The sequence below is a fragment of the Lissotriton vulgaris genome, chromosome 7 (genome assembly GCF_964263255.1).
Source record: "Lissotriton vulgaris chromosome 7, aLisVul1.2, whole genome shotgun sequence".
Classification (NCBI taxonomy): Eukaryota; Metazoa; Chordata; class Amphibia; order Caudata; family Salamandridae; genus Lissotriton; species Lissotriton vulgaris.
In genome coordinates, this window is record NC_141695.1 from 441,337,067 (window position 1) to 441,625,424 (window position 288,358).

Here is a 288,358-nt window from a genome sequence, read left to right on the forward strand (position 1 = left end):
TCACCTGGCCACTGCTCAGGAAATGGAGGCCCGCTTTAAAATAGTGAAAAGATAAAATAATACAAGTATGGGTTCCCTCATAAGGTGTAGCCCAAAATTAGTTTCCACTAATAGCGCAATCTGAAAATGCGCAATAAACCTTGGTATTTTGTCAAAAAGACTTGGAGACAACATAATCACATGAGGCCAAACTGCAACGGCGACAAATTACTCTATTGTGAGGTCGCATTGCAAACATGATCAGAGCCCTAGACAGAGCGGTATGTGGCTCTTAGTTAGACTTAGCAAAGGGTAGATATTGCTGCACAGACAGCTTTAATTAAGGTCTAAGCTCAGCTGCAAGGATGAAAAAGGGTGTTTATAAGAAACGTAAAACATCCCTTTAACAAAGAGCTTGGCATAGTGTAGCAAAACGCCAAGGCAGCATCAAGCGTAACAAAGTTGGAGTACCATACAACCCTTCCACTCCTTACCTGTCCGTCGGTACCTCTGGCCTCGTCCTAAGCCAAGGGGGGAGGTACCGACGTGACGAGGCTACGTGCTTATGACCTATATGTTATCCAACCGGCACCCCGCATCTTGTCACATGGGTAGCGGACCAAATAGGACAACTTTCAAGCAAAATACCCCGTTTCCAAACCTCGTGTTTGTACTGTGGCGGACCAAAAAGATGCCCGCATTATCGCTGACTCTGCATAGCTGATTGGTCTGTAGCGCGACCAATGATGTGGTTTCAAAGCCCGTGATTGTTATATGCAGAAGAATGCCACCCGCGGCCTGAAACGATATAGATACAAAGGAAATACATAGATTCCTGAGTAGTGGACCAGTTAGGACAACTCTTATGCGAATAGCCCGTTTATACACGTGTTTGTACTGCAGCGGACCAAGCAGGAAGGCCCGCATTCTCTCTATTACGGCCTGCCTCTTCAAAGCTAATTGGTTCATGGCAAGACCAATGATGTTGTTACAGAGCCCGCGGTTGTTTGATACAGGACAAAGCCGACCACGGCCTGAACCGGTGTAAACACTGAGTGAATACACAGATTCTTCATACATAGCGATCCTTGTAAGAATGGTGCAGATGCTTTATCCTATATAATGATTACATACACTCATACTCGAGCAGACCAGCAAAGCAGCAAATGAGAGACTTGCGTATCTGCTCATGTCGTACAACCCCCTGTTTGATTGGATTACATATATCAAAAAAACGGGGATGGACCACGGACAGTATGTATTCACTGTTCCCGAATCGTCCTAGCTCATACACATGCACAACGATAACTGTGCATGTGTCAGAACAATGATATCGGGACAATCCTATTTGCTGTTATGTATTCCAGATCACGGCTGAGATAGTAAACCAAATAGGAGGGATTTATACGACTCTCGGTGGCTTGTATGCCGTGTGAACTACACATCCCGAGCACCAGTGGCGCCCCGTGATGAAATAAGTTGAGTTGCTCAGAGGGTCGCGTGTCAGTTTTAATGAATTTAAGTCACCTACATTTGCAACCGTAACAAGCAACTGCTTAGTAGATGAAAAATGTAGAACACAAGAACTTGATGCTCAGTGAGGCTCATAAATGAGACCCAAATATAATTAATACATTTAATGATGTTTCAGCAAGGAATACAAGGGTGTCCAGTAAAATACATCAACAGGTAGAGTAGCTGGAACCAAAGGCATGTCAATCTTAAATAGATTCCCATGGAATGTCGTCATTCAGGCCCTCTATGTCACTCCTCAATCTATATATCCACTTTTGTTCTCTCAGAAAGAGGAACCTAGAGATATCTTGTACGTGGGGGGTCACAAACGGTTTCTCCAAGACTGTCCAACTCATCTCTTCTGGAGTGTGTTTCATTTGAAGGAAATTATTGGTCAGTCTGGTTGCCTGTTTGTTACACCGAATGGTGCTCTTGTGCTCGTTTATTCGCAATTTAATTTTTCTGGTAGTCATCCCCACGTATTGCAAGGAACATGGACAGGTAATTAGGTATATCAATTTCTCACTATTGCAGTTGGTGTGGCCCATAATAATCCCAGATGATGATGCTCCGCCATATGGGTGGGCTGATGGGAATCATTTCCAGCTTCTGACACACGGTGTACCTGATGTACCTGTCCTGCGAGTGGGTGCCTTGACTGAGTGGGCCTGTGAGGGTGTGGAACCCCCCCTCCCCTTCCCCAAGCCTGGAGAGATTACCGTATGATGCAAGCTGTCATCCTTTGGCTGAACAAACCAGACAAACTTACCAAGCCTTATTCTTTAAAAGAACAACAACAACAAAAAAGTGAAATTGAAATTGAAGATGTTTTTCAGTTTAAAGATGAAAAGAAGATGATGATGTTGCCTTTATTTTTAAGCACAAAATATATAAGTTTGGCTGCTTCAACAGCAGAAGTTCCAGAGTTATCCATTTGTGACATTAGGAGCATTAATGAGTTCATATGCTTGATTCTATTTTGTGTATCCATCATACATTTATTTTAGATATGAGTGAGTTTTTAAAAAATGATTGTTACATGCTTTTATTTCACTGTTTTAGTGTGTACTTCAATTATATTTGTGGTTTCAGTTAAGCACATGTGTTTATAATGTCACTGTTTCAACATGTGCTTCAATTATATTTGTGCATTCAGTTCATCACACGTCTATAATGTCACTCTTTTAATGTGTGCTTCAATTATATTTGTGCTCTCAGTTAAGCCCCTGCTTTTATGATGTCACTGTTTTAACATGTGCTTCAATCATAGTTGTGCTTTTAGTTAAGAAATTCAGTTTTGTGATATATGTATGTTATGATAGTCAAAGGTCATGGGGTGGAATGTAGTGCTAGAGGCACTCTTTGTGCTGTGATACCCTGTGATGACCTTTGACTACCATTATTTTAATTCACTCTGGTGTGTTATTATATTCTAGCCTGAATTTACAATGTCCTGCATATGCCTTGTTTCTCTTAAAGGTTTCTTTCCTGTAATCGTGCAGTCTTTCAGTGGGAGCTGTCATGGAGTAGGACAGCCTTGCCCAGAACAGAACGTGTGGGATGTGCATTTGAAAGCATGAGAGAGAGACGATTGGAATGTACTGTTTGGTCTCGAAGTGCAGTGTTATGAGCAGTGGTGCACAAATGTGCACTGTGTTGTACAATTATAAATTTCTTACTATTGGCTTTGACATGGCCTCATGTCATCCTGAATTCTGCGCGCACAGACATGCTTGCAAGTTGTTTGGGTTAATCGCGTTCAAGGATTGTTTTTGTGAGAGATTATTTAATTTACTCTAGAAGGCTGTCATGAGCTTTGTCAAGATAAAGGTTGGAACATGCGAAAATGTAGAGGGGATGTGGGAACTCCTTTCTGCCATGTTATACTTGCTTGGAAGCTGGCCAGTCCCAGTAGGTTTCCTTGTGCGGGGAGGAAACTCTCAAATCTTCTAGTCTGTGTTTTGAGACTATAAATATGAGGTTTGTTGACAGCTGAGTTGGGAGCTCACTTGCAGAGTAGACGTCCTGCTGTAAGACTAATGGAACCTGAGTCCCGGTCGAGAGTCCAAGCAAGCTGTGAACGGGCCCCCCCTGCGTGAATTGGCAAGGATGTTGAGTGAACGATCAGGTAAGGAGATTTGTTTCTGACTAGTGCCCTTGTGATGTGAGGTTCCAGTGGCTGTGGTCATTTGAGGTGTTTTCTTTGTGATTCAGTGTGTATATCTTTCTGATCTCTTGCTGGACGTCCAGTTGAGTTTCATCTCATATTATTGGCTGCTTGTTTATTCGTTAGTATCATTCATGCATTTAACTGTTGCATTTATCAAGTGTGTTATTATTTCATGCATGTAAATATATATTTCTATGTGTATTTGAATGTGATTCATTTTGGCATCTGGGAAAGCCTTCTTGTTAGAGAGCATTGCATAAATAAACCCCGAGCCTTATTCTAAAAAGAAAGTCCTTGCATTTTGTAAAATAAAAACCTTTTCTAGGTGTTGTTGTGTTTTATATCTCCTGCTTTGCCGTATTTGAGCCACCGTGTGGGAGATTCTGTATTATCTGAAAGGCGAAGCAAGACAGGTGCTACGGTGGAACCCTTCATCTGCAGATAGATGTCGGACTTAAGGACATAACCCTTGGTCTGTTTGGTAAGACCTGGCCACCAGTAACGCTGCTTCAGTAATTAAATAGTTGCAGCAATACCTGCGTGTGCTGAACCCAGACCCTCGGGTGCAGCTAGAATTAAACCTAATCTGCGATCTTTGTTTGGCATTACACTATCCCCCTGTCCTGGAATTTGAGCATACGCTATATTTTGCACATCTAGCTTGTAGAAGTACCTGAGTGGAAAACCTTTTGGCAAGACTGAGCTGTTGTTGCACATAGCGTTCACAGCTATCATCATTTGTCCGTATATTCTCGTACTAGAACAGGGATTTCAGCAACAGCAGCAGTTCTCACTGTCGCCTTGGTGGCTTCATCATCCAGTGAATTCCCTTCAAAGTGCAGGCCAACACGCTGATGACTCAATATGTAAATTACATGAGCCTGTGGCAAGCCTTTTTTCTGCTCTGACACTTGTTCCCAAAGCAATTATGCTTTATATTGCAACCTTTGGAATCTCTAAACCCATTTTGAACCCAATAGTGAAGCTATTAATTGTATGACTGGACACAGTAAAACTAATCGCACACAATGAGTGTGGGGAATTCCCGAACTGTATTTTCTAGTGCCAGCATCAGGGCTTTTAGTTCTGCCAGCTGTGCTGTGCAATCTCCTACAGACTGTGTCTGTGTATTGCTAGGATGGAACTTGCCATCCTGCATAAGTTCTCACAATCGCATATGCTGTGCTGTATTGCTGTTTACTTCCCACAGCAGGCTGGGCAGATCCGTCAGGTGTAAATAATGTATTCATACTGATCTAGAGGCATTATTTCGTTCGGGAGAGGATATTCTTGTTCATACTGCAGAAATGTTTGTGTTTTTATTGTAGAATCAGATTTGTAGTCTACTTCTGTTACAGTAAGAGAATTAGCCCATTGTATCCATGCTTTTGTAACAGCATCTAAGGTTGGTACTAGAGTCATGACAATTATCCATTTCCTCTGAGCCAGTGCTCTTCCTCTCACTACAGTTGTCTGTGCGGCTGCCAATATTTTTCTGTGGATGCAAAACACATTTCAGCGTTTGTGTATAAATGAGATTTGTATGCAATGGATACCATTTCGCCTTCATTGAAGGTTAGGTACGTGTATCCTGATTGACCTGCTATTTGTAGTGTTCACACATGTGTGTAAGTGTTTAGAAGCTATCATATCGGCTTGTATGGAACAGAGATTTTCTGTGTGTTCCTGTGCCCAATGACAAACAAATCAGCACTAATTATTCCGTAGAAAGGTTTTACTTTTTCTGCGTAAACTGAAATGGATATTCTGCCAAAATTTAGGAATCCTAACATGGAGTATTTGGTGGATGGAGCAGCGCACACTTTAAAAAAAAAATAGGTGCCAGGCTTTTTCCATCATTTGAAAGCTCATATCCCAAAAATAGCTCACTGAGGTGGGCAATTTTTGATTTTTTAAAGGTAAATCTGTAGCCCTCAATGGCGAACCCCAAAATTATGTTGTTCACTCTGTGGAAGTGATCCAATAACTCATTGTCCGTCGTATAAATATCATCTACATAGGACAATGCCTCAGCATCACAATTTTGAAGTAACTCCGTTACTCTTGCTGAAACAACCCGAGGCTATTCTCATACCCTTGGGGCAGTCAACAGAATTGGCACTGAGATCCGAGTGCTGAAAATGCTGTCTATTATCTGCTTACAGGCGCTATATTTCGGCAGAAGAATCCATGGGAGATATCTAATGTTGTTTTGTATTTCTTCCGCACAATGTTATTCAATAACGTGGCACTGTGTGCATTCTGTACTGCAATTGATTTTGTGCATGTTTTCAAATGCCTATAGTCTAAAACTATATGGAATGAATTGCTGGGTTTCATTACGGGAAACAAAGGATTATTCATAGGGAAGGTGTAATTCTCAATCACACCTTAGTATTCAAGTTGATCTAAGATCTCCCTGACTTGTTTCTTTGCGTCATGTTTTATGAGGTACTGCCTCTGTGGTGTAGGAGTAGTTTTAACTGGGATTTCTGGGTGAGGTGACTCAGCATAACACATACATAACTGCGGTATAATGCAGGGTTAGCGCTACCGCCCACTCCTGCGTGTCTGTGTGTTTCAGAGATTATTGAACAAGGTCTGAGAAAGCCGGAAAGATTACCTCTTCCCCCTTTGGGCAAACCATGAAGAACTCAGCGGGCCAATCTATTTCAGCCAAAAGGATATTGTGTCCAAAAGTCAGGTTCTCCCAAAAGATTTGATATTAATTTTGTATAGAGCTTGAATGCACGGGGCGTCTTGGCGCTGCTGCTGCCTTGTCGTTCAAAAACAGAAAGGGGAGAATGATTGGTTAAAGTTCCTATTGTGTCAATAGCCAGGTCTTTCCGAGAATCCAGGAGATCGGAACACTTTCTTATAGCAATCGTCAGGCCGTTTCATAGCTTGGTGGCTCTATACAAGAAACTCCTGCCACCCAAAGTAGCACGCTTTGCTCTTGGAGTTGTTAATAGCATTGCATCTGAAGATCTGAGCTTTCTCAAAGGAGAGTAACAGACATATTTTGAGTGAAAATAGCTTGGTCCGGTGTTGTGCAGTGCTTTGAAAGTAATGCAGAGAGTCTTAAAATCCATACATCTAGTTATTGGGAGCCAGTGCAAATTAAGTAAATCTTGGGTCGCTGACTTATGTTTGGGGATTACGGTTAGGAGTCGAGCTGCAATGTTTTGCAGCATTCCATGCATGTCAAAATACATATTGTTGTAAAGAGACCTTTCACTTTTCTGGGTATGTCCCCCTCCATTTGGAGCGTAATTTTATATAAAGGATGTGGGACACTTACCCTTGTATCAGGTGATTCCACCCATTCCACTTTCAGTAGTTGAGTCATCAGTAGCCTGGGCATGTCTTATTTTAAAGCCAGCTACTTCTTTTTAAATTGAGGTTTGCTTTTGGGTTTATCTTCTTTTTTGATAATGTAGTTTGGAGTGCGATGTGTGTCTCTTGGCTTTGCTCGCTCTTCTGATCTGTGCTCTGACTGTCCTTCCCTCACTGAGTTTTTGGATGAGCCCTGAAGGGAACAAGAGGAACGTGTATCAGTATCCTGATAGCTGTCAGTTTTCTTTAATGTTGTCATGGTTTCTAAGATTATATAGGTTTTCAAAGGTTTCCTGTTGAGGAGACCCACCCATTGATCCTGATGCATTCTGCTTATTTTTGATTGTTTATTATCCAATTTTCTTTTTTGGAAGAATCGGATGTTTGCTTTTGGTTGTCCTTTTCAGGATTACTTGTTAATTGTGGTTTCAGAGGTCTAGCTCCCAAGTTATCTCTACCCAGCAAAGCATAGGTATCTTCGATAATTTTAGGTAGTTCTCTCTCCTGTTGTGCAGGAGTGCATTACCTCGGGCGTTAGTGTATAGCCACCGCTGCTGTCTCCCCTTTTATGTTAGCTAACATAATTATGGATACCTGGGAAAAAAATTGCCTATCAATTTCAGGTTCTGTCCCGTACTCGTTTTGTATTTGTTTCAATACTTCTGGTATTACTGAAATTGAGAGGGTACCATGACTCCTGGCATAAATGGCAGTGAAAACGGTACCCCATATGGTACAATCCTTTATTGAGGGAGCTATCCACATTTGCAAGCAAATTGTCAGTATTCTGTGTTTCTTTTGCGGGCCTGTGTGTGGAAAGACTGCGTCAAGCTGTGCTATTGTATGTGCTATCCAGAATGGCATTTGCTCACGTTTAGTGGGCACTCTTCCCATTATCGCGTTCATGCACAGTGAAACTGGAGTAGCTTTAAAGCAGCTGCTCTGTGCTTCGCTTGAATGTGCTGCCATCAGGGCAGCACGAGTTCGCAGCTGCCCGGGGGCAGCGTATTCACTGTAATACAGCACATTTTCCCTGTTTATGCACGGCATACCTACTACAAGGGGCATTGTGGCGAAAACAGTGAAAGTGCGCTTTATATGTAATACAGCCCCAAATCCTGCTAATTGGGGTTATTGTTACAGTCCATCCTGCCTTTCTTTGGGCCAATGTCCCTGGGCACTCCCCACCTTAACTAATGGGAAAGGCCCTCAACTTGGCAGAATATTCAATAGCTATCTCTACAACACCTCAAATTAACACTGCTGCCAAATCTGCCTTCAACCATCTGCATTTACACATTATTCACCACTCTCATAAAATTGTTATCATCCGTGCAGTGGTGATCTCCTACATTGACTATTCCACCATTGTTCACATTGGCCTCCCTAACACATTAATCACAAGACCACAAAGTAGCCATTGATAAGCTGCCCAGCTTCTGTTTGGCCTGAATCAATACCAATGTATCTCATCTGTGGTATGGTGCCTCCACTGGGTTCCAGTGAATTAAAAACTCACTTATTTAGGCAATCATTCAGTTAACTTTAAACTCACTAAGGCAATCCTATGCGTATGCCTTCCCTGGACCGGGATCTGCTGGCTGGCAGAACCAATCAGGGGCAAGACCTTTTTATCATCTCTCCACAAGTTATACCATCTGCAGTCAGATTACACAATATCTGGTACTCATTGTTTATTAGTCTTCTATTTAACCATTGTGACTCTGATCCCATGTTTTATGAATCCCACTAGTTGAAATAGAATCGACAGACGTGAACATCGCCGGCGCCATCTTGCCTAACAAGAGCCATCGTATGCACGTAAACGGAACCCATTTTAGATACCGCGGCCATTTCGTGCTTTGCCGGTCACCAGCGTGCACCCTGGCCTCACAGTCATCCCCCGCACTCTGCAAACTCCCAAGCACACATGCTAGAGTCATAAAGCATACTCAGCGCGACCCAGCCCCGGAGCCACTTCCCGTGCCGAACGCCCTTGTCCTTTCATCCCCCTCGCACAAACAGGCCCATCGATAACCTCCTCCCCTGCACCTGGCTGTTCGATCCAGTCCCAGGCAATAACCAGCCCCTGCGGATACAGTTTATTACCCCCGTACAGTAGAAACTCGCTCCCCATCAAAGGGGTCGGAATTAATCAATGACACAACCCTCTTAGATCTGACCCATCCCGCATACTTCAGACCCTGCCGGAATGCCCAGCTGCACGATAACAATCACCTGCTGAGACCAGGGTGGGGGACATTTGCTGTTGGATATGTGTGGGAACAAGTTGGAAGCAGGGATTCCGGGGATGTAATAAACCACTGTCAGGAATGTGTTACCCTGCAATAAACAGTCAAGATTGTATATAAAAGGCTATGCCACAGAGGTACAGTTAGAGCACCTCGATAAGACATTTCGTTTGTCAGAATTGACGTGTTCTCCTCCGGAGAAATAAACCTGTTCATCGCTTTCCAGATTTCCAGTGCCTGCCTCTTTATTTGATTAAGCTAATAATCGAGTAGATCAGAGGCGATTAACGCCAAAGCAGTGATTGATGATAACTAGAGAAAATCTGCTTTTCTACACTAGCAGTTTAGTAACTATACAAGTAAATAACATTTCCTAGCTACTGTAACAGAAAGTTTCAATTCTATTAAGGACACGGAGAAGAGGATTATGCTGTTCTTTCGTCAGTTTATTTCAATAGCAGCCTTATTTTTTTAACACATCTTGAAAATAAGTTTCCCATGAACCCTAGGGAAACCGAAATGATCAAAGTCAAACCAATCCTCTTGTTGGGTATTCCTCTTAGTCCCTTGTCTCCTTTACTCTCCCTCTTTCTTCAGCGACTTCTGCACGCCAGCCATAGTATCTAATCCTGTTTCGATCATTTGTTTCCTATGAAAAAACCAACAACAATTACTGAAGTGAAATCATCTGTATTCCCAGCATTACACACTGTCCTTCCAACATACATCATGTTCACCCCAAATGTGCAGCACAATGTCATGAACTTCACAATGTCATGAACTTAATACCATGGAAAATGGAGGACTTGCAACAGTCCGACATGTATTCTCCATAAATCTGACATCTCTGATCAGGGGGTGGGATAATCCTCACCTCCGTGTCCTTAATAGAATTTAATTTTTCTGTTACGATAGCTAGGAAATGTTATATTCTATGTCAGGACCAAGTTGAGGATTATGCTGGTTTAAAGCTTACTGACCACCAAGAAAGCCATATTCATCACCGATTAGCAATATAAATGTTTGAACAGAGTCCTATGACCAGTCTGCTGCGAACATGATCTAGCTTGACCCCCCTGGACTTCTGCCTTAGACACCATTGCACCTCAGGGCGAGTGAGCCCCAAAGACACTAGTGTCAATGCCTACCTCCTGCATGACCCAGCATACATATCTAGCAATGGTCAGAGAGGAAACAATCTTGAAAGGCTTTTTCACGGATATAAGCAGCTGGCGCTTTCCCGGGGGATGGGTCTCTGCCGTCATCTCCTCAAAAGCTTTGATGCATCGCACAACACATAACTTGTGATTATTCCCAAAAGAAGGGTAGGACACCACCCTGGAATTTGTCTCTGTTCTCATATGTTTATGGAAAATGACTCTCCCCAGAGTAAAAATACTACCTGTTTTGTGTAGATCCCGGACGCAAAACACCATCTTACAGCAAACAAGACAGAGCAATATAGCTAGCTTACCGGATAACTCCTTCTTCAAGAGATATCTATTGTCTTGCAAAGATAGGAACCAGTTAACGACTGCATTAATGTCTCACAATACAGAGTATCTGGGTTCAGGAGGCCTGCCCAGGTGGACCCCTTTCAATACCTTCCGCACCCTTGGGTATTTGCCCACTGAGGCACCCTCTATGGGACTATGCCCCACCAAAAATAATGGACCTGAAAGCATTTACTGACCTGTAAGCAATGCCTTGCTATGCCAATTTGGAAAGGAAGTGCTGGTTTTGCAGTGTCGGAAACCACAGGATCCACACTCCTTTGCATACACAAACCCAGCCAACTCGACCATATCTCTTTGAGGTGGTGTCTGCCCACACTTTTGAAAGACTGAGCTTGTTCCAAAAGCCGCTGTCCATCATTATTTATAATCCCCATGCCATCAGATTCATGAATCCCTCTAGAAACGATATGTGGGGATTTCACCATGGATCCTGAAGGAGAGCCAGAAACAGAGGTAGATGCTTTGGAGAATCCCAAGAAAGTTCCATCAGAACTGGATACCAGACTTGAGATCTCCAAAAGGGGGTTGTCACAGGAATTCTGCTGGTAAAGCAGAAGTGTGCCTTGGGATGACAGGATGTTGCAATGTAGGGAATGAGTCTCTCAACAACATCAGTATCTGTCGGCCCGCATCCAAGCTAGCTCACAGTGCCTCATCTGAACTCCTACCCATTCCAGAGTAGCAGGTGAATTTGTCAACCTAGAACATGACCCTCAAGTTCCTAAGGGAACAGTGGAAACAGATCATCACCTTTCGTCTTTCACTCATGCATTCCCTTACTAAACAAAAGAAAGACACAAAGAAAGTTTGCAATACATTTATTGACACTATCAGTCTATTATGAAGGAAATGTGCTGCGATCACTAGGGCACATGAAACTAAACAAAGTAATTAGCATTACTATCTGGCTGTTTAAAATAAACATTCCAACCATGGCAAATTATCTATCTGTCTAGGCCTACCCCTACTGTGGGAGTAAAGGGATATATTGGTGATATCTGGTATTGGCAACCAACCCCATACCTGTTTTACAAAGTTAAGAGGTGCACATCATTAGTGTAAACATAAGGCTGCATGTCAGGCTGTGAGGGCGTTCATTCCGGGACCGGTCTTCTTTGCAGGAATGCTCCTCCCTGCCCTCAAAGAGACAAGACACAGTTTATTTGATGAGAACTACTATGTTGGAAAGCTGCAGCCATGCTTTCATCATATACCTAAAACATTAGGAGCTGTTGCTGAAAGGGCAAAAATAACAGTACACCAAGTTGTTATGTATTCTAGGAATCCTGGGCCAAAATGTGCAGACAAACAACATGTACAGTGTATTCCTAAAATAATTTCATGAAAACAAATGTGTTGTATTTGGCTGTGCAAAGCCAAGGCAGCCTAAAACATCTACTTTGTGAAACTAAGGGAGAACGAAAGTGGGCCTAAAAGAGAAATCACTACAGGGTTACTATTACCATGTCTGCCTGCTATCTCCTCAGCTGTGTGGATATCTGTTTAATCATTGAAAAAAGGCACATCCCCTCTGCCCACTCCAGTGCTGAAGGAACGCATCTGTGCCCACTGCCAGAGTGTCCAGACTTCAAACCAAGAATGTGTCCATCTGGTGGTCCAGTCTGGAGTTGAACAGGTCCACTGAGAAAGGAGCCTACAGGCAGGACAGGGCTTGGATTATTTGTGGGTTCAGATTCGACATGCTGGCATCAGTGAAGTGCCTGGAGTGCCAGTCCGCAACCTTGTTCTGGGATTCCGGAAGATATTCTGCCATCAAATAGATCTTGTTGTCAAGGCAGAATTCCCAAAGGTTCCTGGTGAGGTCCAAGAGGAGTTTGAATCAGGTTCCTCTGGGTTGACTGACATGGCGAACCGCTGAGACAATGTGCATCTTCAGAAGCATGCACCATTGGACTTAGTGCAAGAGAAGATGGTGAAGGACTAAGCTAACAGCTCTAGACAGTTTATGTGCACTCTCTGTTCTTGAGATGACCAAAAGCTGCATGTGGATAACTCCTCACAACGGGTCCCCCAGCCCACGCTGTTGGCGTCAGCTTCTATGACTATGTCTGGGTTGGAGTTGAATATAGCTCTCCCATTCCAGGATTCCATACCAACGAATGACCTTCGCATCTCCTCTTTGGTCTCCATCGAGAGCGGGACCACTTCCGAGTATGTTAGACCCTTCCAAGGTGGGATGCCTTCAGGTGTTTTGGCGCTCACTAGTGCAATGATCCTGGGAATATAGCCTATATGGACGAATAGAGGAGACCCATAATTATCGCCAATTGTCAAAGGCAAGTGCTCTCCTTCTTGAGGGTGTTCCGTAATGTCTGCTTGATCTTGGCTATCTTCCTGGAGGTCCATTATGAAGCCTGAGTAGGTCAGCTTTTGGGTTGGCGTCAGATGGGATTTGTCCTTGATTATCACTAAGCCCAACAACTCAGAGAGAGAGATGGTCGTCTGGAGGTGTTCCGCTAGTTTCTGTGGGCATTGATCTGTCAGGAGAATGTTGTTGAGAATGACAATAAGTGGAATCCCCCTGGCTTGCGAGTACTCTATTGCTGGCTCCAGCACCTTGGAGATACACCAGGGCACTGAGAAAAGGCTGAACTCATAGGGCTGTGAATTCGAAGACTTGGTCTTTTCATTTGAATTGGAGGAACCATTGGTGTGGACGATAGATAGGTATGCTTCTTTGAGGTCCAGTTTGGCCAACCAGTCCTGTTGATGAGGCAAGCTGAAGAGGAGAACACCAGCCACTTGTTGAAGGTCTTCAAGTTGATGACAGGACTTTGGCCACCATCCCTTTGCTCCAACAAAAACAGGTTGCTGAGGAACCCGCTGGCTATAGCGATGTTGGAGAGATTGCCCCTTTTTCAATAGGGCTATGACTTCATTGTCTAACAGCTCTGAGTAGCACTCGGAGAACCTGATAGGAATGGGGATGCTGGACTGGCAGACACAGTTTGCTATTCCCATGCGTCAGTAGTGAGTGTGAACCAGTTGTGTGTGAAGAGTTGCAGTCTACCTCCTACTTTTAAAAGGGAAGAAGAGGTTACTCTTATCCTGGGCAGATCCTTGAGCATTGTTCCCCTTAAAATGTCCTATGGATCTTTGTTGGCGTGCCCCCCCCTCTACCCCTTTGGAGGGGAAGAGTCCTGCCATTGCCCTGTCCTGAATCCTTACCCTCTAGTAGGGGTTTGTGAGGCAAATTGGGCAGTCGAGCACCCCCCTGCCACTACCGGCTCTAGCAAAAACCTTTAGAGGTGACAATCGCTTAATGGATGTCTGGATCTTATCTAGAGAGGAAAAGGTAGCGGCAAACTTGCCCAACTCCTTGATGAACAGGTCACCAAAGAGGCAGCCCTGTGTCACTGCCCAGCCTCTGAGGTGACCTTGTCCCCCAGCTTTGGGTCTACCTTGTCAAGGAGAAACCTGCTGTGCTCTGCTGATAACGCGCAGTTGACGTTCCCCAATAGGATTTTGGCTTGCTGAGGCCAACCTGAGATGATGTCTAGGAAACCTGGAATCCGAAGGCCTTAGCTTCCAAAGTGATATCCAGGATTTTGGTTAAGTGCCCTGTTAAGTCCAGGAGCTTATCCTGACAGGAACGCCAGGATCTGTCTTTGCCCTTCTTGGGGTCTCGAATATATTTGGCCAAGAAGGTGTTAGGGTGTATCTTGGGGGTTAGAGACACCTTTCCATTGAGTGAAGGATGGGGGCATTCTACTATTAGGTGGTTGCGTACCTCCTTGTCCAGGGGGTTTCCTGAGGCAGCCCACAACATAAGTCAGCAATTTCTCCCCCAGGACCCACTCCATAGATTGAGGATGGATGGTTTCTATTGAAATAAAGTGAAGAAAGAACACCCTTATCCTTTCCTCCGGTCCTGACATAGAATTTAAAATAAATACATTAAAAAAACAAGAGGCTGGTTTCCCTTAGGTATACAGCCTTGAGTCTTGGGCCTCGCTCTTACTCTTGTTGGAGGATCAGGACTATTGGGTGAGATTGGGGTTTCAGACGGATGTTATCTCAAATACCGCAGCAAGTTGCAATGTATTGCCTACCGGATATGTTAACCGCTTCGTCGGGGCGGACATTCCGCTGCGGTGTGTAAAAAAATGACCTATGCGCAGTTTGAATGGCCCTCTGCCGTCCGATGCACACGCCCCCTGTGACATCGGACGGCCAGGGGCCGTCCGACGCATGGAAAAGGTTAAGTGAATGTATATAGAACTGTTGTTGTAACGGCTGAAGGTCGGCATATAGACATGAAGCAATGTAGATCACAAATTGATAACATTCCAATAACCAAATAAAAAAACACATGGATGACATTGATAAAATAAAACTATATAGTGCATGTGAGTTTGTTTGTGAGGTTCCCACACACTGTGTACATTACTGCCATTAATGTAAAACGAAATAAAAACATCATTTTTTTATTTAAAAGTAATACATATAACTATATATATATGTGTGAACAAGGGCGAGTTAGCCTGAAACACGTAGCTGTTCTCTGTGTGGCTGCAATAAAAACATCTTTGCTGATTCCTGGTGGTCCGTCTCCCTCGTTTGCTGTCGAGGAGGAGCTGACGTTTTCATATATATATATATCCACACATAGCAGGCACTCCAATTGAGGAAACCACAAGGAAACTTTTCAACAGGGTTTACTGGCAGTTTTGCAGGCATGTGACAGTTCAAAGCACCTCTTCAAAAACATATACGCCGGACGCGTTTCGGGACCTTTTCCCTTCCTCTGCGGCGTGTAGGAACCACAGCTGTAAGCACTCAGGGTTGTTGCGCACCTTTATTAGAGCCTGCCTCCCTGGCCTGGGGAAGCGCAATGCCTCATGGAAACCTTGTTGTTTGCGTGCTGTCCGTGTGAGGAGCCAACTCACCGCCTGTTCCCGAGTAGAGGGGAAAGAAACGCTGTAACTTGCCGGACCCGCTCCGCGGGTCCCGCTGCGCCAGGAGCACCCGGGGAGAAGAGGAGAAGACCAACTGACCCCTCCCGCACCGGCAGGGCTGCGAGCAGGCTAGCAGGGACTCCGTTGACCAGAAGTCCCTGCGCGGAACACCTGTGGCCGCTCTCCCTGCCGGACACGCCCCCTGACAGCTCAAAAGCTGTCCAGTGCTTCCAGCCTGTGGGAAACCTTGTTGTTTGCGTGCTGTCCGTGTGAGGAGCCAACTCACCACCTGTTCCCGAGTAGAGGGGAAAGAAACGCTGTAACTTGCCGGACCCGCTCCGCGGGTCCCGCTGCGCCAGGAGCACCCGGGGAGAAGAGGAGAAGACCAACTGACCCCTCCCGCACCGGCAGGGCTGCGAGCAGGCTAGCAGGGACTCCGTTGACCAGGAGTCCCTGCGCGGAACACCTGTGGCCGCTCTCCCTGCCGGACACGACCCCTGCCCTGTCAACACCCTACATAACTGGGCGGGGCTGCCGCTGCGCGGGAGCGACCGGGGCGAAGACCGGGCAAAGAGCGGGCCGTTTGAGGCCGTTCGAGTACGGCAGAGTCCGGCCTAGGCCCACCCCCCCTGGTCGAGTGGAAGGCCATAAGGTAGGGGGCGGTTTCCTCACTAACATCTCCTGTTCCTTGGTGTTGCTAATACAGCCTGACATTATTGTACAACCCTGCCATCTGTATCCCCTGCAATGTCGTTACGGTCAGGCAAAGAATGATCTGTGCAAATCCACACTTCCAAGGGAGTTGTATCCGGTCCCCTTGACGCTTTTATAACACGGGCTACTGGAATCCTGGAGAAGGAAATTGCAATGGTAGAGAAAAGACTCTCAATAGATCTCATCAGTGGCAAGCGATCATCATTGGGGGCTTTAGCTAACTCGACCTCCCCTGTGCCCTCTACCCCACATGCTGCCTTTAACTGCGTCCACATTACTTCTATGGACGCAATCGTCCATTCAGAAAGCATAGGGGCGAGCCCATCAGCTGATATTCTGAAGGAAGAAAGGCACAGTATAGAAGCATCCCAATGCAGCCAGGGGGATGATGATGAGAATGATTCATTGACTAGTGGGGGGCCTGATCCAAGTCAGCTTTCGGGATATCTCCCCATTAACCACTCTAATAATTCTAATCCTGCTGAAACCCCCAACCACCCTGTACCCAACCCTGGTCCCAACACTAAAAAGAGAAAGTTGGACTCTAGATTGTCGGGGGAGAGAGATTTAAAAATTCCTAAAGTAAATGAAGCCCAAGATGATACAAGACAGGAGTCTGAGCTTCTCCCAGACCCTCTAATCCCCTCTGTATTCACCAACATGCTATGGCCTTCCCTCTCGGCCTTGGGCTCCTCAAGTACCTGCCCCATGTGCCTTAATAGTGACGAAGTTTTGTTAGCAAAAATGGAGGCCATGTTTAAAACTTTACTTCTGCCTGTCCTGGAGCGGACAAGGCTCATGACCTCAAAAATAGATAGTATGGAGGCCCTGATTAATTCAAACCATGCGATGCTACAACCATTACTTGGCACAAACCACACAGGTGCCAGTAAAACACCAACAACGACTAAGGCCCCTGGTAACAACAATATGGCAAGGGGTAAACCACTTCCTAATAAAGCACCAGGGCCGAACACTACCACGCTTAAAGGGGGAGAAAAATCTAACACAACATCTTCTAAACCAGGCACTAGCACCCATGTCCAGGCACCTAAGCCGTATTCAAAAACTCTGGACGAACAAAATACTGGTGGGCGTCAATCCATGGGACCTCCCCCACAACCTTCCTCAAACCCTGCCCCCCTTAGCACGCAAAGAGACCAACGTACTGCCCCCACTAACTACAGGGAGGGAGGACGCAAAAGACCAACTACCCCTCGTGTTGATTTACCACCTGGAGCAGCTCAACACACGATTGTCCTGACAGGTGTAGCACCGCTAAAACCAGGTACCAGGGAGTCTTATGGGGACCTTCGTAATAAAGTCATTTTATGGCTAAATAAAAATCGCCCGTTACCCCCCTCCACTCCCACGGAGATACTATTCGTGAGGAGAGTAGAATGGGTGGGACACGGGGCCAAAGACTTGGAGGGAGATTGCATCTTAATCTCGTTCAAAGATATGTGGGTGGTAGATGCCATCCGACGAGAACCGAGGTTTGCAAGACAGGGGGATGTACAAACATTAGCCTTATCCTATTTTTACCCACATAGGCAAATACCCCCCCAATCCTACCCCTTATTTCGTCAGGTCCCAGCAGTAAGACACCCCCTGGCATTAACCCCTCTCGACTGCCAGCGTCCCTTTCTCTTTAATCACTTTGGTCCCCTCTCTGGCCTTGAGGCTATCGATTGACTCAACGATCCATCCAGTGAGCCTTTCCCTGTTAAAGCAGTAGCCCAAGAGCCCATTGGGCATAGCATGGTGAGTCCATACCAACCCAGTAATCTAGTAGATGAGGTTGGAGGTCCAGTTCCTTTGCTACTTAATCCACCTCCCAACATAGTTGTTCAAGAGATCCCGATCAAGGATAATTCCATAGTTCCAATAGACCATGTTAGGCACATAGAGGTTAAAGATGATAAAGGGCGTTCAAAGGGAGTTACACAGCCCTTACCTTTGCAACCTCCCTCCATGGTCCACTCGAATGACAATTTGAAAATTTTGAAAATTTTGTCCTGGAACATAGCGGGTATTAAGGCCCGCCTTGCCTCTACTGATTGGTCGAACTTTGTGGACAACTATGACATCATTCTGCTGCAGGAAACCTGGGCAACTGAGCCTGTCTACAAGTTGGGTTACATTAACTTTTTTAAACCTGCAATTAAAGGGGGTAAAGGGCGGGCTTCAGGTGGCCTGACGATCTGGGTGAAACAGTCTCTGGGGTTCCATCCAATCGAACTCCCTGCTGAGCATCCTGATCTCCTCCAAATCAAACTAAGCAAAGGGAATGTGAACATTCTTAATATCTATGCTAGAGGTCTGCCCGGTGGTCGAAGTCCGCCCTTGTTGAACTTAATCGACCATATAACTTCGGAAATGGACAGCGGAAATGTTACTATTCTTGCTGGTGACCTAAATTGCACCATAGAACCACTGTTTGACATGGGAGACACCTGGAGCATGGCTGAGGACTCTGCTTGGGGCATCCCCGACTTAAAAGTGGCAAAGAGGGCAAAAGCAACAGAGGCAGCAGTGTCTTGGATGGCATTCTGCCTAAAAAAGGGCTTTCGTGCATGTAATGGCCGCTCTACTTCGGACATCAAAGCAAATTGTACTTTTGATAATGGGCAGAGGCAGAGCCGCATTGATTATATCTTGTTGAACATGGAACATTGGCAGTTACTAATTGACATGGCAGTACTACAGATGGCAATCTGAGGGCTCTGAAAAGTGTCTGCAGACGTGCAGAGAGAGACTGGAGGAAGAGGTATGACAGCAGCAAAAAAACCCTGTATATGGCTGCGGTCAAGTCCTATCACCGCGCGGTTTGTAGAACCCGGGCTGAATACTACGCTCTGGAGTTTCGCAACAGTGGGAATCCTGTTAAAACCATCTTCAAGGCCCTTAAAGACCTTGTGGCAAGGAAGCCGGCCGGTAACTCCATCAGCTCCAATACTCACTGTGAAGCGCTGGCGGCTTTCTTCCTGGAGAAGGTCCAGACCATATATAGGGCCTTCCCCTCCTCCACTGTACAAACCAGTATGGGGCCACCTATCCTGCCGGATCAGGTGGTGCTAGACTCTCTCCCCTCTCTTACTTTGGAGTCTTACACGGCCTTGGCTCTCCGAGTTAAGTCTGGGTCGCCGGACGACCCGCTCAAGCCACCAATGTTCAGAGACCAGTTCTTTGCTCGCCCGGTTTGCGACTTAATCAACACGTCGCTATCATCAGGCCAGGTGCCTTTGAAATGGAAGCATGCGGTAGTAATGCCCATTTTGAAAAAACCATCTCTCGACCCCACAAAATCGGAGAACTACCGCCCGATTTCGCTTCTCCCGTGGCCAGCCAAACTCGCGGAGGCGCATGTTAACACCGCCCTCACTGGTCATCTGTCGCGTGCCAACATTCTGGACGACACCCAGAATGGTTTTCGGGCTGGCCACAGTATGGAGACAGCACTGCTATCTATGGTCGAGCACCTGCGGGTAGTTCTGGATGCAGGTCAAACGGCGGCGCTTGTTTTGTTAGACCTAAGCGCCGCCTTTGACACGGTCTCCCATGATATTCTCCTGCATCGTCTTGAGGAGATCGGGGTGATCGGCACTGCACACCAGTGGTTCCGTTCGTTTCTCAGGGATCGTTCCTTCTGTGTGGCGTCCCCGCCCTACCAGTCCAAATGTCATCCTCTGCCTCTCGGGGTCCCACAGGGTTCCTCCCTGAGTCCCACGTTGTTTAACATCTACGTGAGGCCGCTGGCTGAGGTTGTGAAGCTCTGTGGTATGACCATGGTGTCGTACGCAGATGACACCCAGCTAGCGGTCACGATCAGTGGGGACTCTGGGGTGGATGCCCCAAGATTCAGAGAAGGACTCAGGGCGGTGGCTGGTTGGATGACGTCCAGCTGTCTCCAACTAAATGCCAAAAAAACGGAGGTGATGATCTTTGGTAAGCGGACGGACCTATGGGGAGATACTTGGTGGCCCTCTGAGCTGGGGCCGACCCCCGCCCCGGTTGCGGAGATTAAAAATCTTGGTGTCTGGCTGGACCCTTCCCTCAACTTCGTTGGCCACACCAAAAGGACGGCGGCGAGCTGCTTCGGCATCCTGCGCAATTTGCGCCCGGCTCTTAAATACTTCGATGCCGCAACTCGTCAATTGGTGGTGCAAGCAACGGTTTTGGCTCGATTGGACTATGCCAGCTCCCTTTTTATAGGATTAAACCAGGCCGAGTTAACCCGTCTCCAAAGAGTGCAAAACGCTGCGGCCAGAGCGATCGTAGGTCTTCCTAGGTTTTGCTCGGCCGGTCCATCTCTGCGAGCCTTGCACTGGTTACCCGTTAGGCAGCGGATTCACTTTAAAGTTTTGTGCCTTTCTTTCAAGATTCTGAAGGGCCTATCGCCTCCCTTACTGCACCAACTTTTGCGCCCGTATATCCCGGGCCGCATTCTGCGCTCGCTGGACCAAGAACTAGCGGTAGCCCCTCGGTTTAAACTCAGCCGGGTGGGGGGTCGCTCTTTTAAGGTGCGGGCAGCCGCACTCGGGAACGCTCTCCCTTTGAAACTTCGGACCCTTGGGGACCTGCTTTCCTTCCGCAAGGCCGCAAAAACCCATTTATTTTCTGAACCTTATTAATTCCTTCACTCCCCAATTTCTTTTTTTTTTTATTTAAATTTTTGAAAACCTTTATTGTGCACAAAAACAGTACAAATACGGGCCCACAACCATCCGGCCGGCCACGAACTCTCATGTAGCACTAGTGCATGCAATACGGCGACAAGGTAATGCGGCATGGCAATGGTTACGGTGCAAGAACAGATTGGAAAGCGCCGCGATACCCAGGCACAGGAGCAATGTAGGTTAATTTTAAATTTTGTGCGATTATTAAGATCAGGTCATGTTACTCCGTACTTAAACAACGAAAAGAAGAAGAGCAAGGTCCATGTAGGCGGGACTTGACAAGAAACATCAGTACCAGGCAGTTCAATTCACAACATGCAAGTCCCGACCAGAGGATGGCCACAAAATAGTCAGTCCACAAGAAGCTGCCTCAACAACCCATCTGCATATGCACCGCCACCCATCCCCCAGTATGCCTAGCACGGGCCAAAGAAAGAAGGGAAAAATTATAAAAGAACAAAGAAAGGCACCATAGAAAAAAACTCGAACTAAAAGTTAACCCCCCACCCTACACACATGCAGAGGCTATGGCCTGCCCCCCCCCCCCCCCCCTAGCAGAGTGTCTGTCGCCCCATAAACCCGAAATATAGCGAGAGAAGAGAAAAGAGGAAGAAGAGAAAGCAAAAGAGAAAGTAAAAGTAAAAGAGTATAATCCAATGACATAGGGAGTAGGAACAGAAATCCGTCCCTGAACTCCCACAAGAGAAGATCCGGGAGGAGGGTCAATTAAACATACATGCGAACTCCGCCGGCCCAATAAGCATTCCCCGCCCCAATAGCAACATCAGGTAGAGCAACAGTAAGCAATCAATTGGGGAGAGTCAATGCACAGTCCGTGACAAAACAGGCCAAATTCGCGGTCCACCCTACCTCCACCCACCCGCCCGGGTGCTAAACAAAGAAAGTCTCCTAGCCCTGGCCAGATCTGGGACTCAGTCTCTCACCCCCTCCGCTCGGTAGTCCAGTGTAGTGCAGGAGAACGAGAGAAAATGGCCGCTCGGGGGAGGGAGGAGGTGTATAGACGAAGAAAGAATGGCGTCCGGTCCCAGGAAAGGAATCCCCCTCGGTCTCAGTCCTCTCTGGCATAGTCCAGCCGTTAAAGTCACAAAGCAAAGCAATCAGAATCCAAAACAAGTATGCTGGTAATGAAACAGGAGGGCGAAACGCTGGTAGCCAAATCCTCGTCATCTCGAATAGTTGCACACAGTCAAGCATGGAGCAAGGGGGAAACACTGTATCGGTGACTGTACTATTAGGTGGCAACAATCCGCTACCAGCCACAGCGATGGTTACTGTATCATCCACTGCGTCTCTTCGAGACAATGTTGCGGTGGTAGGCTGCAACAACTCCTGTCCGGAATTTTGTAGGAGACAGTTCCCCTGCTCCTGGCTGGAAGCTTGGGCGCAAACATCGAGTCGTGCCCCCAGCGCGCTATAGCTACTCTTCATCGCCGATCTCAACTCACCCAGGGTTGCCAACACGTCTGCAAGGGTGAATTCAGGCTGTAGAGTCCCCATTTTTGCAATCCCGTGGGAAGATTATGCTCCGACCCCTTTCGCGCCGGGGAGCTCGCTGCTTCGTAAGGAGGATGCGTAGATTTCCTTTCAGTGGCAAGCCGCCGGCATCGCCATCTTGTCTTCTACCCAACGCTATAGTGCGGGGGGAGACGGGGGGAAGTAGCGGGACGCGATCAGGCAGCTATCAGCAATCCCCAGGCTAGCGATATTCCGCCCGATTCAAAATACTGCTTGAAGGCCGACAGTTGCGTGGTGAGGCACACAGAGCCGGGTAGGGCTCGCCGTCATCGGCCAGAGGGACGTGTGGAACGGAGCAAGAGCATGGCGGCCAAGAACAAAGGACCCGCTGGTCAGGCGCCTCTGCCCTCCGTCACCGTTTAGTCCAGGGAGTGCACAATGGTCTCTGTCGGCAGGCAGCGCTCAGGTCGTGTCCCCACAAGGAAGCGCCGTCCAGTCGCACCACCCCCGCAGCAGATCAACTGTGGAAGGGGACGTGAGGTCCGCAGAGCGTTGCGGAGCAAGCTGGGTCCCGGGCCAGGGCGCGTCTGTCCGCAGCTTCGGAATCCGGGCGGGTGGAGAGGCCGGCGGAACACCGGTAGCATCAGCTCCGTTACCCGCACCTTTCGGGATAAAAACTGGTGAGCAAAGCAATCAGGATCGTGGTGCGGGATTCCGGGGCCGGCGGAGCCGAAGGCTGCACGTCCGCTCAGGTCGCCATCTTGGCTCCTCCCCCCCTCCCCAATTTCTTAATAACTGTTTCTGTTCCCCTGTTGTGTTGTGTTCGCCACCTTGTCGGTGCGCCGGGACGCTCCTTCGCTGGAGCAGCCGTGCGCAATACAAATTGCATTAACATAACATAACATAACATACTAAAGCGTCCGGAAAGCGACCACAACCCGCTGTCATTGTCATTAGAGATACCAGGTCTAAAGAGACAGGAGGAGCCCACCGCCACCTACACTGGGGACGCCCTACTTACTAACGATAGGAGGAGATTGAAATGGTCCCGGGTCATGGAGGATAAGTGTCTATGGGACAATATTAATACTGTGGCAAAAAATGCGCTTAATGAAATGTCGCATATTGACTTGTTGGGGGCGGATTCCAGTTTGGCTAAAAATGTGATGGGACTACATATTAAATGTTTTGATCAGTTGAAATCCCTGCTCTCCCTCCCGTGCCGAAATGCTCCTACTAAAACAAATCCTTTGCCCCAGAAATGGTACAATAGGAAATGTAGGGAGGCACATACAGCTCTCATCTCGGCCATTAAAACACGGGACATGGCCGCAGTGAAGGCTGCAAGGCTCAATTACAGGAAAACTCTTAGAGAAGCTAAACGGGATTGGGAAGATAAGTTCTGGTCAGATCTTCTGGAGGCATCTTCCTCTAACAATCAAAAAAGGTTTTGGGACTTAGTTAAATGGGGGAAAAACTCGGACTCTTCTACTCCGGGAAACAACGTGCCCCTTGAGGATTGGGTATCATTTTACTCTGCCCAATTCAGAGCCGATGACCCCGAAGCTATGAATCCCCCTCGCAATACACTCTCGAAGACCCCCAAGGGGAAAAATTAACCTTCACAGTTGCTGAGGCCGAGCTGGCCCTGGCCTTGACTCTCCGAGGGAAAGCTCCTGGCATGGATCTGATCCCGGCGGACTTATTTAAATCGAATCCCGCCTTGTGGCTCCCGTACATAACTATGATAGCCAACACCCTAGCCTATGGAGCCACAGTCCCGAAATCATGGAAGGGAGCTGAAATAGTCCCGATCTATAAAAAGGGTGATAAGTCCATCCCAGGAAATTACCGCCCTATCAGTTTGATCGATTCGATCCAAAAGATAATAGCACGTATGGTCTTGGGACGGGTCCAGGGATGGATTGAAACAGAGGGCATCCTATCTCCCATGCAGGCGGGCTTCAGATCGGGAATGAGCACCATAGATCAGGTGTTTAGACTTTGCCTGATCTATTGGAAGGTGGTCTGGCTCGGCGGTGGTATCATCTTTGCTGCATTCATTGATCTGAAGTCCGCCTTCCATCTGGTGCCAAGGGATAAATTGTGGGGTGTGCTGAAAAACTTGGGGTTCCCATTAGAACTGCTAGACCTCATTGTTAGACTCCACGAGGACAACTATGCGAGGGTAAGGTGGGGTGGCCAGGGACAAGTGACGGAGACATTCCCCGTAACTCGAGGTGTCCGTCAGGGCTGTGTCCTGGCCCCAACACTCTTCCTCCTCTTTATTGATCAAGTTGTCAAATTCTTCATGGACACCCCCACTGATGCCCCAATGTTGGCTGGGATGAGATTTCCACTTCTCATCTTCGCGGATGACACTTTAATCCTCTCAAAAACACGAAGCGGACTCCAATGGGCCCTGGAACGCTTTGAGGAGTACTGTGCCATCAACAACTTGGTGGTAAATGTGGGGAAAACGAAGTTCATGGTTTTTACTAAAAATTATCCAGTTCGGAGCTCCGTGAGGTTGAATGGGGTAAACCTCGAGCAGGTCGATACCATGACCTACTTAGGGGTTACCCTTGATAGCCGTTTGAGATGGAAGGATCAAGTTAACATTCAACATCTTAAACTTGCAAGGCTGACTGGTTGCCTTATTAAAGAGCAAAAGGAATCAACTACAAAGCGGGTCCTACCGGCCCTTAAAATCTATGATGTCAAAATCTCTACCGACATTTTATATGGCGCGGATCTTTGGGGCCATATGGACTTGCTTAACTTGTTTAAAATCCAATGTAGATTCCTCCGCAACTTGGTAGGGCTACCTCAGTCGACCCCTTCGATCCCCCTCTGCCTAGACCTTGGTTCCCCTCCGATCAACGAGATGGCTAGATTTAGGCTGGTGGCCCTATGGAGACGTATATGGACGTCCCCAGATCTATCGCTATTCGCAAGAGAACTGGCCGAAGTTAGGTCCATCACTGGTTCGGGGAAAATCCCATGGCTTTCTGCTGTCAAAACTATCCTTACTGATATGGGCTTAGAACATCTTTGGTCATCCCCCCAATCCAATGTCTTTCCCTCTAAAGATGAGTTCAAATCCCTGTATTGGGCCACGACTCGCCTAAAAAGAGTCCTACTTTCTAATAAAAATAGCCTCACAGGCAGGTTCCTAACATTTAAACTTGACCTATCACGAGAGCCCTACTGGGATATAATAACCAGACCGCTAGACAAAAAACTGTACCATCAGTTTAGAGTGGGTTCTTTGCCTTTGAACCCATTCTCAAACAAATGGTCTACAGGGTCATCGCCCAACTGTACATGTTGTCCAGGTCATATTGAATCTGAAGGACATTTTCTTTTTGCTTGCCCTAGATATGCTGCACCTCGGAAAAAATGGTTAAAACCCCTTTTTCAAAAATTACCATTCAAAACATCTATGGAAGCAATTTGGGTGCTTAGGACCAATACCTCCGAACTCTTTGTCGTAAGCCTGGCAAAATATCTGGTTTGGGCTTGGCTCCTAAGGCTGAAAAATAAGAAATAAAACATGCCATAGTTCACAGGCCAACTAAAAATGGCTCGCAATCTGTCATAACCTGTTTGATTATGTATCAGTTAAAAGATTTGTGATTATAATTAGCTTTTCCATCTGCATTCCTTGTAAACCGGCCAAGAAAGGGCCCACTGATAATGAATACGAACATATTTCATTGTTTCATAAATTATTCAGGTTCTTCATTACTTGACATTTAATTCTCTTTTACCTATTTGTTTTAAATGCCCTTTTGTGTTTGCTTTTTGATTGTTGCTTATTTTTCTATTTCTGTACAGTTTTCTTTCTTCTTGTTGTTTTTGTTTAAATTCATTGAATTAGTCAAATTTCCTCTGTATTTTAATGTGTCTTTTATGATTTGTTAAAAATCGAAATAAAGACTTGAAACCTGAACCTGCCTCATGGATATCGTAGTCCGCCCCTCGAGTGCCAGCTCATGAAATAGTCCAAAATTATTTCCCCAGTGGGTAGAGACGATGTTCAATGACTTCACATGCCGCGCTTACACTGCCATCCTGGTAAGCGGGCATCGTCCTGCAACGAGTGTCAGCTCACTTTCCTTTCCTGTAAACTTCCAAGCCCCAAACGGCATCAGGACAGGAGCCGCTGAGTAAGCGACGGGCTTTACCTCGCGACCGTAGCTGGCCGCTAAAATCCACATGTAGCAGGCACTCCAATTGAGGAAACCACAAGGAAACTTTTCAACAGGGTTTACTGGCAGTTTTGCAGGCATGTGACAGTTCAAAGCACCTCTTCAAACACATATACGCCGGACGCGTTTCGGGACCTTTTCCCTTCCTCTGCGGCGTGTAGGAACCACAGCTGTAAGCACTCAGGGTTGTTGTGCACCTTTATTAGAGCCTGCCTCCCTGGCCTGGCGAAGCGCAATGCCTCATGGATATCGTAGTCCGCCCCTCGAGTGCCAGCTCATGAAATAGTCCAAAATTATTTCCCCAGTGGGTAGAGACGATGTTCAATGACTTCACATGCCGCGCTTACACTGCCATCCTGGTAAGCGGGCATCGTCCTGCAACGAGTGTCAGCTCACTTTCCTTTCCTGTAAACTTCCAAGCCCCAAACGGCATCAGGACAGGAGCCGCTGAGTAAGCGACGGGCTTTACCTCGCGACCGTAGCTGGCCGCTAAAATCCACACGTAGCAGGCAATCCAATTGAGGAAACCACAAGGAAACTTTTCAACAGGGTTTACTGGCAGTTTTGCAGGCATGTGACAGTTCAAAGCACCTCTTCAAACACATATACGTATATAACGTTTGTTGCGCACTCGTTGCAGGACGATGCCCGCTTACCAGGATGGCAGTGTAAGCGCGGCATGTGAAGTCATTGAACATCGTCTCTACCCACTGGGGAAATAATTTTGGACTATTTCATGAGCTGGACAACTACATCAAGATTCTAAATCAATCTTACTCCAGTTTGCCACATACTATCAAAAGCTATACACGCCTGAAACGACCCCAACAGGAGATAATATAAAAGCTTATCTGACAGAAAATGTTGTACAGAATATAGAGGATGAGCAAGCTGATCACTTAGAAGCAGATATAACAGCAAGAGAAATTCAGGCAGCTATTCATTCTCTAGCACTGGGAAAAGCTGTAGGCGAAGACGCAATCCCCTTAGAACTTTACAAAAAATGCATGGAAGAACTAACTCCTCTCCTATTAATGGTCATCAAGGCTATTGGCAAAGGAGAACAAGCTCCAAAATCTTGGAACTATACTCAAATTATATTTTTTCTTAAAAAGGGCAAACCCCCACAAGAGAGAGGGTCTTATAGACCAATATCATTAATTAATGCCGATGCAAAGATATTTGCAAAAATACTAGCAACAAGGCTTGCGTCACTAATGTCACAGATGGTTTCACCATTTCAACACGGGTTTATCCCTAAACGGGATACTACTGCTCACATTAATACTGCTATAGTAGCATTTGACGTTGCTAGGACGTGTCCCACCCCACTCGGTATGATCCTTTTAGATGCAGAAAAGGCATTTGATTGCGTGGAGTGGGACTTCCTTTGGGCAGCTTTGGCTGCATTCGGCATAAAAGGTCAGTACTTGAAATGGGTTAAATCCCTGTATGATCAACCAAGGGGTAAGGTATGTTATTCAGGACTTTGTTCACCTACTTTTCCAATCGAACGTGGTACACGACAGGGGTGTCCTCTATCTCCTTTGTTATTTGCTTTAGCAATAGAACCTTTCTTGATTGCACTGCATAAGCAAGAGAGGATTATACCGTTTAAAAATGGCCTTAATGTACTAAAAATAACTGCTTATGCAGATGATGTAGCGGTTTTCTCTACAAATGTCCCTGATGCGATACTAGGTATAGGTACCGAAGCAGATAAATATGGTTTGGTATCAGGGTATCGGTTAAATATCAGCAAAACGCAAGTAATTATAAACTCTCCTCCACTCACACCAATAGTTGGAGTATGTAATGTGGCAACATACCTCGGGGTAAAAATCTCTTCTAATCCTGAATCAATAATAGCACTTAACTACGAACCCCTATTAAAAGAAACTTCTCTTCTCCTTAAGAAATGGCATAAACTTCCGCTGGGGATTTTGGGGCGAATTAACTTAATTAAAATGAAGATCTTGCCTAGATTTTTATATCTTTTTCGGTCTATACCTTTAAGAGTGTGTAATACATATTTTAGCAGACTTGAGGGTATCATTAGCAGCTTCATATGGGGATATAAGAAAGCACGACGGGCTTTATCTTTGCTTAAACTCCTCTATGATCAAGGTGGACTTGGGTTACCAGACTTTAAATTGTATTATTGGTCTGCTTTTCTAACTCGTTTTCGCAGCTTGCTTATCCCTTACAAATGTCTTTATTTTCATAGATTTATATTAGGGGGGGAGGCTATTATGTTTTTATATAGACTTAATGACCCTAACTACTTTAAACGAGTACGGTTTAAGACGATTCGAGACACGGTTAATATTTGGCGATCTATTCTTAATAGGAATAATATCTCCTTATTTCATGCCAAAACGCCCCTCTGGTATTATCCAGGTTTGCCAGGAGCGTTTCATGATTCAGCTAGCACTATGTTTTCGGATGATGGCATAAGTAATCTTGGAGACCTGTATGACCATATTGGATTTTCTACTTTTGAAAAGCTAAAGATGACGCATAATCTACCAAAAGGGGCTTGGTTTAAATACAATCAGATCAAGGATTATATTATTCGTAGAATAGGCCTTGATAGCATAGCTGAATCCGAAATCTGGAGTTGTATGTATAGAGATTCTGACAAAGCACTAATCAGCTATGGTTACAAGACTTTTGCTGTCTTACACAAGGATGATATCAGTAAGGTGGCAGAAAAGTGGAGTACAAAGTTAGAAGTGAATGTAACCCCCGATATGATAACCTCCTCACTGAACAGTCTAAATAATGCAGTTCAATCGTCAAGTTTGAAACTACAGCTGTTTAGAACTTTGTTTCAATTGTACTATTCTCCAGACAGGATTCTAAAATGGGCTTGCAATAATGATTTGAGTGATCGTACAAAATGTCCTAAATGTGCACTCAAAGGGGCAGATATTGTTCATATGTTTTTTTCATGCCCTGAGTTATCCATTTTTTGGAAGGATGTAGTTGGTGTTATTTCAGCCAAAATGGCTAGGCCAATTGTACTCACGCAACTTGATATTATGATCGGGGTTGCTGGGGAAAATAACAGATCTCGGGACTTGATGAATATACTTATGACATGTGCCAGATTAGCTATTGCCAGGGTTTGGATTCAAAGTCATCCCCCCACAGTTATGGAATGGTGGCTTTTGGTTAAAGACATTTATAATATGGAAAGCTCTTTGGCGGTAACTAAGAGACAGGAGAAAAAACGAAAAGTAGAAAAAATTTGGGGATTAATTATGTCTTAATGTTTTAACTGAAACATTGATTTTTAGTACTGTTTTGATTGATGCCTTATCTCACATGATTTGTCTGATATCCTTACTATTCCGAACTTTTTTTGAGTTATTTGTATCTGATGTTACTCATGATGCTAATAAAAAATATTTAAAAAAAAAAAGAGATATGTGTGAAAAATGAGAGGGAAACAGGGCCATTTTGTGGTTGCAGTGTCTGAGGTACATTTCAGAGATTCTGCTTAGGAATATCTGGTGTGTGATTGACAATGTTCGAAATCTTCAAAAGCATATTTAAAGGTGAGTTATTAATTTGTAAGGGGATTTATGTTGTGCAGTGTAAGTTAATAATAAAATTGTGTTCTAATGTGGATGTTACTCACTTTCTCTTTCTTTCACTCTGTCTCACTGCCTTCCTTTCTCGCCACCACTGTTGTTTTTTCTTCCTCTTTCTTTCTATAAATTCTTCCATGTTTCTCTCCCTGTCTCCCTTTCTCTCACTCATTCTAAATGCTTCACTCCTTCTCAGTTGCTTTCTCTCCCTTTCTCTCATTGTGTCTAACTGTCACTGCCCTTCATTCACCGTCACTCCCCTTCGCCCACTCCACTTCCTTCTGTCTGTATTTCTCACCCTTTCACTCCCCCTCGCTCTCCTTCGCCTTCTCTCACTCCCATTTTCTAATTCCCTCCATCCCCTCACTCCACTTCTCTCTCCCTCACTCTACATCTCTCACTTTCTCTTACCCCCCTTTTCTCAACCTCATACCCCTTCTCTCACCATCACTCCAGTCCTCTTACTTTCACTCCCTTTACCCTGCTCTACTACTCCCTCTCCATCTTTTACTTTCCTTCCCTGTCTCCGTCACCTGCTCACCTTTTCTTACTTCCCCTCCCTTACTCTTTTTCTCCCCTTACCTCACTCCCCTACCCTTAGTCCCCTTGTTTCAGTCACTCTTTGACTCCCCTTTCCTCACTCACCATACTACCCTTTCCTCACTCATTTCATCAGTCCCTTCCTCCCCTACACTCAGTCATTTCAGTCATTCATTTATACTCTACACATCGATTCCAAAAAAGTACGACACAGTATATAAGAGATATAGCTCTTCTTGGAGAAGTGAAGTGAGTTCTGAAAAGAACAGTTTTTTTTGTCTTTTTTCATTTGTATTTTTTTGTAGTTTTTTAACAGTTTTATATTTTTTTGTATTTTTTTAAAAAAGTAAACAGGCAACAAAAAATTGTTCAACTGGAACAAAAATAATAAATGAAAAAAATTAACTGCGGCGGCATATGTGCTGAGAGATCCTAAGATCAATTAAGTTCACACTCTGTTCACCGTAACATAACATCTCTTTGCATTGATTGCATAAAATATGCACCTTTGAAAAATTTGGCTGAATGTCCAGCATTGTTGATGATGGGGATGGTGTTGCCGAAGGTGTGCTGGCCGCAGCAGGTGGAAGATCGCTGGCCAGGGCTTTAGTAGAGGCTCGTGCAAAATTATGTGGGTGCACGTTCCTCACGTGTCGTATCATAGTATAGATACTGAATGAGTACTTCTTCTTAAGATCTCCCCTTGATAAGACACTCCCACAGATCGTACATTTCACCTTAGGAGCATTAACTTTTTTTTGCCCCTCAGGAAATGTAAAAAATTGCCAGATGAAGGAATCTTTGACTTTCCTGGCACGTGGCTCCTCTTGTACCACGACAATATCTGAATCAGATGAGCTCTGTTGTTGTTGTTCTGCCATTTTAGTGATAATTCAAAGCTGGAACAAAGCAGAGGTCCTTCTTTCAGTAAACCAAAAGAGATAGTGAGGGAAGTGGGTGGGGTTTTTGAAGATTCTGGAACGATGCGCGACCGTCGCATAAAAATGGCGTTTTACCCGATTTTCATAAAAGTTTCAAAACATGAAAAGGAGGCAAGGAAGAGACTCCCTGACCCCCTAGTCCTTCTCAGGGGGTCCCTTAAGAACCAAGACGGGCAAAAAAAACAATTTTATTTTTCAAAAAACTCGCGAGGTGCGCGCACGGTGGACGCACCCTCGAGGCACAAGTCACTCAAAAACAGTAGTGCAGAACGTGAAAATGAGGCAGGTTACAGACTCCCTGACACCCTAGGCCTTCTCAGAGGGTCCCTGCAGAACCCAGACGGGCAAAAAAACCCTTTTTTTTTAAAAAAAACTCGCAAGGTGCGCGCACCCTCGAGGCACAAGTCACTCAAAAACAATAGTGGAGAACGTGAAAATGAGGCAGGTTAGAGACTCCCTGACCTCCTAGGCCTTGCCAGGATGTCCCTGAAGGACCCCAAAGGGCAATAAAACCCATTTTCTTTCTTCATTTGCGAGGTGCGAGCAAGGTGCGCGCACGTTTGAAGAAAAAAAAACTATGTTTTTTTCAGTGAATATATATATATATTTATATTAAATCCAATGACCTCCTCAACCTCCTTTCGGCGATGAAGAGACACACGAACACCGCTTCCTGTGATTCCAAGTTAGTTTTTATTAATCATTTTTGTATGCAGTGCTCCCGCAACCTGTCATAACGTGTTTCGGCCAGCCAAGCTGGCCTTTATCACATGTTATATACATATATATACATATATTTATATATATATATATATATATAACTCACGTCCTACTCCTGAAGCGTCATGTGACCAAGCTCCGTCCGCAGAGCGAAACGCGTCAGGGAGGGCACTTGCTCTTGCACTTCTGCATAATAAAATGCACTGCTGACACTGGATCGTTGTGCTGGCTGGATGATTTAACATCGTAACGATTGCTTTCCGAGGGTTATGAGGTCTACGCCCTTTTGAACCGCTACCAGGAGCGGTTGGGATCTTGCTTGTCTATCCATACACCGGGATTGGTTTGCTTCTGGTTTCGTGCACCCGCCCATTGTTTTGAGGCACGGCGTTTGGCAATCCGACTACGCTCTTCGGCGTTGTGCAATTGAACTGTTCAAGTACTTTTTGCCGTGCCCCCTGCAACTCAAGGACTGGGGCATTTGTTGACGTGCTAACGGTGACCGAACCCGGTGAGGAGCTTCGCAGCTGGAGAGGTCGGCTGACTTCTTTCGGCATCAGGAGGCCGAAACCGGTAAGGCACCGAAGGTGCGTCTATGCCCTTTCATTTCTGAGTTTAGCGGGTTTTGGGCTTTATTCCTCATAACATCCGTACTAATTACAGCCAAATCAGCAGCTTTGCGGTATACATTAAGACCGCCTATTACATCTGCAAAACATGTTTTCCAACGATGCGTTAAGGAGTAGGGAGACGGCGGCGGAGGCTCTTTATGGAAACCTGCCTATTGTAACGCCAGAGACTACTCAGGAAAATCGTACCGCTAATACCAACAGCAGTACAAGGGAACTTTTAAAGACTCTTGAGAAACTACTCCGCAGTGAGTTATCCAAGTGGTGGGAGAAAAAAATCTTTAGAAAAATACATTGAGGCTAATTGTGTACCTCAGGGCTTACGAGTTATGATTGTTCCCACATATGAAAATCCGGACCCCAAAATGCTTCAGGAATGGGCAGAAAACAACTTACAATCATCAAGAAATATGTTGCTGATTTTGATTAAATATGCCCACACAGACAGGGAAGCATTATTAATTGAAATAGATAAGGTAAATGCTCTGCTAGAAGCATCAGGTGAAACTGAGTTGATAGTGAACACCCGGAAGGAAATTGATCAACGCTTGGCGAAACTGGAACAAACTATCCAAGAGCGCAAAATTCATAAATTTGCGAGAGATAAGCAAGACTATGCTACAGGGCGTATTTTCCCGTTTTCCCGTAAGTACGACTCATACAAAAGGAAAGCAATGTCTCTCCAGCATAAACCAAGTGGTTCTTCTGAATCAACTGTTCAAACTGCTGCTGCTGGTACAACCAATGATGACAACTTATCAGTAGCTTCTTTCACCAGCTCTGAGGAGAGTACACCCTCTGGAGATGGAGGGGCTCCTGATCTTGCAACTTTTTCAGTAGTTGACGAATTGAATTTTGTCAGCGAGGACCGGAGATATTCTCTGCGCTCACAGAACAATCCTCCACAAGCAGGCAAAGTGGCAGCCAAAAACGTTGGCGCAGGAAACGAATTGCCAAAAAGAGGTGGAGGGCGGGGCAGAACACGCAGGAATTGGAACAAGTAACGAGTGTACAAGACAATACAGTAATTAACTTGACTGATTTGGTACTTTCTAAAGCAGAAGAACAGCTTCTCTCTTTGGGCTTGTCCTATTGTCCACCGAACAACTTTTCTTATGTCCAGGCACGGATTGATGTGTTCAAATTCATTAGGAAGATTAAATTACAAAAATATTTCCTATTACATCCGGAGAACCCGAACATACGTGACATTGGACCAGTGACTTCACCAGTAGAGGAATCGCTATCAGTTAGGAATTTACAGGGCCTACAAACCCTGATTTCCTTAGCTAATGAAGAAAGTTCACAAACTGAACCTACAGTCAGTCAAATTGTTACTGTTAATCAATCACCATCTACGGCCTTCCGGTGAAAATCAACATTTTTACCATTGATGCCTAAGGACGCTGTTGATGTCTTTAGTGACAGGGTCATTACAGAACTCAAGACTCTTAACAGGACGGTACTGGGAAAGAAAAAACAATGTGATTTCAATAATTTGCAGTATGCTAAACTTGTCAAAAAAATCTGGGGTAACAATCAGGTAGTAGTGAAGAGTGCTGACAAGGGGGGAAACACTGTATTGTGGGCGAAAATTGATTATGTTTCAGAGGCAGCCCGCCAACTTGGTGATCCCCTTTGTTATTCTAAAACCACTAAATTTACAATGCTTAACAGCCATGAAAAAACCAGGAAGGATATCAGCGCCTGGTATAGACGTGGTTTATTGACAAAAGAAGAGTCAAAATTCTTGAATGTATTGCATCCCATTACACCTTTGTTTTATTTGTTACCCAAAGTTCACAAGTGCACTGCCCCAGTCCCAGGTTGTCCTATTATTTCAGCCCAAGGCAGCATAAATGAGAATATCTCAAAATATGTTGATTTTTTTCTACAGCCCCATATGATTTCTCTCCCTTCTTTTCTTAAAGATACCACTGATTTTTTGGGTAAGATTAATCACATCACATGGGGTCCTGATTTGTGTTTCCTGGTGATGGATATTGAAGCACTTTACACCAGCATCAACCATCTACAGGGTTTGGAAGCTGTCCAGTTTTTCTTGGATTCCCGGGAGGCTACCATGAGGGATCATAATCTCATGTTATTGCATATGATTCGCATTTGCCTTTTTAATTTAATAATTATTTCCAGTTCGACCGGGACTTTTATCATCAGGAACGCGGGGTGGCAATGGGTTCATGCTTCTCCCCCAGCTATTCATGCTTGCATGTTGGCTGGTGGGAGAGGCATGTTCTTGGTGTCACTCACGCCTGTTGGCTCCCTCATCTTGTGTCTTACTGGAGATTTATAGACGATATTTTTATCGTCTGGAGGGGTTCCCAGGTTCTGGCAGCAGAGTTTGTCAAGGAGATCAATGTTAACAATAGGAACCTTAAATTCACTGCGAATATTTCAGCTACTTCTGCTGAATTTTTGGATGTCCTAGTTTACATTGATATCAACACCATACAGACAAAACTTTTCAGGAAAAGTACTGCGGGCAATTCCATCTTGCATGCCTGCAGTGCCCACCCCCCTCACACCATCAACAGCATACCCTTGGGGGAGTTCATCAGGATCAAACGTATATGTAGCAGCCCAGATGTCACCCAACAGTGTCTATTAGAATCCAGAGATAGATTCCTTCGAAGGAGTTATAATAAAGCTGTATTAGATCGGGCATTGAACAAAGTAACAGCACGCCCCCGCGAAACACTGTTAATTCCTAAAATCAAGTTGAATACAAATGCAACAGCCAGATTTATCACTACATATTGTTCCCAAAGTTCAAGGCTTAGTCAAATCATTAGATCAGAATGGCCAATTGTGCTGACAGATGTTATTCTAGGCCCGTTTTTGCCCAAAACACCGGCTATTACTTTTAGGAGAGCTCCCTCCATGAAAGATTCCCTAGATCGCATACAGCCAGAGCTTCAACTCAAAACCACTTGGCTCAATAAACCTGGCTTTTACAGATGTACCTCGTGCCGTGCCTGCACTTTTGCAGTCAATGGTAAGCATTATACATCTGCTTTTAATGACCATGTTATTCCGATCAGGGAACATTTGACATGTCGCAGTGACTTTGTGGTCTATCAATTAACCTGCACATGTTCTTTGTCCTATATTGGGAGCACCAAGTTGCAAGCACACCAACGTATTCTGCAACATATCCGGGCCATAGTGAATTCTGATATGAATTATCCTGTAGCCCGCCATTTTAAATCAGTGCATGACAAAAAATTGAAAGACCTTAAATACACTTTGTTGTGCTCTGTGGCTAACCCTGGTAGGGGTGGTGATCGAGAGAAGCTTTTTTTATTCTTTTGCTCAATACCAGATCCCCCAATGGATTAAATGCTTTTGATGAATTACATCATTATCTGTAAAATCTGTAGTTTTCTTTTCTGAGTCTTTAATGAATGAATTATGTTCCTTGTATTTTGATGTTTATCTTTGAACTCTACTGGCTTTTGCCATCTATACATCTTGAGTTGCATGTAGATGATGAAATAGCTGTTGATCAGTTATAGATGACTAGTAGCTCTTCTAATATGTATATTTTTATATGTTTATACGATGTATTTTTGTATGCATATATTTTCTACAAAGCTAATCATGGTAGGTTTTCGTTAGAGTATTCTGTCGCTTAGTTTATTCCATGTATTTAACATTCTATTTTTTGGTCTATATATCTGCACTTTTACATACAAGCATTTTTGTGATGAACAATTATTTATCAGGCCAATGTGTTATGTAAAGGAACCTCATTTTGCACTTGCAAGGGATTTCCTTTGGGGTTTTTCCTTTAACATTTGTCCTTCTGTTTTATGACGGATTGGACGGGTTGATTGTGTTGTTATCCCCTTTTTTTAGACACATAGAGAGGGTTTCATTTATCAATTATGGACTCGTTTTTGTTAATTTGAAATTCTTGCACTTGGCCTGTTTGAGCACTATGCTTTAATTCATCTTTTAGCATATGAATTATGTATGCGGTATTGTTTGTATGTCACATTCAATTTATTGCTTGTTTGTACAACCCATGCGGCCTGTTTCTTTAGGCGCTTGGGCTTTTAATTTCAATTTAACTCACGTCCTACTCCTGACGCGTCATGTGACCAAGCTCCGTCCCCGGAGCGAAACGCGTCAGGGAGGGCACTTGCTCTTGCACTTCTGCATAATAAAATGCACTGCTGACACTGGATCGTTGTGCTGGCTGGATGATTTAACATCGTAACGATTGCTTTCCGAGGGTTATGAGGTCTGCGCCCTTTTGAACCGCTACCAGGAGCGGTTGGGATCTTGCTTGTCTATATATATATATATATATACATATATATATATATATATATATATATATATATATATATATATCCACACTCCAGTTCAAACGTTCCCCGGCCATTAAGCACTCGTTGTGGGTGCGTGACCTTACGGCAGACCCACGCCATTATCTATTCCACACTTCTTCACTTGGCAGTAAAGAATTTAGGCGCACACCTTCTGAATTCCACAGTTAGATTTATTTCAATCCATTTAGCTTGAAAGCAGATGATCTACGCATTTCGATGCTACAAGCATCTTGCTCATGATCGTATAATCACGATCACCAGTTTCAAACCTTCTACAATAAAAAGACAGCTGCAAATGCCACATGCCCGGCTACTGCATCATTTCTTCAGTTGTGGGCTTACATGCCAAGGTACATCAATCATAGGACAGAGTGGATTTCTATCCCTGCATAGACTGGTGGAACCAACTATGCTCTAGGATAGGAAACAGGAAGAGTCGTCTCTAAATGAGACTGTCACGTTTATAGTGGGAGGCCTTGCCCAGGCAGGGGCAAGCACAAACGGGTGGAATGCCTGTCCCTTCCACATAAGGCTACGGCTATTGTGGTGCTCCTACCTGAACATGGGGCAGAAAGCTGGAAAGGGGGTGAGGTGACAGCAGCCACATTGATACACTCATCTGCCTCCTTTACTCTCTCCTTTTGAAATGTGGCTATCACTAGTAACTTACTTGTGCTGCTGCCTGCCACAGCACACATTGGTTTTGTACATTAGAAGTAATTATTGTGCCTCTAAATCGACCCCCGCAGAAGGTAACATGAGTCAACAGATTAGCATGGAGAGGGTCAAGAGATGGGAATGCCGGTTCCTTTGAGGAAGAAGAGGAAGAGAAAAACTTCTGGTTTTCTGCATTTTATATTTGTGAAATGTCCACGTCTGGAGTGTGCCTGTGTATGATCCTTCGTGCCTTATAACTGAGTCTTCGCTGGGGCTCTTACATTGAATGTTCACAACAGACACATTTTTGCATTGATCTACTGACAAAAATGCGTTTTTTTTAAAGTTTTTTTTAAAGATAAGAATACCACGGGCTTACAGAGAACAATTTACATTTTTTAAGGAATAAGTTAGGACACAAGTATGAGTTATGAATATACATTAAATACATGAAATATATCATATGAGTTAACTATACTATAACATAAAACTTATAAGAAAAAGAGCAAAATTAGTGAGTATAAGAATACAACATACACCTAAAAACACCATAGTACTAATAGATAATAAACCTGTGTAAATCTAGAATGCATACAATATAAAAGGAGAGAATAGTTGTTTTCTTTATTAAAAAAAAAATGGAAAGGGGAGAAAGCGAAGAGTGAAAATAAAAAAGGAAAGAAATAAAATGATAATACTAAAAGTTTAGGAAGATGATGATAAAAAGGTAGTGAAAGGTAACCATCATAGATCAGATTTAATCTGTGAAGAAAGAGAAGAATGAGGGACCGAAGAGATTCTATGTTCATCATATATTAAATTACACCAAAAAAGAAAGGATAATTTAGAATTGTCTTTCCAGTAAGTTAAGATAACTTTAAAAGCAACAGCAAGAAATAGGTCAAATAAGAGAGATTTGGAGGAAATGTGATCAAAATCAGGTGACTTTGTACCAAGAAAGACATTTATAACGTTAAATTGAATCTTATGACGAAAATTGTTGTTTTTTTTTTTGTTCCTCATCTTTACCATGGTACTAATCTGTCGAACCAATGGACAGGGAAGAGTGGCTTATGGTGAGTTTGACATGCTGTCTCAGTCAAAGACTGGCAGGGGTATATTAGATATACGGATCCGCCAAAACCCTTCAGCTATGTCGTTCACCCATTCAATCTTTGCACCCTGTATCATTTTAGACAGATATTTACCATTAGCCAGTTACCACCATTGCTTTTATCACCAATTCGCCTAGGAAGAGGACGAAGATGTTATAGCAGAAAAAGTGTATCATGGCTGCGTAATCATTGGAACTGGGGGAAAAAAAACAAAAAAACCCCAGCTCAAACTATTGAGACCAGTCGAGTTTCTGCCAAAAAGCCCTTTTATCTGGTTTTCCGGCCCTGGAAAGATCCATCTTTGATATTTGTAATATGGAGGAACCAGTCATGTAACGTCGGAGGAGAAGCCTCTTTCCATCGCTTGCAGATTTCACGTCGGGCCACCAGCATAGAGTAGAACAAAAGGTTATTAGTTGGGCTTCGCTTCTGGTCTACTACTCCAAATATTACTAACCGGAGATCTATAACCACAGTGGAGCCTGTTGAAAATGTTAGTTTGTTGCCTATTGATTGCCATTGAGATGTTAAATGTGGACCGTCGTAAAACATGTGTGCATCCGAGGCCTCCACTAATCCGCACCGGGCACACGCCACCGGATCCCCTGTTGAAAATTTAGACAATCTCTGGGGGCAGTAGTAAGCCCTGTGAAGAGTATATAGATGGTTTCTGCGAAGCCAAGCTGGTTTGACTATATCCCAGAGAACGTTACAGGAGGCTAACCATAGTTCATGCAGATTGAAAGAAGGCAACAGGGAGCCCCAAAGTTGGTCTGGAAGATGGAATTCCCCGTCTATCTCCTCCAAGATTAACTTGTAGAAAAAAGAAACCTCCTTGGGTGCCGGTGTTTTATCAAGTAGAGAAGATTCCAATTGACTACTTCCTCCTATGGGCATTTAGGGACGACGAGGAGCCCCAGATGATTGTGCTTGCGCCCAACTTGAAATTTGTAAACACTTCAATCTAGAGAGATTGGGGCCCACCTTGCTTGCTAGATGTTCCCAGGAAAGCATGTCCCCTTCCACAAACAGATCACCCCATGTTGAAATTCTGGCGTCTATTAGTGAATTTATCAATACATCATTAACCCAACCAGGAGGAACAGGGAGATCCCATATAGCTTCACTATAGCTTTCTTTCCCCCGAGGCGGAAGCCGGGGGCGATCTTCTCTTTCCCCTCAATTGCTAAATCAGAATACTTGATTGTAACAGGACATTATTTTAAAAACTGTAAATATATTACTTGGCGCTATTTTATTCTTCCTGGCAACGCGACCCGTGAAAGTGAGAGTCACATCGCCTCCAGGGTCTTCCTCATTTCTTTGCTTACCGGCGCAGCAAGGTGCTGACGCCGGTACGCACAGAATAGCCGCCGCCATATTGAGGAAGGCAGGGTAGCGCTCCAGCTCTTGGACGACTCCCGCCCTCCCGCTTTACTTAAGGGCTGATCTTCGGTCTGCTTGCAGACTATAGCTTTCTTTCCCCTGAGGCGGAAGCCGGGGGCGATCTTCTCTTTCCCCTCAATTGTTAAATCAGAATACTTGATTGTAACAGGATTGTAACAGGACATTATTTTAACAACTGTAAATATTTTACTTGGCGCTATTTTATTCTTCCTGGCAACGCGACCAGTGAAGGTGAGAGTCACATCGCCTCCAGGGTCTCCCTCATTTCATTGCTTACCGGCGCAGCCGAATTGAGGTGCTGACGCCGGTACGCACACAATAGCCGCCGCCATATTGGGGAAGGCAGGGTAGCGGTAAGCATGGGCGGAAAATCCGTTACGCTCGCGGATTTTGCGGATTTTTGGGAAATCCGCAATCCGCGAGATTTGCGAATTTCCCGCAAAATCCGCAAATTCGCACGCAGCGGATTTTTTTGGCGGCGCGCGGCGTTGGTGATACAATTTTTGCGGCGCGCGGCGTTTATCATCGTTTGCCGAGTTGTTTTTTTCGATAGTTTGCGAGTGCTGCGCCATTTTGGATCTTGCTGTGTGATCCCGCGGGAATTGGCGAGCGCGATTACGTCATCGCGGCTTGCCAGCGATAGTTTGTCAACGCGAGTACGGCGAGATCACGTCTCGCGGTACTTCGCAATTGCGAGATTTGAGATGCGGCGAGCGAAAATATAAATTTGCAATTCTGCACAAGAAATCCACCAGCAAGCAGCATAAACCTTCTAGAAATGATGATTTTTATCTGAATAACTCCTTAGTTTGACATTTGCCTGCACTTTTTTAGCGAGGAGTCCATTTTGGGGAGGGGGGCAGGGGGGTGGGAGGAAGGAAGTGCCCCACAGTCTTCAACTTCCTGTTCCTGTTCAGCAGGCTCCTCCCAGTGCTTTGTCCATCTCCTGGTCACTTTTCATTTGGGTCTGGAGCTGGAAGGATTACTTTTTGTGGATGCTGCTGGATATTTGGATTTGAGGCCTTTTTGACTTTCTTTGGATCACTGTTGGATTAGAAATTTTACAAGTAAGTTTGTTTGGGGCATTACAGTTGCTGCAATTAAAATTTTGGAATTTTCGATTTTTGGGCTGTTTTGGGGCCTTTTGCCCAGGGGTACTCAGTGGTGGGTGGACTGAGTCTTTCTGTGGGTTGTCTTGAACTTAAACATCATGGAGGCCATGGATGAATTGGGATTGTGCTGATTTTTCTGTGTTTTTCGATTTTTGACCTGTTGTTGGGGCCTTGACCAGGGGTAGTGAGTGGTGCATGGGCCTAGTCTTTCTGTGGGCTGTCTTGAACTTAAACATCATGGAGGGCATGGATGGAATGGGATTGTGCTGATTTTTCTGTGTTTTTCGATTTTTGACCTGTTGTTGGGGCCTTGACCAGGGGTAGTGAGTGGTGCATGGGCCTAGTCTTTCTGTGGGGTGTCTTGAATTTAAACATCATGGAGGCCATGGATGGAATGGGATTGTGCAGATTTTTCAGTGATTTTCGTTTTTTGGGCCTGTACTTGTGGCCTTTTCACCAGGGGTATTTGAGTCTAGCATGGGCCTAGTCTTTCTGTGGGCTGTCTTGAACTTAAACATCGTGGAGGGCATGGATGGAATGGGATTGTGCTGATTTTTCTGTGTTTTTCGATTTTTGACCTGTTGTTGGGGCCTTGACCAGGGGTAGTGAGTGGTGCATGGGCCTAGTCTTTCTGTGGGGTGTCTTGAATTTAAACATCATGGAGGGCATGGATGGAATGGGATTGTGCTGATTTTGCAGTGTTTTTCGATTTTTGGGGGTGTTCATGGGGACAGGCCATGTGGATGGGGGCCATTTTGAGTGCTGGTACAGGCAGGCCCTGGCCATGTGCTAGGAGGCAAGTGGCCATTTTGAATGCAGGCTTTGTTGTTAGGCCTCCAACCATTTTGCCTACTTTTCAACCTTTATTTATGCCCAGGGGTAGTGAGTCTTGCATGGGCCTAGTCTTTCTGTGGGTTGTCTTGAATTTAAACATCATGGAGGCCATGGATGGAATGGGATTGTGCTGATTTTGCAGTGTTTTTCGATTTTTGGGGGTGTTCATGGGGAGGGACATGCCATGTGGCTGGTGGCCATTTTGAGTGCAGCTACAGGCACTGGCCATGTGCTGGCAGGCAAGTGGCCATTTTGAATGCAGGCTTTGTTGTTAGGCCTCCAACCATTTTGCCTACTTTTCAACCTTTATTTATGCCCAGGGGTAGTGAGTCTTGCATGGGCCTAGTCTTTCTGTGGGTTGTCTTGAATTTAAACATCATGGAGGCCATGGATGGAATGGGATTGTGCAGATTTTTCAGTGATTTTCGTTTTTTGGGCCTGTACTTGTGGCCTTTTCACCAGGGGTATTTGAGTCTAGCATGGGCCTAGTCTTTCTGTGGGCTGTCTTGAACTTAAACATCATGGAGGGCATGGATGGAATGGGATTGTGCTGATTTTTCTGTGTTTTTCGATTTTTGACCTGTTGTTGGGGCCTTGACCAGGGGTAGTGAGTGGTGCATGGGCCTAGTCTTTCTGTGGGGTGTCTTGAATTTAAACATCATGGAGGGCATGGATGGAATGGGATTGTGCTGATTTTGCAGTGTTTTTCGATTTTTGGGGGTGTTCATGGGGAGGGACATGCCATGTGGCTGGTGGCCATTTTGAGTGCAGCTACAGGCACTGGCCATGTGCTGGCAGGCAAGTGGCCATTTTGAATGCAGGCTTTGTTGTTAGGCCTCCAACCATTTTGCCTACTTTTCAACCTTTATTTATGCCCAGGGGTAGTGAGTCTTGCATGGGCCTAGTCTTTCTGTGGGTTGTCTTGAATTTAAACATCATGGAGGCCATGGATGGAATGGGATTGTGCTGATTTTGCAGTGTTTTTCGATTTTTGGGGGTGTTCATGGGGAGGGACATGCCATGTGGCTGGTGGCCATTTTGAGTGCAGCTACAGGCACTGGCCATGTGCTGGCAGGCAAGTGGCCATTTTGAATGCAGGCTTTGTTGTTAGGCCTCCAACCATTTTGCCTACTTTTCAACCTTTATTTATGCCCAGGGGTAGTGAGTCTTGCATGGGCCTAGTCTTTCTGTGGGTTGTCTTGAATTTAAACATCATGGAGGCCATGGATGGAATGGGATTGTGCAGATTTTTCAGTGATTTTCGTTTTTTGGGCCTGTACTTGTGGCCTTTTCACCAGGGGTATTTGAGTCTAGCATGGGCCTAGTCTTTCTGTGGGCTGTCTTGAACTTAAACATCATGGAGGGCATGGATGGAATGGGATTGTGCTGATTTTTCTGTGTTTTTTGATTTTTGACCTGTTGTTGGGGCCTTGACCAGGGGTAGTGAGTGGTGCATGGGCCTAGTCTTTCTGTGGGGTGTCTTGAACTTAAACATCATGGAGGGCATGGATGGAATGGGATTGTGCTGATTTTTCTGTGTTTTTCGATTTTTGACCTGTTGTTGGGGCCTTGACCAGGGGTAGTGAGTGGTGCATGGGCCTAGTCTTTCTGTGGGGTGTCTTGAACTTAAACATCATGGAGGGCATGGATGGAATGGGATTGTGCTGATTTTGCAGTGTTTTTCGATTTTTGGGGGTGTTCATGGGGACAGGCCATGTGGGTGGGGGCCATTTTGAGTGCTGGTACAGGCAGGCCCTGGCCATGTGCTAGGAGGCAAGTGGCCATTTTGAATGCAGGCTTTGTTGTTAGGCCTCCAACCATTTTGCCTACTTTTCAACCTTTATTTATGCCCAGGGGTAGTGAGTCTTGCATGGGCCTAGTCTTTCTGTGGGTTGTCTTGAATTTAAACATTATGGAGGGCATGGATGGATTGGGATTGTGCTGATTTTGCAGTGTTTTTCGATTTTTTTGTGCTCTATAACTAAACTGATGTTCCTCTGTCTTCCATTTTTTTTAGGTGCACAAGACTCAAGAGAACCACCAGTGCCAGGAAGAAGTCCTGCAGCGGTGTGTGTGTGCAGCATAACGTCACGCGACGTCACGTCTGGCCTCAGACAACTCTACAATTCGTGCAACTGCGGCCTGCTGTCTGACCTGCTCTGAAGAAGATGGCCCCAAAGAAATTTCTCCGTAGCTCCTCTAGCAAGAAAGTTGCTAGTAAGGAGCAGAAGAAGCAAGTTAACAAGGAGGCTGGTGTGCCACCCGCCACGTTTTTTGGGAGCAAAAAAAAAAGTACGCCTGCAGCAGCAGGATCTGCTGGGGACCAAGCTGGGAGCAGCACCCCTGCTCCATTGGGTTCAGTGCCTCCACCACCACGCCAACTTAAGTCAAAGCCCTTGAGTGCTTCAGAGGCAGTCAGTGTACTTCTCCAATCACCATCGACCAGTGATGTTGGCTCATCGCAAGAAAGTAGCAGCAATGTCCCTGAATCAACACAGGTTGTTGTAACTCATCTGACAAGTGTTGAACAACCACAGCCGCAACAACAACACCATGTGCAAGTACACGCCCAAGTACATGTGGAAGGAGAGGCAGCAAAAGGAGATGCGCAAGCAAAGGTGCATGGAGGTTCACAAGTGCCCACAATAGTTGTTCCTCCCGAAGTAGGGGCACATCAGGAAATCGACAATGAAGCCGAGGAGGTATCATTGGAAGCCACTCCTCCTGATGATCATTCATTGTCTTCCACATCCCTAGCAAGGAAAAGATCAAGGGGGGTGTCTACATCTTCTTCAAGCCCACCTCGTTCTGATGCAAGTGATCTGTCTTGGGAACCACAACTGCGGTCTGACAGCGAGGCACACCATGATCTGACACCGGTACCTAAGCGTAAAAGGAAGGTCGTCCAAAAACTCAAACCTATGGAGTGTGATGAGGCTCAACAAGAAGTGACAGATACTGCTGGTGATGAAGCCTCTCACGATGACGACGAGCCAGTCATCACAAAGGTCACTGCAGCCCCACCGGGCATGCAGCAAAGAGACATTTTGACCCTATCCCGAGAAGCTGCTGAGCGTGATGATGATGTCGGCGAGGAGGCAATGGAAATGGAATCATTAGATTTGGAGTTAAGTAGTACACCAAAACCTACCGCTTCCATATTTCTTCCTCGCAAGAAGGTACCCACCTCGTCCTCGACCTCAATTCGTGGTGGTGAAAGTGCAAAACGTACTGAAGTTCGGCAATCCACATCCTCCACTTCATCTGGCATTAGCAGCAGGACCACCACCACCAGTATCGCCGCCTCCTCCGGCCCCCGAAGACATTTCAAGTCTCCAGTTTGGGACTTCTTTAGTGTTTGCCCAAAAAAGGAAAACGTAGCCATTTGTAGCCTTTGTAAGCTTCGAGTTAGTCGTGGTAAGCTTGGTTCTAACTATGGTACCGGAGGCCAGAGAGGTCATCTTGAGAGAGCGCACCCTGTCCAATGGTTTCCGCACCTAGAGGCGGTCAAGAAAGCCGGAATTGCACGTAATGAAAACGTTGATTTTTCATCTGATGATGACGAGGAGGTAGAAGACGATTCAAACACTTCACTTACACCCAGTTCCCCTGTCAGCAGCACACCCCATGGGAGCCACACTAAGAGTGTGGGAGAGAGTGAGACATCAATGCGGAAAAGTTCATCAGCGAGCGTAACTGGGTCGAAGAGATCATCATCATCCCGTAAATCCTTGGTCCAGGGCAACATTAAAAAGATGTTGTTTACAGAAGCGCAATATGAACGCAACCACCCAATGACCCGTCTGTATAACACTAAGCTGGCTAAAATGCTAGCTCTGGACCTTCTCCCTTTTTCTTTTGTAGAAGGGGTTGGTTTTCTAGAATTAGTGACAGCGCTCTGCCCTAAATGGAAGGTTCCTAGCCGGTTCTATTTTGCCCGAGTTGCGGTTCTAGCACTACATGAAGATGTTCTGAAGGTGATTGGGGCAGCTTTGCAGAAGAGTGCTGTTCACACTATACATCTGACAACAGACATGTGGACCAGTGGCGCAGGCGCTGATTACATGTGCATCACTGCACACTGGGTCTCTTTTTCAGGGGCTAAAGCAAAGCTAAACGCAGGTGTTGACACGAACATTGTTTTTAAAGGTGCTCGGAAACATGCAACACTAGCCATGTTTGGTTTGGAGAAACGTCACACAGCAGAAAACATTTTGGATGTCTTTAACACAAAGGTCCTTAACTGGCTGTCCCCACTAAAACGCAAGGTTGGTTATGTTTCCACGGACAATGGCGCCAATATAGTTAAGGCCATGAGGGACGGTTACTATTTCAGAGTGCCGTGTTTGGCGCACTGTATAAACCTGGTTGTCCAAAAATTCTTGGGTAATAAAGGCAGTGCAGCGTACAGTGTATTGGAGACCTGCCGAAAAATGTGCAAGCATTTCAGGCATTCTTTTAAGGCCCGGAAGCAGCTGAGGAGCCTGCTATATCAACGTCAAATGCCAGTGAAAGCACTCATCCAGGAGGTGGTAACACGTTGGAACTCAACCTTCTACATGCTTGAGCGTCTGTATGAGCAGTATACGGAACTCGATCAATATTTCCTTAAAGAGGGTACAGAGGAGCTGAGGATGGGTGGGCCGCAATGGAACATAGTTGAAAGCCTGACACGCATGCTTCGTCCTTTTGAGTTCTTCACGCGTGCAGTCAGCAAGGAGGACTCTAATTTGGGAAAAGCTATCCCATTGTTGTACATGCTGGAGGACCAACTGAAGGAGGTGTGTTCTGTGTTTGGAAAAGATGACAAAAACCAAGACTCTTTGCTTCTGGCTGAGCAATTATTAGAGCTCCTACAAGGTGATGAACGTCTTAAAAAGATCCACTCAGAACAGCATTACATTTGTGCTACTATTCTGGATCCACGCTACAAAAAGGCGCTGGCAGGCCAAGCATTCTTTCCTTTTGATGATGAACATGTTCCAAAGTACAAACGTTGGCTAGCCTTGTCAGCCAAGAAGTTTGAAACAGAACGGCTGGAAATTGAAGGAAATGGCAGTACATCAGCAGGCCATCCCCAGTCAAAACAATCCACTTCTGCACCTGTGGCTGTGGCACAAGTGACCTCTCAGCCGTTAAAGACACCGGCAACCGGATCATCTGCACGAAAGACAACAGAAACATTGGAGGCTGAAGAGGATTGGCTAGCTCTGCGTGGGTTTGGTTCTCAAAAGGCCAGAGGCACAGCAAGAGCTAAGCAAAGTGGAGGAACCTTGGATGAGGACCTTGAGTCGATGGTGAAGGACTATCTGAATGACTCAACAGAGGTCTATGTTAATTCTGACCCATTGGCGTATTGGCATGGGAAAAAAGAATTGTGGCCACAGCTCACCAACCTGGCTTTAAACTACTTGTCTTGCCCACTCGCAAGCGTGTCTTCTGAACGGGTTTTCAGTGCGGCTGGTGGGATTGTAACTCCCAAACGGAGCCGCCTCTCGCCCAAAAATGTGGAGAGGTTAACAATGATCAAGATGAATCAGCACCTCATACCACCAGATTTCAGAGTACGAGAGAGCGTGCCGGATAAAGAGGAGGTGGCCAGCAACATAGATGAGGGAATTTCTACTCTGTCAGGTGACACTGAGCTCACCCTGCCTGAATTCGCTGAGTATGATGACGAAGCCTTATTCTTATTCCTGGACCGTGATACCGAGCCCTGAAAATGAGACAACGAATCAATAACTTTCTTTTTCATCCTTATTCACTTTTATTCCTGTGTGTCTGTCTTTCTTTGTTGTGCACAGTTAATATAATTCAAACTTTAATCAGATAATCACAAAAACAAGCCCATCAGCAGAACTGTCTTCACTTGTTTGCTAATTGATTTGAAGGTGCCGCAGTCTGCATTCCTCAGGTTCACAAGTTCAGAAGAACATGCTCCTCTATCCTCCTCCTCCAGACTCCTATTTCCATCAAAGCAGAGGGCTGGTTTACGCCCAATGAAGAAAGACTCAGCACTTGTGGGGGTGTTGTTCTACCTCTCTGCAGGTGAGTTGACGGGTCTGGGGCCATTGCTGGGAAGCACTAAAAGTGGTTTGGACCAAATCCGAGGCGGAAATTTTTTTGTGTTTTTGATGACTTGCTTGCCTTTGAGGTGCTCTTAGGGGGGGTTCCGTCTGTTTGTGGGTGAGTTTCGTGGTCTGGCAGCACTGCTGGGACACTCTAATCTTGATTGCATTTGCTTTTCAGGAAATCCGTCGTGGCAACCCCGACTTATGGCCTAGCTACGCAGTGCGTTTGGACCGAAGGCCCAGAAATATTGCAAGTATGAGATTTTGCTTTTGGCCTGTTTGGGGGTGTTATGCTTCTTGGCGGGTGGGTTGGCGGGTCTTGGGGCATTCCTGGGAAAGGTCTAATACCGGGTAGAAGTGGTTGGGACAAAATCCAGGCCGATTTTTTTTTTGCTATTTCTGACATTTTGCTCTATGTAGCGTTTTCGGGGGCCTGTTTGGGGGGCTTCCTGGTGTTTGTGGGTGAGTTTCGTGGTCTGGGAGCACTGCTGGGACACTCTAATCTTGATTGCATTTGCTTTTCAGGAAATCCGTCGTGGCAACCCCGACTTATGGCCTAGCTACGCAGTGCGTTTGGACCGAAGGCCCAGAAATATTGCAAGTATGAGATTTTGCTTTTGGCCTGTTTGGGGGTGTTATGCTTCTTGGCGGGTGGGTTGCCGGGTCTTGGGGCATTCCTGGGAAGGTCTAATACCGGGTAGAAGTGGTTGGGACAAAATCCAGGCCGATTTTTTTTTTGGCTATTTCTGACATTTTGCTCTATGTAGCGTTTTCGGGGGCCTGTTTGGGGGGCTTCCTGGTGTTTGTGGGTGAGTTTCGTGGTCTGGGAGCACTGCTGGGACACTCTAATCTTGATTGCATTTGCTTTTCAGGAAATCCGTCGTGGCAACCCCGACTTATGGCCTAGCTACGCAGTGCGTTTGGACCGAAGGCCCAGAAATATTGCAAGTATGAGATTTTGCTTTTGGCCTGTTTGGGGGTGTTATGCTTCTTGGCGGGTGGGTTGGCGGGTCTTGGGGCATTCCTGGGAAAGGTCTAATACCGGGTAGAAGTGGTTGGGACAAAATCCAGGCCGATTTTTTTTTGGCTATTTCTGACATTTTGCTCTATGTAGCGTTTTCGGGGGCCTGTTTGGGGGGCTTCCTGGTGTTTGTGGGTGAGTTTCGTGGTCTGGGAGCACTGCTGGCTATATATACTTTACTTTGCAAGAGGTTTGAAGCCAATCCATGGTGGCAGAGGGGAGTTAGGGCCTAGCTGCAGAGCGCGCGCGGAGTGATTTGGGAAATTTGTGAAAAATTGACTAAGTCCCCATTTTTGTACTTTTGCTCTTTGGCTGTTTGGGGGTCTTCTACTCGTTTTCTCCTGGGTTGACGGCTCTGGGGCCATTGCTGGGAAGCTCTAATACCGGATAAAAGTGTTTTGGACCAAATCCCAGGCGGAAAATTATTTGTGTTTTTGATGACTTGCTTGCCTTTGAGGTGCTCTTAGGGGGGGTTCCGTCTGTTTGTGGGTGAGTTTCGTGGTCTGGGAGCATTGCTGGGACACTCTAATCTTTTTTTTTTTTTTTAACTTTATTTTTGTCGCAGACAATGATAGTATATAACAGTTGCGCCGACAGTTACAAAAAATCAACGACATTATGGCCAATAACATACTGCTGTGTACACGGCCCTTCAGCCCACAACCCGAAGGCCGGGCGGCGATAGGTGGTAACAAGGAAGCCAGGTCTTGGACCTAGCCATGTAACTGCGCGGCAGGATATTCTAATCCGCTTTTATTTTTTTCTTTTATACAGATTACCCCCCTACTCCCCAATGGAGCCCCCCCCCCAAAACTTCGGCATTCATGACTAAAACATGCGTACACAGGTCGTTCACCTCATTATGGCACTCCTATCGGCAGAAAAAGCAGCGATCATTACGTATATTAGGCATGAAACTTGCAGATACCAAGACACAATTCCTCTCAGGTGTATCCTACATGTGCGTGTGCGGTCAGACACTCCCCTGACTCACTGCCCATCCTCACCCTCCCCACCACCCTCATCCTCAGACCCTGTGTCCCCGGGGGTGAACAACTCCGCACTTGTTCCATCCGAGTCCTCTGCTGCCTCTCCCACCTCTCGCATCATTCTCCACACAAGCAGGTCGTCCTGCAGCTTCTCATCTCTACGCACTGTTTGCATAAAGGTTTCCTCCGCCAGGGTCCATTCCCCCACATCTCTAAGCCACCGTGACATCTCCGGGGCCCTCTGTCCCATCCATGTGATGGCCACCCTCCTCCTTGCCAGTACTAAAAGCAGTTGCAACATCTTGTAGGACAAATTACACTTCCTGGGCTTGGGGACTAAGGCTAACAAGCAGTGAAGGGGGGTCAGCTCCATCCGGAGGTCAGTAACCTTATGAATGTGTGCCACTACTGATTGCCAGAAGGTGCGAACCCGCGGGCACTCCCACGCCAGATGAAGGAATGACGCACCCGACGCGCCACACCTAGGGCAGTCATCGCGCTTGTTCGGGGCAATACGCTTCAAGGTAACCGGAGTCACATAAGTGCGGTGTAAAAAGTTAAAGTGTGTCAGTTTGAACCGTGCATTGCACGACACCTTTCGGGTGAGGGTACCGATGCGCTTGCGCTGTGCCGGGTCCAGCACAGTTCCCAGGTCAGCCTCCCAAGCCGCCCACGCCGGGGGCACCGGCGGGGTGGAGTCCAGCCGCATGGCCGAGTACAATAGGGTTATCAGCTTCCTGCCCCTACCACAGGAAAGGATGACATTGAGGGTATGGGACACAGCGGGCGCATCCGGGAACTGCGGCCAAGTGTCTCGAGCCAGCGCATGGAGGCCCCTGTACTGTAGAAATTGGCCCTCACCAAGACCGAACGTCTCAGTCGCCCGTTCGATAGATAGAAACGTGTCGTCCGGGTAGAGATCCGCCAGCAGCTCACACCCACCCGCTCTCCATTCATGGAATGGCATGTGTACCTCCATGTCCACCACTGGGGCCATAATCCATATCGGCAATTCCCTGTGGAAGGGGGCCCTCTGTAGGACTTTTTCCACCACACGTTGCCAAATGGCTGCGGTGTGGCGCACTATATACGGCAGTGTCGCGTCCGCTCCCCTGCCTCGCATCAGGGCCATCTGTACTGTTCTTTCATCCGCGCTCCCCGCGAGGAGCCGTAGTTCCCAGGTGTCCGCATCCGCGAACCACCTGGCCGCTGGCAACAGCTGAGCCGCATAGTAATAGAGGTCGAATCTCGGCGCCTCCAACCCCCCCTCCTCCCAGCTCCGGACAACCGTGTGTAAAGCAACCCTACTACGCCTGCCCGCCCAGAGTAAGGACGTAAGGAGCGTATTGAGAGAGCGGAACAACCGCGGGGGAAGTAGGCACAGTGAATTCTGCAACACATATAGCACTCGCGGCAGCATCACCATTTTCGCCACTGCCAGTCGTCCCATCAGGGAGAGAGGCAACGTGTTCCAGAATGCCACCGACTATTGTAGGGACCGCACCACCCTGTCCGCATTGCGGGCCAGCAATTGTTCGTCCGACGACGCCACCTGTATCCCCAGATAGCGGAAGGCCTCCAGTTCCCATCGCAGCCCCAGGCGTGGCAAGTCCCCGCGTGCGTCCACATCACATCCCGCTAGGGGGAAGACCAGGGACTTCCCTGCATTGATACGCAGGCCCGATGCCGCGCCAAAACGGTCCAGTATCTGAAGCAAAACCGGTAGCGCTTCCTGCGGAGATGTTAAATAAAATAGAGCATCGTCCGCATACAAGGACACGGTATGGACATTACTCCCCACCTTGATTCCCCATTGGGCCATCGTGGTGCGGACTTCCACCGCCAATGGCTCAATTGCCAGGGCGAACAGGAGTGGCGAGAGGGGGCATCCCTGGCGGGTGCCTCTCCCCAACGCCCAGTCCTCCGAGCGTGCGGCCCCAAGTTTGACTCTGGCTCGAGGCGCCCGATACAGTATCTGGATCCACTTGCGAAACACGGGCCCCAGTCCCACACGTTGAAGCACCTCCGATAGGTACCCCCAGCTAACCGTGTCAAATGCCTTGGCCAAGTCTATTGAAACCAGGACCTGGGGGTCCTCCCTACCGCGCACCTCATGCATAATATGGGTTAATCGCCGTAGATTCATCGCGGTGTTGCGTCCGGGGATGAACCCACACTGGTCCTGGTGAACCAATTGGACCATGTACGGCGCCAACCGAGTGGCTAAGAGTTTGGTCAGGATCTTGACATCCGTGTTAATCATTGTGATAGGGCGGTACGCCGCAGGGTCATATCCATCACCTCCCGGCTTTAGAAGCATGCAGATCTCACCCTGGTACATTGTGGGTGGAAGAGCGCCCTCCTCCAGCGCCGCATGAAAGACCTGGAGGAGGAGGGGGCCAAGGACATCCCCGAATGCGTGGTAAAACTCGGAGGGAAACCCGTCTCCCCCCGGGGATTTCGCCGTCGGTAAGCCTGCCATCGCCACCCGCACCTCGTGGAGTGTCAAGGCCCCATCTAATTCCTCCGCGGCCTCTCTCGGAAGGGCCGGGAGAGTCACTCCTCGGATGTAAGACTGATAGGATGCCTCCGTGACCAGCGGATCAGCCGTATACACCTGCTGCAGGTGTGTTTTGAGGACCCGCAATATACCTGACTCCGAATGGACCATGACTCCATCAGGGCCCCTCAGGGCCGCTATCTGAACCGGGGTCGCTTCCTTCTTCAGAATCCAGGCCAATAACCGGCAGGATTTGTCCCCCTCCCTGTGGAGGCGCTGTCTAAATTGACCCAGCGTGTATCTGTCGAGGCGCGTAAGTATATCATGCACTTGCGCCTGGGCTTCCCGCTCCAGGGCTAGTTCTGGGTCCCCAGGGTTCGGTGAGGCCTGCCGAGTCCGCAGGGAGTCTTCGGCCTCTCGCAATTCGCGGGTCAGCTGTCGGCGGACTCCGTAGGTGAGAGCCATGCACTCACCCCGTACCACTGCCTTCAGAGCCTCCCATTTCATCGACAGGGACACGCCTTCTCCCTCCCAATTCAGGTCTACGTAAGTAGTGAGTGCAGTCTGCACATGATCTCTGCCCAACGGGTCCTGTAGGAGGTCCGCGGGCATCCGCCATGTACGAGGGTGGCAAGGCTGGTCTACGTCCTGCATAGCGCACAACACCGGGGAGTGGTCAGACAGGAAGCGGGCCAGGTGGGTGACCTGTAGGGCGTACGACGCATCCATATTTGCGGCGAGGACCCTATCTAGCCTGCTATGGGTGTCGTGTGTAGGGGTGTAACAAGTGTACAATTTCTGTGACGGGTGACTCTGGCGCCACACATCTACCGCTCCCAAGTTTGCCATGACCTCGCGCAGTCTCGCCGTCATGCGAGGCTTCGTCCCCGCTCGGGGAGGATGCCTATCCAGGACCGGGTGCAAGACGCAGTTGAAGTCCCCGAACCACAGGAGAGGGCTGTCCACGTCCGACACTAAGACGTCTTGCATTCGTGGGTAGAAGGTCGCGTCATCTACGTTAGGCCCATATGTATTAAGTAGCGTAAGGTCCCTGCCATTCAACAGCACCCTCAGCAGCAGGTACCGACCCTCAGTGTCCGCCTCCGCATACTGTACCGCGAGAGGGACTCCGGGCGCTACCCAGATCAAGACCCCACGCGCATACGTCGAAAAGGAAGAATGGAAGACCTGACCCCTCCATTTTTTAGCAAGCTTTTGCGCCCCCTCCTCATCCAGATGCGTCTCTTGCAAACATGCAATCGATATGCCATGCCGCCGAAGGAAGGATAGGACCCTATATCGTTTGGTACAAGTGCCCAACCCACGCACATTCCACGTTAAAAATTTGTACCCCATGTGTCCTGTAAGTGCCCAGCCGGGCCATGCAGTCTGCTGCCAAAATACCGCCTCCTAGGGGCCTGAACAGTGATACACATGATGCCTATACCAACATTTTTAAACAGTTCCCCCCCCTCCTCCCACCCCCCCAACATTGCAACATCAGCAGAACATCTCCCCCCTCCCCCGCCCACGAGCAGGATAACGACAACAACCCAACCTGTCAACCCGCCCTTCCCCTGCTGGTGCCAGGACGTGCACAGCCTCCCCACACACCCCTCACAACCCATCACACACTCACACAACTATGAACTGCATACACCCCCCCCCCCCCAGCTCCCCGCATGACCCGATGCATGTATTGAATTCTCCCGGCTCCGGACCAACTGTAGTCGACCATACAGGACCAATTCCAACAGTTGTACCCCCGACTCTCGAACATTAATCAATTCCCACACCGTAAGTCCACCGGCCCCCCTCTCCCCCCCCTAAATGCAATGTCTGGTGGCTCCTGGAACAATGTCAAACCAGTGTCCACCCATACTCCTCTCCACCCCGGGAGCCACAGCAGCCATCCAGAGATAAAGTATATACGGCTCCTACATCACCTCAGGGCGGGCCATTCACCTCCAGGGCCCCAGCTCCCCCAGTTTCCTGAATCACCAGGTCCGATGGTGTCATGTCCGGCACCGCAGCTGGTATCGTGTCTGGGACCAGGATTTCCGTAGGTTCCGGCGGGTTTTGAGACTCCGCCCCGGCCCCCTGTAGCAAGGGTTCCAGGAGCATTCCTCCATCAGCCCCCACCGTGATTCGAGGTTCCTCAGCGTGTTCCGATGTAGAGCGTTGTCTCCGTCCGCCTCGGGGCCTCCGCTGTCGCTGGGGTCGGCTCCCCCATGTCTCCTTGGATCCACCACGGGCTCCCGGTGGAACCCCGTCTCCCCTGACCTCCAACCATTCCCACACCTCCTCCGGGGATTCAAAAAAGTGTGCCTTGCCCTGTGCCAGCACCTTGAGTTTGGCGGGGTACAGCAGCATATATTGCAACTGCATCGCCCGGAGCTTCTGTTTAACCCCCAAAAAGGATTTCCTCATCTCCTGAACCTGGTGGGTATAGTCTGGGTATATTGAAATCCGGCTATTTTCAATGGTTAGGTCTGGTTTTTCCCTCGCCGCTCGCAGGATGCAGTCCCGATCCCGATAATTCAATATCTTGGCGATCAGAGCTCGCGGCGGGGCCCCCGGCTGCGGCGGGGGAACCAGAGCCCGGTGAGCCCTTTCGATGACAAACACTGCCGAGAGACCCTGCGGGCACAGTTTCGCTCTAATCCATGTTTCCAGGAAACGTTCAGGATCTCCCGCCTCCATCCTCTCCGGCACCCCTAAGACTCTAATGTTGCTGCGACGCGCCCTCCCTTCCGCGTCCTCAGCTCTCCGTTCTAAGGCACCAGTCGTCGCCGTAAGGTGTGTGACCGTCTTCCGGAGAGAGGCTACCTCCCCCTGCAGCTGCCCGATATTGGCCTCCGCCTCCGTGACTTTGTCCGCCACCTTGCGGAGGTCCGTCCGCAGGAGATTGACGTCGATGGAGACTGTTTCTATTTGCCTCTCCAGCGCCGTGTGGGAGCCCTGGATAGCCTTTAGGAGTTCCGCACGGGTGGGCTCACCGGAGCCCCCAGGATCCTCATCCTGGCCAGATTGGCGTGTAATCCGTTGGGGCTGCAGTCTCTGCGTGGTATACTGCGGACACTCTAATCTTGATTGCATTTGCTTTTCAGGAAATCCGTCGTGCCAACCCCGACTTATGGCCTAGCTATGCAGCGCGTTTGGACCGAAGGCCCAGAAATATTGCAAGTATGAGATTTTGCTTTTGGCCTGTTTGGGGGTGTTATGCTTCTTGGCGGGTGGGTTGCCGGGTCTTGGGGCATTCCTGGGAAGGTCTAATACCGGGTAGAAGTGGTTGGGACAAAATCCTCGCGGAAAAGCCTTTAGTTTTGGCACTTTTTGTAACTTAGGGTTCGTTAGGGTTAGCCCTAGCAGCAGGATTGCATGTGTTTCGGGGTGTTCTAGATTTTTCCAACTGAGTTCTGGGGTCTTAGAGCACTCGTGAGAATGTGTAATTTTGGTTGCAAGTCATTTGAAGAAAATCCTGTGTGGGAAAGGGGGGATTTGGCATAGTTAAAGAAAGCCTTTGCCACTATTCTTAACTTAGGGTTCGTTAGGGTTAGCAGTATTTCTATTGCATGTGTTTGAGTGGGGGGGATTTCGAGTCTTGGAGCGATGCTGGCTATGGCTACTTTTGCTTGGTTGCTTGCAAGTGGTTTGAATGCAATCCACGGTGGGTAATGGGTAATTAGGAAGGGGGTACTTCGGCCTACTTTTACTTTCAAAGTAAGTTTTGTCACCAGTTTTCTGCTAGGCCTCGTTTTTTGAGATTGGATTGGGGGTCTTCTACATTTTTGCGACTGGCTTTAGTAAGGGTCTGGGTGGGAGCACTGCTAGGAAGATCTAATTTTGTTCTAAAACACAGTTTACAGTACACCTAGCTTGAGGGGCAAGATCCGCTACATTAATTTGCCCATACTTATTTATCCTTCAAAAGGTGACTCAGAGTACGCACTTTCAAAAATATTGTACTGTCTACTAGGAAAATCAAATTGTGACTTTTTGCACTCCACAGCCTACATACCTTATATTTATTTATCAGTGGTGTTGTAATATTATATCACTTCCTGTTTTTTGTTGAATAACTACAGGCCGGGTTTCAGTCTCTGCAATGGGGAAAAAAGGATGGAGTCAGGCTTCACAGTAGCGAGCCACAATTCAGCATCAGGCAGGCAGTGGACAGGGTGTCTTCTGGTGACCAACATCGATGGACGAAGCGTCGGCTGCAATGGAGGAGTGCCGCTAATAGGAGGATTTTTTTTCTGCAGGCAACTTACTTACCACTTCCAACAGGACCACTACAACCACATAGATACAGTATCCCTAGCCTTTTTCTCTGACTGTGACTGCATTTCTTGGATCTCTCTCTGCTTCTAAATTGACCCCTTAACACATCACTTAGTCCACTCCACTATCACATCTGCACCACACATAGTCATTTGTAAGTGCTCCTACGTAATTCGCAAGTCGCAGCACGCCCCAGGCCGTAGAGGACTGGGATGGCCCCAATGATGAAGCATGTCACCAAGGGGCAACCCTGGTGAGTGAGGGGACACCTAGAAAACAAGCAATTTCTCCTTTTCTATCTACTATACCTTCCAGACCAACCCCACTGAGTGTTGTTGTGAATGGATTTATAGTGACCAGCAAGGCTCTCGGGTATCTGGCTAAGTACAGAGACCTTATGTTGAATATCGTTATCAATAATTCCACACAGGCCCTGTACTGTCGCATTCTTTCTTCCACAGTTGTCGAATGTACTACTTACTTTTCACTGACATGCATGCAGTAGTGCATGCACTTTCAAAGATTGATGGATAGGTTTGTACCCAAAGAATTGTTTATGTTCCATTCTTTGTCTATGCTGTGCTTTTTTTTACAGGGTGTCTTCTGGTGACCAACATCGATGGACGAAGCGTCGGCTGCAAAGGAGGAGTGCCGCTAAAAGGAGGATTTTTTTTCTGCAGGCAACTTACTTACCACTTCCAACAGGACCACTACAACCACATAGATACAGTATCCCTTGCCTTTTTCTCTGACTGTGACTGCATTTCTTGGATCTCTCTCTGCTTCTAAATTGATCCCTTAACACATCACTTAGTCCACTCCACTATCACATCTGCACCACACATAGTCATTTGTAAGTGCTCCTACGTAATTCGCAAGTCGCAGCACGCCCCAGGCCGTAGAGGACTGGGATGGCCCCAATGATGAAGCATGTCACCAAGGGGCAACCCTGGTGAGTGAGGGGACACCTAGAAAACAAGCAATTTCTCCTTTTCTATCTACTATACCTTCCAGACCAACCCCACTGAGTGTTGTTGTGAATGGATTTATAGTGACCAGCAAGGCTCTCGCTCGGGTATCTGGCTAAGTACAGAGACCTTATGTTGAATATCGTTATCAATAATTCCACACAGGCCCTGTACTGTCGCATTCTTTCTATTCTTCCACAGTTGTCGAATGTACTACTTACTTTTCACTGACATGTATGCAGTAGTGCATGCACTTTCAAAGATTGATGGATAGGTTTGTACCCAAAGATTTGTTTATGTTCACAATTGTTTGTCTATGCTGTGCTATTTTTTCTTGTCTCCCAAAACCTTTCTCAAAAACCCCCGTACCCATCCATTTTTCAAACCCTAACCCTCTTCCCCCGGGCTGTGTGGTTTTGATTGATGTGTGACTAAATGACAGCAATAAATCCACACACTTGCTGGGGAGGATAAGGTGATAGCAACAGGCTGGTGAAGAAATCCGAGGATATATTCTTACTCTGCTTGACAAAGAACCATTGCTAATGTGAAAGAACTTCAACCGAATTAGTAGTTATACTTTACCATTTGTTAGGCTACAATGTGGCACTGTTCTACTGTACTTCTGTCACCTGCTATATTCTCAGTTGTACCGTTGAATTGCTCAGGAGGACAAACCAGATTTCATTTTCTTTTTTTTCATAGGCATGCAACTGCCACTGTGTCACACCACTAGTACCACCGCTATGAGGAAATTTTATCCGACCAAGATTGCCAACCATATTCGCTGTCTCCCGTGGAGCCAGCCCTGGGTCTAGCCCTACTTTCAAACACAAATTACAGGTAAGATAAGCGTTTGGTGGTTTGGGGGTATAATGGAGTATTAGTACGAGAGACGAGAGACTGAAGGTAGTACTACTAAAGTCCTAGGACTCTTGGATTCACTTCGTCTGTGAGAGGCACTTAGTGTTGAAAACATTTGGGCATTTACACTTAAAGGAAGAAAATGGAACTAAACTTTCAGGAAAACAAAGTCAACGTTAAACCCCCACCCACCAGGCAAGCAGTAAGAAACGGGTATGTTCAGATAAAGTTTGAAAAAGTATATTTATATCCCTAACAAAATAATCTCCCGCAAGACCCTCCCTAACCCCAACGATTGTCCTTCAAAAGTCCCCAAAAACCCAACTCCCAATTCCCACCCCCCAAAAGTCTCTAAAAAAGGGGCAAGGGACACTATGGGCGGATGCTGTCAACTTTTTGGGCCAGGGCATCATGCTCCTGGCGGAGCAAGGCGTGCTCTACGCGGAGCCCCTCCAACTGGTTGGAAAAGTGGTGGAGCTCCTGCTGGAGGCGGGACACCATCAGGGTACTGCGGCGCAGGCGTGCCTTCAATGCCTTGTAGGTGCAACGGCTGTGAGAGGAAGCTGTAGCTGTTGTCCTTGCTACTCGGCGGTGGCGTTTGGCTTTGGCAGCCCGGCTCAGTCTGGGTGGACCACTGTGCTGGGTGGCACTGGCAGCCCGTGGGGGAACGGAGGCCGATGCAGACGACGTAGTTGTTGTGGTCGACTGCACACTTTCTTCGTCCTCCAGGGCCACCAGCCGCCGATATTCGGCCACAGTGGCATCGATCCTCCGTTGCCGGGCCGCTCTAGCCAGCTCCTTCCTCCTTGTTCGTTTGGAAGGAGAACCTATATGAAGAAAGAAAGACATAGTCTGTAACCAATGCTCCTTAAGATTAACTCAATCATTCAGCAGAAATTTGTGTTGCACTACAACTAGCAACTTGCAAACGCATTACATAACTATTGAGGCCAGTATCTATCTAACCTCACACTTCTTCATCCTTGCTCTAACATTAGTGGGAGTTTAAGGAACAAATTCTACGAGCACTATGGACTTCCATTAGAGTCGACTATGAAAGTACACCAGTCTTATTCTTCTTCTTGTCTCTTGTTTTGGAAAATTGGTACGTTATCTTCTGCAAGCCGGCATAATGCCAGCGCAGTAAACTTGCACCCGAGAAAAAGAGACGCACGCCATGAGGAGTGACCTAGACTTGCGTTGCGTTACTGTACCCGTCCAGTACATGCAGGTGGTGAAGCTCTTACTTTTCTATTACGGGTGGCACTGAGAATACTCTGTTACAACTCAAGGGCTACTCCTTAATTAATTTAACTTTCACCCTACAGTGGAAATGAGTACTAGAAATGGAAAATTGAAGAAGATAAATAATCTGATTATCTATCACTTCAAATGGGATGTTTTTGCTTATATATGGGATGACTTTTGGTGCTTTGCTTTTTATTGAGTGACCAGTGATACATCCACACATGAATGACTGAGTACTACTAAACTTATTAAGAGAGGTAGGGAGTGGCCACCGTAATAACCGGATCTATGCAGTGCTTGCAATACAAACTACTGCTACTATTGATGGTAGTATTTGGACAAAATTAAAAGTTCTTTTCCTTGCCTTTCCTACACTGGAACGGACGTGCGGGTGCAGTGTTACATGCTCTTCAAAGTTACACTTAGTTCATCCACTGACCGTCTACTCTCTCTAGATCATGGGTACTCACAAACTTTCTCTCAGGGGCTACATTTACAGTGTAGTTTGGGGCCGAGGGCCGCACTGGTGGGGGCGGAGTCAGAGGGGGCGGGGCTAAAGCAAAACGATAACTTGTGACCATGAGGTTGCACACAGGTCCCTGCAGCAGATGCCCTCACCCACTGAGCCACCAGACCCAGCATTTACATACATCTCTCTCCCTCCTGCTCTCCCTCCTGCCCTCCCTCTCCATCTCTCTCTCCCTCCTGCCCTCCCTCTACCTCCCCCTCTGTCATCTCACTGTGTGTGTGTCTATCTGTGTCAGCCTTCAGCCCGGGTTGAGACCGCTTCCTCAACGCGCACACACAGACAACAACACCAAAGTACTTAACAGGTCTTTAAAAGACCATTAACATATTATTGAGGCTTTGTTTGTTGTAGCTCCCCTGCTTCTCCACCCTGACAATCACTGCTTGCCCGGCCCCACAGAGGCTTTGTTCTATTTCACCTCTTTGTGGCCTTGCATCTCCACTCTGCTCTGTGGGGGCCGGGGGAGCAGTGATTGTCTGCAAGGTCTGCGCACCGCCAAGGAAGGCTTGCCGGGCCACCACCGGCCCGCGGGCGGTACTATGAGTACCCCTGCTCTAGATACACATATGCTATCTAAGAGTCAGATAGTAGCATGATCCAGGTATATGGACACATACAGTTTCTGTGTCACCCACCCAGGCTGTTGTCCTTCCACCCATCATTGCTTCATCATTCACCCAGCCATGCATCTCATATTCTTGCCTTCCCAGCTAGTCTTCAATCTCAATAAGTAAGGAATATATAAGAGCTTACCTCTGGCCGCCACCACCACCGTCTCAACTCTCACAGCCGCCGCCTCCTCCCCTGAAGAATCGCCCTCCGCCTCCGTGTCGAGCACCACCACCTCCACACTGGCCCCGCCACCAGATGTTCCACCTACAAAGTACATTTAAGAATGTTAGAATAAAGCACTCACTAGTCTTTGGTCTAGGAATGAAGACATGTGAAAACAATGTAATTTGTGACTGTCTACGTTAAAGTTAAAAAAAATGTCCCTTTTTCCAGGGAAGGTTGTCTTGCTGCACTTTTTGGCACAACTGATGAAGGCTGTTTTTTTAACACGCACCATTTTTCTCCACACAGACAGAAGATGGACTTCTAACAACAAGATCAAGTTGAAACCAGGTGAGAGCTCGGCTCGACCACAAGAAATGTCTTCAATTAATCGTCAGCACTAACCACTTTTCCATTATCAGTTAAACGTTTAGTTTTATTATGACTTCATTTTAATAAATGTGTTTACTTTTAATAAAGCTTTTAAACTTAAATACAATCTGTGTATTTTGGTCCAGACTAGAGTGACTGAGCGAAAGGTTTTGCAATTTTTGCAAGCATGAGTCCTGATAGAACACTTCAAAAGACATTATGGACAATCCCAGAGGACTGCACTAAGTTGATAGAGCTATTGCTGACTAGAATCATGGGAGTTTCGCCAACCGTGCAATCTTAGTTAGCTACACAGACAGACTAATAAGAATAATCTAGTAATACCACAGGGAGTCATAGTAGAGGCAGGATAAGAATTTAGATACAGTCTACAAGAAGAGCAAAGACAATTTTGAAAAAAGTCAAACGAGGAACGCTAGGAAAAATAGGTACTTGTCTAAAATGAAAACTTACTGGGGCCAGCAGAGGAGCCCTCGCCTGCCCGATCCTGGCCCTGTTGAACAGCATCCGCCGCCTGCTGCTCCTGTGTCCTCCTCTCGCCCCTGGGGGGAGCTGACGTACAACATGAAAGAAAGAACAGAAAACATGGATGATTGTTGCTTGTCAATGTCAACCAAATCAAACATTTCAAAAGAACAATAACAAAATATTTCCGCGAAATTATATTGATTAGGGTTAGTTTTCATTTATTTGCGGACCTGTGACTTCGAAAGTCACGTAACTCACTAAACAAAGTACTGAAACGTTCACCTAGGACTGGCAGGCAGCAGTCCGCAGGCAAGACGCAAAGTGACAGACAAACTCCATTGTGATTTCAGTCAGATCAGTGACAACACTAACAGTTGCCTGCTACATTACCAGTCATTCAAATAGTCAAACTATCAATCCACCGCCACTATTTTTCTTATTGTCAGGGGTACAAAGGAAGGGGCAGATTTAAGCCCCTTGCGGCTCTTTTGCGCCGTTCTTGCGTGACTTTTGTGACGCAGCAGCTAAACAAAAAAGGGCGCCATGGTGCGGCGTATAATATTATAACAACGTGACGCATTTGGGAGATGCATCCCGTTATAAAGCCCTGCGCCATCAGGGGGCGTTCCAGCGCAAGGGAGGGCATTCCTGCGCTGGAACACATCCTAATAGTGGCTGAGGGAAATCTACAAAATTTCAATCAGTCACCTTTAGGACAATGATGCGTCACACAAACCCTGCACCTGCTTGAAGCAGACGTATGGCTTGACCCAGCATTGGGGAGATAGGGTACCCCAGAGCATTGCTGGAGCTGCGCCATCGTTGTGACGCAACTCCAGCAGTAAAGCTTCGGTGACGTTTTGGGCCCATGGTGCGCCGCATTGCAAATACGGCGCACCATGTTTGGTGGTGGTAGCGGGCCGCACAATTAATGGCGCATCCCTGCTACTTTGCAGGGATGCGACGGTAATTGCAATTCTGCCCCTTAGGGGCATACTTACTTACGCGTTCTGGCGCATCTCCAGAGATGCGCCAGATCAAATGCGTCACGCAAAACTACCCTTGCGACACGGCAGATGCGCCTCATTTACAATGCGGCGCGCCCTGGCGCAAGGGTAGGCACTTGCGTGACGCATCTCGTCTCGTAAGAGCGGCGCATCGCTGGAGTCACGTCGCCAACGCAATGCAACTCCAGTAATGCTCAGGGCCACCCAATACTTAACATGCTGTGTCAGTCCTTTAGCCTGCTTCGAGCAGACATAAGGAATTGAATTGACGTAGCAGCGTCGCAGAAGTGCCTGCGTTAAATCTTGTAGATTTCACGCAGGCAATTTTGCGAGGCGCACAGCCGCCGGACCGCCCACCCTGCGTACTAGGAACGCACCCATTGTGGTGCAGGCCCATGGCTTTATAACGTGACGCATCTCCCTAGATGCGTCATGCTGTAAATGACTCGCAGGGATGCGGCACGTTTACGCCGCTGTTGCGTCACGCAAGGCAACGTAAACGTGGCGCAAGGGGCTTGTAAATGTAATCTGCCCCCTAGTGTCTAGCATTACGCAGTTCTGTAAAGTACACTCATACATAATAGTTACTCAGGCCAATGAGACCACGAAATAGAAAACAAATAAGCATAGTAGCAACGCCACTGAGAAGGAGAGCAGTGCACCTGAAATGCACAGAAGATTTTGAAATATAATTTAACTACAATGTAATCGTCATCAGCGGCATTATTGGCTTGCTCCATTTAAAAAACAAATATTTGCAATACAACAACACAGAGCAGGAGAAAACATCATAGTAGTGAGTGATTAAATGGCTACTACTACTCACCAAGCCCGGGGATCTCCAAGCCGAGCTGGTCCAGCAGGTCGCGCTCGCGGTCCAGGAGGTCCGTCCAGCGATGGGTGACCTGGCTGTAGGTGCGCTGGACCCCGTAGAGGTGGGATATGGCCCAGCACACCTTCTCCCACCGCTTCCGACGCTCCCGCATGTTGTAGCCGCCGGCCGCGATCCTGCCGCCTCCCGCGATGGTCCTGGGCAGGCGGCGCTGGACGAAGTAGACCAGCGCGCCCACTTCCTCCGGGCTGAATATCTCCCGTCGCGTCACCTGCTCCCCCCTCAATCTCCCGCATGCTGTCCTGGCACTGGGTCCAGCACTACTCCCCGCCGCCGCTGCGGCCCTCAAGTGCCTGGGCAGCTTCACGGCGCCTGGCTTGACCATGGTCTGGGCAGGTAAGGTAGGAAGAAGTAGAAAATTAAGAAAGAATAGGATAGGGAAGAAGAAAAGAAAAGAGTTTAAAAAAGTAGTTTAAAAGTAAAGAAAAATAGCAGAAAAGACAAAAATATACAGCTAGGAAAAGAGAGGGATAGATAAGAAGCAAAATCGTTAAAAAAAACTGAAAATAAGCAAAGGATGGCAAAGATACCAAGAGGATTAAACACCATGCCCAGACACAGGAAATGAATGAAAAACAAGATGGCCGGCGCCCGTTCACGAGCGCGAAAGTAAGTTCGCGCGAGATTTTCCTCGCGATCTCGTGCGAACCTCTAGATTTCCCGCGCGATCTCGTGCGAACCTCTACTCGCAATGCGCTTACTGCGCGAGATTATACATAGCGGGCGGAAACGGAAATACGTCACGCAAACAAAATGGCCGCGCCCGTACTCGACCTTGGGGTAAATTCGCGTGTTGCGCTGCAAGCGGCTCGCGAATACTGCAAAAAAAACTCGCGAAACAACAAGCCGCAAAAAAATAAAATGCTCATTCGCAAGAATTGGCGGCTTCCGCGGTCGGTTTCGCACGACGCCGCGCCCCGCGAATAGCGCGAAAAAAACCGAAAAACGATTTCAGCAAAAGCAAAAGCAATGAGCAGGTGCAAAAGGTCAACCTCATGATTTGTAACGATTCTTTGTAGTGCTTCCTGAGGGGGCCCTCCAGAATTCGGTTGCCTGCTTGCAACTATTGTGTGACCCTGCTCTGACCTTAACTGTATGCCACAAAGGTCCTGATTTACAGCTAAAGGAGCAGACAAGCAGGTGCCAGGCTGGAACTTGAAATTCTTTCAGTGACACATTAATTAGCCCCTAATTCATTATTGTCAGTTGGGGCAGGGCAGGTGTTGTTAATAAACTAACCCCAAATTAATTCATGTCAGTTCAAGCAGGGCAGGTGGGCTTGCTTTTCCCCCCCATCTTCTACAGTGATGATGAACCAGAGGGTGGCATTGATGTAACAGAGGGTGGTATGGGTCAAAGAGAGGGTGCCAGTGGTGAAACAGAGGGTGCTGGGAGGCGGTGATGATGAACCAGACGTAGAAACAACATAGTCGCGACCGTTGCGAGCCGACAAGTAAGTTCGCAATTGCGAACTAGTACCAAATCCTCGCGAACTGGCAGAAACAATTGCGAACACAAAAAAAAAAAAATCCGCTAATTCGCGGGAATTCGCGGATTTTGCGGATTGCGAGTTCGCAAATCCGCAAAATTCGCGAACGCGAGATCCGCAAAATTCGCCCATGGTTAGGTAGCGGTCCAGCTCTTGGACGACTCCCACCCTCCTCGTTATGTATAAAAATCGACTGATTCCCCATCCGCGCAGCGGGCGGGCGCAGCGGGCACGCCGAAGGCGCCCCTATGGCAAGCCCGTCTGCGCCCGTCCGCGCCTGGCCCGGGCCCAGGGCCAGTCCCCCTGCTCATTCGATTAACACGTGTTCTATTAGGTGGACCAGAGAACAGCTCTTACACTTAAGTTCTGGAACCTGTGCACTGCCTGCTCGCTGTCCTTTAGAGGGTCGCTCCTTTAATTGCTTGCACTGTGGTTTGACTATTCCTCCTTGGGTTGAACGTGCTTTTCCATCGTTCCCCACTAATATTAAGGGCAGGATTGGTCAACTGTCGGTCGCTACCCCTCCATGCGAGCGAAATCTGGTCTACACTTGTCTCACATGATTGGGATATACTGTTCCTTACTGAATCATAGATAAAAGACACCTCTAACCCGGACATCCATTTAGCCACCCCCCTGATTATCGCTTCGTGGGTATTAACCGAGAAGGAAAAACGGGGGGCGGCCTTGCCATTATTTTTAAATCTCACTTGCGACTGACTATTAAAAAACTTACAAATATTGGGCTGATTGAAGCCATGTATTTCACCATCTCAGACTCAGCTGCTGTCTTTCTGACTGGCATCTTAGTGTATAATCCCCCTAGTGCGTCAGCCTCCTCAACGCAGCTTGTACATCTTATAGCGGACCTGTCACTTAAACATCCGCACTTCATAGTGCTAGGTGATTTCAACCTGCATGCTGAAGACCCTTCATGCTCCCAGGCTATTCAACTTTTAGATACCTTACAGAGCCTGAGTTTGACTCAATTGATCCAGGGTCCGACGCATTTAGCGGGCCATACTTTAGATTTAATTTTTTCAAACCTCCCGGGTACTACAGCTCACCCTTCCCTTCCCTTCCCCTCACCTGGTCCGACCATTACCTTCTACCGTCCGATATCTTGTTTCCTCCTGCACCGAGCCCGGTGGAACTTGGTAGGGACTATAGGAGAAAATGGCATAAAGTCACCTGCACTGCCTTAGAGCCTATCTTTTCGTGCCCCTTGGATCTGCTTACTGGAGACATTGATGCAAGCGTTGCACAGTTTAACGCAGCCTTATTGTCTGCCATCGAGGCTATTGCCCCACCACTGCCAGTCTCGTCTGCAAGATCTCGCCCCTCGGCCCCGTGGTTCTCTCCAGCCTTGCGTAAGGAAAAAAGCTGCTGCAAAAAACTAGAACGCAGCTGGCGACTCTCTTATGATTCAGAGGCAAAAAGTATTTACAAAACGGCTTTAAAGAATTTTATCAAACTAAAAAAGTCCACAATGTGGGAATTATTTGCCTTACAAATTAAAAACGCAGAGAATTCTGCAAAAACTCTTTTTTTTTGGGGGGGGGGGAACCTTTATTGAAAATCGAAGCACACAGCTATTCAGCCTTACATCCCTGAGGCTAGGCAGCATTGTAGAGAACGGATGAAAGGTGCGCACAAATCAAATCAAAGGAACAAGTCAGGTTTAATTTTAGAATATAAATACAATAAACCTAGAAGAATACTAACGAAAAAGAGCAAAAACTCTTTTTAATATTGTTAAAGACTTTGTCAAACCTCCCGCCATGATACCCCAGAACCTCTCTAGTCAGACCTTATGTAATGGTTTATCAGATTATTTCCAAGATAAAATTGAGAAAATCACTTCCTCCTTTCCATCTGCTCTAACACCTGCACTATCCCCTTCCCCTGTTAAGAACAGGGATGATACTTTACCATCATTGGTAGCCTTCAAGGACCTCACCACAGAGTCTGCACTTAAACTGCTCACTCAGTGCAAATCTGGCTCCCCTTTAGACCCGGTCCCGCCTAAGGTTATGAGTAGCCTAGCTCCCCTCTTGATAGAGCCACTCATCTCTATCTGGAACTCCTCACTACATTCGGGCCAATTTCCTACGGCTCGAAAGGAGGCCATGTAAGTCCCCATCTTAAAGAAGATGGATCATGACCCTGCGCAATTTTGTAATTACCGCCCCATCTCCCTCCTCCCTAAACCAGCGAAGGTCTTAGAAAAGGCCGTACAACTAGGTATGGGCGGAAAATCCGTTTCGCTCGCGGATTTTGCGGATTTTCGGGAAATTCGCAATCCGCGAGATTCGCGAATCTCTCGCAAAATCCGCAAATCCGCGAGCAGCGGATTTTGCTCGCACTGCTCGCACTGTTCGCGTGAGTTCGCGGCTTCCCAGTACAACTTCGCGCCCCGCGAATAAGTGCTAAATTGCAGAAATACGATCTTAGCAAAACTGAAACTACTTGCCAGGTTCAAAAGTTCAGGCTCATCATTAGTAGCCATTTCCTGTAGTGCTTCCTGAGGGGCCCCTCCAGAGTTCAGTTGCCAGTTGCAACTATTATGTGACCCTGCTCTGAACCTCAGAATAGTTACACATATGCCACAAAGGTCCTGAATTACAGCTAAGGGAGACAAGCAGGAGCCAGGCTGGAAGTTAAAATCCATTAATCAGCCCCTAATTCATTATTGTCAGTTGGGGCAGGGCAGGTGTTGTAACTAATTTTGCAACAATGAAAGCACTTAGCAAGTGCAAAAGATCACTAATCAGGGCGCACTAAGGAAGCAGGTGCCAGCTAAAAAAATATTCTGTGACACATTAATCAGCCCCAAATTAATTCAGGTCACTTGAGGCAGGGAAGGTGTGCTTTGCTTTGCCGAAAATAATGTACACTGGACAACCAGAGGGTGTGGTGATGAAACAGAGGGTGGCATGGGTGGGCCAGAGGGTGGCATGAGCAGTCAGAGAGTGGCAGTGGTGACAGAGAGTGGCAGTGATGAAGAAGAGTGTCCCAAACAGGCTGGACACGTAGAAACAACAAGTTCGCAAAACTTGCGACCCGACAGGTAAGTTCGCAAATTGCGAAATTGTAAAAACCCTCGCGAACTGGCAGAAACACGGGCGAACACAAAAAAAAAAAATCCGCAAATTCGCGGGAATTCGCGGATTTTGCGGATTGCGAGTTCGCAAATCCGCAAAATTTGCGAACGCGAGATCCGCAAAATCCGCCCATGCTTACGTACAACTACAACTCGCGGACTATCTGGAGACCGATTCTCTATTACACGATTTCCAGTCTGGTTTCAGAACTGGTTTCAGTACTGAGACGGCGCTTTTGAAAGTCTCTGAGACCATTCGGGAGTATGTGGATAGGGGAGAGGAGGCCATGCTGGTCCTCCTCGGCCTATCCGCCGCTTTCGATACAGTGTCCCATAGGATACTTTTAGATCGGTTGGAGCAGATTGGATTGGGTGGTTCCGCTTTGTCGTGGATCAGCTCCTTTCTTAAAGGACGAACGCAGAAGGTTCTCCTTAGACCTTTTCAATCTGAGAGTAAGCCCCTTGTCTGTGGAGTTCCGCAGGGCTCTGCATTGAGACCACTGTTTTTCAATGTTTATTTGACCCCTCTGGCTAAGGTGGTTGAGTTGTGGGGGGTCAGAGTGATCTCTTATGCTGATGACACACAGCTAATGTTTTCTTTTAGAGATCACTCTGACTCTAGCCTCGCCAGCTTCCGCCACTGTCTAGGCGAAGTTTGCTCCTGGATGGCTGCTAACCATCTTCGCCTCAACACCGATAAGACGGAGGTCTTGTTTTTCAATCAAAAAATCACTATACCTTCTACCTTGTGGTGGCCGACTGTGCTCAATCCCCCCCTATCCCTGTTCACACTGTTCGCAATCTGGGCTTTCAGTTTGACGATGCTCTCTCGTGTGGATCCCAAATAAACAAGGTTACTGCAGCCTGTTTTTGGAAACTGCGTATGATGAGAAAGATCTTTCCATATCTGCCCATGGATGCCCCTAGAACGGTTACACATGCCTTAATAACATCACACTTGGTTTATGCCAACAGCCTCTACGCCGGGGCCCCCCTATATCAAATTGAACGCCTACAGATCGTTCAGAACGCGGCGGCAAGGCTGATTGGCAATATCCCTTACCGTCAGTCGGTTGCATCCTATCGCAAAGAGCTACATTGGCTCCCAATCTCCAGCTGCATTCAGTTCAAGATGCTGACTCTTGCCTTTCGGGCCCTTAATGGGTCAGGACCAGGTTATCTACGAAAGAGACTAGTACTCTCCCAATCGGTCAGATCCCTGCGGTTTAACAATTTACGTCTCATTATTGTCCCTCGGTTCCGTCGCTCCAAAATGGGCGGCAGAGCTTTTGCAGTTCTGACGGTCAAACTTTGGAACAGCCTTCCTTTAGACCTTAGGTTCATTCCGTCTGAATCACTTTTTCGTAGCCGACTGAAGACTTGATTATTCTCCTCTGCATAAGCACGACTCCCCTTTCTAGCTTACAGTCTACAGCGCCGGGACACCCCCGTTGGGGGTAGCCGTGCGCTTTACAAGCTTCATAAATAAATAAATAAATAAATATAGGAGATCTTGGGTAGTATCCTATTTTAGTAGTTACTCTAAGATTATACCAAGTTTTTGCTAGGCCCAGCAACACCTTCAGTTTGATCTTCTTGAAAAATTTGGGGTCTCCAAACTTAAAAAGAAACCCCATCTGCCCTATCCCTTCACACTGTAATAATGTTGTAAACATCAACCCGATGTCTTGATCTGATGGAGTTTTTAGTAATATTCGGGCGTGTGACATTTAAAAGGCCCAGGCATAAATCTGGAGGTCTGGGCCTGCCAAACCACCCTTCTCCCTAAGACGCCTTAATTTCTTCCAGGCTATTCTTACACATTTGTTCTTCCAAACAAATGACGAGATATCACTCTGCATCTTCGCTATTAGTGAAGTTTCAAAATATAGTGGTATACTGTTAAAAATAATAGTCAACTTAGGTAAAATGGACATTTTGACTAGATTTGAGCGACCCAGTAGTGTCAATGGGAGATGACCCCAAGAGCCCATTAATTTCCTACACTCTTTAGCAACTAGGGTAAAGTTTGTAGAAGCGATCAGGTTTATATCCTTAACTATTCTTATGCCTAGATATCTCATGTTACCACAAAGTTGCACAGGAAGCCCTGTTGGTATGCTATTCCGCAGCATAACCTCAGTCTTGGTGGTGTTTACTTCATACCCAGAGATGTTACCAAATTCCAATGCTAAATTTATGGCTGTCGGAAATGCTGTGCTGATATCTGAAGTCATAATCATAATATCGTCGGCATACAGGGACACATTTTTTTCCCAGTCTCTATATTTAAAAGGTATGATGTTATTTTCCTCCCGAATTTTTTGAGCAAACGGCTCAATATAGAGATCAAAAAGCAGGGCAACCCTGTCGTGTACCCCTTGTAATAGTAAATGGTTCAGACAAACCGCCATTAACCAAGACTCAAGCAGATGGATTGTGGTATAGGAGTTCCACCGCTCTGCGGAAGGCCCTACCCACGCCGAATTTTTCCAAGGCCTCCGACAGATACAACCAGTTAACCCTGTCGAAGGCCTTGGTGGCATCCAACGTGAGAATAGCCAAAGGTAATGAGGAGCTAGTTGCTATATTGATTGCTCCTATCAAGTCGTACGTCAGGTCAAAGAGCTGGCGACCTTTAACAAAGCCCTTTTGGTTGGGATGTAGGACTGAGGGAGCAACCTGACCCAACCTCTTAGCCAAGAGTGACGTGAAGATCTTGCAGTCAGTGTTGAGTATTGAAATAGGGCGATAAGAGCCGCAGTCGGAAGAAACCTTGCCTGGTTTCAAAATGAGTGTAATCGATGCTTTATTCCAAGATATGGGCGGTAAATCACCCTCCAGCAGAATTTGATTAAATAATACGGTTAGAAAAGGAGCAATATCTCCCGCAAGATGTTTATATATCTAACCGGCAAGCCATCTGGCCCCCCTGCCTTACCGCTTTTGCTGTTATGTATAGCAGTCACTACCTCTTCTTCCAATATTGCCTGATCTAAAAAGGCCCTTTGTTCTGGGGAAAGTGATGGCAGTGAAATGTTACTCAGCCACTTCTTTATATTTTCAGAGGAGATGTTCTTGTCCTCCTGGTATATGGTCTGATAGAAATCTTTAAAGGCAGATCTTATTTCTAAGTCCGAAGTTACAGTACCGGAACTAGTTTTTATAGACCCGATATTATTACGGGTCCGTTCGGTTCTATCTTTCCAAGCATGTAATTTACCGGCCCCTTCTCCAAATTCAAAATGGGCCAGTTTACTTATTTCCCACCTTTGGAGTATGCGTTGATTAAGTACTGAAGCTAGTTGCCCTTTAAGTTTCAGCAGCTCCTCCTGTTTAGCCGATGTAGCAGAGTCAGAAGCATTGTTGAAAGTATCTAGTTCAGTCTGGGCTAGCAATAGGTTAGCCTCAATAGATGGCACTTCTTGGGTGTACTGCCTCCTTCGGAACGTAATTTTGTTCTTAATAACCCCTCGCAAGCGTCCCATACAGAACTTGAACTCGCAGAACCGATGTTAACTAGAAAAAATTCTTGCGTTTCTGCTCTAATGTACTCCAAGTCATCTGGAGATGTAAGGAAAGACTTATCAATAGACCATGATCTGATTGGAGGTTGAATCATTACTTCAAGATCTAAAAGAACCGCCGAATGATCCGACAGATGGGATGATAGGTAGGTAACACTCTTTGTTAAATTAAGCAAAGCTCTACTTACAAGAAAGAATTCGATCCTGGATCTATGACGATATTTATAATTTTGAAAAGAAAAAACAGTTTTCTGTCTTGACCTCACCCTCCAAATATCTATAATACCGTATTGAGACATGGCTTTGAGTAAAAAATCTCTGGATTTAGACAAGGTATTTTGTCGACTAGAGGTAGTCTTGTCTAATGAGGGGTCAAGTACAATATTAAAATCTCCTGCTATTATGACCTACATTCATCAATCACTACTAAGGGTCGTAGAGGGAATAAAGCTAGCAAGTATCAGAACCCATCTGAAAAAAGGGGTAGAAAGGCTAATTGGTCTAATTTGAAAAAAGGGGGAGCGTGTGGGCCCCCGGTCCTGGAAAACAGGCTGGAGTTTGGGGGAGAAGCCCAAGATACTATTGCAGTGAGATCTGAAGTGGTCAAGTCGAGCAATACCAACAGCACCAACGACAGCAATAGTGCCAGTGCCAGTGCCAGTAACAGTGCCAGTGCCAGTAAAACGTCATTAAAAAACCTCTTCCTACCTCTCCTCTGAGGCGAAGCCCAAACGAGCGAAAAATCTAAGAAAGCAAAAACAATTCTTGATTCAGGCTCCAAGATAACGCCTCCATTGAGATCTTATTTTAAGGTCATCCCTCAGGTTTTGAATCTGGCGCAGAGCAATCCCTCTCTAGCCTGCACATCTCCGGTTATAACTCCGAAAATAGTTACATCAGGCAGTCAGATTTGATTTGATTTGATTTGATTTATCAATTTATAGAGCGCGCGAATGCCCGAAGGCGTCTTTAGAGTGTAGTTCACTAAATATGGAGGTGGAGGCCCATAATGAGGATCAACCTTGCGTGAAGGGTTATGTATCTACTGATTCTATCTTGACAGATGTTAACTCAGCTATCCTGTCTACAGATGCATTAGCAGAGCAGGGTCTTGAGAATCATAATAGTCTTAGTGATTCCCTAGCTCTTCACAAGACTGTCTCAACTCCCACGGTATCAATTAGTTCTGCGGAAACAGAGGTCTGTAGCTTTCCTGGTGAGCGTATAAGTCAGGAGGCTGATACAAGCCCCGAGCCAGAAGAGACAGGGTATCAACAACTCGAGTATCTTCCAAATGTAAATCAAAACATTCAGCTGCAACCCACTTATAATCCCCCCCTAGCTCGGACATCCCTCTTGGACTACCTGCTTTTGCCACAAATATACCCCCTGATCTCTCACTCTCCTCAATAACATCTATGTTTTGTAACTTATCGGCTGACATTAAACGGGGGCTCGAGGAGTCATCAAAAATTCAAAGAGAGATCAGGTCCTACTGTGAGTCGCTAGACAGCAAAATAGACGGGCATTTTGCAAGAACTGAGGTGCTGGAAGAAACAACAGCCGCAATGTCTCTTGAACTGGAAAGTGCTAAGGAGGATATAGTTAAACTCAAAAGAGAGGACATCGCTCTAGCTGATAGAATGGAGGTTCTGGAAAATAATGCGAGGCGCTGCAATATTTGCATTTTAAATGTACCCTAAGGAAGTGAAGGTTCTAACATTAAGTCCTATATCATCCAACTCCTTAAAAGATCTCTCAATCTAACCCATACAGAGGAGGAACTGAATACAGACATCCAGCGGGTTCACAGGGACCCCTTCAGGCGAAATCTTCAGCGGACGAAGCCCCGGAAGATACTAGTTAACTTTCATACTTTCTTATTGAAGGATCATATACTCAACTTAGCCCTTAAACAAAAATCCCTATCTGGAGGTGACTTCACTTTTCAAATAAGATCTGATCTCTCAAGGGCTACCCTGGATAGACAGTGGGAACTGGGCAGGAGAATGGAGGCCTTCAGGAATCTGGGTGCGTCAGTCCAGTTGAGCTTTCCTGCTGCTTTGAAGATTATGTTTAGTAATAAAATATATAACATCCGCACAGTTCAGGCAGCAGATGATCTATTGATGAGTATTGGTACTCCCAAAAGTTGAGGCCGGGCCAGGTCAGGATTGGGCTGGGGATTGGGGTATGTCCACTCTTTCAGCTTGCGGGCTTGGGTATTGAGTCTATATATTATAACTCTATCTTGATCTTCCCCAGCTTTCGGTTTTCCTCACTCTTAGAAGCTCATAAAGGAAAGAAAAAAAATAGATATAAAGAGAGAAAGAAGAAAGGAGAGGAAGGGTAAAGAAAAGGAAGAAGAAAAAGGAAAAAAAAGGGAAGGAAGGAAAAAAGAAAAAACCCTGAAAAAAATAAAAAAACGAATTAATTTTTTTAGTAGAGTTATAATACAATAAGAAATTTAATATCAACAATTAAAAAAAAATCACAAAACTTAAACATCTCATTCCTTGAGGAATTTATTCCTGATTTTCGGGAGTAGCTATAATAAGTTAAACTATAGGCACATTTAGTTAGTCCTCAACACCATAACTAATAGCGCTTCGTGGGGCTTAGAATGGGTTAGGGGTACCAAACCGGACGTGTTCCGGTGGACAAACAAGGGTTCCTCAAGGGAGGGTGGGCTGGGTTCACGTGGTTGAGGGTTAGGGTAAAAAAGTATAAAATGTTTCTCATCTCTGAATTGGTTGTTGACAATGTCATTCTTAAAAAATGGACAGAATACATATCTCAGATATATACCAAGGGCTATAAGCTAGTAAGATCTCGCCTCACTAGATACATCAGCCATGAGTACTATTAAGATTCTCTCCTGGAATGTTAATGGCCTGCGCACCAAACCCAGATCTAACACGATATTACAATATATACGTGATTTTGATGCGCAGGTCATTATACTCCAGAAGATACATCTGGTTGAGGCTGAAGTGCTCGACTTGGTAAATAAAAACAGTTGGATAGATTTAGCTGTTACCACTTCTCAAGCAGTTAATACCAGAGGGGTTACCATTCTTTTCAAAAAAACAATTACTACTAGACTCATAGAGCAGAAAGTAGATCCCACAGGTAGGTGGGCCATTGCGACCGTTGTGATAGGTGGCTCACGCCTTACGATAGTGGGGTATTATGGGCCTAACCGGGATGACCCCTCTGCCTTGGTATCATTATTCTCTGAGCTTTTGCACTTTCCAGAACCTGTCATAATAGCAGAAGATTTTAATATTATGAAGAAAAATTAAAATACATTTCGACCATATAGCTTTACAAAAATTATATACATTAGGGCAATAAAACAGTAAATGAATGAGAGACCCTTCAGCAGAATGACCAGACCAACATGTTGAAGAGATTAAAACTATGTAAGGGCAATGGTGTAATAACAACTCTATTGTAAATAAAGTACAGAGATTGTGTAACATTTGCAGCTTTGGAAGTCTTAAACAATTTTTGCCAGAATTTGTCCCATTGAGCTACAGATAATACCAGAGATAGGTCTAATTCCCATTGAAGCTCAACAGCTGATTTACTCCTAGTGCCTTCTGTAGTAGACAACATTTTATAAATAAAGGAGGCACTTGGATCAATCGACCCCCGCAGAAGGTAACATGGAGATTTGATATAAGGAGGTAACAGGTGTGAAGGAAGTAGGAATGGGATCAGAGATAAAATTCTGTAAACATTCCTGTAATATGGGAGCTAAGGTATTATATTGCTGAATACAGGAATCTGATAAGTGAAAGGTCTCTTGTAATTGTTGAAAGGAGAAAATCATATTCATAACAATTATTTGGTAAACATAGCAAAGGCCCTTCTCTTTCCATTGTTTGTAATAAAAGGATTTGTGTCGAAACTTTATGCACTTAGCAAAGAAGCTAAAAAAGATTGATATTTAGTAACATTTTTAAAGAAAAGGGTATGTAAAAGGCATTGAGAGTGTTTCAAAATTGGGTATTTAGAAATAAAAGTACAATTATACATGCAGTAAATATCTCTCAATGAGAAATCATTTAGCAAAGAGCATTCAACATTAACCCAGGATGGTTTAGATATATCCTGATATTCTGCAGTTAAAGCATAACATTGACAAATCCGAAAAGCATTATGGTATAATTGAAAATCAGGAAATCTTACACTCCCTTCAGTTTTGGGACGAATCAATTTGGATATAGCAATACGTGCATGTTTATTATTCCATAGAAATTTAATACATAACGAGTTAATCTGAGAGAAATAATATTTAGGGATTTTAAAGGGTAACATAGATAATAGAAACAATATCTGGGGAACAATCATCATTTTAATGGTATCAAGTGTACCCCACCATGATAAAAATAAAGGTGACCAAAGATTCAATAAATTAAAAATTTTAAGTTTTAAGGCATTAAAATTAAAAAGTAATGTATCACGAATATTAGAGGAAAACCATGTACCTAAATATTTTATTTTCTGGGGCACCATGTGAAATTTGTTGAATCAAACAGATGTCTGTAAGATGAAGAAGTTAGGGGTAAAATCTCCGTCTGAGAGAAATTTAATTTGCAACCTTAAACCTTAGCGAACGCAGAGATCTCTTGTAAAAAGGGGGGGGTAAGGAGGATACAGGATTACACATATAAATAAGAACATCGTCAGCATAAGCAGACAATTTCATGTGATGTGATTTAATTTTAAAACCAGTAATTAGAGTTACTTCTAATATGTTCAAAAAAGGGTTCTAAGCACAACAAAAAAAGTAATGGAGAAAGGGGACAACCCTGACGAGTACCTCTTTGGAGAGAAAAGTAAGAAGAGAAGAGGCCATTGACAAAAACACAAGCTTTTGGATTATTATATAACAATTTAACATATGAAATTAATTTTGGACCAAAGCCAAACCATTTTAGTGTGTGAATCATAAAATTCCAATTAATACGATCGAAAGCATTTTCTTCATCCAAAGATAAGGCAGCTAATGGAAAGGGATATTTTTTGCTCAGAGCTAAAATATTAGAAAACATTCTATCATTATCAGAGGCCAGACGACCTTTAACAAAACCAGCTTGGTCAGGTTTAATAATGAAAGGGATCATATTTTCCAAACGGGATGCCAAACTTTGCAAATAATTTACAGTCATAGTTAAATAATGAGATAGGGCGAAAATGTTTGCAATGGGATGGGTCCTTATATGGTTTGGGAATTACAATAATAAGAGCTTCTAAAAACGTTCTACAAGCCTTAGAGTTGGATATGAAATCATTAAAAAGTGCTAATAATTTGGGAGAGAAAATTGAGGAAAAGGCTAAAAACATTTCAACAGAAAAACCATCAGGACCAGGGGCTTTAGCTTTTTTCATGGATTTGAGTGCATCAGACAGTTCTTGAAGAGATATATCCTCCTCAAGTTGTCGAAACAAATCTGGTGAAGTAGTATGCTTGGGAATATCTCGGAAAAAAGAAGGGAAATCTTCTTCAGAGGATGTAGTTGTTTCTGTGTATAAAAGATTGTAATAGGATTAAAATGTATTAATAATATCAGTATCAGTTGAGAGGAGTGCATTCTGAATGAATAGGTCCAATATTTTTACGCTCTGATTTGACTTTTAGGTAGTTTTCTAACATCTTGCCTGCTTTGTTTTGACCACCGTGATATTTTGATTTAATCTTAAGGAGGAGATTACATGCATCCACAGTGAGAATTTTATTTGGATTGGACTTAGCTTTAATCAATTCTTGTAGTGAGGATGAGGATTTAGATGAGTAGTAAGCATGTTCTAATGTTTTAATAAGAGCTAGAGCTTCCTTATATTTAGCATTCATAAGCTTTTTCTTTTTGGAAGACTAGGCAATTGTGAAAGCTCTAAAAGAGGCTTTGAGAGCATCCCAGTTATTGTGCATTGAAGTATCTAATGAATTGTTAAAATCAAAAAAATCCTTAATAAAGGATGTCACCTCCGATATAAAGGTACGATCCGATAAGAGGTGATTATTAAATCGCCATCATCCTTGTTTGCATGTAGTAGTGGACAGGTCAATAAATGAAGAGGTAGGAGCACGGTCAGAAATAAAAATAGAGCCAATTGCAGAAGTTTGTAGACAAGGTAGAAGAGACTTGGAAATTAAAATATAAGTAATACAAGATTTAGTATGGTGTACAGGAGAATAGAAAGTAAATTCTGTAGTATCAGGATTACATGTTTTCCATGTATCAAATAGTGGACGGGAGGAAATAGCTGATTGAAATGATTTGTGTGTTTTGTCTGGTTTAAATTTGCATTTCGATTGTCCGTCCGAAAACGGATCTAACCAGTTGTTAAAATCCCAACCAACCACAATGTCAGAGTTGGAGATAGGTAACAATTTCAATTTTATGGATTGCCAGAAATCTGGATCAAGTTTTACAGGACCATAGATATTAAAAAAGGAAATTTGTTGTTTATTAATAATAGCATCTACCAAAACCCAATGACCTGAGGTATCAGACTCTGATGACACAATCTGAGCATGAGTAGATTTGTGAAACAATATAGCAACACCACCATGACGATCAACAGCCGGTGCAAAAACAACTTGGTTTACCCATTGGCGTTTAAGTTTGAAAGATTCTTTATCATTATAATGGGTTTCCTGCAAAAAAGCAACCTGGGCGTTAAGTTTAGCCAAATGAGACAATACATTTTGATGTTTGACAGGATGACCAAGACCACGAACATTCCACGAAACTACATTAACCATGAGGTTGGGAAATGGGAAACAGGAGGAAACAGGGACACTGAACTGCAAAAACCACAAAAAGAGAAAATGGAAAGATAATGGTCAGCATGTGATACAAAAGACATGATAATAAATATACAATATATGTTGGACCACAAAGCTAAAACTGAGGTACAATGTAAAACATTTTTAAAGATTAAACGGTTACCAAAAGACAAGGCAAAAAAGAAAATCAGAGAAGAAAAGAGGAGAAAGAGAAGGGATACATAAGAAAGAGGTAGAAGATGAAGAAAACAGATCAAGGAATAACAACCAGATCTGTAAGAAGAAAAGAAGTCAAGGAAGGAGAGGCATAGTGACGCCAGAGGACACGGACCTCAGAAACAGGTAGAACAAGGAAGAAAAGGAAAAAGATGTAAACAGAGAAAACACAAAATTAAGAACAGTGAAAAGAGAACAATGAAGAGTTCAAATGAACAATCTTAGTGCAGAGAAATATCAGTCACTAGTATCCATTCCATTAGAGGAAATGTTGTGAAGATATCATTTCAGTTTCTCCGGATCATCAAAGGAGCCAGATCGACCATTATGAGTAATTTTGCATAAACATGGATGGAGGATACCATATTGGATATTTAGATGTCTCATCTGAGGGCGCAAAGCAAGAAATTCTTTGCGACGCACATTTGTTGCGTTGGAAATGTCCTGTGAAATTAAATGATTATGGCCAAACCAGGTAAGACGGCGTTTAAGTCATACAGCTTTTAAAACTTGCATCAACTCAGTAAATTCAAGAAAGAGCATTATTATTCCACAAGGCTTTGTAGCAAAAGGAGTAAGACGACCCAAACAATGTGCTCTCTGTATGTTGAGGGGAGACGTTGAAGACGTTGGAAGATCTAGAAGTTCTGGAAGGAACTTTTGTAGAAACGCTACCATATTGGACCCTTCCATATTTTCTGGAAGCCCATAAAGGCGTAGATTGCTCCTACGATTTCGATTTTCAAGATCCTCCGTATGGATTTTGAGCTTATGAATGTCTTGTTCCAGGGAAGGTATCTTTGTGGATACATCTTGTATGTTACTCACACGTTGTTCCAAGTCCAGAACTTTACTTTCCAGAACAAGCCATCTCTCCTCAATTTGTTTCGCTTTTCATTGGTCGCAGTCATAAAAGGTTGAAGACCACGAAATTCATCTAAGATAGTGTCCAGGACAGGATTCTGAGAAGAATGAATGGGAGAAGGAGGATCATTCTTATGACGTTTGGGTTTAGTTGCGGTAATTGAAGCTCTAGCAGAATGAGTATCATTAGTCATTGTGCTATGTACCAAGAGTCACCACACCGCTAGAGAAAGTAGAAGATATTCTCACTTATTGTCGCGGTAATCCAAAGAGAGTATTATTTGATATAATAATATTGTCGTCAAGGTGAAAACAAGAAGCAAAGAGATCTTCAAAAACATAGAATGACCAATGAAATCGTGCAAGAGTACCTCAGAAAAAACAAGTGTGGTCAGTTGAGAAAGGCAGCTCCATGACCACAATGTATGGGGAAGATCAGAAGGAATAGATAAGCAGGCAGCTACTATAATAGCATTAGAAACCTATTTCAGGTATCCATCAGAGGGAGAGAAGTACATCTATTACTGCATCTCATGCTAACATGTGGCTAATACTACTTGTGGGGAGATAAATATATATATATCTGGTAGACACTGGTATCAATTATACACTCCCTTTAGCAAGTAGCATGGTAAGTAGCATGAATAGTAATTAATTTGACTACCTCAGAATCTCAAGACCTTGAAAATAGTAGTTGAAAATAAATATTTCAGGTCGTGGCGTAATGGTGTCTTAAGAAACGAATATTATGCGCCAGAGTCTTAAATGTTCAATGCATCATTAACTGTGTACTGCAACATTTTGCCACTGTAAAAGGAATTAAATGCGGCCAAATACGCTGATATATAGACGCGAGCGCAACCACCCAAAATGGCGGCCGCTAGCGACTCTGACAGGAACAAAACTCCTTGAAGGAAAAGCAGCTTACAGTTGGCAAGATTCCATTAGAAGGAGAGATCTACAGCTACACTAGCATGTCATATTACCAATATTCCTTGTGGTGTGAGAAGCATAAGACTGTAGTCGCAGGTCAAATAACATTATAAGTGGCACGAATACAAAATGAAGTGACTCCCTCAAGTGCTTGACGAGATGTTAACTTGAGAAAAGAGCACAATATGGCAAAGTCTTAAAAGTTTAATGGTTCACCAATGTGGCACTTCGGCATGTTGTTCGCTTAAAATGAAGTAAAATGCAGCCGAATATGAGGAGATTCAAAGAGACGCGAGCGCAGCGGCCTAAAATGGCGGCCACTCGCGTCTCTGACAGGAGCAAAACGCTGTGAAGAAAAAAAAACATCTTATGCGGGCGAGAATCTATTCAGGAACGCGGTCTGCAGACTCACCGCGGCTTCCGATTCCAAAGCCCAGCAGTTACCCGCTCCAAAGGTAGGAAAGAACATCCAGAAACAGCTTCTAAGCTCCGTGATGTGACGGAGCTCACGTCGGGTCCACATCAGTAATTGCATTTTCTTCCCAACAGGAAGTGCACTCAGAACATTTAAACCCATAAAGAATTGTGCAAAACCACTTGGCCCCCTAAACGGTTGACAAACTCTCGAAACCTTCAAATCCCACATCACACTTCCTGCAGCTAGAGCACGCAGGGACGCACATCACACTCACAGACTGCACTGTGTTTTTGAAAGGCAGTAGTAGTAAACTGACCGCCTACTAAATGCATAAATCATGGGAAAATTAAGGGAACACCGGGCAAATTAAGGTGATTGGAGGGACGGTGGAGGTTCCGAGCTATACAATTCCTCCAACAACTTGCAAACACAAAGGGGTCTGTTACTTACATCTATACCAATGCACAAAACAAAACCTGGCAGTTCATTTATTGTAAGGCTAAAAGTTATTTTTAATAAATGCAGTTTTACTTTCTCTAAAATGAATGTCCATTGGTATGTTTACACAAGTATAGATTGTGCTGAAAAGTGTTTGTGCAACTAGTGCTTTTTAAAGGCCTGTCTTAAGGTTTTTACTGTGGTACTAAGGCAAGCAAGAGATACCTTGGACGGTGGTGTGCATCCGCAATTTGATACTAATCCAGTTGAGGTATGTAATATATGGAAAAAGTTACTTACTTGTACCTGTTTGCATCTTGTCATGTTATAGATTCACAAGCTAGGCACTAGTAATCTAGTCATGGGGTCTGTATACTACAAGTTATTAACCTCAAGATTTGAGTTTGGAGAATAGCTCATGCTCACATAGCGGAAACCCACAATGTATCAGCACACATACTCCACTTTAAATTACATTTTTTTCAACATCGAAATAGGTATGTTAGCTTGTGTGTGTCCAGATGAGATGCATAGTAAAGGTAAACTAACAATCCCTCCAATATCCCTTCACAGAGAAAGTCAGTGGCGCATGCGAGTCTATAAAATGACAAGTCACATACCACTGGTTACAGGAAAGTAACATATGCCATATACAGCATTTGTTTTTGGAGACCACATGCTCTGCACCGACTTAAAAACCTGTGCCTCAACCCTGTTTGTTGATGGAAAGTGGAGGTAGATGTAATTAATGTTTCAAAGTCTGTATAACCCAATTGTGCTTCTTTTCTGTCTTGAATGACAACACTGTAATGTTTTGTGAATGTGTGAGCAGATGACCACGTGGCTGACTTGTGCATATATATCTAGGAGTGCGATATTACAAAAGCCATGGTGGCTCCCCTTTAAAGTGTAGATGGTGTCTGCCAAATGGGCACAAGATTGTTTGCACACGCGTAACAAATGTGAATGCACCTCACAATCCATCTGGCTATGCCTTTGTTTTGGAGACAGGTTTTTCGAGGTGTATGCTCAAACAATGAAAAACACGTTTGTTTTGTGCTAAGGTCTAGACTAGTCCTGACTATTATTACATGAGATCCCACTTGACATCTAATAAATGAAATATCCTTTCTGCCATGCTTAAAGGGTTTTGAAAGAATGTTGGAACCTCAATAGTTTGAGTTGAGAAGGTGATGCAAACCTTGAAAGAACCACTTTCTGTTTGTGTACGTGGATGAATAGTTCCTCCACTGATGGCGCTTGGAATTTACTAAGTCTGCGCAAGGAAGTGACTGCTATCAGAAAAGCAACTTTCCGCTACGTCAGTAGGAGTGTAGTGGCTTAATCTATATATCCATAGGTATTTAGTTCAATGTTCAGATCCCAAGTGAGAAGACGCATTGACCTAACTGGAATAACTGTTCCCAACCCAACCATGAAGGTTTGACTAGCAGGGATAGGCAATGTAGACAATAGATCTCTCCTAGAAGTGAAGACTATGGCGTAAAGGAATCCCAGTATATATGATTGAGTTGCATTGAATGGATCTTCAGTGGTTGCTTCACAGTAGCGAACTAAGTTTTCCACTTAGCTGCATAGCAAACCCATGTTGTGGAGTGATGTGCTTTAGTAAGAATATGCACACAGATCATGAGTTTAGACATGTAAATTCTAAGATTTCAGGAACCAAATAGCTCAATTGAGTAATTGTGGATTAGGGTGAATATATCTGCCCGCCATGCATAGTCAACAAATATAGGCACAGTGAGTTTGGATTGTAGCTGAGTGTGTTGCCTGAGGCACTCCCATTTATTGGAACCACGTGATGACCTTTCTCTACCATTATTTTTATTGGCCTTTAGGTGTTTTCCTAAATGTACGAAATCATGTTTCCTGCATGTGCCTTTTTTCTTGAAGATTCATTCTTATAACCTTGTAGTTTTAGAGTGGGAGAGCTTTCACAGAGTAGAACAACCTTGTCAAGAAGAGAACGTGTGGGATGTGCATTTGAAAGCATGAGAGAGAGAGGTGTGGAATGTACTTCTTGGTCTCGGAGTGCAGTGTTCTAAACAGCGGTGCTCAAATGTGCATTATGTTGTTCATCGGGAGATGAAGTGTCATGTTATAGGCAGTAGTGCACAAGTGTGCATTGTGTTGTACATTGGGAAGTATTATGACGTTCTTACTATTGGCTTTGTCAGGCCCTCATGCCATCATGAATTCTGACTCTGTCTAACTTGAGCTTTGCATACACACACAGGCCTCCAGATCACTCAAGTTGTTTAGGTTATCCACGTTCAAGGTTGTTTTTGGAGATTGTTTTCTGTACAGTTGGAGACTTTTGTAAGCTTCATTAAGATAAGGAGCTGGAACATGTGAGAGCGCAGAAGGAACCAAGAGAACTTGTTTGCCTTTGGAATGCTTGTATGCAGAGTGGCCAACTCCAGTAGGTTTCCTTGGCACAGAGGACATCCTCGCAGAAACTTCTAGTGCTTTGAGATTTTAAAACTATGGTTTCTTGACTTGGAAACCAAGATTTTGGACCTGAAGGATGGACACATTTACTTTAGTGTAGCAGAACTTGGCTTGCCGAGGCTCTTAACCCCGGCTGTGAATCCACCAGTCTGAAATGGGCTAAGATGCAGTGTTTGCAGCCGGTAAGGTGTTTTATTTTTGACTATTGACTTTGTGATGTGTGAGTTAGTCTGTGTGCACATTCAAGTCTCCAGTGGTAAAAATCAACTGAGGTGTTTTCATTGTGATGTGTGAGTGTGTCTGTGTGCACATTCAAGTCTTCAGTGGTTATGATCATCTGCTGTATTTAGTGTATATATCTTTCTGATTTCTTGCAGTGGACATCCATATTATTACCTGCTTGTATTTTTTTTCATGTATTTTATTCCATGCATTTAACACTTGCATTTGCCTATTTATAAGCGTGATATTATTGCTTGCACATATATATATACATATTATTCATTTGTTATGCATCAGTCCCCTTCAACCCGGACTTTGTACCTGTTTTAAACTAAATATTCATGCTGCTGGTTAATTCTAGTAACAATAAGGGCTGGCTCTAATCAGTAAGGCTGAGCCTAAAACTAAGAAACAAGGGAGAATTGCTAATACTGATACTCAATTTGACTCAAATTTGTAGCCAAAGTACAGACTACAGTTCAATACTTTGATGTGCTATTCAATAGCTGTTTATTCAGAGACAATTTGATAGTACACATTTTAGAATTAGTGTAACAGATCAAACAATTTTGTATAACAATAATGAAAATAAGGACACAGCAAGTGGAATAAAACCTCATGTATACCATCACTCACTACTCATCAGACATATCACAATCAAACCACTTACATTCAAACATTCAACCTAGGTACCTCACACACTATGGAGGGTCAATAAACCAGTAGGTGAAGTACTGGGTCTGCTATATGATCTAAGACAATCCCTGATATTCTCAACAATAGACTATGAAAAAATTCAGTTAAGTCATAGAATTTTAAACATAATCACCAAATTTTCAGTGTATAAACACAAATAAAGATGGAAAAACGAAAAATACAACCAGCAGACCCAACGGCCTACGCGTTTCGAATCCCTATAAATCTCAGGATTGTCTTCAGGGCCAATCAACTCTGTAAAAAAGAGAAACAGAGGGAACCATGTATCTGATTTGTAAAATCAAGAAAGCTGATGAGGTGACTACACCTATACACCACCTCAGGTTACCATCTTACTCAGCTTACCAGTTAGTCTTTAGCCAATAGGTCGTATTCAGAAGTGTAGACTCCTAGAGCAATTTCAAAAAGGAGAAAATAGAAAAGAAAAGGGGGGGGATGTGTCAGCAGGGCGTATTTTCAAGAGACCAATATCTAATTAGCATAGGGCGGCGTTTCTCAAAATTTACCTATGGGGGAGTGCACCATGTCCTCAGCTGGCTGGTAACGAGTCTTCAGCGCGCTGTAGTTGAAATGGGGACCTGCTGGAAGATCAATGTGTCAATGGCTCAAAATATTCAGAAAAGCAATGCATTAACAACCAGGCTTCAAGGGACCAGGGCGTGTAAAAACCGCAAAGTCTTACCGTGGAGGTCTAAGCACGGCGCCGCGGTCGAACATGCAGTGAATGGGTTCAAAGTCGGGCGTAATCAGGAAGTTCCAATACCGTAGTGTCACTCTAGCGGAGAATAAACAATACGAATATTTGTAGTGGAGTCCCCAATCACAGGGTGAATCAATTCACGGCTAGTTGACAGCATTCTTACCGTGCGAACGCCGGGAAAAGCAAACCGCGCCCTTGAATCAATCGGCAGCGGGTGCGCTGTGGATTTTGCGGATGCGCCGGAGATGCAGTCTCTGGGAAATGAAGTGCAGGACGCGTCGTTGCCGGGGAAACAAAGTGGTAATAACGTGATTTAATTGAACGGGCTAGCCGCAAGGAGACAAGTGTAAACTCGCCTTCGCATCCATGCAGCCAGCACTAAAATTGTTAAAAAACAGTATGGCTTTGAACGTTGCGTAGCATGAATCAGGTACATGACAGCAGGGATGGCTGGGACGTGTAATTCGGTTGCGTACGGGAAGAAGTACTTCTTTCTTCTTTCTTGACAAATATAGTCTTTAACATAGCAATTAAGACAAAGCAGTAAAGACTTTCAGACAGTTTAGTAACTACACATTATATATAGTGATACTCTACAAATTAGTCAAGGAAACAATCAATGACAGTTACTAAATCCACCATCCACACATTTATATTTATATATCCACTCATTCTTCAATGCAAAGTAGTGTATTTATAATACATATTTAAATATCAAAGCAAACCACATTCACAGGATGATGTCATCAGTGATGCCATTTGAGATGTCATCAGTGATGTCACTGACCATGTCATGAATGATGTAATATGTGACATCATCAGCAGTGGATTGCGGGCGCGCGAGTTATAGTGAGTACAACTCACTATAACGGGGGAATTTCAATGGTTTTGTATGAGTAAAATGTCCAGCTAACTATAACTGGTGTGAAACCTATGTTTTTTTCAGTGAATATATATAAACATATATATATTACCTACTGGCGGTCGCCAGTAGGTAGTTATAGTTAGGATTGGCTACCATAGGAAATCCGCAACATTCTATTGGGAATAACTCTGGTGTCGGTTGAGGAATTTGCGTGTAATTTTCCAAAATTTTGGCCAGCTCCGCTCCTTCCCTGGAAGTTTCGGGGGGATTCGTGAAGTGGGGGCTGAGAAAAAAGGGGGGTCCCAAAACGTGTTTTCCCCATGTTAATTTCCATAGGACGGTCTAACAAATCTACAGCCCGAACCGCTGAATGGAATTACGCAAACTTGGCAAAATTGTAGGGACTGGTACGCAGATGTGCCTTTGCTATATTTGCTGAAAAGTGCTCCAGTGGTTTTTTTGTAAATTAACTTCAAAAACACATATATATCTATATTACAGGTACGCGCGCTACGGGAGTGCGCGAGCGGAAAGCTGATTGGCTATCGGTGTCTGTCAACATTCTAAACAGTTCAAAAAGGGGGTGGGGTCGCACACCACTCACTCACCAGCGGGATCGCCCCTAAGGACTGTGGTCTGTGTAGTTAAGTATTCTGCGATGTATCCATCTTCGCCATCCCTGGACACGTGTTTCGGGGTATTTACCCCTCATCAGCAGGGAATAGGCCATCTTCTTATCTTCTGGGGTTGCCGGTGGCTGCCAAATATTGCCAGGTCTAGTACCACACGGGCGCGCGGGTGCGGGGTCCCAGGCTCGTCAGTCCGCTTAAATATTTCAAAAAGGGGGTGGGGTCGCACACCACTCACTCACCAGCGGGATCGCCCCTAAGGACTGTGGTCTGTGTAGTTAAGTATTCTGCGATGTATCCATCTTCGCCATCCCTGGACACGTGTTTCGGGGTATTTACCCCTCATCAGCAGGGAATAGGCCATCTTCTTATCTTCTGGGGTTGCCGGTGGCTGCCAAATATTGCCAGGTCTAGTACCACACGGGCGCGGGGTCCCAGGCTCGTCAGCCCGCTTAAATATTTCAAAAAGGGGGTGGGGTCGCACACCACTCACTCACCAGCGGGATCGCCCCTAAGGACTGTGGTCTGTGTAGTTAAGTATTCTGCGATGTATCCATCTTCGCCATCCCTGGACACGTGTTTCGGGGTATTTACCCCTCATCAGCAGGGAATAGGCCATCTTCTTATCTTCTGGGGTTGCCGGTGGCTGCCAAATATTGCCAGGTCTAGTACCACACGGGCGCGCGGGTGCGGGGTCCCAGGCTCGTCAGCCCGCTTAAATATTTCAAAAAGGGGGTGGGGTCGCACACCACTCACTCACCAGCGGGATCGCCCCTAAGGACTGTGGTCTGTGTAGTTAAGTATTCTGCGATGTATCCATCTTCGCCATCCCTGGACACGTGTTTCGGGGTATTTACCCCTCATCAGCAGGGAATAGGCCATCTTCTTATCTTCTGGGGTTGCCGGTGGCTGCCAAATATTGCCAGGTCCCGCTGGTGAGTGAGTGGTGTGCGACCCCACCCCCTTTTTGAAATATTTAAGCAGGCTGACGAGCCTGGGACCCCGCACCCGCGCGCCCGTGTGGTACTAGACCTGGCAATATTTGGCAGCCACCGGCAACCCCAGAAGATAAGAAGATGGCCTATTCCCTGCTGATGAGGGGTAAATACCCCGAAACACGTGTCCAGGGATGGCGAAGGCAGATACATCGCGGAATACAAAACGACACTGACCATAGTCCTTAGGGGCGATCCCGCTGGTGAGTGAGTGGTGTGCGACCCCACCCCCTTTTTGAAATATTTAAGCGGGCTGACGAGCCTGGGACCCCGCACCCGCGCGCCCGTGTGGTACTAGACCTGGCAATATTTGGCAGCCACCGGCAACCCCAGAAGATAAGAAGATGGCCTATTCCCTGCTGATGAGGGGTAAATACCCCGAAACACGTGTCCAGGGATGGCGAAGAAAGATACATCGCGGAATACAAAACGACACTGACCATAGTCCTTAGGGGCGATCCCGCTGGTGAGTGAGTGGTGTGCGACCCCACCCCCTTTTTGAAATATTTAAGCGGGCTGACGAGCCTGGGACCCCGCACCCGCGCGCCCGTGTGGTACTAGACCTGGCAATATTTGGCAGCCACCGGCAACCCCAGAAGATAAGAAGATGGCCTATTCCCTGCTGATGAGGGGTAAATACCCCGAAACACGTGTCCAGGGATGGCGAAGAAAGATACATCGCGGAATACAAAACGACACTGACCATAGTCCTTAGGGGCGATCCCGCTGGTGAGTGAGTGGTGTGCGACCCCACCCCCTTTTTGAAATATTTAAGCGGGCTGACGAGCCTGGGACCCCGCACCCGCGCGCCCGTGTGGTACTAGACCTGGCAATATTTGGCAGCCACCGGCAACCCCAGAAGATAAGAAGATGGCCTATTCCCTGCTGATGAGGGGTAAATACCCCGAAACACGTGTCCAGGGATGGCGAAGAAAGATACATCGCGGAATACAAAACGACACTGACCATAGTCCTTAGGGGCGATCCCGCTGGTGAGTGAGTGGTGTGCGACCCCACCCCCTTTTTGAAATATTTAAGCGGGCTGACGAGCCTGGGACCCCGCACCCGCGCGCCCGTGTGGTACTAGACCTGGCAATATTTGGCAGCCACCGGCAACCCCAGAAGATAAGAAGATGGCCTATTCCCTGCTGATGAGGGGTAAATACCCCGAAACACGTGTCCAGGGATGGCGAAGAAAGATACATCGCGGAATACAAAACGACACTGACCATAGTCCTTAGGGGCGATCCCGCTGGTGAGTGAGTGGTGTGCGACCCCACCCCCTTTTTGAAATATTTAAGCGGGCTGATGAGCCTGGGACCCCGCACCCGCGCGTCCGTGTGGTACTAGACCTGGCAATATTTGGCAGCCACCGGCAACCCCAGAAGATAAGAAGATGGCCTATTCCCTGCTGATGAGGGGTAAATACCCCGAAACACGTGTCCAGGGATGGCGAAGAAAGATACATCGCGGAATACAAAACGACACTGACCATAGTCCTTAGGGGCGATCCCGCTGGTGAGTGAGTGGTGTGCGACCCCACCCCCTTTTTGAAATATTTAAGCGGGCTGACGAGCCTGGGACCCCGCACCCGCGCGCCCGTGTGGTACTAGACCTGGCAATATTTGGCAGCCACCGGCAACCCCAGAAGATAAGAAGATGGCCTATTCCCTGCTGATGAGGGGTAAATACCCCGAAACACGTGTCCAGGGATGGCGAAGAAAGATACATCGCGGAATACAAAACGACACTGACCATAGTCCTTAGGGGCGATCCCGCTGGTGAGTGAGTGGTGTGCGACCCCACCCCCTTTTTGAAATATTTAAGCGGGCTGACGAGCCTGGGACCCCGCACCTGCGCGCCCGTGTGGTACTAGACCTGGCAATATTTGGCAGCCACCGGCAACCCCAGAAGATAAGAAGATGGCCTATTCCCTGCTGATGAGGGGTAAATACCCCGAAACACGTGTCCAGGGATGGCGAAGAAAGATACATCGCGGAATACAAAACGGCACTGACCATAGTCCTTAGGGGCGATCCCGCTGGTGAGTGAGTGGTGTGCGACCCCACACCCTTTTTGAAATATTTAAGCGGGCTGACGAGCCTGGGACCCCGCACCCGCGCGCCCGTGTGGTACTAGACCTGGCAATATTTGGCAGCCACCGGCAACCCCAGAAGATAAGAAGATGGCCTATTCCCTGCTGATGAGGGGTAAATACCCCGAAACACGTGTCCAGGGATGGCGAAGAAAGATACATCGCGGAATACAAAACGACACTGACCATAGTCCTTAGGGGCGATCCCGCTGGTGAGTGAGTGGTGTGCGACCCCACCCCCTTTTTGAAATATTTAAGCGGGCTGACGAGCCTGGGACCCCGCACCCGCGCACCCGTGTGGTACTAGACCTGGCAATATTTGGCAGCCACCGGCAACCCCAGAAGATAAGAAGATGGCCTATTCCCTGCTGATGAGGGGTAAATACCCCGAAACACGTGTCCAGGGATGGCGAAGAAAGATACATCGCGGAATACAAAACGACACTGACCATAGTCCTTCGGGGCGATCCCGCTGGTGAGTGAGTGGTGTGCGACCCCACCCCCTTTTTGAAACATTCTAAACAGTCCAGAGAGTCTGCCATCTTGTGTCTCGGTAGAACCGAGACACAAGAGGTGAAAAAAGAAAGGGGGATATAATTAAAAGGGGGCAGAGTAGACACCCCCTGACCCCCTAGGTTTTCTGAGGGGGGCCTAAAAGAACCCTGAAGGGCAAAAAAACTTTTTTTTTAAAAATATTTTCGCGGGGTAAGCGCTGGGTGCGTTCCCAGGTGCGCGCTCCGGTACGCGCACCCTGAGCGCACCACTAGGAAAACAGAATTGTAAAATATGTAAAGAATACAGCTCTTTTTTGAGAATTGGAGGTAGTTCTGAAAAGAACTTTTTTTTTTATACTTGTTTATAATGACTTTATATTTTTTTAGTATTTTTTTCAGGGGAAAAACAATACCAGGGATTCCAAAACTGCTCAACATGAGCAAAAAAAAGATGAAAAATTAGGGACGGAGAGGGCAGCGGTGTTCCTGTCTCTTCATAGCAATGAGTTCAATGCTCTGCTCCCCATAGCAGAGCAGTTCATCACAGTCCACGCATAGAAATTTTATGCCTGCAAAGACTGGCTGCACGTTAGGGATCATTCTTCCACGTGGTGTTCCAGGAGCTGTTACTCTACCAGTGGAGGTGCTGCCGCCATCTCTTCGTGCATTCTCTGCCAGGTCTCTGACACTCTCCCTGGCAAAGTTATTTGGGTGTATTCTCTGGACATGCCTAATTAAGGTGGCATTTCCAAAGCTATATTTCCTATTAGGATTGCCTCTGGATAAAGTAGTGCCACATATCTTGCAGGTTACCTTAGCATTATTAACCTTTTTTTTTCCTTCAGGGATGTCAAAAAATTTCCAAATGAAGTGGTCCTTTGTTTTGTGGTGAGGAGGGTGCTCAGGCAAAAAACCATTAGAATCACTGCTGGTTGACTCTCTTTCAGCCATTGCTGTAGATGAGAAAACTTTGAGAAGCAGATAATGCACAGAACACCTCTTGTTCTCTCCAAGTACAAAGCAAAAGTGAGAGAAATGGGTGGGGTTCTCAATATTTGGAAAACAAAATGTTCTGAACCAATGAAAAGTGTAATTTTAAGGACACATGGCTTGACGCGCTTACGCTACGCGCCCCGGAGCGCTTCCCGGGCTCTTACGGCGGTGCGTAGCAGTGATGTTTTGCTCGTTTTTCGGGAATGCGTTTAAATTTCAAATACGGTTCCTAAATATTATAAATAGTACTTTTATATATTATTATTTACTTTTAATACCAACATTTTTTTATTTTTTTTCCGATCGCGATTGGGCGCTCTTGCTGCGCGTACCGGCGCACGCCCTGGTACGCGTACCGTGAGGGCACCGGTGCACAAATAATAAATAATTTTAAAAAACATATATATGAAAAACATGTAAAAAAATAGTTTTGAACAAATATAGAATTAGGAAATAATAAAAAAATTAATAGATATAATAATTACCTATCATTAAAAAACAATATTTCACTTAAAAATTGTAGTTTTCAAACTCGTTAAAGTTACGAATTAGCATTTTAAAAAAGTTGCAAATTCACTGAAAAAACCATAGGTTTCACACACGTTATAGTTAGGAATTAGCTTTTCAAAAACCTTTGAAATTCACAGAAAAAAACCATAGGTTTCACACATGATATAGTTAGGAATTAGCTTTTAAAAAACCATAGAAATTCTCAGAAAAAAACCATAGGTTTCACAATCGTTATAGTTAGGAATTAGCATTTAAAAAACCTTTGAAATTCACTGATGTCATTTGAGATGTCATCAGTGATGTCACTGACCATGTCATGAATGATGTAATATGTGACATCATCAGCAGTGGATTGCGGGCGCGCGAGTTATAGTGAGTCCAACTAACTATAACGTGGGATTTCAATGGTTTTGTGTGAGTAAAATGTTCAGCTAGCTATAACTGGTGTGAAACCTATGGTTTTTTCAGTGAATTTCAAAGGTTTTTTAAATGCTAATTCCTAACTATAACGAGTGTGAAACCTAGGGTTTTTTCAGTGAATATATACATATATATATATGTATATATATATATATGTATATCTCTTTATACATTTGAATGTTGTTGATTTGCGATCTGGGAAAGCCTTTTTGTTTGAGATCGTTGCACAAATAAAACACCATGCCTTATTCTGAGAACAGTCTTTGATGTGTCTCGATTTCTGAGAGTGAAATCCCTTTCCAGATGGTGTTTTTATTGCTTTATGAAAAGGATCAATAGTGGCCACTGGCACTCCTGTTTAATGAGTAGTTCTCTGCTTGAATATTGCTAGAATTCAAGTTATCTTCTTGGGCGTGCAGTTCGGACATTCTGTCATCAATTTGGAAACGTGTTTATAATTCCAAGCGTTTTTAGAAGTAAGCTAGGTCAAAATAACCTTTGTCCTTTTTCTATAGACACAGGTGTACAGTGATACAGTCATCCTCGAGCACAAGAATTAACGTTATAAAATCATGTGAGTGTTTACTCTTTGAAAACGCTTTTGAGTCACAAAAAAACCCTGCTATATGAACGCTTTCACGTGTTTTAAGTTAGTCCTTCAGTTTAAGTTAAGTTCATTAATCAGCATCGTTCAAGATCTTTCGCTGAACCTAGGGAAGTAAACCACTATTTAGCTTTGTGTAGAGGTTTCACCCGTTAGCCTTAAACCTTTCACATTAAACATCTAAGCATCGAGTTATTGTGTACCTAGAGATTTAGCTTTCAGAAAAGTGAGGAAGTCATTCTATCAGTATTTGTATATTATCATGCTGGTGTATTCAAAACCTAAAGTGGCTGTTGCCAAGAAAAATGAAGAGATAATATTTAAAGTGATGTATTGTTGAAATATATTTATGTTCAATGTTTCTTTTGACAGAGGCCCCTGAAGAAGGGACAACGGTCCCGAAATGTATCGGGCCAACCAGCTCAACAATTGTTGAAAGTTTTTATGATGTTTGTATGAATAGCAATACAATGCATTAGAAAAATGTGTTTTGGAGTGTAAAAACGAATACGATTATCAACACGTGTGAATGGAAATAAATCAAACAATGATGATGAAACCAGTTAAATAAACATGAAGATCATGTGATAACACAACATAAGTTTGTAGAAAATATTCTTTAAAACCAGATTAGGGGTAAAAAAAAGTTCATTTTGCTGTGCGCTCGGTAAGGTTATGATATTTTATCACTAACCATACGCATCAAGTTTTTATTGCTTTGCCATGTTAGTGCCTCCGTGTGGGAGAGCGGTATTTTCTATTATTTGGGAGGGCAAAGGAATACACTGAGTAAACATTTTGAGTAACTATGAGTAACCTACATGGCTGCACATTTTGTTAACCGAATAGGTTACCCACAAAGCATTCCCCTGGGATTGGGGTTGTGGGAACCTGGATGTGAAGAAATGGTAATTTTTGTTCTGAGCTGTGGTGAACAGATGTATGTCTGGTGTGCCCCATCTTTAAAAGAACAAATTGAGAATCTTGCAATCCAGCTGCCATTCATGAGTGTACCCTGACTGTGTTTGGAAAGTGCTCTGACAAAACATGTGTGCCACTGGAGAATTAGTGCCCCATTGTGACAATCTGAGACGGAAGTAAGAAGGGAGTTCCTCCTCCCATATATTAAATGGTTGTCAAATTGTCTGTCTGTATTAGTCCATTTCCCACTCGCAAGTTTGTCTGCAATGCTTACAGCAAGAGAACAAGAGAAACACTGAATTTGATTCCAGTATATTGATATTAGTGTGTTGTTCCACAGTGCTCCATTTCCTTGAACGGTAAAATGGAACATATGGAATCTCCATCCCTGAAGAAAGCAGTCCATCATGTAATTTGATACCAGGGCTCTAACAAGCATCAATCAATTGTGAAATTTGAGTGTTCCACTATAGCAGGTTGTGCTTGACAACAGTGTATCTTTCTAATCCGAAGACGATTGTTCCCATTGTGCTGTAAAACACTCCTGCAATGAACACATTTGCAAAAGTGCATTCGGAAAGAACTCTATGCATGAGATAATAATGGTCAACAATTTCAAAACCATTTTCAAGATTGAGTTAACTGGAAAATTGGGAATCGGACTCAGAAAAGCAGGTACTCTCGCTCCGTGCTGGAAAAGCCTGTGAAAACTAGGTATTCAGTGTTGTGCCCAGATACATTTTCCACAAGTAGTGGTTGCAAATTTTTATTTTTTTACACTGAAAGCAAACCCTGGCTGGAGAAGCATAGTAGTGTTTTTTGTGTGTGGGGAAGCCACAGCTAATCTGGTTTCGCCTTCACCGTCTAATCAGCTAGATAAGAATATATATGCAAGCCTTTGTGGCAGAAAGAAGCCGCTACCATGTAAGGCATGTTGCGAATACTCTGACAGCAGGTAGAAATGAGAATCAATAATGCTACCGTAAACTAGAGGAATTAAAAATTACATGGGTGCATAGGAATATGGAAGGAGGAATACATGAGGTCAAGTACAGTGAGAAAGTTGACTTTGTGTAGAAGCAGAATCACTTCCTGCACGCTTCTCATCTTCAAGTGGACAGTCTTAAGGAAGGTATTGTGGACCCACTGTTCCAATTTAAGACACCGAACACGATATTTCTGTGATATTAGAATATACATGGAATATATTCCTTGACCCCTTAGATGTAATGGGTCTTCCTCAACTGCCCCTCTGCTTAACATTGAACAAATTTCTTTGAGCAGAAGCGGTAGGTGTTCGCCGTTGAGCTTGTACTTTTGGGGAGGTATATTTGGTGGTAGGTGCATGAACTAGAGCGAATAGTCATGCTGCACTAAGACACACTTGCCTGGAGTTATTGTCCCCTACTGCTGAGGGTAGCCTTTTAACATCCTCTGAGAGCTTCTAAGTGATCTGAGGTTATGCACAGTCACTGCATGAATGAAGAGGAAGCTCTTTGGAAACTGGAGCCTCTGACACAAACTTTATAGTGTCCTTATAAACATCCTCTTTCACAGAACTGCTTTTGTGGGCTTGCTGCTGCTGTCTTGGATATTTTGGAAAGACCAAATATATTTACATGGCTGTATCACACCTTCAGCCCGAGCCATATTTGTTGGCATAGATGATGTTGCTGAAGAGCACTCATGGATTTGACAATATTGGTCACCTTAAATTTCTCAAGTGCCTCTTTGCCGGATGGTGGGTTCTTGATAATGGTAGGTAGGCACCTAATACCAGAAACAAGGCCATCGACACGGTACTGATTCCTAAATTTGGTTTCTATAAATGAGTCCCTTGCCCAACCCTTGGAATGTGAAACCGAGCAATAAGGATTAACTTAGGAGACAGGCATGTAAAGCACTTTAAAACACCAACACAGTGAATAAGTCAGACACAAAACACAGTACAATTAAATCACATACCATTTTATAAAAATATTAAATATTTTTATCTTAAAAATGACACCAAAACGACCACAATCCAATGCAGGGAACCGGACATATGAATTGTTAAAGAATAAACACTTTCTAGTGCTTAGAAACCAATTGAGCCACTTTTGACCGGTACAAAGTCAAAGTTTGAAGCCAACAGCGATGGTGCCCTGCTCGGATACTCCACGCGGATACCCTATTTTACCTTTGCACTTAGAAACTTTTCTCTTGCTTTGTCTGCAGAGGGTTCTAACTGCTCTCCACCAGACCGGATTCTGTGAGGGTTCGCCGACTTGACATTCAGGGATCTCCCGTTCAAATGGAGCTCTTCAGTGGGAAAAACCTGGAATCCGGGCCGGGTCACAGTTGAAAGTGGTTGGCTTGGCTCTGGTGATCGGGTACACTTTTATTTTTTAACAAACGTTATTCTCATGTTATGAAAAACAATCTTACATTAGGCGTGGCCATATCTAGCAACAGACAGAAAAATACAATAAGGAGAAGTAGCATCTCTCGTAATAACGATGCAAAGCTCAAACACCATTCCAACCTCAGGATTATATTAGTTCTTAACTGCTGCTTAACACCCACAACGTTCACGTCAGGTCGGTCACCTTATGGAGCTTTATCCCAAAAAATTCCCAAACTTCCGGAAACCCTTTTAAAAGATCTCCTGGTGGTTTCTAAGTGTCCAGAACACAAATCCAAGGGAATGAAATCTCTGTGATGGTCCATGGCAGGCCTGGGCTTCACTTCTCACAATGCACTTTGTCCGCCCCTTAAAACTTCCCTGGACACACCCCAGGAGGGGGACTCTGGCTGGAAAGGGTCAGTTAAGCTCTGTTAAAATGTAGCTGCAGGGAGTCCACTGCTTAGTCCTTCTTGAAACAGGGCCAAGTCCTCAGAGCGGTAGTCCCAGATAGTGCAGCAGGCACAGTCTTCTCCTGGTATGCCCTTGGGTGCAGATCAAGATTCCAGCAGAACAATCCACCTTCTTCTTGTAGTTTCAGGAAGCAGGACAAAGAGGCTATGCATCTCTGCCATATTTAATCTCCGCTTCTAAGCATCAAGAGGGGTGCACCCCTGACTAATGGGATGCAGGGTGCCACCCAGGCGCATTACCACTTTCTCCAAAGTGTTGCATCTTTTTGCCACAGAAAGCACTATTCCTCCAAAATCTGTGATGGCTGAAATCTCAGTAGAGTAATATGATCTAACTAAACCAACTCTCAATGTGGCTAATTTCCATAGCTCTCCCCTCACCCCCCAACATCTGCAAATTCCTTCCTTAAACCTGCTAGCCTGCTGGGGACTAGGCCTGGCATTCACTGCCTGCATTCACTGCCCCCCCAACATCTGCAAATTCCTTCCTTAAACCTGCTAGCCTGCTGGGGACTAGGCCTGGCATTCACTGCCTGTCCTAATATCCTTTGAAACATCATGCTTTACGAGCCCTCTCCCCTGCCCCAGCATTCCTGTGTAGCTGCAGAGCTCTCTCCAGCAGATAGATCTTCCTTGGATAGCCCCTTATCACCTAAGGAAGGCATCTTGCTAAGCCTGTTAGCACTTACCAATCAGGGAAAAGTGCAGGAAGGCAGCATTTTGGCTTACAGACAAGAAAGTGTAAAAAAAATATTTTCTGTATAGGTTAAGATAAATTTAACAAGAGCAATCTGTTGGATTTATCAACACCATTGTTAAGTCTTTGAATTACATTTTATACTTTCCTAGCAATAGTTATGCAGCCATAAAATATAGCTATGTTAGCCTATAAGGCCAAGTAGCTATAATGGGGAAAATGAAATGTGCAATTCCTCCCTCACCAGGGTTTATAAAACATATTTTATAACGACCCTGCGCATAATTATATGACCCCTCCCCAAGCATGAGACACTTACAGGAGTGATGCTGATTAATACTTCACATTGTCCATGGCACCAAAGTCGACGTTGCAGAGAATTTCCTACACTGCTGAAAAATAAAATGGGCAGTTTTCCCTCACTAGGGTTTATAAAACATATTTTATAGGGAGCCTGCTTTAGTTACTAACAACCCACCCATGGGGAGGCCTTGGGAGTACCTGATATGCAACGATAATGTTGATTATCCCTTTTCTTTTTTTGATAATCAATTTTTATTGACTTTTGGTTGCAACAAAAAACACAGTACCATTTAGAAATACCCCTTAGAAAACAAGACCAAGACACAAGCATATTACGTGCATAGGGCCAATACCAGCAAACCCACTTCCAATCTATATATCATATCAGTCCAAGTCAGTCTTCTATCACTCCGACCCATCTGCCCTACATTAGGCGACATTTCTTAGGACAACCCCTGGCCACAGAGAGGCCGTTCCTGCGCGGCACACCAGTCCAGCCCCCTGCGCCAAAGCGCCAATGTGGGTGAGGCATTTCTCAGTCAGTGAGCTGCAATGTCCCTTTTGGATACTGCTAGTGCTGTATTTAGGAAGAGTTTCCCAGTCCTGGTGCCATCCCGCCCCTCAATGATGCCCAGGAGAACATGTGTTGGGTCGATGGGAACCTCCCAGCCCAAGACCTCCTAGAGCTCCCCCGTTACTGACTGCCAATACCCCTGCATCGATGGGCAAAGCCACACCACATGATAAAAGTCTGCCTGGGAGTGGGGACAGCGGGGGCAGAGGGCGTCGTGTCGAAGCCCCGCGCGGTGAAGATGCAGTGGTGTAAGATAGGCAGCATGCAAGAAGTATATTTGGACTAGCCGCAGCCTCGCCGAAACCGCAATTATTTTAGGGGCTATCAGGGCGTCCCTCCAGTCAGCGTCATCCAGAGTCCCCAGCCAACCCTCCCACTTGTCCCGGAGTTAAGAGAGTGAGTTGGGAGTGTTGTTGGTGAGTGAACCGTAAATACGGGAGATCCCTCCCAGTCCCAGGTCGCCAGTCGTGACCTGGGCCTCAGGTGGACTATACTCGGGCAATGAAGTGTCGTCCGAAATATAGGAGCGGAGGGCATGGCATAGCTGCAAATATTGGAAAAACTGGGATGAGTGAAGGGAATATCGGGTCTGCAAATCCTGGAAGGTGCGTAACTAGGTACCGCTCCATACATCGCCTAGCAGGGAAATCCCAATGAGGTCCCAGGGCCAGAATACCGAAAGGGAAGCAACCTCTCGGAGCATGGTGCCGCACCAAAAGGGGGTATACCGGGTCAACTTACCAGACCAGCGGGTATGACGCAGGGAGGCCCGCCAGGCAAGGAGCACTCCACGTGTGACGTCAGTGAGAGCTTTGGGGACAACATCTCCGTGTAGCATCCCCTGGATAGTGGTAAAGCTAAGGGTGTGCAGTTCCAGGCAGTAAGCTGGGTCGGACCAGCCGCCGTTGAACTAATCGTGTACAGTAAGGAGTCGAGTTGCCAAATAATAGAGGTACAGGCTCGTCATCCCAAGACCACCATCAAAGGGTGGGATTCGGCATTGGGCCAGGGCAAACCTGGGTCTCCGCCCCCCCATAAGAACTTAGTGGCCAAACCGTCCATCTCACAGTACCAGGACTTAGCAAAAGAAAGATGTGTATTTTGAAGCATATATAAAAAGCGAGGTAAAATAATCATTTTAAAAAGGGCTATCCTGCCCAGAGGGTTAGGGGTAGTTTACGCCATTTAAGGAGGTCAGCGCGAACACGCTTAACCAGAGGGGTGGCGTTGAGTGACAACGCAAGGTCGGGGAGAAGGGCCATCCAGATCCCCAAGTACTTGAAGGACTGCTGTCGAAGGGGGATCGTCGACTGCCAATCGAAGCATTCACGTGAAAAGTGAAGGGGAACCAAAACGGATTTTGCCAGTTTTAACCGGAGGCCGCAGGTGCGTTCAAAGAGGTCCAGGGCCGAAGGCATCTGGGTCCTGATTGGCCCAGATCTGCCAGGAACAGCAGCACATCATCTGCATAGAGCGAGATCTTATCCTCTACAAAGCTGGGCCACCGCCAGCCAGTGAGAGAGGTCAGATCGAATAAGAGAGGTAAGAGGCTCCATTGCTAAAGCAAACAGGATTGGCGAGAGGGGCACCCCTGCCACGTACCTCTTCCGATAGAGAAGGGACGAGATAGAGGCCGTTGACAAGGACCTGTGTCAGGGGCCGACAATACAACGTCCTCACCCGGTTGCGGAAAGGTATTCCAAAGCCCATCTGCTCCAGTACTGCCTCCAAATAGCCCCAGTCAACCGAATCAAAAGCCTTCTCAAAATCCACCAGAAGGAGAGACAAATAGGGGGACAGCAAGTGCTGGTTCACAATAGCAAGATGAAGGCGTTTAAGACAGTGTCTAGTCCCTCGGAGACGCATGAAGCTGCTTTGATCTGGATGAACCAGACTAGCCAAATGCGGTCTTATGCGTTTGGCCAGAACAGAGGTGAAGAGCTTAAGCTCAGTTTTTATAAGAGAAATGGGACGGTATTCCGAACAGCAGCTCGAGGGGGGTTGAGACTTAGGGATCACTACAATGGTAGGCAGGTCCATCTCTGGTCGCACTCCACCGCTTCGCGGTACATCGCCACTAGAGGCGAGACTAGGGTGTCTCCATACGATGCATAAAATTCTTGGGGGAGCCCATCCGGTCCCGGTGTCTTACCGGCCGCCATGCATGATATGGCATCTGACAACTCCTCAGGGGTGATCGGGAGGTCCAGTGCTTCTGCCTCAGACTCACTAAGACGCGGAAGGAGGAACTGTTCTTGCCCGAGTAGCTCACGGAGTGAAAGACTAGGCGCCCGCGCTGAATAGAGGGTGTCCTAATAAGCGGCAAAGCATTCGGCCACCGCAGTCACGGCGTGGTGGATCCCGCCACAAGCGTCCGCTACCTCTGGTATTATATGATTTGCCATAGGGTAAGAGGGCGAGGCGATGGAGGAGCTTCCCATTTTTATCTCCACAACCATACACTCGGGCCATGGAAGATCGCCAAAGCAATTTGGCAGCCTCCAGAGAGGTTTGTCTAATTTCCTCCCTTAGGAACGCAAGGCTCCGGTCTTGGGCATCAGATCTATCTGCTGTGGGCAGTGTCTCGAGCTGGGCAGCCTGCACCTCCAAGCGTGTGAGTTGGGAGTCACGCACCGTACTGGTGAGCTTTAGTTGGCCTTTGGCAAAGCCCCGAATGGTGGCCTTCCAGGCCTCCCAAAGAGTGCGAGAGGAAGACACTGAACGGTGCTTAGTGGTGAAGTAGAGGCGAAGCTCGGCATCTACTTGGTCTTTGAATTCTTCATCTTGGAGGAACCAGGCGTTGAGTCGCCAGATCGGGCGGGAGGATGGGGGAAGGGGGCCGGTTTGCAGCATCACCTGGGAATGGTCCAACAAGCCCATGGGAAGGATAGAAATCTTTTGAATTGGCCGGCAGTCCAGCGCCAGTAGGAAAATGTAATCTATGCACGCATGTGTGTGGTGAGAGGCTGGGGTATGGGTGTATTGTCCTGCTGTCGGGTACCAAAGTCTCCAGGCATCCCCGAGACCCAGGCTGGCAGCCCATGTCGAGAGGAGGCCGGATTGGGCAGTCCGGGGGGCGAGGCGGTGTCAAGGCCGGGGTCCATAACTGCGTTAAAGTCACCCCGAATGACGGTCATTCCTAGGGGCAGAGCAGCGACCTCTGAGGTGAGTCTCTGGAGTGTGGAGGCCAACAGGGTGGGAGGGGAATAGACAGCCAGTAGATTAAGAGGACGATCTCCAAGGGTCCCTTCTAAGAGAATAAAACAGCCCTGAGGGTCGTGCGTCACTTTACGTGCCACCAGAGGAAGAGTGCGAAGCACCGGCATAGCCACTCCTCGTGACCACCTACTAAATCCAGAGTGTCAGACTCCACCATAGACATACCGCGCCAGGAAGGTGCAATGATGGCCCATCAAGTGGGTCTCTTGAAGCAGGAGTATGTCTGCGGCTTGACGCTGGGCATTTTCACAAGACAGCTGTGCGCGTGACCTTGTCTAACAGGCCATTAACATTCCAGGACAGTATATGGAGCAGCAAAGCCCGTTAGAATCGCCAGGCAGGGGGAAATCGTGCAAGGGGCCTGGTCGCATAGCAGAGATCCTGGAAGTGGGACTGTGTCTAGAGTCAGTGGATATGTTGTCATGGTGTAGGGTGGTACGTGTTCACCTAGAGTAGTACATGTGCTAGGGGTAACAAACATAGGATTGCCATACTGATCACTGCAAGGTCGTTCCCAAGCTAAGCGGACGTGTTGGTGCAAGAAAGCTAAGAGAACAAACAATAAAACGTGAAACAACAGTTCCCCCCCCCCCAATCCAACCCCCACCCTACACTTCAGGAACGGAAGCATCTGTCGCCCAAACAGTGAGAAATTAACAAAAGACCAAACTAAAATGCTTGCGAATTGGGAAACCATGGAGGACCCCTCCTCATGTTAGGATGTGCATAGGCGAGTCCGTCCGGAATGGAAGTAGCGGTGAGCCGATGTGCCAGCCAAACCTGGCAGGCAGAGACTAGTTCAGGCGGGCCCGAGAGGAGCGCCAGGTTACGTGAGAGGTCGGTATCCGGCAGGGCCAGCAGCGATGGATGAGGCAAAGCACCCCCAGAGTCCAGGCGGCCAGAGGAGTCAGACCGCCGCACGACCAGGCAGTTTCCAGGGAGTGGTGTCGGCTGCCGAGAGGTGCCCAGCGGGGAGTCTGAGCAGGCACATTCTGTGACCACGGCGTTTACGTGAGGGGTTGGGCTGAGGCCGGGGGCTCCTGTTGGGCGCCTCCCTCAGCAGCATTCCTGGGTAATGAATTATGCACACTGACTCGTAGGAGGTGCTCCTCCGTGGCCCAAGTCCAGGCCTCCTCTGGGGTGTCAAAGAATAGGGTCCTGTTGGAATACACCACGCGCAGGCGTGCTGGGAAGAGGAGCCTGTACTGGATGTTAAGAGCTTGGTGCTTCTTCTTGACCTCCCCAAATGAACGGCACTGACCCTGGACCTCACGAGTGTAATCAGGAAAAATCATGATGGTATGATTGCCATATTTGAGGTGTTGCTGCTTGCGGGCCTCGACCAGAACAGAGTCACAGTCCTTAAAATTGAGAATTCTCATTATGACCGGTCTGGGAGGTGCCCCTGGGGGCGGCTTGGGAGAAAGGGATTGGTGCGCCCGCTCAATCGTGAACCACGGGGAGAGGGAGCCTTCGGGGATGCAGGAGCACAGCCACTTCTCCACAAAGTCCGCCATCCGGCCTTGTTCCACTCCCTCCGGAAATCCCACCAGGCGGAGGTTGTTGCGGCGGGACCTATTTTCAACATCATCTGCCCGACGGTGCAGCTCCTGGGTGTGTGATTGGAGGCAAGCGAGTTGTCACTTAAGTTGAAGAACGTCGTCTTCCACGGTGGAAATTCGGGATTCAGTTTCTTTAATCCGAGCCCTGGCATTCCAAAGGTCCTGCCGGAGGAGAGTCACATCCACCCGGACCTCAGCAATCTTGCCCTCTACGGAGGACTGTGAGGCATGGATAGCTCGAAGGATGGTAGATAGGTCTGCAACAGGTGAGGTATCCTAATCTGCACCTCCACCCGGTGCCCCGGAGTCCTTGGTGGTGAGACGATCCATTTTTGTCTTGGTGGCAGGGGATTTGGCGGACTGGGTGCGACCCATGGCCACAAGTCAGCATGATAGGAGATCCAGTTGCGCTTCTTACAAGGTCTCTGGAGCGTGGGCCTCAGGTCAAGACAGCCGCAGGGGGCACTGGACGAGGCCCCTGTGAGACCCAATGCCGCACGGTACACATGGCTGATTTCGCTTCCACTGGCGAGATCCCACGTCGAAGCAACAGCACAGAGGAAAAGGGGGCCACAGTTCGGGAAAAGGGGGATGGCAGGGGCAGTTGTCTTTTTCCAGGGCCCCATGCCGCTCGCTACCTGCAGCAGAGTCCACCCCCTGGCTGCACCCCCCAAGCAGAGGCGATGCAGCAGAGGTAGGGGAGCAATTTAAGGTGGGCAGGGGGGGTCAGGGGAGGCCCCACCTAGGACCTCACGCCACTCAATGGATGCGGCCAGACACCCACTCCCCGAGCCACAACACTTGGGGGGGGGGGGGGCAACACGGCCGCAGCTCAACACCAAGGGCAGCAAAAGCAGCAAGACTCACCCCAGCCGAGGGCCTAAAGACAGCTCAGGAAAGACCACCGTGAGATGGAGCAGGGGGCCCATTCCAGGAATCGGGAGCCATCCAGTGGGTACAAGCGGGCCCAACAGAGGGAGAAACAGAGGGCCAACTCCCAAACTGCAGCGTCCAGGGCCCAAGTAACCTTCAGAGCGGGTGGTACGTGTGTGTGGGGGCCTCTCACAACACAGTCACAGAGAGGTGGAGCAGGGGGCCCGTCCCAGGGATTGCGCGCTGTCCAATGGTCACAGCCCGGACCACCCGCCTCAGGCCTCGTTCCCTCACAAGTGGTGTAATGACCCAGAGGGAATGGCACAGGAGCAGTTCCGGGGGACTGTCAGGCCGGGTGGGTGGGGAGAAACAGTAGGCCAACAGCCAACCTGCAGCATCCAGGGCCCAAGGCACCATCAGAGGGGGAGGTCCGGCGAGCGGGGGTGCATCCCACAACACAGTCACAGCCCCCCCACAACCGCCGCCACTCACCAGGTCTCCATGTCCGCCGAGGATCGGGCCGCCAATCATGTGGTCCAGAGGGTGTGAGTCGGCTCTCCACCACCGCTGACCCGGGACTCCTGCCGCCTGAGAATGGCAGCCGGCACCACGGCAGAGCCGCAGGGGAGCCGGGGCGTCGTCTCAGGCGTCTCGGCCGCTGCAGCCAGCAGCTCCAGCTCCCGCAGCTGAATAAAGCAGCTCAGCACCGGAAGGCAGGAAGCGGCGGCAACGGCCGCAGGAGTAGAATCTCAGCCAGTCGGAGGGGAGGGCACAGCAGGCACCTCACCAGTGGAGCTCAGAAGTCACCGCCAGTCACTGCAGCTCTGGAGGGTCAAGTCTGCCAACACGAAGGCCCGGAGCATGCCGCGGCAGCCCGGTCCGAGGGTAGCAGGGTCCCGGCTTCAAAGCAAGGAGGACGCCATATTGAAGGAGGGCGCCCGTCAGGCAGAAAACCGTGAAAACACCGGATCGCCGGGTCCCCCAAGGCCAGGATTTCAGCCAGGGGTGCAGCAGGGCATCGGCAACAGGATTGAAGACAGAATGATGCCGGGGGCGGAGGCGTTCGGGAACACACTCAAGGTGTAACCACCATCTTGGCTCTGTTAGCCACGCAAAATTGATTATCACTTTTACAGTGCCACTGCCACCAAAGTAGAATTTGTAGTGAATTTACTTGTTAAAAGCAGTGCTACAGCTCAGGGCTGCTTTTAAAATGATTTCAGTCTCTCAGCAGCGCACGCATGCAAGTGCAAAAAAAAAAAAGGCTACTGGCCTTTAAACTTCCAGGACCTATTACATACTAGGGACTTATAGGTAGTTTTTCATCCCCTTGTCCTATTAACTACTAGGGACTTATAACGAAGGTCAGATGTGTATCTCAATGCATGTGTGTGTGGTTAACATAGCACTGGCCCTGAACCTTACTTGCAGAGCTCAGGGCACAGTCAGAGTTAGCTACCAACAGTACCAATCAGCACACAAAAGATAGGGGGTGAACAGGCCAAAAGGGTGAATTTCTACTCATTCACTGTGTATCATATAAATTAGGTCACATTGAATGCAAGTATTGTAGCATGCTGTATTCACTAAAGAGTCATACCAGTGCTTGCAAAAATCCATGAGGCCACTAGTGAGATTCTACTCTAAGATAACCACCAAATACAGACTTAACTGCAACATGGCCATCAAAAATCAATAGTATTTCAGTAGGTCTTTGAGAAGAAGTTCTTCCTGTTGGTGGTTGCTGCTCAGAAAACAGCAACTTTCTCACAGGTGGTTTCTGTTCAAAGACCAACTGCCTCTTGTACTATCAGTAAAAAGCCTCTGATCAGTGTACCCATGCGTTATAACTTCCTCCATCTTGCTCCTGCTGTTGAATTCTTCAATTCTGCTCCATTCCAGTCCTAGTCTTACTCCAGCTTAGCTCTAGGGTTGATCTTATTCGAGTTCTGCACCAGACCTGCTTTCTAATGCTGGTCATACCAGGTCCAAAACATCACTTTTCTTGCCTATGACTATTTCCTTCTTGTGCTGCTAGGCAGATTCTAGCGGCCATACACTGTAACCTGTGATACAACCATGGAAGACCAACAATAAAAAGTGAATGATTGACCCACCAAATGCCCAGCCCTTAACAATTGCCACTGTATTTTCCACTGCAGCAGTTAACTTTCCTTAACAGGGGTGGTCCCATGATTAAAGAACCCTTTAAAGCATTAGGAACTACAGGCTCAGGAGTGATGTACCCTGTAATGTAAAGCAGGTCTTGTGGTGCAGCTCTGGAGTTATGATCTACTCTGGGAGCTATGCATCACATCTTGATTTTTTTAAAACATTTTCTAGAAAGCAATATTGGTAAATACTGGCCGGTCCATGTAACTTGGATATTTCAATAAGTAATTTTCTTCTTGATCTATAGCCACTGTACACCAGGTTGTGAGGTTGCTCCTTGGATTACAGCATGATATGATATGTTTCATCAGGCAGCGATGCCCTAATAAGGGTATCAGGAGTGGCCTCATTGTTTTTTTTTCACAACCAATTTTATTGAGCAAAATAGGCAATAAAATCGTGGCACCCCACAGATCGGAGATCACCACCAACAGTACAGACACAATGTATCAGATGAGTAGCAAATGTTCAATAAGGCACTGAAACTAAGCTCAATATGAATAAACCCCCAACCCACCCTACCCCACCAACTCCCGACCCCCCCAGTTCCCAGAAACCCCCCCATCCCCCCCCTCGCACGTGTACATGTAGCAGCAAATAAAGGGTGTAGGTGCAGTGCGACAGGCGTGTCGCAGAATCGGGCCAACAGTTTTCGCACAATCAAATGTCCTCCTCTTGTTCCGCTGGGGGATCCAGCGACAGACCTCTGTAGTCGGCCCACCGCTTCCAAATTTTGTAGTGTTTGCGTGGGCAGCCCCTTGCCTCAAAGATCAGTTTTTCAAGTCCCATGTAATAGTCCAATCCAGCTTTCCACGCACATGGAAGGGCCCTCACTCCCTTCCATGCCCGGGCTAGATCCCGCTTGGCAACAGCAAGCCCCAAAAGCATCAGATGGCGTTTATAGATGTTCCCCCCAATGCCCTCCATAACATGCAGCAACCCCAGTCGATGGGTGCGGGGAAGATCCCATCCCAGGACCTCAGATAGACAGCTCCACACACCTCTCCAAAAGCCAGCCAACCGAGCACACGACCACACAGTATGCAGCAGGGATCCAGGCACAGCCCCACAGCGCAGGCACTCCGGGGATTCAATCAACCCAGCCTTCCACAGTCGTTCACGGGTGTAATAGGCCCTGTGCAGGTATTTGAATTGGATGAGCCGGAGTCGCACAGCGATGGCGGTCCCACGCGGGGATTCTAGGGCCTCCCTCCAATCGTCCTCATCTAGGGGGCCCACGTCCACCTCCCATGCCACCCGAAGAGAAAGTAGGGAAGAGGAGCAGTGGATGACTAGTGTCTGGTAGATACGGGATACCTTCCTATCGCCCAGGTCTCCCATAAAGACCTTCGCCTCGACCGGGCTAAACTCTGGGAGGGAGTCTAGATGGGCAATGCTCGGGGTGAGGGCATGGCGCAACTGTAAATAGCGGAAGAACTGGGACTGAGGCATTTGGAACTCCGTGCGAAGTTCCTCAAAAGATTTAAGGGTAGTGCCGGACATCACCTGGCCCAATAGTGAGATACCAATCGCCTCCCAGCACTCAAATCCGGCCAGGGCCGAAAGTTCTGGGAGCAGGCCATTATGCCATAGCGGTGTCTCCGTCGTCAATTTGCCCCACCAGCCCATGCGGCGAAGGGCCTGTCTCCACACTGCAAAGACCTCTCTTGTGACCGACGGCAGTGCACGACGCAAACGGGCTGAGTAGAGAATGGTGTGTAGCGTGTTATCACCCATGAGCGATCGCTCCAGAGCATATGCCGGGTCCCCCCTGTCGCTATACCACCACTCGTTAAGGACAAGTAGTTGAGAAGCCTGGTAGTAAGATAGGAGATCAGAGGTGGCCAGGCCCCCGCAATAGGTAGATAGGAAGCATGTCTTAGTGGCCTCATTGTTTGACTCCAATAATTATTTGTTCTATGCATTTTCAGAAAGTGGAACACAATTCTTAACATGTTTGGGCCTCATGTTCTTATTCTGTGTCTGTCTGAGGTGGTCAATGCAAATATCCAGGACCCCCTGCAATGGCTCTAGAACTCCTAGGGCATGGCAATGATATAATTGTAAGCAAAAACCCTAGGCAGTCATACGATTCAATTAATCAAACAACTCACCATACCAACATCAATATTATATTAGGAGCTCAGTGTGAATACAGTATAGCTATATTAAAACATATCTAAATGTTATTTGTCTTATTTTTTAAAAGAGTATGAAACAATTCACAAATACAACATGATTTCAATGTCACAAAAATCACAAGGGACAAAAACATTATGAATGGAATAAGATGCAACATTAATTCATACATATATACATAATGAAAAGGTGGCTATGAGGTAGGTCTTCTCAACGCGCGCTTCTGCACTAAAAGCGCCTTTATCAAGAGTGCCACAACTTTGTCTTATGTATAGGAGAAGCAACTGATTCTGGTCGTGAGGCTGTTGCAAGGTTTAAAAGCACAAAACTTCGGGTGCTGTATCTGTATAGAATAAATCCCAGTGACAAATGTGGTTCTCAGTATCGGTTCTGTATAGGTACCCCCTACTGATGTGGGGATACAAACATGGGTGTGAACAATTGAAAAATATTCACATTTCCAATAGCTCGATATTGATTGTACGGAACTCTGAACGTTCAGTTAGGCGTTTGATGGAGTGGAGAACGACTGGGAACAGCAATTTAGTGTGTATATCTATCTGGGTTTTAAGAGTGCCAAGACACGTAAGGATATGTCAGTCTATGTGCGGTTTCACGCTACGTCGCACAGGAAGAATCTCAGGCCGCCATGCTAAAGGCTGAGGTGGTGTCATACATGGATTGCGTCCTATGGCATTTAATGAACTGTGTATGGTTCAGTAGCCTCAGTACACTTAGGAATGTGGTTGATGAGTAAATATGCTGAAATGCAGTTTCACATTTAATACCAGTCTTGCCTGAATGGAATAGACTTTGTGATAACGGACTGTTTAATGTGGCTGTTTTTAAGGGCTTAAACAAATCCTTTGGAGGTTTTGCTCTAATATTAGTTATTTTAGAGTCAATATATTTTTTTGTGAATCTTGACTATCACACGTAACCTTGTGGGAATGTGGAGCCATCCTCCATTCTGTTCTTGGGACTCTTTTAGGTGTGGTGGATATTTTCAGGGATGGGGCCTAAGCAGCACCTAATGAGGAAATGTATCTGGTCACGGTTATCGAGGCCAATCTTCCTTCTGCAACACAGAATTTTTCAGCTCTGAACTCACTCATGAATCTAAGGGCTATATGTATCAACATCCAGATTTGCGAATCTCAAATAGCGATTTTTTAGAAATCGCTATTTGAGATTTGCAAATTGGTATGTATGTAGAAAATCGATTTTTTTGCGATTTTTTAAAATTCCTTAATTGCGATTAGCAAACTGCGAATCGCAATTAAGGAATAATTTCCCATTCATTACTATGGGCCAGGAGGCCCATAGGAATGAATGCAAAGGTATTCTCAATTTGCGATTCGCAATTTGAGAATCGCAAATTGAGAATAATTTTAAGGGTGCAGGGGTGTCCAAAGGACACACTGTTGCACCCCTGAAATTAGCATGGTTGGACATGTGGCGCACATACATACCTAAAGGGCATGTATATGCTTCACATTGCACTTTGAAAAATGCAAAAAAGTGCATTTTTCAAGGAATTTGCAAATTACCACCAACTTGAAGTTGGTGGTAATTTGCGATTCCTTAAGACCAATTTTTTAATGCTTCTTACATTGCATTTAAGGAATCGCAAAATTTGCGATTCCTTAAATGCAATCGCAAAATAAGGAATCGCAAATTTTGCGATTTCTTATTTTGCACTGAATTTTGCTACATACCATTTAGCTAAAATTAGTTCGCAAACGCCTAAATTCTGCGAATTTCAGCGTTTGCGAACCCATTTGAGCTTCATACATATGGCCCTAACTAAGCTTTCAGATATCATCAGGGGATTTGGAGCAAATTTGCTCGCTCCGTTTTGTTTGAGACTCATGTTTCAAGTGCCCTTCAGCAGCGAAAACAAAACCAAATATATACACATATCTCATGTGATATTTTTTTAGTAACTTATATTGACCGAGACATTTGATTGCATGATCAGCAAAAAAAACAATTAATTTTCTTCATGACTATGTTAAAAGAAGTAAAACAATCTGTCATTAGAATCATACAAGGTAAATATATTAACACTAATTTCCCACTCAACAATGGATGTGGGCATTAGTAACTTTAATGCCCGTCAGCGATATGTAGTGAGCGGTCACCACAATTTTCTTAACACAAACTTTAATTATTGATAGATCTAAAAAAGAAGAAATCTGTGGAATTATGTAATTCTAGTCCGAATTGTTCAAACCCCAGTGCGAGCAATGTCGATAGAAGGGGGCCTGTGTTAAACCGTACTTTATCTGTAACTTAGAAATGCAGTTGCATAGGCCTTCGGGAAACCTATTCATTGTTGGATGTCTCATTGCGTAAAGGGAATCCCTGAGAAGTTTTTCCAGCTTAGTACCCTGGTGTTGACATGTTTTAACCCCAGTGTTTCTCGAGACTCCTCAAGACAGAGAACTGGAGATCTGGTAAGCAAAAATGATAAATTAAAAAAGGGACATGTTGGAAACCTAGAATGAGTGATCCCACTCAAGTGGTTAGCGAGGGATGGATTACTAAATACCTTAGGCTGAAAAACCCAGCACGGTTTAAAATACCTAATTTTAAAATTCCTATATGGATGCAAGACATCTGAAAAATTACTTTATTGGTAAGTATTGGAGTAGGACGTCTTTGCCAGAAACAACATGATCTAATCAAAGGGCATGGGGGGGGGGGGGGGGGGGGGTGGGGGGGAGGGGGCATCTCTCCTTACCAAATTAGTCATGTCTTTTTTTTTATGGTGCTTGGAGAAGAGGTCACAATTTATTTTATTTTTTCCGCATGTCATTGGTTACATCTGGCGTCGCTCGTCTGCACAGGGCAAGGCATGTTCTACAGCGCTGTAATTATTATTATTATTATTATTATTATTATTATTATTATTATTATTAAATTACACTTGTATAGCGCTATCTACCCGGAGGCCTCGTAGCGCTCATGACTTACTCTTTATTAACGCATACGCAGGGCAGATCAGTAAGCTTTTGCATACAGGTGTGTTTTAAGAATTTTCCTAAAAGCAAGATGGTTAGTGATTTCCCGAAGAGCTGGGGGGAGGGCGTTCCAGAGCCTGGCCGCGTTATGTGAAAAAGAGCGACCACCCCATCGAGCCTTCTTGACTCTGACGGAGGTGGCCAGCTGAAGGGAGCCAGAACGGAGAGAACGCCCAGGCACGTAGGGGGTGGCCACAGACTGCAAGATTGCGGGACCAGTATGATGAAAGGCCTTGTGTAAAATACACATAGATTTAAATTGCACTCTAGCCGCAATAGGGAGCCAATGCAGTTCTCTTAAGGCGTCCCTGGCTGACTGTCGGCGAGGCAGATTGTAAAGGAGGCGGGCCGCACTGTTTTGGGTGACTTGGAGCTTTTGGATGACAAAGGAGGGGGCTCCCAAAAAAAGAGAGTTCCCATAATCCAGGCGCGACAATATAAGGGCCTGGACAAGAATCCTCCTGGCCTGAAAAGGAAGCAGGGGGAGCACCTTCCGCAGCATCCTCATCAACCCAAAACAGGTGGCTGCGATCTTAGTGGCTTGAACTGAAAAATTCAAGGCTGGGTCAAGCCAGATCCCTAGGCTCTTTATCTGGGGCTTGGGAGTCGGGGGCTCGCCCAGACATGTTGGCCAGATGGATGTGAAAACAGAGGGGGAAGAATTCCCCAACAGAATGACATCTGTTTTCTCTCCATTGAGTTTTAAACAGGAGGAGTGCATCCAGCTGGCGACCGCCTCTAGACAGGGACCTAAGGTGTGGGACGAACCCTCCGGGTGGTCTAAAGAGACCACCAGTTGGGTATCGTCCGCGTAGGTGACAATACGCACACCGAAGGGTTGGACTATCCTGTCTAGTGGCTCCATATAAACATTAAACAGGGTGGGGCTCAGGGAGGAGCCCTGAGGAACCCCACACCTGAGAGAATGTTTAGATGACACTGCCTCACCCTCAAAGACCTGGAAGAACCGGTCAGTCAAGAAAGACGTCAGCCATTCCAGGGCCGCGCCCGACACGCCCATGTCCGCTAGTCGCTGCAACAGCGTGACATGGTTCACCGTGTCGAACGCGGCACTCAGATCCAATAAAATGATGGCGACCTTCCCACCCCGGTCCAGCACAGCTCTCGCTTCTTCCGTAACCGCTAGGAGCGCAGTTTCCGTCCCGTGTCGCGGACGGAACCCTGTCTGGGAGGCACGCAGGAGATTGTTTGATTCCAGATAGTTGGTTAGGATGTTGTTTACGTGCCTTTCAAGCAATTTGCTCAACCATGGGAGCAAAGAGATGGGACGGTAATTTGCTAAATTACTTTGGTCGAGATTAGGCTTTTTTTGGGATGGGGATGACATCTCAGTCATGCTGTAATGCGCACAACATCTCAGTCATGGGCCACAGTTTTTCAATGGGGCACAGCGTCTAGTTTAGTTCATCAACATTGTAATGAATTATAAATTGGGAAGTTCTGATAATTCCTTTAAACCAGTGATCGCAGTATGGAAGCGTAAATTAAAGATGCTTCTTTTTAGCTAGTATGTGTTCTAAACAGTCTCTTCTTGGATCAGGATTCATTAGGGCCAGCACTGTTCATTTTAGATAATTCTCAGTAGGACGATGTGAGAAAACAATTATTAACTAATAGAGCTGATATGATATTTGTGCTGAATTATATGATGGCACACTTCCTAGTTAGTTTTCCCAATGTACACTTTCTTGCAAGGGCAAGTAATGCCATAAACCACATCTCTTGTCTTGCAGTGTGAGAACTGTGTATGAACCCATTTTATTGAATTCAAGAGGATGTGGGTACCCTCCATTACTTGTTTACAAACCAAACACATTCCACATTTGTGGTGGCCTTGCAACAAAGTAAGGTTCCAGTGTTTCTCAAGGTCTTTCTGACAGCTCATACTAGTTGTTTACCTATACTCCAGTTCTCAGGGTAAATTAAGTTCTTTCCAGCTTACAGTTAAAATTGGATTAAATATGGCAGTTTAAACGTTTAAGAAAAAGTTTCTTAAGCCGGTTGGTGCTTAAATAATATGTACACACACAAACAGGTCTTTTCTGGGACATTTTTTCTCTCTTTGCTAAAGAACTTCTCATGGGGGAACAGGTAAGGAACTAGGAGGACCGAGACCTTGGAAATGGAGGAAGCATAGCCCTGTTAATTGCACTTTATAATATTTGACCTGCCTAAATGATCTGGATGCCTCGGTTAATTACTGGTATCTCAAATGTTAATAATAGGTATATGATAATGTTGTGACCCTTGATTGAAATCCTACATTTTATACGGTTTGTTTTTATTTCAGGATGATGATGAGAGTTTGTTCATTAATTGGAATTGAGTGGATTTTATGATGCTTGTAAGTGTGTATGTGGAATGATGTATATGTAATATTTTGATAAGAATGTATTTCTTAGCAATAAAAGATTTTCACTTGGCTTGAACTTCTCATTGGGTAAACCAAGCCCCTTTGAAATAATTTTTCATCAGGTTGATTGGGTATCCTTATCCTTCAATTTTCAAGAGTTAAGCATGGTAGAAGTGATCTTTTTTGTTAGAACAGTTGCACCTTCTATGTAAAAATTGCCCTTAAATAAGATTATCGCACAAGTTACTTACCTTCGGTAACAATATATCTGTAAGAAACAGTAGTTAGTATTAGATTCCTTACCTTAGAATATCCCCAGGCGTCAAGACTGGATCCGGAAACTTTTGCGTAGCAGTACACCTTGCCCGTCGGTAGGCGTCGTCTGCGGCTCGGCGTCTGTCGTCGGCGCCGGGATGACGTCGCCGGAGTACTTAGACGCCACCCTCGCGCGCTGACGTCAGTTCTTATACACAACTTTTCCGCGCCAGAAACGCAGAGCCATGATAAAAACCAACACTGGTGCCATGAAACTAGGGCCCTGAAAGGGGATGACCTTAACCCTAGTTATCGGTTCGCAGAACGGGAAGGATGGGTGGGGCGGTAAGGAATCTAATACTAACTACTGTTTCTTACAGATATATCTTTACCGAAGGTAAGTAACTTGTGCATCTGAAAGAAACTGGTTAGTATTAGATTCCTTACCTTAGAATCGATGCCCCAGCAATGCCAACCCTGGTGGTGGGTCTGCGAACCAATGATCACACCAGAAAGTCTTGGAGAACGGAACGGACGAAAAAGCCATCATTTGTTAACTGCCTAGGAATTTTTGTTCACACATGAAAAAGCCATCTCTCAAGACTTAGCTGACCAGGCAGTAGTGTCTTGCGAACGTGTGCAGCGAGGCCCACGTACCTGCCTGACAGATGTCCTGCAAGGGGACTCCCCGGCCCAGGGCAGTAGTAGCCACCGTGGATCGAGTGGAATGGGCCCTCAACCCAACAGGAGGCTCCTTCTTAGCTAAAGAGTAGCATGCCTTGATACACAAGACGACCCACCGAGAGATGGTCCGTTTGTGCACCGCCCGTCCCTTCTTAGCGCCCACGTAACCAACAAAGAGTTGGTCATCCACCCGGAACTGGCGTGTGCGCTCCAAATAGAAAGAGAGCGCACGTTTTGGGTCCAGACGGTGGAGCCGCTCTTACTCTTTAGAGGGATGCCCAGGCGGACAGAAGGTGGGCAAGGGGATGGACTGCCCGATGTGGAAGGCTGTGACCACCTTGGGCAGGAAAGAGGGTCTTGTTTGCAACACAACCTTGTCCGGATGGACAGAAAGGAAGGGAGGCTTGGATGAAAGAGCCTGGAGCTCACTCACTCCCCTGGCAGAGATGATGGCAACCAGGAAAGCAGTCTTAAGGGTAAGAAGACAGAGAGGACAGTTATGAAGTGGCTTGAAGGGAGCGCACATCAGAAAAGTAAGTTCAAGGTTCAAGTCCCACTGAGGCATCACGAAAGGAACAGGGGGGGAACATATGAGTGATGCCCTTTAAGAACCTATTAACAACCGGGGACTTGAACAAAGAAGGCTGATCAGGTAGCCTTAAGAAGGCGGAAAGGGCAGAAAGGTAGCCCTTGATAGTGCCCAGAGCAGAGCCCTGCTGGGCAAGAGAAAGAAGGAAGAGGAGAACCTTAGAAAGAGGAGCAGAAAGGGGATCCACAGCCTTTGCTGTGCACCATGCCACAAACTTGTTCCACCTGCAGGCATATACCGACTTTTTGGAGGGGCCCCTGGCTGCCAGAATCACATCACAAACCTCAGGAGGCAAGTCAAATGGCCTCAACTGTCGCCGCTCAATCTCCAAGCATGGAGGTGGAGACTGGACAGGTTCGGGTGGAGGACCGTCCCCTGCTGCTGCAACAGAAGGTCCTCCTGAAGAGGCAGACGAATAGGGGGATAGACAGACATGCTGAGTAGCTCGGGATACCAGTATCTTCCTGCCCAGTCCAGAGCCACAAGGATAACTTGGGCCCGGTCGCGTCTGATCTTCTCCAGCACTCTGGGCAGAAGTGGTATAGGCGGAAAGGCGTACAACAGACCGCAGCTCCAATCGCGACAAAAAGCGTCTCCGAGCAAGTGCTGCCTTGGAAATTCCAACACGCAGAACTGATGACATTGTGCGTTCTCTTCTGTGGCAAAGAGATCTAACCAAGGCTCTCCCCACTGCTGAAAGAAGCCTTGCACCCCGTCCGAGTTCAGACGCCATTCGTGATCCATCATGCACCGACGGCTGAGTTCATCCGCCCTGGCATTCAGGGAACATGCCAGGTGTTGAAACGCCAGGGTCACGCCCTGATGTTTCAGCCACTGCCAGAGGTGCAGAGCCTCCTGCCATAGGGTCCACAACCCCACCCCGCCCTGTTTGTTGCAGTACCACATGGCGGTGGTGTTGTCCGTGAACACCTGCACTACACTCCCCCGGACAGAGGGGAGAAATGCCTTCAGTGCAAGCCGGATCACCCGCAGCTCCAGAAGGTTGATGTGGAGCCGGGACTCCACCCGAGACCAGAGGCCTCTGATCTCCGCCTCTCCCATGTGGCCTCCCCAGCCCTGGAGGGACGCGCCGTCACAACTACATACTCCGGTTGGGGTAGGGAGAAAGATCTGCCGCTGAACCAATCGCGGTCCGTGAACCACCACTGCAACTGTCTTGCAGTGCCCTCCGAGATCAAGACATGGTCGGACAAGTTGCCCTGATGCTGGGCCCACTGAAACTTCAGGTCCCACTGCAGAGCCCGCATCCGCCACCTGGCGTGATGCACCAGAAGGATGCAGGAGGCCATCATCCCCAGAAGCCGCAGCGTCAACCTGACCGAGACTCGGGACAACGGCTGAAAGATCGGAATCAGAGCCTGAATATCCCGAACCGGCTGCTCGGGAGGATAAACCCGAGACTGCGTAGAGTCCAGAACCACTCCGATGAAGAGGAGCATCTGAGAAGGACACAGGTGCGACTTCAGCACATTGATGGAGAACCCCAGCAGGTGCAGGAGGTCGGCAGTAGTCTGGAGGTGGCTGACGACTGTCTGGGACGAGCCCGTCTTCAACAACAGTCGTCGAGGTAGGGGAAGATTGAAAACCCTAAACTGCGCAGATGAGCTGTGACCACCGCCATCACTTTCGTGTACACCCGTGGGGCGCTGGTAAGGCCGAAGGGGAGCATGGTAAACTGAAAGTGCTCGTGGCCTACCGTGAACCGCAGGTAACGCCGGTGGGCCGGCAGGACGGGGATATGAAAATAAGCGTCCTGCAAGTCCAACACTACCATCCAGTCTCCTGGGTCCAGGGCAGCTAGGACCTGAGCTAGTGTTGGCATCTTGAACTTCTCCTGCCGGAGGAAGCCGTTGACGGTCCGCAGGTCCAAGATAGGGCGTAGGCCCCCTTTGCCCTTCTTGGGTACCAGAAAGTAGTGGGAGTAACAATCACACCCTATTTCTGGCCCAGGAACGCGCTCGATGGCCCCCTTGGCCAAGAGGGCCGTAACTTCCTCTCGTAGAAGTGTCATGTGATCCCACGACACGCGGTGGTACTGCGGTGGCATGGCTGGAGGAGTCGCCTCGAAGGGGAGGGAGTAGCCCCTTCGGACGATTTGCAGCACCCCCCTGTCGGATGTGACAGTGCGCCAGTGGAGGTGGTGATGGCGAACCCTGCCCCCCACTGGTGTCACATAGGCCTGAAAGCTCGGACTAGGAAGGTTTTGAGGCGGATGCTGCAGGGGCAGGTGTGGACTGGCCTCGCCGTTGTCCCCGACCGCCGCCACGGCGGTTTCCACGTCCACCACCACGCTGGACGGTAGTCTGCGGCCCGTGGCTGGCAGGACATGTGGGGTCACCCCTTCCTTGGCCACGAAAGGAGCGAAAAGCAGCCGTTTGCTGGCGCAGGCCGAGAGGCCCAAGGACTTGGCCGTAGCCCTGGAGTCCTTAAAGCGCTCAAGTGCATGGTCTGCCTTGTCGCCAAAGAGGCGACGGCCATCAAATGGCATGTCCATAAGGGTGTTTTGGAAATCAGCCGAAAAGTTGGTGGACCTCAACCAGGCGTGGCGACGAATCGCCACCATCGTTGCCATCGCTCTGCCCAGTGAATCTGTGGTATCCAGCCCACACCGGACGGAGTACCGTGCTGCATCTCGACCCTCCGCAAGGGCTTGGGTGAGTTTAGTTTGGACCTCCACCGGACATTGTGGCAGCACGTCCGCGACCGTGTCCCACAGAGAGTGGGTGTAACGGCCCAAGAGGCAAGCGGTGTTGACTGACCGCAGCCCTAAACTCAGGGAGGAGAATACCTTTTTCCCGTATTGCTTGTACCTCTTGGATTCCCAATCGGGGGGGGGGGGGGAGCCGTTGGGAATGCGGTCTGGGAGTTAGAGGCCTGGATAACCAGGCTCTCGGGGTGGGGTGGGTGGACAGGAAGCAAGGGTCGCCCGGAGCTGGGCGGTGGCGTCTGGCCACGTTCCTATCTACAGGCTGACCTGTAGCGGGCTTGGACCAAGTGCCCAGAAGAACGTCAGACAAGGCCTCATTAAACGGCAGCATAGGCTCGGCAGAGCTTGCCTGCGGTTTAAGGACCTCAGTGAGGAGGTTAGCCCTCACGGCCGCGACGGCGAGCTCCAGGCCCAAGGCCTTGGCCGCCCGCATCAGCACCACACTATAGGCAGCCCCCTCCTCCGTAGCCACGCTAGGAGGGGAGACAAAACCAGTGTCCGGCGAGGTGTCCAGACCACTGGTCTCACCTCGCTCACTTGTCCAGTCCTGATAAGACTGGCCCTCCTGTGTCAGAGGGTCCTCAGACCGCTCCCAATCCCCCTCGCCACCCATCTCCTGAGACTCAGGACCAAAGGATGGGGTTGGGTCATAGAAGTAGAAATCTCCCATCGGCGTCGAATTGAGGGAGGGATCGGAGACGGTGCCGCCCGGAGTCGAGGTCGTAAGGTCGACCGGTGATGACCCGATCCGGACCCGGATCCTGTGAGGTACTGCAGCGCCGAGACCGAAGTCACCAGTGGCGTCGGGGCCGAAGAGCCGCGGAGCCTGATGGAGGAGTGAGCGACCTCATGGCCGTGAGGAAGTCCTCGATTTCCTCCAGCGTCGCGTTCTGCCCAGGGACCGACAGGTATGAAGCAGGCCGCGACGCCAGCAGCTCCGACAGAGCCGCGAGGGCGGTGTCGCCCGAACTCCCGGCCGCGTCACGCGAGAGTTGGGGGGAGTCGGAAGAGCGATGACGTCTCTTTGACTTCTTGTGCTTACCTGAGGTCTTCGAGCCCGAAGAAAACTCCCGGAGCTATGGTGGCTCCGACCCCGCGACGGTCCCTCGACCTCCTCGCGGACCAGGACCTCGAGTAACGCAGGGCCGACTGCCGGAGCTCGAGTCGCTTGCGGGACCGCTCCCACCTAGCTTTAGACGTTAGGGCCCGGCAGTCGGAGCAGGCCTTGTCGTCGTGGTCGAGGCCCAGGCAATGAAGACACCGGCGATGGGGGTCGGTAACAGGCATCAGTCGGTCACAGTCTGGGCAGGGTTTAAACCCGGGCATCCCTACCGGCACCGTCGGAGTCATAAGACTTCGAAAAAGGATCAAAAATTATCAACTCTGGTTTCCACCTTAGTCTTCTCAAAAATAGACTACGGGAACGCTCTCTTTTTACACACCCAGAAGCGTGTCATAAGGAAGCTGCAATCCATTCAAAATGCGGCAGCTAGGATTCTTCTTAACATCCCTCGCCGCAAATCCACCACTCTTGGAATTCGTCAGCTTCATTGGCTGAGAGTTGAGAGTCGTGTTAAATTTAAGGCCCTTTGCATTGCGTATAAGGCTGTACACGGCACAGGACCTCGGTTCTTGACTGAAGCCTTTCAGCCTTATACTCCTGGAAGGCAACTAAGATCGGCCAATGCCAGTCTCCTCCGTGTGCCACGCACAAGGTCGGTCACCTGGGGAGACAGGCGCTTTCTTGTGGCCACTCCAAAACTTTGGAATCTTTTGCCACCTGCCATTAAAGCTGCCCCGAACCTGATGAGTTTTCGCAGGCTTTTGAAAACATGGCTGTTCAACCAGTAAGAGGATGGTAGGATGACGGACTCTAGTTGCTCTACAGCGCCGAGACACCTCCGGGTATTTGTTAGCGCTTTAAAAATCGCGAAAATAAAATAAATAATAAAATAAATAAAAAAGTTTAGTCAAAAATTGACTAAGGGGTACCACTTTTTCCGGATCTGCGCTTGCTGGCACAGAAAAAAAAAGAAGAACGTCAGCGCACGAGGGCGGCGTCCAAGTACTCCGGCGACGTCATCCCGGCGCCGACGACGGACGTGGAGCCGCAGACGACGCCTACCGACGCGCAGGGTTACTGCTATGCAGTCGGACGTCTGGGGATATTCTAAGGTAAGGAATCTAATACTAACCTGTTTCTTTCAGATGTGTAAACTCCTGGATGATAGCTTTGGTAATATAGGGCATTATTCCGGTTTTTGTTTTCTAAATAGTGATGTGCACAGTGTTTTTTATAGCGCTCTGACTTTAACATCAAGACATGTGATTGATGTAGTGAATTCATCTTGAACTTAGTATCTTGTGTCTGATCATTCAGCCATTGAAAGAAAGAAGGTATAGGTCAAGTTTTTTTCCTGTCCATATGCACAATATATCGATTTATCTGACCCACAAGGTTATGTGTGCATGTGCACTGACTGAGTTATTGTTATATATGAATTTCTCCTCGAATTGCTCCCTAAAGAGGATGGCCATATCTGATGCAAATGAAAACCCCATTGCAGTCCCCTTCATTTGAAGTCATCCTTGAACTTAAAGAAACCCCTGTGGGTCTCTAATGTGTCAAAACCATCACCTTGTGGTATATTAAAGTGAAATCACATCTATTGTGATCATTGTGTTTCAGGATCAAATGTTCGATTTTTTATTATGGAAAGATATATGAAGGGATCTCATGAACAAACGAGGGTAAGAAAGTATCAACATAATTTGAGATTGGCTCAAGCAAGGAATTGCATCATAAAACTATGTGTCTACCAGGTGGCAATTCTGAATCCTTATGAGTTTTCAATAGCAGATAAAGAATGGGGATGGACCGGTCCTTATTATTCATAAATTTGAATTCTTTAGGGCCAATGAGGTCCTTAGTCAATGCAGCCTGAAGGATTCTTAGAAGAGGTTTTTTGAATATTCCTGGTTTGGTCTTCTTGAATCTTCGACAGAATTCTTGGTCAAAGACTCGCTGTTAACATTCTGTTATATATTTTTCTTTTCAGATGGCAATGGCTCCGCCTTTGTCTGTGGGCTTGTCATTCTTTGGTTCAGTTCTCTGCTGTTTGGAAAAGATATTTGTGCAAATTTCCCATTCAGTTTCAAGTTGGCTAATGGCAGACAGGACCATTTGTTCAAACAGTAAGACTTCTCTTGGGATCACATTGGTCACTGTACAAAATGTACATTTGTTTCATAACCCAAAGGCTTCAGGAATGGTAGCAAAGTTTTTGCAGCCAGAAAAAAAAACATTCAGGCAAATGTTTTAGAAAAAAGCATCACTATTGAGTCTGATGTAACCTGTTTGAGTAGATGGGACAAATGATAGGCCTTTGTTGAGGAGCAATAGTTGGTCAGGGCTTAGAGATTTTGTAGAAAGGTTCACAATGGTAGTTTTCATTGTTTTACTTTTTTTTTATTTAATCGATAATGCAGACGTTGCATAATAATAAAGACGTAAGAGAAACCATAAAAGATTGGTCGGACATAGTTCCTGCAACCTTATCCCATAATTTGTGATAAAATAATACTCTAAAGGCGGGTTTAGGGAATCCTTGGTGGCTGTCTGATGCACCTTTAGAAAAGGTATCCCTGCTCACTCCTATGGGTCCATCAGCCCATATATAATTTTCCATGCTTGGGTCTTTCCAAGCCCTGTCCAGGTTTCACAATATTGCCTCAGTCCATATGGTGAAATGCCCTCCGGGGACCCCTGACTTTCTCAAGCTTGTGTGGGAATCTGCAAGTAGCGTAGATTTTTTCGTTTGTCCTCATGAACCAGTTCATGTTCTATAACCAATCCTCTCAAAGCAGCATCTCTGGGCTGCCTCACAGCCTGGTTATGTCCTTTTTGGTCACGATCAGGGCCACGTTGCAGAATAACAATGTGTATCTTTACAAAGTCTGCTCACCCCACATTCAGTGGGGTCACAGTAATATTTTTCTCTGCTACACGTGTGAACAGTGCCCCCCAACTTGCACCCAGAATAATCGCATCTTTGGACAATCCCATATTATGTGGAGAACAATGAACACAGCCTCTCAGACACCTGCCATTGTCTATGCTTCCTACATGCAGCAGCCTAGTTCTAGCAAAACAGGCCCTTTGAGGAACCTTGAACTGGACCAGACGGGACCAGGCTCTAATGACCACTGCACTGGGGTATTAGCATGGCTAATCCCAGCACCACTCCGCAACGGTCCATAGTTCCTTTTCCCACCTCTCCTTCAGTTCTACCATCAATGCTTTATTGTGTGCAATAAGTTTATTGTATATCTGTTTTCTTCGATATGTTCTGCAATTTACCTCTTGTATCTTGTGAGGTTGTGGCACAATTGTATGTTGCACAGTTTGATTGTCCGAGAGTTCCTATTGTCCCTGGAGTTTCCAGAATGACAGTATTCCTTAGGACCACACACCCCACCCTCAAGATACCCAGTGTTGGAAGCCAGTTTTTTAAATATAAAACTTGGATATATCATGCAAAGAATCCAGGGGTTCCCTTATCAGTTAATAGGGGCATGATCTAGCAATCTCAAGGTGCTCTTCTAGTGGTTATGGTAGTCAAGCAGCCTTTGGCTTATCAGACAGGAGTGAAAGATATCTGCAAATACACACAATAGTCAATAATTATGCTCACAACTCAATAAGGAGAGCCACGCCAATTTATAAACAAGCATTGGCATAGCCAATAGGTCTCGCCTTTGAGGTGCTGTAAGTGTTTAGACAGAGCTATTGGCTTTGTTAACGTTTTGATGTGTGTTGTAGAAGGTAGCACACACCACAGCTGCGCAGAGATGTGAAAGGAAGCACGCACCACGGTGATGAAAAACACAAATGTTATAAGGTGCGGTCCATTTTGAAGCTGTGTACTGTGCAATGTGGGAAAGGAAGCATGCACCACAGCTGTGCACTGTGCAGAGATGTCAAAGGTGGCACGCACCACAGCTGCGCAGATGTGTGAAAGGAAACACGCACCACAGTGCTGCAAAAACGTGAATGTTAAAGGTGTGGTCAATTTTTAAGCTGTGGACTGTGTAATGAGGGAAAGGAAGCACGCACCACAGCTGTACACTGTCCAGAGATGTGAAGGGTAGCACAGACCACAGCTAAGCAGAGGCATTATTTAGAAGCTGGTGTCAGCAAGCACACACAAAAAGCAAGTGCTAGAGGAGCTACGACATCAGCCAAGATGGCCGCATAGTCTCCCGGCTCCGCTGACCTCCGTCCTATGCTTCACTATCCTGTCGATAATCCTGCTCACCTGAACCGGATCCGTGTAGGTGATCCGTCCCACACTCCAGTGGTGTAATCCCGGAGTTTTTCCGCCGTCGTGGAGCGAAGATACGTCGAAGTCCGTACTGAGGCCTAACCCACCTGGGAAGCCGGGAAATCTAGTGCTGGCCCTGCCGGATCCGAGCTGAACAACAACGGGCTGCTGAATGCGGTTGAGCCCGGTCTCCGGTTCACTCGAACTTTTTCCTCGATTGTCTTGTTACCATCAGCTGCCTGGTGCCCTATAGCAGGTGAGGCGACGAGTGACGCACGATACTGTATTGTGAGGGTCCCCGACCGGGGATCCGGCACTCACATCGCCGATCACCCCGTGTCGGTGCCTCGCCGCGTGCCACTGCTTGCTGACCGCCGTTCCCTCACAGCTTATTCCTGCTCCGCTTGGCCCTGCCCCGGAGAAGGCACCTCTCCGTGGGGACCGCTATGCCTGAGGACAGAATGAGTTTAACGGAGCGGGTTCGACCTGGCCCGTCTTTGCTGACGGTGCTGGAGGCACTTATGGCGCTTCAGGGCACTATCAAAGCCCGGACTCGAGACTTGCTGTCTGCGATGGATGAAACCACAGGCTTGAGACCGGACCCTGACTCGACACTTGTGACCCGGCAGCTAGCCCATGTTGCAATGGATGTTTCGGAGGCGTATTTAGACCCGGCGGTGGAAACAGTGTTTGCCTCTATTGTGATGAAATTGCCGGACTGGAATGTGCCTGAACACCCAATTGAACAGTTGAAACTTTCGATCTTGCACCCTTCGGATCATTTACATGCCGTCCCCATTACGGAATCATCTACTTTGTACTGTATGCTGTCTTGGACTGTGTCGATTCCCCTCCTCCACCGGTCTTTCAAGATGGCGGATGAGATGGAGCTCGGTCTCGGAGATGGGGAGGGGCGACAGTGGTACCAGCGACCTACATCTATGCGCTCCTGGTCTGCCGACTTCTGTGACATTGTGTGTAAAGGACTTCCCTTAATTACCGACCTCAGTACATTTGATCGAAGGGGCCAGGGTTGAGATTGTCTGGGTTACTCGTTGTGGGATTATGGTTGACGGGATTGATTTATTGTCCTACCGGATTCCGGGGCAGGGTTGGCTATGGTGGGGGAAGGAGACCGGGAGTCCGTAATATTATGCCCTCCTCCGACTTCCCCTCTCGAGTGGGGTTTCTTTTCCTTTCTTTTCTTCCCTTTCTCCTATATTTCGGGCTCTGGTTGCTGGGTGACAGGCACGCTGCGTGGGGGGTGGCCGTAGTCATTTGCAGGGGTGCAGGGTGGGGGTGTGTGGGGGTGGGTATTTCGTTTTTTATCTTTGTTCTATGGCCTCTTTTTCTTCTTCTCTTTTCTAGCCTTTCTCTCCTTTCTTTTCCGGGTTAGTGCAGTGGGTTCGGCTTTCTTTGCATCCATATTTCTATACCTGTGCCTTGACCTCTCTGGGGCCTTGGCGCTGCGGGCGGACAGTAATGATGATGTAGATATTAATAATATGCTGTTGATCCCCCCTTTTTGTGATCCGAGACACTATATGATACCTGATCCTTTCTATTTTATATTGAAAAATGAAAACCTCCTATCCTGATGCTGCATCGCATTGCATTCACAACCGCTGTGCTTGGTAATTTGAGTTACTATGCTCCCCAGGGACAATTGCTCTGATATTGATTGTGATACTGTATTGAACTGCTTAGCGGCCAGCCCTGGGGGTTGTAGGCCCGGTTTTGCATATGTGTGCAAGCATAAATAAAGGTTTAAAAAAAGAAAAAAAAGCTAGTGCTAATAATGAAGTGCCCATGTGCGCACCGGCAGACACTGGCTTAAATTAAGCCCCCAGCAAGGGCCTGTGTTAAGCCCCTGGATCGAGCTAACACCAAAAGCAATGTGGGGAAAGGAAACATGCACAACAGCTGTGCACTATGCACAGATGTCAACGGTAGCACACACCACAGCTGCGCAGAGTTGTGAAAGGAAGCCAGCACCACAGTGATGAAAAAACGCTAATGTTAAAAGGTGCAGTCAATTTTTAAGATGGTACCGAAACAGAGGTGACTATAGAGGCCAACTATAGAGCACAGCAAATGTCTTGACAATAACATACTAATACAGAGATAACGATGCAGGAAGAGAGTGCTGACATAGATGAAATGCGAGTGCTGGAAAAATAAGCGCGCACTCTTGTGGCGGTGGGGTCTGTCCCTTGGCTGGGGTGGGGTGGAGGGGACGCGCCTTGTTAGTATCGTATTGACATGAATGCTAGTGCTGGAAAAGAAGCGCACAGTCTTGTGGCAGGGAGGTCTGTTCCTTGGCTGGGGTGGAGGGGAGGGGATGCGCTTTGTAAAGAAAACTGCAAGGTCTTGAATTTAAACATGATCCACAACAGATGGCACGCTGCGTGCCGCTGCTCGCTCCTAACAGCTAAACGCTGCAAGAGTAAATATTTTCAGAAAAGGTGGGACATGGGCCCGCCTTTGGCCAATTGCTTGCTTTCATTTTTGAAAGCCACACGCAAAGGTCAAGTGTGGAAAAGCGAACACCACATGCACGAGTTTGCAGACGTGCTTCCAAGAGGCTTTCTCCTAGAGCAGCGTATGCACCCTGCGCTAGGCTCGACCTCAAAAGAAGACACATCTCTATATATTTAGATACCAGAATCAATACGATCAGGAAAGTTCTTTTTTGAAGAGAAATACTTTTACGTGCAAAAGGTCGACACTTGGCGCATTTTTCAGAAGCTGCAATGTTATCCTATGGAAGGAAAAAACAAGTACAGCATTCAGGTACAGTAGAGTGACTTACAAGCCTAAGCTCCTGGACTTAAGGTGAATGTAGGGCAAGGATCAAAGCAGCGGAAGGGCGGTGAGGTGCAGGCGTGTAAAACAGCATTAAATGCCGAATGTAAGTCAATGGGGGAATCAGTCTTTGTGAAAAGAGGCTGCAGATTTTGACTGGGAGGCCAGTTGGGCTGAACCAACGGGGTGGCTAAGGTCTCACAATGCTCAGAAAAGTGGAGACACCTTTGGTCCTCTTCTCCACAGGCCAGGGCCGACGGGTGGAGAGGTGTCTTTAGGCGTCGGGTTTTCGTCACTGCGAGCACTTACGGTAGAGAGGGCCTGCAAACAGAGCCTACAGGCGGAATTAGGAAGTCCACAGTGGGCAAGTCCAAGGTGGGCTTTATTTCTGTAGGGCCGGGACACAATACTGGCATGGTTGGCCCACTTCAGCACGGTCTAGGAAGCACGGGTAAAGTGGAGTTTTGTAGCATCAGGCTTTTGCGGTCTTGATCACTCACAGTCTTCTTTGGGGTGCCTGCAAGATGCAGGGAAGCAGCTCTGCTGCTCCACAGGAGGTCTCGAGTCTTTACTGAAGGCAGGTATTCATACCAGGCTTTGGAGGCACAACAGCTGAAGGACAATAAGTCTCTGGCACAGTTTCGATGGGGAACAGCAAACAGGCTGGCAGGACTGGTACAAAGTCATGTGCTCTTTAGTCTTCTGCTTTCGCAGCTCTTCAGTGTCCTTCTTCGCAGGGTGCCCAGATCTGGGGACCCTGTTGGCCCACTTCAGCGGCTTAGGTGCTTTCCGGTGTCAGGTTTACGCTGTCCTTGAGCCTCACAGCTCAGTCTAAGGTACCTGCAAGATGCAGAGGAAAAGCTCTGCTGTTCCACTGGAGTTTCTGAGTCTTTGGAGAAATGATGACAGTCCTCCCAGGCTTTGGGGGATCAGCAGCATGGAGGGTGAGATGACTGTGGCACATTTGTCAAGAATAGGCCGGCAGGGTTGCTGCCAAGTCAGTTGCTTCTGCTGCAGTACTTGCATTTGCAGCTCTTCGGTCCTTCTTTTGGCAAGCAGGGTCTGATTCCCTAGAGTTGGGGCTCCTCTAAATACTGAATTTAAGAGTGTAAGGGAGTATGTGGTAGTAGCCAATGGGCTACTTACCCTTGGGGTCAGTGCACCCCCTATATGACCAATTCCTGGGGTAAGTTGTCCAAACCCTGTCCCGGAGATCTTAAATTTGCCATCACCAAAGATGGTCACTTCTGAAAAGTTGCATCCACTTCAGGCAGCCCAGTTCAGGGATGGTACTCACCTGAGGATGGACAGGACTGTCTTGCTTAGCTAGTTTTCCCACCTGTCTAAGTGCCAAAGGCTCTGGACAAAGGGAGAGGGGGGGGGGGGGGGAGGGAAGAGAGAAGAGAGAAGCCAGATTTGCATACCAATAGCGGTGGCCTTTTTGAAGCTCCCAGCACTCGGATGCTAATCCGCCAGGTATGCTGCAGGCGCGGGGGTTGCGGGCCCGGTTCAACACACTCTCTACCCAAGCAGGCTTGGTATATGGCCCCTAAAAGCAAAGGTCCTCACCCTGGAGGGTGAGAAACCATACTCTGCTGGCAGGCTTGTGAAAACCAGTCAGTCAGGACACCAGTAACAGGTAGGTTTTTTAGGGGGCACCTCTAAGGTGCCCTCTGGGTGCATGTATTACTAAATCCGACACTGGCATCAGTGTGGGTTTATTAATACAAGATATTTGATACCAAACATCCCTATTTTCAGTGAAGCAACTATGCTTTTAAATTGGCTTCCATGATCACTTGTACTGGCAGTAATGGAACTGACCAGTATGGGGGCTTATCTGCTCATGCAGTATTGTGCACCCTGCCTTAGGGCGGTAAGGCCTGCTGCAGGGGTGACTTACTTACACTGCATGCAGTGTCAGCAGGCAAAGCACACAGGCTGCGTGCCATGTGATGTTTTCACTTTTGTCTGCATCAAGACATGCAGCCTGCAGTGGCAGTTTGCATGAGCTTGTTGAGGGGTCCTTTAGGGTGGCCCAATTCGTGGTGCAACTCTTGGGGGCCCTCTTTAGTACCTCAGGCCCTAGGTACCATTTACTACAGACTTACAGAGGGTACTAAATCAGTATCAGGCAACTTGGATGGCAGAACACCATCTTAAATTAAATATAGGGAAATCTGAAATTTTACTTTTTGGAGGAGCTAACCTTGTCCGGAATACTACTTTGTGGCCCCATACACTGGGGGGGTGCCCAAGCCCCTAAGCAACGTGCAAAATATCTGTGGTTCCTTTTGGATAATACTCTATCCATGCAGGACCATGTGCGGGTTCTATGTCTGAAGAAGCTTTGCGACGCTGAAGCTTTTAAAAAGGTTATTACCTTAGATCCCGCAAGATTGTAGACTGTCACGCAGGCATTACTTACCAGTAGATTGGATTACGGTAATGCATTGTTTGTGGGCATGGCAGACTCCCTTTTTACACGACTACAAGTGGTGCAAAATGACGCAACCAAACTGGTATGTCACAAAGACAGACTCAGCTCAGGGTCTAAGTGTCTGAAACAACTTCATTGACTGCCAATGCGCAAAAGAGCTAAATTCAAGCTGCTCTGTTACACACACAAGGCCCTGCACCAACGAGGGCCTCTTATCGTACAGCGTAAAGTCGAATTTTACGTACCTACCAGGTGCTTAAGATCACAAACTTTAGCTCAAGCTAGAACAAAATGCATTAAGAAAGTAAGGGCAGGGGGTCGCAGTTTTTCATACTTGGCAGCAAAACATTGGAATGATCTACCACAAGAACACCGCCTTATGGAGGACTATCTTGTCTTTAGGAAAAAACTTAAGACTCACCTTTTCTCTAGGAAATAATATTGGCCAAACTCATTAACCACCCAGTCACACACCAGGAATCTTAGGACAGCCGTGATATCCTTCTGGATGAATATCGCGCTTTACAAATAAAAATACAAATACATGTATCGAAAATTGGGGAAAACAATTGCCCAGTTTTGAGAAAGAGATTTGGCACTGGTGATCTGGTTAGCAGGAACCCAGTACATTCCAGCCAAAATCCCATCAAATACCAGGCAAAAAGTGGGGTGACAACGCCACAAAAAGGGTTCCTCCAGTCACCCTTTCTTCCTCTCCTAAGCGGTGTGTTGCTGTTTTCGATGTAGAAATTATTAAGTACTTGGGTGGGGGGGTGAGAGGTCTGGTAAATTGGTAAATCTCTTTTTTCTGTACAATCTACGATGTATTTCCCTCCTCCCCTCTACCTCCGGTCCAATGCTCTACTGTCTAACGTCCATTCATTAACCACCTGTAATTGGGACGACCAGTAAACGAGCCGCAGGTCTGGAAGTATGATTCCCCCTCGTATCGATCCCTTGCTAGGGTCAACTGAGCTATTCAGGGCCTCCTCTGCAATTGCAGAGCAGGGTGCAGGTCACTGTGTCAACGTAATGCAAAAAGCATCGGGGACCTCAAACAGCATGTTTTGCAGACCATAGAGGACTTGGGCAGGGTCACCACTTTGTAAAAGGCAGCCCTACCAGGTAGCAAAAATGGGAGGCCTCACCAATGTTCCACGTCTCTCATGTACTCCTCTAGTATCCACCCCTGATTTTGCTTATAGGACTCGGCCAGGTAGAGTGTTTCTTGGACCCTCAAATACCTAAACCCGATCTGTGCCCATATCAAGGGAACCTTGATATAAGCTGCTTCCAGTGGGTGATCAAGAACAACACAAAATTATGCCAGTTGACTAAGAGCTTGGAGTATACCCCGAAGATCTCTATTATTCCTCAAACCTGCTCTAATGATTGTTGTGGGTCGGTCAGGTAGAGCCGCATATCATCTGTGTATAGGAAGATCACATCTCCCCAGTCTGGGTCCCACCAGAGGCCTCTAATCGGAGCGTTGATGCTCCCCCAGCATGTCAATGGCTCCTGCTGCAGGGCGAGCAACACCGTCATGGAGTCAAAAGCCTTTTCAGCATCTAGTGGAAGGATGATCATCAGTTTGTTTATTAAGTGGCACCTCGTAAGGCAACCAAATAGTCTTTGAAGGTTTGTTGCTTGTCGATCGAAGGGGCATAAAGCCAGATTGGACATGGGCCACTAGTTTATCAATAACTTGTACAAGACAGTTCACTAGGACCTTCACAAGAATCTTAACCTTTTGGTTGAGCAGCATGATTGGCCTGTATGAGGAGCACTGCTCTGCTGACTTGCCCTGTTTGTGCAGAAGGACCAGTGTCACAGATTGTAGGTTCCGATGAAGCTGCCCCGGTCTTTGACTTAAAATATATATATACGGGGGGGGCGGAGGAGGGGGGAGAGACTTTGTTTGGGCCTGGGGTCTTACCCCTCATAAACTGTCAAGCTGCTTCTCCTAGCAGGTGCCGGAGAAACTGTGGCTGGTGTCTGAACTCTGAGCCAGGAGGGCACGGTGGGCGTCCGGAAGCTGCTGCTGAGGTCTAGGTGGCAGCGGGCATGAGGCCGAAGCAGCTGTAGACGGCTGGCCAGGGCAGCGGAGCAAGAGATTGCAGTGGCTGTGGCAGATCCAGCGACAAGGGGAGGCCGCAGGATCCTGCTGGGGACGAGCGAATCGAAGAGGTCATATCTGGGATAGCCAGGTTACAATCTAATAAGTCGCCAGGCCTAGAAGGCTGCTCCGCCATCTTTCATAAAATGTATTGTGGCTCCTCACTAAGGTGTTTAACGCAATCACAGACTTGTCAACTCTCCCCCCGTTAATGCTGGAGCCCTCAATTACGATAATTGCGAAACCAGGCAAAGACAGGAAAGTTTGCGGGGTCTATATACCAATCTCCCTCTTAAATGTTGATGCAAAGTTGTTTACAGGGATATTAGCAGCACGGCTGGGTGAGCCCCTACCAGTCCGGTTTCATGTCCAATAGACAGTGCCCTGACAACACCAAGCGGTTAGTCCACCTCATCGATAATGCGTCACTGTCACAGCGGGAGATAATGTTTTTTGTCAATAGATACTGAGAAGGCATGCAACAGAGTGCATAGGACCTACCTAAAGAGAGTCTTACACTGCTTCGGGATGGGAGAGAGATTTTGATCTTGGATCCTTAGTGGATACAAGAGACCACAAGCATCGGTAAGGGTTAACAGTGGGAATTCTGATAGTTTTCCAATCCGCCACGGTACTCAGCAGGATTTCCCAGAGGTGAAGGGGTGCATTTTGGAGGTGAAGGACATTTGATCACTTTACGCGGACGGCATCAGTCTCCCTGGAAGACCCCCGGACTTCCCTTCAGAGCTTCCTACAATAGGTCGAGAGTTTTGGTACAGTGTTGGGCCTCCAAATTAATATCTCTAAATCACAAGCACCGAGTTTTACCTCTCGCGGATGTTCTCAATCAGCTGGAGGCCAAGCATCCGCTATCTGGGCATTCAGCTCTCTCCAACAATCCAAGAGACCGTAGCACTTAACAGAGAATTGGTGGACAGTCAAATCAGACCTACTCTGCTGGCAACTATACTCGTTAGTTTGGTTGGGGAGGGTGACAGCTTTAAAAATGACAGCCCTCCCTAGAATATTATACATGTTCTTGACTTTGCCTCTCTGGCTTCCTCCTGGGGCAATCCAAACTATGCAGGAGTTCCAGACTCTTGTCTGGCTGAACCGAGGTCCAGATGAAGCAGAACTTGAGTTGGCATGGCCTTGGGGAAGGGGGTCTGGGTATTCCATCCCCATGGTGTTAATTTCTGGGGGCCCAGCTTAGATACATGGTGGAGTGGACCAGAGCGGAATCCGAAAAAACATGGCTGTTTATGGACAGGGCACTAGTGGGACCTCCTGTGGATGATTTCCTTCTTGAGGAAGGTCGGTCGCCCCCCCTAGCCTGTACATCTCAGCCATCACAGCGCCGCTGCTCAGGGTATGGGATGCAGTGGTGACGAAAATCAGCCTTACTTTATTCCCTTCACAGCTACCCCCAATAGTAAAGAACCCAGACTTCACACAAGGGATGAATCGTAAGGTTTGAGGCCTGGCAGAGACCCGGGTGCAGATCTGTGGGACATATTTTTGACACAGAAGGGCCCATACCATTTGATACACTGAAAGCAGACCTGGCACTTTCCGAAGAGAGATTTCATTACACACAGATTTGGTACTGGGTCTTAGACCCCGCAATGAGGGAAGCTGCACAACAAAATTTTACTAATTTTGAGAGATGGCTCCTCGGGAAAGACACAGATAAACGTATAGTCCTATATACTATATAAATTCATGATGGGCCCAGAACCGGTGATTAAATCCTCTGCCAAACAGCGATGGGAACAGGATATATATATATATACACACACACACACACACACACACACATATATACATATACATACACACACACACACACTATAGGGTACGACACACTACACCTAACATCTCTAGCACGGACACAGCAGTAAAGATTGCTACCTATTGGTACTGGAACCCTGTCCGGCTATATAAAATGAATCCAGATAAGGTAGACACCCACTTCGACTCTCCGCTCCCTAGGTTTCCCTCTTTCACCTTACTGGGTCTTCCCAATCCACTCACTTACCTGTTTTGTTCTAGACGAGGCAAACGCATTACACTGGCCCTCTGAGCAGCACACCAAGCAATACTGGCCCTATGGGGTACCGAAAAGGCTTCATCGAGACTTGCCTGGCTACACCGTATTTGGGATCTGCTAGGAATATAGAGGCTGGCAACGGCACTTGACCCTGGGGGAGACGTATTTAGAGAGACAAGGCGCCCATTCATAGCACTTGTCTCACAGGAATTTATCGAGCTGACAGGCCCTAGACACCTCAGGATACTGCGTTAGACGGAATCTCCTGCCTCCTAGCTCCTACCGGACCATGTGGCCCGGAGGAATTTTATAGGATACACTTTGGATACAGCTGGCACCTATTGGGGGGGGGGGGGGGGGGGGGAGGATAAGGGAGGGGGTGGTGTATAAGGGATATGGTTTATGTTAAAAGCTGCACATGCAATGGGTAGGCCAAATGTTGATGCCACCTCAGCTCTGTAATGATTATTTTGTACTTTGACAGCAGCACAATAAAATAACTTAAACATAAATTCCGGACCCACCTTTTTCTCTCTTCGCATTTTGATCACCATGTCAGCTGTCTCCCAGCCTGGTTTCTGACTTTGCACAGCCTGTATTGGTGTGAACTGTATTGTGCATGTGCTACATCCTCACTCACTTGGTCAAATTCCTGGGTTGATGTACCTGGCGCACGAGTAATAGGGTGGGGGTCTCTGCACCTTGTGTTTCCTGTGCGTTCAGTCTGTCTTCAAGAGCCTCCACCTCTCGGATCCTGTCCCTCTTTGTCCCCGTGGTGTTTACGATCAACGTCCTTCTCTATACCACTTGTATGCTTCCCAAACCACTATTTTGGATGAGACTGACAAGGTGTGTTCTTTAAAATACTGCTGTGTGACAGAGGAGATTAACTCCTTGGTATTTCAGTCACTAAGCTCCCATGGGTGCTTTGGAGAGACTATGCTTGTGCAGACAGTGGTGTGATCCGCTATCCTCCTGGCCAAGTACCTGGTGTCTCAGAATCGGTGCATCCGGTATTAGGAAACAGTCCAACCTGGACAACGAACTGGAGTTTCCTTACATGTAAAAGTATTGCCAGAACCCTAGATGCTCAGCCCTTCAAAGGGCCACGAGGCTCCTGGCTGTGGAGAAGGATAGCAGTCTTATCGCCTCCCCCTTCCCCCCCACAAGGGGGTTATTCTGTCCAGGTCTCCCTCATACTGAGGTACAGGCTCCTCTATGAGAATTATGGAGTTTTGCAGTCTGGTTAACCCGTCTCCCAGTTGTTCCGAAGCATTAGTTTGCAGTCTTGGGGACAAGTATTAGGAGGACACTGAGTCTCTGCATTCCATTCAGCCGTCAGTGCTGCGAAACCACTACCCGGGTCTGTCTTTGTGTCTGTGACAATTAAGAGGATTGATTTGCATGTGAGGATGCAGACCCCTCCTTCCCCCGGAAGTCAGTGGTAAAACTAGAGTGCACCAAAAGACCGGCATGAACTGAACAAGGAATCTACAGCAGTTTCCCGACCAGGTGTATCTCTTGTAACAAAATAAGGTCTTGGTTTTGCCCTCATAACCTGTTCAACTTTTTGTCCAGCTCGTTCACATTTCACGAAAGAACTAAAGAGACTTGTTCCCTACAGTCCTGGTCTATCCTGCATTCTATGAGTGCTGGGTTGTAGTACACCTCCCCTTCTGCCCTCTACTTGCTGGCTGCTAAGTCGGGCAACTCCCCCTCCTCCAAATAACTCCTCCATACCTGGACTGGGAGTTTGAAACTATCAGCCATCCCAATGGCCGGGATACCCGTTGCCCATCCCTTTGTAATATCAAACCTGGTTGTATTCCTACTTCAGCTCCTTAACAACTCAAGCTCTACTAACAGGAATTCTACACTGATACGCGACTCCGGTCTCAGATCGCTCTGGGTGAACTGCTCCCGATGGCCTTCATCAGTGTTTAACTGAATGTCCCCCTGGGGCCCATGGCAGGGCCAACAGAGTGTGAGATCCTCTGCCCATTTCCTATGCTGCACTTCGGTCATAGGTGTCTCCTCACGATGCAGACTTCTTGGCAGTGTCCTCGATGCTCCTCCCCACCCAACCTACAACCCTTCCACCACTCCACTGTCTCATCTGGTATTGTGAAGAACCAGGATTTACCGTCAGCTAGGCCCTTGAGCTTGGATGGAAATACCATATTACAGGTTAAGTTTACAGAGTTCCTGTTTTACCTTGTTGAAGGATCTACGGCTGGCTAGCACTTCCTGGGTATAGTCTGGGAAGTTCACGATGGTGTGATCTTCTAATTGAAGGGGGGGCTATGCAGACAAGCTGCCCGTAAGATGGAGTCTTTGAAATTCAGGAGGAAGTCGATGATTGGGCAAGGTTGCATTCCTGGTTGCCTGGTAGACTTTGCGCCCTTCTATTTCAAAGATTAGTGTTAGGTTATTTTCCTTCACTGTAAAGGCCAGCAACTCTCCACGCCTTCAGAGTTTTCCCCTCTTCTGTACTGCAGCACTCCACTAGATGGGGATTGGCTTCCCGACTTGGGTAGTATTTGGGTGTGGCTGCCAGGACCGGGGACCCACAGGTGGCGGTGAGCGCCCCTCCCCTCACTTAGTCGTTCTTTTCATTGTGGGCGTAGTCACTGGGAATCGGTCCCCATCTTGGTAGTAGTCTTGGGCCATTTGTCTGCTACCAGAGCTCTCTCCTCCCCCAAGGGGCATCCAGCAGGGCGCAGGTTAGTGTTCGCCGTGCCTTGGAGGGTTGCAGGGAAATGACAAAGCCGATCATCAGCCAGAAACAATGTGCCTCGTGTCATCTTGCTTCTGATTCGCAGCCACACCCCAAGTTTTTACTAGTTCTTGTAAGTCTGTCGTCGAATGCAAATCTCCGAAGGGTGGGCAATCTGTTTGTATCTTTTTCTGCCTCTTCCTAAAAAGGTTGTTGTTGTTGCAGAGGAAAAGCCTGGTTGAGGTCCTTTCTCCAGGTCTTGTTCACCAGAGGAATCAGAAGAGGTGTTGTCTGAAAAGGTAATAAACGTGTGCTTTGATTTAGCTTGGTAATCAGGTAGTGCATTGGTTGTGCTTCGGACCTTGAATATAAATACTCTTTAAGTAGCGATATAGTGTTTCAGTGTTGAAGTTTTTATCTTTTTCCACTTGAGTGAATTTTTTGTAAAATCTTTGAAGTCAGTGATTTTTTTATCAATCTTTTCTAATAATATTTTGCCTTTATTAAAAGGTTTGTTGTCTTCGATTTCCTGTTCTAACTGGAGAATCTCCTATAGCTGTTTTTTACAAAGACGTTGGGCTGTTACAATAGATAAGACCATCCAGTCGTGGAAGAAAATTGTTTTTCTTATAGATCATGAAATTAACTGTCTTGATGAATATAAGTTGCAAAAAAAAAATATCAAACTAGGTATATGAATATATTTAGTTTTGTTTACGCGCAGCGCCAGACCTCGAAAACTCCTGAGGCGGAAGCCGGGAGCTACTGTAAACTTGTACCTGTATTTTTAACTTGATACTGTTTTGGCAATTTGCTCACATTTTAAAAATACTCCCGTTTATCCTGGCCGCAACTACCCTTTATCACTCAGCCGATTAGGTGCTGAGTTGCTGTATGACCACGGAGGCTGCTGGGGAAATCGAGCGGCCAACTTGGGAATTACGCAGGGTGGCGGGCTAGTCTTTTTGCAGCGCTCTGATAAAAGTAGACAGGCATGCACCCGCGCAGCAGACGCGTCAACGGTGTGCCAAAGGAAAGCCCGTCTGCGCCCGTCCGAGCCCTTACGAGCCCAGAGGCCTCGGACTCTGCCGAAATCAGGTAGATTCTACTCACTCTACTCATTTATCATATCCTTCGGATATTTTACACAATATTAGAGCTGCGAACCTTAATAAACAATGCTCAACTGTTAGCTGCTTAACAAAGTTCCCTAGTACTCTGGAAGGCCCGATAGCTTGCAGGCACTGCTCCTTTCAGAGCGACCTGCATATATCTCATGTGCCGGCAGTGCGGTCTCAAACAGTTTTCCCAACGGATGGACCATCCTACATTCTCTGTAATGTGCGCTCCTTAGCTAAACACCCCTTAGAAATCTGGGATATGATTACTTCACATGCTCCGGAGATCTGTTTCCTTACGGAAACGTGGCTGAATTCCTCAAATCATCCCATTATTAATATAGCCATCCCAGAGAACTACAAGTTTCTTCATCTAGATCGGGTAGGAAAAACAGGAGGTGGAATAGCCATTGCTTTTAAAAACCATCTTAATATATCCTGCCTATCCACTCAAGTAGATGAGAGCCTAGAAATAGGCATTTTTAAAGTCACACTATCACCCACTGAAAGTTGGAATGGAGCCCTAGTTTACCGGCCCCCTGGCCCTAGAGCCGAATTCACGGATAAACTTTTAGACTACATTGCCATTCATGCCCTTGCGTCAAATTTTTGTTGCTGGGCGATTTTAACTTTTACTGCGAATCACCTACTACACAGGAGGTAAATAAACTCCTCTTGGGTCTGGAGCAGATGGGCCTTACCCAAAGAGTTAACGGCCCAACTCACTTGGCTGGTCACACTTTGGACTTAATCTTTTCCAATGTCGACCATCTGACATGTGACACTCCGCTGCCCCTTACCTGGACCGACCACTCTATGATAAAGTTTTCCTTCCCTAGTTCTTGCCCAAAAGCCACTCATCAGACGGTGGGGGCAGGCAACAATTAGCCCGTGGACCCTAGCGAAATCTTTCATCAGAAGCCTTTGATAAAGTGTTCCTATTGGACTCACAAACTAATGAACCAGACGTATCTAAAATGCGGTCCTCTTTTAACAAGGCATTTGTGACAGCCTTAGATCAGACAATTCCAATAAAAAAATAACACTGGCTCTGCCCCTAATCGAAGTTCAGCACAATGGTACTCCACAGAATTAAGGAAAGAAAAATCGTCCTGTAAACAACTAGAGAGACGATGACGAGTGAGCAAGACCTTCCTGGACAAATTGGCATATAAACAAGCCCTGGCTAAGTACCACCTGAATTTAAAGTCAGCAAGATGCTTGTATATCCTAAGTCAAATTGAGTCTTCCAATAACTCTTCTAAAGCTCTCTTTGACATTGTATCACCAAGTATGCAAACAAAGTCCAGTGGAATCCCAAGAATTCTGCAATTCCCTAGCGGTCTTCTTTCTGGAGAAAATTACAACCATCTACTCTAATTTTCCATCCAACTAGGACACATCTGCAACCTCTGGCCTGACCTAGTGACATGGCAGACTTTTCTCTTGATTGCTTTGCACCAGTCTCACTCGAAGAGATAACAAAAGCATTATGCACGGCTAAATCGGGCTCCCCAACAGATCCTTGCCCTCCTAAAATAATGGCTCTTCTGACCCATAGCTGTGCACCGGCCATTCAAATTTTTTTTATTCAATCTGGTACTATTCCTATAGTCTGGAAGGAAGCGTTCGTCCGTCCTATTCTCAAAAAACCTCTGGCAAACCCACAAGACCTTGGCAACTACCGGCCCATTTCCTTGCTCCCACTATTGGCTAAAACGCTAGAAAGTATAAATAGGCAATTGAGCAGTTACCTTGAAACCAATACCATCCTGGACCCCTCACAATCAGGGTTCCGCCCAGGTTTTAGTACGGAGACTGCTCTATTAGCCGTGACGGACTCCTTGAGGATGACCATAGATGCAGGGGGATCAGCCATTCTGATTCTACTTGATCTCTCCGTGGCCTTTGATACCATCTCCCATACAAGGCTTGCGGAGAGGTTAACCTCCTATGGCATTCAGGGAGTGGCTCTTAAATGGCTTCGGAACTTTCTGGCAGATAGATCTCAAACTGTCATTCTGGGCCCTTTTCACTCTGATAAAATTTTACTGGACAAGGGTGTTCTGCAGGGCTCATGCCTTAGCCCAACCCTTTTTAACATTTATATGGCTCCTTTGGCTTAGGCAGTAGAAGCCCTGGGTTTTAAAATAATCTCATACGCAGACGATACCCAGCTGTTTTCCTTCGGCCCCAATACAGAATCGGACAGGCTCCGTTTTTCCAAGGGTATATTGGCGATATCCAACAGGATGACTAACAACTGCCTCCAGTTGAACCCTGGAAAAACGCAAGTCTTGTTATTGGTACACGCCTCAGCAGCTTGGTCCCATGAGTGGTGGCTGTCCCAGCTGGGTGTCGCCCCTGTCCCTAAGCAGAGTGTTAAAAATCTGGTCATAAAGCTGGATCAAGCACTAACAATGCACGACCAGGTAGCAGCCATCACAAGTTCTTGCTACTACAGTCTCAGATTACTACACAAAATCCTTCCGTACATACCGACGGCCTATCGTAGAACGCTGGTTGAAGCGATGGTGATCAGTCGCTTGGTCTACGGAAATGCCTTATTGGCCGAGGTGGGTGAGACTTTACTAAATGAGTTACAGGTCATCCAAAATACCGCCACCAGAATGATTTTAAATATGCCCACGGGCTCCCCTTCTTTACTTCTGGTAAAAGATTTGCACTGGTTACCGGTAAAAAAAAACCTATTTTTAGAATTTGCTGTCTGGCTTTTAACGCTTTAAATGGACTTATTAATCTGAGCAGGTAGCCGTGCAAACCCAAAAATGGCAGCTTTTTCCTTCAGCTTTTTTGAGGGCTTGAGCCTTTAAATTTCCAGCCATTTATTAGTCATGACAAGGCCGCAAAGTGAAATACTGTGAAGGAATCCAGTGCAGATACCTGGAAAAGGTTGGAATAAGAAACAACTGCAGAAATTGTTGCTAATGTTTGGACGCTGCCATAGAATTGAGTATTATGTAGGCGCTTACGGTGGCCACAGAAAGATAGATTTACTGAGGAAGGAAGGTGCTAGAACCTTCCTGGATAAGCTTGGGAACAAAATGCAGAGAAAACTTCAAAGAGTTTGTGCGCCAAGGATCAGTCAAGGCCTGAAGCAAATATATAGTTAGTGAGGGGGCAGGGGATGCGTACTTGTAAAAAAAAAAAAAAAAAAAAATAGCCAGGTTGTTCTCCTTTTAGGTTTGTATCTGTATCACTACAAAGGCCCTCATTACAGGTTACCAAGAGTATATTTATTCCCCATCCCCCCTCCTGGGGAAGACCACGTCAGCAGCTAAGTGTTCCAATGTCTCAAAGGCTAAGGATTACAAGGTCCTAATTCCAAAGCATGGAGACATCGGGCACAGAAACAGTAGGGCCAATTTACAAGAACTGGCGCATCTCTGCATATTAGCAGAGATGCGTCAGCTAAATTGTGTGACGGAAAAAAGCCTTGCACCACCATGCATGCGTTGCATTTATAATGCAGCGCACCGTGGCACAAGGATAGACAGATGCATGATGCATCTTTTGGCGGAAAGGCAGCGCATTGCTGGAGTCATGTCATAAGCACAACGCAACTCCAGCAATGCTCACGAATGCCTATTCCCATCATGCTGCTTCACTCCTTACGCCTGCTTCAAGCAGGCGCAAGGTTTTGACACAGTGGCGTGGTAAAAGTGACTCCGTGAAATCAAGGGCCTTGTAAATCTGCCCCAGAGTTTTTTATGGTGAGGTACGTCTGAGTACTTCTTATTTTGGAGCAATAGGCTCTTTTTCCCTAAAATCACCAAAGAAGAAAAAAGAAAATTTGCATTCTGATAATTGTTAAAAAATATTTTGACCACAAGTGTAAATAGCCTTCAAATTTGTTGCATGAACCTCTTCCATAAACAGTAATCTAGAAACTCAAAAATCATTGCGGTTCTCACAGAAGTAAAGTAAAAAAAAAAGTAAAAAACTGTGTATTCAGCAATGTCCTTCTTTATGAAGAAAAGCATAACTGGAGGTTTGCAAAGGAAAAAATCAACAATTTCTATAATGAAATACCAGCCAAGATGTAGAGATGGTCAAAAAAAAAGTGGCGACTTCAATATCTTGCCAGATAAATCTTCAAGAATATATATGGCCACTTCATATTATCACAATAAGTATTGGTTTGGTCAAAAAGCTACGGGAGAATGTGGGGGAGCAGTACGTTGTCTCGGATCAGAGAAGTGAACAGTATTGTTATAGTCATACAGCAAACCCTTTCCATGCAACTAAGAGAAAAATAGTGTACATGTTTCAGCAAGATGTGTTTTGCCAGAGATTAAGTGAAAGCAAATTAACAGAAAATGTGGATGATCAGGCTCAGGATACAAAACACCTTGACACAAACACCTGGAGTTGAGAATTATGCCACTGAACACAGAATAAAGTTTCAATTTCAGTCTTAATTTATGAGAAAATTCTCACTAGCCAGTGTTTCCAAAGATTAGGGGACATTGAGATCGGTAAGTGCAGCAAATATTTTTTCATTAAGTACGAAACTGCAGATACTCCATCCTTTCTATATTACTGCCTAACCCCTAAGTTAAAGGCATATTTATGTTAATTCAAGGTCTAAAAAATGAAAGGTGCACTACACAATCTTTTCTTCAGGAGATGTTCCACTTACTTAACTGATGGGCTGACAAAAACGAAATAGACATCTTTAGGTGTCGTTAATCTGGAATATGGACATCCTTCAACAGTACAATATGGTCTCATATGATGGGGCAGTTTGGCAAGATGCTTTTGCTAGGGCTGTGCTTGATCCTGAGTAACAAAGAATACCTCCTTCCCTAAATCTGTTAAGTACTATCCTGCAATTCATTCCATTTACAATAGGTGCCCAAGTATTAAAATATTTGAGCAGAGTGGTTTTGTGACAGAAATTTATTTCACGGGAAGGGCCAGGTGACAGTTTGGAATAATGGTTTTGGAGAAACATCTTTTCTTCTGCTGTGACTTTGTTTTACTTCCACAGGAAGCAAATAGGATGGCATCCAAGAAGATTTTCTAAACTGAATGGGCAATCTGTAATTCACAAACACTGAATTTGAGATAAGTATCAGATGACTGTCACTTTACAGACTTATCATCCTAATGCATTTTATAGATAATGTTCTATGCACAGGGAGACTGCAACATTGACCTTGATGGCATGTAGAAAATACCTCTAAATCAGTTTCTCAATAATACTGTAGATTTCTCATCTTTTTTGTACATCCTTCTTCTAAAGAGGCCAAGTTCAATTTGCAAGAACAAACTAGGTGCTAGTGTGTCATTTAAGAAGTCTATACAACTTGAGCTTCTAAAAGGACTTCGGCTTTGTCACTTTCAGATCTCTCTGGCACTGGTTCATCTCGTTTGGCATAGTTAATCTATTTAAAGGTGCAATATCAGTTCTGTCTGTGAACCTCAGTCTGTGCAAAGTTCAAACAGCTTCTGGGCACAGTACACAAGGGCTGTCATAGCAATGACATTGTGCAATCGCTTACGCTGTGTGTCGTCTCTACGCACCAGAATTACTGGTGAAGTAGTCCTCAGGGCTCCTGGGGGAATGCGGGCTAGTTGCTGTCCACTTCGGTCTACCTGGTACTTGCAGCATGGATCAAACTGCCATGAGACCCCATATAGAGCAGCACATGCCACACTAACTGCCCCAGCAGGCAGACCCAGGTAGTGAGAGACGTCAGCTGGCAGGCCCAATGGAGAGAGGAGACAGATGGCACCAGTCAGCATGGAGGTACGGTGCAAGCAGTTCCCCACAGCAATCCATCGAGCAGTTTCATCACCTAAACGGGCTGGCTCAATCACAATGTAGCGATACTGCTGCTCCAATGCCGCTTCCAGTTGTGCCTCAAACTCTGCTTGCGTGAAGTCCCCATCATATATTTCATGGATCACAAAAAAATCCATGGGTGGCACTTGAGCCCTACAAGCAAAGAGGAAAGAGATGTTATCAACACATGTACCTTATCCCAAACAGTCCGTGTTTAGGGTGCATGTATCCTTACGTCAGATGTGTGAGTCAATTAAGCATACCCACTGGGAAAGATTACAAAAACGGTCAAATCAATTGGACAGCACAATAAATGACTTGGGAGCAAAACAGGCAAAAGGAAAAAGCAGCCAGAGGGAAGAGAACAGATACAGGTCATGCATTTTTCATAAAAATATGCATATTATGATTTTAGGACATCATTTAGATCTGGCTCGATACTGCCTAGGTGCCTGCCTTAGCCTATGTCATTACAAAAATAGAATTAAAAAGTAGTTTGGGCAGTGGTGACGGGGGTGAGGGGAGTCGTGAAGAAGTTGGCTCCACACCCACAATGATCATCATGTTACAAACATTTGATGTAGCAGCACTTCTATTAGATGGACTATAAAGTAACATCATTGCTCATAGCAGACACGTTAACACACATCCTGAGTCAAATAAAGCAGTAAATGCTTTGCCAACCGTAACTCCTTGGCAAATATAACAGATACAGATTTAAACAATGTGAATCTGACAAGTACAGTAGGTTAGAGTTTTAAATGGTTATCTCCGACACATGCTATAGGAGGAGGTTTTACATTGTCAAAGCCATAGTTGGATCTTTACATTACTTAATACAGGCCTTCCTACACAGATCTTTAGTTTACTAAGGGCTAGAGAGGTCTGGTTTTTATTGTGCACATTTGTAATTCTATGCAGCATTCCCTAATCCTAATATGCAGCCTCGTTTAAACAGTGCATGGAGTGGACTGTGGGTAATGCTAAACAAGCATTGGAAATGCAATAGGGCTCGCATTAGGAAAGTTTGAGCTATTGGTCTTATAAATGTTTATTTTTTATTTATGTGTTATTTTTTCAAATAGTTAAATTAATAGCTTTGTCATTTACAATGTCAATAGTTATAACTTTTGCAAATGTGACACCTATAGCATTTGTAATGCAACATGTTTTGTATTTACGTGACTTAGATGTATTGATATTACAAATAACAAGGCTTTTAATTTCTTTAAATAATTAATACTTAAATAATTTGTTTAATTTGTAATGACAATAGCTTACATTTTTGTAAATAACTTTTGTGAAGATTATGTTCAGTGTTTTTTATTGTGACGAAAATCCAAGAACAGAAGTGAAAAATTAACATCTTTTTGTGATTTGTAATAAAGCGTGAAAGCTTGAAAACAGCTTGAAACATTGAAAGAACATATTTGAACCAGTGATGCTGTGGTTGCGCAGAGTGATGCTGTTGCGCAGAGTGATGCTGTGGTTGCGCAGAGTGAAGCTGTGGTTGCGCAGAGTGAAGCTGTGGTTGCGCAGAGTGAAGCTGTGGTTGCGCAGAGTGAAGCTGTGGTTGCGCAGAGTGAAGCTGTGGTTGCGCAGAGTGAAGCTGTGGTTGCGCAGAGTGAAGCTGTGGTTGCGCAGAGTGAAGCTGTGGTTGCGCAGAGTGAAGCTGTGGTTGCGCAGAGTGAAGCTGTGGTTGCGCAGAGTGAAGCTGTGGTTGCGCAGAGTGATGCTGTGGTTGCGCAGAGTGAAGCTGTGGTTGCGCAGAGTGATGCTGTGGTTGCGCTGAGTGATGCTGTGGTTGCGCTGAGTGATGCTGTGGTTGCGCTGAGTGATGCTGTGGTTGCGCTGAGTGATGCTGGGGTGGTGCTGGGGTGATGCTGGGGTGGTGCTGAGTGATGCTGGGGTGGTGCTAAGTGATGCTGGGGTGGTGCTGAGTGATGCTGAGTGGTGCTGTGGTGGTGCTGAGTGGTGCTGAGTGATGCTGGGTTGGTGCTGAGTGATGCTGGGGTGGTGCTGAGTGATGCTGGGGTGGTGCTGAGTGATGCTGGGGTGGTGCTGAGTGATGCTGGGGTGGTGCTGAGTGATGCTGGGGTGGTGCTGAGTGATGCTGGGGTGGTGCTGAGTGATGCTGGGGTGGTGCTGAGTGATGCTGGGGTGGTGCTGAGTGATGCTGGGGTGGTGCTGAGTGATGCTGGGGTGGTGCTGAGTGATGCTGGGGTGGTGCTGAGTGATGCTGGGGTGGTGCTGAGTGATGCTGGGGTGGTGCTGTGGTGGTGCAGAGTGATGCTGTGGTGGTGCAGAGTGATGCTGTGGTGGTGCCGAGTGATGCTGTGGTTGCGCTGAGAGATGCTGTGGTTGCGCTGAGAGATGTTGTGGTTGCGCTGAGAGATGCTGTGGTTGCGCTGAGAGATGCTGTGGTTGCGCTGAGAGATGCTGTGGTTGCGCTGAGAGATGCTGTGGTTGCGCTGAGAGATGCTGTGGTTGCGCTGGGTGGCACTGAGTGATGCTGGGGTGGCGCTGAGTGATAATGTGGTGTTTCTGAGTGATGGCACGGAGTGATGTAGTTGTGGCGACGAGTGACGCTGTGGCGTTCAGTGATGCTGTGGTGGTGCTCAGTGATGCTGTGGTGGTGCTCAGTGATGCGGTGGTGGTGCTCAGTGATGCGGTGGTGGTGCTCAGTGATGCGGTGGTGGTGCTCAGTGATGCGGTGGTGGTGCTGAGTGTTGCTGCTGTGGAGGCCGCGAGTGAAGCTGCTGTGGAGGCCGCGAGTGAGGCTGCTGTGGAGGCCGCGAGTGAGGCTGCTGTGGAGGCCGCGAGTGAGGCTGCTGTGGAGGCCGCGAGTGAGGCTGCTGTGGAGGCCGCGAGTGAGGCTGCTGTGGAGGCCGCGAGTGAGGCTGCTGTGGAGGCCGCGAGTGAGGCTGCTGTGGAGGCCGCGAGTGAGGCTGCTGTGGAGGCCGCGAGTGAGGCTGCTGTGGAGGCCGCGAGTGAGGCTGCTGTGGAGGCCGCGAGTGAGGCTGCTGTGGAGGCCGCGAGTGAGGCTGCTGTGGAGGCCGCGAGTGAGGCTGCTGTGGAGGCCGCGAGTGAGGCTGCTGTGGAGGCCGCGAGTGAGGCTGCTGTGGAGGCCGCGAGTGAGGCTGCTGTGGAGGCCGCGAGTGAGGCTGCTGTGGAGGCCGCGAGTGAGGCTGCTGTGGAGGCCGCGAGTGAGGCTGCTGTGGAGGCCGCGAGTGAGGCTGCTGTGGAGGCCGCGAGTGAGGCTGCTGTGGAGGCCGCGAGTGAGGCTGCTGTGGAGGCCGCGAGTGAGGCTGCTGTGGAGGCCGCGAGTGAGGCTGCTGTGGAGGCCGCGAGTGAGGCTGCTGTGGAGGCCGCGAGTGAGGCTGCTGTGGAGGCCGCGAGTGAGGCTGCTGTGGAGGCCGCGAGTGAGGCTGCTGTGGAGGCCGCGAGTGAGGCTGCTGTGGAGGCCGCGAGTGAGGCTGCTGTAGAGGCCGCGAGTGAGGCTGCTGTGGAGGCCGCGAGTGAGGCTGCTGTGGAGGCCACGAGTGAGGCTGCTGTGGAGGCCACGAGTGAGGCTGCTGTGGAGTTCCAGAGTGAGGCTGCTGTGGAGGCCGCGAGTGAGGCTGCTGTGGAGTTCCAGAGTGAGGCTGCTGTGGAGTTCCAGAGTGAGGCTGCTGTGGAGTTCCAGAGTGAGGCTGCTGTGGAGTTCCAGAGTGAGGCTGCTGTGGAGTTCCAGAGTGAGGCTGCTGTGGAGTTCGAGTGAGGCTGCTGTGGAGTTCCAGAGTGAGGCTGCTGTGGAGTTCCAGAGTGAGGCTGCTGTGGAGTTCCAGAGTGAGGCTGCTGTGGAGTTCCAGAGTGAGGCTGCTGTGGAGTTCCAGAGTGATGTCTGCACACTCCTGCATGGGTGGTCTGACATTGTGTAGGGCAAAGGCAACTTCATAGTCCTTGAAGGGTTTATTTTTTATTAATTATACTGAGCCGTAAAAAGAATGCGTTCTTGGGAAAGGAAAATGTCTTCGTAAAATAGGGATGGTAGTAATCGGCATTAAATATAAATGCCCAGTTTGTTATTCCATGCTTAACACTGCTATCTTACAGATTTTCATAAGGGACTAACTCTGATGAGTAGAGAAACTGAACAGTTTTGCAAATCAGTAACAATGAGGTGGTCATCAGAACGGAGACACTTCAAGATGAATATTCTGTACTTTTAACTTCTCTTTGCAAATAAGGTTGCCCATGCCGCTTATTTATTATTTATTATTTATTTATTTAGCGACTTGTAAAGTGCCTGGTGACCCAAGGGCATCCCCGCGCTGTAAAAAAATTGTTACCCAGATGAGGGGGAGGAAGAGGGGAGAGACATTATTTAGGGAATAGATGTGTCTTCAGTTTTTTACGAAAAGCCAAATAGCTAGGTTCCAGTCTGAGGGTACGTGGGAGGGAATTCCATCCAGTAGCCGCTTGTACAGAAAATAGTCGGCCTCCTGTGCGTGTCCTTTTGAATTTGGGAATATTGGCTAGGTGCTCATTCTCGGATCGTAGGGATCTGGGTGCTTTGTAGGGGGTGACCATGCTACTGAGGATCGCAGGACCAGACCCGTTGATCAGTTTATATGCCGTGCACATGGCTTTGAATTCCACCCTTTGGCGCACAGGGAGCCAGTGCAGGGCCTTGATGGCAGGTTTAGCTGACACTCTGGATGGAAGGTTCATGAGCAGACGTGCTGCTGCATTCTGTGTCCGTTGCAGTCTCGTCAGGGTGGCCTCAGGGGCTCCCAGGTAGACCATGTTGCTATAATCCAGCCGTGACAATACTAGCCCCTGGATAAGTAGCTTCCTGGAGGCGGATGGTAGTAAGGGAAGAATCCTGCGGGTAGTGCGCATGAGCCCAAAACAGGTGCCTGCGGTTTTAGCCGCTTGCGTTTTCATTGAGAGCTCGGGTTCAAGCCACACTCCGAGGGTCTTAATTTCGCGCTTCGGGGTGGGAATTTCCCCGAACACGTCTGGCCAGACTGCTGGGGGGATGGTCACCCATTGCTTTCCCAGGAGCATCACTTCGGTCTTTAACCCATTTAGTTTTAATGATGAGTCACACATCCAGCCGTGGATTTCCGTGAGGCAGTTAGCCAGGTTGTCTGGGTGGTCGTCTAGTTGGGATAGGGAGACGACCAGTTGTGTGTCATCAGCGTAGCTTACTATTTTTATACCAAATGGTGTCACCACGTCTTCAAGAGGGGCCATATATGCATTAAAAAGCGTCGGGCTCAGGGAAGATCCCTGAGGGACCCCGCTCGTGAGGGGGAGGGTGGACGAGTGGTGATTGCCGTCCCATACCTGGAACGTGCGCCCAGTGAGGAAGGATTCTATCCAACTGAGTGCCGTCCCGGTAATCCCTGCTGCCGCGAGTCGATGGAGAAGGACACGATGGTTGACTGTGTCGAAGGCTGCGCTAAGATCCAGGAGGATCACTGCCACTGACCCTCCTGAATCCAGAATGTGCCTCGCCTCCTCGATGACGGCAAGAAGGGCGGTATCTGTGCGTGACCCGGGCGAAATCCCGTTTGGGATTGCCGTAGGATGTTATTTGTTTCGAGGAACTGAGACAATTGACCATTGACCAATTTCTCGGCTACCTTGCAAATCCCAGGGAGGAGTGATATTGGCCGGTAGTTTGCCATATCTGCTGGGTCGAGTTGGGGTTTTTTAAGGAGTGCTTTTACCACCGCGCTCTTCCAGCTGGCAGGAACAGATCCCTGGGCAAGTGAGCTGTTGATAAGCTCCATGAGCGTGGAGACGATGACGGGGGCCACGGTTTTGAGGAATCTGATGTGTGCCGGGTCCAGGGGTGATCCGCTTTTCATTTTAGCCAAGGTTCGTTCTACCTCGTTGCCGGTAACTGGCCTGAATGTCACGAGTTGGGGGCGTATGCTGCTTTCAGTCTGGCTAGGGGGTGAATGGTTGTCCATGTGGCTAGAGGGACCGGGGAGGGGGAGTGAAGCTAAGATGCGGGCAATTTTGTCGTTAAAGTAGGTGGCTAGTTCATTACTTCGGTCCACCGGGGGGGTAATGGAGGAAGGGGAGTTGGGTACTTTTAGCAGCTCTTTTACTATTAGGAAGGATTCCCTGGCAGAATTGGAAGATTCTTTTATCCGAGTGTCGTAGTGGGACGTTTTAGCGTGCCTGATGGCAGCTTTGTAGAGTCTAACTGTGTTATGGTATGCTTCCTTGCTGGCGTGCTGCCAGTCTTTCCTCCATAGCCGTTCGGCTCTTTTACAAATTTTACGTAGTAGTCGGAGTTCCGGGGTGTACCACGGAGCGGAACCATGTTTCCCGTTTTTGTCCTCCCTAGTTTTAAGTGGGAGTACGGAGTCCAGTGAGGTAGTAATCCACTCTCTGAATTTGCTGTCGGCAACAGCCGGGTCTTCTGCGTATGCAGGGGTGGTAGACTTTAAGTTCCTAGCCCATTCTTCGGTGGGAAGTCTGGACCAGGTCCTGTCTCTGATGTAAGTGGGTGGTTTTTGAGGTTTCCTAAAGGTTCCTGGAAGATGGAAGGAAACTAAAAAGTGGTCTGTCCAGGGGAGGGGAAGGGACTCCTTTGCTTGCATCGAGGGGGTGCTTGTGAACACAGGGTCCAGCAGATGACCCTTGGTGTGTGTGTGGCTCCAGAGTTTAGGAGGCGGATGTCAAGTGCCGCTAGATCGGTGATCAGGTCGGCAGCTACCGAATCTGCAGGGTCATCGAAATGGATGTTCAGATCTCCTACTATCAAGAAGTTTGTGATGGAGTGGGCCTGTGTTGCTACAGTGTCCAGGAGAGAGCTAGCGAAGGGGCCTGGATGCCCGGGGGGCGGTAAACTAGGACTCCTGTCAGTGAGTTAGTCGGGCCTAGCTTGATTGTGAACTGTAGGCTTTCAGAATCGGGGATCTGCACATCACTAGATTTGCAGTGAAGGTAGTCCCGGTGAATAATGGCAACACCACCACCTCTGCCTAAGGGGCGGGGTAGGGACTGAATGAGGAAGCCCGGTGGGGTAGCTAACACCATATCTGATTCCGAATGTGGGGCGAGCCAAGTCTCCGTAAGGAAGAGGATGTCTATTTCCTGATCTTCTATAAGGTGGTTGATCAGGGTCGCATGTTTGGGGAGCGAGCGACAATTCAGCGATGCAAGTTTGAGGGCTACGGGCTTGTGGGGTCTTATAGGTAGTTTGAGCTGGGCTGGCTGGCAGAGGGAACAGCGGATGAAAGGTCCATTTAGGTCATGAACATATTTACAGGTGGAGGCTGTGGGGGGTCTGAGACTTAGAAGCTCCCGACGAGAATAGCTTACCTTGGGGGCAGCTTTGTCCAGCAGGGGTTCTGGCCCTAGGCCCGGTCGTGCGCAGACGGGCTTGCCTTAGGCGCGCCTTCGGCGCGCAAACGGCTCTCCCGCTGCGCTGGTATGGGCGGCACATTTGAAGTGAATATTATGGGCGTGGCCTCGCAGTGGGCGTGGCTCGCCTTGTGACCGCGCTGGCGGTGTGGGCGTTTTCACCTGTGTCAGCGGTGGTCTCGCTGTATCAGGGAGGTCTGGGAGGGCTGCCTTAGCGCGTAAGAGGCCGGCGCTTCAGTGCAGGTATGCTTCGTTTCTTTTTAAAAACAAATCAAAAGTGACAATTTTAAAACAATTAGCAGTCCTCCGGCTTCCGCCTCAGAGGATACAATCAAGTGGAATCGTTGCGCTGCTATCAGCGTTTAAGTACTGGTCTTGGTGGGCGTGGCCTCGCAGTGGGCGTGGCTCGCCTTGTGACCGCGCTGGCGGTGTGGGCGTTTTCACCTGTGTCAGCGGTGGCTTACTGCAATTTAATGTTCCACACAAGTTTCAAATACTACAAACTTGTTTTCAGGTCACCAACAATGAGCATTCATAAATCCAAACAGAAGCAACAACGAGTGCAAGCTATTGGAATTGTAAATGGCAATGCCTTTTATTTAGGTTTTAAAAACCAAAATCATAATAAAAGGCATTGTCATTTACAATGCCAATAGTTCAAACGTACTTAAATGTGAGACCTATTGCATTGCAAATGCTTGTTTCTATTGGTTAAACAATTAAAATAAAACTGTCCAACTGAGAAATGGAACCAATCTCTTGATGGTTAAAATTATTCTCTCCAAGGAAGTAGAGGTTCACACTTCCCCCCTCTAGGGACCACTGCTTGCTTTATCAATAATCTTCCTGGTGGCCACAGCGTGGGAATTTCAATGGAGTGAGAATAGTGGTAGTCAAAGGGTGATGGAGAGGAGTCCTGCACATATACTGTAAGACATTACTTACCGAGGAGGCAGTCTCTAAACAGTGTTCTATGAAGGGAGTAAAGTTACATTGCTTCCACCTGCTTGCATTTCTCAGTGCTAGGTGCACACTACCTAACTGCCACAAGATTCGATGTTTTCCGGAGGAAAATAAATGACGCTGGAAGCATTTCAGCGGTGCCTAGTAAAACGCTTCACTTCCACTATGTGCTCGTTTTCAACTGCAGGTTTCTATGTGCCTCTACCTCACGAATACTATGATGTTCGGGTGCTATGCTTGTGGTAGATGAACCCCTCCTTAGGGAAGTTGTAGAGCAGAAAAGACGCAAGGCACGCTGAAGCTTAACTAGGTATGCTAACTACAGCAATCTAGAGACTGAGTCCCGTTAGAGAGTGCAGCCTGTACACAATAGGTCTATTCTAACAGCTGGGAAGTGAAGGGAGCAAATCACAAAGCTCAACACAATTAAGTGAAGCCTTGAAAACTACAAGGCACTGTCAATCAGAAATGAGTAGCAAACATGGGGAAACTGACGGAATTGCAAAAAGGCAACAGCCAGTGAGCGTGACACTAGGCAAGCCTTGTGTGTTGTGATACTGCAAGTCCATATCCAATGTTGTTGTCACTCATGGGCAGTGGAGCAAAGTTAGGCTCCACAAAAGATGCAACGCCGACTGATCGTGGATCCTTAATGCTGTATGTATCCATGGAAACTCTCTCCCGGGCTGGTAAACACTGCAATACATTGGTTCCTACAGTGACACGGCATTTCTGCGATTAGAATTCCCCCAGAGACATTTTTTTGCAGAGAATCTTCCGTGTTTAAATGAAAAAGCAATAAAACACACACGCAGAGTGAGTGATAGATATCTGCGCCAACAAATGAACTACTGCTACATTATCACTTTAAAGCAATCAAGCGGGAAGCTGTGCACATTTTACACGGATTCAAAACGCACATTACAAAATCATTTTAAGTCTGTGTTTTCTATCAAAATCTAAGACATTTTCGGAGCGTGAATGTTTTTTTGCCACAGATTCCATGATTTATATGCCTGGATTCTAGCTTTGACTTCAGCTAAGCAGATGTATTCCCGTGTGGTCACAAAGCGTTAGTTCTTCAAAACAGTCCTATTTTCAACTAGGTTAAGATGACTAGCTTTTGAGGTTCACCATCAGTATGGAACTTTAGTGTAATTACATTTAAAGGACTTCAAAAAAGGGCAAGAAAATGTGCATATCCCATTAATTATATACACTACTAAATGTAACAATGACATACACTTACAGGAACAGAGAACTGAACAAACACTTACAGGAACAGAGAACTGAACAAGTGAAAAGCAGTTTATATTATAAAACCCAAATCGTGTGAAACGCTAAGGAGACACGGCCATGGGGGGAGGTGAAACTGAAAGTATGGCCGGCCGACTGGCCGGCCGTGAATAATTAGAGAAGCTGTGGGAGGGAGGCAGGGCTGCCTTTGATGTGGTAATGCGAGGCAGGCAGGCAGGCGGCTGGTGGCATTGTGCACGCGCTTTTTAGGGCTTGCGCTTGCGCAATGACCTAAAAAGCACATGCACTTCAAGAAATCGCCAGTGGAATTAGCCAGTGGTGGTTAAACACTGGATAAGCCACATTAGAGCTTCGCCAGCGATGCGCAGAAGCGCATCAGCAGGCGAGCCTTAAAAAACAGCTGAGAAGCTGTGGTGTGCTCCTGTGTTACGCAGTGTTCTATGGGGTGAGATCTATGCTGTTGTATGCTAGTTTGTCTAGAGCGAGAGCCATTCTACACTGCATGCAAGAGTATGTTAGCTTCGGCATAGGCACAGTATAGTGAACCTGCCTGGTGATAAACTAGCTACTTCTGACAACCTCACTGTACCACGCATGTCCTTGTATAAAGGGACCCTTTGCTGCACATATGCGTGACACTGGTGTGAAGTTGGGGTTGGTACACTGGAAACAGTATTCGCAAGGGAGAGGAACTGTTGCAGAACTGTTGATTGAAGTGTTTCCGAAAACTAATGATATTGTGGAGATGGGGCTGACACACTGTTCAATGCTGTGAATTTTGTGGTGACGTCAGTAAACACATCCTGATTTTCCATATGATGTGGGATTTGGGTAAATATTTTAATGCTTAAATACAAGCAAAGAGAAGGAAATATTTAACATTTCAAAAAGAAAAGGTTTCTTTTTATTCTGGACTGTGTTGGAGCAAACAGACTGAAGCAAGAACCAATAGGTCTACAGGGAATGTAAGCTTAGTCTGCCTGACTGAGGGAGGATATAAGGACTCCAGAAGCTTAGCAGAACCCATGAGTACGGATTTGTTGAGGAAGTGTGGAAACAGGGTTTTAGTGCTTTTTCAGACACTACCAGTGGCGACATTATCATGTACAGAAGAAGGTGGCAAAGTTTATTTGCTCTCTGGGAGCAAATAAAGAATTAAGTAGATAGGAGATAGCTGTAAGGAAGGTCGACAACTATAAGAAGAAGAGGAATGGGATAGCAGCAAAGTACAAGTTTTAAACACATGCAACATCCTGGTTACTCAGTGGATAGTTATGTTGCAGCAATGAGGGAGTTGGCTGTAAGTTTCACAACGAAACTAGAGACCAAATAACGAACATTAAAAAGGCACAAGAGAAGCTGCTGTTGACCTGGGGCCCAATTTTAGAAAAGCCAATAGACCTAGTCGGATGAGCAGGAAAAGCCACATTAGGAATTATAGGATTGGAGGGGGGCGGAGTTTGCCTGGCTCCAAGATGGCCGCAAGGTAGCAGAGCTCCACAAGCCCAGCAACAATCCTGAAGAATCATGCTTCCCAATAGGGGATACCTCACCCTGTGGTCACTTAGCAGGCGCTCCCAACGTCCCTGCAGAACCTGGCAAGGTGTTTTTTGTTCATTTTCCTCATCAGTGGCCAATATTGGAGGCTGCGTCGGGACAGACAGGGAGCCCTGCGGGGAGGACGCCATTCGCTGGCTGGCTGCCTGGTGGGTGACTGTGCAGCCTAGCCTGGGCGTGTCTTGTACAGTCCCTCAACAGCATCAGGAGAGGCTGGCTCCCCCCCTACGGAGCAGACACCGAAGTCCTCTTATCCCAGACAGCAGAGGGAGGGCTGCGCATCCTGGACGAGGCGCGGCCTTCTGTGCGTTGCAACCCACCAGGGGGCTCCGGGCCTCTCCCACGCCCACTCAAAGACTGGCACGACTGGGCCCTGCGCAAGTGAGTGGCTTAAGAGCAGTGGCGAGGGTCCAGGATGGTTGTTGTGGCCAGGGAGCAGAGAACCGATGAGAGCGGTGAGGTGAGAGCAGAGCCGCCAGGGATTGGGGTGCTGTGCGGCCTACTATGCTTCATTTACGAGCTACCGGGCCCTCAAGTGTGGCACATTCAGGCCCCGGAGACATTTAAAGAACTGCACAGCATTAATTAAAGCAACAAGGATTATAACTCCGGGCCTCGTAGGGCCAGCAAATGCAGGGAGGATAATAGAATCTGCCTTAGGCCTTCCCAGGCATTTAATATAATATTCGAGGGAGAGCCCGGACTGCAGCCTGATCTGATTGGAGGGGGTGCTGAGGTGATGACTCAACCCCACGGAGGTGCCATGGTGGGCATCGGAGCATGGTGGGCCTTAGAGTTTCCTGCCTGCAAATAGCAGCTTTGGAAAAACGGCATACCACTCAGGCAGTGGGTGAATGGTCACAGCAGGACCCTTCAAGGATAGTCGGCCAGGCTGTGGGCTGCCCGCTGGTCCCCCCTCCCCTGCTGAGATTGATCCCCTTTAACTGAATATCAATAACAGCTGCCACTGAAGTGCAGTAGGGAGCCTCAAGATCTATGCAATCCGGAATGAACGGTCGCATCTTGGCTGTGACTTCTCATGATCAACCTAGCAGCCCAACTGCTCCTTACTGAGAGCAGTGTAATCAACAAGGGGACCCGTTTACGTAGCCGAGAGCAGCCACTAGTAACACTTCCCTTTAGGATCGTCTTGCTACCTGAATCCGAGATCTATCTGATCTATCTAACTGCAGGGACCAATTCAACCATGGCGGCTCTGCATGACTTGCTGAACCAAGATTGCAGATGCTTCCTCTTCACTGTTCGCCTAGTTTCTATCCAAAAATGGTTCTTCTGCTTTTTAAGCAGCCAAGTATGGACATTGGATATTGCCCTCAATGTTCCTGGAGCATCCCCAGTAGGGACCAATGGTATCAAGCCCACCATACCACCAGTGCCCAATTTATAGATCTCACCAATTGACTCCTGAGGGTGTTTTAAAGTACTCCATTTGATCCTGCGTCTATTACTAAAGACTGAGTCTACTGTTGAAGGGCTAATGGTGGGTATTTTATTGCATGCAATTAAACACATCTAACGAATCAGGGCATTATGATTACTATCTGAGCGGGCAAGAACTGTCATATTGATCAAGTATGGATATAATTTAGCATCCAGCCTTATATAATCTACTAGGCTAGTATGGTTTATCCTACTAAATGTGCGATTAACTAATTTATCAGAGGCTGTTCTGCCATCACAAGTGTGGAGCCCATGATTTGATGTGAGGCCATTGATCTGGATAGCTATGGGAGACAATTTCTTGATGGAGGGGATTTCTAGCTCCAGTATTGACCAGATAATGTCCTAGTCAGCCGTAAGGGCATGGCTATACCTGCTCAGCGAATCATACTGGCAGTTAAAATCGCCCCCCACATTTTCCTTGCACTGGCTGGAAGTGGAGCAAGATGCCCATTCAGCTGGTCCAGAACAATCGACTCCAATTTATTCCCCGTAGATCTACAATATACACAATAAATGTAGTACGTTACATCCGTAGAAGTAGTCAACTAAAACACAGTACATCTGGAGAATCCACATTGATATCGTTCTCCATAGGCCAAAGATAGTGGCTTTTACCCAAATCATTAGACCCCCCAGAAGGCCTACCAAATCCAGAGCATGTGGCTGCATTATGAAAACCTAAGTAACCTACATGGTGAAGGGGCTGCAAAGACTAGGTCTCTTGAAAAACACAAAAATCGTGTTGATCTATGAATTCACACCATTCTGGGATATCTCGTTTGGAAGCCAAACCAGCAACGTTCCAAGAAATGAACCTGGCTTGGGGAATTCCCATTGGCAGACAGTTCTATTCAATTCATTAGTTGGTGATGACATAAGAATAAGGCGAGGTGACCCAGCTGAATCTGTTTTTTTTTTAAAATACTGAGTTGGTCTCACAAAAGCTTGATCTAATTTGGCCTAACGCAGCTTCATCTAATCCAGTGCACAGGTTGTCAGGCCCTGCGGTGGAAGCAGCATGCATAACATTGCTTACAGGAATCTTACTTGGGGGAGGGGGGGATTTTTCCCAGGTGGATGGTCCTGCTTGCCCCTCCCTTGAATTTGGTAGCAGGAACATTGAAGTGGGAATAAACTAGTTCTGGTAATTGAGGTGACAGTATTTGTTTAGCATGAATGCTTTGCTTCACTTTGGCCGTCTCTAGGCTAGACAGGACAAAGCCCTTACCTAGACTGCTTGAAACACTACCCAGGTCGCAATCCCCCGCTGTTGTCCCTTGGCTGCCCTTTGCGGTTAGTGAGTCAATCTACATCTGCTATGGTATCATATCGGTTGTAGGTTGGAATTGAGAAGGTATCATCAGAACTCACTTGCATTGGGCAAGCAAAGGCTGAGAAAGCACCTGACCCTTGAAGTTGCTGTTGAAAAGGGAAGTTTTGGGGAACCAGTTGCCTATAAAAACCATAACTGGCATAGCCAATAGGTCTCGCTTTGGAACCTTATAAGTGTTTAGTTATCTAGCACACAAGTGCTTCCAAAAAGAGCAGAGTGACGGCTAAAGGTCCTCCAGTGTAGGCGAGACCTAAAAAGGGGGAGGAGCGCTTAGGAAGCATGAAAAAAACAAATAATCAGGCTAAAATGGCAAGAAACAGGATATGCTAAATAGAGCAACACTGTTGAAAAAAATATATATATAAAAAGAGGGGGATGGGCTCACGGATGTATTGTGCCTATAAAAAGGAGGAGTCTAAGGCGTACATGGAACAAGATGATAAAAAGAAAAGAAACCTATCCTCTGGTTGTCTGAAGCAACAACTTACATGCGACACCAAAGAGTGAAAATGAGAAAACCTTACCCATCACATATGCACTGTGAAATGAGTAAACACCATTAAGACAGAAAATAATACCTAAATTTACATACAATCAGTCAAACACGTCTAAAGTCCAGGAACATCCGAAAATCAAATGAAATAAAAAGGTATCCCTTAATGAAAAACATATCACAACAAAAAATATATCTTTTACTCACTGATTCACACAATAGTCCGTATTCTTGTTAAAAGATGGAGAAGCACGGGAATCCTTCCTCCAACGATCTCAAACTTACCTAGACGTGATGAAGACGAAAGCCAGACAAGAGTTCAAATGAAAGACAGTATGCCGAAAAGGAACCTATGGTCTCAGCCCGGTACCGGAGAGATAGGTCCAAATCCAGATAGAAGATACCCGTATTTAGGGCGGGGGAGAGAGAAATTCCCCTGTGGAATACACTCATTAATGTCCAAATAAGCCATCACATAGAACTATATCAGTAACGGGGTAGAGGGGCCTGGATCACCCGATCCCAAAGCGTGATGGAAAAAGGGGGGAGGGAGGGGGGCTGGGCGAAATGGAAACCAGGCAGGGATAGAGAAAAACTCCTTGGGATATTAGTGCCCCGAGTGACTGTGGGGTTCCTACTCCAAAAATTGTAAGGCCAGAATGTGTGTCTGGATGTGGTGGGCCAATGGCTGCAAGCAGTCCTCACTCTTTGCATCCCGCCTGCCCGTGGGTCAACTGAAGACGAAAAAACATGAGGGCCCACATACAAGAAATATTTATGGTCCCAAATGGCAAGAGGTGACATCACAGCCAGGGCCAGATGGGCGCTGCTGTACCGGCCGGTTATTAAATAGAACGAGAGACTGGTAACTGAACCATATTGAAACAACCCAGGGGCCTTACGGGTAGAAAGCGGACACGTCCCATACCAAAGATACCCCCAGGGTGTCTTCCCAGGAGGTAAATAAGGGCAAAAGATAGCTCAAAAAAGGACACATCCAGACTCCATACCACCGGAGCAGATGATTCCAACAAGTCCGGCGGATTTCCGGAAGTTATCCAGCGGGGGAGCATGAGGGCTCCCCCTTGTCAGAGCAGATGCCGGACTGCACATGCGGCCCTGAATAGCGCAGTGCAAGAAACATTGTACGTAGTTCCCCCACTATCGGCAGCGCCAACTTGAAATGGTGAAGGAAGACAGTGGATGCTTCGAGGGGGAAGAAGGCTCACCATCTAATGCCGGTCTACCCACATACTAGATCGAGGGGTTTACAATAACAAGCATTGGGGTCTCCCCGTGAGGTGAATATGGGCAAAAAAATAGCTCAAGACTCCTTACCACCGGAGCAGATGATTCCAACAAGTCCAGCGGTTCCAGAGCGGATTCCCGGAAGTTATCCAGCGGGGAGCGTGAGGGCTCACCCTTGTCAGAGCAGACGCCGGACTGAACATGCGGCCCTAAATAGCGCTGTGCAAGAAACATTGTACGTAGTTTCCCCACTATCGGTAGCGCCAACTTGAAATGGTGAAGGAAGACAGTGGATGCTTTGGGGGGAAGAAGGGCTCACCATCTAATGTCGGTCCTACCCGCATACTAGATCGAGGCTGGCGAGTGGTGTGCGATGTGAGGAAGGGAGGGAGGGGGATGAAGGGAGGGGGTAGTAAAAATTATTTGTGCGCTGTAAGGTTTAATGGAGCCATAACAGAAAGCCAGATGGCGGCTGCGCATGCACGTGCGTGTATGCGCAAGCGTGAGGCCAGCAAAAGCGTGTGATAGCACTTTTAAAAGCCCACTTACTACATTTCTCGCAGACAGCGCATGCGCTGGCTCAGGCGAGACCTAATGACCAAATGGCAGCGTCTCAATGGAGCTCGTCCTTGGTGGATATTTACTTACACATCCAAATAGCACTTTATTAGGCCAATGAAGGAAACCTAAAGTGGATTATAATACCTCAGTCCACCCTACCTGGCTCAATCTAGGCTACCCTTTTGATGAATAGTATATTGCTAGCCTGGGATATGGGAAAGTCTTTGTAGTGTGCAAGCCAGCCCAAGGTTTTGTTAAATAATTTCATATTACTCGCTCTGTCCTTCACAAAGCTGCAGGACTTTAGTTAGCACTCAACATATGGGCAAGATGCAGGTGGACGATTCACTCTAGGATTCTCTAAACTTCCCAATGATCCACAGTGACCAGGATTACCCATAGGGGACAACCCCCTGTGATGGTTTCATTGCTTGTTGCCTGCTCATTTTCCCAAATGCACAGATAAAAGTGGTAATGGCTGCTCTGTACTAGGCCATCCATGTTTCTGGGAATCTGGTACAAATCTTTTCTTTGGGTGCAATGTACTTTTAGGAAGCCCTTGGCAACTAGTAGATGGGCTCTCCTCAACTATCCCAACCTGAGTGACCCTGTAGTTCTTTGGATCTGTATGATTTAATTTATGGTGTAGTATGGGCCTGTTCCGGTCTTAATAAGCTTGTTCTCCATAGCTTCCAACAGAGCTCAAAGGGAGTGGAATTTTCCTTGAAGCAGTTCACTAACCATGTGCATGCAGTCCTCAATAACTTGCTCTACCCTTTCAGGTTTGTACAATAGAACAACCTCCAAGGAATCCTTGGCAGGTATGCTAGATGTTCCCTTACCAAGCTGCATGGGACTATGAGTACTAGACCTAGTAACCTTGCTTGAGTGTCCAGCAGGTGGTCTTTCCCCCCTCAGCTCTACCAAAGGATGTATTGGCTCTGTTATTAACAGACCCACAAGCAAGTACAGAATCATTAGCTGATTCACTTAGTCTGGGACTCTGCTAGATTGGCATGAAATCTAATGAAGTCCGGGGTGATGTAGCTAGTACTGCGCCCAGACATGGAGATGCCCCAGATATTAGGTACAATCCCAATTCAATGAGCTCAAGCTCCGTGCTGATAATCCCCATAGCCCTGCAGAGCATTCTATCTATAAAGGTGCTTTTAGGTGGAGGCGTGAGAACAGGAGATCTTTCTTTGGCTTTTTTTTTGCCCATTTTATTGAAGTCAGTAACAGAGTGTAAATTAAGGGTAGCTCCACCAGTTAAGAGACTAGCCATAGAACCAGCACACCTTCCCCAGTGGCTCCTCCTGAACCCTATCAAAGCCCAACACTCCATGTATCACACCAGCTATGAATAAAATCCCCTCCTGCTCAGAGCACCAGCGCTACTTGAGCTTCTTTGTTTCCCCACCCAACTCAGCTCCCTGCGTTCATGACACCCCCAGTGAAAAATGCACACACTTCAAATGGAAGGGAAACAGTCTACCTATACAAGAGACTGAAACAATGTTTTTTTCACAAGAGTGAGAGAAAACAACAAAGTAACGAAAATTAGTGAAGGCAGTGTGGTAAGATTCCCAGGAACGGATTAGGGTTTAAAATGACAATTCCCCGTAGTCTAGACTGCCGGCATCTACGGTACCAGGCCACCTTCTGGGGTGATTCAATTAGTTCCAACCAGACTAAAAGCATTAAGTTACCAAGCCCAAAGGAACTGGAAAATCAAACCAACTGACTGTTGATAGAGTGGAGATGGTGGGGTTGGCTAATAAAGTTCCACAAACACAAAGAAGAATGTACCTTTATTCATGAATATGGGACCTAGCGTCCCCCTGTAGGGTGACCAGCAACAGATAAACGCAGCGAATCCGGGATACCAGCAGTCGCTTTGAAGAGCTAGTTGGGGGGAACCAGAGGGTCCTTGCCCATCCTCTAGGGCAGCAAAAGCAACTGGAACTCCGAGAGCCCTTGAACAGCAAAAAATCGTACAATTTAGCCCAAAATGGAGATGTAAAAGTGGCTACATCACCAGCTTGCCGCCAGTGGTCCTAAAAGGACCCCCACTGCCCTTGCCTTCGGCTATCAGCATGAGGCTCCTCTTCGTCGCAGGAGTTGCTTACCTTAGCAGACCAGAACAGGCTGAAAATGCATCAAACTTGGACTCTCCTTGCAATGTAACCACACGGCTCCAGCGCTCAGGTTGCCTTTCGCACAAGCCTGATTGTCATTCCACCAAAGTGTAGATCCCACAGGAAAGTGCCACAAGAAGACTTCCCAGCAGCTCACCAACCCTTTGTGTAGCTGGGTCCGTGAAGAAGGCAAGATCAGATGTCTCCCAGCAGTGGCAGGCAAGTTCAGCACAGTGCCAACCCAATGATGGTGATGCAAAGCCAGCCTTCAATCGTTCAACTACAAAAAATGTTGAAGTATCTTTTAATGCTGGGTAAAATATTGTTCTAGTACGTGTTTTTGTGCTCCTGCACAGCAAAAAGGTTAACCTTGCTGGTGTAAATAGCTTAACAAAAATATAATCTACAGGACACTAAACAAGCAACATACCAAGCTTACATATTAGTTGTTTCCTACATAGAAACTCTATTAGCAGGTCAAGAAAGAAAAGAAATTAGAGCTGTATTAATGTCCCACAATGTTGAATATCTTGGATCTGAGGGATGAGAATGCCCGATATATCTAAGGAGCTTCCTATCAAGGGGGTGCTCACGGGGGCGTGGCTTGGACGCCGATCGGGATGGCGGCGTGAGCTCGCAGCTCCGCGCGGAATCCCGCTAATTCTCCTGTTTTCGGTACCCTAGGCGACCCGGAGACGACGCTCCTGCCCTCTGAAGTGTAAGGGGACAGCCGGGCACGATCGGAGTCTCGCTGGGGGACTGCTGGCCCCAAGGAGACCGAGTCGAAGAGGCGGCCGAGGTGTTGCCGAGGGTGCGAAGAAAATGGCGGCGAAGAGGTCGGACGGCCCCGAACTTCAGCCCTGAGCCAAGTTGTCGCCGACTGGCAAGAGATCCTGCAATCGGCTGGTCGAGGCACTAGGATCGGCGGTGCTGTATCCTGAGACCAGGGGACGCTGACTTGCATCGCCCGGACCTGGGGGGCCCTCGCTGGCCACCGCCCGAAGACTCATCCTTCCCCCCTCAGGCTTCCGAGGGGGTTAGCTGAACGAAGTTCCTCAAGCTGGTCATTGCTCCTGAGGGCACCGGAGGCGACATTGCACTGCCCGGTACCAGGGGGCTGGCACTGAACTACGAGCACCGACACAAAACGGGCTCCTGGACCTGTGACGCAGTACCCTGGAATGGCGGCGACCGGAGGGCCGATGGCCGAGGAACGCGCTGAGGGGGACCCGGCGACATCAACTCGGCTGGGCGAGATTCCCTCCCCGGAGCTGGGCCAAGAACAGCGGCTGAACCGGCGTTTGGATGCCATACTCGATGCGATCACCTCGACCAAGGAGGCATTGCACCAAGACATCGCCCAAGTGGCCACGGGCCTGGGGCTGCTACGCGCGGATCACGCGAAGCTGGCGGACAGGGTCAAGGACCATGACCAACTGTTGCTGGACCTGAAGCCATCGGTGGTGACCGCGGAGCACAGGATCACGGACATATTGGCCCGGTTGGACTCGCTGGAGCGACGGGCGGAGGATGCCGAAGGCCGCAATAGACGGAACAACGTGCGGGTCGTAGGCCTGCCGGAACGGATTGAGGGGGAGGATGCGGTGGCCTATATGGAGAACTGGTTCCGCACTGTGGTAGCGCCGGAGGGGCTTACTCCTTTTTTCACTCTGGAGCGAGCTCACCGGGTACCTGCTCGCCCGCCGGGGCTTGGCCGCCCCCCCCCGACCGATGGTGGTGCGGCTCCTCCACTACAAAGACCGGGATCTCCTCATCCAGCGGGCCAGGATGTCGGGCCCTTATGAGGTGGAGAACAGCAAGGTCACGATCTTCCCGGACTACACCCAAGCGGTCCAGAAGAACAGGGCATCGTTCCTAGCGGTGAAGAAGGAGCTCAGGGAGGAAGGCATCCAGTACTCCTTGCTCTACCCAGCTAAGCTGCGGATCATAATGGATGGCACTACGCACTTCTTTCAGACTCCGGATGAAGTTTGGCAATGGCTGGAGTCGTACAGAGCGGGGACGGACAGATCGCATAAAAGTAGGCGAGACCAACCCAAGCAGCCCCGGGTGAGGCAATCGCAACGCATCAGATCCCGCAACAGGCGCCAGCGGGAGAAACGGGAGGCTCAAATGGCGGCGGAGAAGAGGGATGCACTCGCAGCGACGGCGGCCATTACGGGGTCGCAACAGACTAGTGAACTGGCCGAATCGGACTCAGGCGGGGAAGGCAGCAGGACGGGAGAGGAACTCTCAGAGGCGGAAAGCTCGAAGGGGCCGATAGTGACCCCACAGACGTCGGATGGCATATTTTGCGGCTGAGATTGTATTGGGACTAGATCGAGACTTCATGGTAGGGTGGTATCCTGTTGATGGAGGGCGGGATGCCGGGTGGGGGGGGCTGTGTGCTTAGTGGGGGATGAAGGCGCGGGCTCCGCTAGCTGGGGTCGGCGGTAACTCACCCCCCTTGGGCCCTTAAGGCCGACTGTGGTGGAGACCACAGGGTAAGAGCGTGAGAAGTTGGTTCAAGGTTTGGATGGGGGCGGACATTGGGTTCGTGTGCTCTGTCCTGGGGAGTGGGGTTTGGGGAGTTTTTCTGTTCTGGGTATGTTCGGGGGGGGGGGGCAACTGCATTGGGGGGGGCTATGAACCTTCGTTATTTGAATCGGACTGTACGAAGCTGGAATGGGGACATTACCTAATTTGAAATGCCTGACGTGGAATGTCCGGGGGCTGCGAACTATGGTGAAACGTCACAAAGTCCATGCATACTTAGTGCACAGGGGGGTTCAGATCGCTATGCTACAGGAGACTCATCTCACCAAAAAAGAGTGCGCTGCTTTGCAGAAAAGATGGCGGGGCCAGGTGTTCGGCACCACTTACTCAGCGTATGCCAGGGGGGTGTTGATCTGGGTGAGGGCGGGGATACCCTTTCAAGTGCTGAATCAAGTCGTGGATCCAGATGGCCGGTTTGTGGCGGTGGAGGGGAGGTTATATGGACGGGATGTGGTTTTCTGCTGTGTATATGCGCCGAACACTGATCAAGCTCGATACTTTGATGGCCTCTCGGGGTCCTTGGCCTCTTTCCTGGCGGGCCCGATAGTGTTAGGGGGGGAATTCAATTCGATCACGGATGTGGCTTTGGATAGGTCCCATCCCCCCCTGGTGGACTCCCCGGTGCGCAGGTTGGCCGCGCACAGGAAGGACTGGCAGGATAGATGGGGGTTGCTGGATGTCTGGAGAGAGCGGCACAGGGAAACCAGGGATTATTCCTTTTACTCTGCTCTCCATGATCTGCATGTCAGGATTGATTCGGTGCTCTGCGGTGGATCCCTAGCCCCATTGATTTCCCATGCGGAGTACCTGGCTAGGACTATCTCAGATCATAACCCCCTACTGGTACACATTCAGTGGCAGCGGGAGCGCTCAGTGATACCAACATGGCGGCTTCGGCCGGAGACGCTTGAGGATTCTGTGTTCAGCGACGCGGTTCAGCAAGGCATTGATAGCTATTTCGGAGTGAATGAGGGCACGGCCACAAGTAGGTCCGTTGAATGGGATGCGATGAAAGTGGTGGTGAGAGGGGTGTGTTTTGGTAGGTTTTCGAATGCTCGCATGACTGTGTTGAACGCACTCATGAAAGCGGAAGAGACTTTGAGGGACTTGGAGCGCCGCAGGCCGGCTAGGCCAGATTTGCAGACCCAGTTATTGGAAGCGAAGGAAGTGGTTGCCACCGAGACGGAACGTTTAAGGTGCTATGACTACAGGCAGTATATCATCAGGGCACATGCGGAAAGGGACAAGGTGGGCACCCTCTTGGCCAGACTAGCTAACCCGGAACTTAGGGGCTGCCCGATCCTCAGCATTGGTAATGCGCGGGGGGAGATGGTGTACTCCCAGGCAGCGGTATTGGAACGTTTTAGGGGATATTATGAGGAATTGTACCAGAGTCAGCTGGGAGTGGGGGTTCAGGACATTGAGGAATATCTGGGGGAGAGGCAGCTTCCGGTCCTGGACGAGGAGGACGCGAAGGAGCTGGGTAGCCCGATCACGCTCACAGAAATACGGGTAGCCATCAAACATATGGCCCGTAACAAAACGCCCGGGGTGGACGGGCTGCCGATTGAATTTTATCAGCAGTATGTGGACAGCTTGGCTCCCAGGCTGCTGGTGGTGTATACGGAAGCTTTTGAGGCTGGGGAATTGCCTGGGTCCATGCGAGAGGCCTTGATTGTACCACTCCTAAAGCCTGGCCGGGATGCAACGGATGTAAGGTCCTATCGCCCGCTATCCATGCTGACGGTGGATTACAAGATTCTGAGCCGAATCCTGGCCTCCAGGCTGGCCCCACACATGACGGGCTTGGTACACAGGGACCAGGCCGGGTTTATACCCACGAGGAGCACGGCGCTGAATATTCGCCGCCTAGTGGGAATAATGGACGCCATCTTGGACGGGGAGGGAGCTCCGGCGGTCCTGTCCGTGGACATCGAGAAGGCCTTTGATAGCATGGAATGGTCTTTCCTGGATGGAGTGTTAGAGAGGTTTGGCATGGGCGAGGGGTTCCGCAGGTGGACGAGGGTCTTATATACCTCGGCGACGGCGAGAGTGCGTTTGGGCGGCCTGGTGTCTGCGGCGTACCCGGTGGGCAGGGGCACGCGACAGGGATGTCCTCTGTCCCCCCTATTGTTTGCTCTGGCGATGGAACCTTTGGCGGTCCATGCGAGGTCGGATTGCCAGCGGCGGGCAGTGGCATTATATTTCGCTATATGCGGATGACTTGCTCCTGTACCTCGCTGACACCGCGCGGGCATTGGACGGAGCGATGGATCTGTTGTCGGAGTTTGGCCGGCTGTCGGGCCTTAAGGTCAATTGGGCGAAGACTTGTGTGTTTCCGCTGCGAGCGGGATCGCCAGACCCCGGCGGCAATTTGGGCGTGGTATGGGAGCCATCTTGTATCACCTATCTGGGAGTTCGCATCTACCACGCAACTGCGGACCTATTGGAGGGCAACATTGGTCGATGTGTCGGGCACTGAGGGGCAGCTTGTACTTCTGGTCGACTCTCCCGCTGCCGGTTCTGGGTAGGATCGCACTTTTAAAAATGGTGGCGCTCCCCCGCTTCCTCTACTATTTCCGGACGCTGCCTGTCTGGATTCCTCAGGGGGTCTTTAGAGACCTGAGGTCGATGATTATTGGCTTCCTATGGGGGCATGGCCGCCGTAGAGTGGCCCTGAGCACGCTACTTCGCCCCAAGATAGAAGGGGGCATGGCTGTGCCCGATTTCGAGCTGTATTATCTAGCGGCGCAGTTGCAGGTCCTTACACAGAACGTGGCCAGGGTGTTTCGGGGTCCAGAGGAGGACCGGGATCGGGGGATACAACGCCATGTGCTGTCCTATATTATCATGCAACAGAGGCTCGAGTTGCGGGCCCTCACCATGGAGGAGCGGACGCTCCGGCTGTGCTGGCAGAGGAGCCTTCGGAGAGCGAAGGCGACGCGGCCTTATGCACCGGAGATCCCGATCGGCATGCTGACGGCCTTGCCGCACGGGGGAGATTGGTCCCCATTGCTGGATTGGGAAGAGGCGGGACTGCAGGTAGTAGGCGACCTATACATAGACGGGGCTTTGGCACCGTTCGAAGCGCTCCGGGACCAGTTTGGGCTGCCCGACGGGGGGTTCCTCCTACACGCGGCGGTGGTGGCTGCCATACAGAAGCACTGGAAAGGGGGGCTCATAGAACCGACAACGACTATGGCGTGCCAATATGTGGTGATGGCGGCAGGTACGTTCAAAGCTGTGACGTGCCTCCATAATAGGATGCTGAATGAGGGACTGGAACCGCTCCAAGGGCTCAAGACTAAATGGGAGGAGAGCGTGGGCCGGCCCATACTGGATACGGCGTGGGGCCACATCCTGCGGCGCACGTGGAAGGGCACGAGAAATGCGCGCTTTCAGCAAGTACATTTCTATGTGCTTCATAGGGCCTACTTAACTCCTGAGAAATTACAGCGGTACTTCCAGGTGCCGGATGCTCGATGCCCACGGTGTTCGTCTCTGGGAGCGGACATGGATCATTTGTTTTGGGGGTGCTCGCACTTGGGGGTCTATTGGGCGGAGGTAGGGGAACTCCTGAACGAAGTGACTGACAGGGAGGTGGAATTCGATATGGCGGCGTGCCTGCTGCTCTGGTTCCCGCACACCAAACACACCAAGGTGACGAGCAAATTCATTGACCTGGGTTTGATATTGGCGCAGAGGGAAATATCGTGGCATTGGAAGTCCAGGGGGGGACCCTCGCTGCGTAGATGGAAGAACGAATTGCTGCGGTGGTCTGACTGCGAGAGTGTGCTCCGGATGAAGCAGGCTGTCAAGATGGGGAATGAGAAGGCATTGGATGCGGCGCGTGCATGCGAGCTAGTGGTGCAGGCCTTGCGTGATTCTTTGGTAGAGGATGAGGATGGTGAGAATTGAGCCGGTGGACACCGCGGGGCGAACACAAAAGTATTATAACCCGCACTGTAGTGGATCCATCCAACTCGACAGGACGAGGCATACACCTTAGCAGTTGCCAGGGGGGGGGGCTTTGGGGGGGTTGGTTAATGGGAGTTTGGGGTGGGCCTGAAGCCATTAGATGGTAGCCCGCCAGGGCACCTTGAATCTACTAGGATGGTGGGTACTATGTGGAGTGCGGAATGGCTGGGGGGAGAGGCCAGGCATGACAGAACCATAGCGCCTAGGGCAGGTCCCGACATGGGCGGTACCACTGATTACCACTGGGAAGGCTGACGGGAGCGATGTTGAGGGTGGGGGGGTAAAAGCAGATACGTAAAACGACATTTCAACCATGGTCCCTATGGGACGTGCACCGTGATGTTTTCCTATTGAATGGAGTAATATGCCGCCCGGCCTCCGGGATGCGGGCTGAATGGCTGTGTACGATTTGGGTTTTTTTATTGAACGGGGGGATGTCACGAGTGAACTGGCTGACTAATTGTATCCTGTGGTTTATAACTCTGCAATAAAAATATATAAAAAAAAAAAAAAAGGGGGTGCTCACCTACCTGGGCTCTATAAATGGGGAGGTGTCATGCAAAAATAACAGAGACAAAGGTGTTTACCGACCTGTAAGCCACCCCCTGCAACACCAGGCCTATGTTGTGAAACACCTTGGTGATGCAATAGGTTGAATCGAAAGGGTAGTGAATTCGTAGCCATCCATACCAATTGGAGGAAGCTGCGGTGGTGTTTGGCAATTCCTATTGAGAGGTCTGCATCTTTAAGTCCACGAAAACTAACCAGTCCACCAGGCGAAGGATGTCTCAGAGGAGGTGAAACCCCTTCATCCACAAGTGGTGGCAAACCAGTTATTCTTTAAATTCCTGCATATTGATTATTGTTCGGGGACCCTTGTCCTTTTTCTCCACTACATATTACTGACATCCTGAATTTAGAACCTCGAAGCGATATTCTTGCATTCCAATTCCACTACTTCTTGGCCTATGGAGGGTAGCTTCCTCTGAAAAAAAAAAAGAGTTGTTATAGAACTCCGCCTATATGCCCCCCACCAACCTTCCACTTTTGTGGTAGGTGAAGTATATGTACTTACCAGAAAAACAACCTGCGGTGACAGTGCCTTGTGATATGCCTCCGTTTTCCTGCACTCTAACAGAATCCCAAGAGGGGAAGAAGCCACCAAATCTTGATTCGTCCTACCATTGGCCCCGGCTGGAAAGTTGTTCTCTTTGTGGAGTATAGATGGGCCAGACAAGTTCCCTCTTCCTCGACTGGCCCCAGGGAAAATCTTAGAAGCAAAGAACATTTTTTAAACAAGGCCTGGGCCTTGTGGGAGATTAATCTCAACATTTATTTGCCCAATTCCTTTACAAAGGGGTCCCTGAAGAGAACCCTCCCAGAGGTACTGCTCCTGCTTGGAATGAAGCAGAATGCCAAATTTGGGGTCCATTTTACTAAAAAGGACCAGTGGAGTTACATGGAAAGCACACAACTGAGATTGCCAAGGAATAGGATGGCACACTGCGCAGAACCAGAAAGAATATCGGCGAGATAAGGGATTCAGATTGTTTGGATTCTTCTGCCAGATCAGTGATTTTTGTTAGGAGGACGGTAATGTCGAGTTATTTGTCCTAGAATGAGCACCAGGAACGATCAATTGCCTGTTTGAGTTTGATGTAGATTTCAGAGGCAAGCAAAATCTTCCTTTCAAAGAAAGGAATGGAGGAATTTTGCCCACAGTCTGTTACAGACCTTATTGAGAGGCCACATAGGCCGTTACTTTGTCTACTGGGACCCATTCTGGGGGGGGCTTGTAGGACACATTCTCAGCGTCCAGCATGTCGAATCTAGGGGCAACAGGTGTCTTCAGGTCCCACCAGATGGAGGCTTGGGGGTGTCAGGCGAGGGCCAGGTCTGATTAGCCATCTAAATTGAATGGAGGAGTGAGGGGGTCATTCCCCATGGCATAGTTAAGGGAATGGGGGTTGGGCCTCGTGAGGAAGCTGTCTGGGTTCTCCGCCTCCAAGAGTGGGAAGTCTTTGGTCAGAAAAGCCTTATTGAGGTGATCAAAACCGGCCTCAGCACAATGGACTTTTTGGGGAGCTTTGATTTTGCTTTTTGAATGGTTAGCAACAGCCTCGGGAGGTACTACAGATAAAGAAGATTCATGGGAAGGGTTCAGTACGGCTAGTTAGATGATCTTCTCCAGAGGTGCTAATGCTTGGATAACTGATTTCTGTATAAAGGAGGTAAAAGCCTCGGATAGGTAGTAATATCATGAGATTAATTCCACCACAACAAACAAGGAGTCTCCCCTTTGCATGTTTCGAATAGTCAAGAAGGACAAAATAAATGATAGCGTAAGGCAACTGGAGGGTGAAGATGCAGACCCTGTATGGGGTACCTGGAGGGATGTATTAGGCAGCATGAGCTAGTGTTTTGGAGGACCAGTGAACCGGGAGCTAAAACAAGCCTAGAAAAATCATGAAACGTTTACTAGAACTGCTGGGCGAGTAGCTTGAATAATCTATTCGACCTAACTAAAATTCTTGACTCGTAAACTGGTCTCAAATTGTGTGATCATTGGCAAATATTTTATTTTACAGAGTCTACTTTTTCCATCATTCTTATGCGAGTTCAGCACTACTGCTGTAAAACACAAAACTCGTTTGATTAAATAGACTAAACATTTTGCAATATGAATCTAGCCCACATACAGGGTACACATAATCCCGGACTTGCATCTCAGTTTACTAATAGCATTGCCATCAGTCTGGAGCAAAGATGCTTCTCAGTTCATGTTTAAACACTCCCCTTTTAACAAATACATTACTAAAGCCGGGTGTGGTAGCGCACTGTCATTTACAGACAGAAGATTTCCAAGAAATGGCCAAAAACGTTCCCACTACCTTGCAGCTTTACTGAAAAAATGCAATAGGTCTCGCAGCATTAGAGTTAGTGCTTTTAGAATTGTTTATGGGTTTTTTTTGTAAATCTTTAGCATTTTTGTTTCCTGTAGCCAATGCTAAAGAATTACAAATAAAAAAAGCCATAAACAATTCTAAAAGCTCTAACTCAAATGCTCCGAGACCTATTGCACTGTGTGAGGGTGAGGGGTTGAGGGTGAGTGAGGGTGAGGGTGGGTGAGGGTGGGTGAGTGAGGGTGAGGGTGGGTGAGGGTGGGTGAGGGTGGGTGAGGGTGGGTGAGGGTGAGTGAGGGTGGGTGAGGGTGAGTGAGTTAGGGTGAGGGGTTGAGGGTGGGTGAGGGTGAGGGGTTGAGGGTGAGTGAGGGTGAGTGAGGGTGAGTGAGGGTGAGTGAGGGTGAGTGAGGGTGAGTGAGGGTGAGTGAGGGTGAGTGAGGGTGAGTGAGGGTGAGTGAGGGTGAGTGAGGGTGAGTGAGGGTGAGTGAGGGTGAGTGAGGGTGAGTGAGGGTGAGTGAGGGTGAGTGAGGGTGAAGAGTGGTATACAATTACAATAGGGTGTGGCTACACCCAATGTTTAGCCCAGGTACCACCTTGCGGGCCTAGCAGCAGTGCGCATGGAGGACTGCATTGCCCCCAGCGCGATGGTTCATATGGCAGCAGGAGTGGAGCAATATGCGGGAGGGTAGGTTAATGATGTGTGAGGATAGGAGGGTTGAAGTGTTTTGTCTGGGGCTGGCTCAATGGTTGTTAGAAAATTGCAATTCGTGAGTGGCAGGCTAAGCTCGGAGGGCGGACAGGATCACAGAAGACGCAAGTTAGTCAATGGGGCCCGCTAGGCAACCGTAGGCTATAGTGGGGACCATAGGGGAAGTGATGTGGCCTATGCACAGAGCTGCCGACTTGGGAGTGGCTCAACATCCTGTGATCCTGCGCAGATGATTTACTCTTCTCGGAGTAAAACAAACCAGGTATTTGGCATGGGGTGACGCACGGAGTATCAGGAAGAAGGTTTCAATGGGGAGTCGGGTTAAAGGGTAGACAAAGGCGCACGAGGGGCGAGCGCGAGTGGCGGGGGGCTGCTGCAGGAGCCTCAGCTTAGGAGTTGTCTCCCAGAGTACTGACGAAGAGGAATTTGGCCTGGAGAGACGCAACGGGGGGAGGGTGGGGGGCATAAAAACGCTTCAATTTCGGAGGCAGGTTAGAGGGAGACAAAGCACAGGAGTGGGAGCGACGAGAGTGGAGGGGTATGGGGGGCCTCGTTTTGGTGGCTTAAGGAAGGGCAGCAAAGCGTCTAATTACAAGGTTAAGGCGGGGAACCAGGCTGCGCACGAGGAGGCTCGTGCAGATAAGAATGGAGTGGGTCGGTCGGGTTACAGTACATTGGGTGTTCCCCCACATGGGGGGTGGGGGGCGTTGCGCCCCCACCCCCATGTCACATGACCGGGGTCTGCTGGAGCAGGTAGGAGCCCTTTAAACTCCAGCAGTTTCATTAGCTGGATGCCTGCTAGGTGAGTCACCGTTGAGGGGGCGGGCCCTTAAGGAGGATGAGATCTGGGGGGAGGGGAGAGAGATGTACGTGAGAGAGAGAGAAGGCACACGAGGCAGAGAGACACCAATCACACGCACTCGATGAATCCTGATGAGTGGCGCTAAGTTTCCAAGGCGTTTCTTGCGACAGAGCAGCTCTGCAGGGGCCCCTGGCAGGGGCTTTCCTGCCGCCTCGAGGCCCGGGACAGAGACTCACTCCCTCCAGCCCGCAGTGAATAACAAGCGTTGCAGTGAAAATAACGCGCTTATGTTATGCGCGCCTTGCTGTTCAGAAGTAAATAAGTTGTAAGTAAATGGGATGCACTGACCCCATTCTGCAATTTAAAATCCTGTAAGAGATGGTCTCACACTGCCGCTGAAAATGGACCCTAAAAAGGGACTAATGTCTTAAAGAAATGTCTTAAACTCTTTTAACCTAATAAATAATGGTTCCGCTGTCACCTCTGGTAGAAACCTCTGAGCTAAGAAATCACAAATGTTAAATGCAACTACGGTGATGTGCGGCGACTTAAGGAGGGGTAATTTTATGCGCTTACCTATTCCCAAACTAGTGGTTCTGCACTCGTGGCTGCTGGCCTGCGACTCCGTGTCTGCTGTTGGGAGTCGAATCAGCGTGTGATGCAAGGGGGCGTGTTTAGATCCGGAAATGGCGTTGCGCGAGTGGTGTGTATAATAAAGTTATGTGCGTAAGAGATAGTGTAAGCCACGATAAAAACAATAATGAATAAAAAAGAGAAGTGACATATGTTGTTAATCGGACGCTGTGTGCGCTGGGCAAAATAATAATAAAATAAAAACAAGACGGAGGGGAGGGGGGAGGAGAAATGCGACACGGCGGGAAGGGGAGGGACAACCAAACAAGACCGAGGGAAGAGAGGGGAGGGGGGAGGAGAAATGCGACACGGCGGGGAGGGGGCGGAGCGGGTAAACCAAGACGGACGTGCACGCGCTTTTAAGCTCAATGCGCATGCGCATTGAGCTTAAAAGTCACGGGCACTGCAAGGAATCGCCACGATTCCTTGCAGTGTGGATAAAGAGTGGATAAGTCCCAATACTCTCGCTTGCTCGATGCGCATGCGCATCGACAGGCGAGACCTAAAAATAATATAATGCATTAACAACCTGTGAAAACCGAGTTTCAGAAAACATCATTTGCACATCACCAAGTAAAGTGTTCCGATTCGTTTTTCATCCTATTAAAATATTTTTTCGTCACACAGAAGTACAAACAAGCATTTGCAATGCAATAGGTCTCGCATTAGGAAAGTTTGAGCTATTGGTATTGCAAATGACAATTTTTTTTATTCATGTGTTGGATTAGAAAATAGCGAAATTAATAGCTTTGTCATTTACAATGCCAATAGTTATGTTTGCAAATGTGACACCTATAGCATTTGTAATGCAATATGTGTTGTATTTACGGGACTTAGATGTATTGATATTACAAATAACAATGGCTTTTAATTTTTCTAAATAATTAATACTTAAATAAAAGTTATTGTAATTTTTAATGGCAATAGCTTAAACTTTTGTACATACCTTTTGTGAAGATTATGTTCAGTGTATTTTATTGTGACGAAAATCCAAGAACAGAAGTGAAACATCTTTTTGTGACCTTTGTAATAAAGCTTGAAACATTGAGAGAACATATTTAAATCAGTTGTTGTTGAATGGTTGCACAGATTGATGCTGTGGTGGCGTTGAGTGATGTTGTTGTGGTGACGAGTGATGCTGTGGCGTTCAGTGATGCTGTGGTAGCGCATAGTGATGTTGTGGTGCCCCTGAGTGATGCTGTGGTGGCGCTGAGTGATGCGATAGTGTTGGACTTGGCCTTTTTCCCCCAAAATTTTTCGCTTTTGACCCCCTTACCTGGATTGTCTCCCCCATGGGATTAAACCTGTATAGGCCATGAGTGGTGTGAGACCCCTGTTGAAACATGTAATTACCTGACATAATGTGAGCACTTGTAAATATCCCCCATTTTGAAAACGCACCTGACTGAAATGTATTGCTTTTAAAATGGATGCCATGGCCATGGGTTTTGCCACTGGACTGACATAGGTCAGCGGTCTAGTTAATATTACCCAGCTACCCCTAGCTTTTGGAGGGAAAGCCTGGCACCCAGGGTGCTCACCCCCTCCCCTAGAACCAGTTTAGGCTAGATGTGCCAACATTCTAGAAGGCCCTGGCACTGCCTGGGAGGAGGGTATAAATAGGGGGAAGTGTCACCAGAGAGTCAGTCAGCGCTGGGACAAGGAAGGGAGGGGGACCTGCTGTGAGGTGCGACCGCCACAGGGGCCTGTGAGCTGGGCCCTACACCCCTATAAACCCCCCCCACTGCTGTCCCCATGGGCCCCTGACAAGGGAGGACTCTTCATAGGTCCCTGACGCCGTGGGACCTTGAACTACGCCAGTGCTGAGGGAAAAAGGTGCCCAGAAGAGGAGGAATGCTGTGGGCTTGAACCCCCCAGGAGGTGAGGAGTGTGCCCCTGGGGCTGGCTGTGGAGCTGTTCGCCCCCCTCCGTGAGAAGCGCTATAATTTGGAAGCGCTGGGCTGTGAGGTGCCTATGGTGAAGGGCTGTGGACAGCTGACAGGCGTAAACTGCCGTATCACCCCATAAGCGCTGGATGTCTAAAGACTGTTGCTGCCTGTGGAGCTGCCTGGGGAGGATTGTGCCCCCAAGGGACTGTGCCCTGAGATTGGTGTGGCCCCCGAAGTGCTGTTGGCTCTGAGGACTGTGTGGGCAGAGAAGGGAGTAGTGCGCTGTGAATAGCGCCATTCTCCTGAGGAGAATCACGCTGGAGGAGCCTACCCTCGTTTCAGCGCGCTGTCTGTCGCATTATTAATAAATAATAAAAGGGAGCCTACCCCTTATTGCCGCCGATTTCACCGCCGCAGCCCGAGGAGTGTTGGCGCTGCCTTGCGCCCGTTGTAAGTTGGTGAAAATCACCACCGCGGCCCGGCACCGCCTTTCAGGGACCCCCACCGTTGTGAATATCGTTGCGGCGGCCCCCGGTGTGAGGAGAGGGCCGCCGAGGTGAAGAAAGGGCCGCGCTAGGCCCTGAGGCCGGCAGATCCCCTATCACGTGACGGGGGCCCGGCCGCGTCATCGGCCCGCCCCCGCCGCGCACGGATTGGCCTGCGCGGCCGTGACCCCTGAGGCCGCGCAGGGATTGGCTGACGGCTGGGAAGGCCAGGAGAAGGAGATTCGAAGCCCCGGGTCCCCGTGAGGTAGGAGGGGGACCCGGGTGAAGTTTGGTTGCAGGGCCCCCGTGCCAACGAGGGAGCCCCGAGTGAAGCGACCGGAGCGGGAGGCCACCCCGCCGGTCTGTGCCCCGAGGGAGAAGGTCCGGTGAGGTAGGCGGGGCCGGGGCACACTGTCGGTGCCAGCCCCGCCTCCCGACCTGAAGCGCCCGGGGGAGAGCAGCTGTGAGGCTCCCGGGAGGACCTGAGGAGCCCCGATTGAGCCGCCCAGACCTCCGGTGAGGAGGAGGAGTCGGGTGACTCCCCCAGAGGGGAGAAAAGTTCCCTTCGCGTGTGCCACGTCAGGGGGGGCCTCGAGGCACATTGTCGGTGCCTGCCCCTTCTGTCTTGCAGCCCGGGTCCCCACAAGATCAGAGGGGCCTGGGAGAGGCGGAAGTCACGAGAAGGTGCTGCAGGTGCCGCAGGGCTCCCGGTTGGTCAGGGAAGCCCTGCAGTTGAGAGCACTGCACAGCAGGGGCATCGAGGCACATTGCCGGTGCCTGCCCCCACCGCAAAGGAGGTCCTGGACAGCCCGGTGAGTGTGGGCAACAATATACAGTGTGGGGGTGGAGCGGGTAACGGAACACAAGGTCGGTGTTCGCCCCTCCCCTGCCTCTGTTGACTAGGTGGAGCCTAAGTGCCCAGAAGCCAAGTAAAGGCTGCTGGTGACTGTTGCTGCAGAGTCCCGGGATACCTGAACTGCCTACAGAGACCCCTGTGCACCCTAACAGTCTCAGGGAGGGAGGTAGAATGTTGTCGTGGGCCCCAGGAAAAGGTTTGACATGCCTAGCCCAGCGAGGGGTTCATTGAAATGCGCCTTTTTGCCTGTTGCCTAATTTTCCCTGAAGTGTCCCACCTATATATGTAGGCCCCGAGGAGGGTTTGCCCTAGGTTGAGGATCTTAGGCCCTGAGGCTGGCCCCATTAGGTTAAAGGTAATACGGGCCTAGTGGTTGGGTGATGGCTATCTGCCTGTTCTCCTTAATAAGGGTGGGCTGTTGTGTACACCCTGATGTTGATTCTCCAGGGTTTATGGTAGAGGAAGCCTTGCTGTGTTCGTACAGGTGCCCCTGGTCCAGAAGTAGGGCCCCTACCTGATATCTATGCTGGGCGATGTATGTTCCGCCTAGGTTGTTCTATAGGTTGGCCTGACATGTAATACTAGGTCCCTGGTTGCATCCCATGCTGAATTGTTACAGGTGTTCCTGTCTATTCTGTGCCATGATGCCCTGATGTTTCCCTTACAAGGGTCGTGTTGGAGTTATATGAGTTTACTGATGCCAATGCATGTTAATGCTTTCGCCCGATGTTTGATATCCCTATGCTGATTTATTGCAGGTGTTCCTGTATGTGGGGATTTACTGTGATGCCCTGAAGTTTCCTTTACAGGGGTTGGGTTGGCGTGGTCACGCATGAGGTGTAATTATGCTAGTATGCAATTTACAATTTCAGCCAACCTCGCAAGGATGAAGGCCTGAGTAGGCCCTGCCTGATGCGTATTTCCCTAGAGGGAGGGGGGGAAGAAACCTGATGTTTTATTACAGGTGTTCCTGCCTAATGTTAATGCCAGGTGATTCCTACTCTTTTTGCAGGAGTCACCAATGCCAGCTATTTTGGGTTCTTACCCCTAATGTTTGATTGCATGTTTAATGGGCAAATACGCTAAGTGCATTTTTCCCTTATATAGGTGTCACTGATGTGCGTGCCAAATGCTAATCTTTTTATGTTTCAGCTAGACACTTTGGACTACTTCCTATGTAAATAATCCCCCCTTTATTCACTTGGCTCTGGCGCCAATTGGCGTCATGTTGTGACACTACTGTTTTGCATTCTTTTGCCTTGCAGGTTGGAAACACTACTAAACTACATATCTTTTTCCAACTCGAACTGGTGTCCTGCCTCTTTTGTGGTGTGCCTGGTGTGTTGACTGAGGGTACTGCGTGAATGCTTCACATGTCCTTGAAGTTTGGCCTGCCCGCTTGATGCCATGCTACCCCCTTTGAGACTTGGGCAACCCCCATTTCCAACAGATAGATAGAGTGAGTGCGATAGATAGATAGAGGGAGGGCAATCGATAGATAGAACAGCACATGCATGGTCTCAGATGAGACCTAAAAACTCCTTAACCCATTACTAACTTGAATATTTTTGTTCCTTTTGGTAATGCAAATGGTACCTTTAACTTGTATTGTAACTGTCTGTTGGTTTAATGTGTACGAGTTCACAAAGACACACACGGTACCCGGTTGACGTGGTGTGCTATGTGAAATGCAGAAATTACAGCTACAAATGTGTTCCATAAACATAAAATATAGCCTTACAAAAGAGGCCTGTCAGAATAAGCTACTTAGGGCATGTTTTAGTTCTATCTCGTTGCCAGGTGGCTACTGTTTAAGAAATGTGGCAAGGGTCAGAGCTGCCAAATTTGGAACTGGGGAACTAGGTTCGAGCCTAAGCCTGGGCTCAACATCCTGTGCAAATCACAGAATCTCCAGTGACTACCAAAAAAAAAAAAAAAATGTATCCTTGTGCAATTGAACTGGTGCTCATGTAAAGTTTCCCAATACGTTTGAGTCGAGTTAGAGCTATATAAAAATGCAAACAAAAGAAGAGCAAATTAGGGAGGTTGTAAGCAATAAAAATATGAATAATGATACCACCAACGGATACCGCATCAATCCCAGACTGACAGGGGTCGGAGTTAAAATAATAGGCTTTAATCCCTTACATTGGCAGTAGTGTAGGATGAAAGGTTAAATCGGCCTCAGGATTCAAACCTGCTGGAAACTAACACACGTATAACCCACTGAGCTATCTCATTTGCTTCCCTCTAACTGTGTCCAGAGCTCGCTAAAGAATGTTAAGGTAGAAATACCCACAACAGCTGGACAGGCTGTGAAATGCGAAGGAGTGAATCTTTATTTTGGGAGGGCGGTTAGAGGTTTTTGGACCTGGTACATCCAGCTTCACAATGTGAATCGTGCACTTGGCTACACGTGGTTTTGTTTACCGCGTTATCAGTGACCTCTGACCCCATCGTTTTAGAGTATCAACCAGTGCCAGGAGCCCGGGCCAAGAATCTTCCGCACACCAACAATAAATTTGATTTTTGGTTCACCAATCATGCTATTTTACCACAGTTCTTGGAACCAGACGGGCTAAAGGCAGCAGCAAGGGCCGGACGGGGCAAGGGTAGGATGTGGCGCTGGCGGCTGATGTTGAGAAGGTCCCTGAATAAAAATGAAATAAAGAAAAGTCCACTGCGATTGCTGCTCGTTGCTGTTTGGGAGGTGGGAGGGGAGCTACGGCGGGCGATCGCTGCTTGAAGCTGTTTGCTAGGTGGGAGGGGTGTTCTTTCCAGGCTAGCATTACAGGCGCTCTATTACATAAATAATAAATAACAAGCTGTACAAATGATAACCCGATCCCGGCCACGGAGTCAGACCATTAAAGGAAACTTATAAAACAAGTAGTTGTATTTATGGGGTGTTGACGGGCAGAAATGAGAAGCGGCCGTGAAGCAGGGTTGCGGGGCAGCGGAACCCTTTGATGTAGCTCACGGCCTGGCGGCCGTGAAAGTAAGAGCAATTAGGGGGGGAGGAGAAGTGAGGCCAGCGCGCACTGCGCACGATGGGGAAGCCTGTGGGAGGGAGGCTGATTGCTTTGATGTGGAGAGAATCAGGAAAGCTAAACGAGCAGGCGGATGGGAGCGCGTTCACGAGACCACATGCACTTGCGGAAATCCGCCGGCTGGTTTAGCTTTCCTGATGCAACACTAAAATTCTCCCCTATCCATTCCTGTGGAATGGGATAGGCTCGACCTAAAACTGGGCTTTCACAAATACTGAAATATATTTTGAAATTTTTGCACAGTTGACGTATTATTTAAATGTATGTTAGGAAAAGCCTTTGAGACCCTACAGCTTTCATTTTACACTTCGAGGTCAGAAGTCAGTTTACAATTACTTTTCCTTCCCTGACTGCAGAGTTTCAGGATTTTGTAGTGAACTCTCTAACCTGCTGTACGGTCCTTGAACACAGATAAAGTGTGACAAGATAAAAACAAGATTTAAAGGCACCTTTACTGCTCATTCACTTTCTGACTGAACAGAACACCTGGTCTTTGTCAGTAGGCTAAAAAGGGTGAGTAGGTTGTAAATATAGCTCGACCTGATAAAATCTGACTCACCATAGCAAGTGGGCGAGTAGATTTGAGGCCTGTAATAGGAGGTTTGATACACACTTGGATCTACTGGGCTAGGCCTGGGCAGCCCCCTTGCAGGCTCCTAAATGGATTAGTAAGGACCCCATTGAGAAGCCGTGCCCCAGGCCAGCAGAACTATCCCTGCTCCAGAGTTATTGGGGTGCGATTCTGACATTTTCCTTGGTATTCCTACATAAATATGTGTGTTCTGTTCCCCATGTGGCGTCTCAGAGTTCATTAAATCACACTGTTTCGGAGTGACAGAGTGCGCAGAGACAAGAGTAGAGCCAGGGCAGTGAAGGTGCCACCTGGAGGTCCGTGGACCGTGTCGCAATAGAGAGACCCGCGATTAACACGGAGGGCTCAGGATTTTAGTAGGGCCAATCCCACAGCTCATAAATTGCTGTAAAGGAAGAGGTCATTTAGAAACATTCTGACCTGTGCATTGAAAGTACCACTAGAAACAAACGCGCATTAGAACCAAGAAATGCTACATCTCAAAATAATGAAGTAATTAATAGTGCCAGAGGGTACTTTGCTGCCTGGAACAGCACATACATTTTTTTTTTAAAGGAGGTGGAACAGGAAGCCACTTTTTCTTTTCATAGGATACATCGCACAGGATAGGCTAAAATACAAACTGACCTTTCTCAGTATTTCCTGGGAAATGTAGTTTACAGATTACTTGAATACATAAGGCTGCTGGAGTTAACAAAGCTATGCATAATCATTGGCTCCAGTCCTGATTTAGAATCCCATTCGATGGAATCAAACAATTAAGTGGCATCCAGAACAAGCATTGGCATTGCCAATAGGTCTCGCCTTTGGGACCTTTTAAGTGTTTAGCCATACAACAGTTATAGTTGTTGCAGTAAGGATATTGTGCTGCATAACTAAATACTTATAAGATTCCAAAGACGAGACCTATTGGCTATGCCAATGCTTGTTTCATTTGCATGGGAGACAGGCCCCATGCAAATGACAGAAAGACGTTGCCATTGAATCCATCCAGTATCAAAGGCACAGCCACAAGGCTAAGAAGTAAGCACAAGACATGCTGACAGTAAAAGACAGAGCTGTATTTTTAAACCAAGACTCTCGCTTTTGCTGATGCGCTCTCCTTCAGTGAGTTGAAGTTTACTATTTACTTTCTATAATGAAACAACTAAGTGGGGAGGGAGGCCTCGGTGGCATAAGGACTGGGGCAAGAAGGATGACGTAGTAGTTTTTCATTTAGGGCTGGGTGTTGGGAATTGGAGGTATAGGGAACACGGCGATAGGAGTAATAATCTTGATTATATGATTTGAATAGCTTATTTTTTCTTTCCATGGGCATCTTAGATCCTTTTGGTTAAAGAATAGTTTCAGTTAAGAAAATTATTCTAGGTCATGAGATGACATCAATAACTTGGATACTAGTGTAAATGGAGTGAGTTATCTGAAGATATTCAAATTTGTTTCTAAACTCAAAATATTCTCCATTGACTAGATCAAGTACAAATAAAATTCTTTTGAATCCCATAGGATTCTTTTTAGTAAATCAAGCATCTGTCTTATGATGGAGGGGAGACGTTAGTGCAAGCTTTGGGTTCTTGCAATGAGCTTACCCTTTATTAGCAGTATGGGCATAAAGAACAGATGAGAGAGTGGGGTGTGCCCAGTCAGCGCCTCGGGTGCAGTGGCACCATCGACAAATGGCAACGGTCAGGATTGCAGAATGGAAGCAAGCCAAGGATTCTAACAGGGGGTCTGCACTTCTATTCATCCAGAAGTTATGCACTTAGCCGCTGTTTTACTATTCCCTACAGCGTCCTCTGCTTCTTGTAGAATAGGAAGCATAAAGAAGTAGCAGGACTCTTTACATTTCTCACAACAATGGTTACATTAACATTTAAGGCTGTGCTTTGCCTAAAGGAACCATTTTATGATAGATTTGCATGTGGTCTTCACAAGGGTTAAGGGGTTGGAATAGGCTCTCACTTAGGCACATCGACTAAAAAATAATACCTAAAGCATCTGCGAGCCGCCACCACCCGCCGAGGCCACAGCTGAGACCTCTTCCATCCGCAGCAGTAGTCAAGAAAAAAATCAGGAGCGTCTAAGCCCATAAGCTGTATTCTTTAGAAATGACAGACTACCTACAAACCACTAGATGACGGAGCAGTACCAGGAGCACCTGATGTGACTGACTGTAGTACAGCAAGCGTGAGAGGAAAAGAGGACGTGCGAGCAAAGAGAGCTAGAGCTAGAGAGAGAGCTAGAGAGAGAGCTAGAGAGAGAGCGAGAAAAAGAGATTGGAAAGTAGGCAGAGAAAAGGAAGTGAGAGAGACAGAGGCGGAAAGAATGACAGATGAGAGGAAAGACAGAAACAGAGAGAAAGAGACAGGAAGAAGACATACGCAGAGACGAAAGAATAGAGAGGGAAAGTGAAAGAGGACGAGAGTGAGAGGGCTGAAACGGAAGCTCAGAGAGACAAGCTGCGCGCCTCGCGGTGAAAGTTTAAAACAAGCATTTACAATGCAATGGTTTCGCCTTTGGAAAAGTTAGAGCTATTGGCATTGTAAATGACAACTTTTGTATTTATGTTTTGGTTTTGAAAACAGATAAATAAATGGCATTGTCATTTACATTGCCATTAGCTTAATCTCTCGCAAATGTGAGACCTATTGTACCCTTCGGATGAGCTCAGCAGACAGCAATTACTACCACACACAAACACACACCCAGAGCCACACACACACACACCCAGAGCCACACACACACCTTAACCGGTATTATTTCATGGTGCTCTCAAATGGGAGGACAATGATAAAGGAGAAACCGTGAAGAAAACGAATTGCTCACAGTGACACCGTTTGGAAAAGCTGGGAAGCCAGGAGTGAACCCAAGGTTTTTGGGTCAGAGAACCGCTGCTACGTTTTGCCTCCGGTTCTACAAAAGAAAGTTTCTGACTGATCATTTTACGCAAGTGCACTCACAACATAATTTGCTTTTTCATAAATTGGGGCAGCAACAGTGGGAACATTCCAGTATAGGGCAGGTACACCTTGGACAGAAAGAGTACAGCCTTTTGCAATTACAGAACAGGTCAAATTCGGGCAGCAGCAAAGCAAGCTTTACTTCCTCACAGAACAGGCATGTCAGCAGGAAAGCAAGCTTTCTTTACTCATAAAAGGACGTAAGTCCAATATTTCATTCCCTACTGAACATATCCAGAAGCGTAAACAAAAACAAAAACAAACTTTCAGCGCTCACAGAATATGTACAGTTAAGGAATGACTGACAAGTAGATTACAGACATATCTGGAATGTGCTCAAGTCTCAGAGTACTGTATAGGTGGATAAACAAATGAATACTTGAGTTCTGACACAAATTCTCACTTAGACGATACTCCATGTCAGCATCCTGAAAGCCCTGCTGCTAGGACAGGGAGACTTGCCTACTGTTTGTGTTGATTCTTGGGTTTTCCATGGATTGAGAAGTAGCAATACCCATAAAATCACTGTATTTTGGATCAGCACAGCTCAATATGCTCAGGACAGGTACACATGCAACATTCTCTTCTAAAATATTCTGAATGCGTGTGCGCAGGGCTGGATTAAGCAAAATAAGCATGTGCTTAGGGCATCAAGGGAAAAGGGACACCACAGACATTTTCAATTGCCGGATTTACCATGGACCATATAATGCAAACTTGCAAATGGTGCAGCTGAACCTATAAAGTGGAAGTATACAAAAACAAACTATCCATCTTACTCGAAGTATTATTTCATTGTGAAATAATAAAATGTTAGTTTACAAGTTATTGATTTTTTTTTTAATTAGAAATATATGGGGCACCAAAATCTTACGTGTTTAGAGCCTCTAAAGGTCCCTATGTAATCCCAGTCTCGGAGCAACACTCGTTCAGTGTTAAGAGCCATAACAGATATTTGAAACAAAGATCAGTGGGGAAAAAGGGGGGGGGGGGGGGGGGGAGGCAAATGAGGGTCATGAAGACCCAGTAAGGACAGCAAGGGGGCGGGACGGCAGTGAGACCTCTACAAGCTAATTAGATGCAGCGAGTGATCCACACACAGGCCGACAATCATCCTAAACTGACCTATGGATGACATCAATATACACCCCCCCACCCCAGGCCAATCCCCTCATAGTCTAACTCTCACAGGACTACCAGCTTGACGTGCACTCAATTAATGCTCCCCATGCACGGGTAGAGGGCTCCCAGCCAGACTCTTCCTCCTGGCCAGCCTCCCAGGCTCACCTATGGACAACACCAGCTTCGGATGCTCTCGGCCCCTCCCCCTTGTGAGTGGGTCTCTTTCCCTCCAAGCCAGTTCCCTGAGGTTCACCTATACAGGCAGAAGTGCCCCCAGCCTCTCCTCCCCTGGCCAGCGCCCTGGCTCACCTATGGACTCCAAGTAGATATGATCCAGCATCCCCTCCCCTAGGCCAGTACCCTCTTTCACCTATGGGCGCACTCGCTTTACATGTCCTCTGACCCTCCTACATTTGAACGTGGGTCTATTTCCCTCCAGGCCAGTCCCCTCAAGATGATACATGCCAGACTGCTGTGCCCTCCCCAGGCCAGTGCCCCTGGCTCACCTACGGGTGCCAGGTAGAAGTGCCCCAGCCCTCTGGCTCACCTATGGATGCCAGCTAGAAGTGCCCCCAGCCACGCCCAGCCCCTGTCTCACCTATGGACACCAGGTACAGGTGCCCCCAGCCCCCGGCTCACCTATAGACACCAGCTTGATGTGCTCCCGGTCCAGGAACTCGAGCGCCACAGACACGTTCTCGAGCTTCATCTGCCGGAAGTTGGGCCGCTGGTGGTACTTGCGGTACATCTTCTTGTGGCTCAGCACCTCGAGCAGCGCGATGAGCTTCAGGCCGTCGGCCAGGTCGCGCTGCAGGTCCCCGATGCGGTTGTGCATGCACTTGAGGTGCTCGTTGCACCAGCGCGTGAAGGTGTTCTGCTGGATCTTCTTCCAGGGCGCGTCCTCGGCCAGGTCCTTCTCCGTGGCCGGCATCTCGTCCGCCTCCTCCTCGTGGTACAGCAGCTGCGGCGACGCCGCCGGGTCCAAGTAGTAGCTGTTGTTGCTCATGGCGACGGGGCGGGGGGGGCTCGGGCCTCTTTATCGGGGATCGCAGAGGGAGGAAGGGCTTCAATTTAGCACGGTGTGAGCGGGGCCAGTCCCTGCGGCTGGGCTGAGCTCAGGGCACCGAGGTCCGGGCTGCGAGAGGTCCCTCCTTTCCTCTGTCCTTCTCTTTCCTTCTTTTTACTTTAATTCCCTCTTTTAGTTTATTCTTCTTTCTCTCTTCTTTTCTTTCTTCGTTTGTTGTATTCCCCTTTTCTGGGGTTCCTTGCCCAGATCCCAATAGGTTATTAGAATTCCCTCAAATACAAAACTCAAAGGGTTCCTATAAATTCATGTGTTCTTCTTTCAGAAAGTTGGCAGCGAGTGGTTGCAGAGCGTGGGCCGGTTCTCCTCCCACCCTGGCCGAGTGCCTCCTGGTTGCCGCTTGTTCTCTTCGCTCTTTCGGTTTCTCCTCGGAGTACAATCTTCTTTGCCTTTTTTAGAGCAGAAAAGTTTCCACGCCGCCAGATAGTGGTTTTGTTGCTGGCAGGATTCCCTCGGAAGCAGGCTCGGGATACAAGGCAGTGAACGGGGGACCGGGAAGCACCAGCGCCAAGATCACACGGAGGGATGAGGAAGCGCTGAGAGGGAGCGAGGAGAGGCTGAGCTCTGCCCAGGGGTGTACCGCACACACTGGTGCATTAAAGTGAGCGGCGGTGCAGGAGGAAGGTTTTTAAGAAAGCTGCTGAGCTGGTCGCCCCCTCCCGCCCCCACGTCAGAGCCATGGCATCTCAGGAATGCCTCTGCCATGACCATATACAACGAAGGGATGAGCGGGCGCTAATCCCCCTCCCCCGCATCACTGAGGGCGCTAAGGATAGCCAGGGGCGGGCCAGGCTCCCCCATGACACCCTGGTGTATTTTTAGCGTTCCTGATTCAGTGCTGGGCTACGGGAGACCACCGTCCCAGCCCCTGCTTTGTTTGAGGAGCGGTGACGTGAGGGGCCCCTTGCCTGCTCTGACATATGCCAGCCACAGGTGGCACCGACCCCAAGCTCCCGTCTTCCTTCCCCACCCCCAGGTCCGGTCCCGTCAATCACTAGCTGAGAGTGGGGGACTAGATCGCACAGGCAACTTTAAACCCCGCCCTGTGGAGGCCGGGCGCGTCACCAGGACCCCGTCCCCAGGTGTCTCTCTAGCTCTGTGGTCTTCCGGAACAGCAGGGAGCCTCCTCAGATTCCTAACACCGAGACAGGAGAGACGGTCGGGAAGAGACACCGTGACTCGTGAAAGGGACTACAGTCAGGGGAGAGGCACGGCCGCACAGGGTCAAAAGGGGGCCGACGTCTGCACTGAAACAGGACACAAGAAACCGGATGTCCCTGTTCCCTCACATTGTCAAAGGAGGAGGAGTAGGCATCCTTAACTGCCCGCCGCTTCGGCTCACATCATCCCTTCCCTCCACTCGCACACAGGAGACACCCCTGCACATCAGAGGAGGTCATGGGGAGGGGGGAGGGACACGGAGGAAGGCAGGACAGCAGCAAGCACGGCCCGGCCGGACCAGATTCGGGGGCGTTCCTGGCTTTTGGCTGACGTAGCCAAAAGCCAAAAATTCTCGGGAACGCCCCCGAATGTGGTCCAGCCATGACGGACGCCTCTCTGTTCCAATGGCTAGCCTCCATTTATGGAGCTAGCCAATGGGACAGGGGGGCGTATTCCAGAGTCACTACTGAAATCAAGAGATTTCTCTGGAGGCGGAGCTTACAGCTCCGTCCCCCAGCGAAACCTAAAAAAAAAAAAAAAGGTGTGCAGGCTGCAGCCGGAGAGAGAGGCGGAGGGGTGCATCCGCGAGTGGTGCGCTCTCGCTGTGGAGAGCAGTCTGCTTTTTTTCAAAGCACATCAGGTTTATCAAACTTGTTTGAGATGACACCATTCTAAAATGGAGCGTGTTAATTTTTGCGTCTATCAGTGCAAGGCTCTCCTGCATAGCTTTTAGAAACTATTCCCTGTTCTGCCTCATGATCATGTCCCTCTTGAGTAAAGCTCTCAGTTGCTTTCACTATAGTGCCGCTCAGGGGCACAAACTGTAGTTTTGTTGGCATCTGATTTTCCTATGCTATTGGAGCTGATAATGGATCTCAGGCAAAAGTATACAACCAGGGAGCAGTGGTGGCTGCTATTTACCGGGGGTGCTTGTAAATGGGGGGAAAAAAACAAGAAAAAACCCACTTCCCTTTAGGCCGGCCACCCGCCCCCTCGCCGTCTGCTCGCCACCGCCACCGTTGCCTCCCGCTCCTGTAAGCAGGAGCAGGAAGCTGTAGGAGAGTAGGGTCTGCAATCCTATGATCACCCAGACTTTTTGCTTTTGTTTCACTGGTTTACGACTTTCTCGGGCTGTGGGCCTGCCAATCAGACCCACAGCCTAGCTGTTCTCTCGCTAAATTGATATGTGTACCTTAGGTGCATTACCCAATTGGAACTGGGCCACCCTGTCAGACCCTGTAACTCAGGGCATCGGTGTACCCAGGGCCTACCAGGGGCTGAAGCACGTATTATGCCACCCCTGGATGGCCATCTAAATCTGACACAACTGGCTGCACGACAGCTGGGGCCGTGTGGCTTACTCGCCTGTTGCTGTAGGTGTAGTATCCCTATACCTAACCTTAAAATGGACACCCGAGTTCCTCTCAGTCACTCCTATGGCAGGCCTTGCCAATCCTGAAGGCAGAGTGCATGGAACCGTGTGAATTGGGCTCTGGCACGAGCCGAGCCCGGTTGCAGCTTGCGGAACCAAGACCCAATAGCTGTTCCAGGATAACGCGTATCATATCGGTAACTTCGGTATCGCGTTATCAAGACATGTCGAGTAAGGTGTCATACGAATCGGGGTGCTGCCCTCTCACCAACTCTGGCGACGAGGTTAGCATTCTGCCCTTCTAGAGGGACACGACATGTACGTAACTGTGAACCCCGGTTAAAGTTAACTGAAGCCTCAGCTCCACAAAATGGACGCTGCCACCACAGACACGAATCTGACCTCCTGCTGCTGAGAGTCCTTCCAGCGAGGAGAGCTTGGACAAAGGGTTTCCTGTCAAGGGCGGTGTTCGCACCGTCCCAGACAGGGTTTGTGTATTCTGGGTAGGTAGGGCTTGGCAAGAAGGTGACTGCGGAGTGGCACCCCGGTGCTCACTGCGCATCTGCCGCCTAGAACCAGTTCCAGGGGCGCGCAGCCCCTGACCTGTGGTAAGTCCAGCAGGGGGAGAGGGGTGTAACTACACCCCTTCCTGGTCCCACCCTTAGGGCCGGACCTAGTCATGTACCCGCCCCTTTCTTTAGGATAAAGGCCGGAGCGGGGACCCTTCCAAATTAGATCATCTTTGAATCAAGAATACTTTCTACGAAAGGACTTCGAGACTCTTCTCAAGATTTCTCCCTTGTGGCTAAGGAGTAGTCACCCTGCATCCGCAGGCACCATCTAAGAACTCTGCGGTTTGCTGCAAGTCCTTCCTCAAGGATCCGACGGCCCAGCTCGACGAGAACCGGCTTCCCTGGCACCTCTGACCTCTACCCACGTCGTCAGCTCAGCTGAGATCTGTGGGTGCGACGAGACCTCGAGGGACCGGCCATCATCAAAACCTGCACGCTTTCTTATTCAGCACGACCATCGAAGCAATTCTCTGGTGAGTGCTCTGGGGTCCGAGAAGCCCCGACCCTGAGCAGCTCCAGCCCCGAAGTGCAGCCTCCCAGCATCTCCACGATCGGCGTGGGGCCCTTCTGCTCGCTGCTCAGTACGTTGTCTGGTCACTAGCCGCTGGCTTGTGCCCTTCCTTGACGACATCCGACAACCAACGCTGCTGGTCTGGTTGCTCCAGATCGGCCCTTGCTCCCTTTTTCGAGAGGAGCACCCCGGACCCTCCTGGTCCACTCAAGACGCCATTTTAGGCCCACCACGTGGCCCTGAAATCTGCCAAGGCTTGTTGCCCCAATCCTGGGCCCAGCGACGCCGACAGCATCAACCTTCGTGGGACAGCTCGCCCTCCATCCTGGTCGCCGACAACGCCTCCTGGTCCGTGAGACTGCAGAGCCTAGCGTCGCCCACTCACCTAGTCGAGGTAATGGCCATCCGGTGCCTTCCGGGTACCCTCTGACTACTGGCTAGTAGTACGAACTTGGTCCCCTCTGCTTTCAGGTATCAACAATCACTGATCCAGGCTTGGATCTTTACGAACTATTCATCACTGGTCGCCGGCCAGCAACTCCTTTCCTTCCGGCTCCTGGCTCGTCAGCGAAGACCCCGACGCCTGTAAGACTTGTGCAGCCGCAGCCCTCGTGGCTAGGTAACTTCGGCATTTCGGTGCCTGCATAGCTTCCTTACTCTAGGGTCCCGAGTCCCTCGCTTCCGACTTGCCTTATCGGGTCCGCCCGAGACCACTAAATTTTCCGTGCCCTCGGGCACTTGTTTTAATTGTGCACTTGAAGTATTTTCAAAGAGCTTTGTTTCTGTGCTTAGTACCCTGTCCTCATAAAGAGTACAGGGCTGTTGTGATTCTAATAAATATACTGTTTATTTTCATAACACTTGTGTGGTGTCCTTTCACTTGGTGTTCAAGGGGTATGTGATGGTATTACAGCTGGCTTAACACGCCCTCTAGAGTTTAGCCCGAAGACTGCTCGTATCCACGCTACTAGGATAGCTGGTCTAAGGTTGACTTACAACCAACCACCATAAGGGTCGTTGGAACGATACATAGTGGTCGCTAGAATAGCGAACGCTGCATATCGGGCCACCTTCTCACAGAAGCATCAAGGCTTCGATACTTCCAGCCAATCACAGCACTGCATTGCAGCGATGTGATTGGTCTGAGCACCGTGGATCGGCGCTCGGACAGGGAATGGGCACCTGTAGCATGTTCTGCACCCAGGCATAATACAGCCTGGGAGCAGAACATGCAAAGTGTGCATGACGGTTTGGCCGGCCAGAGAGGACAGGTCAAAGCGTCATTGCGCAAATTAGTGTGGAAAACCTCTCCTCCCCTGCCCTAGCAGTCCAGCCCCGCCCGCACCAGGAAAGGAAAACTAAAATGACAGTGAACTAGTTATCATTTTAGTTTTCTTTAACTACTGCTCTGTGAGCAGTGGGGCGACGCTCCTCCGTCTTAGCGGAGAGGCCACCACTGCCAGGGAGTCTAAGGTCTAGAGGGTAAGGTACAGAGCAGCAACAAGACAATTCCATGACTACTTGCTGCGAAGAGGCATAATAATTCCACCTATAATAAGGGAGCATAGTGGGATAGACTAGATCCAAAAGCAGACTGACTGACCAATATAGTAGTTACTAGTGCCCTCAAGCCGCTACCAGCGAGCCAGCACACACGGTAAAAAACAATGGTTATAACAGGCAGAGTGCAGCCCAGGAGTCCAGTCCCACATTAAACAAGAACTCTTCTTAAATTCGCTGTGAGGTGGTGGGGTTGTATCCACAAGTCTCCTCGCGTACAGCAAATCGCAGGGCTCTTAAGCAGTAAGGCCGGACGAGCTGAGGTCACCTTTGTGTCAGGACGGTATGTGAGGGAAGAGGAGCAGAACCTCCACAGAATAGTCCTGCCTTCCCTCTGCTGTTTATCTGTATGGTGGTGGTGGGGGGTGAGGGGGAGTAAAAGCTAATTTCACTCCATCCTAAGTAAACAGATGTTCAAATCCACGCTGGGCCACAGCCCCATCACCCCAGGGAATGCACTGCTCTGCCCCACAGCCTCGTCCAAAAGTGCACTTGTGTTTATAGTATACAGGGCCCTGTGGGGCTCTCCCTACAACACAGGCAACTGGCCTCTCTACTATAGTAGCACTCGCACAATGATGCAGTCTGTTCACTTCACACAGCAACCCAGACACTCACCACCTTAAAGCCCCAAAACAAAAATTCCAGTGCTAACTAAAGGATTAGCAGGAGAGTAGTTTGAAGTTACTCTGTGGCACAGGTACCACAGCTCCTCTTCCTGTGTCCTGCTACGCAAGGCTACGGCATGCACATACTCGCAGCTGCTACTTTGTCAAAAGATGGAAAAAATATCTATTTTACCTCTCCTAAAATAGCACCGCCTGGATAAATCAGACCCAGGGAATTACCGCCCCATTTCCCGTATGCCTTTGCCAGCAAAAATCTTATGAACCAAGAATTAGCAAACTTCATCAAGATTAATCATGTTCTAGATTCCACCCAATATGGCTTCATAACGAATCACAGTACTGAACTGGCCTGAATTTCGGCAAAGAGGAAATAAGACAGGCAGTTGACAATGGAGGTTCGGCAGCATTGATATTACTAGACCTTTCAGCCGCTTTTGATACGGTAGATCATGGCACCCTTCTAACGCAGCTTCAAGAGACAAAAACAGTAGGCCCAGCCCTTGCACAACACAGTTCTTTTTTTATCAGATCGAGAATAGTTTGTTGAACTAGATGGCTTTAAATCGCAGTGTTTCAGGCTTCCATGTGGGATGCCACGGGGCTCATCCTTGAGCCCCACCATGTTTAATATCTACGTTTCACCACTGCAGTCTTGATTAAAGCCCATGGATTTGACCTGGTATCATATGCAGATGATACCCAGATTATTGTATCCATTTCTAGTAAAAATTCACGACACAGCCCAAGAGTTTAAGGAATGCATGAGAAGTGTAGGAGTATGGATGGCACAAAATTGCCTCAAGCTGAACTCAAATAAAACTGAGGTTCTTCTCTTCGGCAGAGATGCATCATTCTGGTGCTCAGAATGGTGGCCCTTTGAGTTGGGGACTCCTCCCTCCCTGGTGACCAAGGCAAAAAAAATCTGGGAGTCATCATTGCCACCACCTTATTTTTTTTACATCATGCAAAGATGCTCTCTTCATCAATTTCGTTCACCTTGAAAATCCTGAGGAAAATTCTCCCATTTATTTAGATTTATGGAAAACTGTGGTAGGAGCGTTGGTTCTATCTATACTCGCCTATAACAGGATACTGGTTGGAGTAAACAAATCAGTGGTTACAAAACTACAGGTACTCCAAAACTCCTCAGCTCGGTTGCAGTTTGGTGTAGCCAAATTTACATCGGCTAGACAGGCTCTTAACACCTAGCACTGGCTGCCTGCGGGAGAAACTAATTAAGTTCAAGGCACTCTGTATTGCTTTTAAGGCCTTGCATAACCTTGGACATATATATTTTACAGACAGGTTCCAATGCCACATTCCAGCACGCACGCTTCGGTCTGCTTCTTTGAAGCTCGTGAAAGTTCCACCTTCTCAGATGGGGCGGTAAAAGCTTCATATGTATCCCATCCAGATGGTGGAATGAGATGCCTATAAAGTGAAAAAAACTCCCCTGATCTACTCTCCTTCAGGAAGGGAATTAAAGCCTGGCTGTATACCCTATAACCTCTCATAACAACTTCGCTAACTACTCTCTGTTGCCTATGAGTGGAACTGCAAGAGCCTAGACGCCCCAGGGTAGTAGAGCGCTATATAAATATATATATAAATAATGTCAGAGCTATAACATTATTAGTTGCAGGGATGCAGTGGGTGGAGGATAATCTTCCAGATAGGTGCCTCAGACGGCACAAGCCTCACGAGTGTGCAGCTATACTGCTTGCTAGCCATCCACCACCCGTGCAGCTGGGATACTCGATGGTATTTACAGATGTTTGGGACCCCAAGACTCCCTGTTTTGCAGATTTAAACTGCCTTTCCTTCCCATGTGAAATCTCTTATGGATCTTTGCAGTTTTGTGAGCGCAGAGCGAGGCACAGAGAGAGAAAAAGTCTATATAAGAAGAAAAGCTTGGGACAGGATTGTCCTTTTTATTGCTGCTATGCTGCCCATCTTCAATAAGCCTCATGTGGGTCAGGTTTGGAGGTCCATCCAGATATCCCAAGAGAGAGGGAAATAATTAGTCTCTGCTAAGTTGTTTAAGGATCTGGTTATTTTAATCCCCTGGTACTCAGAGTTGTTTCAACCATGTGAAGGGAACATTATGTTGGGAGGTGGTATATTTTCTCTTGTGAGTGTTATAAATTCAGTACCTGCGACTTACTGAAGATGATTTTGAAAACTGAGGTATGACCACAGTCATGTAGGTGCTTCATGAGTGTGGGTATGGATCCATCCAGGTTTGGCAAGGGTAACAGGAAGGTGGCATATACATTGAGAGTTTGTATACATTTATTGTCTGTATATCCTCCTTACAGGGCATTTTATCTGCCAAGAATTATAGTGTGAGGGAGAAGATATGGGACAAAATGGTGCACCCCTTCATCGTACCTATACTAATCAAATGAAAATTCTTTATTGTATGATTACCTAAAATCATTTACAAATACAATACATGTTACGTCATAGATAAAAGCATTTGGTTGGTTAAAAAGTCTAAAAAAAATTGTAAGAGCATCTGAAAGAGAAGGCAAGATACAGCATAAACAAGCATTGGTATAGCCAATAGGCCTCGCCTTTGGGACCTTATAAGTGTTTATCCATGCATCAGTTACTTCGCTAGTTTAAAAAAAAACGTTAAAACTTGGCTTTTTAATAAATAACTGTGGTCTTTGACAGTTGCTGCTCTTCTGAGTTTCGATCTCTCAGCCCTGGCGCCGGGAAACCCTTTGTGGGTATCTGCGCGCATTACAAGTGCAATAAATAAATAAATAAATAAATAAAATAAATCAGTTGATGCTGTTGCACCAAGGATATTGTGCTGCACAACTAAATACTTCTAAAGGTCCCAAAGTCGAGACCTATTGGCTATGCCAATGCTGGTTTACTTTGATAGGTAGAATACCTGCACTTCTCAAGAAAGACGTAATACTTTTAATAGGAGAGTACCAGCACTTCTCAGAAACAAGAAGGTACTCTCCTACAAAGTACCTGCAATTCTATTTTCCCATTTCAAGCACGCCATCCAATCCTTGCATCACTGCAACACGCACAAGTGTGTCAACCATATATACCATTTTATTAAAAAGTATGTATCTCTCTCTTTCTTCCCCCCTTCTCGACCCCCCCCCCCCCCCCCAACCCACCATCAGCCCAGGTGGCAACGGGAACACGATATCCTGTAATTCTTTACAAATCCCTTAACTCCGTGCCTGAAATTTTAAAAAAAATGAGTGTCATCTTGAGCAATGTATCTGTTGCTCAAGCAAACGTTCTGGTGAAATTCGCGCTTTATAAGAAACTGCAATTCTTTGAACTTGAGAAATACAAACTTTGTTGGAGGTATCCACTGAAATAGAAACAGTTGAACACAAGAGACAGATAGAAAAATCGCGTTTAAACAAAAAGGGTTCTACCAGTGGCAGTCGGTCCCGCAAGACGGAGCTGAACCGACGCGCAGCACTGGAGTAGGAGGGGAGGCCGCCCTACGGCAGGGAGTGGGAAGGGCCTGAATGGGTGCAGGCCTAGGGTAGGTCAGGCAAAGCCAGGATAGGCGGTGTCTAACTTTGGCTGGGCGTAAGAGGGCGGGGCTTAGTCACAGTCTTCTCAGGTTAGGAGGGCTGGGGGGGTGAGTAGAGCCTTACAAGGTGCATGCAATCTGGAGGCTGGGCGTTCACACATGAAGGCTGGCCAGAACACAGGTGGGGCTTGGCGTTGGCTGGGCCTAGTTGCATATAGGCGGTGTAGGCGTGGTGTGCGACTTCTGGGCTGTAGTAACAGCGACTCTCAGCTGCCCCACCTCGCCCTGCCCGCTTGTGTTTGCAGCAATCCGCTCAGGCCTGGGCTAGGCTGCGGTAAGCGCTTCCAGTCCAGCCCTGGGCACTACATGTGAACCGGACGGAGCTGCAGAGCGCACTGCCAAGGTAAGGGGTGTCCTGAGGTGTACTAGCTGATGGTGTGAGGGTCCCACCAGGACGTGAGGACCACAGAGAGGGAAATAGACTGGGTAACAGGAGTTTTTTTAGGTCCTTGGTGAGAATCAGGATGTCTGGACCATGGGACGGATGTGAGGGTTCATTGGAGGATGTGCGTCCATACAGATGGATGGTGAATAATAGCAGCCCCCCAGGAAAGCGCCAGCCTGTATCAGACAACAAAGAGACTAGATGACATGGAGCACTTAGTGAGGTTGTGAGAACCCCTGCTGAATGTGGCCTCTCAGGGATAATATGATTGCATAGTAAAGATATGAGGAACCAAGGAAAAGTTGCGAGGGTCTCTGCGAGAGCTGAGGGACCCGTAAGGTTTAGTGGAGACCATATACTTATGAAACAAGCATTGGCTGCGCGGCCGTGAAAGCGAAAATGATCGCGAGGTTGTGCGCGCGCAGCAGTGATCGCGCTGGAAGCGAAGCAGATGGCGTCTGAGCCATTACAAGCCAGATGGCAGCTGTGCACGTCGCGCGCACTTGTGCACGTAACAGCAAGTTGGTGGACGGCAAAAGCAGCACTTTTAAAACCCAGCTACTAAATTTCTCGCCCGAGCAGCGCATGCGCTGGCTGTAGCGAGACTTAAAAAGGAGCAAGACTAAAAGGCATGGGAGCGTAGACATGCAGACGTGCAATATGACGACATTTACATCATGGATAAGTGCATTTTTATGAGGGCATCTAAAAGGTAAAACATGATACAGAGTGATAGATGGGCGAACTATACTGTAATAATAGTTGAGTGCTAGTGCAAAAGCGTAGGCTGCAGCCACAGTTGGTGGTATGTGGCTTGTGTATTATTTTGCAGTTATCTTCTGTTCTTGAGTTGACCATAGAGTCTTTCCAGCTAACGCATAGAACTTCCCAATTCGTGCAAGCTCCATCTGCACGGTGGTGGTGTAGATAAATATTCGAGCCTCCTTGCATGATTTTACTCGGTTTTGGATTAACATAGTTCTTAGATATAGGCGCCACTGGCTTAACAAGACTGGACAGAAGCAGATGACATGCTCGGCAGATTCTGTGTGATATTGGCTCATGCGACATCCACTGTTTCCTGGTGGTGCATTTTTAGTGTGCCCTGTAATCCTGTATTGGTAATGTTAGGAGCCTGGTCCTCAAGACGCTCTGTAGGACTTGCCTGTCCAATCCTGCTTTCAGGTATGGTTGACATAGGATAGCTATGTGTGAGTAGACCAGGCCCTCTGCGCTACAAATGGATCTGATCCGTTAGAGATCCCGTTGGCTTGATGTGATCTTTCCCTGCTTCTTTAGCAGGTTTTTTAAACTGCCCGTTGTTAATTGAGTGCTTGTTAGAAAATCACCTGGCAGGCCCAGTGTCTTATTGGCTGTCACGAGGTACCTTGCCCAACGACTAGTGTTGTCGGTGAAGACTATTTGTAGTACTTCCCTGATGGTACCAGGACTTGCCTTAATCACATGATGATGGAATTTTTACTATATCTTTTTCACATTCTGTGTCTATTGCTGTTATATTGAACTCTAATCAAATCAGTGTGCACCTTGTTGAATATGGCAGCTTAAAAACCTTTCTGAAAGCCATGATGTGCAAATGCTCCAATTTGTCAGTCAGCAAGCCAGGGAAAGCAAGTACCTCTACTAAAATGAACTGTGTCACAGGCTTTCTTTCGTGTATTGGGGTCTTGTAGCCACAAAGCCCAACAAAGAGAATATGGGGCCAAATCCAAACCTGTTTAAGACAAAGGCTAGAAATTTCCAATGTACCTTTTTGAATACCTTCTCTACATCTAATGAGAAGAGGGAGACATCCTTTAGTGTGCTGTGCACACTGTCAAAGCGGAAGTTCATTTACATGCTGTTGCCACATATGCAACCTGATATAAAATCACACTTATCTGGTCTGATTAAACCCAGAAGCAGAGGCCTAGTCTGGCTGCCAGAACCCATGTGAATATTTTAGCATCTGTGTTTAGCAGCAAAATGGGATTGAAGGAGCTAAATTTTATAGCATTTTTGCCTGTCTCGAATCATGATAATACTCTGCTTGCTAACGGCAAATAATAATCTTGTCAATAATAGAATCAATAAGCAGCAGGGCTTCTAGAACAGAGGGGGTAAACCAATCAGGGCCATGAGCTTTCCCATTATGTAGACCATATTCTACAGGTAATTATCTTTTTCAGTCTAATAAGCTTATCTATGCTTTCTGGCTGGGATTTTGTTATGGGCTGCACAGGTGAGCTTTTAATGTAGATTTTGATCTTCAACTCTGGGAGGTTCTTTGCTAAGTGTAGATTACCATATTAGGCTCTGTAGGAAACCTGCCTTTTCTAGATAGTCACCTCAGATGATTCATCTTTTTTTTCCAGGACCTTATTCTTGCTGGCTTTATAACTCTTTGCACTCCACCACTGCTAAAGAGGATTAAGGGCCAGTGCGCGGGCACCCACCCTTTTAAACATGGTTAAATGTTCTTATTCCTAATTGACGCAATTGTCTTGCCTATAGGTCCCTAGTATATTGTGTAGAACATGCATGCAGGGCTTGGAATTTAAATGCCTGTGGACTGAAGTTCCTATTGTGCCATCCACAGATTGGGCCTATAAAATATGGATTTGGGCCTATTGTAGCCTGACTGCTGCAGAGTAAAATCTGCAGTGCAACATGTCCAGATTACCCTTTTTGACAAAGACATCCCTTTTAAATATTAGTAAGTCACCCCTATATAGGCTCTGTAGCCCTCAAGGTAGGTTGCATTGTATTTAAAAGTGGCATATGAAGAAAATTAATGGTAACAAGTCCATAGAGTGACATGGGCCCAGAAGTTATTTTCACTGTGGCAGGCCTAGCTGTCATCCAACAGAAACACGAGTGCAGTTTAAAAAGTAAAATTGCTATCTCTAGTTTGGGTCCAACTAGAAAAATAATGAAACCACTATTTTTAACAGCAAGTAAAACTCAAATCCAATTGTGATATCAGATTTTAAAAAAATATTACAGAAAATTAACTTTTAGAAAGTTACCTTTACTCTACCTAAAGCTCCTGAAGGCTAATTTGCATTTGCTCTCTAGTAGCTGCCCAGCCTGTACTTAGCATCTGATGAGTTGTGAAATTCCTCAGGGGCCATAGAACAGACCACTTTGATTGAAAGATCAATCGCCCCGCAAGTCCCAAACTTCCCTACTGTTGCACAGACTGGAGTTGGAATAGTAAATTATACTATTCCAACATCCAGCGCCGCCCTCCACAAGTCGTTGTTACGACTTGCGTGGTAATGTTATGCGTTGTTACAACATGGTCGTTGTAACGACCGCGTTGTAATTGCATGCCGAGTGAAGACCTACGTAATAAAGAGGCATATTCCTATTTGTGTGGTATGTGGTAGTGCAAATTTAGCCAAAAACAGTGATGTGCTTTACAGGCAGGGTTCAAGGCAAGAACACAGTCAACCAGTGAAAAAAAAAAAAGAGTAGCTGGATTCTGAGAGCAGATGTGGCCAATTACTGCGTAATGATAATGTGTTCTTTAAAGCGTTGTCTCTTCAACTCTAACCAAAACTGAAGGAGGGTAGGTGGTCCTATTAGATACATAAAGTTGTTTCAGATCCCAGGCGCACACAGATAAAAAATAAAAATAAAAAAAAGCCTTTACCACACCAGAAAGGGTGAACTTCTGAGCCAGACAGGCAGGCAGAGATGAGGGTTGCAATGAATTTGTACACAATGCAGGTGCTTTTAAATATGTGCACAGGAAAGACAGCCAGTGGAGTTCTGTGGGAGGCGAAGCATAGGGGTATGCAGTCTTATTTCTTCAGGACCTTGGAGAAGCATGCTGAAGTATGTAGCAAGCCCTTACTCTGGGGTGCCATTGAGCAGTGTATCACACCCATCCAGATGCAAAACGTAAAAAGGCTTCAAAGCAGCTCTGAAGTCTCTCTCTGGAAGAAACTGTTGCACTTTCTAGAAAGCTGTTCCTGAGCTATTTAGTTTTCTTGGCAATGTGTTTCTCAAAGCATGAAGTCAGTGTATTATCTGAGTGACTTGATACGCAAGTTCATCAAGGTTCATATCACAGACCCAGGTTTGGACTCACTAGCGTGTTGTTCTTGGTGAACATAAATAGGTTAGTATCAAACATTCGGGTCTGGGTGAGCCTTAGGGGGTGTTATGTTTGTAGTAGAGTAGACTGTCATGCAGAGATGTACGGTTGCCCGTGCATTTTGATGCTGGAATCAATTTGCAGAGTCCCATGGGTCTCCCATGTAGAGGTTAAGATGACATAATGCAAGACAGCATCCTGATGGACTACGCAAGTTATAGGGATCTTCTGAGATATGGAGGTGCTCATTTGAATAAATTGGTGTTGGTTGGATAGGTAGGAGGACAACCAGCTAGAGACATCAGTGAATCATGTTCAAGACTCTTGGGTGTGGACAGGGGTGGGATGGTAGACAGTGTTGAAGGCAGCTGAGGGGTACAGCAATATAAGGAGGCAGAGGTCATATTTATCTGTGGTCATTATGGCATCTACATACTGCAAAGATAATAAGTCTGATTAGTGGTCATGTAGTAGATGATTGGCCCTGATATGATCTTAAGAGTTCTGCAAAGATAGCACTTTCAATCAACTTGCACTGTAGTGTTGATGAATGATGGGTCGGCAGTTGATGGGTATGGGTTTCTTCGGTGTGGTGGATCTGGCCTGTTGAGAGAAGTTGAGGAGAATCAGGTCAGAAATGCGGTGATGTCACTTCCTGAAGAGATGGAAGTAGGATTCTGGGGGAAAAACTTAGGTTTCTGCATTTGATGCATTTTGTAAACATGGCATTTAAATACTAACTCTGACTTTAAATGGCGATTAGTTACATAACATGGGTTCTTGGCTATCATATTTGAATCAACTTGAATGCCACATGGTAGCAAAAAGATTGTAAATGACAGGGTCTGGGTATTTTAGTTTTGGGAGTAAAAGCATGCAACAGTAATAAGTTAAAGAGTTACCTTTGTTATTTTTACGAACTAGAATTGTGAAGTAAATGGATGATTACATATTATTAGGGTCTTTATAATTTAACGTTTTTTTACAAAATGTTTTATATTTATGTATTCAACTTTGTGATGATTCTGTAATATGTTGTAAGCCTAAAAGACCAATAAAGAACTTGAATTTGAGATGAAACCTGAATGACTGCTCATGACGCATACCAGCCTTTCAGAGGCACGCCAGGGAGGAGCAGTCATATATAAAATAACATACAAAATATGCTATTTGCAACAAAAATCAGATTACTATTTTGTAAGAAAATTGATAAAAGTTTACACTAATGGCAAATTTTTATTTCAGGCACTCTTCTCCTGGGAGAGATTAGAATTCGTCCACGAATATATATTTTAAAAAAAAAGAAGCATCACACACAACACCACATCCCCAAAAGGTCCGAAAGAAGCCAGGTCTACAGAATTAAAAGACGTCCAACAGGATAGTAACCTAGACAACATTAATTTTTCACCGATTGCGGGTGAGCAAAGAGGTCCAACCAGGTCAACCTCTAATAAATCCTCTAAAATTAGAGGGGACATATTTTGAGCCCTGGCACTCTCGAGCTGAAGTGACAGACCAATTCAAACCTTGGTCTCTCAGAAATGTATGAAACCATTATTTAAACATTCTATCATGAGACTGGAATTTGGGTGGGAGCTGGACAGTTCAGGCACGAAGTAGTGACCAAGAAACAGAGGACGACTGTTTTCCTTGAATCAACCCAATACTTCACTCTGTCTTTTGGGAGAAAATAAAACACCCCTGCCGTACAGTCAATACTCCGCCAAAAGGAGCAGGATCAGACAGCTGAGGTGGTAGAAAGTAGTAAGGAGGGCAAGGAGAGATGGGGACCAGCGTAGTGAATACAATGGAAGAGAAGGAACCAGGCACCAAGGACCAGATCAAGCACAAAACAGAAATGTATAAGGCAGAGAATGGCACGGTGCAGAAGAGGAGGAATGAGAGAGCTAGGACATAACAGGTTCATATTGAAAATGGAGGTAAGAGGAGAGACCGTGCAAGCAATGAAAGTAAACAAAGCAAAATCTGCCAGGTGTGGAAACTTGAGCTGGGTGAGAGCTAAGTGGGCAAAACAAGGAAGCTCAGGGGCAGGCTATACAGAAGAGTGGAGAGAAGTGATGTCACATGAGAGGGAACTATGCAGAAACAAAGGCACAGGTACATGACTCGAACAAAACCAAACTGCTTGTGTATGTTGATATACTGATAATGTTAACTCTTCTTGCGTATATCAAGCGGGAAATAACCCAGATTAAGTTTTAAAGTAATCCTTAATGGACTACTACATCTTGGTCTTTAAATGACACTACATTTGTATGTTCTTTGCCACCAAAAAAATAAACATTTGACTTTAAAATTTAGGGAACTTCATGATCTGAGATGGAATCCACCAGGCACAAGCATCATCCATTTTTGTCATCCTAGGGACTATTGCCACCATATACACAAACAACTTAATAGTTTCACAATTGTTGCACTTTCATTAACACTGGTTTCTACAAACACTGTTTCCCACTCAATAGAATGGTGATGTGCTGCGTCAAAACTAAGGGCCTTATTAAGCATTTGGCAGACAGGAAACTCCGTCACAAACATGGCAGATGTTCCATCCACCATATTGCAAGTACATTCTAGCATATGGCATGTGAAATATAGATGTTGGAACATCTGACATGTTTTAACAGAGTATCCTGTCCACCAGACTCTAAACAAGCTTTGGCATAGCCAATAGGTTTCGCTTTTGGGACCTTATAAATGGTTATCCATGCAACAGCTGATGTTGTTGCAGGAAGGATATTGTGCTGCATAACTAAAAACGTATAAGGCCCCAAAGGCAAGACCTATTGGCTCTGCCAATGCTTGTTTTTATTTATATGGCCACGTGCTGGCTGAAGACGTGGTTTAAACTAGGGGCAGCAGCCAGTTAGGCATGAAGTGGGTGGTTACATTCGCCGGTCCTGCACCCAATGTTGATCATGAAGAGGACCAAGTAAAAAAGTGAAAATGGATGCAGGTTGTCAACAGCGCAGTCCGCTTGTTGCTTAGATGCAGCTCCTGTTTATTTTTGCAGTTCTAAAAAGAGCGAACTCGACTAAGGCAGGTATTTATTGGAGCGCTTTACATGAGGGCCAGTTACGTTACACACAAGAACACATTCATTTTTGGTAAGCACGAGGAGATAAAGTGATTTGCCCAGAATCACAGGCTGGTGAGCAAACTCCGGGGTGGTGGGCTATAATTTGCGCACCTAATGCATTTTAGTGCAGTGATAAAAACACCAGCATTAAAATGCATTTGTCTAATTATCTTTTGAGCGTAAGAAACGGCTGCAAAAAGCCAACTGAAACAAGACATAAGTCAGAACCCGTCCAGTCAACAGCACAACATATTGAAACGCATCCCACAAGTGCTTTATCTGTGCCAATGGTGGGGACGATCACTCCATATTTGGGGACTAAGAATCTTAATGCATCCCCAGACTCTTACCCATGAAAAGAGTTTTAAGAAAAGAAAAAGAAAGGGGGGGGGGAATAAGATAACAATGACAGGGGGGGGGGAGTGAAAAAGTGCCTACGAAAATAAATATAGGAGCAAGAATTGTGGAAGCGGAAGAACCAAGACTAGGCAGTTTTGGGCGCTTAAAAATAAGACTTTAGGGGTCTATCCTGCATTTATGTCTATCACAAAATAAGCTATGCGTCTGCCCATGCACGACCCACAAATTACACTAAATTATATTTTCACATACAGCCAGCCATATTACACACTAGGAACGGCCGACAAACCACGAGGACCCAACAAACAATAGGAACCTACCATATGATGCAGAACACAGGTCACCTCTTATTCAAGCCGATGTTTCGTCAGCAAGCTACAGAAACTTCAAACGACTACTATCTATTTGCCTAAGGTGACCAGCCGTGTCTTTCTTTCAAGCTCCGTCTGTAATTGACAACAACATCCCTTATTGATTTTTTTTCCATACGGTCGACGTTTGGATACAATAATTTCAGTGCTTCCTGGTCATATTGCTGCCCATCCATTGGCTGAACAAATTTTCAGACTTTGGGATCTTGATGTGTAAGGTGACCAAGGATTGGAGCATTGTGGGCATATCAGCCAATCCTAGTACACCCACAAAATTTCTGAAAGTGATTCGTTGACAGAGGAGTTGCGTATACCTTGGAGGGTGTGCAACTGTGTCTAAATTTTATTTGGTGGGTTGCTAGCAGTTTGGAGCGCGTGCTATTGATCTAAGGGGGGAGATCAGCGTGTGCTCAGCACGCGAGGGATGCGCGCACAGCAGCGCTGATTGCAGAGGCGGAGCAAGGCGCACACGCTTGTGGCCGTAGCCGAAAGCTGGTAGCCGGCAACAGCCTTTGGAAGCATTTCCAAAAGCCAGCTACTAAATGTCTCGCAGTGCAGCACATGTGCAGACCTGATAAAGCCCTAAGACCTCTAACTAAGCTGACCCTTAGCAGTATTGCCCAAAAAGACATCAAATGTCAACTGATGCATGTGCCTATTGGTAATACTAAATGACACTATGTCAGAGGGCAAACTACAGCTATGTTTATGAAGAGAAATGGCAATCTGTCGCATATAATCTATGTATAACTAAGAAGATGAGAAGATAACTCGCCTCTGTAATCTGCATTACCTTGGATCTCTTTTCAGTCTAGCTGATCATTACCCAAAGTTCAGCTATGCACTACGAATGAGAAGACGGAAGAAATTAAAGGATTCTTTGGGGGGTTGAAGGGTGTGAGGTGGAATTTGTGTGGATAAAAATGAAACTACGTTCCATGCCAGAATTAAAGTTTTTGACAGGAGATCAGGACTGTCGTAGTTACTTACACTAGCAACAATGGTATTTAAGCTTAAATAACAATGTTGCTAGTGTAAGTAACTACGACACTACTTCATGGAAAAAGGTAATGACGTGACTGGCATATGTGTCTGAGACCTCAAAGTGGAAAGGAGCCAAATTACTCTACCACTGAAAATGATGCACTGGTCTGTTGATGACCTGAGGCATATTGCAGACAATATGTGTGGGGTGTCTTAAATTTTGAGTTAGAACTGATCACAGGCCTCTGGTTGATTTGCTGACAGCCACTGGAGACGAGAAGGCTACTCCCCAGGATAGCTAGATGAACAATGAAATTGTAGGAGTTTTATTTCAGTTTTAAATGTGAGGAACTGATGATTGTTTTATCCAGCCTGTCAATGTAAGGGCCTGCGTGAGACTGGGAGGAGTATGGAAGTGTGGTGGCAAATGTAAATGATGGCATAGGGCTAGTATTTCCAAAGAGGAGATGGCTAATGCCACACAAGAGGATAAAATGCAGAAATGGTGGCAACATTTATGAGACACAGGAAAGAACGGTGTGCAGTTTTTTTCATTTTTATGGGAGACAGTGATTTATCAGTCCACAGTGGCATGTTCCACAGAAAATAAGTAGTGGTGGTGGCAGATGTGCTAATGAAGAGGATATTAGTGATGGCACATGTAGGTCAACCAGAAACGAGTGTGACAAGAAGGAGAATTAAATCAGATTTTATTTTTGGAGCATGGACTAGATTGTAGCAAAGAAAAGAAACACGAGTACCTTTATTTCAAGATCTTACAGTGATGAAACGCTAAAGATAATAGTGTATCCCATCAATAATGTTGATGGGATCAAGCAACCATGGAAGAATATAGAAAATATGGCACTTTAGGGTGGTCCCTAGTGCGATATTTTGGACTTTATTATTCCTGTTGGCCAGATAAAGTTTGAGATGCAAGTCAAAATAAATGGAATAATTCATTTTTTAAAGGAGTTGTTTGTTTTAGGAAGGTTTCTTAGGAAATTCATTACCAACAACATAGTCCATATTGTTTCTAGGAAAATAAGAGTGTCTGAAACAAGGGGGAATTTTAGACCTTCCCACATCAGTTTATTAAGCCCAAAGAAATGACCTGGAGAAAAGCTAGACTTCCGTTTTAAAATGTTTACAGTTAATTAATTATGTGTGAGGAAGGCAATGGAATGCATGTATGCAAGTACATTAAAAAATTCAAAGGAAAAATATCTTAGCAGGAATATGACCTATACTCCATGAAAGAATTGTAGGACCAAATGAGGTACAAAACCCCAAATCAGTCCTAAGAACTTTGGAAAACCACAAAGCGAGCTGGAGTGGAGAACAAAGATGCAGGAATAGAAGATCTAGGTGTGAAATGAGGGCAAATCACAACAACTAGAGACACTCCCAGTCACAGATTCCATCTTATTACCACCACTTGTATTTCTGCTACTTTGATGAGCCACAAGTACCCACTTAACACTCTGAAAGTGATGCACATGTCTAGATTGTTCTCTGCAATCCATGGTCAGACTCCTAGTTGTCACGTCCCGGTGAGACAAAACTTAGCTTCCATAGCCTATTCCTAGCCCTATATCATTAGTGTTTCCTGAAACTGTCACAAAGCACCGGGCATAAATGTAAACTGTGACCCATAATTCAATTTACACCCAAACATTTACAAGTAGCGAGGCTAGGAAAGAGTGGTAAAACTGAGGAAAGGTGCGAACAGGAGCAAGTTTAGTGGAAAAAGATTGCATCTATGGTTACCATTTGCTCTGTCTTGTCATGGTGAGATAAGGCAAAAAATAAATAAACGTATTACATTGTTTATTGTTTTGTAGGGGGGAGTGGTGTAGTCCATTCTAGCGGAGATGTAAGAGTAGGAGACTGTGACAACGTAGATGGGAGCCTTACCTAATAGAACTAAGCAAAGGTTACATCGATTTCAGCTGGTAGGCGATTCCCCCCACTCTATGGTTATAGCTATTTGTTCTGCACTAAAATTAGTAGTTTTCTCTTTCCTAATTCCTGACAGTGCTTCAGATGCGTGATTCGACATGTTCCTCGCCTGGTAGTCAAGAATGATCTGTGGAGATTCCGAAGGACCGTATGTACAAAATATCCCGGTTTCAGTGGTGCGGGGTAGGTCAACCACTGGGCTTCTTCTTGGAGCAGACAACATTACGTGTGTCTTTTTTCCTGCTGCAACTGACGAAGCACGATCTTACAGAGTTGAGGTTAACTTCTAACCTGAGGGTACAGTTCCCGTAGAACCACTGTATGGAATGTCACATTACCATTAGTTGTAGATAGTTTTTTTACATACAGTCCTGAGGAATCGCCACAGATCATTTGTGACTACCAGGCGAGAAACATGTCGACCACCTAGGAGTAGAGTGCATTTCCGACACATTGTAACCAGATTGTTGCCTCTCCTGTATTCTTTCTAACCAAGCTAGGGTGCTCCCTGAATAAAGTTATTTAGAGGAATCCCACCCCTGTTTTACTCTGCATATTCCACTTTAACATCTACACATACGAGGCCCCTTGCACCCACAGCACCTATATGGGAAGGAACAAAAGATCTCTGCTAATGAGCCCCTTTATGGTTGCCCGTCAGGTATTGCAGTGCCGACCCGACGAGGAGCAGGCCCATATGATGAAGCATGACACCGAGCTTGCTGGGTGTATGAGGGCTCTAGTTCCGAAAGGAGGAACTCCCCTCAATCAGAGGACTTCTGATCAACCTTTCGACATACATCCCCTTCTTTTGTGTTCCATGACCCACTGAGGAACTCCGTACTCTATTTTTCACCTTATATTAGGGCATGTACGTTTGGATCTCCCCAAAAGCCCACTGTCCCCCTTCTTTTGACTGAGGAATTTGCCAGCCCCATTGAAGCTAATGAACCGGGACTTAATGTGGAGAACGGGAGGGGTGTGGGAACGAAGTTAACACGGATAATGGGAGGGGGGGGTGGGAAGAAAGTTTACACGGACAACGAAGAAAGTTAACACTGACAACGGATGTGGGACTAAAATCAACACAATCTATGGCAGGAGGGGGGGCGGCAACAAAGTCAACACAGATGGCCTCCATGATAGCAGCAGTGCTTGGAACAGGAAAGCTGAGGCAAAAGAAAACAAGCATTTGCAATGCAATAGGACTCGCATTCACACAAGACCAATTGCATTGGAAACGGGAGTGCAGGCGCTCGAGAAGGCACGCGCGGGGGTCGAGAAGTCATGGACTGCGGGAGGGTGGGCACAGGAAGAAAATACTTTTCGAAGTAAAGGGATCAGCAGCCCTGGAAGGATACAAATGACGACATGGCCGTCATGAGGAGGGACTAACAAGTCTAAAACCAATCGGACGGCAGCATTTAAGACCTAAGCCAATGAAAAAGATGTGCGGAGAGTGGGCAGAGCTTCCCAGGGCTTCCACGCCATACTGAATACTGCATGCCTTGCAAAGCGAGCAGCGGATGAGCGCTGCGCTGTACGCTCAATCTAAAAAGTAAGTAAAGGGCCAGTAGATCCAAAGGTCAAGAAAAAAAAAGACACCAAGACGGGGCGCTAGAGGGCGCACGAGCTGAATGGCCGCACTCTAGTGTGGCTCCGGCCGCCTGGCATTCCTATCCTGCTTTAATCCTTTAAATCTGCGACCACCCGCCTGAAAAACGACTGGGGGGTGGAGATACCTCTGCTGCACACTCTGTCCGAGTTTGGTGATCCTACGACCTGCGGTGACGGAGTTAGACCGAGGTGAATCTGGAGCGGCGGAGGCCCCGGGCTGGGTCCTCGCTGGAGGCGGCGCTGGAATTCACGCGACGCCCAGGACTGACACGTGGCGTGTAGGCCGCGAGACGCCACGCGCGCCAAACTCACACGAGCCCGTACCCCGTGGCCCCGGCAGTGGGTTTCTGCCTACCCGGGTGGATTTCTATGCCGGCTACAAACCCTGTGGCGCATTTGGAACTGAGACAAACACCGACTGACTACTGAACGCCGGGTCTTGACCGCCTCTGGGTGCTGCCCGCCCGCGGAACCCCTAACAGTGCGGCTCGGACCCGCGGTACGCTTCCTGCTGTCCCAGCATGGGGAAGCCGGACACCCGGCAGCCCAAGCTGCAATTTGAACCAGCAACGCAAAAGAAAGGGACTAAGCAGACGGGGGATTGCACTCAACCGAGGAGCCCGGCAGCGGAGGTGGCCCCCATGGTCCCCGAGATAGCCACGATGCTACAAGAGATGCGACAGGGATTTGCCACGGTGGTGGACAAGGTGGACAGGCTCTCCGCTCGGATGGACGGCATCGTCCAAAAAATGGATGTACATGAAGAGCGGTTGACGGAGGCCGAGCGCCGAATATCCGAAACCGAAGATGCCACGACATCGCAGGCCACGAGGCTCTCTCGTATGGACAATGTGCTAAGGGTGATAGCCGCCAAGAACGAAGAATTGGAGGCAAGGAGCAGGCGGAACAACGTACGAATCACGGGTGTTCCGGAGTCCACAAACACGGGGCGGATGGAGCTCTACGTTGAACGACTGTTAATGGCCACGGTGGGGGAAGAGTCCCTCTCCAGTTTATAGTGGAACGTGCCCATCGCTCCCTTGGACCCCAACCTCAACCAGGTGCCCCACCAAGGCCCATTATTGCACGGCTGCTAAATTATCGTGACCGAGATGCGGCATTGAAAGCGGCCAGAGCGGACCAGAATCTTGCTTATGAGGGAGTGTCCTTTTCCATCTACCCGGACTTTACCCCGGTAGTCCAGGAACAACGCAGAAAATTTTTGGCTGTAAAGAGGAAACTGAGAGGGCTGAATATTGACTATGCATTACTTTATCCCGCCAAGCTGCGTGTGACCCACCAGGGCACGCAACACTTTTTCTTGAATCCACAGCAAGTCGAAGACTACATTAAAACCCTGCCTAAACGAGACAAGAGAGCTGCACAGGCGGAAGGCGGACACGACTCTGGAGCGGAATGAATAGGATTTGAAACTCTCCACATTTGCTGATTAATGTCGACTACTGCATTGGATTACAGCTTTTGCGATGACCCCCCAGGAGGCTAAGGCTGGGTGGTCCCGCAGGTCCAGTTGCATGCCAGGCCCCCACCCCCCCATGCTCTCTCATCCGCCCGGACAGAGACGGTAAGAATGGAGGAGACTGCGGAGAGGAGACTTGGGGGTGGACGACGGTGCACCTCTAGAACCCCCGAGCGGGTGTACCCCACAGGACTTGCTAAATGCACTTTTGCTGTTGTGTTGTTGTGGGTTTGCTAAGGGAGGGGGGTGGGCACCGGGTACTGGCGAGTTGGGGGCGCTTCAGTGGGGGGGGGGGGGGGGGGGGGGGGGGGGGAGTTCTGCAGGTGGTATGCTTGTGCTTGTCTGGACCATGAATCTCACTTTCAACAAGTTGGGCCTGTGCCCCCGGATAATTGCGAGGATGCCGACTGCTCCTTTTCATGTGTTTTTGTACACAGGAGGGGAGGGATTGTTTCTCGAATGGCCTGCCAGCCACAAGTGCTTGCTTGTTGAACTGTATACTTTGCGACTTCTTGAATTGGACACCTGGGTTTGCACTGGGTTTAAGGTTTTGTTTTGTTGTCTAGCATGTGCACTTCTAACTCTTCGACCATCTGCCTACTGCGGGGTGGGATGGTACACTGGTATTGCTATGAAGGGGGGGACCATAGACCGCTCGGTGTGGTCGACCAGGCTGTTATGTGATGTAAATACTGATGGCTGTATGGACTGTCAGTTCGTATCGATTTTACTGTTATGTGGTAGACTCTCAGGATGGGGGACACCTGTCTGAATGTTCTTACTTGGAATGTGCGGGGATTGGGGGACCATCGGAAGAGGAGGCATGTTCTGGGCTACTTGGACCGGCATAATGTACATATAGCCTTTCTACAGGAAACACACTTTGCACCTCACAGGACACGCGCCTTCGGTAATAGATGGGCTTCATGTACTGCGTTCTCATCGTATTCCTCCTATGCCCGAGGTACTGTAATATTGGTGAAGAAATCTACTCCCTTTCATATGGCTGGCTCAAAGGCGGATACACAGGGGAGATATTGTCTGGTTTGGGGTAGATTGGGGCGTGTGACAGTGACCCTTGCATGTTGTTATGGGCCTAATGTGGACGACCCGCAATACTTTGAAACGCTTTGGGCTGCGATCTTGGAAACAGGGTCGCAACACATAATATGGGGGGAAGATTTCAATGTTGCTGTTATCCCCACCCTAGATCGCTCACACCAAGCTCCGCATTACTACACGAAAGGGCGGGAAGTACTGCGCGCCTTTTTGGAAGAGAACCACCTTGTAGATGCCTGGCGAGCACACTGCGGGTCGAAGAGGGAGGGTACGCATTTTACGGCACAGGCTAAATCCTGGGCTAGGCTTGATTATTTTTTTCTGACTACACACCTCTATGCCTCACTAACTTGTGCGCGACACCTCCCCAGAACGTATTCTGATCATGCCCCAGTTCATATTGCCCTGCGAGGGGCGGAGTTAGGCCCCCCTGTTACAGCGTGGCGCATGCAGACTGCGATGCTTTTAGATGAGGAGTTTAAGGAGGCACTTCGTGAGGAATGTTTGGATTTTTTTTAAAGAAATAAGGGCTCTGTGAAAGATGTCGAGACTATCTGGGATGCCTTTAAGGTCACACTGCGAGGTTTCTGTATTGCAAAGGGTTCTGGGGTGCTTAAAGCTATCCTGAATCGATTGACTGCTTTGGAGGCGAGGCTGGGACGGGCGGAGGAAGCCCTCCGCACACGCCCTACGGGCGACACGCTTGCGGAGATAAGAGAATTAGTTACTGAATATTCGGATGAAGCCGCACGCGAGGCGAAGTTTAGGCATAAGTATTGGGTGGCGCGGAGATACGGGGAAGGTGAGAGGCCCGGGAAGGCGTTGGCCGCTACAGTCAGGCTTATGCGGACGCCTACTGCCATTCTGGAATTGGAAACTGCCGAGGGGCTTCTGCTCCGGGACTCCACTCAGATACTTAATGAATTTGTCAACCATTATAGTACTTTATACACCTCCAGGGGGTCGGGCGGGCCGTCTCTAGATGACTACCTCACAGATGTCGCGCTTGGGTGGCTGAGCGACGCTCAGCGGGCCTTTTTGAGTGCCCCGTTTGAGCTTGATGAGGTCAAAGAGGCGATCATGAGTATGCAGTCAGGCAAGGTCACGGGACTCGATGGCATCCCTGTCGAATTTTATAAAACCTACATTGAATTCATGGCCCCGGTGCTGCGGGAGGTGTACGAGGATGCCCTGGAAGTGGGTCATCTCCCTGCGTCCATGAGGACTGCGCTGATCATCTCATTGCTTAAGCCAGGAAAGCCTGCTTCGCACTGTGACTCATACAGGCCCCTCTCGTTGCTAACGTGCGATGTTAAGATACTGGCTAAGCTTATTGCCACACGAATTAGTCTGTTGCTGCCGAACCTTATCCTTCCAGATCAAGCGGGCTCCGTCCCAGGGAGAGCTACGTCCCACAACTTACGCACCTTCTTCTCAGTGTATGACTCCGTACATGAGGATTTGCCCATGGCGGCCATCTTTCTAGATGCCACCAAGGCATTTGACTCGCTGGAGTGGGAATATGTCTTTAGAGTGCTGGGTCGCATGGGGTTTCCGGCCATCTTCATTTCCTGGATAAAGCTACTGTATACACGTCCCGCAGCCCGGGTCCTTATTAATGGGCAGCTCTCCCCAGAATTCGAGGTCTCCAGAGGGACCAGGCAGGGGCGCCCCCTATCCCCCCTCCTTTTTGCCATCGCCACGGAACCCCTAGCTGCTAAACTGCGGCAACACTACAAGAACAGCGCGCTAAGATGCTTCCAGAGACAGATCCTCATATCCATGTATGCAGACGACATCACACTGTATGTTCGACATCCACGGGATAACCTACACCCAGTGCTTAGGGAATTCATTAGGTTCGGGGCCCTCTCAGGAGTGCAGATAAACTGGGCCAAATCTTGTATCTTCCCCCTCACTGCGTCCACGCATGCATTCCCACTGGAATACCCGCTTACATGGACTGAGGGCGACTTTAAGTACCTAGGTATTCACATCGAGAAGGATAGGGAGGCACTCATGAGGGCGAACTATGGTACGGCCATCAGCAAGATCGGCGACCAGGTTTCGCGGTGGATAACGCTTCCCCTTTCGATGGCGGGAAGAGCCTCTCTGGTTAAGATGATTGTGCTTCCGAAATTGCTTTATCTGTTCCTCAACATACCCTTTCACCCGGGTGCATACTTCTTTAAAAGGCTTCGATCGGAAATGCTTAAACTGGTGTGGGGTGGGAGACAACCCAGGCTCAAGTGGGAGGTACTGACTAGGCCTTATGTGCGGGGTGGATTCGGAGTGCCTGATTTTGAACTATACTTTCGGGCGGCCCAGGCGCATTACGCCTATTTCTGGGTGAGACAGCCTAGGTACATGTCGCAACTGGCTGCGGAGCATTGGCTAGTGCACCCCACGCCTATAGAGGGAGCACTGTACACCATTGTGGAAGGTAGGGATAAGACCCCTAACACTCTGTCTAGCACTGTCACGGCCTGGGTGCGCATTTGTGACATGCTCGGACTGCAATTACTTTACGCCCCACTTATGCCCCTAACATACCACCCACAACTGCCACTGCTGCAGGAAACTGGCTTCCGGAAACTGCTGTCCAAAATTCATGTACACACGTGGGGGGACTTGTATAACAATGGCAAGTTCCGCACCAGAGACCACCTATTTGGAGGCATACACCCTACTTCACTGGAGATCTTTTACTACCTGCGCCTGCGGCATGGGCTACAAGCCCTCACACCCGACTTTCCACATGAGCCACCTGTCCTATTACCCTTGCAGCACATACTACAATTTGAGAACCCACGCAAACTGGTGTCTACGCTATATAGATCCATTCGGGCCCACATTGAGTACACTACACTTCCTGCCAAGACAAAATGGGATCGGGAACTGCCTACCCCTCTCACTGATAAACAATGGGAGTTCTGCTTGCAACAGACGGAACGTATATCATCCAGCAGCAGGTATAGGATCATCCACTACAAATTTGTGCATAGATTATATTACACCCCGGCTCGCTTACACAGATTTGGACTGCGGGATGATGATACCTGCGACAGGTGTGGGGCCCCTGGGGCTGATTTTCTGCATCTTGCATGGGGGTGTGCCCGAATACATCAGTACTGGGACCAGGTATTTCAGGCCCTTTCTACAATGATAAACACTGAGGTAACACCGACTCCTGTGATGGCTCTGTTGGGGTATGTGGAACCTCTGCAGGCGGCTCACCGCAAATATGTAGCGTTAGCCTTGTTGTTGGCCAAACGTAGGGTGGCCTGTCGATGGGGCAGGGGAAGGGCGCCCAAATTTAAGGAGTGGGTGAGTGACCTGGTATATTGTCAGGAACAACTTCACACGTATGCAGAGTTACTGCTGCTCTCATCCAGGCCCACTGATATCTGGGCCCTGCTGCAATGCTACCTGATAACGGAATCTTCACATAGTGATGAATTGTGAGCTGCGGTTGTTGTTCTAGGAATGGGGAGGCGGAATTGATGGAGTGTTGCGGGATGGTCCACAGCTCACTTTGCCTCGCGATTGAAAAATGCACTTTATTCCCTTTGTGTTGTCTCTTTGCCCCCCCCCCCGCCCCACAGCTCGCCCCTCAGATGTCTCCAATCTACCATGAACTGTAACTGTCCTTAGACCACATGGTCACCACGCTGTGCCGCCCGCCCCCCCCCCATGTGTTTTTCTGTGGTGCACATGCTTAGAGTTTGTTCTGTTCTCTTTCTTTACTGTTTTCAAAAACTACAAAAGTGAGACGAATTTATATGCTTTACTTCTGCCTGTACTGTTAATTCAATATTGTGCTGGTATGCAGATCTGCAACGACTGATTGTTATTTGACCATTTTCCTTTCCCTGATTGGCGACTTATGTTATGGCAGCCGGCCTCCGGGTTGTGGCAGTATGCTGTGTACACTTAATGGTACTTAATAAACGTCTTGCACCAAAAAAAAAAAAAAAAAAAAAAAAAAAAGACACCAAGACCCATATAGTTTCTACTCAGTCTTATGTTTTGTAAAATATATATTTTAGTTGCAAGCTTCTCCCCTCGTCAGAATTAATTAATACTTAGTGTACATTATGTGATGGAGAAGTAGTGGTGGGTGCAGATGTGTGAGGGAGCTTCAGTGTAACTGACTGTCCTAATTCTATGACCCTTTCAGAAGTAAGGCTGACAGACTGATTCAGCCCCACTCTGCCTTTGTAGAGTCCTATCGGGATTACTAATCTTTGAGTCACAGGCCTGACATGTGACTGAATCGTGTCACTCTTATGGCAAATCTGTCATGTGAATAACCCTTACACAGCCCTATTGGATTTTTAGGGGTTATCCTGGCATGACTGACTATTCTTTCAGTCGTGCCACGCTGCCAATATTAGGCTAACTTGATAGACTCTGCTTCCAATGCTGCCCATCTTTCAGGGTGATTAAGCGTTGTTAAATTGTGAATGACAAAGAAAACTTCAGTCAGTCTAGGCCTTTTAGTCAATTCTGGCTTCTCAGATGTGTAGTTCTGCCTTATTCGCTATGAATATGGGCTCCAAATTCCCAGTAGATTAAGTGCTGCAAGCATTACAAGCCAGGACTGCCTGTAGTTAGCTCATTTGACATGATTATAATACCTTCCAGAAAAAAATAAGGGAGAGGAAGTCGCCTATGGAATAAAATACAGGTTACGTTATTAACAAGGCAGCTAAGACAAGTTTTTCCCAAACATAGATTATTAATCGTATACACAAATAACACTTTTCACACTGGATTTCCATAGACTCATTCAGTGCAATACACAGCCAAGTGATACATGGAAAAGGCAAAAGAATAGGTGGGCAGACAACACTCGACACCATCACACCACTGTCAAGGAGACACAATTAGCAAAAAAAGGGTTCACACAGCCATGGCGCATCATTTAACCTTGAGTCAACAGGTGGACTACGGTTGAGAACCTGTGTTTGTTGATATCTCCGGTCACCTTCAAAATATTACACTTTCGAAAAGACTCGTTACAGAGATGTACTACAGATTAACTGCAATTTATATAACAAGTAAAAGGCATACGTAGAGTTGCCGCTCCGTTAATCATTTTAGAACACCATCGTGCACACAATAAAGGCTTACAACGATAACTTGTTAATGTGGGAACGCAAGTATTCAACATTAAGTGTTTCAATAGTTAAAAGATGTAACATATATACATATATATTTCCAATATCTGCCACTATCAGCGTCCTAGATAACATTATCAATCAAAAGCCGAAATTAACTGTCGGGACACACACCCTGACCTCTCTGCTCCTTCGAGCGTCGCCATCTTGCTGCTCTCTGACCTGCACTTCCTTTCGCTACGTACAGGCTACGCCATGCGTCCCCATGGAGACGATCAGCCAAACGCCGAATTGACATCAAAGGATTGAACATAAACGACGGACTAAAAGTGTGTAAAGCCCTTCACGCCAACTCAAGTATGGCGGCCATTCTTTGAGATGTCAACTTTTCATCTCGCATAATTCAAAGTAGTTAGATAATACATTCTGTTGCAAAATAAATACGGTAAATATTCTCAGAATTAGAACAATCATTGAAGAAATAGGTATTTTTCATCATGGGGTATTTAACAGAATAATAGGCTATAAAGTTGTATTCTACGTTTTCAGGCAGTCTGACTTGAAGACAGTGTTTGCAGTTATGTTATTGTAGTATGCTGAGGTTTATACTATTTTTATGATGTATGGTATGCTCTACGTTTGTGCAATGTACGGGTTGGGTTACTTTGACTACATTATAGAATTGGATTCTATGATGTGGATGTGGTAATTCCATGTGTGTTAGAGTGCTTACCTTTGGTTGGGTGGCTGTTGGTCATTGCTGTACTTTCTTTTCTGGAATAATTTTTTTTTTTTAAATAAACCTCTTTGTTGCCCTCGACTAAAACCGCATGGAGACTTCTTATTTGTTGATTATCCCAATACTAGATATTGGTACCTGGAGGGATATTTCTTGGAGCTTTCATGAACAACTGGCCAACGCTTATTGTAAATGTCCAGTATTTGTAAAGCGCGAACAAATCAAAATTTGCGAACATACGTGCCAAGAATTTTCAATTCTATTAAGTACACGGAGGCGAGGATTGTGCTTTTCTCATTTCTTTACTAAGAAATGCTCAGCAGCCAATCAGAAACAGTAAAGAAAAAACACCACCGCAATACCCATGAACACTCTGGCTATCACCTGATAAACCATAGAGTAACCACTATATGAAGTCCAATAGAGAATACCATATCCTCTTTCTTTGGCAACTTAAAACAGTTCAATTGAAAACATTTTCAGTCCAACATGAAGAGCATGGAAGAAAAGAAAACACAGTGATAAACAGCAGCCCAATGGAATGTAAGACGCGATGCCTGCATCTGTAGAACAACACTGGAACTGTAGATAGCTATCAGACAGGCCAAAGGGCTATACAGGAAAACTTCATTTAGGATCAGAACCTGAAAAAGACATAGAGCCGTAATATACCATGCCACCATAGTAGAAATTTGCAGTGAAAAGGGGAGGGGGGGAACAAGGAGTAGATATAAACAAACCACAATATGCAGGTGCAAGAAATGGTAATAATGTTAACACATTTGAAATGAAGAAACCTGGGTGGGATAAACCTCGCCTCCGTGTCCTTAATAGAATTGAAAATTCTTGTCTCGTATGTTCGCAAATTTTGAATTGTATGTCAAGACCGGAGGCTCTGATTCTGCTTGTTTAAAGCTGTGCCACCACAACAGATGCAATATCTACAATTGGTTTATAATAGAAAGTTTTCAACATTTATTTATTTATTTATTTATTCAAAGGTTTATATAGCGCGAACAAGATCTTTGCAGATATCAGAGCGCTTTACAGAAACAAGGGGTTGGGGCAACAGGAGGGTGATTAAACAAACTATTGGGTACAATATAGTAGTCGGTAGTGAGTGAGTAGCAAAATAGTATAGCAATCATGTAAAAATATAATACCAATAAACAATCAGGTAACCAATAATACAAAAACGGTGCAAAGTCTTTGATCCAACAACAATAGAGTTCAGGTGAACTTGGCCATAAGGATGGCTTTTACCTCTTTCTTAAAAAATGCAGTGGAGGAGATAAGCCGGGTTTCAGGCATTCCAGATTCTGGGTGCCATTCCTGAGAAGGAGCGTTTGTATGTTTTTTCCTTCCGGAATCTTCGAGGTTTCAGGAGGAGATTTTTTGTACTTCTATTGGATCTCGAGCCTCCTGATATAGTCAGCTTTTGAGTGAGGTAGTTGGGTGACTTGTGGTGTACGGCCGAGTGTGTCATACAGGCAATTTTCAGCTGTATTCTGGCTTCAAAAGGCAGCCAGTTCAGGGATTTTAAGTCAGGGGATATATGCGAATGTTTTCTTGAACCAGTGATGAGTCTCGCGGCAGCGTTCAAGTAGGCTCTTAGGGGTGCGGTTGTTGAAAGGGGGAGTCCGCTTAGGGCCACAATTCCGTAGTCTATGCGAGGGATGACTAGGGCTTGTACAGCAGTTTGGAAGTCCTTAGCTGGGAAGAAGGGTTTACGTTTCCTCAGAGTGTTGATTTGGAAATTAGCTCCTTTAGTTGCTTTGCTAATGTGCTGCTGCATGTTGAGGTTGGTGTCAAGTGTGATGCCTAAGGATTTCGCGGATTCCACGATGGTGGGTTGGACATTGAGCGCAGTTAGGTGATTGAGCCAGGTTTGGGTGATGGCAATTTTCGCAGGAGGTGAAATCAGAAGGAACTCAGTTTTCAGAGCATTTAGTTTGAGGTGATTATCGGCCAACCATGATTGGGTGTTTCTGAGTGTGGAATTCAGAAGTTTGATGTCTTCCGGGGATTGTAGCTTGAGGTAAAGTTGAGTGTCATCGGCGTACACATGGAAGTGTACATTAGATGCTTGCAGCAAGGTGGTGAGTGGTTCCATGACGAGGTTGAACAATGTGGGGGATAGGGAAGATCCTTGTGGGACGCCTAAAGTTACAGGCACAGCTGAGGACAGTAAGTTGTTGATCTTGAACTTCTGAGACCGGTTATGTAGGAAGGAAGTGAACCATTTGAGAACAGTCCCGGATAAACCCAATCTGGTATTTAACAGCTCCAGTAGGTTCTCATGTTTGACAGTATCAAATGCTGAGGAGAGATCAAGAAGGATGAGGAGGCAGGAATCATTGCGATCAAGTATTTGGAGGGCGTCATCAATTATGTGCGTCATAGCCGTTTCCGTGCTGTGTTTCGCTCGGAAGCCTGATTGATGAGGGTTGAGGAGGTCAAACTGATCAATGTGTTTTGCCAGTTGGAGTTGTACGCATTTTTCCAGCAGTTTGGCCAGGGTGGGGATATTGGTGATAGGGCGGTAATTGTTTAGGTCAGCCGGGTCAGCTGTAGGTTTCTTGAGTATAGGCTTGACTTGTCCCACCTTGAGGGAGTCTGGGATGAGTCCTTGCTGAAGTGAGCTGTTAATGATTTTAGTCCAGAGTGGGAGGAGCAGGGGGGTGAAGTCCTTTACAGCATTAGCAGGTAGGGGGTCTGTGAAGTTATTAGAGGGCTTCAAGGTGCCAAGCAGTTTGTGAATTATTTCTTCAGAGTAGGTGTCAAAGGACGTCCATGATGCGTTGTTTTTAGGTTGAATGGTAGTCATGCTGATGGGGCTGGAGTATCAGCTTACATCATTGAGGAGATCACTTCTTATGTTGTCGGTTTTTAGCTTAAAGAAAGCAGAAAAGTCTTCACAGTGTGGAATGGCGCTTGTTGTGGTGTTTGCTTGTAAGGGTTGCATCTTGGTTTGAGTTTTGACTAGTTCGAACAGTTTTCTTGGTCGGTTTTTTGCTTGGTCCAGCTGAAGGCTAAAGAAGTCAGATTTCGAGCGCTTGATTTTCCTAAAGTAGGCATTTCTCTTGTTCTTAAGCGTTTTTAGGTGCAGTGCTGAGGGGTCAGATCTCCAGGTGCGCTCTGCCATCCGCATAGCACGCCTGTCTTCATTGAGTCTACCATCATACCAAGGATTCGAGTTCTTGGTGGAGACTCTCTTCAGTTGCAGGGGGGCGGCTTCGTTGATTATTGAGTTCATAGAATCGAGGTAGAAGCCGGTCAGTGATTGAACATCAGAGGCGCCCGAAGGGGGAAGGAGGAGACTGCAGGTGTGGGAAGGCAAGGAGTTAGGGTTAAGATTCTTCATGTCCCTTTTCCAGATCTTGGATTTGGTGGGTTGAGCCGGGTTCAGTTTAACTTTTTCGTTGATGAAAAAAGTGATAATGTGGTGGTCTGACCAGTCACAGGGTTGGATCGCCCCCAGTTGGGTAGAGTCCTCTTTGGCGATGATAAGCTCGAGGATCGAGCCTTTGTCGTGTGTCGGGCTGTTGCAGATTTGGGTGAGGTCAAGCGCATTAAGGAAAGTTTTGAGACTATTCACCACTGAGTCTTTCTGATCGTTCCAGTGGAGACTGAAGTCACCCAGGTAGATTTGAGTGATCTGCCGACCGGCGTTGGATGAGATCGTGTCCATGAGTTGTTGGGTGAAGGTGAGGTTGTCCTAGGCAGGTGGTAGATGACATGTAAAGAGCATACAGGTTTGCCCTCGCTGGAGATATCGAGGCAGAAGAGTTCACAGGAAGTGAGGGAGGGGGAGGTGACTTTAGTAACAGAGAGGTTGCTCCTAAAAATGCATGCGATTCCCCCGTGCGTCTTGCTGGTCCTGTCGAGTCTAATGATGTGGTAGTTGGGGGGGACTAGTATGTCCATTATAGGTGTAGAAGTTTCAGTTAGCCACGTTTCAGCCAGAATGGCTAGGTCAAGATCCATTGTTATGATGAGATCCGCGATGTCGGAGGAGTGTCTCGGGGCCGATCTGCAGTTGAGTAGGATGCATTTGAGTCTGGGGGTGAGAAGGGTGGTCGAGTGTTCTAGAGAGAGGGGGACTTTTCTGAGATTATTGGGGACGGAACTTCTGTTGCTTAGAGTGGGGGGCCTAAGGGGATTTGTGAGAATTGTGGGTATGGGGAGGTGTGTGGTGGTTGTGTGTTTTAAGGGACCTGGGCCAAATGAGCGAAGGGGGGTGCATAAAGAATCAGACAACCAATCAGCGGCCTTCATAATGTCAAGTAAACTCACTCCCATAGAAAAGGCTTTGGAAGCCATAGCCCCACGTGCGGAATGTGCCCCAAATTTGGAAAGATCAATACCTACTTCAGGCATAAGCCATCTCACCCATCTCGCTAACGTAGCTGGGGTCACAGAACGAAAATGCTTCTGCAGAGCAATTAACAATTGACCAGGCTGACCTTGACAAAAAGGAGCAGTACTCACCTGATAATCCTTAATACATTGAACCACACAAAACTTTGGATTATTGGGAAAAGACGTGTACGTAACCAAAGACGTATTACATTTAGTGCATCTGGAGATAGCAAAAGTAACACCTTCAGGTGAAAAACTACGACCTGCAAGATCCAGAGCACGAACATCAGAAACGCATTTGCACGAAACTAAACACAATAACATGGTCAGTTTTGCTGAGAGTTGTTTGCGGGATAACGAAGTATTGGACGGCCAAGCCTCGAAAAATTGCAAAACAATGGAAACATCCCATAAACCACATACTTTGGACAGGGCGGTTTTACCAGCAGTATACCCTTGAGCAACTTAAAAATCAAAGGATGCTCACCAGCAGGTTTGCCATTGATAGTAATATGTCCCGCAGAAATGGCAGAACTAAAATTATTCACTGTCCCATAAGCTAGACCAGACGAAGCAATAGAGGCCAGAAAATTCACAATTAAAGATACATCCGCTGTAGCGGGATCCACCTCCCGTTGATTACACCAATCACACAATCGTTTCCAAGCTGACGCATAACGTTTGTGTGTGTTGGGAGACCAAGTGTCGCGATTTCCAGTTGGCAGAGAGGAAAATAGGTTAAATCAGGGCTTACACACACTACACCCTTCTCTGCTGCGAGTGTGCACGTAAAAGTCCGCAGATATGCCGTAGGACTACAGCTCCCAGAAGGCTTAGGGGCGCTTCGACAGGAAGTAGATGGCTGACCCCTCCTGGCTGTTCCGATAAAGCACCACCTCTGAAACAAAATGGTTCTTGACAAACATCTTCTGATGCTGAAAAGCGGATGGTGCTTCCCTGCTGGAGGATTTCAGCCCGTACCCTGCATTTCCAGCGCGTGCCTGCTCTCCTGAACAACACCAGAGCCCGAGAGACGTCCTCGCCGAGTCAGGTAAACTTCGCCGTTCCAAGAGTGGTAGATTGCTCCAGGAAGAGCTCTCCTCTCGGGAACAGCGCAACGTTAATTTCATTTTTTATTGAAGCCGAGGAGCAGCCCCGCAGCAAGGGGCTTCCGGCATTCCTGCCTCATTGTTTATATGCCGAGACTTTTTTAGCCAGGCAAAACCTTTCTTTTTCCCGAGCCGAGGAGCAGCCCGCAGCAAGGTGTTTCCGGCATTCTTGCATAATTTGTGTTCAGGCTTAGCGTTTAAACACTACGACAGCTGGGCAGCCTGCAGAAACGGGGCTTTCACATGTGAGAGTCCTGCCAGGTTTTTTCTTTGATATATTGGATATTGAGCCGAGACTATGGCACAGGGCTTATCGAGGGGCAGCAACTGGGTTTGATTTACGTATTATCTTTTTTTAGCTTCCTGTTTTCAAGCTTCTTACCAGTTCTGGCATCTACAACTCGAGTACTGAGTCTCAGATGCAAAAGCTGTGATACATATACTTTAATCGCTTTGCTAAAATAAAACACTGTGTTATTATTCTTTCGTTGGTAAGACAGCTTCTACCTGATTAGGTGGTCTATGACTAAATAGAACACCACGTACTTTGCCTTCTTTTGAGAAACAAGTATGCCTACGTTTCTAAGTAGCATGATGTATGGATAACAATGGTATGCTACTACATTACCTTAAGCTACAGGAGCCAAAGCTTGAACGTAAGTGCTTTAGTCGTAGAACACTGAAGTGTTTAATTGAATGCATGTGCTCTATGGACCTTACTATTTTTTCTGCTTTTTTCTTGTACATACAGACTCCCTGATAGAAGCAAGGGCTCTTGACCAGACCTGTGAGACAACAGGACACTTTATTATTTTATCCACTTCCCTTATCCCTTGGGGACTCCTGTTCTCGCAATGTCATAATTACATTGTGGGAGAGGAAGTGTCTAGGGCAAGAGGGGGGCCTTTCTTCACGTCATCGTTCCTGCTGGCTGTTACAGACAGGTTAGTGGCATACCTCTTACCTGGAGCTGCTGACAACCTCGACACCAAGCCTCGTGGATAAATCTGGTAGCATCTTGCGAAAGGCCTGGGATTTGTCAGCGCTCCCTGACACCCGCCATGCAACTAGGAGGAGTTGACCCGATTCTATGAGGGGATGCGGGTTGTTGAGAGGGTCCAGCAACAGATTCCATCTCTGGGGAAGAAGGAGCGGCACCGCACAACTCATGTCCAGAAGAACTGGGAACCAAGCCTGAGCCCTCCAAAGAGGAGTGATCAGAATCAGCTCCAACTGACAAAGCTTTGTGCGAGCCAAGACCCTGGGAATCATCACAAACGGGGGAAAGGCATAACACAGGAGAGGCGGCCAGACCTAGAGAAAGGCATCCGTGGCCAGGGCTTCCGGATCTGGACGTCAACTGAAAAACAGGGGAAGCTGAGTGTTGAGGCAAGAGGTGAGCAGATCGATATGACATTGACCCCAAAACCGGGACAGAGTCCGGAATATTCGAGGATGAAGCCTCCAATCGCTGAAATCCCGGAGATGACGAGAGTTCCAGTCTACAATCAGATTGTCGCGACCCGGGAGATATTCTGCAATAACTGTGATCTGCCTCTGAAGACAAAAGTGCCAAAAATCCTTCGCAATCTCTGCCAAAATTCTGGACTTTGACCCCCCTAATTTGTTGACATACCGAACCGCTAAAACATTGTCCATGCGGAGGAGTATGCAACAGTTCGTCCTGCGTGGAGACAGACAACGAATCGCAAAAGACCCTGCCAGAATCTCCAGGCAATTTATATGGAGAGACAATTCCTCCTGAGCCCACCGGCCTCCCGTTGACATTTGTCCGCAAAGGGCTCCCCATCTCCACAGACTGGCATCGGATTCTATCACCACATCCGGGGATGCTCCGAACAAGGCTCGCCCATTCCAAGACTCCATGTGCTCCAACCACCATAACATCTCCCACCTTGCGTCCTCCGAAAGAGGAACCTGATCTGAATAGCAGAGTCCTTTCTGGAGATGGCGGATTTTGAGATAATGAAGAGGGACCCGGGAAGATCGCCTGAATCGAAGAAGCCAACAGACCGACAATCAGCGCTACAGACCTCAATGATACACTTGGTTTGGACAAAACCAACCTCACCTCCCTCTTGATGGATCTGATCTTCTGATTGGGCAAGAGGAGTTGGCAAGAGAGGGAATTGACAAGGAAACCCAGGAATTCTATCAACTGAGAGGGACTGAAAACAGACTTCTGAGGATTCAGCAGAAACCCTAGTGACTGTAAAAGATCTATTGACCAATCCAAATGAGTCATCAACAGGAGAGGGCAATGCGCCAAAATGAGAATGTCGTCCAGATATATGATCAGACGAACACCCTGGGCTCGCAGAGATTCTACAACAGGCCTCAGAAGTTTCGTGAAGCACCAAGGTACTGACGAGAGGCCAAAAGGGAGAACTCTGTACTCGAACCAAGTCCACTGGAACTGCAGGAATCGTCGATGAGGACCGTAGATTGGAATCGACAAGTATGCATCCTTCAGGTCAAGATGGACCATCCAGTCCCCTTCCTGAAGAAGATCCCTCAGAAGATGGATGCTCTCCATCTTGAAGTGGCGGTAAACTACCCCTCCTTTGAAGTCCTTGAGATTGAGAACCAACCTGGACCGCCCCCTTTTTTCTGGACCAGAAAGACGTTTCTGGAGAAACCCTGAGGATGACGGGAAGTCCAAACTATGGCCCCTTTGGATAGTAGAGACTCTATTTCTGCGGAAATTACCTCTTGATCTTGGAGGGAAAAAATTAGAGGCGAAGGAGGATGGGGTTGATGCGGACAACTGTAGAATTCTATTTTGTAACCTTGAACAGTACCCATGCATCGCTCGAGATCTGACGCCAATTTGGAAGAAAATACTGAATCCTGCCCCCCAACACGACCTCTGAGGCCGGGATCAAGCTCACCTGAAGTCGAAGAATCGTGATGTCCTCCTTGGGTACCAAAGTACCTCTCCCCTTGCGGGAGGGATAGAAGGATGATTTCTTACTGTTGTAATTGGAGTCCTGACCACCTCCTCGCTGGGACTGATATCCACGCTGGGTATTTTGGTTAGACCCACGGCCGAACGATTGCCCCTTGTATCGCCCTTCCAAAAACCGGACGAAAAGCCAGCCGAAGAGAAGATTGAGCCTTATCCAGCAAACTAAAGGTGGCCACAAATGTAGTCAATTCCTTAAGGAGTGGCTGACCAAATAATAAGCCCTGAGCCAAAGGGCCAGATTCAGACGTTGACAATTCAGCCAATTTTAACAAAATAGAGCGAGGGCGCTCACATGACATCGCAGAGTAGGCATTCCCAAACTGAAAAATGGCCCTCCAGAACCACTCAATCAATTCGTCAGGATCGACGATAGACGAAGACTCTTTGGCCCGAAAGCCTAAGTCTAAAATCTTTGTGAGAGGACCCAAGAGATCCAACAATTTCTCTTGACATGAGCGTCATGCCCAGTCAATACCATTTTTAGGATCCTTGGCATATTTTTTAAAATATGTCACCATTGTTGATCCACCTCAGGAGTGTCACCCAACTAGGGTGCGGACACTCTGGCCGAAGACTGGTCTGCACGTCTTTTTCAAAGGGCTGGCAAATATGCGCCTGGACATACTCAGCCACATCTGGGGACGGAAGCCAGAGGAGGAGTTAGGGTGCACAATATCAGCAGGATTGAATGTAAGAAGTTGGGGATGCGACGGCGCATCAACAAAATGCTCCTTGCGAGCCTTCTTAGACGGTGGAGGATTATCCTGATCAGATGATGAGGAAGAAGATGTGGCACCATCGTCCGTCTGGAGAGCTGGAGAAGACCGAGCCTCCTTGGAAGATTTACCAGAACTATGCTCAGTAGAAAGCGCCTTAGCCAGCTTAATAAAATCAGACTTGTGTGGATTTTTGGGAGATTTGGAAGAACGCCCTGAAGATGAAGGCAACCAGCCCTGCTGCAAGGCATAGTTGGACAAATGGTGCTTCAAGGGCGCAATAGCGCAAACCAGCACTTTATTAACAGAATGTTGAACACCTTGGTCCAGGGCCACAACCAAATCCTTTTCCATGGAGCCAGAGGCTTCATTCTCATATTAATATTAATCATCCTCCTCATAATAATCTTCCATAATTACACCAAGTGTAACAAATAATGCCCACCAGAGGAAGGAAATTGGATTGCCAAAGGCAAAATAAGGGGGGAGTGGCAGAACCCCTAAAGCAAGCCAACAGTAAACAGGCAGTAACCTGAAGTATATAAATAATAAAGAGTGGAGGGAGAGCTCGTGCAAGCAGGCCACTCTAGGCAAGGCCTATGCAGTATTATTCAGCCCACAAGTATAATTTTCGCAATTTGGGCGTAAATGGGGACTGAAATGCAGGCTGTGGGCAAAGAGCACAATAAACACTGCTCCGGCGTGTAAGCTCTGTGCTAAAGCAGAAAATAAACAAACAAAATGGCCACTGCGCATGCACGGTAATGGCCGCCTGCAGAAAAGAAAGAGAGGACTACGCGAGCAGCGCGCACAGCCTCTCAGCCCCCGAGACTCCCGCTCCACTAAAATCGGCGCGGGTGCAAAGCGCCTGAACCGGGAGGTGAGCACATGCTCACCTCAACTAAGCGGATCCTGAAACAGCAACCAAGCCTGACTCCAATGCGCGGAGTCTAAATGCACCAAAATAACAACGCAAGAATGACGAAAACAGCACAGCAACAATGCGCAAACAAAGTGCAATGACAGACAGCCTCACAAAGTAAGTACCAAGCACAATATGAGCCACTAACAATATTAAGACACAGTAAAGCAATAAGTATGCAGTAATGAGGCAAAAGCACTTAACTGGCTGCGGAGCAGCAAAGAAAGAGGATATGGTATTCTCTATTGGACTTTATAAAGTGGTTACTCTATGGTTTATCAGGTGATACTCAGAGTGTTCATGGGTATTGTAGTAGTGTTTTTTCTTTACTGTTTCTGATTGGCTGCTGAGCATTTCTTAGTAAAGAAATGAGAAAAGAATAATCGGAGCCTCCGGTCCTGACATAGAATTACCCGAAGGTTTCAAGGCGCTGAGGGCCCTTGGGAAGATTAAGCGAGCTTCTGCCCAGAGTCACATGGTGCTGGGCTGATCTGCCACCGGCACTGGGAATCGAACCATGAGGCCCCGGGTTCCGGTGTCAGTTCCTCAAATCCATATGATTACCTCTGTCTGTCAGGATGAGAAGCCAGCTAACAACATGCTTCTCACCTAACAACCAAAGGTGAACACTCTAAAAGACATGGAATGACCACATCTTAGAATTCCAATTCTATGATATAGTCAAAGTAACCCAAACCGGACATTGCATAACTGTAAAGCATACATCATAAAAACAGTAAACACCACAATTCTACATAACCTTCCCCCTTAATGAAAAAAATAATTAAGTTAAAGCAAAATCTCTAAACATACAAGTATTTTGGATACTCCTTATTTTCACAGAAACACGTTCCTGCAAGAACTTGGTAACAGGAACATTGGAACCAACAACCTTTTCGACAATAGTATGCTACATTCCCTAGGAACCTTTTCTATCTCGTATTCTAGAAATAATGGAAAACATGTCAGTGTTAGAATCAACATTTGTTACTACAACAACTTGCTGCAAACTTTGAACACATTTTTTATCCTGCACTCTAGTACAATCAGTAGAGAGTACAATGTTAAAATCAACAATATTTTCAACCATATCTTGCAAAGTACCCTGAGTGCATACAGCACCCTGAAACCTTTGCACCCCTTTGTGCATTGGAGTGGTCACTCAGCTTTGTTTTTCCATTCAAAGCATGGATTACCAAGTTCCAGCATTGCGATGACACAAAATGCAGAACTGCCTGTTTAGAGTCTTACATGTAGACTTTGAAGCAATTCAACGTTCTTGCCCTTTCAGCACAAAAAAATGTGATTTATTTTGCGTAGCCCACCGTAACTACAGTTTCATCGCCTGGTAAAATTAATTGTCTTGGTCACAGACACATGTAAGCAACATAAATAAAGCCTTTAGTGTAAATGTAGCAATGTTAGCATTTATTACACAAAACAATAACCCAGCTATTCTGAGTAGTATAACCCTCCCTAAGAAAAAACACAAAGTGCTCCCTCCACAGACCGCTGCTGATTTGCTTTATTATCTGCACTTTTCTGTTATTTACCCTGCTTATTTTAATTTAATTCTCGTGCTTAGACACTGCTGGTTCCCGCCGCTGCTGCCCCTTCGGCCCCTCCCCCCCGACTCAGCCCCCGCGCCCCCCTCCCTTTCTCTAGTCCCGCCCCCCTCCTCTACTTAATGGCGGGCACGCACCACTGGCGCGCCAATGGCACGCCTAAGGCAAGCCCATCTGTGTGCGACCCGATCACAGCCAGCCCCAGGAACACTGGATCTCCGGAAGCCCTCTGATACGACTCCGCCGCCCTCCGCGCACTCAACCCCGGAGGACACACGGACTGCCTAAGAGCCACACCAAACACCACCCAGGGACAGTTCTCCTGTAGACACTGTCGAAGATCCTTCACGATCAACGGCCCCCCTCGACTGCCGAAGACTCGCCTGACGCCCGCACCACCGAAGCTCTGACATGCATCTTCCTCAACATATGCTCCCTACACAGACATGCCGTTGAGATCTGGTACCTGCTCGACACCCTCTCGCTTGATGTCGCCTTCCTCACTGAAACCTGGACTAACGCCACCTCCGGCCCAGGCATTGCTACCGCCAACCCCGACGGATACAAGATCCAGAGAAGGGACCGCCCCCACCGCCCGGGAGTAGGACTTGCCATCGTACTCGAGACCTCCCTTCGACTCTCCACCTCCAACCCGAGCATACCCCACTCCAACACTGAACACCTCCACTTCCAGGTCTAGACCAACCCAGAACCATGCTATGCGGCACCCTCGCCTACAGACCCCCTGCACCACGCTCCCAGCAGGCCGCTACCACCAATGCTGACCTGGTTGCGCCCCACGCCATCACTTCTATGGACTACATCCTACTCGGAGACCTGAACTTCCACCTCGACAACCGCAGCGACCCCAACTTTATCACCCTCCTAGACAACCTCTCCAACCTCGGACTGAAGCAGCTCGTCACCACCCCTACGCACAGTGCAGGGCACACCCTCGACCCCATCTTAGCGGGAGGGACTAACATCCATTTCAGCCACACCTCGCAGCCCCTCTGGATGGACCACCACTGCGTTCATTTCACCTTCAACACCCCCAGCGGACCCAACCCCCCCCACCTCAAAGGAACTGGAGTAAGATCACAGAGGAGCTCCTTAACACCACCCTCCTCTGAGACCCTCCAACTCCGCAGCCAAGGAATTTCACAGCTGGATCTTCAGCTGCACTGACAAGCTCGCACCCCTCCGCTACCCCTGCAAACTGCGCCCCCTGAAAGCCACCAGGTTCACCAACGAAATTCAAGAATATACGTGCTCCTGCAGACGCTTCGAGAAAACCTGGCAAAACCGGAAAACCACAGAAGCCCTAAACAGTTACCGGAGCACCCTAAAGGAGTACCACCAGCGCATAAGAGACACCAAGTGGACCTTCAATAAGAATGAAATCAACACCAATGCAACCAATACTAAAGAACTCTTCAACGTCCTACAGCAACTCACCAAACCACCCAGCAAAGCCATGGATGTCACACCATCCCAGGAACTATGCAACAAGCTCATCTCCTATTTCCACTTGAAAATGAAGGGCCTCTACGACAACTTCAGCAGACAGACGCCGGACACCACCACCCCTCTCACCACCACCACCGACAAAGAGCCGGCCATCGCAACCTGGAATCCTGCCACAGTCGAACTCACCACTGTGACCATGATGAGCACCCACTCAGGAGCCCCCACTCACCCCTGCCTACCACACATCTACAACGGGGCCGCCATCGTACCCGAACTAGGATGCACCATCAATGCCTCCTTCGATTCCGGCATCTTCCCAGATGCCTGGAAGCGGGCAGAGGTCAAACCCCTCCTTAAGAAGCCCACAGCCGACTCGACAGACCGGAAAAACTACCGGTCCATCTCCATCCTCCCCTTCACCGCCAATGTCACAGAGAGACTCGTAAACACCCAGCTGACAGCCTTCATCGAAGAGAATGCCATCCTAGACGCCTCCCAGTCCGGCATCCGCAGCAACCACAGCACCAAGACCGCCCTCCTCGCTGCCACCGATGACATCCGCATGCCACTTGACCAAGGATACACAGCGGCCCTCTTCCTACTAGACCTCTCCCCAGCTTTCGAGATGTCTCACATCACACCCTCGCTGCCAGACTCCATGACACTGGGATACGTGGAACCACCCTCTCCTGGATCCAATCCTTTCTTTCCGGCAGAACCCAGAGGATAAGACTCCCTCTGTTCCTCTCTGAACCCACAGAGATCAACTGCGGAGTACCCAGAGGATCATCACTCAGCCCCACGCTCTTCAACATCTACATGGCCCCCCTTGCTGCCATTGTCAGACAGCACGAGCTCAGCATAGTATCATACGCCAACGATACCCAGCTCTCACCAAGGACCCCGAAGACACCAGACTCTGGTTCCAGCAAGGAATGAAGGACGTCACCACCTGGATGAAAAGCCGCTGCCTGAAGCTCAACTCAGAGAAGACAGAGGTCCTCATCCTCGGACCCTCCACCTCCACCTGGGGCAACACCTGGTGTCCCTCCGCCCTCGGGAGCCCGCCCACCCTGACAGACCACTCAAGGAACCTCGGCATCATCCTCGACTCCTCCCTCACCATGACCCACCAGATCAACTCCGTCGCCTCCACCAGCTTCAACTCCCTCCGTATCCTATGCAAGATCTTCAAATAGATCCCCCCGAGTGCAAAAGAAGCGTCAGCCATATTCTCATGACCAGTAGACTGGACTACGGCAACACCCTCTATGCAGGAATCAACAGAACCCTCCTTCACAAGCTCTAAACCATCCACAACGCCACAGCCAGACTCGTCCTTGGAACCCCATAGCACAAACATATGACCCAACACCTACGAGACCTCCACTGGCTTCCCGTCGAGAAGAGAATAACCTTCAAACTGCTCACCCACACCTACAAATCCCTCCACAACATCGGACCCAAATACCTCAACGAGAGAGTCTCCTTCCACGTACCCAAGAGGAACCTCCGCTCTGCCGACCAGTCCTCGCCGAACCAGAGCAGACAGAAAGGCTTTCTCCTACATCGCAGTCAAAGCCTGGAACGAGCTCCCCATCAACATCAGACGCTCCCCCACCCTCCACACCTTCAGGAAAAACCTCAAGACCTGGCTTTTCGACAGAACCGGAGCTGTACTCCCCCTCCCCACAGCGCCTTGAGACCCTCACGGGTGAGTAGCTCACTTTATAAATCCCTGATTGATTGATTGATTGATTGGGGGGGGTTGTGGAGGATGGACCCAACTCATCCTCTCACTCCCTCTTTATTTCTGATGCAATGTTAGCATTGCCATTTGTGAAAAATTCACATGAGCAATACACCAATATAGTTTTGCAGGCCTTGGGAATGTAAACCGCCTTGCATCTTTTCCAATAATGCTTGCAGAAAAGCAAAAACATTTTAAAGTATTGCAAATGTTCATAGGAATAATTTATATTGACCAGCTTCCTGAAATTCTTTAGCTGAGACATATTTTATTCATAAAGGGGTCCTTTGCAGAAAGTGGAAGCTGGAAAAACACATATTGCCTGCCCACATGCTGCATACAAAAGTGGATGCTGTTCAGAGAGCAGCTTCAGTCACAGGGTCGGACATGTTGGTGGTTCCTCAGCAAGAGCTATCAATGGTAGCCCCTGAATCAGGGGTGAATATACTACGCCCCTTTCCCCATCACTCTGCAAACGCGCTCCCTGGCATTGGGATTAAAGTCCACTTCGCTGTTGAGGGTCCTTAGGGCCCAACTAGCCTACCTGATACCTACAGTATGCCCCAGATAGTGGGATTGCTGCTAGGTGGACACAGGCCACACCCCCTTTGTCCACCACTCTGCAAACACACCTCCTAGCGTGCTCTTGGTTGGGGGATGAAGTCCCATTGCCTCCTGCGGGTTGCTGGGGGCCAACTAGCCCACCAGGTACCTCCAGTAAGCCCCACACAGCTGGATTGCTGAGAGTGGTCCGAGGCTACGCCCCCTTTTTACACCACTCTGCGAACGCACCTCCTGGCGCATTGCTGCTCAGGGGATACAGTCCACTTCAGTACTGAGGTCCTCAGGACACAAAAGGACCTCCACCCCCACATTATCTTGATTAGTGCCCAGGGGAGGTGGTGGTCCCCGGGGCAGGTTGGGGGGAGAAGCCCAGCGTCCATTTCTTTTTAAATATTGGAGGTCTCTGGGGCTTGGGGAGCCTGCGAGGCCCCCCACACATTATTACTAAATGCCCCGGGGAGGTGGTGGTCCCTGGGCCAGTGTGGGGAGGCAGAAGCCCCCCCCCCCACGCATAATCGGCACAAGCCCCAGGGTGGCGGCGGCCCCCAGGGCTGCGGGGGCCACATGCCCCCGCACACTATTACTAAATGCCCCGGGAAGGTGGCGGTCTGCGGGGCAGCATGGGGGGGGGCAGAAGCCTCCCCACACATAATTGACAAGAGCCCCGGGAGGTGGCGGCCCCCCATACCAATAACAGATTGCTCCTGGGACCTGGCCCACCTGGGGCTTAAGGAAAACAAAGCGCAGGATCCCAAGGTTTTTTTTTTTGTCCGGATTTGCGCACCCAGCACAAATTCGGCCTAAAATATTATTAAAAAATGCTTTTTTGGGCCGTAGGGGCCCTGAACAGGCATAGGGTGTCAGAATGTTTCTACCCTGGCCCCTTTCCTTGTTTTTTAACCTTTTTTTGTGTGTTTTCTTTTGACTTGGTTTTACCGAATCACAAGATGGCTGCCAACACTTCCTGGTTTGGAGGGTTGACAGCCAATCACAATGAAGCTCGTGCTCGGGTTCACAAATCCTCCATGGCCCTCAGATATCGATATTTTTATCTTTTGAATTTCTCAGGAACTACTGAATGGATTTACACCACTAAAAAAAGGTTGCTTTCTGAACCAAGAGCTACCTTTTTGCCAAATGTGGTGGTATTCCGTTCAGCAGTTCGGGCTGCAGCCGTGTCTAAAGTTCCTATGGAAATTAACATGCAGAAAACAAGTTTTGTGACCCCCCCTTTTTTTCTCGGCCCCCACTTGTCAAATCACCCCGAAAATTTCAGGACAGGAGCTGACCTAAGGCAACCATTTGGTTTGTAAATATTTTACGAAGATTTGGCAAATGGCACCAAAGATATTAGCAAAAGAAAAAACGCTTTTTGAATAGAAACAAGGTCCTAACTATAACTACTTACTGGCGAAGGCCCGTAGGTAATTTATAGATATATATACTCGTGAACAACGAGCGACGTGGATGCTCCGCAATGCAAAGAGGTATTTTTGCTGTATAAAATTGCACGCTAAAAGAAGCTTGGGCTGCGACGCTGTTGTTCTTTGAAGTGGGAAGATGCTTTTGTTGATATGGGATTTTTTATTTCAGGTTAAGAGCACCACCACTAAATCCACTGTGCACTTCTTCATGCACGTCTCCTCCTCTCTCCCCTAAGCACACCCCTCTTACCCTCCTCATCCTGAGCATTCTATTTTGACATCACAATGCAGTAGCCGCTTACCTTTGTCCTTTATGCAGCATCCTTCCAGGCACTATTTTTCAGTATGTTGTATTGAAGCACACAATGCAGGGACATATACAGTAGAGAACACTCCTTGACACTTTTCTCTCCTGGGGGCACAAACTACTTTAGCCCTGATTTTCACTTCTAGGCTTCACTCATGGTCCTTTACAATTATTGACTGGCGGGGATATTCCGGGACCCCAGAGGCTCAGATTTTTAACGTGCCAAAGTATAGTCATACTTTTGTATAAATGCACGCCGTACGCTATCATTAGATAGAAGGCCCTGCACCTTCATTCAGCAATCATTGAATTAATGGCATTATGCAATGTATTTGTTTTTGTTGTTCAGACCGCACGATAGGAGTGGAGTCTGCTGTTTATATTTTATGCACGCATTTTTCTTTGAAATTTAGCCGCCAGAGGATTTTGTCTTTATCTGCACATAGTCTGTTCTTTCTGTTGTTTTATGTCTTGCCTTGTCACTTGAAGCTTGCTTTTCCCATTGTAGTAAAAAGACACGCATGACTAACGACATTAGATGTAGTAAAATGCCTACTCACTGCTATAACCAATAAACTACTAGGGGTTGGCTCTAATCAGTATGGCTGAGCCTGCATAGAACATAACAAAAAAGGAATTGCCAGTACTGATAACACCACAGTAACATAAATTCGAAACACAGTACTTGAGACAAAATTCAAGACTGGATGCTAATTAATAGCTTTTTATTCTTATTGCTGATTTTATCAAAAGATACTTTTTCATTTTATGAAGACAGACATGTAAGAAACAATTCAATGACCAAACTCAAAACTAAAGGTAATCATTCATCATACCACTCATATCACAACCAGACGATAAACAATCATTCAAGGGGAGAAGGGGAACACTGGATAGAAGAACTACAAAGTTTATCAAAACATACAATATTTACAATATAATACAATACTATACATGAAACAAGAGAAGCCAAGTGTCTGCAAAAACACTTAAATAAATTCTTTAAATAAACAATCACTTTTACCGTACATTCCTATAACTAAATGTATAAAAATACTTCTTGGGTCTTTAGAAAAAGGATAATGTACAAAGATTAGTGATAAGCAACAGTTGTTATAGCATTTACGCTTATCACTAGAGCAGACAGTAAGATGGCTGAGGCCTACGCGTTTCGAAACCCAATGATTTGTAGGGATTCTCTTCAGGGCCTTTCGGGTTCTCTACAAAAGTGGAGAAAAGAGATGAGAAAAAAAGGGAGGGATTAGAAGAAACTCATAGTGTCATAGTTCACCTTGGATCCAGTCCAGTCTTTTCATGCAACCCTGAACACTGACTGGGCGGTTCCCCTGCTTATTAGTCAGGTATATAGGCAGAGCAGTTTCACCTCAGCCTGCTACTGCGCAGGAGCCGCCGTGTAGTGCTGTTTTGGACGCCGCCTCGTTTGAAAACTTGCCCCAACTTAATTAGTAAGTACTCAGAACTGGACATGCGCGAAAGCCACTCTTAGTTTAAACACTTAGAAGTAGTTTTTCAATCTGGCTTTTCTTCTTTTTTCTAGTTAAATATTTATCGCTGACCACGCTGAAGAAAGATGTGCTGGTAAGCCCCGAGTTGCTTTAATCGTTGAGACCACGTTGTAACTGAGCTTTAACTAACTAACGCGCTGCACGCGCCTGTCTCCTGCGGCTTCAGTAATGTAATTGACCTTTACGCGCTTCATTTCCCATTCCAGCCTCGAGGCGTTTGTAAACTAGAATATCCGTGTGCTTTACCTATCGAGGTCACACGTAGCCGACTTGTGATGCCGGTAAGCCGCCGCCTCCATTCATTCTTTAACCTATTTCTCTGAAAATCAAGGCGTGCCGGCGGTTAATGTTGTGCGCTGTTCTTTCAGATGAACAACGCATTGAAAGCCCCGCTTCGACAGACGTTTCCCGCTAACAAGTGCTACTTTTCTTCGTTGTACAACAACGCTTATCGGTAATAAGTTACATTAACTGTGTCTTTTGACCACGCATATGTCGTGGAAGGTCATACTGAGTATTGCATTTTTTCATTTCTTTCAAAGATTCGTCCAATGACAAAAAATTTGACAGCTTCTATATACGCGGCTTTCTACATTTTTTACCAGGTGAGACTTCTTTCTTAACACCGTCAGCTTTTTAAATTCAACACATATTCCCCCATTCTGAATACTTTTCCATCCTCCTGCACAGGTCCACCACTATTCTACTGTGTCAACTCAGCCCCGCCTGAGATTACTCATTTCTTCATAAACACGGAAGGTGAGTAAAGCTTTGTCAATTCCGACAGAAATCTCCGCCTGCGGTATTTTTAAGACCCTAGAACACTTTCAAATATTAGTCAGTTGTAATCGCATAAACCAGCGGTCAGTCTGAGGTATTCTGGGTAAACACTGAGTGTATGTGACTGATGTTGATCTTGTGATTAAATGAATCTTGTGTCTTGAGTTTCTTCTAATCCCTCCCTTTTTTTCTCATCTCTTTTCTCCACTTTTGTAGAGAACCCGAAAGGCCCTGAAGAGAATCCCTACAAATCATTGGGTTTCGAAACGCGTAGGCCTCAGCCATCTTACTGTCTGCTCTAGTGATAAGCGTAAATGCTATAACAACTGTTGCTTATCACTAATCTTTGTACATTATCCTTTTTCTAAAGACCCAAGAAGTATTTTTATACATTTAGTTATAGGAATGTACGGTAAAAGTGATTGTTTATTTAAAGAATTTATTTAAGTGTTTTTGCAGACACTTGGCTTCTCTTGTTTCATGTATAGTATTGTATTATATTGTAAATATTGTATGTTTTGATAAACTTTGTAGTTCTTCTATCCAGTGTTCCCCTTCTCCCCTTGAATGATTGTTTATCGTCTGGTTGTGATATGAGTGGTATGATGAATGATTACCTTTAGTTTTGAGTTTGGTCATTGAATTGTTTCTTACATGTCTGTCTTCATAAAATGAAAAAGTATCTTTTGATAAAATCAGCAATAAGAATAAAAAGCTATTAATTAGCATCCAGTCTTGAATTTTGTCTCAAGTACTGTGTTTCGAATTTATGTTACTGTGGTGTTATCAGTACTGGCAATTCCTTTTTTGTTATGTTTTACTCACTGCTATAGACATAGTATTCAGACTACTGCATCCACCTGTATATATTCTGCACATGTTCTCACTGAGCGCTATGTGATCAAGGCTGCATGTCTGGCCGCCGAAACGCGTCATGTTGGACCTTTTGATGTGTGAAGAAACTTCCATCCTTCTTCACACCAGCTTTCGGAGTCTGTGCCCTTGTGTTACGCCGGAGTGACTGTTGTGGCAGTGGGATTACTTCAAGATATATATATATATACTATAATATGAAGTTACCATTATAGGATATATTGTTACATTTAGAGGAATTTAAACTTACAATGTATGCTGTTAGCCCCCGAGATTTTGGGTAAACAGTATTTTGTTTATGTCTATAGGTCACATGACCAAGCTGGAGGCGGGAAGTAGACGGAGTGACTTGCATTATAAAAAAGTTATTTTGACTTGTAACTAACTGCATGTGAACAAGGGCAACTACGCCAGAAACGCGAGATTGCTGTTTTAACTACCATTTGCAAGCTGCAGTAAAAGAAACTGTCCCCTGAATTGTGGTCTGTCTCTGTCTTCGCTTCACCGGTCTGAGGAGGTTGGAGGTAGCGACTGGGAGCTTTACTTTATATATATATATATATATATATATATACACATGCCTAATTAAAAAAAAATCTGTATTCTAAATATATATAAGTATATGTAAAAATATATACACACATACATAAATAATAACATAATGTTTTTCTAGCGCTGATGTCTAAACAAATAAAGAATCACTGCAGCCAGCACTGAGTTGATCGAATTACAAAGCGTCTGTTTTCTCTGCATTGTGGGTTCAGCACCAGAGCCGTAATTGGATATTACCCAAGGAGGTTGGCTTGTTCCTCCTGTAATGGACCCCTCTCCGTGAAGTCGGCTGTCCATTTTTCGAGCCATTTGGAAAGGAAGCTGTGTTGAGCTTTTACCTGGACAGCCCACCGCGTGACGAAAAAATGAAGCAGCTGTGCCGATTTACAGGGACTGGAGGCGTGGATTTTCGTGGCAGCCGCCGCGGGGAGAACGCCGAGCACTGACTGGAGGTCGGAAGCTTCGGTGTCACACATCGCAGGTGGAGAGGTATTTCAAGCTGCTGGCTGCGGGGTAGTTTAACGAATCAACCCCCTAAACGTAATAATCATGCATCCAGTGGCGGTTTGCTTATTAGGGCGGCAGGGCTCCGCCCGCTTAAATTTCTGCTTCTTAGTGTTTCCTTTTTATTTCGAAGAATTCTGAATCCATTACACCTGCGACCCTCGCTCTGCGCAATGATCAGGCAAAACCAGGCACATGTGGTGTTAGAGCGCATGTGCCGGGCGTCGCAGGATTTTAAGAGCTGGCCTTATTTCAGCCCCGTCCCGGTGGCTTCCAACAATCGAAGTCGCTGCCCTCTGATGACGTAATGCAGCCTCGCTGATTGCAAACAGCCTGGGCGCTTTAAGCAGAAGCCCTGGGTTTCAAAGTCTGCTTGTCAATCAGCAAGGGTGCACTACGTACGTCACTGCACCCTACCCATTTTCTATCACAACGTCAGCATGGGGTGGGAGCAAGACTCCATGGCCCCACCCCCTGGGAAGAGCTGGGAAAGGCCTGTGGTGCTCAGGACACGAGGCTGTCTGAGGCGACCTGATCTGCTGCTGCACTCGTGCTCTTCTTAAAAGCAAGCATCAAAGTTGCTCGGACCAGAGAGGCTGGCAGTAAGTATCCCAGGCAAGTGCGGGTGGGGGCTTAGAGAGGGTTTTCATGGGATGTATGATTTAGGTTCTAAGAAAAGCGGGCCTTGAAATGTGTCCTTACCAGGCCCATATTTATTTATAATATCCAAAGGGGACCAACCAATTATATCACGCCAGGTTTTGTTGCTCGGCAGGCAGTGTGTGAATCATCAGTTCTTTGACTGAACGTTATTTCTTGAAGTCTGTTAATTGGAAAACGTCACATTGTGCTCATTTGGGTAATAAAAGGTCACGGGCTACTCATCATGGGGAATATGGAAATGTAACGTAAAAGTAAAACTGACAGTATTCAGTAAATAATTGTGCATCTTTCATTAAAAGGCCTAAGCATCTGATGGTTTATTAAACGTTTGCAGTGAGTACCTTGCTCCTAGATGAGCAAAGACAGAAGCCCGTCATAAATCAGCAGCTTGTGATGATGGGGCAGGTTTTAAGGAACTTGATTAGTATTGTGGATGGTTTGTGAGGATTATTTCCTTATCCGGGGGTCTAGATTGAGGGGTGTAGTTAGAAGATAGAAACATTTCATTGTTTAGTGGTGGTGACCTTTATTTCCTGTGATTTCACTTTAGATGATGTTTTTTTCTGTAAAGATAAGACACATCTAGCACGTAAAAAAAGGACTTAATACACCTTTCTGAATTCAACACACTTGGTAACTGCATCACTGTGAAAAATGTATTTAGTGTCATTCAACTACAGCAAATGTATGAGTATACATTTAAGTTGGGGGAAGAATTGCCTTTTTCTTAAGTGAATCCCACCAATTCATTAACATGTAGTGGTTTCGCTGCAGTCTTCAACAGTTCATTAATTTACAAACTGTTGAAGACTGCAGCAAAACCACTACAGATGATGCCATCAAGCTGTCTTTTCAGTTTTCCACTGTTCTCTTCATAGATCACTGAGCTGAATGTCTGAGCTCTAGATTTTAGTAATACAAATACATCTGCAAGTCCTTTTTCTATGAATAGACCTTTGGTTGCTATCATTTTAAATGATTCACTGTTCACTGGTTTCTTCTCTTTGCTAAACCTCATCTTGACTTGGGGTTCACTGTTTCTCCCAACTTAACTACAATGTACATTTCAAAGAATCAAAACTAAAGGTTTCATCTTCCTAATGTGAGGTAAACGCAAGCCTAATGCCAGCAGGGCTGTACAGAAGGGCCTTGCTACTCACTTTTAGGCATGCTTTGTAGCTTGAGATCACATACTAGTTTGCACACTTTATGGTAAATATTGACAGACCTCATTCACTTACTTATTAATAGTACTTAATTTAAGCCAGTGGTTGTAGGTGGGGCCCGCCATTCAGTAGCACCAGTCGCTAGGTTCTGAGCAAAACGTTGTGCCTGCCACTTATTCTTTTACAAATTAATCACTGCTAGTTAGCCAAAAGTTTAGCACAAGACATTCCTAGAGTAGGTGTGTTGATACGAAAAATACTCATTCTGAGGTGCTGTGTGTTTGACCATTTTGTGTTCACACCCTAAACATAGTCTCTTTGCCAGAAACTATTTTTTAAAGGTGCTTAATAAGATCTTTTTTAATTGAAGCAAACCCTTGGATGATATTCTAATAGTATATCTGCTAAGCTTTGATGACACAAGAATTACTCTTTGTCACAGTGAACAATGGAGGTTGGTAGATGATGTTGCTTCTGTTTGTGCAGGGCTGATGCTGTAGACCATATGAACCCCAAAGAGGAGGAAGTTGGATCATATTAATTATATGAGCTCCAGTGGCGGTTTCTCCCCACGGGCGTCGGGGCTCCGCCCCGGTTCCAAAATGCATCTCAGTCATATTTATTTCATTTGTGACGAGTTGGGGAAGGGGTGTGGTAGGGGGGAAGCCGAGGATGTGAGTCTGCGCAGACTTGACCTCAGGCTCAGACTGTTTCCCGCGTGTCTGTCTGCACTGGTGAAAGTTTCTGGAAGGCGCTGCATCACATAGGACATGGACTCCATCACTGGCTGCAGAGACGACCCTCTCCAACTCGAGTGCCCCCAGAGGAGACAGTCCATCATCTTTATTGCCAGTTGCTGCTTGCTGGCCTTTGCGCCATGACTGACTCGAGTCGACTGCAGGAGGTTAGTAGGACATGATTCGTAATTCCAATTTTGTATGTTATTATTGGTGGCTTGGCTGCCTTATTTAATATTGGTGTTGGCTGCCTTGGTTGTCTTTGTTTTTTTTGGTTATTGGTGTTGTAGTCGACTTGTGTACAATACTGGCTTGGCTGCCTTGTGATTAAGGGCATGTGTCTGTAATTATGCCACCCCGGGTGTGAGACAGTGGACATTGCTCGTCCGCGATGTGGCCTCCCCCACGGACAGGTTTCCCAAATTGTTTTCCTCCATTGGGAATCTGTATATTGCTTCAGACTGGATTGGTAGAAAATCCTTTCATGAGAATAAACGTTTAATAGCTTGCAGATCTTTAGTTCTTTCACATGCTCTCACTCAGCTCCTGGCCAGGCACAGTACCGAAATTAGGCATAATTAAAAACCCACCATCCACCTGCAGTATTATGTTGCCCTTTCTGCTCTGCAAGTCGGCAGGCTCAGGAATCATATTTTATGTGCGCACTCACTCAGCTCCTGGACAGGCACCTGCTCAATGTGGCCTGGGTTTTACCGAAATCGGGCCTAAAATTAAGGCCTAAAACCCCACCATCCACGTGCAGCATTAATTTGCGTTTTTTTCTTGGCAGGCTCACAAATCATATTTTATGTATGCAGGTGAAGCAAGATGACACTGGCAGGCCATTCAAATGTTTATTTTGGATAATGCATTCTCAGAAGGGAGACGGGGTACTCTATCTGCTTGGGTTGTGGGTTGAGAACCAAATCTTGCCTTTAAAATTTACTGGGGCCAACATAATTAGACTTTTCTTAAATTGACCCATAGCAACATCATTCGACTTTGCTTGTAAAGTCTAGCATTTAAATACAGTTTAAGACCAACTCACGCAGTGCTATTTGACAGCCGCCTGCCAGCATAAAGGTGCCTGTGTTTGTGTCTACATTGATTGAATATAAAAGAATAAAGGGGTTTTCGAATGCCGTGGCAATTGGCAGCATGTTTCCGTTTTGGCGCCTGGTGGAGTGGAGGCCTGCCACAGGGGAAAGTGGGCCTCTGCTCCCCGAAGCTCTCATTGTCCTCAGCCACCCCCTGCCAGGCCTCCATGCTGGGTCGTTGGCTGCCAGGGGCACAGTGATGTGTGCAGCATGAATGGGTGGGAGGGAAGAGAGCCTGCATAGGTTAATGTGTAATTAAACGATTGGCCTCCCACTGAGGCCTGACTCTCTTGCACCAGTTGTTGCACCCCCATCCCTGTCCCCCTGTCTAGAGGGTATTTACTTAGGAGGTAGCTGGGCTGCTCCAGATAAGACTGCCCCCCTATGGCCCCCGCCCCGACCTCATAGGTTTAACCCTTTAATACCTAAAATGGAAGAATACACAAGTCTAGCAATTTAAAAATGGCATGAACCTTTATTTGCTTCTTTTTTATTTTTTACATGTAAATAGCAATTTTTAGCTTGATATCATCACTGCAATTACTTACATTTTCAGCCATGTGCTTGGGTTTGCTCAACTGACATCAAAAGCAAGGCACTAGGTCAGTTTTATCTAATTGTGCAGCACAGTTTTTTCACCTGTGTACGTTTGTAAATTCATCATTTAAAATATGCCGGAGTGATAGCATGAGAAACAGAGTGAGTCCGATACACTGAGGGATAGATAATTCATATGAGAAATAGGAGATGCGAAAAAGAAGTAGAGATGCAGGAAAGAGAGAAGGAAGAGTTTGAGAAAAGTTATGGCCTCAAAGATTCAGGAGGAAGAGGTTTCTGATAAGGATTAATGAGAGAAAGTTGGATTTATGAGAGGGTGTCTGTAGGCAAAGTTTTGTGAGTTGCTGATGTGAAACAGTCAGTGTGAGTGTGTGTGAGACAGACAGCAAGTTGATAAGAGAAGATGTGGTTACAGTTGAACCTTAGAAGGGGGTGAAAAGCAGTAAAAAAATATGTGGAAAATTAATTTAAAGAAAGTTTTGAGAAAAGTCTGAAGTTGACGATAGTGAGGAAGGGAGTCAGTAAATGTGTATGCCGTAAAGTGGAGGAAGGAACATAGAGGATGTCAAAGGAAATTGTAAGACTCCCTTTTATGTGCCAACTGGAAGACAATTCATTCTGGGGCTTCTGGGACAGAGGCTGGAAGGCAGGGAAATGAGGGAATTTTCTTACAGGGGCTGAATAGGAGATCTGGAAATCAGGCAACTTCCTCACACTGTCCAATTAAGCTTTAGGGAAATCTGTAGACTCTCCGAGGGATGTGGACTAGGAAACAGGGAAATCAGGAGACTTCTTGACAGATGGCAATAAAGAAATCAGAAATCTTCCAGACAGCTGGGCTGTAGGGAAACCAGGTGACTCCCCAACAAATGCTGAATGTCCAAATTTGTCGGATTTGTAATGCACATAGCTGCCCCAGCGACGAGGAGTCCCAGCGCAACCACAGACTCCTCAGTGAGAACCAGAGAAAGCTAAAGATTACACAGGGAGAAGCCAGGTCTGTATTGCCTCTTCGAAAGGCAAGGTGGTTCTGAATGGCTCGGATGGACACAGGGAGCGAATTCCAGAGTTGCGCAGGACCGACGTGGTCACGAATTGCGTATATGTCTGTGGTTTAGTGTTATAGATACATGCCACAGCATTGGTGTTTTCATTTAAGCTGACCCGGTTTGCTTCAGTTGTTAACATACGAGACACATGTGCCTAGCTGATGCCTGCTGTGGACATGTGATTTGTGCATTCCTCTGGCTCCTCTTTGGTGTAGTCAGGTGCACTATACTTCTTTGTGATACTTCTTTGTGTCCAAGTATTAAAACAGTTGAAAAGGCCTTACATGACCACAAAGAAAGATCTTTGGGCCTCACAAGAGTTAGGTTACAGAGATATCAGTAAAACACAATTCCCACTTGGCATCTGTTATATAGGGTCTCATATTACATGACGCAATGGCATTTAATGCTGTTCTAGCAGAGACATTCAGATCATAAAAACTTTCCCGCGCAAAAGTTGCTCAGTGCTAGCTCTGCAAGATCTTTGATTATAATCCCACTGAGTGTGCGCTGCTGTAAGCAGTTTGCATCGTGTTCATGCGAAAACATAACGGTTATAGTGATCATATTTGTGATGATTTTTATTTTATGAAGGGATTAAAAACATTAGCAGCCTCATTTCAGGAGCTATTGCAGGCACATTAAGTGAAAAGATCCGCTTGGGCATGGCCATGGCATAACCTACATTTTAGACGTCATCTACCTGAAAGCCCCACAGCACATGAAAGACGCCTGTTGCTTTTAGTGACTTTATGGCCCTCATTTAGTAAAGTTGGCGCACGTGCTTTACTGAGTGGGCATGAAATGGCTAACCTTCGGCCACCCACCGTTCCTAGGTGTCTGGCGCCGTTTTATGCACGCCGTCGCCGGGTAATGTCTTCACTTGAAGTGTTGTTTATTCATCTACACAACACCTGCTTATTTATCTCCCTGCATTTGGCAGACACATGCATCGATCAATGTTAAACTGTCACACAAGGTTATTTTTCTTTTACATAACAGTGCAGGCCTACGGTAGTCGTGGCATATTAAATGTAATAACTAATACCTTATGTGGCAATTTTAAGTGTGTATTTAAAGCATGTTGATTCGAAATGAATATGCCTGTGAAATCGGAGGATATATTTTCATATGTTGCTACATTTTTCCTTGTAATATTTGAAGGGGCTGGTGAGAATGGAAGTTTGTGAGACTGATTTGTATCGCTACTGATCCTAGGAATAAGCCTTTTGATGAGTTTATTGCAATATATATTGTCAGATTCATAACGTTTAGATTTTATGTTTGCACATTAAGTGCAACCCTCCTGATCTGTAAATAGTCATCTATTAATGTGCCAGTGGTGAAATGTCTATTTAATTATTACAATAAGTTATTTTCGCAAATTGAATGGCGATATTAATCAAGTTAAGCTGACTCTTTGCATTTTTCAAATTATTAACAGCTCATGGGTTATGTCTGTGCTTTGAGAATGTAATAAAGCAACTGATAAACCGTTCTTCTCGATCCCTTTTGGAAAAAATCCTATTACTCTGTTTTAGAAATGTAAGTGGATGGGTAAGGAGCTAACTAGAGCTGCACCTGTAGACCGACTGCATTTTAGGGATAAAATAATGGCATTGGTTAAATGGCAGGGACAGTTAGAGCTTCTGGAGATATGTTTACTTTCATTCCCCACCATGCCCCAATTTTGAGGATATCACCCTGAGGCTCGTATAATTTTCACTGATGTTATACCCGAGAGCTGACTTTAGGGGGTGTTTGGGCTGGTGCAGTTTACTATACAGGCTCGGCTTTGCACATTAGTTGTATCTCCCTGGTGACAGGTAATGCCATGCTAGTGCCCATATTACTCCTCTATGAAATGCCAACTTATGCCGAGTTTGCACGACGCAAGTACCCTACAACTTATAATCAGAGCCCTGGTGTCACCTGTTCAAGTAACGTGAAAAAGAGAGCTGCCCCGGACAAATGTAAACACTTGCTGGCTGCATTTGTGTGTTTCATGCTCTGAGACTCTATTATCCCACCATTACCCATTATCCAGCTGTCATTTTACAGTAATCAACCCGAGATGCAGCTTCTCGGAGCCCCATACCGAGCTGTCTCTTCTCAGAGTCTAGTCTACCACCTTTTTGTATAAACCTCCCATTGGCTAGCTGTCAGATAAAATACATCAAGCCCACCTGTTGCTTCTCTGTGCCCCATACCCAGCTGTCTCTTCTTGGCATCTATTCTACCACCTTCTGGTCAAATACTCCCATTGGCTAGCTGTCACTTTAGAGATATCGAGCCCAGCTGTTGCTTGTCTGAGACTGAGCCCCTCACCCAGCTGTCTCTTCTCAGAGTCTATCATCCCACCTAAAAGAGACGGACTTTCCATTCGTCCCTAGTGCAGATATACTGACAAAGAGGCCAAGAACCAGTGGGCACAGAGGCTAATCTCCGACTTTCCCCTAAACCGATCTGTGTACAGAGAAGCCAATTAGTGAATGGTCATGAAAGAAGACTTCCCTCTCAACTTTAGCGGTGATCTGTTGAAAAAGAGGTAACGGGAAAGCCAAAGGACTGTTTTTTTAAACCACAGAGTAGGGCATTTAATAAAGATGATAACTAAACTCAGTTTGATAAGTCTCGAGGCTCCGCAAAAAGTGTTATGGCGCTTTACATGAGCACCAGTTACAAAAGGAAACATTCATTTTTGTTAGGCATGGAGTGATTAAGTGATTTGCCCAGAATCGCAGGATGTTTAGCGTCATTACCGGGGCAAGGGTAGATTGCTGATAGCAGCCTCCTTCTGTGTTTAAATCCACCTCTGTCAAGGCTGACAATTGGTCAAAGGTCAATTTCGTTCTGAGGTTGCCATGCAGTACGCCTATCAAGAGCACTGCCAGTGCCAGGGCATACAGGGGTGTCCTTGTTTTTTTGTCCACGCAGTGTATCCAGCACTGCAAGGTGGTGAATTGTAGCAGGGATTGGTGCGTCCTGTTTATTTGTTTGTTATTAAAGTACATCTGTGAGGTACTCAGCAATGCATTGTTTCAAAGTCTGTTATGAAGCTCTGTGGTTATGATGAAGATGAATAAGCAGCTGCCTATGTTATATGACACCACTTTATTAATGTAATAACTGCACTTTCACAATTGCTTTATTAACCTTCCTGCTTTCACAAATTTGCTTGAAAATGCACCATTTGTCCACTCTTTTTTCAAAATTTTCTCGGGGGGAATGCCCCCCAAACCCTCCTTAGGGGGTTGGGGCTCGCTCGCTACGCTCGCTCGCTACGGTGCAGTATGAATAGCTTTTTACGCCCCACCACTTTCAAATGTCACCAGCCGCCCGATTGTAGCGCAATGTCGGACGAGGCTTTGCTGGAAAGGGAGAGGGCGGCAGATGAATTGTTTACTAACTTACCAAAAATCCCAGAAGCAAATGGCAAACAAGCTACACAGTCTGAGCAAAGTCCGGATGTAAAATCCTTGTTAAAATTACTAGAGAAAAATACCCATAGCGAACTCACTAAATGGTGGGAAATTAAGTCACTTCAAAAGTACCATGAAGTTGGTCGCATACCGAGAGGCTTGAGGATAATGCTCGTTCCGAGCTTCGAAAATCCCAACCCATTACTGCTGAGAGACTGGGCAGATAGCAACATGGAGGCCTCAATGCGACTGGTATGCCTCCTAATAAAATACGCTACGATTGACCGGGAAGTTAATGTGACAGAAATTGCACGCATTAAACAGGAATTACTTTCCCTCTCCAATACAGAAAACAAGGATTTCATAGAGAAGAGTTGTTCGGACATGACAGCACGAATGAAGAAACAGGAGGAAACAATCAAAGCAAGGAATGCTTTTAAATTTGCTTGTGACAAGAACGATTATGAGCAAGGCCAGGTTTTTACTTTTGCCCGCAAATATGATTTTGTCAAAAAACAAAGAGGGACAGCTGCGCTTCAGAAGCGAGCCCAAGATCAAACAGGCGCTTCCAACAATTTAACTGTTTCCGCTTCAGATATTAGCACCTTAACAAGCGGAACTGATACGGATGGCAGTGGCTCAGACTCGGGCAGTATTTCAGTGTTGGGTCCCCTTACATACGCGGAGGAAATGGATTACATAAGAGAGCAGAGAAAACGTTCCTTACGACCGAGGATTCCAAATCCTCAGCAAACGCGCGCAGAAATCGTAAAAGGCGCCAAAGGCGCAAATGCTCCAACCAACAAAGGCAAAGGGCAATTTTACACAAAAAAAAACTGGCAGAACTAGATAATAGTTCCATAAATACCATCATCAATCTAACCGATACTGTACTAAATACTGCTGAAATGCAATTGCTGACACTGGGACTGAGTTTTTGCCCTGAAAGTAATTTCAACTTCGTGGAGACCAGGGTGGTGAGGTTCCGTGACAATTGTAAGTGGTGTTTTCGACTCGCACGAATAGGGTCGAGTCTGGTATCTATGAACCGCAAATGACGAGTTTAGTAAGTATGCGCAGTTTCGCTGTGCTAACTTAAACCGTTCGTTTGTTATGTGGGTTTTTCATCTGTACCCACGGGTTCCATCTTAGATACGGCATCCATTTTGTCTCTTGCCCTCAAGTAGCCAGCGAACGGACATTGTCCGCTTCGCGACCCTGGGACTCCCAAGATATCTGCGGAAAACACATGTTCTTTGTGAATGTCTTTATGACGAGGGGGTTGCTACTGTAAGGCAGATGGCGCCGCTCGAGGCTCATCTTGCCGCACGGACTTATTGTCTCAGCCGTGCATCTCATTAGGCACGTCCCTTTGATGCCTGTATCTCGTGTTTCCCGATACCTCCCCTTTTACACCCTTTTCGATCTCCCCACTGTCTCTGTCTTCCTCTACACCTGTCCTTGTTCCTATTTTGATCTGTTTTACTGCTGATTGGAATTCGCTAATGGTGGGAAGATGGTTTTTACAGTTGGGAACCGCCAAATGTTTCCGCACTTATGTTCCGGACCTCATGTGTTTCAAAGTGACCAAAGCGACCCCTCTGGGGGATAATGGTGGGAACCGGGTTGTAAACTTTTGTGTTCAATGTTATCCTATGGGTAAAAACTGTATAAAAGGAGCGATCCACAGAACCAATTTGAAGCAGTCTCCCCAAGTTGCACGTGGTGTACTTGTCGTGATCTCTGTGTTCCCTGCAGCAAATAAACCTTGAATCTTTGACGTCGAAGGAAGTGTCCCGTGTCTCTGTGATTCGTACGCCGGAGCAGGTTACCCACGAAGGTTTCAGGTGTTGTGCCCTGGCACCGCTGGGTCTTAAAGAACCCAGTCCTTCAGTTGGCGCCCAACGTAGGGCTGCATCAGTGGTACCGGTCCAAGCCCGACGATCGTGAGGAACTTCGTGTGAAATCTCCGAGGGAAGGTGCACTCCGCTTCATCGATCCTGTTGTCGAAATAAGTGGCCCGAAGACTTTTCCCGCGAAGATTCCCGCCTCCGGACGGCTGCGACGGACTGCTGCCCTGACTGTAGACCTGTTTTGGCGCCTGGCGTAGACCTTGGTATAGCGAGACGATTGACGGGCCTTCCTGGTGACGCCATCGATTTTTGAGTTAAGTATTTGTGGGTCACTCCCATAGTTCTTGGTTGTTGACACTTTAGCGAGTGTTTTTGTTGTTAGCGCTGTGTGAGTGTTTTTGTCGGTGACACTTTGCTAGCGTACTTTGTTGTGTTGTTTGACGACTGCAGCCGCCAAAAACCGAGGGTTTTGTTCTTTGCTGGGACTTGGTAAATCCCGTAACCCTTGAAGTTTGTGAAACTCGGCTAGTGTGCAAGATGCCTGGTCGCAGTACTTTGTTTAGTTGTTTCAGACCTTGTGGTATGGATTCCCGACTGGAGGACTCGTGTCCGATACCTCCGGTTGGAACTCCCACGTATGAGCTCTATAGTAAGCATGGGCTAGGCCCAATTACCTTTAATGATTACTGGATTAAATATACGAAAAAAGACGGCGACCTTCATTGGCCACCTCGTGGTAGCTTCGAGGCTCCGATCTTAGATAATCTAGAGATTAAATTGTTCGAAAGAAAGTCAAGGCCGGCCATGTTTGATGCCTTTCGGTTGTGGCGCAAAGAAGCCCGACAGAAAGAAATCAGACAGACTAAACGTAATCAGCGAGATAATGTTGCTACCATAGTGAAGAAAGCAGAGCAGTTTCAGCGTGATAAGGAGGTTAAGGATAAGGAAGTGTTTGACCGATTACAGCGTATGACTGTAGATAAATGTTACCCCGCTTTGCCTACGGAGTCAGAAAAGAAGGAAGAGTCAGTTGAGGATCCCTTAATGTCTTATCTTATGAAGTCGCCACCTCCGTACGTACAGGGTACCGCAGCTCCTGTGGTCCCTGCCGTACCTATTCTTCCGCCTATTCCTCCTCCGCCTGTTCCTCAACCTGCACCCGCCTTTCCGACTGTTCCTGCTCCTTTGTCTGTTTCTATTCCTACTGCTCCTCCGCTTCCACATACTCCTGTTCCTGCTACTGCTCCTGTTTTGTTAACCCCTGCTGTTGCTACTGTTTCTACCCCTTCTCTTGTTAGTCCTGTATCGTATGCTTCTCCCTCTACTCGTAGTCGCAATTCTCCTCTTGCGGCTAGCTTCTTTCATTCGCTCGGACCTGTTCATGGGTCCGCTGGTTCTGATGGTCCTCAGAGACGTAGTCAGCTTCCTGGAAACAGAGAGCGCGTTGCGTTATATAATATGGCGATGGGTTGGATGGTAAATCCTCTTAGGTGTCCACCCCGTGTTGTCCTCGAAACATTTTGTCAATTCAATATACCAACCCAGAGATATGTGTTTAATGAAATGTGCAAGTTCCTCTATGATCAAATAGCGGCTGATGCGCCTGACGAGGTGCTCACCGCTTTGTCTGATCTTCAGCTTCAGTTCGCAAATGGACTGATAGTGGACACTAACGTTCGACGTGCTGTTGAACGATTGCTATCTCTTCGTCCCGCTCCGATACCTCATGCATTGTTTGTTGAAGATATTGAAAAACAGCCAGATGAGTCTGGTCAATTCCCTATGCGTGAAGTTCCACCGGTTTGGATGCCAGGTAACCCCGCAGCTGCCCCTCCGGTCCCGCCGTATTTCCAGAGAGTATGGATACATCTCCCATGGAAAAGATCGGAAGTGTTGCAGGTGAAGCAATCTTTGCCTGACCCTCGCAAAAATCCTGCAGGGTACTACAAAGAATTATCGCAGCTCGTAGATGCTACGGTTATGAATCTTGCCGATATCGACATGTTGTTTGGCAATGTCGTACCGCAACCGGTATGGGCTAAGATTCGTCAGGAGAATCACACAAACGAACTAGGTGGTGATTGGGCGGCCATTGTAGCGGCAGATGGGTTGCAAGTTGGTGGCGCTAAGCCTGAACAATTGATTGCTGCTCTCCCTCAAAGAATAATAACATTAATGAAAACTCTTATGCCGGCTATGAGAGTGAATTGGGACAAATTGTCAGCTTGTAAGCAAAAGAAGGATGAGAGTGTTTCCGACTTCTTTACGAGGTTCGAGGAAGCATTCATTGATCATAGTGGACAGGATATGGGTACCGAGGGTGGTCAGAGATTGTTTGTGGATAAATTTGTTTCGAATTTATTGCCCGATTTGAGCAATAAATTAAAGAATTCGGAAAGTGCATGGGCCGTTTCTACTTCGGCTCAGATATTGGCTACGGCACAATACTATGAGAATAGAGAGAAAGAAGAGACCGACCGTGCTGATAAAAAGACGAAAGAGCTCAAAACTAAAGTGTTGTTGCAACAAGCGTATCCTCCGCGGTCAAATCAGAATAATTCGCAACAGAATAGGTCACAGCCACAATCGACCAGATCCCAAACACGTAATGACTCCTCCTCCCAAAGATCCTCGTTAGGGTACAATCAATGTGCTTATTGTAGACAGGAGGGACACATTAAATTCAATTGCCCCGTTTTGAATGAACGTAATAGTGGTAACTCATCTAGAGGAGGTCGTGGTGGTTCGCAGCAAACATCACGTGGTAGAGGTCGTGGTGCGCAGAATGATCGCTCAGACAACTCGTCTAATTCTACTAATTGTTTCGATCAACGTGGATCATCGCAAGGACGATCTGCGCAGTACAATGTAGACGATTATTACGTCGATCAAGGAACTGACGACAGTAATTACTAGGACAGCCGAAGACAAGGAGAGGGAGTGGTATCAGTTCCGGTTGATCAGAGAGGGCCTTACGTCGCAGTTGCTACATCGGGCGTCGTTGAGCCTTTTCTGTTGGACACTGGTGCAGCGAAAAGTTCTATCATGTATTCGAAACTCCCTGGCGCACCTTTGTCTGGCTTAACAAATGTTTCCGTTGGATTCTCTGGCGCCCCCGTTAGCAATCCAGTTTCGCGCCCTTTGCCCCTTAAACTTGGGCCACGTGAGCTAGAAGCTCCGTTGATTTTGACTACGGGTTGTGGTGAAAATCTTTTGGGCCTGGATTTGCTTAAACGTTTGTACGCAACTTTGTATTGTTCTCCTGCGGGTGTAAAGCTTACGTTAGGAGAGAGGGTTGTCTCTCCTATGTATTTGTCCCTCGATAAGCTCCCACCGGAATTGAGTTCTCTTCCTGCGTCTTTGTGGGCAACAGGTCCAAATGACGTGGGCCTACTTGATATCTCCCCTTATGTTGTACAGCTGAAATCTAATGTGCGATTGCCACGTATTCCCCAATATCGTATCTCCCTTGATGGTGAACGAGCACTGTTGGCGATCATCTATGATTTGATCGAGAAAGATGTTATTGAAGAGACTCGGGGAAACGTGTGCAACAGCCCTGTGCTGCCCATTCTTAAACGTACTGATCCTTCAAAACCGCCTGTTTATCGTTTTGTTATCGATTTACGGGAGGTAAATAAAATTGTGGTTCCTCAATTTCCCGTTGTGCCTGACATCACGGCGCTACTGACTCTGATTCCAGCTTCTGCATCGTGGTTTTCGGTGATTGACTTGAAAAACGCGTTTTTCAGCATCCCGATTGCCGAGGAGAGCAGGGACCTTTTCGGTTTCTCTCTCGGTGGACGTAGCTTCCGGTTCAAACGCGCTCCTCAGGGCTACTGTGAAAGTCCATCTATTTACAGTCAAGCCTTGAAGGGTCAACTGGATGCATTTAGGTTGCCGGTCGGTGCGGCCTTGATCCAATACGTCGACGACTTATTGGTGGCTGCTGATACTCAGGACATTTGCAAGATTGCTACGGTGTCGTTGCTGCAACATCTCTGTGAGTTAAATCACAAGGTGTCACCTTCTAAACTCCAATATTGTTGTCAAGAAGTAACCTATCTAGGTCACTTATTGTCAAAGGAGGGAAGGAGATTGACCCCAGAGAGAATTGCAGCGATTGCGCGAATGGCTGTGCCAAAAACCCAAAGAGATGTGCGTGCCTTTCTAGGTATCACGTCGTACTGCAGGCAATGGATTCCTAATTTTTCATTGCTAGCGAAACCATTGGTGGCTCTTACGTGCAAGGATGTTTCAACTCCTTTACCATGGACGGAAGAATGTCAGAAAAGTTTTTCTGAACTGCGTGATTCATTGTGTTCGGCTCCTGTGTTAGGTACCCCTGACTACAGTAAGCCGTTTACGTTATATGTTCACGAGAGGGAAGGTTGTGCTTTGAGTGTTCTAACGCAACCTTTTGGTGGTAAGCAACGTCCATGTGCATATTTTTCCTCGACCTTGGACCCAGTAGCTAGAGCATTGCCGAGTTGTTTACGAGCAACAGCGGCAGCTGCGGTCTCCATCCGACAATCAGCAGGATTGGTCATGGATAATATGCTTACGGTGATGGTTCCGCATGCAGTCGATACTCTTTTGAATCGAACGAAAACTCAGCACTTGACGAGTGCGAGGTTGTCTGGGTACGAATTGACGCTCTTGGCAAGCCACATTCAGATAAAACGTTGTAACGTTCTGAACCCGGCAACTCTGTTACCAATTAGTACAGAGTCAGATGAAGTAGTAGAACATGACTGCTACTTGAGGACTGAAGAGGAAACAAAAGGTCGAGTGGACCTTAAAAACACCCCATTGGAAGATCCGGATGGTACTTTGTATGTGGATGGGTCATGTTTTAAGTTGCCGAATGGCGATGTGACTACTGCTTATGCTGTTGTAACATTGAATACTGTTGTTGAGACTGCAAGGTTGAATCAAAATTCTGCTCAAGCTGCGGAGCTGATTGCTCTTACTAGAGCGTGTGTGTTAGCAAAAGGGAAACGTGTGAATGTGTTTACCGACAGCCAATACGCGTTTGGTGTCGCTCACAGTTTTGGACGATTGTGGAGAGAAAGAGGTTTCTTGACGTCGCACGGTATGAAGATACAGCATGGCCAGCTTGTGAATGATCTTTTGGATGCATTGACTTTGCCTACGCAAGTTGCGATTGTTAAGTGTAGTGCGCATCGTAAGGTGACGGATGATGTTGGTCGTGGTAATGCGTTTGCGGATGAGATTGCTAAGGAGACTGCCCGGAACCTTAGCACTCGAATGTATGTGACGAGTTCGGTTAGGTGGCCTACAGAATCAAGTATGTGTGAAGACACTATCGAGAGTGTGAAAGCAATTCAGAATGAGGCCACCGAGACTGAAAAGACGAAGTGGAAAGAAAGTACGGGAAAGTTGGATGCGAATGGTTGTTGGATTGATTTGTCTGATCAGAAAAGATGGATGTTGCCGGATGCGTATGTGCTGGCCGTTGTGACAATGGCGCATGGGTTAGCACATATTAGCGCGAAAGGTATTTGCAAATTATTGTCTCCTGTGTGGAAGAATGATGGCATTACGAAATGTGCTGAACGTCTGGTGAAGAATTGTATGGTGTGTATAATGTACAATCCTGGCAAAGGAACCCCAACTCCTCCTGGCAGTTTTGCTCCCCCTTCGTATCCCTTTGAGGTGATTCAACTGGACTTCATCCATATGGAGCGATGCAATAACCTGAAATACGTTTTAGTTGTGGTTTGCGCATTCTCCCGATGGATCGAGGCCTATCCCCTCAAAGACAATACTGCTTTGTCTACTGCGAAAATCCTACTGAAGGAATATTTTCCTCGGTATGGAATGCCTAGAGTCGTGTGGTCAGATAACGGAAGTGAGTTTGTTGGAAGTGTGATGAAGAGTGTGTGTAAGGGCCTTGGAATTAATCAGAAATTCCACAGCGCCAATCATCCTCAGTCGGCTGGATTGGTTGAAGGGTACAACGGCACCCTTAAACTAAAGTTAGCGAAGATTCAGGCTACGACTGGTCTTTCATGGCCTGACGCTTTACCTTTAGCATTACTGTCAACTAGGGCGACTGTACACTCCCGAGTAGGGCTTAGTCCCTATGAAATAGTGTTCGGCCGTCCTGCGAATGTGTGGGGGGTTCCTAGGCCAGGAATGTTTTCTGATCTTGAGTACCCAATGTTGATTGATTATCTACATGATTTGACTGCTAAACTGAGGTTAATTCACCAACAGGTTTACGACGCATTGCTGACGCAGACGGAGGGTCCAGGCCACCAGCTCCAGCCCGGAGACTGGGTGGTGACAAGAAACTTTTCACGCAAAAATAACCTGGACCCAAGGTTTACCGGACCCTACTAAGTGCTCCTGGCCACGAGGACTGCCGTTCGTCTCGAGGGACGTAAGAATTGGGTGCATGCCACGCACACCAAAAGAGTCCCCATCCCTTTGCCGGCAGACCCGTGGGTAAGGAGAGGCATTGCGTCATCTGAAACAGAAACATTGCCGGCGTTTGTGCCTTTTAGCGACGCACAGCTTGTTGAAGAACCCTCAGCGCAGCAGAAAGACACTGTTGAACAATTAGCATCAAAAGACTCAAGACCAGAACACTCAACTGATCAGCAGGACGCTGTCTCTTCAACGGATCCTTTGTTTGACGAGCAGACACGTCCTGGGAAAACCCGATACTTTTTGCGATCTCGCACTAAGGACAAATAAAAAGATCTTGCCTTGTTGTATTGACAAGTGCATTATCCCGTTTTCCGTGATCAGTTTTGAACATTTATATTACTGTAATTATTTTGTGCATATATTGAGCTTCATTCCTTGTATTTTTGCTTTTACAGCTGAGAGACTTTTGTTTTTGCATACATACATATTGTGCATTGAAGGCCGTAGGGCCGCGCGCGTACTTCCTTCTGGACAGTAGGTCTTGACGCTAGGTTAAAGGCCGTCGGTTCCTGGGAACTCCTAGGGATTGACTATTGCTGCACAGAACGAAGTGCGTCAAGAAACGTTGCGGACGGTCGTAGGGAATGGCATTCTCGAAGCTGAATGATTTGGAGGGAGCTCAAGTCCACAGATTCAAGCTGCAGCAACTCAGTCGTACCAAATGTTTCATATTCCAACTGTTTGTATTATTCTTGACTGCTTCTGCATTATTGGCGGGTGGGGTGTATTACACGATGTCTTACTTCTTACCTGCTACTCCTACCCCTGACTCTAATCTTACCTCTACTGTTTCTCCTCATTCCTTTCATATGTTACCGGAACACGAGCAGGCTAGACGTGTAGAATTCCGCAACAATTCCTTTATTCAGCTCCTCCATCAGCATCAGTTAGTGGTTAACACTACCAATTGTTGGGTGTGTGGGTTGATGCCACATACTACGGATAAGGGAATTCCATATCTGGTGTTACCGTATAGTTCCCAAGGGTCAGCTCGAGCATTTCAAACAATGTTTCGAAGCGCACTGGGTTTCCACCCCATTCGAGAACCACGTTCCCCCTACTCTGGTCCTACCTCGTATCAAAAACCTTTGTCGATAGCAATAGAGGATTTAGATAGTGAGATCTATGATCCCTCGCTTATTCCCGAAGAAGAGGTACAAGCCTATAGAGTCCTAAGTAGAGGTGAATATAGTGCGTTCACTAGCGAAAAGCAGCTTAAAAGCTCGCCTCCGATATGGGTCGTACCCCACACTGGTAATTTTTGTCTTATGGGTCGTGGCCGAAGATCGCAAGCCCGACTTGGAGCAAGTGCTTGCACTGAAAATTACATTCTGCCGATGTTCTCGTCCCCTGTGTTTCTGGCTGCCAAGGGTACATACTTTATCTGCTATGATCGTGCATACACATGGTTGCCCGCTGACTTCATGGGCTCATGTTTCATTGCAAATCTGTTGCCTCCGACGTTTACTGTAGATGCCGATTATCATAAGACTAGAGTTGTGCGAGGCGTAATTAGCGAAGAGGATACTGCCGGTCAAGAGGCAGGAGACTTTTTCAAGGGTTTCCTCCCGTTTTGGGGACCTATGGTCAATAGTAGGAACCTGAGACAGTTGACTCGAGTGGTAGAATCGACAGCTAATATTACTGCCAGTGCCCTTGGTAATATCACCACAGAACTTCAGGCGGAGAGACTTATGACGTTACAAAACCGTATGGTTTTAGATGTCATCTTAGCAGATCGAGGTGGGGTATGTAAGGTGATCCATTCGAGCTGCTGCATTTTCATTCCAGATAATGCTCCTACTGTCTATCAAGCCATCTCGAGGTTGCATAAGATCTCCGAATCCATACACGTGGATGTAGGGGATTGGACGCTACTTGGATGGTTTTGGGGCCTGATGTCGACTTGGGGTTGGAAAATTCTGATGATCATCGGAGTCGTTGTAGTGTTCCTGTTCACGTGTTGCCTTTGTGTGCAATGTGGTCCTGCCTTATGTGGCCTCTGTGCTACAACGTGTATGAGACAACCACCTGTTACCTAGGGGACTCGGTTGGACAGAGCTATGCTACAGCAACATCTCGATGGTCTGATGAATACCGAATATGATTCCGACTAGTGCTTGCCTACATGAGGGCAAAAGGAGCGTCTGAGGTTCCGTGACAATTGTAAGTGGTGTTTTCGACTCGCACGAATAGGGTCGAGTCTGGTATCTATGAACCGCAAATGACGAGTTTAGTAAGTATGCGCAGTTTCGCTGTGCTAACTTAAACCGTTCGTTTGTTATGTGGGTTTTTCATCTGTACCCACGGGTTCCATCTTAGATACGGCATCCATTTTGTCTCTTGCCCTCAAGTAGCCAGCGAACGGACATTGTCCGCTTCGCGACCCTGGGACTCCCAAGATATCTGCGGAAAACACATGTTCTTTGTGAATGTCTTTATGACGAGGGGGTTGCTACTGTAAGGCAGATGGCGCCGCTCGAGGCTCATCTTGCCGCACGGACTTATTGTCTCAGCCGTGCATCTCATTAGGCACGTCCCTTTGATGCCTGTATCTCGTGTTTCCCGATACCTCCCCTTTTACACCCTTTTCGATCTCCCCACTGTCTCTGTCTTCCTCTACACCTGTCCTTGTTCCTATTTTGATCTGTTTTACTGCTGATTGGAATTCGCTAATGGTGGGAAGATGGTTTTTACAGTTGGGAACCGCCAAATGTTTCCGCACTTATGTTCCGGACCTCATGTGTTTCAAAGTGACCAAAGCGACCCCTCTGGGGGATAATGGTGGGAACCGGGTTGTAAACTTTTGTGTTCAATGTTATCCTATGGGTAAAAACTGTATAAAAGGAGCGATCCACAGAACCAATTTGAAGCAGTCTCCCCAAGTTGCACGTGGTGTACTTGTCGTGATCTCTGTGTTCCCTGCAGCAAATAAACCTTGAATCTTTGACGTCGAAGGAAGTGTCCCGTGTCTCTGTGATTCGTACGCCGGAGCAGGTTACCCACGAAGGTTTCAGGTGTTGTGCCCTGGCACCGCTGGGTCTTAAAGAACCCAGTCCTTCAGTGGATGTGTACAAATTTATCCGTAAACTCAAGCTGGCAAAATTTTTGGGAACCAAAAAGCATAGCTCACACACAGAGATTAAATCGGCAACACCCACACCTGCTGGTTTAACGGTACAGCAAATACCGCTGTTAAAATCTCTCCACTTTCTCCGTTCTGAGACATCAAATTCACAGGAACAATCTGTGGACACTCAACGAATAACGGATGCAGAAGGGATTGGTATCTCAGCCCCGGGCAATAGTCCTTTCAAGGCACCCTCCAGATGTGTGCCCATCATGCCACGTGACGCCCTGGATATCTTTCATGACCGCATCACAGAGGAACTGAAAATTCTACATCGTAAGACAATCAACAGCCAACGACAAGTGAAAAGGAATAAAGCTCAACAATATTTCCAATTGATGGAAAAATTGAAGAACAACAATTCCCTTGTAATTAACAACTCTGACAAAGGGGGGAATTTGGTTTTATGGGACAAAATAGCCTACAAGGAAGAGGCCTACAGGCATTTAACCCCTTCGCTAATGATGACGAGCTCAGCTCGTCATCAGCCACGGTGGTCATGTGCGGATGACAAGCTGAGCTCGTCATGTAACGCAGCTTTTTTAAATTTGCCACACACAGCGGGAAAAGCCGCCGCAGCGATGCGGTTAAACAACACTGAATGCTATGAACTGACTAATGGGGTAGCAGTTAACAAAGTCAGCAAGGATTATAAAGAAAAACTAACCAAGTGGAAAAGAGAAGGCCTCATCACAAAAGACGAATTTGGCTTTCTTCACAAAGAATTTCCTGTGTTACCAATCTTTTACCTGATCCCCAAAGTTCATAAGCAGACAATGCCTGTTCCCGGACGTCCTATAATCTCCGCAAGAGATAGTGGCTTTGAAAACAAATCTATGACAAAATACCGAAAACAATAAAATCGACACACAAAATTATTGAGTACTAAATATCGATGACAAATAAATCGACCTCCTATATTTAACTGACAAACAACATAAATATCAAGTTAACAATATCGTTAAACACAAATATCGACCACAAAAAAATCGTAAGAATACATTTTGAAATCAATAATATCGACAGCCTTAAATAAAAATAGCACATATCTAAAATATCGTAAACAAAAATATCAACATCAATATTATCGACAATACATAAATATCGACAGCTAGAAAATACAAATAAATTCTTGGTTTACACACTAATTGCAAATAATTAAATACACACTCATAAAATCTTTTATATCCATAACAAACACAACTAAAACGAAAAATTCACAATAAAAATAAATAAGCATACTAAATAAACTAAAACATTTTAAATAAACACACTTAATTTATAAAACCATTATAAACAATATAATACCTTTTCAAAAACAACATACCTTAAAAAGACCTTTCATAAAATAAGAAAAACACAGCAAAATTCGACGTTACAAATTCACATACAATTTACATAATTAACAAAGTGAAAAAAATTCAAACTAACCAATAGAAACACATTTAAATATAACTAACCAATAAAAATCAACAAATAATTAAATACTCACTATATAAAGAACTAAACTGAAAACTCTCACACCTTCAAAGAAAGAAAAAAGGAGAAACTCTACCACATCTGCTACAACTTTAAGGACTAATTTGAAAACAAGACAACAATATCAAAATGTAAGTAAATAAAACTTTATAAATAATCTAACAATTTACTTCTAACGTACCTTTCATCATCAAAACATAAATACAAATTTATATTTTTATTTCTCTATATAGCCACAACAGACCCAACTACAAAAAACAAAAGAACATTTTCTACCTACAAAAACAACAAATCTAAAAAGTAGGTATACTATTCCAATGCCTTAAACACTGAGGGCTCGATTCCGATCCGGAAAAAAGCGCTTCGAAATTCCGTCCGAAGCGTTTTTCCCCGTACAAATCGTACCCGTACACGTCTCCGTACGAATCTGCAAGTACGATCCCAATCCAAAGCATCACTCCGTACGATTCGTAAAAATCCCCATACAAATCGAAAGTCCATACAAATGGCAATCGGCTGACGCTTCACGCTACGTCCGAACGTAAATACACCGCGTCATCCGTACCAGGAAGTACGATCCGTGTTGAAGACACTCCGTACAGCTCTTTTGCTACGAGAGTCAAAAACTGCCGTAAATACAGAGTCCGGCCCGACCCGCACCCCGGTACGCGACAAACAAGACATGAACCCCATCGTCCGTGTCATACCAGTCCTGTACGCCCACCACCTCATACATAGAAACCGACGACGGCACAGACGGTGAGTACAACGGAGTCAAACATACCTGTACGTGGTGCCACACGCGCACATTCCCATCAAACGCCTGTAATGTGGGGGTACGTAGCGACACACGCTACTGCATAACACCAGTGTAATAGTCAGACGTGCCGCACCTACGTCATCGATTTCGGGGTGCGGTACGCTACTGCATATCACCAGTGTAATAGTCAGACATGCCACACCTACGTCATCGATGTCGGGGTGCGGTACGCTACCGCATATCACCAGTGTAATAGTCAGACATGCTGCACGTACGTCATTGATTTCGGGGTGCGGTACGCTTCCGCATATCACCAGTGTAACAGTCAGACGTGCCGCACCAACATCATCGATCTCGGGGTACAGTACGCTACCGCATATCACCAGTGTAACGGTCAGACGTGCCGCACCAACATCATCGATCTCGGGGTACACTACGCTACCGCATATCACCAGTGTAATAGTCAGACGTGCCACACCTACGTCATGGATTGCGGGGTGTGGTACGCTACCGCATATCACCAGTGTAATAGTCAGATGTGCCGCACCTACGTCATCGATGTCGGGGTGCGGTACGCCACCGCATATCACCAGTGTAATAGTCAGACGTGCTGCACCTACGTCATCGATGTCGGGGTGCGGTACGCTACCGCATATCACCAGTGTAACAGTCAGACGTGCCGCACCAACATCATCGATCTCGGGATACAGTACGCTACCGCATATCACCAGTGTAATAGTCAGACGTGTGGGACATAAGTCTGCAATCTCAGTGCAAGTGATGTGTAGAAAACACCCAGCAGTGTCCAGCATCAGAGTGTGTGTGTGGCTAAGACCCCCACCAGTGCCCAGCAGTGCCCAGCAGCATAGGGTGTGTGTGGCCAAGACCCCCACCAGTACCCAGCAGTGACCAGCATAACTGTGTGTGTGTGGCTCAGACCCCCACCAGTGCCCAGCAGTGCCCAGCAGCATAGGGTGTGTGTGGCCAAGACCCCCACCAGTGCCCAGCATAACAGTGTGTGTGTGGCTAAGACCCCCAACGGTGCCCAGCAGTGCCCAGCATCAGAGTGTGTGTGTGTCCAAGACCCCCACCAGTAACCAGCATAACAGTGTCTGTGTGGCTAAGACCCCCACCAGTGCCCAGCAGTGCCCAGCATAACAGTGTGTGTGTGGCTAAGACCCCCACCAGTGCCCAGCAGTGCCCAGCATAACAGTGTGTGTGTGTGGCTAAGACCCCCACAGTGCCCAGCAGTGCCCAGCATCAGAGTGTGTGTCCAAGACCCCCACCAGTGACCAGCATAACAGTGTGTGTGTGGCTAAGACCCCCACCAGTGCCCAGCAGTGCCCAGCATAACAGTGTGTGCGTGGCTAAGAGCCCCACCAGTGCCCAGCAGTGTCCAGCATCAGAGTGTGTGTGTGGCTAAGACCCCACCAGTGCCCAGCATAACAGTGTGTGTGTGGCTAAGACCCCCAGCAGTAAAAGCAGGAACATACCATTGTTAACCTCATTACCATCAGGAAATAGACACATATTACTATACCCAAATTTGAACATCACACCAGCTCCCAGGCACACAGCAGTCAAAGACATTATCAGACAAAGTAAAGTACAGAAACCAAAATAAATAGCTTTATTCAGCTGGATCTAAAATTAAAATGCAAATAAGAGTTTTTGCTCACAGAAGGCCAATGGCCAGTCCAAACAAGTGAGAAAAACATATTGTGCCTCCATGGATGTTGACACACCCAAACTTGCCTGCACATGGAGTTCAATCCGCAGTGGAAACAGTGGGGGCATCATCTGTGGAATCCCCCGGCACCGCAGGGATAGGGGAGGGAAGGACAGGTGTAGTGGGTGTAGGTGGTGTGGATTCATACACACTGGCCGGTGCATTGCAGAAAGTAGCAAGATAAACTTGGCTGCACACTTCAGCCAGTTCTGTAAAACTACCACCTAAATCCGGGGACACATTGGGGGTGGAGGTAGAGTCTGTTGTCGCGGGTCTGTGGATGCGTGTGTGATGTCTGTCCCCTCTCCCTGTGGATGTGCCTACATCCCCTTGAGATTGGGTGCGTGTTGATTTGTGTTTTTTCTGCCGTGTGGGTGTGCTGGGTGTGTCTGTTGTTGTGTCTGACCTGTGGCGTCTGTGTGTACTTTGAGAAGGTATGGGAGAGGCTGAGGTGGATGGGTCAGAAGGATGGGGGGGGGCAGATGCTGCTGGGTAGACAGAGCTGCCGTCAGTGTTGACTCTATGGCAGCCACACTCTGACGTAGATCAGACATGCCAGATGACATGCCCTCCATGAACGACACCAACTGTGTAATGAGTTGTGTATGTCCATGGAGGACCATAAACATGGATGTCTGACCTACTACAATCTGCCGGAGTAGGTCCACAGACTCAGCACTGAGAGCAGCAGTGGACACAGGGGCAGGTGCTGCGGTGCCGGGACCAAATGAGACACGGGGGCTAGCACGGACCCTAGGGATCCTAAGAACTGGGAGGGTGGAGATGGTATTGGAGGAGGAGAGGTCAGCCAAAGATGAAGAAGAGGCCATTTCTGCGTATTCCCCCTCCTCCTGAGAGTCTGATTCTGAGCCGTCCGCATTGTAGGAGGTGTGTGTCACATGGGGTCCGGCCCGCAGACTCTCCTCATCCTCCGTGCCACTGGCTCCCTCCGACTCCTCAAAGCAGGTGGCACTGTCGCTGGGTCCCTCTGTGTGGTCCGTGTCTGTGTCTCCTCCAGATTGTGGTGATGATGCTGTTGGCAAGGAGAATAAGAAAAACATATCAGTCACCTGTACACATCTGACAAATCAGCTAGAAAAAAATTGCCAACATTTCTAAACATGGCATGCATTATGAGTCCCAATCCACTGAACTATGCACAATGCTAAGCCTAGTCTTGGGCAATCTGAAGAGAAACTACGTTCAATGTATAGTAGGGTAAAAGTAACAGGCAAGGCAACAACTTGTATGAGAGAGACACATTGATGACCGACTGCCTGACAACCGGATAGCTGATGATCATTCACTGTTTATATTCCCACCCTGACACACAAAACCAGACCTGGTCATGGTCGAATTGCTGTGACCCTGTGCCACATGCTAAAAGTCCTTCATGAACTACCATGTGATGCCATCCTGGGATCTGGAGCCAAGTGTACCTTCACCTCACACTGGCATTACAGATGTCTACACCCAAAGTCACATTGTCTGGTTGACCATCTATAAGATTTCCTAACAACATGCAACATATTTTGAGTATATGCACACACACACACTGCACAGTGTGAGTATGCACAAGCCAAAATTATTATACATGTACAGTGTGCTCCTGTAGCTAACACATGACAATTAGAAAGTACACCATGGACAAAGGCCACTGAGGCTGACTCGTGCAGAAAATACATGTTGAGACTCCAGATCAGTGCGAAAATATGTAGAAGGGCAGACACAGTGCACATGTGGTGCTACATGTAAGGTAACAACAGGTGTCACAGACCTCCCTCCAACATGACGATGTGCTAAGGAATATGCATACTAACACATTGCACCTTAGGAGCACCTGTGAAAGAAAAAGTGTTGGCACAGTGCTGGCCAAATGTTGAGTAGGGCAAGGTATGTAAACAAGCATCTGCTGAAACTTGGCCATTCTCATGCCAATGCATGAAGTGGCTGTCTGACAACACCACTCCAACTGTGGGAGTGTTAGCATGCCTCGGAGCACTGCTGGTAGCATGTGACACACATGACAACAAACAGGCATGTACCTACCCCCTTCTTGCTGCTGTCTCCCCTGTCACTGCCTATGGAGGTCTGGGAACACCACTTCCAGGACCCGGAGCATGTGGGGGGTGAGGTGGCGGGTGCCGCCATGCCGGCGTGGAGCTTCCAGCTTTAGCTGTACTCTGGCAATGCGGCGCGTCCAGCACCGGATGTCCTGCCACCTCCTCTTGATGTTTCTGAGCCTCCTGCGAGGCCCCCCTCTCTCCTGACAGCCCTGGCGATGTCCAGCCAGAAGTCACCCTCTCACGAATGTAAAGATAAAGAACATTAGTACACCTGGTCCACCTGGTCCATGTCCCAAAGACACACATATGCACAAAAAACTTGAGGACAACAGGGCATAGGAAGATGAACACACTTACATCATTGTCCAGGACTATGTGGCCTGTGAGCAAACAGAAATGCACTACATGCCATTGAAAGGCTACAAATGACATAAGGGGTGCAAACCACTCATTCAGCATGGCACTCACTGAGCAATATCTGCCACATCAGGGTGCACTGCAGCACGTGACATGCAGTCACACACCCCACTACAACAAATAACCCTCTTCAGACAATACTGTGCAGACCGGCACTCACTCCCAACAACATTGCATCTCTCAAATATACATACACAATGGATGTAGTGTCACACACACAACAGGAGCACACTCCAAGGTAATGCACACATCACTCACCTGATCCTCTGGTCTCCCATACAGCTTGCTGTAGTTAGGCAGGAGGGCATCCAGCAGGGCATTTTTCTCATCATCACTGAATGCAGGTGCCCTCTCCATGCTCAGCTAATCAGGGTCCAGAGGATACAGAGACAGCAGCTGTGTTTACCACTAGAATTTTGTGCAGGCAAGTGCCCTCCCTCAGCCACATGCTGCCTTATATCTGTGCTGCTGAGGGTCTGTGAGTGCAAGGAGTAGTGTGTGATAGGCCACAATAGTTTGCATACTATGTTCCATCCAATCCGATGACACATAAGGCAATGACACACATATGCATGGTTTGAAAAGTGAGCCAGAGCTGAACAACAACTTTTGCAACATTGTATACTTTAGCCCAAATGAATTTTCCAGATCTCCTATCCTCAAATCTCTGCAACCATGACAACCTGGCTGCATTCTAATCCTACCACTGTTCCTCTAGATGTTCTGTATGTATTTTTTTTGAATCAACACACAAGTACGGTGCGATTGCCGTTGCAAATGCAACTCATTCAATGGTGAAACGAGGCGTACACACGCACGTACCATTGGGGTACGCTCTGCTCGCGTATGTCTACAATGCATTAGGGAAACAAGGCGTACACACGCATGTACCATTGTGGTACGCTCTGCTCGCGTATGGCTACAATGCATTGGAGAAACGAGGCGTACACACGCACGTACCATTGAGGTACGCTCTGCTTGCGTATGTCTACAATGCATTGGGGAAAAAAGGCGTACACACGCGCGTACCATTGGGGTACGCTCTGCTCGCGTATGGCTACAATGCATTGGGGAAACGAGGCCTACACACGCACGTACCATTGGGGTACGCTCTGCTCGCGTATGTCTACAATGCATTGGGGAAACGAGGCCTACACACGCACGTACCATTGGGGTATGCTCTGCTCGCGTATGGCTACAATGCATTGGGGAAACGAGGCCTACACACGCACGTACCATTGGGGTATGCTCTGCTCCCGTATGGCTACAATGCATTTGGGAAACAAGGCCTACACACGCACGTACCATTAAGGTACGCTCTGCTCGCGTATGTCTACAATGCATTGGGGAAACAAGGCCTACACACGCACGTACCATTGGGGTACGATCTGCTCGCGTATGTCTACAATGCATTGGGGAAACGAGGCGTACACACGCACGTACCATTGGGGTACGCTCTGCTCGCGTATGGCTACAATGCATTGGGGAAACGAGGCCTACACACGCACGTACCATTTGGGTAAAGTGCGTCAGACATGCTCAAGTGAATGGTCGTGTAGGCTGCGTCCATGACCTCATTCATGTCAACATTGGGAGAGTGACCCCAGTAAATCACATGGCAGGGATGTAGTGTACACTCATGTTGTCTATGTGGATGTATACATCAGCATGGCATCCTTCCATCAGCAGGCCCTAGGTGTGGCAGACAGTGATGAAGCACAGGAAATGTCATCTTATGGCTCAGTTGATGTGTGAAGAGCTGTTGAGACATGTCAATTATCATGGTGCACATGTGTTTCACATACATTCAACACTTATCACCTGAGTAACGTCTTCAACATATTGTGATGCACATCAACACTGGAAGGGCACACCATTCAGTACATGGAACTGTCACATCACGACATTGACATGCCCACTGTCACAGATGTGAAATTGACGCACAGCATGACCCTGTGTGACCACGTCATGTGTGTGCAATGTGCGTCATTGTGCATGCTGATAGCATATGAAATGAACAGGTCAGTATTATATTCCTCCCCTTACAATATCCACAAGCATCAGACTGGATCTGCAAATTTGTGCTTAGAAGTACCCTTGTGCGTCGGTAGGCGACGTCTGTGGTTCTGCGTGTGTCGTCGGCGTCGTGTGCGCCGTTATGACGTTGTCTGAGTACTCAGACGCCGCCTGCGTGTGCTGACGTCAGGTCAGATTTTTTCACACCAGCAGCGCTGTTCTGGTATAAGTGTCACCTTAGTTATTTAAATTCAAAACTTTGTACAATCACTTTTGCTGATTTTACTTGAGTCTTCGACTCTGGACAGTGCCAATAGGGATGTCCGGTGTCAAGCCTGTGAGGATTGCGACCGACTGATGTCGGTGACTGACCCTCACCGTCGGTGTCTCCACTGTCTCGACGTCAACCATGACAACAAGAGCTGCTCCGACTGCCGGGCCCTGACTTTGGAAGCTAGGCGGGAGTGGTCCCACAAGCGGCTCCGACTCCAGCAGTTGGCCTACACTGCAAGAGGTCATGGGCTGGACAGAGGTTGAAGGACCGGGCGTGGGGTTTGAGCCATCAGAGCTCCGGGAGTCAACATCACTCCTCTGTGGCAAAGTCGTCAACACAAGAAGTCAAAGAGAGGTCATCGCTCTTCCAAATCCCCACGATGCACGTGCAATGCGGCAGGGGATTTGTGTGACACCGCCCACACGGCTCCGTCAGAGTCGCAGGCGTCGTAGCCTGCTCCACAACCTCCGGTCCCTGGGCAGCATGCAACGCAGGATGAGTTTGAACGCTTCCTCATGGCCATGATGGTCCTCACTCCTCCGACAGGCAATGCCGCGGCTTTGGGCCCAGCGGACACGTCTGGGGGCCCTAGTGGGTCTGGTGCTTCTGGCCCGACGCCGACTGGTGCTTTGGCTCAGATGGCGCCGGCGCATTCGGCCCTGCGCCGCTGGGCCACACTGGATCCAAATCTTGATCCTGGTCCTCGCTGGCTGACCTCACGCACTCACCGTCTACAGTCCCCCAGGTTTCACCCTTGGCGCCGTCCTCGGGTGGTGCCGTCCCCAATACCACACTCTATACGGCTCTGGTGTGGGAACGGCGCAGCCAAACGCCGCTTTTGATGCCGCATGGGGAGTATAAATTAGACGAGCCGGCCACATCTGTTGACAACCCTGATAATCATGGAATGGGTGATAAGGAGTATTGGGATTGGTCTGAAGACCCACTGACACGTGAGTGTCTGTCCCAAGACGAATGGACAGGTGGACTGGGGGATGCGAGTGGTCTGCACACCTCGCCAGACACTGGTTTTGTCACAAATCCAACCGTGGCTTCGGAGGAGGGGGCAACCTACAGTGTGGTGTTGACGCGGGCGGCCAAAGCCTTGCCCCTTCGTCTCCCTGTCGCGGCCGTGAGGACCAACCTCCTCACTGAGGTCCTTAAAGTGCAGTCAAGCTTGGCTGAGCCTCTGCAGCCATTTCATGAGGCATTGACTGACGCTATTTTGGGCACTAGGTCCAGGCCCGCTGCAGGTTTGGCTCTAGATAGGCACGTGGGCAGACGCCAACACCCGCCCCCAAACGACCCATGTGTCCTGTCCTCCCACCCCACCCCAGAGAGCCTGGGCATCCAGGCCTCCAATTTACAGACCGCATTCCCATCTGCTCCGCCGGACAGAGTATCCAAGAGGTATGAGCAGTACGGCAAGATGGTATCATCCTCCCTGAGTCTGGAACTGCGGTCTTCCAATATCACATGCCTCTTTGTCCGCTACGCTCACTCTTTGCGGGACACGGTTGCAGAACTGCTGCCCGTTGTAGGTACGGGCAAAACTTGCCCAAGCCCTTGTGGAAGGCCAAGCTGCGGCATGGCATTTGATCCGGTGTGGGCTGGATCGCATCGACTCACTGGGCAGAGCGATGGCAACCACGGAGGCAATTTGTTGCAAAGCCTGGTTGAATTTCAACCAAGTTGTACCCGATGTCCAGAGTACACTCATGGACATGCCGTTTGATGTTTGTTGCCTTTTTGGCAACAAGGCAGACCATGCGCTGGAGCACATTAAGGACTCCAGAGCTACAGGCAGGTCCATGAGCCTGTTGCCCCTGCACTAGCAAACTGGTACCTTTTGCTCATTTTGTGGCCAAGGAAGTGGCACACACACATGTGCAGGCAGCCACGCAACGCTGACTAACATCCAACGCGGTGGTGTGGTGGTAACCGCTGAGGCGGTGGTCGGGGACAACGGGGAGGTCAGTCCACACCTCCCCTGCAACATCTGCATACACACCCCCCTACTCTGTACTTTCAGGGCCATGTGACACCAGTGGGGGGCATGGTTCGCCAACACCTCCACCACTGGCGCACTGTCACATTTGACAGGTGGGTGCAGAAAATCATCCCAAGCGGCTATTCCCTCACCCTTGATGCAACCACTGAAGCCATGCCACCGCAATACAAACGCGTATCTGGAGATCATTAGCAACTGCAGCATGCAGAAGTTGCAGCCCTCTTGGCCAAGGGGGCCATCATGCCCGTTCCTGGGCCCAAAATAGGGTGTGGTTGCAACTCCGACTACTTACTGCTACCCAAGAATGCCAATTGGGGCCTACCCCCTATCTTGGACACATGGAACGTCAATGGCTTCCTCCGGAAGGAGATGCTCAAAATGCTGACAGTGGCTCAGGTCCTACCTGCCCTGGACCAAGGAGACTGGATGGTAGCGTTGGACTTGCAGGATGTTTATTTCTGCATCCCCGTCCTGCCGGCCCACCGGCCCTACCTGCGGTTCACGTTAGCACTTACAGTTTCCCAGCTCCACTTTGGCCTTACCAGCGCACCACGGATGTACATGTAGGTACTGGTATCCCGAGTTCTCATTATGTCAGTTGACCACCCGGTTCGTCTGCCTCTTCTGGAGGACCTTATGTTGCAGCAGCAGAGGACGGTCCGCCACCCGTACCTGTACAGTCTCCACCTCCATGCTTGGAGATTGAGCGGCGACAGTAGAGGCCATTTGACTTTCATACTCAAGTCTGTAATATCATCCATGCTGCCAGGCGTCCCTCCACAAAGTCGGTATACGCCTGCAGGTGGACCAGATTTGTGGCATGGTGCACACCAAAGGCTGTGGACCCTCTTTCTGCACCGCTTCATGAATTTCATCTCTTCCTTCTTCCTCATGCCAAGCAGGGCTCTGCTCTGGGCACTATCAAGGGCTACGTTCCTGCCCTTTCACCCTTACTAAGGCTGCCTGATCAACCTTCTTTGTACTAGTCCCCTATTGTGACTCGTTTTCTGATAGGCATCAGACACACGCTTCATCATGTTCCGTATGTGATGACTCAGTGGGACTTCAACCTGGTTCTTACATATATGATGTGTTCTCCCTTTGAGCAACTTCACAATTTTCTTCTCCACCTTCTTACTCAGAAGACTGCTTTTCTCTTTGCCATCACCTCTGCCAGGAGAGAGAGTGAGCTCCAGGCTCTTTCTACATAACCTCCTAACCTTTCAGTCCATCCGGACAAGTTTGCGTTGCAGAAAACACCCTATTTCCGGCACTAGTTTGACACGGACTTCACATCGGGCACTCTTTCACCTTGTCCACCTTATTTCCGCCTACGCATCCCCCAAAGGAGATGGAGCAGCTACACCGTCTGGACCCAAAATGTGTGCTCTCATACTATCTGGATCGCACACACCAGTTCCTGGTAGATGAACAACTTTTAGTCTGTCACGTGTTTGCTGAAAAGTGAAGGCCGGTACACAAGCAGACCATCTCTCTGTGGGTTGTCTGGTGTATGAAGGCTTGGTACCCCTTCCCAAATACGTAGCCTCCTGTTGGGCTGAGGGCCCATTCCACTCGGGCCACAGTGGCTACTACTGCCCTGGGTCGGGGAGCCCCCTTGCAGAACATTTGTCAGGCAGCTACGTGGGCCTCGATGCACAGGTTTGGAAAACACTACTGCCTGGACAGCCAAGTCCAGAGGGATGTCTTATTTGGCCGTTCCGTCCTCCTGTATTTTCTTGTGTGATTATTGGTTTCGAGACCCACCACAGGCATTGGTCTTGCTGGGGTATGTATTCCAAGGTAGGAATCTGATACAGACTACTGTTTCTTACAGATTTTTCATTACAAAAGGTAAGTAACTTGTTCATACTGTTAAGTATATCTGCTGTAGGAGCATACATGATGTGTCCTTGCTGTGATGAGAGGGTTTCCCATGTACGCACACCATGCCACTTGTGCTAATGATCCGCTCATATTTGTGATGGCATCATACCCAATTTGTCACAAAACAAAAATGTATGATGTCTGATGATGTCCATGTTTTACTTTTGGAAATGTCACACCGCAAAGAGAATATGTCTGATCAGTGCAAATTATGGCACATGTGATGTGGGTGTATGCATTGCTGTCAGCTGTCTGGATGTGCAGACAAACTCCTAATGCAAATCACGCGACGTGTGTGACTGACGTGATACATTGTCCTGCTCACTCAGACCTTCCCATCAGATCATTTGTATGCATGTCATATCCATTCCACAAACCACAGGTCTTGTACTTTTCATGGAGGAGTGGCTGCCAGCTGTCACATGTTTCCTGTGTGTGTAGCCCACGCCACACTCAAAATTGTATTGATGTGTTGAGCAGTGTTGCTTGTGCCATGTACATTGTAATTTTCTTTGTCTGACAGTTGTACACAATTTCTCTCCTGAATATGTTTTGTAGGGCACCCCCTCTGCCAAGGCCGTTGCCAGACTTGGATGCCATGAGGGAACGTGACTGCATACGGCGTTACCGCTTCCCGGGACAGTTGATTCAGGACCTGACGGACAGACTGGAAGCACACCTGCAACCACGACACAGGTATCCAACTGCGCTGACAACCAAGGTAAAGGTGATGGCGGCACTACATTTCTTTGCCACAGGTACGTTCCAATTTACCATAGCTGATGTGGGAGGGATGTCACAGACAATGTTTAGCCGGGTATTAAGTGATGTATTGGATGCAATGTTGCTGCACATTGATGAATTCATCACATTCCCTACTCCTGAACAGTTGACAGATGTCAAGGGGGAATTCTATGCCTTGGGACGCATGCCACATGTAATTGGTGCAATTGATGGTACACATGTTACTCTGGTGCCACCACAGGCTCAGGAGCAAGCGTACCGCAACAGGAAACATTACCACTCGATAAATGCCCTGGTGGTGTGTCTTGCCAACATGCTTATCTCACATGTTTGTGCTCGTTTTCCAGGATCGTGCCATGATGCATTCATCATGAGGCGTAGCAGGGTACCACAGATGATGCTGCAGCTGCACAACCATCGGGCATGTCTAGTTGGTGGGTATACTCTGTTAGCCATGTATGTCAGTATGTCATTACTTCATGAACTGCATCATATTACACACTCATTTCCATGATGTCAATTTGCAGGAGACGCAGGATATTCAAACATGCCATGGCTAATGACTCCCCTACGCAATCCCAGGATAGCTGCAGACCAGCGGTACAACAATCCTCATGGGAAGACCAGGCGGGTGATCGAGCGAACATTTGGACTCCTGAAGAGCAGGTTCAGGTGCCTGGACAAGACAGGCGGAGCACTCCAATACACCCCACTCAAGGTGTGTAACATCTTCATTGTGTGCTGCATGCTACACAACATGGCAGTGGAGAAGGCTGTGCCACTCATCCTAGATCCCGATGAGCTGGAACATCCTCCCGTTGAGGATGAAGGCCTTGCCCAGGATGCGAGTGACGAGGAGGTTGAAGATGATATCCGGAGTCACCTCATCCGCAACTTCTTTTCATGATGGTGAGTCATAGGTGAATTTTGTCCAAACCTCAACTATAGAGTTGCATGGGTAGCATGCTGTGCATGCAGCTGACTGTATGCAATGTCACTTTGATGTTTGATGTGCAGGTTCACACAGGTGCAGATGTAATGCAACACACATACGTGCTATGTGTGTACTTGGAATGTACAAGTGTACTACAACATCAGGCTATTCAACATGACTATGTCAGAATGACATCAACAGGACTTGACCACTTGTGTGCCTCTCATCCCCAGCTCGCCCTGCCTGTTGTCCGCTGGTGCCATCTTGGTCAGCCTGCTATTGCTCATTATGATTGCAACGTCAGCCGAATCAACGGAGCATGCATGGACATGTGGAAAAGTCTATTTGTTTAAGGACTCATATGAGGCTGTTTAGCGTTGGTATGTTTTCAATTGTGTGGTACATGTTCTTGCGCATGTTGTTTGACCATGCATACATGTAACAACATCATGTTTCCTATTACATGTAGGCCCACTCCCATGACAAGATAGTCACCCCACCTGACAGTCATCTGTAGTTGTTTTAGACTCTGATGGAAGCATCAATGTGGGTTGACATTGACACTGAAACATTGCATATATAATGGTTTGACATTGTGTGGGAGGTCACAACCACAGACTCTGTGAGGGATTGCAGCCTCACTGTGTGCATTACAATGTATCTAGATCATCACCTCTACCTTGTGGGCTAGTCCAGTTTGGTTCATAGCAACCATGTTGTGTAAGTGTGGCCCAGGGTATGTTCCACATGTTAAGACAACTGTCCTGTGATTCTGTTCGCATGGATGCATTGCCCCTTGTTGCAGTATGTTATGTCGCTGTTGTGTCGTTACCTCAGTGCAGGTTGTGAATACTGCTACACCAGCCTTCACAGTGAGTATAAGTTCTGTTTACATTGACATGATGCCATGTATGTTGGGCTGATGACATCACAATGGTATGCTTATGCACATGTTAAATATTCTGTGGCACCAGTGGGGTACGGTCATTCACATGATTCTCTTGTCCCGTGCAGCATTTCTGTGTGACGGTCGGGCTCTTTATGTGGCTTGGCTCCTCATGGATTGGTGTTGACTATTATTCCACCAGCTTGTCATGTTTAGCATGGTGAGGCACAGTTGCTAGAGCAAAATACTGGCTACAGAGTGCCTGCATTGCAATTAGGTAATTATCTTCCTCATCATATGTGATGCTGACAGCTGTTGTGGGTGATGTACAGTTTGCCCTCATGGCCCTTACGGGTACACATGAACATATACAGATATTACACTTTGCGTAAGTACCACTTCCATATGTTTACATGTGTTTGCAGGGGACACATCATCATACACTGGGAATTCGTTTTTGTCAACATAGATCTCATTGCATCGTAGCAGACTTGTGACCTTTTCACAAGACTCAAATAGGTGACAGACTATCCTAGGTTTCATGTGTCCGTGTTACAGCATCTGCTCTTATGTGATAGCATGATCACTGATCTCTAATTGGCTACAGTCGTTACACTTCACAGGTGTGACTGGTACAATGAATATCATGTGGTATTTGTAGTGTCTGTGACATGAGATAGTACTCCTAATGCTTGTTTGCCTCTGTTTCAGGTCTCCCTCCCTGCAAGTTCAAGTTCAAGTTCAGAAATTTGTATAGCGCACTACTCACCCAGAGGGTCTCAAGGCGCTTGAGGGAGGGCGGGTGTATTACTTATCGAATAGCCAGGTTTTTAGCTGCTTTCTGAAGGAGAGGTGGTTCTGTGTGAGGCGGAGGTGAGTGGGGAGAGAATCCAGGTTTTGGCCGCTAAGTAGGAGAAGGATCTTCCTCCCATGGTGGACCTATGGATGCGCGGAATTGCGGCGAGGGCTTGATTGGATGATCGTAGTTGGTGGGTGGGTGTGTAGAAGGACAGTCGTGTGTTGAGGCATTCGGGTCCTAGGTCGTAGAGGGCCTTGTGTGCGTGGGTGAGGAGACGGAACGTTATTCTCTTGTTGAAGGGGAGCCAGTGGAGGTCTTTCAGGTGACCGGAAATGTGAGCTTGCCGGGGTATGTCCAGTATGAGTCTGGCTGAGGCGTTTTGGATGCGTTGGAGTTTTTTCTGTAGTTTGGCTGTGGTTCCGGCGTAAAGGGTATTTCCGTAATCGAGTCCGCTAGTGACCAGTGCGTGGGTGACTGTCTTTCTTGTTTCGGTGGGGATCCAACGGAAGATTTTTTTGAGCATGCGTAGGATGTTGAAGCATGAAGATGAGACGGCGTTGACTTGTCTGGTCATCGAGAGGGAGGAGTCTAGGATGAAGCCCAGGTTACGTGCATGATCTGTGGGTATGGGTGCTGTACCCAGGGCCGGTGGCCCCCATGAGTCGTCCCAGGCAGAGGGGGATGATCCTAAGATGAGGACTTCCGTTTTGTCTGAGTTTAGTTTTAAACGGCTGTTCTTCATCCATTCGGCTACTTCTTTCATTCCTTCGTGTAGATTGGATTTGGCGGTGTTTGGGTCTTTGGTGAGGGAGAGGATCAGCTGGGTGTCGTCTGCGTAGGAGATGATGTTGAGGTTGTGTTGTCGCGCGATGGATGCGAGGGGACTCATGTAAACGTTGAAGAGGGTGGGACTGAGTGATGATCCTTGTGGTACACCGCAGATGACTTCGGTGGCCTTCGATTTGAATGGGGGGAGGCGGACTCTCTGGGTTCTTCCGGCGAGGAACGAGATGATCCAGTCCAAAGCTTTTCCTTGTATTCCGACGTTGCTGAGGCGTTGTATGAGGGTGCTATGACAGACTGTGTCGAAGGCGGCGGAGAGGTCAAGTAGGATGAGGGCAGCTGTTTCTCCATTGTCCAGTAGTGTTCGAATGTCGTCAGTTGCTGCGATGAGGGCGGTTTCAGTGCTAAGTTTGGCTCGGAAGCCGGACTGTGAAGGGTCGAGGGATTTGTTGGATTTGAGGAAGGCGGCGAGCTGGCTGTTGACGGCTTTCTCGATGACTTTGGCAGGGAATGGGAGGAGCGAGATGGGGCAGTAGTTCTTAAGTTCAGTGGGGTCTGCTGTGGGTTTCTTCAGAAGGGCACTGAGTTCGGCGTGTTTCCAGCTTTCCGGGAAGGTAGCGGAGTTGAAGGAACAGTTGATGACATCGCGGAGATGGGGTGCGATGATGGAGTCTGCTTTGTTGAAGATGTGGTGGGGACATGGGTCGGTTGGCGAACCTGAGTGGATGGAGTTCATCAGGCGGATGGTGTCTTCAGTAGTAATTGGGTTCCAGGCGCAAAGGTTGTTAGGGTGCTGTTTTGGTTCGGAGGTGGGTGGAGTGGACTGTTCTTTGGACTGGTTTTCAAAGCTGTTATGCATGTCGGCGATTTTGTTGTGGAAGAAAGAGGATAAAGAGTCGCAGAGGTCTTGGGAGGGAGTGATGTCGTTGATGCCGGGGGTGGGTTGGTAAATTCTTTGACGATGTTGAATAGTTCCTTGCTGTTGTGGGCGTTGTTGTCGAGTTGATCCTTGAATGCTGATCTTTTGGTGGATCGGATCAATTGGTGGTGTTTGTGGGTGGCGTCCTTGAAGGTGGCCAGGTTGTCACCCTTTGAGCATCACACCACTCTGATGGAGTAAGGTACGGGCAGTCCCTGGCAGTCTAGTGGCGAATGTTTCAGCTGCATTACAGGTGACATCATTCAATGACTTATTTTGTCTACTGGTCAATGGCACTGACCATGTATTTTGGATTACGCTCCATGGCCTCCCAAGGTAAATCATCATGTTGTGCATGACGTGTCATTCAAAAAGAATATTGTGCCTCCTTGATGTCAACGCACATGTCCTTCTGATGTGCATGTATGATATATGGCCTATTGATGATAGGTGTTTACGTGTACTCTGACAACATGGATGGTGTAGGTTGAGGCTTAAGTACTGTATTGTGTGTGAGGTAGATGGGTGTGTAGCTGCTGTTTTGCTTTGGACACAGTACATGTAGACTACACTTGCTGATGCTGTGTGTCCTGTGCCCCACTTGTCCATAAGGGGCCTGATCCTGTGACTGTGATCTTTGCTGATTACTGTGTTATTTAATTTGCAGTGACCCTGAGTGAAGCAGACACTCCTGCATTCACATACACATGTAAGTTTGTGGCTTGACAATGCCCTTGTGGTATGTGCTTGTTTTGCAAGTTGTCGCACCCCTTCGGCCGTAATGTCTTCACTCATTACTGCTGCTGCATACACAGCCACTATGCCGCGCACACTACCCAGATCCAGTACCACACACGCCTACAGATTACCCCTCCTTCAAGCCATTAGTAGAGCATGCTCCAGCCATCCTAAAAGGAAAAAGTGCATGAGCATGTCCAATGACAACGATTTAACGACGATATGAATCCGCAACCGGTGCCATTGGACAATGTTTATGCGCACAATAACTAAGAAAAACAAATAAATCCTATAGAACCGAATTATGTTAACCTAAAATGTCCAAGTACATAACCCCGAAAATATCAGCTTATAATTCTGAATGTAGTAATTGTGAAAAGCCGGATGTATATAAATAAACAATAATTTGGCGTTTTTATTAATAAAACCTATACTCGTAACACAATTGCCCCAACGGAATACTATAGTCCGCCATACAGTGGCTTTAAGATACTGATATGAATGTGCCCAGATGAGGGAACGATAGGTCTATCAATAAATAAATATGGCCGCGATCGAGAGAGTAGTGAAACGCATTCAGAAAGGCAGCACAAGGAGGCCAAGATCACGGCCTGAAAACGAGGCTTGAAACGCAAAAACGAGAATGAGGCTTGGAACCTGCGTCGCAGTCAAAACAACAAAGAATTAAGCGGCATAATACAAACGCCGGGAACATCAATTAGCAATATCAGCTGTGAGGTATCAAAATGCAGCCAATGATAGAGCCGCAAAACAAGTTTCAATTTCAACGGGGACGGCAGTAATTGATCGTTTTTGCCGAAACCGCTAGCGAAGACGCCAGGACTACTGCTGGAGAAGGGAGTGAGACGCCACTTTGTAGATGATAGCCGGTAAGATAACACTCCCACCCCGACCGCCCCTAATACTTAAAATGCAGCAAGCATGACTATTAAAAAGTCCCTGCATTATATTTAAACTTTTTCAGACTAAAGACTGCCCAAGGAGGTTATTTAGAGATAAAGAACTTTCCTAAGGAGACAGACTGCTGAATCACTCCCTATCAAGTTATCTACCAGATCCAACACGGTAAGGTCCGGGGGTCAGACTGGGGAACCAGACAGGGGAACCATCTGGGCCATAATTTTAGTTTAATGAAAGGACAGATACATATAATAACGTCCCTTAAACATATTTTTCAGATAGAAGCCGTGGGTATCTTTATAGGAGGAGAAACCCAGAGTAAAGATCTAGAGTCCGCCAGACAACATATCAATAAGTAATACCATCATATAAGGACAACTGTTAAGAAACCAACCATAATAATGATCTACATCGCAATCTACGAAACAGAGTGATACTCTAGATAGTAAAATACCAAATATATGTTTCAGGTAATAAGGTGCATGAAACGCAAGAAATCTAAAGACAGGCGGATTCGAGGAACAAACATATTTACCATAAGGTACTTGTCTAATTACATTCCACAACCTATATTCATCAAGCTCAGTAACAACAGGGAATTAATATGTGCATCCCTTTCTTTATGAAGAATGCAGCCTTGAAAGGGAATATATACCAGCAGTGTTGAAGTCGTGAAACAACCGCTGAGGATAATAATTGTTATGTGAACAGGTAAATACAGAAAATCAGTTTGCCTATATACTAAATGACGTAAGAACTGACACCAGATACAAGATAGACTGCCGGTAGGCCAAAGAAACCCAAAGAAGCCTAAAGTAATGTGCAGTGCAACAGAACAGAATTGAGCTCCCCGCGTAAATGCTGTAACCCCCAACATTGGTTACAGCTGCTCCCATCCGAAGATCTATACATAGACCTATGTTACACCAAAAAGAAAGTCTGGTCCATAGGATAATGGCCTCCATTCAGCATGGAGCAACAGATTAGTAGGAGAGGTATCTATAGATATGTAAGCATAGTAAGAACAAGGGACCGCATAGAAATGTTTGAAAACTTGTAAATTAAAAACTTAGGATGATATTTGTATCCCCATGTACAAACTCTGATAGTATATTGTTTATTCCCAGGAAAATTCCTGACAGTGGCAACCATCCAGTGCCCAGCCCCCAGGAGAGACTAATCACACAGTCTTCAAAAAGATGGCAGAATACCAATAAATAGCCATCGAAACGCGTTGACGCAGCATTTACACAATCAAGAGAACCAATCTACCCTGGAGTTTATAAAATAAAGGGGCCTAGGTTTAGGTTTTGATAATAGTAGGGTCTCAGATGTGTACCTTTTATGACTAATTGTTTATGTCTTTTGTATGTCTCTCCCTTAATGTGATTTTCTTTCTGCTTATAACCCAGCGCAAAATATTGACTATTTGCGTTTTTTAATCATTGAAGTGTATGATATTGTGTTTATGAAATGTCTTTTTAAAACTGTATTGTAAAATGTTATATTGTGATTGTGCTTTGCAACCATGAAATACTTTCTGTAAAACTGTATACTAATTTTTGTACTAAAGTAACAAAGCTCTCTTTTTTTTTAAATAAATGTTTTAAATGATATATCAATTGTGTGGATAGATTGCAATATATGTGGCCTATTGGTTGGATAGAAACACATGCCAATGGGCATGATAATATAAGTGTGTGAGCCAAGGGAAAACTTTCTTTTTTACCAGCCATCCTACACACAGAGAACACCAGACAATCATCCACCTGGTATCTCAATACCTCAAACTCACCCATAACGGTTTCTCTGCCTGTGTGTGCAACACATACTGGCAAGACTATGCAGGGACACATGACAATGTGTCTACGTACAACCAGGTCATGTGCCTCGTACAGCACACACACACCTTCCTTACGCAAAATTTTGGACAGTGTTACCTTGTCAGCACCACAGCAGCACACCTTTCCTTCCTTACAGTAACGTGGCAGTACACTAGCTTGGCACACCTTTTTAACATTTCCGTCACAGCCAGTGAAGTAGCCACCGGGTACACACACCATATCCACGTCTCTTGGGTGTGGTGTGATGTGGCCGTTCTGGTGAAGATAATTGTCACACGTGGCTAGGTGTTCTGTAGGCGTTGCACACATCACATCAGTTGTGTACTTGTAGCTCCATAGGGGGAGGTCACGTGATCAGGTGAGCTTGTGTAGACTGATACAGCCCATAGCCCACAGTCTGTGCTGCCACCCTTTGCCTGTGCACCATTCATCACATCCACAGTACAGCAGCATGCTGATGATAGTTCACATACCTGAGGACACTGTTGTAGGTACTCCCAACGTGGCCACCTAGCTTTATAGCCCTGATCTATACACCTCCAAGTGACTCTCCTGTGCCTGTCAGTAATTGCAGTTTTGTGAGGCAAACCCCCTCCAGCATTTACTACCCCATCACAGGTGTGTATTTCCATCCATATATTTAGTTGTTAGAATATTGTTACCTATGTGTGTCCTCATCCAGACTCAGATCCAAGTGTGTGGATGGCTACAGTTTGTTACATACTCTTGCATTTCATACATTTGCACACACATATTCTTTATACTGTGGGTACAGGATGACTACACAAATGCGTGTGATGTAATTTATATTTATTAGGTGATCTTGTGCAGGAAACGTGAGTAGGTGCTGTACAGGAAGGGGGGGAATCCAAAGTTCACTGCTGGAGATGAGATGCCTTACAGTTTGAGTCAAAAGAGTCGAGCCCACAGTGCTTGGCATCATTGGGAAGAATGTGACCAGCAAGTCCATGTGGGAGAGTCTGATGGGTGATGCTGTTGCACCCAAGGGCAATATGCCAGGTCAGGTGTCCTGGGAGTTGTGCATGACCCACTGCCTCTCAACGTCTTAGCCGTGGACGACCCTTCTTCCTTGGGGGACCCTCACGTGCAGGCATGGACGATGCATGGGACGCTACGTCAGACTGTTCCTCCTCCTCCTCCTCCCTCCCTGTGGCTGGTGTTACACTTTGCCTTGATGTTTGTGGCCTGGTGACACAGGGAGGGTGCTGCATGTTGCCAGCAATCTGACGTAGTGATTGGCTCATGTCCCGATGCACCGTCAAGAGCTCAGCCAGTGTTGCCTCCACCCGTCCATAATGTCGTTGTTGCCTGGCATGTTGCTCAGCCTGCTGTTGTTTGAGCTCGGTGAGGGCCTCCACTACCTGGCTAACCTCCCTGGTGTCCTGCCGGTATGCCTCCAGGTTGGTACTCAGTTTAGTCACACCGGGCCCTGCAGCTGACTGGCCAGAATCTCGCCTCCGCCTTGCGCCACTTCCACCTCCCTGACCCACACGAGCATGGCCTGCGCTTGTGGGCACATCCGATCGACGGGACCTCCGAGTGCTGGCAGGGTAGATGTTGTCTGCCACCTCAAGGATGCCCGTCAAAGGCTGTCCCTCATTTTCAGACTGGCTCTCTGGTGGATCATGGGCAGGGCTCTGACCTGTCTGCTGGGATGTGGTGGGAATGGGTCCGGTGGTTGGCACTGATGTAGCTGGTACAGTTGCTGCAGGGGTTTGGGATCCAGAGGGGTCAGGTTGGTTGGGGTCATCCACAGTGCTTTAAGTGGCGTCGCTGTCGGTGGGGTGAGGGTCCTGCTGAGCCTGGGACTGGGATCCTTCTCCCCACTGGTTGGGGGTGGTTTCCACACGATGCCCTGTGTGTGTGAGAGACAGACACAGTTAATGCACTATCAAGAAACATAATGATTTTTTATCCATTACCAGCATCACAGTTCCACAAGCTTGACATTGTTTTCATTGTTCATTTGTGTATGCAGTGGTAGCAAATTAACATGTACTCATGGATTTTTTCCTTCTTCAATTCTCTTGACAAGGAGTGACACAGCCATTGCTGTGTCTTGTATTGCCAGCACAACACATATACAGCAATGCTCTGCTTCACGCAACATTCAGGATACAGTGTCAATCCTTATGCCTGCATCAAGCATGCACAGAGTTTAGATGCAGCATGTTCATGTAAGAGACGGAGTGGAATTTTTACGGATAAATTCCTGTACTTTGGATAGTTGTTGTTGTTCCGTGATGGGCAAGCCATGCCAACCGCCCTGGACCTGTACACCCACTTCTAGATCATGGCTTTAGGACGTGGCACTTGTCCTAGACACATCACCTTGGCAATACCCATATCCATGTTGGTACTTAAGTTCATCCACAACGTTCATATGATGGGGCAAGTGCATTGTGTGAGAGGCATAATGGACTTGAGCATCTGCACTGTGCATGTTATAGTTGTATGTGTATTCATATGAGAGAGTGTTTAGTTGTGGTACATGACCATTGTCACAGTTTAGCACTCCATTGCCTGTCCCCATGGGATTTGTTTCTGTACGGGGTGTGTGTGACAGGCCATGCTAGTAGTCAGAATATGATTTGCAAGCTTCCATCCTTTGTGGTTTGGCTGTGCCCTCATGAGACATGCTACCTTGATCCTGGTTGCGGGTTCCTGCACAGGATGTCTGACCTTGTCCTGGTGTTTTTGTTTGCAATGTTCACAGGAGGGCCTTGTTCTGCCTACACCAGGGCCCATTGTCTACTACAGAGCATTACAAACTGTGTGTCCTGAGACAGTACTGTGCCACCTGCAAATGCTGGGTGTGTCGCAGGCAGTTAGCACATTACTGCTGGTAATGTAAATGTAAATGTATTGCGATTTATATAGCGCACGTATCACCCGAAGGCATCAAGGCGCTTGCTTAGGGAACCCGTCCTGGTATTCCCCTGTGAGATACCCCGCAGGGTATCCGCAAGGTGAAAGCCAGGCATCCCGCCGCGAGGGGCCGTTGTGGAGATTAAGCAAGCTATTGCCCAGAGTCGCAGAGTGTGAACCCGTGAATCGAGTAGGCACCGGAGCGAGAATTGTCGAGTCCATGGACATTTTAGGACTCAAGAGCCCGCAGAGCCGGGAATTGAACCCTGGTCCCGGGCTGACCTCTGCTTCCAGGTCTGCCTCCTCTAACCAGTGAGCCACACTTCTCCAGTCCCTAGACACTCTGGGAGAGTGAGGGGGATGGAGATAGAGGGGGACGGAGACAGAGGTTGACAGACACAGGCAGACTGTCGGAGGGAGGGAGACAGACAGAGGGAGGAGGGCAACAGAGGGATGGAGACAGGTGGTTTGGCCTCGCTCGCTTGCTACACTGCCTTACTGTGTCACCAAAAGATGCATCTCCAAAACATGTGTCAACAACATGAAAACATTTGATTTCTGTGGTCTACTATCTTGTCTGTACTTTCACACTCCCTGTGCATTCAGCATGGTGCTTGTGTGTGTACCTGGGACATATGGGATGGGAGCAGCCTCCTACCCTACACCTTCCACCCTTTCAGCCTCCCCCTTGCAACTACCCCCATACAGTTTGGCACTGCTGGGACTCATGGCCACCCACCCCCATACTGCTGGGCACTGTTGTAAGTTCCACCATATTACATGTGTTTGTTGTGTACTCACCAGGCTCAATGACTCCTTCTATTCTGTGTACTCCCTCTGGTGGCAGCAGGGTCATGACTTTCTCCTCCCAGGGATGGTATACTGGAGGTCTGCGGGGACCACCACCGCCAGTGTGGTGTGCAGCGGCGTAGCCCTGGTCCATCTTCTTCTTGACCATCCTCTGCAGATCATACCACCTGGACTGGCATTCATGCCTGGTGCGCTTGATGGGTGCAACAGCATTGACCTTGTCAACGATCCTCTCCCACATGCGAGTTTTGTCAGCTATGCTGGTCTGTCTGACCAATGCGCCAAACAGCTGTGGCTCGACTCGGATGACTTCATCTGTAAGGATCTCATTTTCCGGGTTAGTGAACTTTGGATTCTTTGGTGTGGTCATGGTGTGGGGTGTATGTGATTGAGAGGGTGATGGTGTGTATGTAAGAGGGTGTGGGGGTCTGATTGTGAAGGGGGTGGTGTGGGTGTAGATGTGATAGGTTGTATGTGTGCAGGTTAATGGGTGCAGTTGGTGATGTGCTGGCAGGCTCTTCTTTTTGCAAATAGGTATGTTGCAAAGGATGTTGGGTTGTATGTGTGTACCCTTTTATTGGTCCATTTGTGGGTGTGGCTTAGTTTGAATTGGTGGTGTGTGTGTTATATGGGGTGGGTGTGACTTTTGCCCTCTGTTTGACTGTTTGGATATGACCAGAAGTTTGTTTGTCAATGGTGTGTACACAAGAGACATGTTTAGTGGTGTTGTGCGACTCGTTTGAATAGTCCTTGTGCTGGTTTAGGGGTTTGCGTACAAACACAACACGCACACCCCCCTCAAGCGAACGCGAACCCCCCACACCTCCAACGGCCCATACAAGTCACCCGCACGCACAAGTCCGACACGCACACATCCGAATCAAGCGACCGCCAACCCCCCCACACCCCCAACAGCCCGTACAAGTCACCCGCATGCACAAATACCCCCCTCACACCCCCTCAAGCGAACGCGAACCCCCCACACCCCCAACGGCCCGTACAAGTCACCCGCACGCACAAGTCCGACACGCACACCCCCCCATCAAGCGACCGCGAATCCCCCCCACACCCCCAACGGCCCGTACAAGTCACCCGCACGCACAAGTCTGACATGCACACCCCCCCATCAAGCGACTACAAATCCCCCCACAACCCCAACGGCCTGTACAAGTCACCCGCATGCACAAATACCTCACGCACACCCCCCCTCAAGCGAACGCGAGCCCCCCACACCCCCAACGGCCCGTACAAGTCACCCGCACGCACAAATACCACACGCACACCCCCCCTCAAGCAAACGCGAACCCCCCACACCCCCAACGGCCCGTACAAGTCACCCGCACGCACAAGTCTGACACGCACACACCCCGATCAAGCGACCGCCAACCCCCCACATCCCCAACGGCCCGTACAAGTTACTCGCATGCACAAATACCACATGCACACTCCCCCTCAAGCGAACGCGAACCCCCCACACCCCAAACAGCCCGTACAAGTCACCCACATGCACAAATACCACACGCACACCCCCCTCAAGCGAACGCGAACCCCCCACACCTCCAACGGCCCGTACAAGTCCCCTGCAGAACACAAGCCGTCTTCTTGGGCCCCTACACAGCGCATAAAAACCCCCACGACCTGTGGAGTCCCTCAGGGTTCCTCCCTGTCACCCCTATTATTCAACCTCTACCTTCGGCTCCTGATCCACTCGCTTCAAAACTGGGACATCACAGTGTACAACTACGCTGACGATCTGCAGATCATCTTTCCACTCAACTCCTCGGACGCTGTGGACAATTTCCATTCCGCCATGATACACATCCAGGAGTGGATGAACTACAATCAATTAAAATTAAATCCTGGGAAAACTGAGCTCCTCCTCCCGGCTCCAGCCCCTCCCACTGGGGTCCGCAGTTCTGGCATAACAAACTAGGCCCCCCCCCCGGTACCTGCAAAATCAGTAAAAAGTCTTGGTGTGACCATCGATGCCGAACTCTCCCTCAGATCTCAACGCCGTGATCTCCTCATGCACTTTCCAGCTTCGCAAAATCCGTAAAGTCGGTCATCTACTACCACCCGCCGCTCTGGTCCAGGTTATCATTTCCCTGGTACTATCCCGCCTGGACTTCTCCAACTCCCTGTATTACGGACTCCCAAAATCACTACTGCATAGCCTCCAGGTCGTGCAGAACCAAGCAGCCCGTCTCATCTATAAAACTCCCAAATGGCAGTCGTCCAAACCCCTGCTATACAAACTGCACTGGCTACCTATAGAACAAAGGGCGGCCTTCAAGCTGGGCTGCTTCACATTCAAATCCCTCCACTATACCAGCCCCGCCTTCCTGACATCACTCATCAACCCACACCGTCCAACTCGCAATCTTCGCTCAGCTCACCTCAACCTGCTTGCCGTCCCCAAAACCAAAACCAACAAATTCGGTGGCCGTCGGTTTGCCCTCCTGGTCCCCAAATTTTGGAATCCCCTCCCCCTGACCATCAAATCCAGTAGCTCCCTCCTTCATTTCAGAAAACTGCTCAAAACTTTCCTCTTTCCCCCCACCCAGCTAAACTCCGCTTCCCCTGACCTCAGCCCCACCTTTGTCTTACAGCGCCAGGAAACCCATGGTGTCAGCGCGCTTTACAAATCCCACTTAACATAACATAACATAACATAACCTGCACGCACAAATACCACACGCACACATAACGCGAACCCCTAAACCAGCACAAGGACTATTCAAACGAGTCGCACAACACCACTAAACATGTCTCCTGTGTACACACCATTGAGAAACAAACATCTGGCCATATCCAAACAGCCAAACAGAGGGCAAAAGTCACACCCACCCCATATAACACACACACCACCAATTCAAACTAAGCCACACCCACAAATGGACCAATAAAAGGGTACACACATACAACCCAACATCCTTTGCAACATACCTATTTGCAAAAAGAAGAGCCTGCCAGCACATCACCAACTGCACCCATTAACCTGCACACATACAACCTATCACATCTACACCCACACCACCCCCTTCACTATCAGACCCACACACCCTCTTACATACACACCATCACCCTCTCAATCACATACACCCCACACCATGACCACACCAAAGAATCCAAAGTTCACTAACCCGGAAAATGAGATCCTTACAGATGAAGTCATCCGAGTCGAGCCACACCTGTTTGGCGCATTGGTCAGACAGACCAGCATAGCTGACAAAATTTGCATGTGGGAGAGGATCGTTGACAAGGTCAATGCTGTTGCACCCATCAAGCGCACCAGGCAGGAATGCCAGTCCAGGTGGTATGATCTGCGGAGGATGGTCAAGAAGAAGATGGACCAGGACTACGCCGCTGCACACCACACTGGCGGTGGTGGTCCCCGCAAACCACCAGTATACCATCCCTGGGAGGAGAAAGTCATGACCCTGCTGCCACCGGTGGGAGTACATGGAATAGAAGGAGTCATTGAGCCTGGTGAGTACACAACAAACACATTGTAGCGGGGAGAGCGTACCTCCACTGTAAGGAACTCATATTGTAGACTGGTGGGCTTCTGACCTAGATGACCCTCCCTCTTGTTCCCCACACCAGGACAGTTCGGATCACGACTCACGATATATCTGGCCAGATGACAACGCCGGAGACGGCTCCTTTAACTGGGAGTCTGTGATGGAGGAGGCCACACCCCGGTCTGACGTGTTCACCACAGAATTGGTGAAAAGAGAGGAAGCAGAAAGGTCGGCGTGTGACATCACCGAACGCCGGTCGGAGAAGGAAGAACAGCACGGGTGGAAGTCAAAGCACGGGAGAGGGAACTCGGAAGACGGTGCCCTCGGCACAGAGGCGGAAGAAGGAAAGAGGACCCAGCCGGTAATAGCGCCAGAAGGACAGCCAGGAAGCCAACGTCAACGCGAGCCGCCCAGCCACACTCACCAGGGAGTGTGGCTACACCAGGTACGGCAGCGCATTACTGGGTGATTTGGGAGGCGGGCAGACAACGTTTAGTCAGACCCGCTATACAGGACACTAGCTAGTATAATTGTACCGGCACCTTGCACACTAGAAAAGTACGTAGCATGTATCACGGTGATCCCTGCACCCCCGGGTATTCCTGATGGGAAGCACTTATTAGTTCCTTTGCCCTAACGTTAGTCCTCCTTTTCCTTTCTTTACGGTCCCGTATGAACTTCGGTGGAGCAACCGATGAAGACCTGGACACGAACCAAGAAAGCGGCACCCCTCACCCTAAGCCAGAAAAGAAGAGGAGTCAACCCTGCGATACATGCGAGAGAAAGAACTTCCCAGAGGAGAAAGAGAACCTTTATAAAAATAAAGCCCTATATACCACGCTCCAGTCTCCATGCCCCTCATTCTCCCCCTTCACCCCCACTACACACATGTAATATGGTGGAACTTACAATAGTGCCCAGCAGTATGGGGGTGGGTGGCCATGAGTCCCAGCAGTGCCAAACTGTATGGGGGTAGTTGCAAGGGGGAGGCTGAAAGGGTGGAAGGTGTAGGGTAGGAGGCTGCTCTCATCCCATATGTCCCAGGTACACACACAAGCACCATGCTGATTGCACAGGGAGTGTGAAAGTACAGACAAGATAGTAGACCACAGCTGTCAAATCTTTTCATGTTATTGACACGCGCTTTGGAGATGCATCATTTGGTGACACAGTAAGGCAGTGTAGCAAGCGAGCGAGGCCAAACCACCTGTCTCCATCCCTCTGTTGCCCTCCTCCCTCTGTCTGTCTCCCTCCCTCTGACAGTCTCCCTGTGTCTGTCAACCTCTGTCTCCGTCCCTCTGTCTCCGTCCCCCTCTATCTCAGTCCCCCTCACTCTCCCTCTGTCTGTCTCCCTACCTAGGTCTGGTTTCCACACCCTGTCAACCTCCTCCCTCTGTATTCCACCTTCAGTTTTCCTCCCACGGTCAACTCACCCCAGCTCCCTGGGCACACACACAGTCACACCCGAGCACTTCATAGGTCTATTAAAGACCATAGACCAGAGTGTCTAGGGATGTTACTTAATCACCAGCAGTAATGTGCTACCTGCCTGCGACACACCCAGCATTTGCAGGTGACACAGTACTGTCTCAGGACACACAGTTAGTAAAGCTCTGTAGTAGACAATGAGCCCTGGTGTAGGCAGAACAAGGCCCCCCTGTGAACATTGCAAACACAAACACCAGGACAAGGTCAGACATCCTGTGCAGGAACCCACAACCACGATCAAGGTAGCATGTCTCATGAGGGCACAGCCAAACCACAAAGGATGGAAGCTTGCAAATCACATTCTAACTACTAGCATGGCCTGTCACACACACACCCCTTACAGAAACAAATCCCATGGGGACAGCCAATGGAGTGCTACACTGTCACAATGGTCATGTACCACAACTAAACACTCTCTCATATGAATACACATACAACTATAACATGCACAGTGCAGATGCTCAAGTCCATTGTGCCTCTCACACAATGCACTTGCCCCATCATATGAACGTTGTGGATGCACTTAAGTACCAACATGGAGATGGGTATTGCCAAGGTGATGCGTCTAGGACAAGTGCCACGTCCTAAAGCCATGATCTAGAAGTGGGTGTACAGGTCCAGGGCGGTTGGCATGGCTTGCCCATCACGAAGAGCAACAACTATCCAAAG

The 288,358-nt window shown here is 47.3% G+C and overlaps 1 protein-coding gene across 3 annotated transcripts; it reads right to left on the minus strand.

The window, feature by feature from the left end:
- Positions 1–9,699: 9,699 nt before the first annotated feature.
- LOC147701810 (transmembrane protein 11, mitochondrial-like) lies at positions 9,700–215,763 on the minus strand. 3 transcript variants are annotated; one of them, XM_086930451.1, is made up of 3 exons: positions 215,660–215,714; positions 143,267–143,703; positions 9,700–9,901 (listed from the first exon to the last, which is right to left on the minus strand). In XM_086930451.1, exons 1-3 carry the CDS (start codon positions 215,689–215,691, stop codon positions 9,891–9,893), a joined length of 480 nt encoding a protein of 159 aa, XP_086786577.1. In that variant the 5' UTR covers positions 215,692–215,714; the 3' UTR covers positions 9,700–9,890. The 3 variants fall into 3 exon arrangements, with proteins under 3 accessions (XP_086786577.1, XP_086786576.1, XP_086786575.1); XM_086930450.1 differs by lacking the exon at positions 9,700–9,901 and having other exon boundaries at positions 142,243–143,703; positions 215,666–215,763; XM_086930449.1 differs by lacking the exon at positions 9,700–9,901 and having other exon boundaries at positions 142,243–143,703; positions 215,660–215,728.
- Positions 215,764–288,358: the final 72,595 nt, after the last annotated feature.

What these genes read in the sequence shown, in the direction of transcription:
- LOC147701810 (XM_086930449.1), bottom strand. Translation starts at nt 215,691, where the DNA reads ATGGCGACGCTCGAAGGAGCAGAGAGGTCAGG. An exon ending in GAAGGAGCAGAGAGGTCAGG is followed by an intron (nt 143,704 to 215,659) that starts GTGTGTGTCCCG and finishes CTTTGCTTGTAG; the next exon opens with GGCTCAAGTGCCACCCATGG.